A 245,207-nucleotide genomic window follows, 5' to 3' on the forward strand; every position below is an offset into this window, starting at 1 on the left:
ATTACAGCCTTCTCTTGGCTTTCTCTGCCTCTCTGGCCAGACACTGATGCCCTGTGTGTAGCAGCAGCCATCCAAATGCTGACTCTCCTGAGAAGGCTGTACAAGTTTTTGCAAGATTTTAAGAGGTCTCCTTAGACTACAGTTCTCTGCTAAAACAGAGTAAGCTCCAGGTTAACATCATTCTCCAGTCCCAACTACCTCCCCTGGCAGTTCATCCACCACGTCTTCCTACTGGGACCTGCCTCCCTAGCGAGAAGCCCTACAGGGTGAGTGTCTTAGCTCAGGCTGCTCTAACAAATACAACTGACTGTGTGGCTTAAACAACAAACATTTATTTCTAATGGTTCTGGAGGCTAGAGTCCGAGATCAGGGTGCCAGCACTGCTGGGTTCTTGCTGAGGACCCTCTTCCTGTTTAAGTCTTCCCATGGCCTTTCCTTGGCACGTGCACACACACAGAAATGTTGTGTCTCCTTTTCTTTGTGTAAAGGCGTTAATCCCATCATAGGAGCTCTACCCTCATGACCTCATCTAAACCTAATTACCTTAAAGGTTAAATAACATCACTGGGGATTAGGGTTTCAACATATGAATCTTGGGGGGACACAAACATTCAATCCATATTAATGAGCAAGCAGTGATAAGTGAGTCAGCCTGCTTGCCTTCCTTGGTATAAGCCCGGTCTCCTCTTTACCACATCAAATGGTAAGAATACAGGCTCTCTCCATTCTGCCAACAATCTCTCATTGTGTTTCTGGAATTTAAATAAAGTTTGCTGGCTAAGCATCCAATCAAGAAACACAATGCCAGCCTGGTAAGAACCCCCATTAACCCCCATTCTTTACGAGTGATTCTCTTGGAGCCCTTCTACTCCCAGTTTGGCCTTAGAAAAGAAAGCATCTCTATTCCTCCCCAAGGAGGGGAAAGAGGGAAGCCTCCAACAATAACTGAGCTTCTGATGATTCCTGTCTCCCCAGTCTAGTCATTTTATATAGAAAGGGTGGTGGTGGGGATCGCTGATGGTGTTGGTTCTGCCTTTTATCATTAGCTCTGAGGGAAGTGTTAATAATTTCTTCTTTGGGGAAATTCTCTTTAAATTGTTTAAATTTAAACCTCAGATTTTTCAGCTCTGACCCTAGACATGGAACATTGAATCCCCACTGAATATCCTGTTGCAGAAGCAAAATTTCATGTTTTTAATGTTACTCCACAGCTTTTAGCCATTTTCTGAAGTTTTTTGTTTCTTGGTTTTTTTTCAAAAATCAGCCAGGAAATACTGTATCAAACTCATGTTTATTTGCACACAATTAATATTTCCTAGATTACTAGCCAAGAAGGTGTATTTTTAAGCTAAAATTTTAAGCTAATGTTGTTAAATAGTTTTTAATATTCACTTTGATATGTAATTCCATTAGTTTAAAAAATAATAATTTGGAAACTGCATTAGTTCACTGATTCATTAGTTCATTGCTTTGAGGTAATCACTTAAGATCATCCTCCATTTTGCCAGGTGGAAATAACCTCAAGTTTAGGAAATCTCTGCACCATGAACCGACACTGATATATGCCTCAATTCTGTCTAATCTGCACGGACGAACTGCCAAAACTTGATACTAATATTCTGCCTATAACTTGTAGAACAAACATATTTCAATATATGACACAATATAGTTTCCTTAGGCCATTAAATATGATTGGTCCATGATAAATATTGCTTGAAGATACCTACATGTTATAGGGAAGGCATCATTTTCACTGACAAATAACTTATGCTTCGAAACATAGCAATGCCTTCTGAAATAATCAGTTTTATTTAAATTCCATAGTAAGTCGTGGTGCTTCCATTTTGTATTGAAGTGCCTGCATAAGCAAAAACTTAATAAAAACTTCTCTAAATCAAGAAGATCTTTCTTAATGTAGATCAAACCACATGATATCTTGGGGAAAAAAAACAAAAAGCAACACCCAGAATGTTTAAGGACTAACTATGGGAGCAAGGTGGAACTAGAGATTATGAAAGGATGCCCTCTCTGGCCATTACAGTTCATCATATATAAGCATACATTGAGAATGGTTCTCAAGGAAAACTAGAGGATTAAGCCTGCTCATCAAATCTTTCAATGGGGTGTATAAATCTTTGAGTTAGACAACCCTTTAGGTATTGTTATGCAAAGATACTTAAGCCAAGTAAGGTCAAGGTTCTGATGCTTTAATAATAACACTCACACTCACAATCTTCTGACTTAAAATACATATCCCTTACTATGCTCTATGTTATACTTACTTTACAATTTGTCTTTTTTTTTCCTGTCTGCAAATTTGTGTGGAAATATCTCTCTGCACATTTCTGTCTTTTCCTCTGTGGCTGGATTTTTAAAAATCTACTCTCCACATTCTCAGAAAAGAGTCCAAAACTACATAGTGTCTTATCTAGAGACTTCACAAAATTAGGAAACTTTGAATGCTCCCAGGCTTTCTGTATTTTCTCCACTGTATTTAGAGGTATAAAAATAAAATAGCTTCTGCATTTGTCACCCAACTTGGAGAAATAAAAATAACTCTGTTTGGGGGGCAGCAAGAAAGCAAGAATAGAACTGTATTCCACTTTTCAGTCAGTCTTGGGAGGGGAAAAACTGCCCAAAAATAAGGTGATGAAGAGAAGAGAAGTAGTCATGTCTCCAGGAGCCATGGCAAGAAGAGGGGAGAGCTCTGCACAGTGGTTACATCTGAGAAGTAAGTAGTGATTGGGTTAATGGTAGATGGCCAAGATGGTTCCAGAACACACAAAGTAAACTAGATTCAATAGGGAAATAAGCATAGGTTCTGGTGTCAGTCATATGGGGAGGGGGGAGGTCTTCATTCTCATGCCACCCTAATGACTACAAAGGTGACTTTGGAGAAGTCATGTATTCTCTCTAAACTCTGTTTCCTTTCCAGGAAAATGGGCACATGTGCACCACCTCAAAGGATTTTTTATGAGGATTAAAAAAGATAATCTGTGAGAGCATCTATCTCAATGTCTAGAACATTAAATGCTCATGGAATAAAAGACAAATATAAATGTGACACTGTAATCATACTGGAACAATAACATGCTTAAAATATACCTTTCAATGCCCTACCCAGCTCACTGGACCTGTTTAAACCTAGTAAAATAATGTAGTATCTCCTAGAACTGGGATCATTAAAGACTTGAGAAATAAGAATTCCTGTAATTTTATGTTTGAAGTTGTAACACCTTTATATCTTTGTTTATATCTAAAGAAAAAAATTGGCTAGCCATTTGTACTATTTCTAAAAATAAAGTGAATTACACTGGATTTATATATCTACTAGAGACTGCTGAAATTTTATGGACTATCACTTTATATCAAAGGCTGTCACTGAAGAAAAAAACATGGTTAAACAGCTCCACAATCTGGTTTTACTGTATAAGTAACCTAGACAGAAATTTTATCAGAGATTTAATTTACTCATCAAGGCTAAAACAGAAAATCCCTCAAATCCAGAAGAAACAACAAAATAAGATATTCTCCATAAGATATTTATTTTGTTGAATCTTTGTTTCCTGAAAAAGCTAAGTAAGTCCTAAAAATACATGGAGAAGGGATTTCTGGAGGAAAGAACGTTGTGTTGTATTTGTCCGTACCTAAATCACAGAAAACAGAAAAACAGAAACTAAAACACAAATAAGATTTTGATTCTATATATGACAGAACTTACATTGTGATCAAGCTAAAATTGAAGTTCATGACATTATGTTCCGGTGATTGAGAAGATTATTTTATTTGAATAAAATTTGGTACTAAATTCCTCACCTAACCTAGTAATTTTATAATGGACGTCCCATTTCCCTATATCCTAAACTGAAGATCCATTTTAATTTAATTAGTTGATGTTAATCAACTTAGCATATTTTAGAGGTATTTGCCTATCCAAATTATTAAATGTTGAAATTTCCCAAAGATTTTCCCATAAATCACGATTCTAAGATTTAAACTTTTGCCATGAAATCTCCTGAAATATTATATACTAATATTTAGAACTTGAAAGCTTCCCTGAAGTTAAGAGAAACCATTTTCATAGGGGCATTTTAGGACAATGGGCAACATGTTATGGTACCAAAAGTCTGAACTTCAGGAGCCAGCAACCCACTCTACATCCCTCTCAACCTCATCCCAAGAAACACATAAAATACCATATGATTTCACTTATATATGGACATAAAACACAAAACAAATGAACAACAACAAAAACAACATCAGAAACAGACTCATAAATACAGAGAACAAATTGGTGATTGCCAAAGGGGAGGGGATGGGGAAGTAGATGAAATAGATGAAGGGGATTAAGAGGTACAAACTTCCAGTTAAAAAATAAATCAGAGGGATGAAAAGTACAGCATAGGGAATACAGTCAATAATATTGTAATAACTTTGTATGGTGGTAGAGGTATGATATGTATGATGATAACTACATTTACCATGGTGAGCATTTCATAATGTATATAATTGTCAAATCACTATGTTGTATACTTGAAACTAATATAATATATAATAATATAATGATATATGTAAACTATGATTAATAAGAAAAGTGAAAGGAAAGGAAAGAAAAAGAAAGAAAGGGGAAGGGCAGGGAAGGAAAGGAAGGAAGGAAGAAAAGGAAGAAAGGAAGGAGAAATTTAGTACACAAAGCAAAAACAAAACTAATAAATTCCTATCACTGCACATTTTTAACACCTTGGCTGCCAAGGTATATGCCAGGTGCTACATAACAAGCAACCAAAAAAAAAATCTCTCAGTGGCCTAGGACCAATATATGATTTTTTTTGAGGAAGGAGGGGGAGTCTTTTTACTTTCGTTGTTGTTGCTTTGTCGTGCAAAATCCAATGTGTATATTTCTGAGGGGACTCTTTGGGGCACCCCTCCTTCAAATAGTGTCTTAGTGATCAGAATTTCTTTCACCTTGTAATGAGACCATCTTCCAGGCCCTTCCTTAGAAAGGGTCTTTCTGTCAAACTACTGCATTTAACCAGCTCACAAGCACAGAGACAGCATTTGGAAATTTGAAGAGTTTTTAAAGGCCAAACCTAGAACTGGCATACATCCATTCATATTCTGTTGACCAGAACTAGTCACACACTCTCACCCAGATACAAGGTGACTGGGAAAAATAGTATTTCTCTGTAATAGAAAGAAAAGAAAGTAGTTCTTTGAACACATTGCAATTTTTGTGTCTTACAAGGCACAAAAAGAGAAATGATGGGCTTAATCTTTCTTGTTTTCTTATAAAAGGAAGCAGAGAAATTTGTCAGGCAAAAGAACCGTTTCCCTATTAATACTTTTTTAAAGGGCTATATCAAGTGAGTGTTACACAGGGAGCACCAATAATAGTGGTTGTTCAGAAAATATAGAGAGATTATTTATAATCTTATTTCTAGTAGCCTTGATGTAAAGCCCAATATATATTATTTTTAAAAAAAGAACTTGCGAAGTCATTTCTGTAGAATGACACACTAATCTGCATGGTGTTCTCTAGTAATCAAAATGTCATAGAGTTCAAGTCATTAACATTATTTTATGGATAGTATATACCTACTGGTAAAGCTTCAAATATCAATTTTCTAATCTAGAATTTTATTAGGAATGAGATTTTCAAGTAATTTTAATTATTCTAGCATTATTGTCTCCATATAATTTATAAGAAATATTCATTTGGTTTTGGTGTTATTTCATGTTATTGCCTCTTAATATATTTTGTTCTCTGATAGCAAAAAAAAAAAAAAGCTAATACATCTAGACTGCTTCCTATGCCAGGTAATACAAACATTTTTCATGTACTGTTAGGTCCTAAGATTGAACCAAGATTGTCTAGTTCAAGAATCCACATTCTTAATGACTAGCAATGACTCTTAAAAATATTCTTTATTTAAAATAATACATAAAATTTTTTAGTAATTTATTTCTACATATTACCACATTTTCCAAGCCATTTAATCTGCCACTTTTATTACTTATACCAACAAACCACTTTCATCCACACTGATGGAGTGGGGAAGGGTATATATAATCCCAAAGAGTAGTAGGTAATCCAAAAATTAGGTGACTTTAAATTAATGAGAATTATTTCTATGTTTGAAGTGCAGACTTCGTCGGATTACATTAGAGATATAACTTATTTGCAGGTGACTAAAAGCAGCTGTGTGTCAACATGCAAAATGTCTCAAACTGAAATTTATAAACTATAAAATTGATTAGCTAGTGTCCAAGATTATTAGATTGAGCAAGATATAGGAGCAGTAAATATGACTGTAATTCAAATGAAATAAAAACATGAGCATTCACTTGTTCATGACAAACATTTTCTCTTTAGTACTAAATATATGAAATGTGTTTATCCTCAGAGCTCCTGAACTCTCTAGATTGATGCATGATACACAGAGCTGAGATGCCATCATACCGTTTCTTATTCTAGACCCTATATCTGACCCACAGTAGTGCACTGTGTCTGCAACCACTGGTATGAGTGGTCCTAGCCAGGGCTGAATTCAAACTACATTAATATTTCATTTCATCTCAGTGTCTGAGAAGAGAGTTGGTGTGAGCTCACTTATGAAATTAAGTTAAAGTATAAAGAGATGTGTTAGAGGTTGGATTGTGCCCCTCACCACCCCCCCCAGATTTGTATGTTGAAGTCCTAAGCCCCAGGATCTCAAAATGTGACCTTATTTGCAGAGATGATCTTCACAAAGGTAATTAAGTTACAGTGAGATCATTCATGTGGGCTCTAACCCAATGTGGCTGGTATCATTATAAAAAGGAGGAATTTACTTACAGACTTAGTCATATAGGCAGAATGCCTTGTGAACATAATGATGATCATCTGTAAGACAAAAAGAGAGGAACAGATCCTTCCCTTACAGCCTTAAGAAGGTACCAATCCTGCCAACACCTTGATCTTGGACTTCCAGCCTCTGAACTGTGAGACAATAAATTTCTGTTGTTAAGCCACCTGGTTTGTGGTACTATGATACTGCAGCCCTAGCAAACTAATATAAGGGCATAAAAGTACCAATTAAGTTTTCCTCACCAGCAGAGTCAACCTGTATAACATTACTTATGACCTAATCAAAGGGTTTAGGGAGTTCCACCTGTCTCCACCACCCATTTTACTGAATTCCCCACTTTCTCATTTTCCTCTGGCCTTTGATTTCTATGCCAGCCTTGAATTAGTTGATTCCCTCTATACACCTCCCTCTCCTAGTTATTTAATTTAATTTTTCAAAACAAGTGGATTAATTAATTGCCATGGGTTTGTCAATTAGGCTCAACAAGAAGCCCTTTAAACTTACTCTACACTACAGCATTTTTTTTCTAAAGTTTTTTATTCTCCATGAACTCCTTCAAATAATTGTACCTGACAGGTAAATGATATTTTGATGAAGCTGTTTTGACATGGTGTCATTTTAAAATAGCTAAAAATCAAACCATTAAACTTTTATCACCAACTTTTATTTTTAATTAATTTGTGAAACAAATATCACTCTGTCTCCTCTCCCAGCCCTAGGAGATGGGATTGAAGAAAAGCCAAAGATAGAGTGAGGTTCAGAGGTTTCTGTTGGTACAACCTCTTTGAATAGGCTGGAATTTTGACACAGCTGCTTTAACTACCTACAAGCAAACCTCTGTCAGAATCAAAACAACTGCCTCCGAATGCACAAGCTGCACCTGACTATGATTCATTTATCATTATACATCTGTGTTTCTCAAACAAAAGTATGTAAATCCCTAAGATATGATTTACTATGCCAAGAAATGCTCAAAAGCAAGGCTAGACATGACATAGCTTCTTTGGGTGTCTATTTTTTTTTTTTTAAGATTTTATTTATTTGACAGAGAGAGAGAGACAGCTAGAGAGGGAACACAAGCAGAGGGAGTGGGAGAGGGAGAAGCAGGCTCCCGGCTGAGCAGGGAGCCTGATGCAGGGCTCGATCCCAGGACCCCAGGATCATGACCCGAGCCGAAGGCAGACCCTTAATGACTGAGCCACCCAGGCACCCCTCAGGTGTCTATTTTAATCAAATCTGAAGATAAAATAACTTTACCTGTTATTGTTTTTATATCAAGACAAACATGGATATGGCATGAAATAAAATGAAAATTGTATAAATTTTTAAAATAAAACATGACATGGGGCACCTGGGTGGTTGCAGTTGGTTAAGTGTCGGACTCTTGGTTTCTGCTCAGGTCATGATCTCTGGGTCATGGGATTGAGCACCCCCCACCATCAGGCTCCACACTCAGTGCAGAGTCTGCTTCAGATTCTCTCTCCCTCCCCTTTTGCCCCTCCCCACTTGCTCTCTCTCTCAAATAAATAAAATCTTTAAAAAAATAAAAATAAGTAAAATAAAATAAAATAAAACATGACATGTTGAAGAAAGAGTCTGCACCTAGTCACTCCTCTCTTACTCCCAACCATCCATGTTTCTTCTCCACTTAGTGATCCTTCGACAGAAATGTTTGAAAAGCACAGCTGTAAACAATTCTATAGCTCTCCAACACACACACCCCCACACCCCCACACACATCTTCACATTTTCCACCTACTTAGCATTTAATCATTTGTATGTATAACTGTGTGTGTGTAATCTGCAATGATTGTTCCTAAATCATTTACTCTTATTTGTTTGCATATTTTTGAGAGTTTCAAGTTATCCCATTGAAATGTTAAAAGAAAAAAAAATGAAAAGGCAACCTACAGAATGGGAGAAGATATTTGCAAATGAAAAATCTGATAAAGGGTTAGTATCTAAAATACATAAAAACTTGTAAAACTCAACAGCCAAAAAAAAGAATAATCCAATTAAAATATGAGAAGACATGAATAGACATTTTTTCAAAGAAGACATCTAGATGACCAACAGACACATGAGAAGATGCTCAACATCACTTATCATCAAGGAAATACAAATCAAAACTACAGTGAGGTATCACCTTGCACCTGTCAGAATGGCTAAAATCAACAACACAAGAAACAACAGGTGCTGGTGAGGATGTGGAAAAAGGGGACCCTCTTGCACTATTGGTGGGAATGCAAACTGGTCAACCACTCTGGAGAACAGTATGGATGTTCCTCAAAAAGTTAAAAAGGAAGCAAGCTCTTTCATGTCTTATGGCATGAGTCCCATCATAAGGGCTCCACCCTGATGAACTAATCATCTCCCAAAGCCTCCCATCTCCAAATACCATCACATTGGGGATTAGGTTTTCAACATATCAATGTTGGGGGACCATTTTCAGTCAAGAGTGGGAATATATTCAAAAGAATTGAAATATACACTTATATGAAAACTTGTACATACATGTTCAAAGCAGCATTATTCATAAGAGCCAAAAAGTAGAAACAATCCAAATATTCATCAACTGATGAATAGATTTTTTAAAATGTGGCATATCTATACAGTGAAATACTATTCAGCCATAAATCATGTTCACAGTGAAAGAAGCCACATACAAAAGCTGCATATTTGCACCAGGTTATACAACTGTATATAATTCCAATTACATAAACTGTCCAGAAGAGGCAAATCTATAGAGACAGATATTATATTAGCAGTTGTCAGGGTCTACAGGAGGAGAGGAAAATGGGGAATGAACATTAATGGACATGGAGTTTACTTGGGGAGTTATGAAAACGTTCTAAAATTACATACAGCTGATAGTTGTACAGCTGTGAATATACTAAAAACTACTGATTTACTTTAAAAGGGTAAGTTTTATGGCATTTGAATTATTTCTCAATTAAATTAATTATTAATTTGTTCTGACTAATTATTCCTCAACTAAAAAATAGTAGCCATTAAGGAAGTAAATAGACAAGATCCAGACTAGGAGAAACATTATCTGAAAGGACTCTTAGAATATAAAGAGAACCTCTAAAAAAATTTTTTTTAAATAGGTGAAAGGATTGAAGAGATACTTCACAAAGCAAGATAAAGAAATGACCAATAAACAAAAAGAAAGTTCCTCAACATCATTAGTAATCAGAGAAATGCAAATAAAATCACAATGAAATAATATTTCAATCTCACTTGAGACGTTAAAATCAAAAAGACTAATACTAAAAAATGACAAGGATATGGAACTCCATTCATTGCTGGTAAGACTGTAAAATCATACAATCACTTTAGAAAATGGTTTGGCAATTTCTTATAAAATCCTATGATGGAGGGATCCCATTCTTAGGTATTTATCCAAGAGATATAAAAACATACACTACAAAATGACTTTTACAAGAATGTCTTAGCACTCCTTTTTGTAATAGACAAAAATTGGGAACAATGCAAATGTTCATCATCAAAAGAACAGACAGTGGTATATATATTCATACAATGGAATACTACTGAGCAATTAAAAGGACTGAATGACTCAAACACACAATAATTTGGATGAATCTTAAAAACATGCTGTGTCAAAGAAGCAAAACCCAAAAAAGTACATACTGTATGATTCAATTTATATGGAGTCCAAGAGCATGCAAAACTAATCTCTGCTGTTTCTGGTGTTTGGAGGAGAGTGGTGGTAGAAGAATGACTAGAAGGGTCACATGGGAACTTTCTAGGTGATAGAAATGTTCTACATATTGATTTGGGTGGTGATTGCACAGTTTTGTACAATAGTCAAAACCTTTTGAACCTCTGCTTTAAAAATGAAATAAAAATAGAAAAGATCTGTAAATAATAAATCAATTTAGAAGTTACTCAGACTCCATCAAATATCCAAAAATTTAGATTTAGATTAAATTTATGAGCAAAGGATTGGGTATTCTTTTTTTCTGGCCTACTTTTTGGTCTTAACATTGATAACTATGTTTGTTGGATATGCATTTGTGTCTATATTTCCCCAAATTCAAACACTCATATTTAAACTAGATTAAATGACCTCATGCATGCATGCACACCACACTTAGAAATACCCCTTTCGGCAGCATTATGAAGTGTTTTTTGACATCCTTTCTTAATTAAAAGAAAACATATGTCTTCAATTACTAGTACTATAAGCTTTCAAAATTGTGGGAGTAATCCAAACTACTTCCTTCAAAGACAACTGACTTAAACATACTCACAAAGGAAGCATAGATTAGGATCATGATTTTTATCTTTTAAGAGACTAGAAGAACAGAAGGGGTTACAATCTTGTCATTTTATGCAACTCTTCTGTTCCGATATATCAAAAACTTGATAAACCAAGGTCATGAAGGACAGTTGAAAAGGAATCAAAGTAAACAATGTACTTCGTCGCCAACAGAGTCTGCCAATATGAGATTAGAACTCTCTATCCTAGTAAGAAAATGTCTTTGGAAAGTTCCTTACAACATTTTATGACTCACAGATATTCCCAGAGGTTCCTGTTTCCATTCTGCCGTAGACAGTGTTTGAAGACGTGCAGTTCTTGTCAACTGTTGTTCTTAGGCAACTTGGCTGAGAGGTCTGTTTAAAAAACATTTGTTGGAAAGATAATATGTTTGGATGTTTTAATTTTTTTAACCAAAATTCCAGATTTTAAATCTAGTTTAACTCTTAATTCAACATGGACTTAAAGAATAGCCTAAGAAGAATTACTATGTTAGTTACATAATATGTATTATGAACTGAGCAATTTTCCCACTTGAAAACTCCCAAACCAGGGGGTACGTATTCTTGGCATAGTCTGCTTTGCATATCTTTCCAACTGCCTCCAGATCCCTGGCTCTGTATTCAATAGTTCTGGCTCTGATCTTGGCCACCCAGCTCAGTACCTCACCTTGGCTACTACTTTGACCAACACTGCCAAAACACCTTCCAGCCCACCAGGACTTGATTCCTGGCTATCCTCCACTTTTGTCTAATCCCAGTTCTCTCTTTCTGTTCTAAGTATTGAATATCACTCCTGAGGTATATTTTCTCCCCATACTCATCTAGCTCTATTCCACTCTACTTGCAGATAGACCCCCAAGGCCTATTCTCTGCTCCTAGCCAGTTCCTCGACTCTTTCCTTTCTCTACTCCCTAAAGTCCTGAATAATAAGCCACCTGGTTTTTAACAGTTCCCATCATCTACATATGATCTTATTTGTTTTCTTGACAATAACTATAAAGATACAGACATGAGAGAAAAAAATATTATAAAATATTTTAGCATTATCCCAATAAAAGTTATTCCTTCATTTAATAGGAATGTAAATGGAAGGAGACCTGATCTCTCTTGACTCTTTAATGATTCATCACTGCTCTACTCCCTACCCCAATCCTCCATCTCTCTTACTCTTGGTATTTCCCTCACATGTGCTTTCTTTGACAAAGCAGTTCCTCTCCCAGATTCCACACCCAACTCTCCCTTGACTCTGTCATTGCTCAGACTCTCCACAGATGCAGTAACTGGAGCCAGCCCAGACACATGTTTAGTTTGACTTACACAGCATTTAAAAAATTTTTTCAGGGTGCCTGGGTGGCTCAGTTGGTTAAGCGACTGCCTTCAGCTCAGGTCATGAGATCCCAGGGTCCTGGGATCGAGTCCTGCATCAGGCTCCCTGCTCTGCGGGGAGCCTGCTTCTCCCTCTCCCACTCCCCCTCTCACTGTGTCTCTCTCTGTCAAATAAATAAATAAAATCTTTAAAAAAATTTTTTTTCAGTTAGTTGACAATATTTAAAAATTGGAAGAATAAGCCTAAAAGTAGAGATTTCCAAAGAAAATCAAAACAGGATATTGAGTAGATCTTTGCTCTCCCATGTTCATTGCACCATTATTTATAATAGCCAAGATATGGAAACAACTAAGTGCCCATCAACAGATGAGTGGATAAAGTAGATGTGAGATGTATACACACACACACACACACACACATCAGAATGGAATATTATTCAGCTGTGTGAGAAAGAACGTAGTCCTGTCATTTATGACAACACAGATAAGACTTTGAGGACGTTATGCTAGGTGAAAGAAGCCAGACAGAGAAAGACAAATACTGCATGATATCACTTATATGTGAAATCTAAAATGGGAAAAATGTCAAATTCATAGAAACAGAGAGTAGAAAAGTGGTTGCCAGGGAAAACATGGTGATTATAGTTGATATACATTGATAACACTTGTACAATTGAAATTTGCTAATAGAGTTGAACTTAAATGTTCTCACCAAAAAAGAAAAAGAAAGATAAATACATGGAGCAATGGATGTGTTAATTAGCTAGAAGGGGAGGCAGAAATCCTTTCACAATATATATGTATATCAACTCACCACAATGTACGCTTTAAGTATCTTACAATTTTACCCCAACAAAGCTGAAATTTTTAAAAATTAGGTGTCGTTTGCTCAAGTTCATTAGTCAGTAAACTACAGTTTCAAATCTGTGCCCATAAGTAAGGTTTCATTAGAACACAAGCATGTTCATTTGTTTATGTCATATCTATGGCTACTTCTATGCTACAACAGCAGCGTTGAGCACTGTGACAGAGACCATATGGCCAAAAATATTTCAAATATTACCAAAGCCAAAATACTTACAGTCTGGCCCTTTACAGAAAATGTTTGCCAAACTCTGTTGAAGATGGTTCTCAATCAACACGGGATGCCCTGCCCCCAGAGATTCTAATATGATTAGTCTGCAATGGATGCTGGTGTCCAATTCCCAGAGATTCTGATGTTATCGTGCTGCACTAAGTGCTGACGTTGGTATTTTCAAACTCCCAGACAATTCTGTTTTGCATGTAGGCTTGTGAACCCCTCAATTAGGTAATCTAGATGCCTTCAACAGTCTGTTATTCTTGTCTCTTTCTCTGGGAAATATATATTTCCCTTGTTTAACTAGGAAAAGACTATCTTCTACCCACCTTCACAAGTGTTCTGAGCAATGCAAAAGAGCCCTTTGTATCATCAGAAATCTAGATCATAGCTTAGTGCTTTTTTAAAAAATAGGTAACATTATCCTCAGTTTGAAAGTACAGAAATTGAAACTCAAACATGTTTAGTGCCTTTCCTAACTTCTTTTCTTTCTTTCTTTCTTTCTTTCTTTCTTTCTTTCTTTCTTTCTTTCTTTCTTTCTCTCTCTCTCTCTCTCTCTCTCTCTCTCTCTCTCTCTCTCTCTCTCTCTCTCTTCTTTCTTTCTTTCTTTCTTTTTTCTTATAATCTCTACACTCAACATGGAGCTGGAACTCATGACCCCGAGATCAAGAGTTACATACTCCTCAGACTGAGCAAGCCAGGCACCCCATAGTGCTTTAAAAAAATAGATTTTGGGGGCGCCTGGGTGGTTCAGTTGGTTAAGCATCAGACTCTTGATCTCAGCTCAGGTCTTGATCTCAGGGTTGTGCATTCAAGCCCCACACTGAGTGTTTTTTTAAAAAAAAAAAAAAAAAACGGATTTGGGCTCCAACACAGATGTATCAAATAAAAGTCTCCAAGAGGCAACAATTTTGAAAAGCTTCCCAGATGATTCTGATAAGTAACTAGATTTGAGAGCAACTACCTAGCTATGACACAGTCATTCACACAGTTGCATTCACTGGAAGCTCAACTAGGGCTAAAATGTCCATGATAGCCTCTTATCCTTCAGGGTATCTCTCTACATGGCCTCTGATCATTCAGATGTTTAACTTGAACATCTTGAAAGCATGGCAATTAGGATGCAAAGGGTAAAGACAAGAAAGCTCCAAGCCCCTTTAAGCCTGGACTAAGAAATCTCAGAATGGTACTTCTGCCGCACACTGTTGGCTAAAGCAAGTCAAAAGTACAGCCCATATTCAAGAAGAGGGGAAAGAGACTCCACCTCTTTCTGTGAGAAGCAGCATGCATGTATAGGAAGGTGAGATATTGATGGCACTCATCTTTGGAGACTATCAAAAAGAATCTAGTAAGGAGCAAAGCAAAACAATGGTAACAGTCAAGCATTAGGATTGTGATATGAATAAAAGAAAGGTATGAACAAGAAAAGAAGTATAAACAATGAAGCATCAGGGAGGAATGTTCCCCAAAAAATATTTTAACTAAGACAGTTGTTTCAAATAAGATATTTAAACTGAGATATTTGAAATAAGGTTGTTGAGTTTTTTTAAAATTAGACATTAGAACTGAGTTAGGCATGAACTATATGAAGAAACTGAACAAGAACTGAAGCATTCCAAATAGAGAGAAGATTGTGGAATACAAAGATATGGAACATCATGAGAGCAAAAGCTGCAAGTACCTTGGTATGGGTGGAACAAGGATATTTGTGGATGGAGCGACTTTCCAGCAAACAGCTGTACATTAAGATCTGGAGCTTAAGAAAGAGGTCTAGGCTAGAGATATGGATTTGGGAATCTTCAGAACATACATGATGGTAGAAGGTCAAAAGGTGAGCCAGAAGAGGGTCATATGGGACAAAAAATATAGTGAGAAGGGCACAAAACCAGGAACAGAGATCGTGGAGGTCACTGATATCTGAGATCCTACATAGGAGATGTGAGAAATAGCAATAGGAAAAGTAGGAGGATAACTTATTAGAAAAATATCTAAAAAGAAAGGGGGAGTTTTCAGGAAGGAGGAACTGGTCAATAATGCCAATTGCCGGGCACCTGGGTGGCTCAGTTGGTTAAACGACTGCCTTCGGCTCAGGTCATGATCCTGGAGTCCCTGGATCGAGTCCCGCATCGGGCTCCCTGCTCGGCAGGGAGTCTGCTTCTCCCTCTGACCCTCCCGACCCTCCCCCCCTCATGCTCTCTCTCTCTCAGTCTCTCTCTCAAATAAATAAATAAAATCTTTAAAAAATAATAATAATAATGCCAATTGCCACAGAAAGTGGGTCAAGACAAAAGCAGAAAAGTGTTTATTGGATTTGGTGATAGATAGGTCATTGGTGAATTCAAGGATTGTTTCAATAGAAAAGGAGCAGAAACTAGATTGTAGGGAGTTTAACAGAAAAGAATTGAGAAAGTATGAGAAGTTAATGTAGTGCAATTGATGCAAGCAGTGCTGTGAACAGAAAGAGGGGATGCTGAAAGATCTAAAACAGTCAAAATGACACTAATACACTGACACTTGTACATTAGTACATATTAGTAAGTGTTAGTTGACTGAACGTGAATGAATGAATAAATACATAGTATAAAGAAGTAACTGACTTTCACAGAAAGGCAACAACTGCTTTAACATTATCCCTTCCAAATTAAAGTTCTCAGCATGGTACACTAATATAACTATGATTAATTCCAAAGAAACCCTGTATTAATTCCTTTATTTATGTTCAGTTCTTACAAAATGCTAACAAATCCTTGCACTGGATATGTGTAAAATCATGAACAACTAAAAGCAGCTTGAGGCAAAAGAAAGAAAATTGGATTGAGTTCTGCTCCAGGTTTCTAACAACTCACTTGTATGTCTTTAAGTTTGCCCCTTCATCTCTTCAGGCTTTGGTTTGCTTTCCATATAATGAAGTGTGAATTAGATCAGGGATAGAGAATAGGTATCAAGTGATTTTAGTAATTGTCAAACCTATCCAGAATCCCATCAGCAAGGATTAGGTGTTTTCACAAGGAAAAATTACTATCAATGTTAACATCAGTTTCTGCTTTGATCATGTCAGGAGGTATACGTACATTTCACAAAACACATCCCGTATCAAGTAGTCAAAATCATCACTATATATTTTATACTGAAGGCTCAAATCAGGGAAGCATTCTTAAAATACAGATCAAAAACACAATGCAGTGAATTTGCTATTTGCTTTTTTCCTATTTTTAACACCAAATATAATTTGAAATATATATGACCATATATATATATATATTTTACAAGTCAAGAAAATAGAAACCCACACTCAACAGAGGGAACTCAATGGAGGAAATTGGTTCTGCAGGTGTTAAGAGGTCTGCATGTGCAAAAACAGAACATTCCATAAGCAGCCACAATGCCTGAGGTTAGGGTACCAAAAGGGAAAAGCCGGAGATAACCAGAACCTAGGAGCTACAAGATTGAGCCCCCAGATTTGATGCTTTAAAGAAGGGACTTTGGGCTGGCTGCTGCTGGTACCTCTGAGGGAACACAATAAGATGGTTCTGGAAGTGCCAAAAGCAGCTGGAGGCTGGAGTCACTTACATAGCTGGGGCCACTACCTGATGCTTAGAATAACTGCCATTTTGGAATTGAGGCCAAGAGGAATAGTACAAATTTTAAAACAGTAAGAAAGTCTATCTCCCCTTTCATCATATAGAAAGCCCACCCTCCAATATCTTCCAGATCCCTCTAATGCCTTCAAGAATCTGGCAAGAAAATCTGAGGAATGATATTTGCAGGGTCCTAGTATCACAAAGTAGAGTCAAAAAGGAGGACATGGAACTGAGAGAATAGTTAAATAACTGGCACAAATTATTTACTCAGAAAAGTAAGAGTTAATAATTGCATCAGAGTTAATAATTGCATCAGAGTTAATAGCAAAAGAATTAATGTTGAAGGAGGTATCTTAGAGAATGTAAGAATTAAGGAAATTTATATATGAATAAATAAGCATATCTGAGCAGAAAAAAGAAAGCTGTTCTATGCTTAAGAAATGAGACAGAGAAAGAGGAAAGAAACAAAGAAAATTTGGACCTAGAGGAAAAGATCTCTGTTAAAACAAAGGCAAATGACATTAGTATGAAAATCATAATGGGAGCACCTGGGTGGCTCAGTCAGTTGAGCATCTGACTCTCGATTTTGGCTCAGGTCATGATCTCAGGGTCATGGGATGGAGCCCCATATTGGACTCTGTGCTGAGCAGGGATCTGCTTGAGCTTCTCTTTCTCCTTCTCCTTCTGCCCCTCCCCCTGCTCACACACTCTCAATCTCTAAAATAAATAAATCTTGGGCGCCTGGGTGGCTCAGTCGGTTAAGCGACTGCCTTCGGCTCAGGTCATGATCCTGGCGTCCCTGGATCGAGTCCCGCATCGGGCTCCCTGCTCTGCAGGGAGTCTGCTTCTCCCTCTGACCCTCCCCCCTCTCATGTGCTCTCTCTCATTCTCTCTCTCTCAAATAAATAAATAAAATCTTTAAAAAATAAAAAATAAAAAAAATAAAATAAAATAAAATAAACAAATCTTTAAAGAAAAAAAAAATCACAATCATAACATTAAAAACTCTATGTAATTAAATTAGGTTCCAGGAAGAAGAAATTGGCCCTTACATCAGTGCCACAGACCATCATGAAATGTCCCCACAAGACCGTGCTACCTTAAACCTAGGATCCCGAGGCTCATATACTCTTGACCAAACACTGCTCAAGAAGTGCCCTAAAGTTAAGATAGACCAACAGTGACATCTGCTGCCATGCACTTATTTTTAAAAGGGTCAATTTCAACATTTCAAAATTAAGTCTCCTGCCAAACCACTGGACTTCTGCTGTGATGAGTCAGCACTTCTGGAACTCCTGTTTGCCCTCTGTGCTATTAGAAGATTTTCTAAGTGAATGCAGAACATGGGAAAATGAGAGAGTATTTGAAAATTTAACTAAAACAAACAAAAAACAGTGGGGGTGGAGGCATAAGTGATGAGAAAAAAGACTTCACATTGTCTTTTCTCATCCTGTTTTTCCTTTGGCTAAGTAAGTCCAAATTAATTTGGTAGTTGTTAGCAAGCATGAGCAAGTTCTCAGTAAAAAAAAAAAGGACTAATTTAACTGTTGCCAGTTTCTGAGGATTCAAACCCAAAATTTCAGCATACCATAACAGACCAGGAAAAAAAAAAAGTCAAATGATCAAAGGAGAAGATGTGGAAAATGTTTAGAGTTAGTCTTGCTTAGGAAACCTCTTCCTAGTTATCTAATTGTTTACCTTGATTTTACCTCCTTCAACATCTGCTGACCCTCAGGCTTTTGCTTTTCTGAAAGCCAATCGAACAGAAGGTTTGAATCAAACACCATGGCTTTTAAAAAATACATATAATCACCAGTAGAAAGTGGTCAGTGTGGCTCATTTATGTAAACCAGCAGATACTAGTTCAAAAAAATGGGTTAATTTATTTGCTTGAGAAAAAAAATTGGCAATTGACAATGAATCCCAGCTCTGGTTATGATGAAAGAAGGTGAACAAGAAAGGCCGATGCTGCAATGAAGGAGAACTGAATTAAAAGTTCTGACTTTAGTACAGGTTCTGACTGCTCACTAAATGTTTATCACCTTGAGGAAATCATGTAACTTCTCTAGGCCTCAGTTTTCTTTTCTGTGGTATGAAAGGACTGGACTATATGAGGGATGAAAAAACGGTTTCAATTCATTTTCCTTCTTTGGTTACCTGGCATTGGCTACTTATAAGTAATCTTAAAGCTGCATGCAGAAGCAATGGAAAAGGTGCTGAGCCATTAGCAGGACTTACTGTGGGCAACATGAACATGGAGTAGCGACATGTGTGACATATACACACCAAGCTTAGACAAGATTCTTTCTCCCAATGTTGTTTTTTGTTTTTTTTTTTTAAGATTTATTTATTTGAGAGAGACAGAGAGACAGAGAGAAAGCAATGAGAGGAAGAGGCAGAGGGAGAGAGAGAGAGAGAATCTCAAGCAGACTCCAAGCTGAGTGTGGAGCCTGAAGCAGGGTTCGATCTCACCACCATGAGATCACGACCTGAGCCAAAACCAAGAGTCAGATGCTTAACTGCACCACCCAGGTGCCCTTCTCCCAGTATATTTGGCAGCTATACATTCTGCTATTAGCTGTCATTTTCAGTGCCTACTATGTTTCAGCTATGCAAGACACTCAATCATTTCCAATATTCATCATATTTTAAAGACAAGGAAACTTGGAAATATTATATAATTTTCTCAAAGATACACAACATAGCTGGACTCAATTACTAACATAATATCCCAACATTCTTTATTGTGAATAAAATCTTAACTTCTCATATTTTGAATCATCCCCCAGTCGTCTTGTAATACAAAACCTATATTATACATCATTGTGTCTTGCCTTAATACACCCATTTTCCTTCAAAAGAAAGGATAAAGGCTTGACATGAAATTAGGCTAGACCACATAAACATGAAAGGGCAGGGCAGGAGCTGCAAGGAGAACGGGCCCAAGGAAATGCTTTTTCCAGCGTATGGACTAGGAAGGATTGTTGAAAATTAAAAGTGACAAAGAAAGAAACAATAACTAAACATCATGTTCAAGTAGAATTCTAAACAAAATCAGAAGGATACTGAATCCAAACTGAAAAGAACTGTAAAAACAATGTGTGTTGCATCAACTGGGTTTGTATAGACAACTTAATTGGTACAGTACTCAGGGACGTACTAGCTACATGGCAGTGCTTGATGGACACACTTTGATGATGAGGGTTACAAATAATTCAGAAAATAGATTCCTGATAAGAACTATTTTTTGAAGGTTCTTTAATTTGATGCAATACTTTGGACATTTCTTTTGTTTTTTGTTTGTTTGTTTTTGTTTTTTATTATGTTCAGTTAGCCAACATATAGTACATCATTAGTTTCTGATGTAGTGTTCAATGATTCATTAGTTGTGTATAACACCCAGTGCCCATCACAGTACATGCCCTCCTTAATACCCATCACCCAGGCTACCCCATCCCCCCACCCATCTCCCTTCTGTAACTCTCAGTTTGTTTCCCAGAGTCCAGAGTCTCTCATGGTTTGTCTCCCTCTCTGATTTCTTCCCATCCAGTTTTCCCTCCCTTCTCCTGTGGTCCTCCGCACTATTCTTTATGTTCCACATATGAGTGAAACCATATGATAATTGTCTTTCTCTGATTGAGTTATTTCAGTTAGCATAATCCCCTCCAGTTCCATCCATGTTGATGTAAATGGTGGGTATTCATCCTTTCTGATGGCTGAGTAATATTCCATTGTATATACAAATCATATCTTCTTTAACCATTCATTTGTTGAAGGACATCTCAACTTTTTCCACGGATTGGCTATTGTGAATATTGCTGCTATGAACACTGGGGTGCACGTGCCCCTTCTTTTCACTACATCTGTATCTTTGGGGTAAACACCTAGTAGTGCAATTGCTCTATTTTTTAACTTTTTGGGGAACCTCCATACTGTTTTCCAGAGTGGCTCTACCAGCTACTTTGGATATTTCTTAGGTTATAATGACCAGGTATAGTAGAAAGCAAGACACTAACTTTCAGTTACAGCAAACTAATGCTTCCCATCAGAAGTCTTTGAAAGTGGCATCACGAAATTGGTCCATCCTGACTAATTACAGAATTATATGCCAATGCTTTCAGAGTACATACTCAGGAAGTTACAGATGCCTTTGGAAAATCACCCAACAACATGGATTAGTAAAAAAGTTTTCAGGAAACCAAATGGAAGAATGTATCCATTGGAGAAAAATGATTAGTAGCTAGACTGGATTTCATATCAAAATACCTCATGGTCTCTGATTAGCTGACTGATTCATTCATGTTATAAACATTTATTCTTTATTAATTATGAGTTTGGCACTCTGACAGTCACCATGATTACATTACAAAAAAAAAAATACTCCTAACTTTGATGAGTAGACGTCCAGTTGGAGACAGGTACATAAATAAATTAAAACGCAATGTGACAAGTAAATCAACTGGATTATGTTTGAGATACATACGAATTATATGAAAGTGAAGTAATAAATTTTCTCTCATGAGATCAGAGAGGGACCAGAAAGGGATCAGAAAGACACATAAGTGCAGAGCTGAATTGAATATCAGTATGTTTCTGAGGACAACAGTTACTTGCATGTTATTTATATGATATTAAGATAGTAAAAATATGTTACAACTAAAGTCAAACTCAGACTTTTACACCAGCCTCATTCATATGTTAAGATAGCTCTGAAAACAGTACAGTCAATAACAACATGGGGAAAATGGTACTTGTATAATTATATAAAGCAAAGTGTTGTGTTATTTTCCATCCCTGCTACTGTAAGGTAATAAATAGCATTCCAAGGTGTGAGGACCCATCATGGCATCATGCACTTAGAAAGTTAACGCAAGAAAAGTCCTACAAAGAGTGTTATTTCACATGTGCTCTGTGACTAATTCTGTTTGTGGAATGAACTGAGCCATGGTCATAGGTCACCTTCAGCCAGCCAAGAGAATGTTTCCAGAGTGTAATTGTTCTGGGCATCAAGGCACTTTACAGCATGTTCCCATTGCTTTTTTGATAGTTTGTGGCCAGGAGACTGCTGAGAAAATATTATTCACCCAAATTAGACGGACTAGTCAACCACCTGGTTATTACATCTCCATGTCAGCACAAGCCATGTCGGCAACCAAATTTACCAGATGTTTCTAATTTCTCTACCTTCTGAACTACATGATGCTTTTTTTTTTCTGGCTTTGAAACATTTTAAACAAAGGACTTTCTGTAATGGCTCAGGAAACTTACAAAATTAAAATCCTGGTTAATATCAGAATAAGAGTCCTGGCCCTTCTGCCACATCCACGTTGATGACTTTTCCTCCTTGCTACACACTACTTGTGAGATTCTCTCAGCAGAGTTTTTGGCTCTAGGAGTCTCATTCACTATCTAGAGATTTCCATCTGGCTAACAAATAGAAAAACATCACTGAATTCTACATGTCCTCTGCTGCTGTGTTATCTAAAATAAATGCTACTTCAAATTATGGCCCAATGTTAAAAATGATCGAGTCACATACCTTTCAAACCAGCAACTGCATTTCTAGAAAATTATCCAAAGATTTTCATACACGTTCACAAGGAAGTATACATAAGGATGTTCATTGCAGCATGGTTTATAAGACTGGGAATTAAGTAATTACCTAAGCATCTATCAGGAGGGGGTTGATGGAATATTTTATGCTATGTCCACACAAGAAATAATATTCAATCCTTAAAATAACTAGGCATCTCTGTATATATAATAATTAAAAAATCCCCATAATAATTGTTAGGTGAAAAAATAAGATGAAGAACTAGGCCAATATGCATATATATATATGTGTGTAAATCCTAGCACAATATATACTATGTAACTTTACATTTTTATTAGACTTTGTATACCTTTCTTTTCTAAAAGTTTTTAATTCCAGTTAACATACAATGTTATATTAGTTATAGGTATAAAGATAGAGATCCAACAATTCTATATAGGACTTACTGCTCATCACGATAAATATACTCTTTAATTCCCATCACCTATTCCACCCATCACCCCACCTGCCTCCCCTCTAGTAACCATCAGTTTTTTCTGTAGAGTTAAGAGTTTATTTCTTGATTTGTCTCTCTCTCTTTTCCCCCTTTTGCTCCTTTGTTTCTTAAATTCCACATATTAGTGAAATCATATGGTATTTGTCTTTGTCTGACATTTCGCTTAGCATTATACTCTTTAGCTCCATCTATGTCGTTGCAAATAGCAAGATTTCATTCTGTTTTATGGCTAAATAATATTCCACATGAATATTCTTTATTCATTCATCAATCAATGGATACTTGGCTCCGTCCATATCTTGGCTAATGTAGTTAATGTTGCTATAAACATCAGGGTGCATGTATCCTTTGGATTGTTTTTGTATTCTTTGGGTAAATACCTAGTAGTGTGGTTGCTGAATCCTAGGGTAGTTCTATTTTTCACTTTTTGAGGAAACTCCAAACTGTTTTCCACAATTGCTACACTAGTTTGCATTCCTCCCAACAGCACAGGGGGGTTCCTTTTTCTCCAAATCCTCGCCAACACCTGTTGTTTCTTGTATTGTTGATTTTAGCCATTCTGACAAGTGTGAGGTGATACTTCATTGTGGTTTTGATTTGCATTTCCCTGATGATAAGTGTTAATGAACATCTTTTCATGTGTCTGTTGGCTATCTGGATGTCTTCTTTAGAAAAATGCCTATTCATGTCTCTTGCCCATTTTTTAATTGGATCATTTGTTTTTCAGGTGGTGAGTTGTAGAAGTTCTTAATATATTTTGGATACTAACCCTTTATCAGATTTTTCATTTGCAAATATCTTCTCCCATTCAGTAGGTTGCCGTTTAGTTTTGGTGATTGTTTCCTTTTCTGTGCAGAAGCTTTTTATTTTGATGTAGTCCCAATAGTTTATGTTTGCTTCTGTTTCCCTTGCCTCAGGAGCCATATCTAGAAAAATGTTGCTATGCTCGATGTCAGAGAAGTTACTGCCTATGTTCTCTTCTAGGATTTTTATAGTTTCAGGTTTCACATTTAGGTCTTTAATCAATTTTGAATTTTTTTGTGTGTATGCTGTAAGAAAGTGGTCCAGTTTCATTTTTTTGCATGTTGCTGTCCAGTTTTCCCAAAACCATTTGTTGAAGGGCCTTTTTCCCATTGGATATTCTTTCCTTCTTTGTCAAAGATTAATTGACCATATAGTTGTGGGTTCATTTCTGGGTTTTCTATTCTGTTCTATTGATCTATGGGTCTATTTTTGTGCCAGTACCATACTGTTTTGATCACTACAGTTTTGTAATGTAACTGGAGGTTTGGAATTGTGATGCCTCAGCTTAGCTTTTCTTTTTCAGGATTGCTTTGGCTATTCAGGGTCTTTTGTGGTTCCATACAAACTTTAGGATTGTTTGCTCTAAGTTCTGTGAAAAATGCTGTTATTTTGATAGGGATTGCATTAAATATGTAGATTGCTTTGGGTAGTACAGACATTTTAACAATATTTGTTCTGCCAAACAATGAGCATGGAATGTCTTTCCATTTCTTTGTGTCATCTTCAATTTCTTCCATCAGTGTTTTATAATTTTCAGAGTACAGGTCTTTTGCCTCTTTGGTTAGGTTTATTCATATGTATCGTATTGTTTTTGATGCAGTTGTAAATGGAATTGTTTTCTTAATTTCTCTTTCTGCTGCTTCATTATTGGTGTATGGAAATGCAACAGATTTCTGTAACTTGATTTTGTATCCTGTGACTTTACTGAATTTGTTGATCAGTTCTAGCAGTTTTTTGGTAGAATCTCTCAGGTTTTCTATATATATCATGTCTTCTGCAAATAGTGAAAGTTTTATTTCTCCTTAATAATCTGGATACCTTTTATTTCTTTTTGTTGTCTGATTGCTGTGGCTAGGACTTCCAGTAGAACAAAAGAGGTGAGAGTGGGCATCCTTGTTTTGCTCCTGATCTTAGAGGAAAAACCGAGAGCTGATGATTAAGGATGATGTTAGCTGTGGGTTTTTCATATATGGCCTTTATTATGTTGAGGTTTATTCCCTCTAAACCTACTTTGTTGAGGGTTCTTATCAGGAATGGACGTTATTCTTTATCAAATGCTTTTTCTGCATCAGTTGAAATCATCATATAGTTTTTATCCTTTCTCTCATTGATGTGATAGATCACACTGATTGATTTGCAAATATTGAACCACATTTGCAACCTGGGATTAAATCCCACTTGACCATGGTGAATGATTTTTTTTTAATGTATTGTTGGATATGGTTTACTAGTATTTTGTTGAGGGTTTTTGCATCTATGTTCATCAGAGATATTGGTCTGTAGTTCTCCTTTTTTGTGGTGTTTTTATCTGGTTTTGGTATCAAGGTAATTCTGGCCTGATAGAATAATTTGGAAATTTTCCTTCCTGTTCTATTTTTTGGAATAGTTTGAGAAGAATAAGTATTAACTCTTCTTTAAATGTTTGATAGAATTCACTTGTGAAGCTGTCTGGTCCTGGACTTTTGTTTGTTGGGAGTTGTTAATTACTAATTCAGTTTCTTTACCAGTTATCAGTCTGTTTGAATTTTCTATTCCTTCCTGTTTCAGGTTTGGTAGTTTATATGTTTCTAGGAATTTATCCACTTCTAGGTTGTCCAATTTGTTGGCATATAGTTTTTCATAATATTTTCTTATAACTGTTTTTCTGTGGTGTTCATTGTTACTTCTCCTCTCTCATTTGTGATTTTATTTATTTGAGTCCTTTCTCCTTTTTTCTTGATAAGTCTAGCTAGAGGTTTATCAATTTTATTGATTATTTCAAGGAACCAGAGCTTGGTTTCATTGATCTGTTCTATTGGTTTTTTTTAGTTTCTATATCATTTATTTCTGCTCCAATCTTTATTATTTCTTTCCTTCTACTGGTTTTAGGCTTTGTTTGTTGTTCTTTTTCTAGCTTGTTTAGGTGTAAGGTTAGGATATTTACTTGAGATTTTTTTTAATACATTTTTTAAAATTTTATTATACTGTGTTATGTTAGTCACCATATATTACATCATTAGTTTTTGATGTAGTGCTCCATGATTCATTGTTTGCATATAACACCCAGTGCTCCATGCAGAACGTGCCCTCCTTAATACCCATCACCAGGCTAACCCATCCCCCCACCCCCCAAGAGTGCTTTCATTCTCATGAACAATCAAAATATTGTATTTTTCCCATTCTTACTACTATTTGAATGTAGACTTTTTTTTTCTAAAGGAATTTTATTGTTATGTTAATCACCATACATTACATCATTAGTTTTAGATGTAGTGTTCCATGATTCATTGTTTGTGCATAACACCCAGTGCTCCATGCAGAACGTGCCCTCTTTAATACCCATCCTCCCACCCCCCTCCCCTCTAGAACCCTCAGTTTGTTTTTCAGATGTTGGCAGGGATGCAGAGAAAGGGGAACCCTCCTACACTGTTGGTGGGAATGCAAGCTGGTGTAGCCACTCTGGGAAACAGTATGGAGGTTCCTCAAAAAGTTGAAAATAGAGCTACCATATCCAGCAATTGCACTACTGGGTATATGCCCCAAAGATAAAAATGTAGGGATCCGAAGGGGTACGTGCACCCCGATGTTTATAGCAGCAATGTCCACAATAGGCAAACTGTGGAAAGAGCCAAGATGTCCATCGACAGATGAATGGATAAAGAGATGTGGTATATATATACAATGGAATATTATGCAGCCATCAAAAGGAATGAGATCTTGCCATTTGCAACGACATGGATGGAACTGGAGGGTATTATGCTGACCGAAATAAGTCAAACAGAGAAAGACATGTATCATATGACCTCACTGATATGAGGAATTCTTAATCTCAGGAAACAAACTGAGGGTTGCTGGAGTGGGGGGTGGGGTGGGAGTGATGGGGTGACTGGGTGATAGACACTGGGGAGGGTAGGTGCTCTGGTAAGCGCTGTGAATTGTGCAAGACTGTTGAATCTCAGATCTGTACCTCTGAAACAAATAATGCAATATATGTTAAGAAAAAAAAGAAGAAGAAGAAGAAGATAGCAGGAGGGGAAGAATGAAGGGGGGGAAATCGGAGGGGGAGACGAACCATGATAGACGAGATTTTTTTTTTTTTTTGCTTCTTGAGATAGGCCTGTATTGCTATAAACTTCCCTCTTAGAACTGCTTTTGCTGGGGTGCCTGGGTGGCTCAGTTGGTTAAGCAACTGCCTTTGGCTCAGGTCATGATCCTGGAGTCCCTGGATCGAGTCCCGCATCAGGCTCCCTGCTCGGCAGGGAGTCTGCTTCTCCCTCTGACCCTCCCCACTCTCATGTGCTTTCTCTCATTCTCTCTCTCTCAAATAAATAAATAAAATCTTTAAAAAAAAAAAAAAAGAACTGCTTTTGCTGTATCTCAAAAATTTTGGACTGTTTCATTTTCATTTTCATTTGTCTCCATGAATTTTTTTTATTTTCTCTTTCATTTCTTGGTTGACCCATTCATTGTTTGGTAGCATGTTATTTAACTTCCATGTACTTGTGCTCTTTCCAGATCATTTCTTGTGGTGGACTTCAAGTTTCATTGAGTTATGGTCAGTAAAGATGCATGGTATGACTTTGGGTTTTTTGAAGTTTGGGGGTTTTTTTCCCAAGTTTTTATTTAAGTTCCAGTTAGTCAACAGTGTAATATTAGTTTCAGATGTAGAACTTAGTGATTCATCACTGACAAACAACACCCAGTGCTCATCACAAATGCTCGCCTTAATACCCATCACTTATTTAACTTATCCCCCTGCCCATCTTCCCTCCAGTAAGCACAGTATGACTTTGATCTTTTTTAATTTGTTGAGACTTGTTTTGTGGCCTATTATGTGATCTATTCCAGAGAATGTTCCATGTCCACTTGAAAGAATGTGTATTCTGATGCTTTAGGATGGAAAGTTCTGAATATATCTGTTAAGTCCATCTGGTCCAGTGTGTTATTCAAAGCCACTGTTCCTTATTGATTTTCTGGATGATCTGTCCATTGTTGTAAGTGGGGTGTTAAAGTCCCCTACTATGATTGTATTACTTTCAATTAGTTGCTTTATGTTTATTATTAACTGTTTCATGTATTTGGGTGCTCCCATATTGGGTGCATTTACAATTGTTGTATCTTCTTGTTGGATTGTCCCCTTAATGATTTATATAGTGTTGTTCTTTGTCTACAATTACAGTCTTTGTTTTAAAAGTTTATTTTGTCCGATATAATTATTGCTGCTCCAGCTTTCTCTTGACATCCATTTGCATAATAAATGTTTCTCCATCCCCTCATTTTCAATCTGCATGTACCCTTAGGTCTAAAATGAGTCTCATGTAGGCAGCATATAGATGTGTCTTGTTTTTTTAGCCCCTCTGTCACCCCATATTTTTTGATTGACGCATTTAGTCCATTTTTATTCAAATTATTGATATGTATTTATTGCCATTTTATTACTTGTTTTGTAATTGTTTCTGAAGATTCTGAAGATTGTTTCTAAAGATTCTTGTCTTTCTCCCTTTCACGGTTTGCTGGTTTTCTTTAGTGATATATTTGAATTTCTTTGTTTTTATTCTTTGCATATTTATTAGCAGTTTTTGACTTGTGGTTACCATTTGGTTTGCATATAACATCTTCTGCATATAACAATCTATATTACATTGATGGTCAATTAAGTCTGAACCCATTCTTTACTCCTCCCTTCCCCACATTTTAAGTTTATGGCATCAGATTTTATAGGCTTTTATTTTGTGAGTTCCTGGACTTATGATTTACAAATATATTCATTTTTACTGCTTTTGTGTCTCTTACCTTCATAGTATCACTTTTCATCTCTCTTTTCTGCTCACAGAATCCCCTTTAATATTTCTTGCAGAGCTCATTTACTGGTCATTAACTCCTTTAGTTTTTGTTTGACTTTATCTCTCCTTCTGCTCTGAATGATAACCTGGGTGGATAGAGTATTCTTGGCTGCAGATTTTCCTGTTCAGCACTTTGAATATATCATGCCTCTCCTTTCTGGCTGGGAAGGTTTCAATGAAAAACCACTGATAGCCTTATGGGGTTTCCCTTGTATATTACTGTCTTCTTTTGTCTTGCTGCTTTTAAAATTTTTTTTATTTATCACTATATTTTGCCAATTTAATTACAATATGTCTTGGGGTGGATCTGCTTTTTTACTGATTTTTTGGGCATTTTCTGTGCCTTCTGGATCTGGATATGTGTTTCCCTTCCCAAGTTAGGAAAGTCTGCAGCTAATATTTCTTGAAATAAATATTCTGCCCCCTTTTCTCTCCTTCTTTTGGGACTCCTATAATATGAATGCTATTATGTTTGATGAAATCACTGAGTTCCTGAAGCCTATTCTCATTTTGCATAATTCTTTTATCTCTCTTTTGTTCAGCTTGATTACTTTCCATTACTCTGTCTTCCAGGTCATTAATTCATTCCTCTGCTTGTAACCTGCAGTTCATTCTACCAAGCATGTTTCTTATTTCATTTATTGAGCCCTTTATCTCTGCTATGCTATTCCTTACCCTGTATAAGGGTCTCATTGATGCCTTCCACTCATTTCTCAAGTCTAGTGAGTATCTTTATGATCATTACTTTAAATTCTCCATCAGGCATGTTAATTATATCTGTTTCACTTAGGTCTCTGGCCATGGCCTTCTCCTGTTCATTCATCTGGGACAAATTCCCCTATCTTCTCATTTTTCTATGTTTCTGTGCTTGCTTCTGTCTTTTAGGAAAGTCAGCTACATCTCCCGTTCTTGAAGGTAATGGCCTTATGAAGAAGAGGTACTGTAGTATCCTGCCATATAGTGTTCCCTGTTCCCCAGGGCCTGTTGCTTCAGGAGGTGTCTCCAATGTGTGTTGCAAGTGCTCTGCTTCTGTGTCCTGGCCATTTTAATCTTCAGTCTCTATAGAGGCTCTCTTTGCCTGTTGTGGGCAGTGTTTGGTCCCTTACCTGAATGTGGCAAGTTTTAACTATGTGTGCTCTGGTCTGCTTAAGAAATGAGACCTGTTTACACTGCCTCTGGAACCAAGGCCCTCAAAACTCCCAGGTCAGGATGCAGTGTGGACAGGGGTTTGGGCTGATCTTCTGGGGGAGGGGCTCTGCCATGCTGGGACGGAGGCAAGTGTGACTGGGAAGGGTGATTCCACTGGAGCACAGGGGGGCAGAGCTTGGTGTAAGCAAGTTAGGTAGCCAATGTTGGCACTGTGCTGGTTCCTGCAGGTGGGCTCTGTGTTTATGCTGAGGGGTAGGACAGAAATGGTGCCTACCAGTTCCTTTGTTCTTGGAGGAGTCTCTCCATGAATGCTGCCTCTCTGGGACATGTTCTGAGATGAGCAAATAACCTCCCTAGTCTGTACCCCAGGCACTTCTCAGATCGCTATTTCCATGCTGTATGTCCACAGGTTGTTTGCCTGCCTTCTCTCCAAAAGCATCTCAATGCCCCCCAGGCTCTTCCTGAGCCAGGCCTGCTGACCTTTAGAACTCCAGTCATTAAGCCCCCCTGGTTGCAAGAACTCACGGAAATTCAGCCCCTCTCACTTTTCAAGCCAATTGCTATGGGGATTCATTTCCCTCACGTACTGCCCTGTGTATTAGTCTGTCTCTTGCACTTCTTGGCAACCACAGCTCTGTCCCCACTGTAGTGGCCATGATCCATTTCTCTTCCAAAATGCACTTCCACACTTCTTGTCTTCTTTAATGTGGCCTCTACTCTACCTTTAGTTGTAGAATTTGTTCTGCCCATCTTCAGGTTGATTTCTGGGGTATTTGGGATGATTTGATAGTTATCTAGTTATATTCATGGGATGAGGCAATTCTAGGGTCCTCCTACTCCACCATCTTCCCTGTAGTATGTAATTTTTTATAGCTCTTGAATTTTAATTTGTTGCCATGTGCAAGTATTCTTTATTCAAAAATTAAATATGTTTGGTGAAAGTAAAGTCAAGTCAAAATTTAAAAATGAGGCCCTGAGGAAACTACACACAAGAAATAATGGAAAAGAGACATGGTGGAAAGAGGGAGGAAAGAAGGAAAAGAAAATTATGAGAACCCTAGCGTCCAAAACCATGGAAGGATCTATCTCTTAGGTTGGCCTATCTCAGTTCTGATTCTTTGCAACCACTCATAAGTGGCAGTTGGCATGTGACTATAGATTCTTCCATGAACTCCCTTGCCCTGTCACCTCACATGGTCTTCAGGGACTCCTCTAAGCAGTTCATCTTCCTTCTTCCTGAGATTTTCCTTCAAGGCTTTGGATGTGGGTATTTTCCAGAGCTGAGTGACTAGTCCTCAGTACTTCAGATACTTCCTTGATAACATATTTCACTAATGTTTTATTCATAGGTGATTCACACAATTATACCTCTAACATTTGTCTACCTTCTATCATTTGTCTTCTCTTCCCTTTCTCTTTTTCATCTCATTGTCTTCCAACATGTACCCATTCTGACTGCCTACAATTTCCAATTGTTCTTTAAACACTGAGCTTAATGTTCCCCAATCTCTCCTGCTTTCATGTTTTACATATGTATATGCACTGCCTTCAAAACTAAATGTCAAAATTCCTCAAAGTTAGAAGATTTTTATAGTTACTGTAGTATCCCTTGCTTCCTTCCTTCCTTCCTCCAGCCAAGAGCAGTGTTCTATACCAGATTCTTACCCAATAAATTCTTATTGAATATTATATTTTTATGAATAAACCATTCCCTCCTCATATAACCACCAGACTTAAATATAATTCAGCATGCATAATAGGATATGTAAAATATTTTATTTATGAACTATTGATTTATTTATTTCTAATCTAAATTGTTCTAAAATGAATTTGAAACAGGCTGTTAGAATCATTTGTTTACATGTCTCCTTTCTCACTACACTAAGCTTTTTGAGGCTAGGGCCTATGTGATATTGTTTTTATATTGCTAGGGACTGACTCCCATTAGGAGCTTATAATATTCTTTGTTAAAAGAGTGAATATAAGAAAAAAAATATATGATCAGAAGTATTTTCCAAAAATATTTTAACTTTTAGTAAATTAATCTTAAGAAATGGTTTGTATTCATATAAGATAAAATGGACATGTCACTATTGTAGCAAATTCAGATATGCCAATAAATGCAAATTTATTTCCTATTACTCCATTATTGGTATTATGAGTCTGTAAAGCAGGCTGGAAAATTCAATTTGAGTCTCTTTTAAGGTTCCCCCAATTCTCCAGGGTTGTGTTGAGGTTTAAGAAGAGGAAAGGATTTTGTAGGGTTAAGGACAAGGGGAAATAAGAAACTAATATGCCCCTGAAGTCACTTCTCATGTAAAGTTTACCACTGAGAAGTCCATCATGCAAAAGCATTATGGTCTTTCAGGTGCAGCTTCCTTACCATTCTTGAAGCATAGGAATATGTCCACAAAGTTTTCCATTCCCCATCTGCTAAAAGTCTCATGGAGTTATTTACTCGATAGCATCTTATCAAACCCCATCCCCTCAAGGCCATGGCCAGGAGGCGGAATGGAACCCTCAGATCTCTAGAATATCATGAACTTTCTAAGCTTTCTCTTCTCTGCCCAATCTATTCCTTTCTAGTCTCAAGCAATTCTCCCTTCAAATATCCAGCCAAGACACTTTCCTTTACATTTACATCCACTTTATTTTACTGATTTCACAAATCCTTCCTCTATTATGAGGTTTAGATTTCTAAAACAAAAGCCAAGTTTTGTGCTTCCACCCAGTCACATCTTCCATCCCTCCCCCTGAGACAATGAGTCCAGAAACAAATATTTACTTGAATAAGGGAAGGAAAAAGAAAAATATAACATGAAGTTTAAAAAGTAGGTTGCCATATCAGCATATTATCCCACTCTGTTTTTCTGATCATTCTCATTGCATTCACACATTATTTAACTCTCTTCAGAGCACTTTTTATCTCACGCTTGGATCACAACAGCTTCCTTGAGTCTACAATTCACCTAGGCTTCCATCATCCCTTTCCTCTGCAAAAGCATTTATCATGCCTGCATAATGTTATCTGTTGCAGGAAGCAACAAATTCTTCTACAAATTTGAAAATTTTGCATGTAAGTCATTTGCATGTAAGTCATTAACTTTTTACCTCTAGATAGTCTAACTTATTTTCACCTAATTCCAAGCACTGAATCTCTTTTCAAAAAACAAATAAACACCAGATAAACTCAAAATGGATGAAAGACCTCAATGTGAGACAGGAATCCATCAAAATCCTAGAGGAGAACATAGGCAGTAACCTCTCTGACATCAGCCACAGCAACTTCTTTCAAGATACATCTCCAAAGGCTAGTGAAATGAAAGCAAAAATGAACTTTTGGGACTTCATCAAGATAAAAAGCTTCTGCACAGTAAAGGAAACAGTCAACAAAACAAAGAGGCAACCCACAGAATGGGAGAAGATATTTGCAAATGACACTAGAGACAAAGTGCTGATTTCCAAGATCTATAAAGAACTTCTCAAACTCAACACCCAAAAAACAAATAAGTCAAAAAATGGGCAGAAGATATCAACAGACACTTTTCAAAAGACGACATACAAATGGTCAACAGACACATGAAAAAATGTTCATCATCATTAGCCATCAGGGAAATTATTTGCAAATGACATATCAGATAAAGGACTAGTATCCAAAATCTATAAAGAACTTATTAAACTCAACACCCAAAGAACAAATGATCCGATCAAGAAATGGGCAGAAGACATGAACAGACATTTTTCCAAAGAAGACATCCAAATGGCCAACAGACACATGAAAAAGTGCTCAACATTGCTTGGCATCAGGGAAATCAAAATCAAAATCTCAATGAGATACCACCTCACACCAGTCAGAATGGCTAAAATTAACCACTTAGGAAATGACAGATGTTGGCAGGGATGCGGAGAAAGGGGAACCCTCCTACACTGTTGGTGGGAATGCAAGCTGGTGCAGCCACTCTGGAAAACAGTATGGAGGTTCCTCAAAAAGTTGAAAATAGAGCTACCATACGATCCAGCAATTGCACTACTGGGTATTTACCCCAAAGAACAGATGTAGTGAAAAGAAGGGCCATATGCACCCCAATGTTCATAGCAGCAATGTCTGCAATAGCCAAACTGGAAAGAGCCGAGATGCCCTTCAACAGACGAATGAATAAAGAAGATGTGGTCCATATATACAATGGAATATTAGTCAGCCATCAGAAAGGATGAACACCCAACTTTTACATCAACATGGATGGGACTGGAGGAGATTATGCTAAGTGAAATAAGTCAATCAGAGAAAGTCAATTATCATATGGTTTCACTCTTTTGTGGAACACAAGGAATAGCATGGAGGACATTAGGAGAAGGAAGGGAAAAAATGAAGGGGGACGGAAATCGGAGGGGGAGATGAACCATGACAGACTATGGACTCTGAGAAACAAACTGAGGGTTTTAGAGGGGAGGGAGGTGGGGGATGGATTAGCCCGGCGATGGGTATTAAGGAGGGCACGTACTGCATGGAGCACTGGGTGTTATACGAAAACAATGAATCATGGATCACTACATCAAAAACTAATGATGTATTGTATGGTGACTAACATAACATAATAAAATTAAATTAAATTCAAACAAACAAACAAATAAACAAAATAGTCCTTTTATTGCTTCCCTAATGCTTACCTTACTCATTTCTGCTTCTGTATTTTAGCTCACATTGTTTCTCTTCTTAAATGCCCTACACCATTTTGTCATCTTATGTAAATTTTATCCAACTTTTAGGACCAACTTTAGATTCATTACCACAATCCAGTCTTTCTCTACTTCTCTTATGCACAGTAATTTCACCAAAGAGCATGCATTACCCAATTTAACATTTAATTATGTGTTATGTATTTTTTGAATTGTACCTTAATTATTTCACATAATTTGTTCTTTGTTCCCTCCACTAACTGCAAGCACCCTGAAAACAGGAATATATCTTCTCACTTCCTTCATTATACCCAAGCCAGAACCTGACCTATAATCAATATTTGTGTGATGAGATGATCATGTGAATCACTTACCAATGTGGCCCCTCCCAACCTCTGCACATACACACTTCCTTCTAACTGACATCCCTCCTTAAATCGGGGACCAGTGAAGGAATTCTATTCTTATCCTCAGAACAGAGTTATTCCAGCAGAAATGCAGAAAGAACAAATAAAGGATGAAATCAATAATTAGTTCTTGACCTTTTACCTCTAGATAGACTAGAAGTTCAAAATACAGTTTAGGTTGAATTACAAAAAAATAAAGACAATTATATTACACATCCAAATTTATTGCCTGAGAAATATCATACCAACTGTATTTTTTGACTAAGTGATTAATTCATTTATTAATGGATTCATAATAAAATGACAAAAGTTTGAACTAAACTCAAAAGTTGAAGACACAATTTCTAAATGGTCCTAAGTCCATTTTAAGAAATCTATTAAAATATTCATAAAATTTGGGGCACCTGGGTGGTTCAGTCAGCTGAGTGTCCAACTCTTGGTTTTGGCTCAGGTCATGATCTCAGGGTCATGGAATTAAGCCCACGAGATGCTCCACACTCAGCACAGAGTCTGCTTGTCCCTCTTCCTCTGCTGCCCCCCCCCACAGTTTGCACTCTCTCTGTCTCAATAAATAAATAAAATCTTAAAATATTCATAAGATTTAAATAATAACATAATTTCATGGATCAGGAAAAACTTACTCAGAAAATACAATGCTAATTAATGAAGTTCAATTTCATACCTATAAATATAACATTTAGATGAGAAAGAGAAAATATATGTGATTGTATAACATAAACATCATAACAGGATAATTGTATACTAGATCATATTTTTAAGGCATTTGTCAGTTTTCTTACACAGGTTAGGATGCATAGAATACAGGCAAATGAGAAGACAATGATTTCAAGACTACAAATTACAAATTTACTATCTTGAGTCTTTTCACAAAGCCACTAATCACCACCAATCACAAAGCCTGAAACAAGAATTTTAACCTATGTAGTCTTTAGGTAATCACATAATGAGCATATAAGGCCACAGGGCTGTTGAAAAAGAGTATAGAGTGTTGTAAATATTTCAAACCAGTAAAAAGTGTTCAGGTTATGCCTTAAATAAAGAGACCACTTTCCCTTTACCTGTTATTTTTCTCCTAATTTTACCAACATCATTCTGTCAACCCAGTACACTAAAACCATGATGATGGGAAAATATCGGTCATTTGTTTTCTTCTTACATTCTATGAGTTATTAACCAAGAGCACAGCTGGATGATTAACTACTTGTCTTAGTGCAAAATGTTCCAGTTGTGTCCTCACCGCCAGAATTTTTTTTCATTTTTGATTTATAACTTTCCTGGCAAGCATATTATTAACTTTACATCTCTGTGGTTAACTGCCAAATGTGAACAATAAGTTATTCAACATATCAGCTTCCCTGTTCTGAGTAAGCCTCATTTCTACTTGGTGAGGAAATATTTACTGGAAAGTGCTAAATGGTAGTAGGAAAATACTCCATATTTTTAAATTAAGAGTCCAAACTCATATCCAGGTCAATAATTAAATGTTATAAGCCTGGTTTAGGTAAATTTTCACTTCAAATATTTTTGAGAATGTTTTCAATCTCATTGAATAATGTTTAGAACCCATTTTTAAGTATCAATTTAAAGTTACGGGCACCTGGGTGGTTCAGTTGGTTGAGCGACTGCCTTCGGCTCAGGTCATGATCCTGGAGTCCCGGGATTGAGTCCTGCATCGGGCTCCCTGCTCGGCAGGGGGTCTGCTTCTCCCTCTGACCTTCTCCCCTCTCATGTGCTCTCTCTCTCTCACTCTCTCAAATAAATGAATAAAATCTTAAAAAAAAATAAAGTCACTAGAAAAGGAAAACAAAAATTAAGTTCTTTTTTTAAAAGATTTTATTTATTTAATTGACAGAGAGAGAGACAGAGAGAGCACAAACAAGGGGAGCGGGAGAGAGAGAAGCAGGTTTCCCACTGAGCAGGGAGCCTGATGTGGGGCTCAATCTCAGGACCCCAGGATCATGACCTGAGCCGAAGGCAGATGCCTAACCGACTGAGGCACCCAGGCGCCCCCCAAATTAAGTTCTTATACCATGTATAATCTTTGAAGGAATAGGTAGGTTACCTTTGAAACAGATGGAGGGAAATTATTTCATCTCTTTTAACATTGATTTAAAATGGTAGCCTGAGGACCATGCAGAAGCCTCAGCTGAGGCAGATGCTTGCTAAAAAATGCTGCCCTCCTCAGATATGCCTCCTATCTCCTCTCCTGGCCACTAGACCAATATGTAGGGCCAAATGTTAGCATAAACCTGACCTGGGAATTGCTATCAATGCTCGTGAGAAAAGATTTTTCACCAAAGCTGCTGTGAAGTCCTGTTAATGTAAACCTGTAGGAAGCAGGACAGCATGCCTGGAAGTGGCTCTTAATGATTCTGAACCAAGAGGGGACCTGAATTTAAAGCTGGATCAGGGAGAGTTTCTTGATATGGGCACTCTCTGTGGTTCAGGATTTAATGCCCTAGCAACTTCTGATACACTGCTGGGATGGCTGCTGGAAGTCTGGAAAAAAATACAGTTTTCTTTTAAATAAATTTTAGATGCTAGAATTGCCTTAGTAGAGTACTGAGGAAAAGAAGTGAAAGTCCCAGAGAAGTGAACATGCTACAGTGTTCACTTCATTACGTAAAACTTGAGAACCCACGGGCGCCTGGGTGGCTCAGTCGTTAAGCGTCTGCCTTCGGCTCAGGTCATGATCCCAGGGTCCTGGGATCGAGTCCCACATCAGGTTCCCTGCTCGGCAAGAAGCCTGCTTCTCCCTCTCCCACTCCCCCTGCTTGTGTTCCTGCTCTCGCTGTCTCTCTCTCTGTCAAATAAATAAATAAAATCTTTAAAAAAAAAAGACTTGAGAACCCACAAGCTGACTTTCCCTGGAAGGGGCTGGGGAACATTTCTATGGTGTAAGGAATACATTAGAGAGAAAGACGCCACCATTACTGAGAAGCTTAGTAGTGGCTCTCCTCTGCAGGCTGAGGCTGATAACAGGATGTGCTGTTATGGAACTTGGCTCTCTAGTATCCATGAGGATGACAAGATTCCAGAATAGTAGAGACAGCTGGCAGCACTTAATTGTCAGAAGCAAGATACATGTAATAACTGTAATTGGTAGCATGGTTGAAATGGCATCTAGGGCACCCTGACCCACAGAGAACTATCATGATGACTAAGAGACCATGGTTCCTAAAAGTGAAACAAATAACAGTAACAAAGGAGTTTCTTGACATGATGGATATACAGAAGATAAACAGACTGGTAGACAGGTGGATAGGTAGGTAGGTAGATAGATAAATAGACAGACAAATAGACACACAAATAGATAGATGAGACAGATTCAAAAGAGATCAAGAATGGATGAGAAGAATATCAACTGCCCCAATGGAAAACTGCATTCTTTCACCTACATTCCATACTGAGCCAGTTCTTAAACAAGAACTCATCAGTTAAAGAAGAGGTCCTATCTCCATAAGCAAAGACTCTAAAATACCAAAGTGATTGATATAGTGATTCCCTCAGTCCTTCACCATAGTGACCTACAGTCATTTATCAAATAAATTTACATTCAGGGAAGGGGAACCAGGGTCTTTTGAGGGCTACTGAATTCAGGATCTAAATGGACTCTGATAACAGAGACCACAATACAACACCCTACACTAGGTAAGATAGGAAATCAAGAACAATATTGTATTCCAGGCGGAATGACAGTTTAGAGTGAACCTCAAAGACAAAAAATACAGGGATGGTGTCTCCCATTAAGAATCCATTTAATTCACCAGTCTGGCCATAAAAGAATCAGATGGAATAAGGCAGATGACAGTGTGCTCCATAATTTAATTAAATACTAGTCCCAATTTCAGCTTTTTTGCTAACTGTGGTATTTTTACAGATTAACATGGCCTCTAGTATGTGGTATGCAGCTATTGATCTGGTGGATACCCATCAAGAAGGTATCAAAAGCAGTTCCCATACACCTGAAATGAATAACCACTATACATGTATTCTATCACCCAGGGGTATGTTGAATCACCTCTCTTCTGTCATTGCATAGTCCTAAAGCATCCTGATCATCTAGACATTCCATAGAACATATCATTGGTGCAAAATATTGATAACAACATGATAAACAGAACTGATAAGCAGAAAGTGGCAAGCACTCTAAATGTCCTACTAACATAAAAAAGCTCCTAAAAATGAGCTATAGATATTACAAAGATACTACAAGGTCCTGATATTCTTGGCTTCATACTTTTCCTCTTCTGTTTTCCACTCTACAGTTGTATTTAGTGAATATTTTCATAATAAATCCCTAGCTTCTTCTGGGTAAGCAAACTTAAGACACAGGGCCTTAGATGGTTTTTCATACAAAGGCCCATGTTGAAAATACTTTGACGGAGATAAAGCAAATAAAAAAGAGAAAGTAATCAGGAATTTTTTTCAAGTGATATGGAAAATAAATGTAATAAAATATCTTGATAAAATGTATAGCTGTCATAAAAATCTCCCCCCAAAAAAGCAAAATATAAAGTAGATCTATAAAAAACTAGAAGCAAAATTTTGGTCATATGATAGGTTTTGGAAGGAGACTAAGGGATTAGAGAGTTTGCTACAGGGCTTGTCTTGTTAGAGGGAATATATAGGTATTAATAAATTCAATTAATCAATAAGAGTAAATAAGCATGAGTAGGACTTTTAAGATAAAAGCAACCACCATAAAAAATAGAATGTATCATTTCTAGCATGCAGAAGAAAACTCTAACAATCCATTAGAAAGCAAAAGTAGAGAAAAAAGAAAAATAACAAAAATATAAAACATGAAAAATATAAAATAAAGTGAAAGAACTAGTTTTTAACATAACAGCAACTTGAATAAATTTAAATCAATTAAACTCACTCATAAAAGAAAAAGACTTTCAAGTTGGATTACAAAATAAGATCCCACTACATGTTGGCTATAAAAGACAGCCTTAAAAGGCATAGAAAGCTGAAAAGAAAATGGAATCCAAAAAAGCTGTGACAGCAATGTTAATATGGGATACATAAGAATTTAAGGCTACAAAAATCATAAAGAAAAACAGACATTATATTCTTATAAAAGAAACAATAAAAAATATACATTGACCAAAAACATGGGATATATAGTTTTTATAAATATTGACTCAAATATATAAAGAAACAATAAACACAACTTCAGGAAGACATAAATAAATCAACAGTTTAAAAGATTGTAATACAACTTTCTCAGAAATTGTAGAGATCAAGCGGATTAAAATAGGAGCAGAAACACTGAAAACCTGAACAGTACAATTACATATAAAATACCCAAAATTCTAGGGGCGCCAGTTGGTTAAGCACCCAACTCTTGGTTTGGACTCAGGTCATGATCTCGGGTTTGTGGGACTGAGCCCAGCATCAGGCTCCACACTAAGCACAGAAGCTTAAGACCATCTCTCCCTCTCCCTCTCCCCCCCCACCCTACTCTATCTATCCAAAATAAATAAATAAATCTTTTTAAAAAAAGCATAGGGGAGCTTGGGTGGCTCAGTCTCTTAAGCGTCTGCCTTCAGCTCAGGTCATGATCCTGGGGTCCTGGGATCCAGCCCCAAGTCAGGCACCCTGCTCAGCAGAGTCTACTTCTCCCTCTCCCTCCAACCCTCCCCCTGCTTGTGCTCTTGTTCACTCGTTCTCTTCCTCTCTCAAATAAATAAAAAATCTTAAAAAAATAAAAATTAATAAAAATTTAATAAATACATAAAACTACATGCAAAAAGCAGAGAAAACATTTTCTTTTTTTTTTTTTTAAGATTTTTATTTATTTATTTGACAGAAAGAGAGATAGTGAGAGCAGAAACACAAGCAGGGGGAGTGGGAGAGGGAGAAGCAGGCTTCCTGCTGAGCAGGGAGCCCAATGCGGGACTCGATCCCAGGACCCTGGGATCATGACCTGAGCTGAAGGCAGACGCTTAACGACTGAGCCACCCAGGCGCCCGAGAAAACATTTTCTTTTCAAACATCCATAATTGTATGAAAATACAGCAGATGCTGGGCTACAAAGTAAGTCTCTCAATAATTCCAAAGGATCACTATCATACAGATTTTCTTTTACTATAAGCAAGAAAATTATTTGTTAGGAGGCAATATAGTTTAAAAATAAATTCAGCTGAAGAAATTGGAAATGGAACAACAGATAATTCAAAAAAAGACGATAACAAATAAAAGGGTAAAAGAAACAAACAAAAACAGAAGATAGTTCTTCGAAAAGCATTTTAATAATACAAAAATTCTGATAAGACTGATAAGAAAAAAAAGGATCTGACACAAATCAAATACAAAATGAAAAAGGGGAGTAACTACAGACATAAGATTTTTTTAAATCATAAAGGGGTTTTTGTATCAGCTATATGCTAGTAGATTTTAAAACCTAGAGGAAATGCATAATTCCTAAGAGTATTAAATGCCAAGTTGCACAAACAGAAATAGAGAACTTGAAAAGAAGAACAAATACTAAAGAAATTTAAGTGGTAGTAAAAAAAAAATGAATAGTCAAAGTCTATGACAGTTTTTTCTCTTCCCTCTAAGACTATCTTTCATAGGTTTTTTTTTTTTTTTCTTTCAGCATTCTAGGACCTTCAATACTTTTTAAATATTATCAATAATAGTAAACTCATTGTATTTTCCCCTATGTTAAAGGTAATGCATGGAGCGTTTCTCCAGTGTCCTACATCTCCCAACAGGAAAAGTGTGCATAATGGGAAACAAGGCCTTCGATGTACAGAGCCAGAAATTGATCCGAGGGAAATTCTTCTAATCATCATATTTAGAAAATTGTAAGCAAAGGATCCAGCTCTCCCCAATGCCTAGACAAAATCAGGAATATACCGATAAGGCAACTAATACAGTTATAAAGGCACTACACATTTTCCCCTTTTGGGGATTTTTGTGAAATAGTATTTATCAGAATTCCTGGGTTTGTAGGACAAACACCTGTAGCTGCACCAGTAACTGTTGAGTTCATCTGTGTATGAAGCTCCCTGTATCCCAATCACCCATACAAAATGTTTTTGGTTAATCATGCAAAAGACTAAATTACATTTCTATTCTCCCTATACATGGAATATATGACAAAATTGTCTACACTTGAAGAGGTGATCAAAAAGTATATAGCAACTTCCAGTTCCAGCTCTGACATGTAAAGAGCTTGAAAATATCACTCCCATCCTTATAATAAGTGCAACAAATAAAAAATTTATGACTTTTCTTTCTTTTAAGATTTCATTTATTTATTTGACAGAGAGCGAGAGAGCACATGAGCACAAGCAGGGGGAGCGGCAGGCAGAGGGAGAAGCAGGCTCCCCGCTGAGCAAGGAGCCAGATGCGGGACTCGATCCCAGGACCCTGGGATCATGACATGAGCTGAAGGCAGACCCTTAACTGACTGAGCCACCCAGGTGCCCCAAATTAATGACTTTTCTTGAACCCACCAGAAAATTGAGATTGCAAAGACAAACTGTCATCCCAAAGACTGGAGAGACAGAACACAGGGAAACAGAGCTGAAATCAGTTTACCTGGAGCAGAAAGTGCTGGAATCATAAGCTGGTAAGAAAACTTATGTGGTAATTCTGACACATTTCTAGAGGCCAGGCTTGGACATGATTGGCAATAAAAAACTCCTGGGAGCTGCTCCAGTTAGGGGCTCCCCCACTTTCATGAACTTCACCTCTAGGAGCCTAGCAAGTCTCATGGTAAAGAGCCAAGAAAAATCGCCTCATGTCTTCAGCAGGGAGAGGGGGAAAATAACCATTCTGAAATATGCCTCCTGTATTCACCATAGCAAATGCCTACCACTCCCTAGTGAAAAAGACCTTACTAGAGACTGATAAGCATAAGTGCAATCATCCAGTGTATAAAGTTCATAGCCCAGGAATATAGGCTCACTAAAATACTTAGAGGTAATTATAAGAGTATAGAACACTTCCCCTCCTCCACTCATTATGCCATATCAAGAGGGTTACAGTATAATTACAGCAGATAAAAGCTGAAAGAAGTGTAGGAACAATGCTCTATTTAAGAGGGACTTGTTAGGGGATGCCTGGGTAGCTCAGTAGGTTAAGCGTCAAATTCTTGGTTTTGACTCAGGTCATGATCTCATGGGTGTGAGATCGAGCCCTGCATAGGGCTCCATGCTCTGCACTCAGCAAGGAGTCTGCTTGATTCTCTCCCTCTGCCCCTCCCCCCTGCTCATATGCATGCACATGCCCTCTCTCTCTCTCTCTCTCTAAAAATCAATGAATAAATAAACCTTTAAGAAGGACTTCTTAGGGAAACATAAAGACAACAAAGGAGACAGAAACAAAAACACTAGAATAATATGAAGCCCGAGACACCTAGAGCTACAGTAAACATTAAATCCAGCCCAACTCCTAGGCTGATTAAAAACCTACTAAAGGCCTTTGTTTACCTCAGTTTCTATTACCTGATACATTATATCCAGCTTTGAACAAAAAAACATAAGACATATTAAAAGATACAAAAAAACACAGGCTGAAGACAGAAAGCAAGTATCAGAACCAGACTTGGATAAGATGGATTTTAGAATTATCAAACAAGGAATGTAAAATAACCATAAGTAATATGTTTTTTTTTTTTTGAACATTTTATTTATTTGAGAGAGAGAGCACATGAGATGGGGGAGGGTCAGAGGGAGAAGCAGACTCCCTGCCGAGCAGGGAACCCGATGCGGGACTCGATCCAGGGACGCCAGGATCATGACCTGAGCTGAAGGCAGTCGCTTAACCAACTGAGCCACCCAGGCGCCCAACCATAAGTAATATGTTAAGAGCACTAAAAGAAAAAGTAGGTGACATACAAGGACAAAGAGACTATGTATATGTCATGTTCCTGAATTAGAAGACTCATTATTGTTAATTCTTCTCAACTTGATTTATAGATTCAATATAGTCCCAATCAAAATACCTGCAATCTACTTTATAGATATTGACCGACTGATTCTAAAGCTTATATAGAAAGTCAAAAGACCCAGAAGAGCCAACACAATTCTGAAGAACAAAGTTCTTCAGTTCGAAGTACTGACCAAAATATAGGACTGATACTACCTGACTTCAAAAATTCCTATAAAGTTATTTTAATCAAGACAACATGGAATGAGTGGAAGAAAAGACACATAGTTCAATGGAAGAGAATAGACAGCCCAGAAATAGTCCCACACATATACAGTCGACTAATCTTTAACAAAGAAGCAAGCACAACTTACTGGAGAAAGAGTAGTCTTTTCAATAGTACTGGAACAACTGGAAGCCCATATGCAAAACCAAAAAAAGAAAAAGAATCTAGATAAAGACCTTATATTTTTCACAAAATTACCTCAAAATGAATCATAGGCCTAATGTAAAATACAACACTATAAAACTCCTAGAAGATAACAGAAGAAAATCCAGGTGACCTTGAGTTTGCTGATAAGTGGCAAGAACACAACGCAAAAAGCACAATCCATGAAAGACAAAATTAGTAAGTGGGAGTTCATTAAAATAAAAAGCTTCCTTTCTGTGATAGACACTGTTAACAGACTGAAAAGACAAGCCAGACTAGGAGAAAATCTCTCCCAAACATGTATCTGACAGAAGACTGAAATATCTAAAATATGCAAGGAATTCTTAAACCTCAAAAATAAGAAAATAAACAACCCAATTTAAAAATGGGTAAAAAACCTAGAGGCGCCTGGGTGGCTCAGTCGTTAAGCGTCTGCCTTCAGCTCAGGACGTGATCCCAGGGTCCTGGGATCGAGCCCCACATAGGGCTCCCTGCTCAGCGGGAAGCCTGCTTCTCCCCCTCCCACTCTCCCAGCTTGTGTTCCCTCTCTTGCTGTGTCTCTCTCTGTCAAATAAATAAAATCTTTAAAAAAATAAAAAATAAAAATGGGTAAAAGACCTAAACAGACACCTCACCAAAGAAGATATATAGATGGCAAACATGCATATGAAAAGATTCATAAAATCACTTGTCATCAGATAATTGTAAATTAAAACAATGAGATACCACTAATGCATCTATTAGAATGGCTAAAATCTAAAAAACTAACAATACCATATGTTGATAAAGATGTGAAGCAACAACATTTTTTGCGGGTGGGGATGCAAAATGGTATAGCCACTTTGGAAAACAGTTTGGCAGTTTCTTAGAAGGCTAAACATAGTCAGACCATATGATCAAATAACTATAACCCTAGATATTTATTCAACTGATTTGAAAATGTTTGTCTACATAAAAACGTTCACACAAATGTTTATAGCAACTTTATTCATAGACACCAAAAAGTGGAAGCAACTAAGATGTCCTTCAAAAGATAAATAAATAAACTGCCATACATCCATATAATGGAATATTATTCAAAGGTAAAAAGAAATAAGCTATCAAGCCAGGAAAGAGATGAAGGAATTTTAAATGCATATTGCTAAGTGAAAGAAGCCAGTCTGAAAAAAATGATATACTGAATGATTCCACTCTGGAAAAGGCAAAACTCTAGACACAATAAAAGTATCAGCGGTTGCGAAGAGGGGAGAGTGGGTGAAGCCCAGGAATTTTTAGGGTGGTGAAACTATTCAATATAATACCTTAATGGTGAATACACAATATTATGCATTTGTCAAAACCCACAGAACTTTACAACACAAAGACTGAAAATTTGCATGCAATTTTTTTTTAAATCAATTAAAGTTCATGGAATCCCAGGAAGGAATGTAGATGCTGACAAGAGAACCTGCTTTACAAATATTGGAAATAACCTCAGGGAAGAGGGCAAGGAAAAAAAGTGCTGACCTAAGTAGCTTTGGAAATGAGTAGTCTGAAAACATTAAAGGCAGAAGAATGGTCCACAAGCACTGCACTTCTGTCAATAATGTTGTGTACTATGGGAGTGCAGCTTAACAATTCTGACACGGCTATACATGTTGATGGAATTGAGTAATTAAGAAAATGAATGATAAATGGTGGTAGCCAGGTTTTTCACTGTTGGAATGAAAACCTATAGGTAAGCAAAGGGAGGAGGCTAGAATAATGCGTGTGGTAATGGATTCAAGTTGGAGACGTCACTATGAACTTACGTTTAATTTAAGATAGACACAGATGGCCGCATATAGAAATATTTGTAGATATGTGTACTTAACATGGGTTAGTATGCACACTTCTATTTCCTTGTTCTGTCAATCGAGAGGAACCATGAGTAACAACACTCCAGTAGCAGTGAGCACACATAGCAACCAGATCTTAGTTACTAATGGCATTCTCCAATAGAAAGAACCAGGGATCCTTGGAGGATTGGATGATTCTAAGACTGGGGCAGAAAACACATGATAAACCCAGAACATCTTTAATATTAGAAAGTAAGGAAGTGCTAAAAAAAAACCCACAGAACAAAATAACCCTACATTTGTGGTCTGTAGGTTAAAAGACCTCAGGACCTAACAGAAAGAGCTCCAAAGATGGAAAAATTTGAGCAACTACATAAAATATATAATAAATATCCATGAGTTCATACTGTTGTAAACAAATGATTGAATAAATAAATACTTGGGAAAAAGAGAGAACTCTCCTATGCAGAAGAATCCAAATTGTATATGTAGATACTGTGTTCTCAGTAGGGGGGAGCATAATTCCCCACTCCTTAAGTGTGGGCCGCACATTGTAACTCCTTTCCAGAGTACAGTATGGAAAGAAAGAAAAAGGAGTAACTTTACAGTGAAGAAACCTGACAGACACCACCTCACCCAGGTGATCAAGGTCACAACAGAGATGAATCATGTTAGGATTATGTCCCCTTGACCTGAAGTCGTGAAAGGGCATTTTCCCGTTGTGGTCCTCCTCCCCAAAACCATGGCCTCAATCTATTTATGAGAAAAACATTGGACAAACACCAATAGACGAGCATCCTATAAAATACTTGACCTGTACTCCCCAAAACTGTCAAGGTCATCAAAAACAAGGAGAGTTTAAGAAACTGCCATGGCCAAAGGGAGCCTAAAGAAACTTGGGAAGTATAAATGTAATGTGGTATCCTAGATGGGATCTTGACCCAGAAAAGGGCATCCAGTAAAAACTAAGAATATCTGAATAAACTCTGAACTTTAGTTAACAATAATATATTGGTATTGGGTCATTAACTAGGAAAAATGTACCATACTGATATAAGATGCTAATAATGTGGGATGCCTGGGTGGGTCAGTCAGTTAAGCATCTGCCTGCCTTTGGCTCAGGTCATGATCCCAGAGTCTTGGGATCAAACCCATTGGGCTCCTTGCTCAATGGGTAGTCTGCTTCTGCCTCTCCCTCTGCCCCTGCCCCTGGCTCATGCACCCTCCTCTCTCTCTCTCAAATAAGTAAAAAAAAAAAAAAAAAAATGCTAATAATAAAAGAAACTGGTGAGGGAGTATTTGGGAACTCTTGGTATTAATCATCACAATTTTTCTATAAATCTAAAACTGTTTTTAAAAAGCGAAGTCTATTTTTTTCTAAAATATATAGCCAAAAAGCACAGTAAAAATATATAGAGCTATGTCATAAAGTACTTTGTAAATTTAATTTTATTACTTAAAATTTTATTTTAATACTTTTTTGAACTGCATGATGTTTTTGTTATTTTTCAGCTTTTTAAATCTGTAATTTGTTGTCATTTCTTTTCTCACGCCACATAAATATTCACTTATATATTTAATTTTGCATAAGTAATTTTTTATTCTTTTTGTTTACAAGGACTGCCAAAATCATATGAGCTTCTGGGCTACCCTGCTGTAAGTCATGTTTTTTAGGACAATAATTTGCAGTTGTTCCGCCCATAAAACACTCCTCATCCCTCTACATTTTTGCCTGTTGAACTTTCTCTAACCTTCAAGGTCCATCTCAGATGACAGACAAAATGCACCCAAAAAAGCAGTTTACTCAGTGTTATGAAACCTGGATTTTCCTCCTAGCTCAAGCCTTTTCCATTGGCAGCACCAACTTTAAAAAGTCATTTAACCTTCTTATGAATAGTTCTACTTCTGTCACTTGCCAGTTCTATGGCCTTGGCTTGTTATTTAATCTCTTCACATGCCAATTTCCTCATCTGTAAAATGGGGTCATAACACTGTGTGAGGCTAGGGTTAACAGCTGGACTAGATTTTTGCTTATCTCCAGGGATGTCTGGAAGTCTGGTACTGACCCTTGATGAAAATAAGAATGAGATATAGTAGCTAGTGACTTATAATGCACTGTTTCAAGTTCAGACCTCCCCTAGAGGGGCGCCTGGGTGGCTCAGTCGTCAAGCATCTGCCTTCGGCTCAGGTCATGATCCCAGGGCCCTGGGATCGAGCCCCATGTCAGGCTCTCTGCTCACTCGGAAGCCTGCTTCTCCCTCTCCCACTCCCCCTGCTTGTGTTCCCTCTCTCACTGTCTGTCAAATAAATTAAAAAATTTAAAAAATCTTTAAAAAAAAAAAAAAAAAACCTCCCCTAGAGACACTCCGTATTAGCTTGGCTACATTGTTTAGGATTGATAGTCTGAATCTGGTTTAACCTGTTACACAGCCTGGCTGTAGCAACATGGCCAATAAGGTACAAAAGACCCTTTGGTCAACTTGTGTTTAGGCTCCATTGAATTTAGATATCCCACACGTATCTGTGCAGCTCATAACCCAAAGATGAAATGCATCTTGTGCAACTAAGAAAGGACACTGGGGGAGCTACACCTGGAGGTTTTCTGACTTCCCTGTAATTGCCTGCACTTCCCTTCTCCTGTTGGGCCATATCCTTTGCCATTATTAAAGCGGTACATAAGTGTACCCTTGGTTTCTTGTGAGTCCTTCGTTTATTTTACCTTGTGTAGCACCAACCCCATAAGGCTGTTGTAAGGATTGAAACGATAAACTTAAAGCACTTAGCACACTGCATTAAACATAGTAAGTATTCATTAAATGATAGCCATGATTATTAATATTGCCTCTCTAACAAAGTCCTACTACAAGGTCCATTAATGACAGCATTAATTGTGATGTATCTCGATTCTCTTTTGCTTCTATGTACTACTATTATCTACAGTAGTGGTTCTCAACAAAGAGCTATTTTCCCCCCAGGGGCACTGAGCAGTGTCTGAAGACAGTTTTGGTTGTCACAACTAGGGAGAGATACCAGAGATCTCTGGTAATTAGAGACCAAGGATGCTGTTAAACCAACCAACACTAACCCAGAACAGCCCCTCACAACAAAAATTTATCCAGCCCCAAAAGCCAGTAGTGCAAGGTTGAGAACTCTGGTCTATAGCTTTCTTTCTGCTTATCTTAATGACCATCACAGTCCCCAGGTACCAAGCACAGAGCTTTATGTATGTGTGTGTGCTTGTCTTCAATAAATATTGAATCTATAAGACAGCATGAAAATTTCTCTTGTATTACCAAAGAGTCACCTCTCTCTACAGTTTCTCTTTTTGGTAAACTGCCTGAAGACGGGCTGCTTCCTTTTGCTGTCGCTCCCCATCTACAAGTGTTGGTTACATGCAAGTAATCAAGGACCTGGAACTTTGTGCTGCTATCCCAGTTCTTCAAGATGTTTGCCCATCTTCCTGATTATATCCTTGTCACAGTTTTCCCCAAATCAGGTGAGTCATATTTTCCTCTCCCTAGTCCTTCTTGAATCCCTAGAATGGGATTGTGCATTCCTCCACCAGAAACTTTTGTAAGGGGTATAAGCAGTGGCAAATGATCCCAGTTTATTTTATTGAGCACCTGCAAGTAAATGTAGTGCAGAGAAAAACTACTGTGATAATTCACATACTCGGTAATGCACACAGAAATTCTCCCTCACTCCTGCTCTTCAGAGAAACTAGGGAAAACTATATTCCAAAGACATGCTTGAGGTCATTTTTATTTTTCCTCAGGGTAGGCTCAGAACAACTTGTATAACTCAGAGCCCAGGAGCACCTCTGATACCTTTCTCTTAAAGTGACCAATGGTCCCAGTTTGCCAAGACAGTCCCAGGGTTGGCACTGAAAATCCCATGTTCTGGGAAATACCTCCACCCCAGAAAAACTAAGACAGTTGGTCACTTAATTCCTATGCAAGTGCTTTTTGGTATATAGAATAGCTCCATTTTAATAATGTTGTGATAAAGCAAAATTCCAAGTTGACTTCCATGCTACATTATTTTTGATTACTTCATTGGAGCATTACTCCATGACATTATTTCTCCCAGACATACTTCACTCCTGTTCCTTTATATTGCTGGTGCACTAGTAGCTAGTGACTTATAATGCACTTATAATTCACACCTTGCCATAAGGCCACTCCCTATGCTACGAAGCCACTTTCCACACTATTACAAAATGGACAAGGCAGACTCAGTTGCTTCACCCAAACAGCTTCTTCCCCAGAGCTTAGCTCCAAGACAAGCATCTTATTCAACAGAAATAGCAATTTAAAAACTCTATCTATAGTTCTGACCCTTCAATGACTTCAATGCTATCATAGTTGTTAGTAACCCAACTCACTGCTCTGATTTATATATCCAGTATCAAGCCCTTCAGATGTTTTAAGTCATCTTCATAAAACAGTAGAAAGAATTAGTATTGCCAGCCAAGGCTCTTCAATTACTGAAAATAATCAGCCATCTGTTTTTGTGACAGTCTTTACCTAGATAGGACCCAGTTCAAAGCAATCTGGATTTTAATGGATTTTAGCTTTTAACTTAATCATCTTCATTTATGATACAGATTTATTTTCCAATTCTTCTACCTTCAAATATCTACTATAATACCCCCACCTTCATCCCCATTCCAGTTTACATTAAAAAAGTAACAAATATTTTCATTTGTTTTCTATTGTTTCACTGCCACCCTGTGAACTGGATAGCTCAGTTATTGTCCCCTTCATTTTTATAGATGAGCAAATCTATTTGAAATCAAAAGAGAAAAAGATAAGCTCCTTTTGAGGATATATATAACTGTGTTATCCATGTATTTGCAGTCCAAAAACACATCTTAAATGCACTGTTTTATTCAATAACTCTGAGTTCTTTAGGTTTTTCATTTGCCATGAAAACATCCTTAATGAAAACTACTGATCCATGTCAACAACTTTTGGCTGAGTGGCAACTACAAGTGTTGATATATATCCTACTGCACAACAGACATGATACAGCACATGTTTAAGAAAATCACTAGTTTTCTGAGAAAAAAAAAATACTCTAACTATAGTGCATTTCATCACCAAAAAGACCGATTCACATTTAAGCAAATGCCAACATCATTTAGCAGTTAAATTCCTGTGAATATGCTTTCCTGTGTGTATTATCTTACACTGAAATCAACATCTTTACTGGAAGAGAATTTTTAATCATCTATTATATAAAATCACCAGTGCGATATGTCCTACAAAGTTTATTGATGTGGTATTAATTTGGAATAATGCCACAACTTGGTCTTTATAAAACAGCATAAATGCTGAAAGAAGTTGTATAAGTTTATATCCAAAGGAAAGCCATTAATCTTTTTTGCCACAGCTGAGACGTTTTTCTTTTCTAACGGATGATGCAGATTTCTATGTCCTATCCATTTTGGGGGAAGGCATCATAAATTAGCTGCCCCATGTACCACAAATAATTGGTTTATTCAGGTGATCACGAAGGAAAAAGGAAAGGACTGTTCCTTGAGGATTTCTATCCTTCTAAATTTATTCTCTCATTAATGAATACAGGTCATTAATCTACTGCAAAAATCTACTGCAACATTATAATAGAGAGGATCTCCTTTGTACTATGAGAACAGTATGTGCCTGTTGTTACTAACAACAAAATAGTAACACTAAATATTTATTTTATCTAGACAACATACTAAAGTCCAGAACATAGAATGTAGGTTCAATTAAAAGAAGAAAGTTACTGTGATTTACCAAAGATTTAAGTTAGAACACGTGTCACTAATGCTCACATATAATATTATGGACACATGTTTTGAACTGGCCTAACCTATTTGACTCTGAAAACTGTCAAATCCTTTTGATTACTATCAGTACTCTCTAATAATGTATTTGTCTGACACTAATACAGCTATGCCAAGTTTCTTTTAGTTGGGATTTGCTTATTTTTTTGCATTTTTTTAAACTTTCAAGCTTTTTGTAGCCCTATGCTTCAGATGTATATTTTGTATAGAGCATAGAGCTGATTTTATTTTATTATTAAAGATTTTATTTTATTTATTTGAGAGAGAGAGTATGAGCATGAGCAGGGGGGAAGGACAGAGGGAGAAGGAGAGAGGAAAGCAGACTCCCCACTGAGAAGGGAGCAGACTGTGGGGCTTGACCCCAGGACCCCAAGACCATGACCTGAACAAAAGGCAGGCACTTAACCGACTGAGCCATCCAGGCTCCCTTAGCTGATTTAATTTTTGTTTTATTTTTTAATCTGGTAATCTCTACCTTTTACCTGGGAGAATTTGGTACATTTATTTTGACTGTGATTATCCAAACTTCTTCCTAAAAGGGTTTTAAAAATCTGTATGCTTGTTCTTTTAAATTGTTTATTAATTGACTGCATATTAACTATGAATTTCATTTGTTATAACAGGAAGATGTTGGCACTAATAAAGATAAGAACCACTGCTCTACGATCATGTGACTAAATGAACTCTTGGGTGTTTCTAAGGAATTACATAATTCCAAAACAAACGTTCCAAATATATCTGTAATAGTTCCATGGGCATTACCTAACACTGAAGTCAACAACAACAAGTCAACTGAAGTCAACTGAAGTGAACCAAGTCAATGTTTGGATGATGTGTGTTACCTTTCCGTTGTTTCTGCTTGCATGATGAGAACTAACATCTTATTATATATACTATATATATACTATATATATATATACACACTATAATAAGATGTTAGTTATCATATATATATATATATAACCTATACTATGCACTCAATTATTACTCACTCATTGATTAAAGACATAAACTTCATATGTCGATATCCTGTATTAGCTTCACTTATAAATTGACGAGACTAGTAATAATAATAAAAATTAACACATATAGCACATACTATATGTCAGCTATTGCTCTCTGATTTTACATATATGGGCTCATTTAATTCAGCAAGTCAGTTATCTTCTCATAGCAAACATCAAATGACTTCCTATTAATTCTTTGCATCATCAGAAATTATGTCTCTACCTCTAATTGTACCATCATCTCTCTCCTTCTTTCCCCATGGCCCTTTTTTTCCAGTTTCAGGAATAGGCAATGTTATGGGTTGAATGTTTCTGTCCCCCCTCAAATCCATATGTTGAATTCCTAACCCCCAATGTGATGGTATTAGGTCTTTGGTTGCTGGTTAGCCCACAAAGGTGAAGCCCTTATGAATGGGATTAGTGCCCTTTTAAAAGGGAACTTAGAGAGCTTTCTCTTGCTTCCACCATGTAAGGACACAGCAAAAAGATGGCTGTCTATGAACTAGGAAGCAGGCCCTCATCCAACACCAAATCCTCCAGAGTCTTGAACTGTTGTTTATAAGTCCCTCAGTCGGGGGTATTTTGTTACAGCAGCCCAAACTGATTAAGACAGGCAGAGTGGTAAAGCTGAAAGAGCAATGGAATCTGGAGTCAGAGAGACACCTTTTGAATCCCACTTCTAAGCCAGTTGATGGCATAGCAACCCTAAACTAGTTCCCACTCTGCTTCTTCATCTGTAGAATGTAAATAACAATATCTACTTCATAGAGTCATTGTGAGAATTAAATGAGATAATATACGAAAGTAGAAGATGTTCAATGTGTATTAGTTCTCTCCTCCCCATCCCATTTATAGCTGAGCCAGCAGAATTACATAAATCTTATTCTAACAATTTAAACTTTTGACCTGTAATTAAACAAAGTATTTTCAAAAACATCTTCTCTTACCACCACTCTATCTAAAATAAAACACACACAACACACACACATACTCAATGCATACACTGCACACATAACACATACAACTTGCACACAAAATGTATACACAATATATACACACTCACACCCAACACACATACAACATATACATACATAATAAACAAGCCATTTATACAAACACATATACTCATACACATAAATATATATACCTAAACCATACTTTATTTTCTTCACAGCATTTATTCAGTGACTGGAATTATACAGTTGATTGAATTACTTATTAAACGCCTGTGTTCATGAGAATGTATGCACTAATGGAAAGAAAAAGCAGCCCAGCTGTAGGTACTGAAAAAAAGCTAATTCTGACATAGTGACATATGATTCATTCATTTAAAAAAAAAAAAAAAAAGCTAATACTTACTTTAGGCCTAAAAGCAGAGGGGCAAAAGGATGAGAACAGAAAAGTTTTTTATATTCTGATAGGCTCTAATACTTATGTTCTTAGAAATTATATATTTACTCTTTTTTTTTTTGGAAATTATATATTTACTCTTGATTTACTTAAACACCAATATTGAATAAAGTTCATTGAACTTTTAAGAATGGACACAGGACTTCAATAAAAATGAAAAAATGGACACAGGCTCTGTAATTTTTTAGAGTTCAAAGTTACTGGGCAAGTTACTTATCCTCTAAGTCTCAGTTTTTTTAACTATAAAATGGAGAATCCTAATCCTACTCCACAGAGATGGTGCAATAATTAAATTAGATGTTAGAAAACAGGAAAACACCTAGAACAGAGCCAAGTGTTCAATATATATTCACAAAGATTTACTACACTTTATAATTTTCTGAGATTAGTAGTAGTACAGGATGGTTAGTATGGTACTAATTTTAACCACTCACAGAGTACTTGGTTTCAATTCAATAAAACATGTAAAATTGATATTGGATTAACTAAAGCCTGTATTATTATAAATAGTATAAAATTATTTCATGGATATATTTCAAGTTCATGTATGTCCAGTTTTTTCAAACTCTTCATTAAAGATTTTTATCCAATTTACATACTTTATACAATAAAATATTGAGAATGGATAAAAGCCTATCTGTTCCATTTGTTATATATGTGAAAAAATTCTGTAATTATATATAAGAAACTATAAAATGGTAATATTTCTGCAAATGGATTAGCAGGAGGATTTTTCACTTTTAATTTTAAGGCCGTCTGGATTATTTAAGGGCTTTACAAAGAGCATGTATCACTCACATAATCAGCAAAAACAGTAAATATAGATTTTTCCAAAAATACAATCATTATAAAATGGAATTTATCCCATTTTTTACTCTGATTAAGCATTTTTGCATAAGTGGGTATATTTTAAAATTACATTTCAAAGAACAAGATTTGTTGGCTTGCTACTACTTCATTTTCTCTTTGTAGACTTTTATTATATTTATACAAACAAACATTATTTCTTGAATACTTTCATGAACTCACTCTTCTCACTTTTGATGTTAGGACTGTTCCAGAGGGTGAATTTTGCAAGCCAATCAGTTTGTACCAAATGCAATGACTTCATATTTTGGGAAAGTTGACATGTTTTAAAAAACAGTTTTTCATATGCTACACTTGGCACTAACTTCAGAATGCCCTAGATTGTTCTGGATCATTTCATGGCAAAATTAATTTCTACATTACCTCACTTTCTCCCCAGAGGTTGTTTTTTTTTTTTTTCTGCTCAAGCTAAGCAGACATTAATATCTCAGCAGGGAAAATCTGACTCTTTCAATATTTATAATAGCCTTTTCAGTCCCAAACATTACAGTGTTGGTTACAGTTACTGCTTGATAACTACAAAAGGTTCTTTTCAGTTCAGTCAAATATTTATTGATCATCTTATTGATCAAACTGGGTTAAGCTCAAGAGTTACAACGATAGCTAGGTATTCTCTGCTATCCAAATATCCATCAACTAAGAAAGATATCTAAAAAGAACTTCAGTATGAGCACTGAGAACTAAGACGCACAAAGAACAGGAATGCTCTCTCATTTCTACTTTTCAAAATAAGCATACATTCTTCCATTTAAATTGATATTTCTGTCTTATAAGTTCCTACTGAGTAAAATTCCTTTATACCTTTCTTTGTGCCAGGCTTGCTATATAGCTATGAATAATCAGGCTCAAAGTAGTATTTATGAATGACATTAATAAGAACTGTCTGGAAAAAAATATGGAAGGGACATACATTTATGGTCTCAAGATCATGTGAAACTAAATTCAATATGAGAAGCTTAAATCCTACAATAGCATAGAAAGAACACAGCCAATGGGAGGGGGGATAGGAAAGGGAAGAGAGAAAGAATATAATATGAATCAGTTCTATAATTCCTGTATCCTGTAAGCAAAAACATCTCCAACTCAGGAAATGTCTTTAATCCCATATGTAACTAAGGTCATGGTATGGCTTCTAGATACTATTTCGAACTCCTTTTTTTTTTTTTTTTAAAGCAATGGGACAATGTCTTGTTGGTTTATGCTGTGAAAACACACAAGTGACAGAACTTATTATCCTTGAAATCAATTTAATTGTTGTTCAAGAAAATATTCTCTGAAGGAGTAAGAAACAACCTGCATAAACCTATGTGAGAAAGCAGTCATAGAAGAAGTATCTGGTCAAAGGACAACTGTGAATTGGAAAAGAATATTTGACCATAAAGAAAGTATAATATGAAAAATGAAATGACACTTGTATAGTGCATGAGTGACAAGGCACTGAGTAGGGTACAGATTTCACTTAATATTGAATTAATAAGTTATTACTTTTCAGGGCACCTGGGTGGCTCAGTCATTAAGTGTCTGCCTTCGGCTCAGGTCATGATCCCAGGGTTCTGGGATCGAGACACGCATCAGGCTCCCTGCTCAGCAGGAAGCCTGCTTTTCCCTCTCCCACTCGCCCTGCTTGTGTTTCTGCTCTCGCTATCTCTCTGTGTCAAATAAATAAATAAAATCCTTAAATTAAAAAAAATAAAATAAATTATTACTTTTCACATATCTTTTTCTTTCCTAGGGCAATCTCAAAGTTTAGATTTCTTTTTTGAGGGAAAGATTCAGATTCCTATGGTTGCTGAAGTCCCTGTGGTATAATTTTTCCCTTTTTAAAAAATCACTCTTAGAAAGAAATTGACCATGACCTCAAAGTAATCTTTAATGAATTTTACCTATCATACTTTTTAAATGACTGCTAGAGATCAGTTTTACAGAATAACTGGAAAACCACATTTACAGAACATGTATTGTTAATGGATGCATTACTTCAAAAAAATAATCAAAGATTCACTTTTTTCTTAGTATCATATGAAGAGCACCAAATGAAAGCATAGCTGGAGTCTTTAAAAAATTTTTACAAAGAATTTTTGTGTTATGACTTAAAAGCATTTCCACTCAAAAATCTTGTAAGATGAATATTCAGTACTTAATGCAAGGTGTATTCTCCAAACTTAAAGTGTGCATTTTGGGTTAAGGGCGATGTGAGCTAGAGAATCTATGAATAAATAAATAAATACAAACATAGAGATCACCAGTATATAACAGATTACAAACTCTCCTTTCATACTATGGATCTCTTTAAAAATACTTTCCAAACAGGTATTAATGTTAAACGAAGTAAGTCAGTCAGAAAAAGACAAATACCATATGATTTCACTCATATGTAGAATTTAAGAAACAAAACAGATGAACATAGGGGAAGGGAAGAAAATAAAATAAGATGAAATTGGAGAAGGAGGCAAACCATAAGAGACACTGAACTCTAGGAGACAAACTGAGGGTTGCTGCAGAGGAGGTGGGTCGGGGGAAGGGGAAACTGGGTGATGGGCATTAAGGAGGGCACTTGATGTAATGAGCACTGGGTGTTATATGTAACTGATGAATCACTAAACTCTACCTCTGAAACTAATAATACAGTACATGTTAACTAAATTGAATTTAAATTGAAAAAATTATTTTCCAAAGGCAAATAAAGCACCTTAATCTTCAACAAAGTTAATTAGAAATATGACTGCTTAGAAGATTTGTCAAATATGCACTGAATAAACTATAAAGAAAATATTATATACCAAGATATAGGTGTACCCAAATATATTTATAAATATATACACATGTATTCATGTATATTAAGTACATGCATTGGAAAAAATTCAAATGTAAAGTAATTCAAGTGAGAAACAGGCATTCAGAGGCCTGTATTTAAGAATGAGTCTACAGGGGCGCCTGGGTGGCTCAGATGGTTAAGCGTCTGCCTTCGGCTCAGGTCATGATCCCAGGGTCCTGGGATCGAGTCCCGCATCGGGCTCCCTGCTCTCTCTCTCTGTCTCTCATGAATAAATAAATAAAATCTTTAAAAAAAAAAAAAAAAGAATGAGTCTACAGAAGTAAGGGTGCAAAATGTAATTACTGAGATATTTTAAATGAACATAAAAGAATTATTGAACAAACTAAAATAACTAAAAAAAATTAGTTTTTTATTTCTACACCAATCTGCTTTAGCATTACTTCATACCTTTATTTTGCATAGATAAGTTGAAGGCCCCATTTTTATTTATTGAGCAATAATGTATATAGATTATCAATAATTTATTGATTTTATAACTTTTCTTCAAAATGGGAATAATGGCTTCTTTTGTCAGTTAGTATGATGTCTGTGTTTTATGTGTAAGTTGTAAACTGTTTATCAATGTTTAAGTTCTTAAAGGAGAATGTTAATTTCTCAAGTTAGTATGGTTTTTAGGATAATAGGGAAGTTTGCCCAGTACAGTATTATCTACTATTACAGTAGACTTACAGGTCTGGAAGGGATCTCATATCTAATTGGTCTAAGATCTTGCCTCGAGGTAAGTCCAAAGTGGTTAACAAATAACACAACTTAATAAAAACAGTGATACTTGAAAATAATTACTTAGAAATCTGGAATTCAGAAGAGAGTGAATAAAAAGGAAAAAATAGTTTTATTCTGCATGACCCTTTCTACTAGCATGTTAACAAAGTTCTAAGATTAGCAGAGGTCAGAACAGTGGAAAGAAATCTCTAATTCTTCCTGGGGAAGTTTTCAACTCAGCCCAAACTCCAACTTGGCTCTCACTCTTCTTGCCTTCCACAGGAAGAATAAAGTCTCTTCGCTCTTTTCTATTTTTCTGGTACACAGGATGACTTCATGAACCTAGCTTTTCCACAATGTATGTAAGCAAAGGCTGCTTTTATGCCCTCAATAAAATATTATACTTTATTTTGTTATTTGATTCTTTTATTGAATATTTGAATTTTTATGCTTATAATCTTTGTATTTTGTATGATTAGTTAATACTGGTATTCGATCACCTTCTAAGATCTTACATTTTAAATTCTGCTTTTCTTTATGTATTTATCCTTTTCTAGCCTCACAGTCAACAATGAAGAACTGATGTAATTATTCCACCACAAAGTACATCATATCTTCCATAGTTTACCCAGTATAAGATCTAAGAAGATGAGACCTCCAGGCTACTTTAGTTGGCTAATTTTTTACCATACTCTTGATATGTTTTAAAAACAAAATAGGGGGGGCGCCTGGGTGGCTCAGTCGTTAAGCGTCTGCCTTCGGCTCAGGTCATGATCCCAGGGTCCTGGGATCAAGCCCCGCATCGGGCTCCCTGCTCTGCGGGAAGCCTGTTTCTCCCTCTCCCACTCCCCCTGCTTGTGTTCTTGCTCTCGCTATCTCTCTCTGTCAAAAAAATAAATAAAATCTTTAAAAAAAAAAATAGGGGCGCCTGGGTGGCTCAGTCGTTAAGTGTCTGCCTTCGGCTCGGGTCATGATCCCAGGGTCCTAGGATCGAGCCCCGCATTGGGCTCCCTGCTCGGTGGGAAGCCTGCTTCTCCCTCTCCCACTCCCCCTGCTTGTGTTCCCTCTCTCACTGTGTCTCTCTCTGTCAAATAAATAAATAAAATCTTTAAAAACAAAATAGAATGTGTTAGTGGCATAAATAGTGAAATCTTAACTTGTCCCCCAAAGTGCAATAACCAAGGACAGCAAAAATGTGGCTGCAACTCCCCTCTTCTGGCACATAGATTTGCTAATCACAGTATTCTTTCCCTCTGCACCAGATGCACCCAGATGCAGCCCCAGAATCTTTTTAAAAACAATGCTCCAGGCAACCACTACCATTCTATAAATGTTGGCACAGAAACATAAGTACATTTGTATTTTCTGGTATAAAAGGGTTATTACAGTTTTTAGTTTATATTATCTATTCAGTTGTGAAAAATCCTAAGTTTAGTAGTTGTCAGTTTAAATAGGCTAAATATTGGAATATATGTTCCACTTTTCCTTTGGTAATCACTAAGACAGGGAAAGCCATTATACTGACTTGCAATATATGAAGAAATAAGTGTTCATCCATAGGCAAGACAAAGGCATCATATCCACAACTTTACAAGCTGTGCAAAGGGCCAACCCCAGTATCAGAGAATAGGTAGAAAAGATTAGGAATTTTTAAAATAAATAGTGGTTAATGTTATCATTGTGTTAAAATTATAAAATTATTATATACCTCATCAATTAAGTGTATGAATGATCACGTGTCTAAGATTCATCTTATCTTACAGGGCAGAGTCCAAACACCTTATAATGATCAAGGTCCTTCGCAGTCTGTTCCCAACTTTTTAGCAACATCTGCCCCTACTTCCTACCATGCCCTGACCAGAACACATGCTACATTCCAGCAATACTGGACTGTAACCAAGCACAGTATGGCTTTTCACATCCCCAGACATCAGAAAGTCATTTCTTTTGCCTTCAATGCCCTTCCTTCCTCTGCTTTATAATTCCTACTCATTTTTAAAGACCCAGGGAAAAATTAGCTCCTCTGAAGCCTTCTCTGAACTTGAGTATGTCAATCATTCTCACCCCAATGTTCCTGGAGCACTATGTACAGACTTACTGTTGCTCTCGTTAATCTCCCATAAATGACATACACAATCCTTAAAGACAAGAAAGACTGGTGCTTTCCTGTCTGTGTTCCATTTCTTGAACAGTACTTATACAAAGTACAAACTCCATAAATATATTTTGAATGGATAAATGAACATTTGAACCAATCATACGCTAACCTAAAATGAATTCAGGTTTTAACCAAGAGCCTTTATTAGGTTCATACTAATCTCTCTTCCCCATTATGAAATTCTTAACTGTGCTATTTTTACAAGTCTAAATCATGAGTGACAACTTCACAGCTTCTGTATTTATCCATCCTAATCTCTTCATTCTTCCCTCCTTCCCCATCCCTAAAAGAAGTAGTGAATACTACAGTGAGAGATTTTTATTTGAAAGAAAAAGAATCATACATCATTACAGAATAAACATATTAGTTGCATGATTTTTTTCTTTTGTGAATCATTTTTTCAATAATTTGTATTGAGTAAATGAGCTTAATTATTCTGAGAGGCCTGAATTGGGACTATGAGTCACAGATGATCCACTTTTTAATGGTAAAAGTGGCACCCAACAGTTGGGCATACCCTTTTCTTTCAAGAGTTATCGGAATTAAACTTGGAGAGAAATTATCTGTTTATAATATTCATAAAATAAGTTCTCATCCTTTTTTATGATTCTCTCTCTTTAAAGAATATATTTTCTGATCACTGTGATGAGGGAAATTTTCCTCTCCCTTACTCCAATATGGCCAGTTCCAAAAGTGATCTCTTTTTTAATTTACATCTATTTATATCCTACTGTTTATATAAAAGATATGAGACAGTTTACAACAAAAACACATATATAAAATACAATTAGAAATACAAAACTGTTGCCATGTAATAGGTGAAGTAAATATAAAATTTGTAAGAACAACTTAGATGCTGTCATTTAGTTTAAATCCTGGTTCTTAGTTGCCTGAAAGACAAGGTAAAAATGAAAGATAAAATGAGTAATAAACTCAAAATGTATTAAAGACCTAAATGTGAGACCTGAAACCATAAAAATCCTGGAAGAGAGCACAAGCAGTAATGTCTCTGACACTGACCACAGCAACATTTTTCCAGATATGTCTCCTGAGGCAAGGGAAATAAAAGCAAAAATAAACTATTGGGACTATATCAAAACAAAAAGCTTCTGCACAGTGAAACTATCAATAAAACTAAAAGGGAGCCTATGGAATGGGAGAAGATATTTGCAAATGGCATACCCAACAAAGGGTTAGTATCCAAAATATATAAAGAACTAATATAACTCAACACCCAAAAAACCAAACAATCCGATTAAAAAAAAAAATGAACAGAAGACATGAACAGACATTTCTCCAAAGAAGACATACAGATGGCCAACAGACACATGAAAAGATGCTCAACATCACTTATCATCAGGGAAATGCAAATCAAAACTACAATGAGATATCACCTCATACTTGTCAGAATGGCTAAAATCAACAACACAAGAGACAGATGTATGTGAAGATGTGGAGAAAGGGGAACCCTCTTGCACTGTTGATGGGAATGCAAACTGGTACAGCCACTGTGGAAAACAGTATGGAGGTTCCTCAAAATGTTTAAAATAGAACGCCTCTATGATCCAGGAATCACAGTACTAGGTATTTATCCAAAAAATACAAAAACACTAATTCAAAGGGATACATGCATCCCTATGTTTATAGCAGCATTGTTTTTTAAAAAAATTTTAGAGATTTATTTATTTGAGAGAGACAGAGCATGAGTGATAGGAGAAGCAGAGGGAGATGGACAAGTAGACTCCATGCTGAGCACAGAGCCCAATGAGGAGCTCAGTCCCAGGACCCTGAGATTATGACTTGAGCTGGAATCAAGAGTTGGACACTTAACTGACTGAGCCACCCAGGCACCCCATAGCAGCATTATTTACAATAACCAAGATATGGAAGCAGCCCAAGTGTCTATTGACTGATGAATGGATAAAGAAGAAGTGTTTATATATACAACAGAATATTATTCAGCCATAAAACAGAATGAAATTTTGCCATTTGCAATGACATGGATGGGGTACAGAGTATAATGTTAAGCGAAATTAGTCAGAGAAAGACAAATACCATATGATTTCACTCATATATGGAATTTAAGAAACAAATGAAAAAAAAAAGCAAAGAAAAAAAAAAAGAAACAAACAAACCAAGAAACAGACTCATAATTATAGAGAACAAACTGATGGTTACCAGAGGAGAGGTGAGGGGGCAGAAATGGGTGAAATAGGTGATGGGATTAAGGAGTGCACTGTCATGATGAGCACTGGGTGATGCATGGTATTGCTGAATCACTATATTGTACACCTGAAACTAATATAACACTGTAGGTTAACTACACTGGAAATATAAAATAAATAAAATAAAATATAGGATGAGTAATCTAATTCTCATTTTAAAAGGGAAAAAAGCTAACAAGGCAGATACTAAGAGGAAGCAGAATTTTCTGGCACTGAATTCTAAAAGAAATTCTCTTTTATATATGAAAGAGGAGACACTGAGTAAAAAGTGAATTTTACCCTCACAATTATGTTTATAGTACTTGCTGGAAAAATTATATGACTATTATTTATCTTACATCTTATTAAAACAAAACTCAGTGAAGATTATTATACATCAGGCTAGGTTAATATGGTCCAAAAATAATCTTCTCATGGTCCAATTTCTCCGAAGACACTTGTCAGACTATCTAAGAAAGTGGTTCTTAATTCTATTTGACCTTTGAACTCTTTTAAGAAACACTTGAATACTACGGACCTCTCAGCACAAAAATGCACATGCATACCAGCTTTGTATACAATTCCAGGGAGTTCATTGACCCCTTGAAACCCATCCATAATTCCCAAGGACTAGTGTACAAATGAATTACATAGTTTTTAAATAATTTTTCATACGTATCAATTTTAGTCTTAACATTTTTGATAAAAGATGAGGAGTAAATGATTCAAGGCTGCAGTTTCTCTGAGATTCCTAAAATATTTAATCTAAATGACTGAAAACCCTCAGGGCAAAATTCCTTCCTGTGATGATAATAACTTTTCTTATATTAACAGTACATTTATCTGCTGAGGCAATGTCACTTTCAATTTCTGTAGGTATTTTTTTTATGGCTGGATGAAAGGGGACCCTTTAGTAACTGAACTGTCAGATCATAAAGTTGACATCTCATTATTAAAGGTCATTGAGAGTCAGAGTACAGAGGTGCCTAAGGCAAAACAACATTTTCTTCGAAGATATTTGGGATTTATTCCAGCTCAAGAAAAGGTATCTGACACTGAGTGCTTTTTATGTTCTTGGTACTTTACAGATAATGCTTTAATTTTTATAATTAATTAGGCATTATCATATTATAAGCATAAAGAAACAAACCTCTGAGACATTAGATAACTTGCCCAAGTTTTCATATTGGTAAGTGACAAAACCAAATTTCAATCTGAGGCTTATAACTGCAAGCTTATGTATGTTCTAGCACACCATGTTGATAATCTACTCCTTGCTTTGCACACTAATACTGAAAGGAGTTGGAAAACCCTACATCTTAAGAGACCTCTTCCATAACTCTTCCCAGAAAGGTAAATAAGATCAAGGCTTTTTGTGAAATCAAATCATTAGCATTATTAAGATTCTTCCCTAATTGTAATTGCTCATCTACTTCTTCAGTAGTTACGTAGTCATTTATTTAACCTGACTTGTTCAATATACACTAGTTGTTTATGGATTTTAGAATACGTAACTCTTCAAGGGAATGATAACAGATGGTGAAATCAAGTCTCAGCAGTTAAAAATGGTATTCACATAAATAGTGGTTATCATTATTGCAAGGAATTTGGCCTGTGAGTTCTCAGAATCATTCACATGAAATATTTTAGGAATGTTAGTGATAAATGGAATGGGATAATGGGGTCTATCTACAGAAGGTAGATGAGCTGTTCCAGAACCCACTAGGATGAAATAGAGCATCTAATCTCCTTTATTTGGAATGTGGATTGTGCTTAAGTTCAAAATTGTCACACAAAACTTTTCCTCCTCCTTACCTATAAATTAATGGAAAAAAAAATTGTAAATAAATATAAATAGTAAACTATTTTAAGCTACATAATAAAAATTTTTAAAAATAAGCTGAATAAAAAATAAAGTTATAAAGGTTTAAAGCTAAAATCAGAATTGAAACATAACAGTATAAAATGATCAAACACACTAAAAAAATAAAGATAAAAGTACAAGAGAAATTTGCCTATTTTTTTTAAAGCTTTTTTTTTTTAAGATTTTATTTATTTGACACAGAGAGAGAGTGAGAGACATAGCACAAGCAGGGGGAGCCGCAGGCAGGCAGAGGGAGAGGGAGAAGCAGGCTCTCTGCTGAGCAAGGAGCCCGATGCAGGGCTCCATTCCAGGACCCTGGGATCATGACCTGAGCCGAAGGCAGCCACTTAACTGACTGAGCCCCCCAGGTGCCCCAAAATTTGCCTATTTTTGGCCCTAATTTTTATATGAAAAAGAATAATGGTATAATCTATTTTAAAAGCTAGAATTTTTAAAATTATAAAAGCACAAATAAATAATTAATACAGATCTTGTTATAATTTATACATGTATTTATGCCATCTGATAATTTTTCCATATTAAATGTGGGTTGTTGTTGTTTTAAATGAATCTACCATCCTTTCAGTGAGAGAATAAAATGATTCACCTATAGGGGGAAAGAAATTAAGCTAGCCTCAAGACATTTCTTTCACCAGCAAACTTTAGTGCCAGAAAAGAACAGAGCAATATTACAAAGTTCTCAGGGTAAAAATATGACCCAAGTATTTTATAACATTTTATAATTTGTAGCAGATGTGCACAAAACTGAGGATACAGTATCTCTGAGTACTTCTCTTTTTTCCCCCAGCTCTATGGAGGTATAACTGATAAAATTGTAATATATTTAAAGTGTACAATGTGATGATTTGATATATGTATACATTGTGAAATGATTACCACAATCAAGTTGCCTAACAATCCATTAAATATACAATATAAAATTATTAACTATAGCCACCATGCTGTGCATTAGATCCTCAGTCTTACTCATCTTCTAACTGAAAGTCTGTACCCTTTAACTAACAGCTTCCCATTTCACCCAGTCCCAGCCCCCAGCAACCACCATTCTAGTCTCTGTTTCTATGAGTGAGATTTTTTTTTAAGATGCCACATATAAGTGAGATCATACAGTATTTATCTTTCTCTTCTGGCTTATCTCATTTAACGTAATGCCCTCCATGTTCTTTCATGTGGTCACAAGTGGCAGGATTTCCTTCTCTTTTTTTGGCTGAATATTCCATTGTGTGTATATATCACATCTTCTTTATCCATTCCTCCATCAATGGACACTTAGGTTGCTTCCGTATCTTGGCTACTGTGAATAATGCTGCAATGACATTGGGATACAGATATCCCTTCAAGATACTGATTTAATTTCCATTGGATATATACCTAGAAGTGAGGTTGCTAGATCATATGGTAGCTCCACTTTTAATTTTTAAAGGAACCTCCACACTGTTTTCCATAATCAGTGGCTATCCCACCTCCTATTCCCACCAACAGTGCACACAAGGGTTCCCTTTTCTCCACATGCTTGCCAACATTTGTTATCCCTTGTCTTTTTGACAAGATATCCTAACAGATGTGAGATGATATCACATTGTGGTTTTGATTTCCATTTACTGATGATAGTGATTTTGAGCATATTTTTATATAACCTGTTGGCCATTTGTCTTATTTAGAAAAATGTTTACTCAGATGCTTTGCCCATTTTTTACCTGGGTTATTTGAGGGTTTTTATTTTATTTTATTTTTTTTGCTACTAAATTGTAAGAGTTCCTTATATATTTTAGAATTAATCCCTTATCAAATAAGGTTTGCTAATATTTTCTCCCATTCCATAGAATGCCTTTTTTTTTTTATGCTTAATGTTTCCTTTGCTATGCAAAACCTTTTTAGTTTGATGTAGTCCCTACTTCATTTTGTTTTTGTTGCCTGTGATTTTGGTATCAGATCCAAAAAAAAAAAAAAAATCATTGCCAAGGCCAACATTGAGGAGCTTTTCCTCTACATTTTCTTCGAAGAGTTTTATGGTTTCAAGGTCCTACATTTAAAGCTTCAATTTGTTTTGAGTTTACTTTGGTTTGTAGTATAAGATAGGGGTCCAAATTTCTTTCTTTTGCATGTGTCTACCCAGTTTTCCCAGCATCATTTTTTGAAGAGACTATCCTTTCTCTCTTGTGTATCCTTGGTGCCACTGTTGAAAATTAGTTGACCATGAAATACAGTCATCAAAGATATGAATGAAAACAAGGAACTGAGGAATGGAGACACTATGGTAAAAAAGACTGACAGAGAAAATCCAATCCATTTTAAGTGTGGAGGAAAGAATAAACAACTCTAAAAATTATAGCTATATAATTATAGCTATATGTCAATGTTATAAAATTTGAAAAGACAATATTATAATACACTGAATAAAAAACAGAAGGAAATGGGAGAAAGGATGAATGCTCATTTCCTCATCTTTCACAGCAGAAATCAGTCAATATGACATAAAACTAACACATGAACTCTAAGAAAATTTCTTAATGTTCCTCATCATTCTTCTCAAAAGGCTCTTTTAGCAATAAATATCTGGGATGAAGAAACATCAGAAGGTTGAACATCCATTAAGCTTCATGTTAGCTTCCTTTTCCATTAAATTCAAGTAAAACTAAATTTATCTTTTAATTTAAAATATGATATATAAATAGATGCAATTTTTGTGTACTGTTTCCAACCATCTACAGTTATATTTCTATCTTTATGTATATATACGGCAATGGCTAAAAAGTCATTCTACTGATCATATCAATATCTGTCTCTAAATAGTGGTACATGAAGGTACTTTGTTATCTTACTTATACAGTTCTGCATGGCTTAAATGTTTATAAATGGTATTGTTAATTCTGCGAAAAATAATTCTATAACATTTTACTTAAAATCATGGAAGTATCACCAAAAAAGATGGAGCAGTAAATACATAACCTTAAAATGATAAATAGTTGAGGTACCTTATGCAGTTTTCTATATATGGGAAAGATTGTGCACTAATTGCAAAAAAGAAGATTGAATGAGAAAACTTGAACAAAGCTGTAAATGACATCTCTAACATATCTTTCCTCAAACAGCTTTTTTTTTTAAGATTTTATTTATTCATTTGACAGAGAGAGAGAGCACAAGCAAGGGGAGCTGCAGGCGGAGGCAGAAGCAGGCTCCCCACCACCAGGGAGCCCAACACTGGATCCCAGGACCCTGGGATCATGACCTGAGCTGAAGGCAGACGCTTAGTCTGAGCCACCCAGGTGCCCCCAAACAGGTTTTAAATAGAATTCAAAATTGAGATTAAAAATAGAAGAGTACCATGAGTTTTATTTTTAGTAAAGTGAATTTGAATAATAGGTTCCTATTATCTGTGTGTCATTAGATAATTATACTAGAATATAAATTATTTACTTTCAGATTGTTTCTTGGAAATTGTGTTTGTTGAAAGGTAGTGAAACTAAAAAGATGTTATGCAATAACTTCCTGAGGATGGTAAATATTTTTACACATTTACTAAACTTATAATTTAAATAAACTATTTAACAATAAATGTTCCCAATAAATTAAACCTTTCCTTAAAAAGAGAGAGAGAGAGAGAGAGAGAGAGAAGCAAACCATAAGTAACTCTTAACGATAGAGAAGAAACTGAGGGTTGTTGGAAGGGAGGTGGGCGGGGGATGGGCTAAATAGGTGATGGGTATTAAAGAGGGCACTTGTGATGAGCACTGGGCGGCGTTGTATGTAAGTGATGCATTTTACCATATATGTTAACTTAAATTTAAATAAAAACTCAAAATTTAAAAAGAAGATCAATACTGCCCAGCCGCTGAGGGAGAGTGCTGGTCTGCTCTGCATCCCGGAACCGCCCCTTTGGGGTGACCCTGAAGACACCCAGAACACACCTGATGAGAAGTGCGCAGCTTTAGGGCACAGAAACAGGGCTTCACAGCAAGAGGACAGAGGCAGACCAGGTCTAGAAAAAGGGCTAGATGGAGGAGAAACACGGGTGAGGCAGTGGGGGTGCTGCTGGGCCTACTCTGACAGCCCCTGCAGCAAGGAAAACTGGCAGCCGTCTGGGCTTTCTGATGAGGCTGCTCCTTCCACTTTCCAGAGACAGTGCCAACAGCCAAGTGGGGCATGGCCTGAATCACCGCTGGGTAAAAATAAAGCATGAGACATCTATGAAAAATAAAAAATAAAATAAAAAATATAAACCTTTCCTTTTGAGAAGAGAAACAAAATTATCTACATATCTAATTTTTGTCAAGGCAACAGTAAATTTAATGTGGTATAAAGCTGAATGTTTTTGTATTGAAGCCAAAGAATTTCCCTTTAAGAGAGTGATAAATAAATATCATAATAGCCAGTGTATACAGAAGTAGCTAAAGATCAAGATATCAAAATCCCATCTTTTCCATACAGGTAATTCTACTTACCATTTTTTTCCCTGACTTCCATGTACAGGTGGTCATAAATAATACAGAAACATTTTGGCTTATGTATAATTATTTTCTATCCAGCCATCTAACCAAATTCTCTTAGCATAACTTGTACATTTTTAGTAGGATGAGCTTATCATGGGTTTCTGTATTAGTTTTCTAGGGCTGCCTTAACAAAATATCACAGTCCAGGTGACTTAAACTACAGAAATTTATTTTTTCACAGTTTTGAAGACTGGAAGTCCAAGATCAAGGTGTCAGCAGGGTTGGTTTCTCCTGAGGCCGCTTTCTTTGGCTTTCAGGAGGAAACCAAGCTTTCTCATTGTGCCCTTGGAGACTTGTGCTACCCCTAATCCCCACTAATTAGAAAGTATACAATCAGTCACTCCTCACAATCCCAGTATAGCTCTTTCTGCCCACAGGTCCCCTCCCATGAGCAGGGAAAGGGTTAAGGTATAGGCCAGAGAGATAGGAGGCCCCTGTCTCCCCTGATTAAGCTCCAGAAACTATTCTTGGCAGGTGGAGATGCTAAGACAGAGCTGAACAAGAAATAAGGGAACAAACCAAGCTGGCACAAGAATCTCAAGGCCACAAGCTTCCCAGTCAGTTCTCAATAAAAGACTGCCACCAAAGCTCTTAGTGGCAACCCACTCGGGACCCCTCTCACTTTACAGAGCTTTTTTTCTCTCCTTACTGCTCTCACCTCCACTTAATAAACTTTCACTTTACTTCACCCTTTTGTGTCCCCAAGATTCATTCTTTGACTCCGTGAGACTAGAGCCCTACAATCCTGCAACACCCTCATGTGGTCATTTGTATTGCCTGTGTCCTAATCTCCTCTTCTTATAATGCCACCAGTCATATTGAATTAGGGTTCCACTCTTATGAACTTATTTTAGCCTTATTTACCTCTTTAAAGGCCGTTTCTCCAAATATGATCAATCACATTGGTGGTTAAGATTTCAACATGAATTTAGGAGTGGGGAGGGGGGAGAGGGGACACAGTTCAGTCCATAACAATTTCTAAGGATATGAAGATATATCATAGACAAGAAAAAGAAAAATCATTTTGTTTTCTTTTCCTTATTTTAGGTGTTATTTCATTTTCTTTCTATTGCATTTTAGACAACTTCTAAAATAATGTTGAATATTAATAAAGTACTGGTCATCTCTGTCCTTTTTCTAAATGTAACAGAAATGTCTTTAATGTTTCATCATTTAGAATAATATTTGCTATTTATTTCTGATACTCTTTATCTTATTTAAGCATATTCTGCTATTTTTATTGCACTTAGACTTTTTATGAATAACTGCTATCTTTTATTCAAAGCTTTTCAGTATCTATTGATATAACTATATGGCTTTCTTCTTTAACTGGTAAATGTAAAGAATTAAACTCATAGGTTTCAGATATTGAGATAACTTTGCATTCCTTGGATGAGTTCTACTTAGTCATGACGTATTATTCTTTGGAGGCATTATAGTATCCTGTTTGCCAATATTCTATTTAGAATTTTTTGTTCAATAAGATTTAAAATTTACATAAGCTTTGATTCAATAATCCCACTTTTGGGACTCTAACCCATAGAAAGAAAATCCCCAACATGTTGGGATGCCTGGGTGGCTCAGTCATTAAGCGTCTGCCTTCAGATCCAGTCACGATCCCAGGGTCCTGGGATCGAGCCCCGCATCGGGCTCCCTGCTCGGCGGGAAGCCTGCTTCTCCCTCTCCCACTCTCCCTGCTTGTGTTCCCTCTCTCGCTGTCTCTCTGTCTGTCAAATAAATAAATAAAATCTTTAAAAAAAAAGAAAAAGAAAAAGAAAATCCCCAACAGGTTAAGATGTTTATACTTAAAGATGTTACTTAGCAAATGTTTAGTAGCACAGTTTAAAGTAGAAAAAAATGTTTAAAAAAGTTATCCAATAAAGAAGTTTATTTTTTAAATTTCATCTACTGACTACACAGATAGTCTTCTCAACATATTATAATACTCGTAATTTTGGATTGTAACGGATTGGATTGTAACGGATGCAGAGAGAAGGGGGGGCATAAGGGACAGGTTTGTTTTGTTTTTTATTTTTTAATGTTTACAGATTAAAATCCCAGTAGCCTATTTTTGTAGAACCTGATAAGCTGATTCTAAAATTCACGTGAAAAATAAATGACATGAAATATCAAAAGAAACTTTAAAAACAATGAAGTTTGGAGGCCTAATCAGATTTCAAGATTTACAGCAATCAAAAGAGTGTAGTGTTGGTTGAAGGATAAATTTATGGTCAGTGGAACAGAATATAGAGTCCTTAAATAGAGTCACACATGTGGTTAATGGATTTTTACTTATTTGTTTGTCTGTTTGTTAATGGATTTTTGACAAAGGTGCCAAGGTAACTCAAGAGAGAGAAAAAAGGCTTTTGTACAAATAGTGCTGGAATAATTGAATATGTATATGGAAAAAAATGAACCCCATTCTTTGCATAAGACTATACAAAAAATAATAAGTTAAAGTGCACATAATCCTACACAAAAAAGCTAAATCTATACAATTTCCAAAAGAATACACAGAAAAATAATGAATGGAGAAGAGGCAAACAAACTAATATATTCAGAAAATATAACATTACTCAGAAACAAAAATATTAATTAAGCAGCATGGATGAAACTCGAAAACATTAGGCTGAGAAAAAAGAGCCATTGCAAGAGAGTACAAACTACATGAGCCCATTTGTCTGAAAGTTTGGAACAGATTAAACTAATGTATAGTGGAAGAAAGTGGAACAGCTGTTGCTTGGGGCCAGGAGTGGGGGTGGTGCTGGAGGGATCAGAAAATGTGTCTGGTGAGGTAGGAAGGAGTAGAAAAAGGAAAAAGCAAACCCCCATCTTTTCCCCAACTTCCTGCCTGTGTATTGCTGATGCTGGGAGAGGAGGAAAGCCATAAATACAAAACAGGATCAAAATTTTAACTAGTACAGGAGGCTGGTCATTTTAATTACTAAACTTCAACTCTGTTCTTTGACTTGAAGTAACCAGAGAACAGTTTCCAGAAATGTTATGGAGTATGTCTTGAGTTTCCTTCCAAGGAAAGAACTGCATAGAATATACTTAAATGAATTATAAAAATCAAGTCCCTTGATGCATGCAGGGACTTACAGAAAAGTTTCAGAAAAATGAACCATACACATCGCTCATTATAGTTTATTTGCAGCAAATAAAAATGTGTGTCTAACATCACTAAGGTATTATTTCCAGGAGATAAAAACAGTAACTAAGGGCTAACCAAAAGCTCGTTTATGTTAATGTGAAAAAGAAAAGCTTTGAGCATAGTTTAAAGCTCGAAAGTGTAAAGGACACCAGAGATGCCTTTTGGTTTTCCAAAAAGACCAGGAGAATCAACACATGGTAAATACATCTGATCCCGCAAAGGGCCTCAAACAGAACAGGAAATGGACAATGTTAAGATCCCTAAAAGGGGTTTTAAAGACAATATGCTTCTGAGCAGGGAAATTCCATGAATAAAGAAGTATTTGAAAAAGTCTGTTCTTGCTCTACTACAAGAGATAGAAAGCTCAGGAAAGATCATCAGGAAGTAGGGAGACCTCTAAGGAGGCTGCTGCGGAAGTCTGACAAATAATGGAAATGTACTGAAACCCTAACACTGAAAACTAGAGGGGACCTTGGAGAGCTTCTAGGCCAATATTCTCTTCTTGAAGCCAGTCAAGCAAAACAGGTTCACAAAATGTAACTGACATAAAAACTCAGATGTGCTGCAAAACTTAAGTTCTTTATTTTGTCGAAAACCGATGTTTCCTGTCTCTCCACCTCTAATAACTAGCAGGTTTAAATACAGACATATTAGAGACATAGAGAGATCTCCAGTACAATCTCGTCATTTAACAGTCTCTTCAAGTAACGTTCAAGTAATGCTCTCTCATTTGAACAAAAATCCTCAGCCTCACAGGAGCCTCTTCCTGCCCAACCTCCAGTAAAGTTGCAACCATTTGGGGTGTTATATTCTCCTGGTATTGGAGTAAAGGGGCCCTCAGCCTCATGCCAGTCCTTGGACTGGCATCTGCTGGTCTCTGAACTGACGTCCCCTGTTCTCCTGGTTACAGTTTTCCCCATTGGCCTCTGTTGTTGCAGTTTATGGCCAGCAAATTTATGGTCCATTCCTTTAGCTTGGACTTTGTTCCCAGGAGAAATTGGCCTCTTCCTTCTGCCAACTCACCTTTTTCTCAATTCTTACTGGCTTCAAACTCCTGGTTTACCCTGCAGCCTCCATCCAGTACCCTGGCCTGATAGCCTTTTCTCAACCCCTGCCATGAAGTCACCTCACCCTGACTGTTCTCATGTCAGTGTCCAAATCCCTCCCTTCCACACATTGGTCAGGGTCTTTACCCCTACCCCTAAGCTCCCCACCGAGTCCAGTTAAGGGAACAGGAAAGAGCCATATGACATTGATAGCCCATCAACTTCCCAAACATTCCTTCAACCCAGGCTAAAGCCAAGAGAGGGAAAATCAGGACACATATTTCACTGGTTCCATATTCTGCCTCTTGCTATCCCTTCTGTCCACCAACCCCAGGCCAAAAAGGAGGTTAGCACTCCTTGTATTTTCCGAACTTGATCCCCCTTCTCTCTGACTGAAGACTCTTTATTATCCCTTAGAGAAGATTAGGGAAACCTTCACTAAACATTATGACAAGAAATAAATTACAACTAAAGACCCTGGACTAATCTTAATATAATATATGGGCTTAAAGGGTTAAGAATTCCTAACTCTTCAGGGTACCCAGTGGCTCAGTTGGTTAAGTGTCCAACTTTTTATTTTGGCTCAGGTCATGATCTCCGTGTCATGAGATAGAGCCCCTGGTCAAGCTCTGCACTGGGCGTGGAGCCTGCTTAAGATTCTCTCTCTCCCTCCCACTTTGTCCGTCCCCACCTCCACCCCCACCCCACCTCTACTTCCATGTGTGCATGCGCTCTCTCTCTCTCTGAAAAAAAGAAAAAGAAAAAGAATTCCTAACGCTTCAAAAGCTTTCAAATAGGCTTTCAAATCTCTTACAAATTTATCAAGTATGCGCCTTCTATTTACCAAAGAAAATCACAAGGCCAGCCCATATTCAAAGGTTAGGGAAATAGACTCTTCTCCTTAGTGGAAGAAACAACAAAATACTGTGGCCAAATATTTCAAGCCACAAGAGGGGAATAAGGGCTGAGTCTTCCATTAGAGTCTTCCCCCAAATCCACCCAACATCATCTATTGGCATATCATTTTCTACCCCTAGCTACAAGAAAGGAAGAAAGTGAAATCTTTCTGCTGGACCCATGGCTGTCTAAAATAAAAGCAGAGTTCTGCTAGTAGAAGTAGAGATGGAGAAGGGATCTGGAGACATTCTCACCACATTAAGTATCTCCCAAGGTTACATGAGTTTTTCTGAGCCTGTGTTCTTAACCCTTAAATAAATATTACCCCAAAGTAACATCTGCTGTCATTCTATTTTGCCAAACAGGTGCTTAATAAGTTTAAACATCCTTTCTCCAAAATAACTTACTGAAATCCCCTGATATGTCCAGCACTGTGAGATGCTAGAGAACCTTCCTCAGTAAGGGATTACAATTAGTGAATAAGATGGGCTGGTAAAGAGCTAGGATATCATGTGGTAATTACACATGCATACACAGAGCACTAAGGGAGCTCAGACAAGGGGCAGGATCAATCTTGAAAGCTCATTCCTGACTCTTTCTGGTAGAGGATTTTAAGAACGTAACTACAAGGGGCACCTGGGTGGCTCAGTTGGTTACGCAACTGCTTTCAGCTCAGGTCATGATCCTGGAGTCCCGGGATCGAGTCCCACATCGGGCTCCCTGCTTAGCAGGGAGTCTGCTTCTCCCTCTGACCCTCCCCCCTCTTATTCTCTCTCTCTCATTCTCTCTCTCAAATAAATAAAAATCTTTAAAAAAAAAAAGAATGTAATTACAAATTCAGCATTTACTCATTCAACCTGTGCCAGTTTCTGTTCTAGATACTGAGCACAGCATCAAAGATGACTGCCCTGAAAAACAATATCATGAAGCCATTACTGCTATATATAAATACAGAGTGACCTGGCAGGGAGTGCCGGAGGGAGTATCATGGAAATGTGTTGGGGTGGTCAAGGAAGGCATCTTTAAGGAGGTGACCTTTGACGAGAACTAAATAATGGGAAGAAGCCAGGTATGTGAAGATATGCCTCTCAGGTCTAGAGAATAGTCAGTTCAACAGTCCTGAGTTGGAAACTATGAAGAGAAAGAGGGTCAATGTGACTAGTGTGCAGTGTGAGAGAAAAAGAGCTATGGGGCATGAGAATGGATAAGTGGGCAAGCATGTACTTGTAGGTTGTGATAAATGGTTGAATTTGTGTACTAAATGCATTGAGAAGTCAGAGGATTTTAAAGCAGAAATAGGATAGCATATGATTTATGGTTTTTGAAAGATCACTGTTACGTAAAAAAAAGATTGTAGGCAAATAGGTTTAAAGGAGGAGAAAAATAAAATTAGGAACTAAGAGCTTACTGCATTCACAAACTGAAAGGGAATTATGTTCCTTTTGTTTTCATAACATTAAGTAGTAGTAATGCTGAGCAGAGAGTAGCACTTCAGTCCATCCAGTATATTTCCTCTCCTCCATTCATTCATTCATTCATTCTGCAAACATTTTTTCTAAGTCCTTTTATGTTGTAGGCACTGATCCTACCTAATCAGCAGAGCATATCATCCCCAGTGCTTTCCACAATTCCTGATTCCAGGAAATGCTAATGGAAGAACCACTGAAGAATTCCTAACATCCTATCTCACTCAGGCTATCTTGAACAGCAATGATTAAATATTGTAAATCAGATATCTTCTGGTTCTCATATTCTATGATTCTATGATAGTTCTATATTATTTTAGGAATTTTTAAGAAATTGCTTTGAGGAAGTAAGATTCAGAGAGAAATATGGATACACAAATATGGGGACACATTTTATTCATTATACTAAAAAAAGAACTTTTTATTATGGACGAATGATAAAGATTCTAGGAATTTTTTCCAAGATATTTTTACATTGTTCCTCAGAGACTTTATCTGTGCTAGTGTCTTTAGAATGCTCAAATCCATGTTGTCGGTCCAATCTTCAGTCTAGAATCATTCTATAAATTTTAAATTGGAAAAAAATGCAATTTGGCTTTACAACCATATGTATGATCTATTTGAAATTTGTAAAAGGATTGTGACATTATTGCTTATTCTTGTATTCTCAGGAAAAGAAAATATGATCACTTAAAGCTCCTAATCCCCACACCTCAAGCACACAACAATTAGCAATTGGATCACTGATGAAAACAAACGCTATTCCAATTCAAACTGAGTATCACTACAGTGAGAAATGTTAACTTCTAATGACCTGCTGGCATTAATGAGTTTTTAGTAAATCTAAATATATCTAAAGACTGGAAGGAAGCTATTACTGCATCAAGAAGTAAGAGTCCATCAACACATTTTGTGCTTCAGTAAATTTCATAAAATGTGGAAACATCATGAAGCATTTTGAATTGTGAAAACACATTAGTCAGTGGAGGCACACTAGTCTATCTTTCTAATGAACAAGATGACTGAGCCCTGGAACAGACACAAGTGCTTATAAACCTCTTGGATCTCTAGGGCCTACCCAAAATCTGGTAAATCTAGCCTATAACATTGCCTAAAGAGAGAAGAATGTTTTAAAATGGGTCCCTAGAGGATGACTCTGTGTTTAACTACAGACTCACCATCTTAGCAACACCAGGCCCAGGAGCTCACCAGCACAAACCACAACAGCATACACCCAGATGGTTCGGACCTTCAAACCAAGACATTCACGGTCACACTAGAACACATCCATGTGGTATGACTCAAGAGTCACCTAAAATGTTTGCAAAGACAAAAACAGATCTAATAAATAAAATACTTATATTTAATAAATAAAGTCAGGATGATTAAAACTACCAAATGTTGGCAAAATTTCTTCAGGATCAAAGAATAAAGGTAAGCTTGACTGCCTACACAGCCTGATAGAGGAAAAGGCCCCTAAAGAACAGACCAAGTTAGAATTAATGTGAATCAAATCAAATCTGGTTGCTGGTGCCTAGCAATGGGATAGAGGGAGGAAAATAGTGATAGGGTAAGGGCTACATACAAAGATAAGCCAGGAATAAAAAGTTGGGATAGGGGCACCTGGGTGGCTCAGTCGTTGGGCGTCTGCCTTCGGCTCGGGTCATGGTCCCAGGGTCCTGGGATCGAGCCCCACGTCGGGCTCCCTGTTCAGCGGGAGGCCTGCTTCTCTCTCTCCCACTCCCCCGGCTTGTGTTCCCTCTCTCGCTGTGTTTCTCCCTGTCAAATAAATAAAAAATAAAAATAAAAATAAAAAATAAAAAAAAGTTGGGATAAGTTAACTAAACACAGTGGCCACCCTATCTCGAAGGTCTCAAGAACATGTGGTATGGGCTATGCTCACATGTGTCCCAGGTTGTTTAATGATCTTAATAATGAGTTCCCAACTGTAGCCTTCACTTTATAGTGTAACCAAATACAAGAAAATAAAACATCAAAGGTAAGAATAGGTAGTCAGTAAGTAGAAGCCATTTCCCTGATTTATTTAGCAAATTGAGCCACTTACAACAAATTAGCAAGGCATCAGTAATTTATTTTTGGAATTCATTAACACCGAACTATTTTCATGCTCTGAAATTGTTACCTTGGGATGAGATGCTTTCTCTAATAATTGGAGCTAATTTCTTAAAATAATAAACTACTCCTTTTGGTCATTAGGTTTGTTTAGTTTAAGTGCAAGTTTATTAAAGTAGGCTTCAAAGGTAAGTCATTAAGCAGGGAAATTTGGTGCTTGCTGTTTTCAAAGACTTAAAAATTACTTATTTCTGAAATGTATCTAAAGCAATAACACTCCTTTAAAAGAAACAAACAGTCTGAGACTCAAATTTGGCTGGATCTCTTGGGATCGCATTATGATTCAGATCAGAAATTAGTTAGGAGGGTAGGATATCTCCTAACCCTGTGTTCCATGAACAACATCTAACTGACATGGGGAATTCAGCTTAGTATTAGAGCTGCACAGATTCCTGGGCTGTATAGAAGCGGGAATCATGGAGAACATCTCTGACTTATGGCTATGGTTTCCACCTAATGCTGACAAACTTAAAATGAAAACCCATTGCTCCTATTAAATAAAAGAAATTAGGGGCGCCTGGGTGGCTCAGTTGGTTGAGTATCTGCCTAGGGCTCAGGTCATGATCCCAGGGTCCTGGGAACGAGCCCCGCTTTGGGCTCCCTGCTCAGCTTGTCCCTCTGCCCCTCCCCCTGCTCATGTTTTCTCTCTCTCTCTCTCTCTCAAATAAATAAATAAAAATCTTTAAAAAAAACTAATTTGCGGGCCGCCTGGGTGGCTCAGTCATTAAGCGTCTGTCTTCAGCTCAGGTCATGATCCCAGGGTCCTAGGATCGAGCCCCGCGTCGGGCTCCCTGCTCCCTGAGAAGCCTGCTTCTCCCTCTCCCACTCCCCCTGCTTGTGTTCCCTCTTTCGCTGTGTCTCTGTCAAATAAATAAATAAAATCTTAAAAAAAAAAAAAAAAAAACTAATTTGCCAGTTCCTTAGGTAAAGCCTTATTGTAGTCACCCTGTAGAACCAATTTAAGCATGGTAATAATATGAACAAAATAGCAATCTAGTGTCTCAGATCAGGTGATGTGCAAAGTGTAATGTATTCTCCATTCGTTTTTAGGAATAGGAACTAATTATCTGATATATTACATATACTCTCCTCAGGGGGCATCCACCAGACTTCTTCCACTAGGATAAAGAACAAAGTTGTTAGTCCTGAAAAGATGAATTTATAAAGCCTTTTTAGGTACACTCATTAAGTGTCTTATTTCTGGACTGTAAAAAAAAAGAATATTAAAACTTGTTTTTAAAAGGACTTAGATCACAGTAGCTCATTCTACATGCTAAAATCATTTAATTTGTTGCTTTTGATGTTGCTAATTGGCCACTAGTTCTTTTGATTTAAATGGATATGTTTTCCCCACATCAGTTATGCATCTTACTATCACTACTGAGTTTGACATCATATTGAAATAGTGTTCCCAGTAGGTAACCAGTCTATGTAAGTTATTAATGTTTAGCTGAGATACTAGTTTACCCTTTATTAAAACATCTCTTTGCCATGTTAATACATGATAATGTTCCTTTATTCCCACTATTTTAAAAGTAATTTGAGCAAATTTAATATTGAAATGTACAGAACTATTTTCACTTTTATGTATCCAGTTATAAAATATCTTAAAAATTTTAGACATTGAGCTTAATTTAACAACTCAAAATTCCACATAAACCTAGAAAAGAAAACTATGGTATGTAAAAAACCACCAGTGCAGTCCTAAGAACAGACATCTTTACAACTTTGTTGATAGATCCTGGATTCAACCAGAACAACTGGGAATATGTGTACAGCATTCAAGAAATACTTCCTTAAAAATGTCACACTGACTTTGACCTTATCCTCTATAGGGGCAGTTATGTCTCCTGTGCCCCTAATTGTCCCAAACTTTCACATTCATATCAAATGATTATCTGTCACTCTTCCCTAACTCTTAAAGCAAAATCAGACATTCCCCTACCTCTAGCAGTAAAGAATATGTCTTCCACCTTCTTCTGACTTTATAGGACAAATGTGCTTTCACATCCCCTGATCTAAAGAAGCAAATCATCTACCTATTACCAGTAGAAATGGCTTCCCTCCATCCATCAGTCCCAGCCTGCAAACAGCTTGGATCCAGCCTTACAGCACAGGAGAAAGAGGAAGGGGTAAGACAGAATAAGAATTTACTGGGGCTCCTGGGTGGCTCAGTTGGTTAAGCATCTGCCTTCGGCTCAGGTCATGATCTCCAGGGTCCTGGGATTAAGCCCCACATCAGGCTCCCTGCTCAGCAGGGGAGTCTGCTTCTCCCTCTGCCCCTCTACCCGCCCCCTTCTGCTCTCTCTCGTGCTCTCTGTCTCTCAAAAAAATAAATAAAATCTAAAAAAAAAAAAAAAGAATTTACTGCAGTTGTATTAGGAGTCAGAGGCACAGCAATCACACTTACCACATGGCCCACGGTACAAGGAATCATTTGAAGGACCACCTATTTACTAATCCTGCTTGGAAGCCTTGTTCAGCATCTTCTCTTTGGATTTAGTTTAGTGATGAATGATCCAGTCACCTGGGCAGCTTAAGCAGCTACTCTGAGAGTACTGTCATCACCAGGCAAGGGTAATTAATCAAGGAGATGCCACATCTATCTGTAAAAGAAAAAAGCTGTATACTAGTTACATCCAGATTGCCATAGTCAATCTTTGCGAAGTCATATCTTACTACTCCTGATCATAGCACAGAATTCTGCTGACAAATGAAAAACTTTACTGTAAGAACAAACAGACTAAAATAAGTTCATTGCCAATTTGCCTCTAATTAGCAATGCCAATTTAGCATAGTATGTGTGCCCCTGGAACTCAGTCTTCCATCTTTCTGACACTATTTCAAAATCTTCAAATCCTTTTTATAGAAAAACACAAAAAGAAGCTGATTCCAGCTGTGACTTCATTCCATATCTCTAAAGATAGTATAATTGTCCAGTCTTGGGCCTGGCAACATCTGTATTTATTCTTTAGTCCAACACTTTTTTAAAAATTAACTGTAAACTGAAAGAAAACTGATAACTAATGGGACTAGGCCGTGTCCCATTTCATAGTAGCTACAAATTTTCCTATTTTAAGGGTTCTGACACATTTCTGTTAACTCATTTTTTTAATCAGCTCAATTACTTTCTACAGTCTAACTAACATCTCTACTTAAATTTTACAAGACTCTCATTTCTTCCCTTAGAATGTGAGTCATTGTCAAAGCACTATCTGTATAATGTCTGATGGCTGACGGGACGGGTTCATGATTTGAGGAATGCTGTTTATAACAGAGAGATTTAAAGTTGGATTCTCCTGGACAACAGTGATACAAACAAATTCTTCCTTAATCAACAAAAAAGATTAGTCATAAAGTGATAACTGGATTTTTCAGTAACTACTTCTTACCCTTCCATTCTTGTAACTTCTCTTTGATCTACTATTCCTAGAATGTCAAAAGAAATAAACTTTCAAGTGCCTTTACTTTATGCGAAAATTCACTCAATATTTCTCAGTTACAGGGGCAAGACATGCTTTTCAAGGCATGCAGGGCCTTCATACAACAATAGCTCCCAACTGCCTTCCTGCTGTTAAGTCCTTAAAAAACATTCTGTCCACTTAATTTTCACCCCTTCTCAGCCAAATTTTTCATGCTTCCCATCCTTGGTAGGCATTTTACTCTATTCAACTGTATTAATCAGACTAAATCAGGCCTCCCCTTGGGCACATCTCCTAATTACAGGTTACCATGACAATCAATCCTCTATAATTACCAATAAGTCATTATTGTGGTTTCTTTTCAAAGATCTACCCTTCCTGCAGAAGAGTTAAGTTGTTCCTAGATAAGGCTGATCTTAACCTAGGTAGAGTAGGTAATGTGCTATGAGAGAGTAAGACATGATCTGACTAAGGAATATCGGGAAGATTCTAGAAAAAAAAAAAATCCCTTTAAAATTCTTCATACAAAGCTTCCCTTTTAAAATATGAATATTCTGGGAGAGTTATGCTATGGGCTGAATGTTTGTGTCCGTTCCAAAATTCACATGTTGAAAATCCTAATCCCCAATGTGATGATATTTGGAGATGGAGCCACTGGGAGGTAATTAGGTCATGAGGGGTGGAGCCCTCATGATGGGATTAGTGCCCTTGTAAGAAGAGACACAGACAGGATTTGTTCCTCTCTCCGGTCTCTACCAGGTGAAGATACAATGAGATGACCTCCTGCAAACAGGAAAAGGACCTTCCCTAAGAACCTGCCCCTGCTGGCACGCTGATCTAGAACTTTTAGAAATAAACGTTGAAGCCACCCAGCCTATGGTATTCTGTTATAACAACCCAGACTAACCTAGATGGGTTAACTCAGCAAACTATTCACATGACAGAGTCAGAGATTTATAAAATACTTTCACCTCTATATGCTTATTAAGACACAAAGTATGAGAGGCAGGATGGAGTAGGAAAAAGGTATGTAATAAAATAAAGCACAGCTCACTGAAGGCTAATTCTACCTAATTAAAAATTGTTCCTGTCCCAGGGAGTCACATTTTGCTCAAGGCAAAATAAATATTCTAAACTAGATTGAACAATAACTAGTCTTGATTTACACATTTTATTTTAGTTCATTTTAGGTTTGTCTTTTCATGAGATGGTTTATAGCAGCTCCAGAATTTGTGTTATTTTCTTAGAGTACAATGCTCATTATTGAAACTTCCACAAAGCTCTTTACATAAAAAAGATACCAGGGAAATATCTGAGTCACTAGAAGCATAATCTTCTAAAAGAATTTCAAAGTCAATAAAATTACCTCCAGATGATGCTACAAGAATAACTTAATTTAAATAAAAGATGACTGTCAAAAAGTGCCAGATTTTGAGAAGTTCTGTGTCATACTTCATTGCACACTCTTTAATGTCATTTAAAATTTTTTTCACACTTATCATGATCCTCTGAACAAGGATGATTTTTACATTATGAATTAATGAAATAAATGAAATAAAATTTATAAAGAAAAGCATAGTGTAGATATATGCTGGAAAGCAATGAAAGAATTTTCATCTATTAATAATTTACCAAGGTCACATCACAATTTGTAAGCCAAATTTTAATCTCTCATTTTCCATATTTAAAAACCACCCCTATGCATGTACTTGGAATCCATAACATAAAAATTATAAGCTTCAATAAATTCCATAAACTCAGGGCACCTGGGTGGCTTAGTCGGTTAAGCATGTGACTTCAGCTAGGGTCAAGATCTGGGACTCCTGGGATTGAGCCCTGTTTCGGTCTCAGCAGGGATTCTTCTCATCCCTTTTTCTCCTCCCCCCTACTCATGCTTTTTCTTTCTCTCTCAAATAAATAAATAAATAAATAAATTTTTAAAGATTTTATTTATTTATTTGAGAGAGAGAGAATGAGAGAGAGCACATGAGAGGGGGGAGGGTCAGAGGGAGAAGTAGACTCCCTGCCAAGCAGGGAGCCCGATGCGGGACTCGATCCAGGGACACCAGGATCATGATGTGAGCCGAAGGCAGTTGCTTAACGAACTGAGCCACCCAGGTACCCCTAAATAAATAAAATCTTAAAAAATAAATAAACTCCATAAGCTCTCCTTTTGGTCTTCATCTTAGAAATGCCAGATACAACTTGAAATTTTTTTATCACCGCTACATAATTTTAGTTAACAGTCTTAGGAAAACATAGCTGACAGTTCACATTTCCAAATGAAATTTGGAACAAAGATAGCATAGAAAGCCATTCTTAAGAAGCTACTGGCTAATTTCACAATTTTGCATGAAAAGTGGTAGCTACATTTTTTTTGTTGGTATTTAGAATATACCATTTATAAAGAATGTATATAAAGTACTAGATAAGAGTCAAAATATTTGAGGGAGAATAGAAACCAAGATGCCTTTATTCAGAATATAGAAAACCTTATTACCCTTGGACCTAATTTCTCAGTATTAGTTTTGCTAAACTTTTATAAAGTTTAAGCAATTTATAGATATTTTCTTAATGGTAAATGTACTAGATGAAAAAGCTGAAGCATATGACCTCAAATTATTATCTCAAACTCCCATTCCAAGTTTGTTATTTCTTTTTTTTTTTTGAAAGATTTTATTTATTTATTTGAGAGAGAGAATGAGAGAGAGAGAGCACATGAGAGAGGGGAGGGTCAGAGGGAGAAGCAGACTCCCTGCTGAGCAGGGAGCCCGATGCGGGACTCGATCCCGGGACTCCAGGATCATGAACTGAGCCGAAGGCAGTCGCTTAACCAACTGAGCCACCCAGACGCCCTCAAGTTTGTTATTTCTAAAATTTTCTTCCTTGATTGAGTATCCCCTATGGTACACACAGTCAGTTTGGAAAGCACTAGTGTAAAGAAATGGGCTTTGAAGATACTTCCAATCCTGGCTCTGCCACTTTTGAGCAAGAGCAAGTTAATTATTTCAGATGTAGTCCCTCCATGGGGCTAAAAATTCCTGTCATAAAAGTATTGTTAAGAATAAGTAAGATAACTTTTTGAGGAACCTCCATACAGTTTTCCACAGTGGTTATACCAGTTTGCATTCCCACCAATAGTATAGGAAGGTTCCTCTTTCCTCACATTCTCATCAACACCTGTTGTTTCTTGTGTTGTTGGTTTCAGCCATTCTGACAGATGTGAGATGACATCTCATTGTAGTTTTGACTTGTATTTCCCTGATGATCAGTGATGCTGAGCATCTTTACATGCGTCTTTGGCCATTGGTATGTCTTCTTTGGAGAAACATTTGTTCATGTCTTCTGCCCATTTTTTAATTGGATTATTCATATTTTGGGTGTTGAGTTGTACAAATTCTTTATATATTTTGGAACTAACCCTTTATCAGTTATGTCATTTGCAAATATCTTCTCCCATTCCATAGGTTACCTGTCAGTTTTGTTGATTGTTTCCTTTGCTGTGCAGAAGCTTTTTATTTTGATGAAGTACCAATAGTTTATTTTTGCTTTTGTTTCCCTTGCCTCAGGAGGGAATTTAAATAAAAACTTTAAAAAAAAAAAGAATAAGGTAATTATGTAAGTGTTCCTCTCGTAGATCCTGGTGTATAAAAGACAATCACTAAACAGTAGTTTTCTTCCTTTTTAATTCAATTATTCAACAAACCTTTACTGACCAGTTATAAATACTGGTGCTGGATGCTGGAGATACAAAGACAGCCAAGACTCCATGTTCCATTCAAGCCCGTGGTTTAACAGGGGAGAAGGATATATACACAAATATTAGCAATACAGTAGGAATATTTCAATACTATAGACTTATTTATCCATTCAACTAGTTATTATGTGAGTTATACATCAGGCATTCTACTTGGTACTGGAAATCCAAAAGTAAAATTTAATCCCATCTGGGAAGGCTATCAATTGTAGATTCTATTTCTTTACTATCTAGAAGGATTCATATTTTCTCTTTCATGCATGTCAGTTTTGTTAGCTTGAGTTTTTAAGGAACTTGTTTATCTAAATTCCTTAATGTGTTAGCCTAAATTAGCTTATATTTCCTTCCCATCATTTTAATGTCTGTAAAATCAGTGGTGATGTCCCCCTCTTTCATTTCAATATTGGACATTTGTGCCTTCTTTCTCTTTTCCTTGATTAATCACACAGCAGGTTTATCCATTTTATTAATCTTTTATAAAAATTGAATTTTGGCTTTTTAATTTGCTCTACTACATATTTTTTCTATTTTATTAATTTCTACTCTTATCCTCATTGTCTTTTATTTTACTTTCTTTGAATTTAATTTGTTTAATGATTTTAAGATGAATCATTGATTTAAGCCCTTCTTCTATAATAAATTTACTCAATACTATGAGTTCAACTCTGAGGAGGACTTTAGCTGCATTCCACAAATTTTAATATGTTCCGTTTTCATTAGCATTCAGTTTGAAATGTTTTCTAATCTCTATGGCAATTCTTCTCTAAACTCTTGTATTATTCACAATGGTATTTATTAATTTCCAAACACTTGGAAATTTTCTAGTTGACATTTAGTCATTGATATCTAGGAAAATTAAACTGTGTCCAATGAACATATTCTGATGTTGAACATCTCTTCTTTCTTGCATTATTTTCAATTAATTATGTAGTTTTTATTATTTCATTTTCTTCCTATTAGCTATTTAGTTACACATTCTCTTTACTATTAAATTGTACTCTACAACTACAATATGCGTCCTTGATTCCTTTAAGTCTAACAGTATTTTTACCACTTTTAGACAATGTGTAGACGTTAGAATAATTGTACTCCCTCACTTGCTCATATTTTGTGTTCTTTTTGTTACATGTTTTAAAACCAGTGGGATAGTAGCACTGATTAATACAATCAATAGCATTTGGATGCATCCATATGTTTATTCTTTCCATAGATTTTCATTCCTTTTTGCATTTTTATGCTTCCAGGTAGAATTATTTTCCTTCTGTATGAAGTACTTCATTACTACTTCTTTTAGTACAGATCTTCTGAAGATAAATTCTTTCAGTCTTTGTTTACCTAAAAATATTTATTCATCCTTTTTGAAGGATATTATTTTGTAGACTGACATATGTGTGTGTGCGTGTATATATATATATATATATATACAATATTACATACTTTTCTGCATTGAGTTGTAATTATAGTATCTTCTGTCTTCCATTGTTTCTGTTGAACAGTCAACTATAAGATACTGTGGCTCATTTGGCAATAAAACCTCTCCTAGTCTGATTTAATGATTTTTTTTGCTATGATCTTTCAGCACTTTTACTATGATCTGCTTAGATGTTTTTTTCCTCCATATTTATCCTGCTCAGAGTTCACAGTACCTCTTGAATATATAGCTTGACTTCTTTAATACGTTTTAGAAATTTCTCAGCCATTATCTCCTCAAATATTGGGTCTGCCCCATTCTCTTTCTTCTTACAGAACTCCAATTACACATATGTCAGATCTCTGCACATTATCTCATATGTCTCTTACATTCTTTTCTACATTTTCTATTCTTTTGTTTCTGTGATTCTGTCTGATCATTTTCTTATTCTCCATATACCAAATTACTAATTCTCTATAGTTGCACCAAATGTTAGTAAGCTGCCCATTAAGTTCTTAGTTTCAGATATTTAGAGTTCCAGAATTTCTATTTGATTTTTTTTTTTACAATTGATAGTTCTCTGCCAAAATTCTTCTTTCTTGACTATTAATCATAGTTATTTTAAAGTCTGGGAAACACCAGTATCTGAACCTCCTGATAATGTATTTCTATCATCCTTGATTTAGGTCAATTCTTTTATTTCTGTATGAATGAATTGGGTTTTTATTGGGTAAAAGACCCTGAAGACTGTAAAAATAATTTGAAGATCTGGGTGATATTACCTTTCTCCGAAGAATCTACTTTTGCTTTTGACAAGCACAAAGGCCAAGAGAAGTTTTCTTTAATCAAATCAGAGATCAGGATGATTTGAAACTGGCCTTCAGTTCCCGGCCTTCAGGGTTAGTCTAATTCTGGTTTACCCTTATTCTAGGAAGCAGCCCTTTGAGAGTCCCAACTGAAAAGGAAGCCTATTTAAATGGAGTCTACTTCCTTGACAAATCCTTAACTCCAATTTTTATTCCTATATCTCCATATCATTCAAAGAAGCTCTCCTCAGCTTCTCAGTCTTCCAACCCCTGGTTTCACTTTTGAAATCTACAATTTCCTTGAAGGTGAAAGTATCTCCAAATGCTGGGCTCATTTTGTTAGTTTCCCTCTTTTTTCAGATCTTGGCTTAGAAATACTAGGTAGCTAACTGATACCTTCTATGGCATGTTCTTTTCTTCTTAAAATCTTATCCAGACTTTATAATCATCCTCAATAGAACTGGTTTTAAGTAACCTAGTCAACCTCATGCACATTAATGGAAACTCTGACCCATACTCTTTTTAATTTTTTTAATCTATTGGCTTTTGACTGCTCTTTTCCTTCTATATTGTGTCACTTAAATTTTCAACCTTAAAAAATATTTTTAGCCAGACTATTAGTGCATCCATACTAGGCTCAGGTAGCTCAGAAAGTCTATCTCAGGAATACAATCTGAAAAAAAAAGAGAAAAAAAGAAAAACCACAATCCAGCAAAAATACTCTAGCATCTAAGATATCTGTAAATGTTGACATATCCTCAAATTATCTCCCCTAATTTTTACTTTCTTAGCATATCCACCGTTGTGGGAATTCTGGGTGATTCACCTGTTATTGGACTCTAGTGCTCTGGGGTTATGATGTGGCTGACACCACAGCTACCAGTTACTACCTCCGGTAGGGACTTGATACAACCCAGAAAGCATATATTTCCACTTGAACTATTCCACAATTTACCCAAAAAAAAAAAAAATCATTAACACTAGAATGAGTAGTATGTTTCCTTTAATGGTCAACAACCACTGTTCAAGGGAAACAGAAAAAGAGCCCTAGAAATACATGATACAAGCATAAAGTAAGGGTCATTAGAAAGAAAACTTACAACTGGAGAAAACATCAGATTGCACAAGACACCAAGAGTGCTTATAATCCCACAGAACAGAGTAACTGAACTGGGCACAGCTAGATTCATCCTATAAAGTAAAGAACCCTGCCCTTGTATCATTGTCAAGTGGTATGGTTGCAAGATAAACTCCAAGTGGACTGTGTAACAATGGGAGCTTCCCGGCTGAAAGAATATTTAAAAATAATTGGAGCATCTGGAGCTCAGATAAGGTGTTAATTATTAGCAACATAGCAGGTGTTAGTGAGAGATTCTTGTTATCCTCACGTTGAACAAGCATGTTCCTGCTGAGCCAAGTTTTTGCAAAGCCATCAAAAAGGAGAGAGAGAGAGCCACCACGGTAATTTCCAGGGCAAGCCAAGAGGCAAGATTTATTTTTTCCCTAGCTAGCCCTGCCATTATGTGTGTTGTTTAGACACTTGGCTCCCATCAGTCTCAGTCTCCTCATCAGTACACTAGAGATAATAGAGGTGAGACTGGATAAATTCAATGCCAGCTCTGGTATTAGGACACTGTTTTCTAATTGTGCACAAAGTGTTTCCAAGCTCAAGTTTTGCATAACACAATTTTTCTTTCTCTAATCCACTTAGATCAGTGGGCTCTCAGCCTTGGATGCACATCAGAATCACTAAGATGTACTTGTTTTTCATTTTTATTACAAACTATGTCAAACATATATAAGTAATCAGAAGAGTACATTAATGCTCATGTACCATTATCTGACTGCAACAATTATCAATATTTGGCCATTCTTATTTTATCCATATCTTCGGCCACTCCCCAATCCATCCCCAATTATCATTATTCTTAATAGTTATAACGTATAATTTACATACATTGAAGTACAAAAATCTTGGAACTACAACTTTGATAAATGAGTACAACTATATAATTCACATCCCTACCACAAGACAGAATATTTCCACCTGCCCAGAAAGATCCCACATTTGGAACTGCTTTAGAACTTCATATATATGGAAACATAGAGTTTGTATTATTTTGTCCAGCTCTGTTTGCTTAACATAAAAACATGGAATTAATGTTTTTTTAAGATATATTCCAACGTATTATATTTTTGGAAACATTATTTCACAAATAAAATGAAGAAATCGTAGGCTTCATCTCTGAGACAACATCTCAGACACTAATAGAAGTTGACTATGTTGAGAAATATCCAAGGCCATCAAAAAGCTAAAATCTAAAAAATTAGTTTTAGTGCATATTTCTGCCACCAATTATAATCTTATCCTTGCACTTCACTTTAGTCTAAAATCAAGTTCTTCCCCCTGCTATATTCTACCAGAAAATGCACTCCTTGAGGGTCTTGGAAGATAATACCTATGTGGAAAAATTTCTATAACTAAACATGATTGACCCAGCTCTGACCCATAGCCACATGACTAGGAAAATTGTTTTAAAAGTGGCTTAGACTGGATTACATATATCTTAAAGGCCACTCGTGTGTGGTGTAATTCAAATACAAGAAATAGCTATTAATTTGTTAACACAGCTTCTAAGGTGTGGGAAATGTACCGATGGTGCATGCAAGATCTTAACAATGTTCAGAGAAGAGCCCATAGATAAATCATCACAAAAGCAAGAAAGATGGAGCTATAATTTATATAGGCTGAAGAAACTGGAAGAATCCTTTCCTTAAACTCAAAAGGGACAGAACTGTAATTGGCTTACCAGTTTCAACCCAAATATCTATTGAATATGTATTAATTTGTACTGTTTGTGCTGGCCAAGTTCTTCCCAAGCAGGAAATGCATTTGAAAATCTGTTAATGGCTATACCTTAAGAGGGCGTTTTAAGATAACACCTTCTTTCCAAGAAAAACGCTTAATGTTTTTCAACCACTATCAGGTTGTGGCTTCAAGTACGTGTTCAAACGCTATCTCTGTAAAAGTTTTCTTATAAAATGTTACTGAGTTAGAAAATAAATAGTTGTAGGAAGTGCATGGTAAAAAGAAACTGCGAGGTTTTTCAATCCTTTGCCTTGAACTGGGAAAGTGTAAGAATAAGGAGGAGGTGGAGGGAAATGTTTACATCACTCAAAACATAGCTACAGCTGTTCTGCATCAAAGGAAATGTTTTTTAAACGTGCTAAAAGCTAGTTCAAAATACCTAAAAAAGAGATTCACTACGCATTGAAAGGGACATCCACCTTCCTCAAGACTTAGTTTCCGAAACGATCATGTTACTTTGGCATTGTATTTATGTGATCATGATCTAACATTATAATCACAAAAGATAAGACTCTGCTTTTTAAAAATCCAAAAGCCGCCACAGCTCAGCAGCTGTGCATGATTAAGAATGTAAATAGGCTCAAGAGACTGACTCCATTTCCAGGTTCTCTGTTTATGAATCACCTACCCGGAGACATAATTTTAATGGAAACAGAATTTCTTTCTAAAGCAACAAATAAATTAACTTTCAGGAACCTCCCAGCAAGGCACTTCTTTACTAGTACTATTGCACTGAACAAAGGCAGACTCCATTTTCTTTAAGACATCTGTAACAATTGACATGTCAGGAAATGAGGGTTTCTCTGTTTTTCATTTTCTAAGAAAAGAAAAATATTAAGGTGCCTTTTCAGCCACAGCAACTTAAACTCCAGATCTTGTTACGGCAAATGAAAGATCTGTCACTGAGGATGGGTACAATACTTAAAAAAAAAAAAAAAGATTTTATTTATTTATTTATTAGAGAGAGAGAGTAAGAGAGAGCATGAGAGGCTGGAGGGTCAGAGGGAACAGCAGACTCCCCGCTGAGCAGGGAGCCTGATGTGGGACTCAGTCCTAGGACTCCAGGATCATGACCTGAGCCAAAGGCAGTTGCTTAACCAACTGAGCCACCCAGGGGTCCCTGGGTACAGTACTTTTGATGGTGAAACTAGAATGCATTACTTAGGCTGTTCAAGCCAAGATTGGGTTGGCTGCTTCTATTAACCTGGCCCATTAAACTGTTAATCTTGACCCTGATTGATGTGCTTGATTTACAGTTCAAGATGAAATCCACTCAAATGACTGTGGTGTAAAAAACTGTGCTATATTATTTAGCCAATTATTTAGCCCAAGGGACCCACTTCAAGTCTGAAAGCCATTATTCTTTCTGAGTAAAGGACAATGGGAAGTGAATACAAATCTAAGAAAAAATAATACTAAGTTATCTGAAATAAGAGGCTATACCGGACGCTGAAGCTAAAGGTAATTCAATCTCATTGACATTAATATCCTGCTCACTGTACTATAAACTATAGTGCTTGGACATATGCAATTTTGCTTTTTGCCTCTCCAACAGTGTGATGTTGAAAGTGCATCGATGGCATTGCTATGGAAACAGACTTGGCATGCAACATTTAAATCAGACTTTTAAAAACATCTGTGTCTATCAAAACATCAAGTTATACACCTTAAATGCATATAATTTTTGTAAATTATATCCCAATAAAGCCATTTTTTAAAAAATTTCTGTAGGGGCGCCTGGGTGGCTCAGTCGTTAAGCGTCTGCCTTCGGCTCAGGTCATGATCCCGGGGTCCTGGGATCGAGCCCCGCATCGGGCTCCCTGCTCAGCGGGAAGCCTGCTTCTCCCTCTCCCCCTGCCTGCCACTCTGCCTACTTGTGCTGTCTCTCTATCTCTCTGTCAAATAAATAAATAAAATCTTTTAAAAAAAAAATTTCTGTGACTCCTAATTCTTGATTCTGGTTTGAAGAACACAGGATATAAATTAGAAGAAAAACAATCCAGAAAATAAAACTCAGTGAATATGGTGACCTTGAATAGTCATTCTTCAATTGTAATATAAACGTATCAAATCAACATTTTTACAGCTTAAACTTACACGATGTTACGTGTCAATTAAATCTCATACAAATTTTTTTTAAAAATAAATTGAGATGTAATAAAAAAACTTTTTTTAATTTTGTTATGTTAATCACCATAGATTACATCATTAGTTTTTGATGTTGTGTTCCATGATTCATTGTTTGCGTATAACACCCAGTGCTCCAATCAATACTTGCCCTCTTTAATACCCATCACCAGGCTAACCCATCCCCCCACCCCCTCCCCTCTAGAACCCTCAGTTTGTTTCTCAGAGTCCACAGTCTCTCATGGTTCGTCTCCCCCTCCGATTTCCCCCCCCTTCATTTAAATACCCTGATTCCTACATACTAATTTATCTTTTTGCCACTAGCCTTAAATACCCTTACATTTTATTGATTTTTATAAATCCACTCAATGCTAGGACATACGCCCTAGTCAATCAGAAATGCAAGCCTAACTGCTCAATTAGCACTGTCCTACTCTGTAAGGAATTCAATGAAATGAGGAAATTATTTTTACTTCTCAATACTTTCTCTGAGAAATCCTAGAAATAAGAGTTAGATCCTACTTCTAATTGGGAGGTGATGTGGGAAACCTTAAGAAATAACAAAAATTCAGATTGAAATTATGACTTAAATCCTTAAAAATTATTTATTTCATCCTAAAAAATAGAATTCTCTTAATGCAAAAAATAAATACAACCATTACAACACCCCTTTATAAAACTAAATTTATTTGTGACATAATTATTAGTGAATTATTTTTTCAAGTGGCTTCCATAAATGAAATTACTGAAGCTTTACTATTTATTTATGAAATCATGCAAGCAGACTAGAAAACCTAAAGAATATCATACAAATTTTCTATCCACTTCCGAACCGCACTTTAATGAGAACTTTAAAATGGCAAAGTACTTAGAATTTGTTTGTTTTAGAATTATATAATTCAGGCTGAAAAAATAAAGAATTATATAATTCAGGCTGAAAAAGTAATTATATAATTCAGGGTGAAAAAATAAAAAATAAAAATATATCAATATCAGGCATTAAGTATAAAAAAGCAATGTGAATGCTTCCTTCTTCATTTAGAAGTATGTTTTATTCTGATCCAATAGAAAGATGAGATACATAAAATACTCTCAGAACAAAGCAACAGCCAACAAAATTTTTTAAAACATCCACATTTGCCCCAACAAAAAGCATCATTCATTCCCATGTACCTAAGACTGTGGTGTCAAGACCAAAAGATGTATGACTTGAGAATCAAACAAATACTAAAACCAGAAGTAGAAAAATTTAACTTAGTTTTATAAAATAGTATTATCCAAAAAACCAAGAGCTACTGAAACATTTCCATCAGTGACTCTAAAAGCTAGACAAAAATAACATGGAATTTATTTTTCGAACATGAGTTTCTCCACATAAAACTTTGAACTTGGTTTTACTTTGTGAGGAAAACACTATCTAGATAATTAAATTATTTCTGTTACACTTAATATATACATTAAATTATTCCTGTTTTATTTAACATATACTAGAGCTATCCTTTAGCTACCTGAGTTAGCCATTAATAAAGGCCAAATCACCAATATTAATTACCAATACAGCACTATAATTATACATCTGCATAATTTTTCACTTAAACTTTGCTTCTTAATCTAGAAGCTAAATATCTATGAATCTGAATGATGATTAAATATAAAGACAAATTCAAGGAGACTTTTTGTGTTTACGTAACAAAACAAAATTATGTGAATTACATGGGATTGCATAAATTTTTAGTTAATTGACATATTTTACTGATGCATGTGAAAAGTAACTCACTAACTTTAAGAACATCAGCTATTATGATACCTATCTAAATTTTTACTATGCAGAAAAAAGGTCATATTTTATCACCTTGAAGTAACATAAATCAAAACTTTATCATAAATCAAAACATGTATCAAAACTTTAAACATATAATCACTAGTTTTTAATTTAAAAAGATTTTGCATTTATATTTCCAAACCTTTAGGCATGACTAAATCTGGTCTTACCCATTCTTTCTATCTCATCACCTAATTACTTCCCCCAGTATCTGTAAGTAAACCATAGCAGAGTCCTTCATGTTCCACAAACCCAACCTACTATGCTCATACCATTCTGCTGCCTAGAAAATCTGCTTTCCTTTTCACTGCCTAGAGAAATTCTCCTCCATCATTCAAGCCTAGCTCCAATATTATCTCCTCTATAAAGTCTTCTGTAGTTTCCCAGAATTATGGGTTGGCTCTTCTGTGCTGCCAAAGATTTTTAATTTGTGCTTCTTTCTTTAAGAGTGGGATCTATCTTAATCCTTTTTGAGGATAGAATAGTACCTGGGGGAGGCCCTTAACAAATATCTTTGAAAAAAAGAAAGGAGAGAAGGAAAGAGGAAGGAAAGAAGATTAAAAAAAATAAATAAATAGATATTGCTTGCAGTAACTCTACTTTTTTTTCCTGGAAATCACTGTAATCACATATTGTGTGATTAGAACTCTGTGAACTATTATCAACATAATTCAGTTTTGGAAGTCTTTCAAATATGGTACTTTAATATCTCACAACATAGCAGTGAGAAGGTACATAGGTGTTACACAAACATCTGCCTTTATTACTGCTAATCTTTAGGAAAATAAAAGTTCAGAGTTATTATATAAGTCATATCAGTAAGATCTAGTTTGGTTTGTATTATTGGAGTGAATAGCTTCCTAATTAAAGAATAGTTAAAGCTTACAGGGAAGGAAATAAAATCATATGGTTATTAAGGAAGGACTTTAAAGCAAATTCTAACATCTATTTGGGGCAACTGTTTCCCAGGAATGAATTGCTACATGCTAATGGGGTCAAAGACACTACATGATTCCCCAGGGGCCCTTTTCTATTCAAAAGAGCTTTCAAAATACAGTGGGGGAGGAACAAGAGGCTAGGGAGCTATTCCTTCGTGCACCAAATGCATTCTCAGAGTACTAACATCTGTTTCAGTTTACATACTTTGAGTGTGACTTTATACATGGAATTAAACTTAGGCAACATGCCTAAGAAGGCTGTCTGCAAAAGAACTCCATGTACCATCAACAGCTGTAATTTGTATAGGTCCACATTTTACACAGCCTAATATCCTGTGAGCCACCAAATGACCCCAGTCTCAAAACCTAAATGTCAAAGAACAGCTCCTAATGCTCATGAACATTTTATAGTTGAAAGAGATAAGAAAGTAAAGGAAAAGGAATCTGATTCTAAAACAACATATAGTGCTAGAATTTAAAGAGATGCTTCTGTAAATAAAGACAAAGATCCAAAAATCTTTTCGAATTTCTTTATATTAAGACATGCTTACTCAATAACATTTCCCTAGTTTTGTTAGACATTAAAAATATTTTTCATGTGCTAATAGACAATTATAATTTCTTGTAGACTGAAATATGATACAAACTCTGCAAAACTAATGATGTTCCTTTGCTGCCACCATGTGGTATATCTGTATTTTTGCAGCCATAGTTTAAGTTTGTAAATAATAATTTTTATACCTAGTTCTGAAGTCTTCATCATCAGCTCAAATCGCTGGTATGCAAATACTATCAAAAACTTGAGGAACATAGTGTCTGTTCCCAGATAAGTTACATACCTATGGATCATCAACCAATAAGTAGTAACTAGGATCCCACAATGCAGGAAGCATTGCATTATGGTATCTGGAAGAACAACATACTGTCTTATTCACAAAGAGCATACATCTGTTAACATCAAAACACTGACAGATCTCTGAAAATGGTAAAACATTGGTGAAAGAAACTGAAGACAATGTAAACAAATGGGAAAACATTCCATACTCATGGATTATAAGAACATATATTGTTAAATGTCAATACTACCTAAAGTACTCTACAGATTTAATGCAATCCCTTTCAAAATACCAACAGCATTTTTCACAGTACTAGAAAAAACAATACTAAAATTTCTATGGAACCACAAAAGACCCCAAATAGCCAAAGGAATCTTGAGAAAGAAGAACAGATGGAGTTATCATGATCCCAGATTTCAAGATACACTATAAAAAGTGGATGGTATTTTGATAGGGATTGCATTGAATGTGTAGATTGCTCTAGGTAGCATTGAAATCTTCACAATATTTGTTCTTTTTTTTTTTTTTTTAAAGATTTTATTTATTTATTTGAGACAGAGAGAATGAGAGAGAGAGAGCACATGAGAGGGGGGAGAGTCAGAGGGAGAAGCAGGCTCCCTGCTGGGCAGGGAGCCCGATGCGGGACTCGATCCAGGGACTCCAGGATCATGACCTGAGCCAAAGGCAGTCGCTTAACCAACTGAGCCACCCAGGCGCCCACAATATTTGTTCTTCCAATCCATGAGCATGGAACATTTTTCCATTTCTTTGTGTCTTCCTCAATTTCTTTCATGAGTATTTTGTAAGTTTTCTGAGTACAGATTCTTTGCCTCTTTGGTTAGATTTATTCCTAGGTATCTTATGGGTTTGGGTGCAATTGTAGATGGGATCGACTCCTTAATTTCTCTTTCTTCTGTCTTGTTGTTGGTGTATAGGAATGCCACTGATTTCTGTGCATTGATTTTATATCCTGCCACTTCACTGAATTCCTGTATGAGTTCTAGCAGGGCGGGGATGCGGAGAAAGGGGAACCCTCCTACACTGTTGGTGGGAACGCAAGCTGGTGCAGCCACTCTGGAAAACAATATGGAGGTTCCTCAAAAAGTTGAAAATAGAGCTACCATATGATCCAGCAATTGCACTACTGGATATTTATCCCAAAGATACAAATGTAGGGATCTGAAGGGATACGTGCACCCTGATGTTTATAGCAGCAATGTCCATGATAGCCAAACTGTGGAAAGAGCCAAGATGTCCAACAACAGATGAATGGATAAAGAAGATGTGGTATATATATACAATGGAATATTAGGCAGCCATCAAAAGGAGTGAAATCTTGCCATTTGCAACGACATGGATGGAACTGGAGAGTGTTATGTTGAGCAAAATAAGTCAATCAGAGAAAGACATGTATCATATGACCTCACTGATATGAGGAATTCTTAATCTCAGGAAACAAACTGAGGGTTGCTGGAGTGGTGGGGGGTGGGAGGAATGGGGCAGCTGGGTGATAGACATTGGGGAGGGTATGTGCTATGGTGAGCGCTGTGAATTGTGCAAGACTGTTGAATCACAGATTTGTACCTCTGAAACAAATAATACATTATATGTTAAAAAAAAAAAAAAAAGAAAATAGGAGGGGAAGAATGAAGGGGGGGACATCGGAGGGGGAGATGAACCATGAGAGACGATGGACTCTGAAAAACAAACTGAGGGTTCTAGAGGGGAGGGGGATGGGAGGGTGGGTTAGTCTGGTGATGAGTATTAAAGAGGGCACATTCTGCATGGAGCACTGGGTGTTAAACGCAAATAATGAATCATGGAACACTACATCAAAAACTAATGATGTAATGTATGGTGATTAACATAACATAATAAAAAAAAGAAATATTATAGACAAAAAAAGATACACTATAAAGTGATAGTAATCAAAACAGTATGGTACTGGCACAAAAACAAACACATAAATCAATGGAACAAACCAGAGACCCCAAAAATAAACCCACATTTATATGGTCAATTAATCTTTGACAAAAGAGACAAGAATATACAATGGAGAAAAGACAGTCTCTTTAATAAATGGTACTAGGAAAACTGGACAGCTATATGCATAAGAAACTGGGTCATTTTCTAACACCATACACAAAAACAAACTCAAAATGGATTAAAGACTTAATGTGAGATCTGAAACCATAAAAATCCTAGAAGAGCACACAGGCAGTAATTTCTTTGACATTGGCCATAGCAACATATTTCTAAATACATCTTCTAAAGCAAGGGAAAAGTAAAAACGAACTTTTGGGACTACACCAAAAAAAAAAGAAAAAAAAAAAACCTTTTGCACAGCAAATGGAACCATCAACAAAACAACCTATTGAGTGGCAGAAGATATACGCAAATGATATATCCAATTAGGGGTTAATATCCAAAATACATAAAGAACTTCTACAACTTAATACCAAAAAAAAAAAAAAAATCTGATTAAAAAGTCAGCAAAGGAAGTGAATAGATATTTTTCCAAAAAAGACATACAGATGGCCAAAAGACATATGCAAAGATGCTCAACATGACCAGTCATCAGGGAAATACAAATCAAAACCACAATGAGATGTCACCTTACATCTGTCAGAATGACTATTAACAAAAAGACAAGAAATAACAAGTGGTGGCAAAGATGTGGAGAAAAAGGAACCCTTGACTACTATTGGTGGGAATAAAAATTGGTGATATACCAATTTTTTTTTTACTGTGTAAAATAGTATGGAGTTTCCCCCAAAATATTTTTTAAATTATATACTATATGATCCAATAACTCTACTACTGGGTATTTACCCAAAGAATGAAAACACTCATTCAAAAAGATACATGCACCCCTATGTTTATTGCAGCATTATTTATTATAGCCAAGATATGGAAGCAGCCCAAGTGTCCATCAATAGTGAATGGATAAAAAAGATGTGGTGTGTTTGTGTGTGTATATATATATATGAATATTATGCAGCCATCAAAAAAAGCATGAGATCTTGTCATTTGCAACAACATGGATGGACCTAGAGGGTATTATGCTAAGTGAAATAAGTCAGACTAAGAAAGACAAATACTGTATGATTTCACTCATATGTGGAATCTAAATAACAAAACAAATGAACCAAAAAAAAGCAGAATCAGGCCTTTAAATACAGAGATCTGATGGTTGCCAGAAGAAAGGGGGGGTGGGAGGATAGGTAAAAAAGGTGAAGGGGTGTGGGAGATACAGGCTTCCAGTTATTCAGTGAATACATCACAGGAATAAAAGGCACAGCACCGGGAATATAGTCAATGATTCTGTAATAGAATTGTATGGTGACAAATGGTAGCTACACTTGTGGTGAGCACAGCATACGGTATAGTGATATTGTATATCTGAAATTAATGTCACATTGTGTGTTAACTATACTCAAAAAAAATTTAAACATAGATAAATGAAGTATTAATGTGAGACAACTCCAGAGCTATTATATAATTGGACAGGAATGCATAGTAAAGAAAATTTTAAGTGCTCTGAGTGGAAAATAGGAAGACACTTGAGAAAGTTCACGGAAAAGAATTAAGTTTTGTGGCTCTTGGAAAAGATTTAGATATACAGAATGAAAGCAAGAAGGCATTTCAGGTGGAAATAACATTAAAAAAAAAGGTACATGTCTAGAATCCTCAGGAATGCTAGGAGACCACACCCATAGTGAAGTTCAGAGAGGTAAGGAAAAAAACAGATCAGAAACATGTCAGGACAATTTGTGGCAGGCTTTCAAGCCAAGAAGCTTGAATTTTGGCCTATAGGTCATGGGGAGTCAGTTTTTGATTTAACATACCGTGCATTTTTCCCCATTGTAGATATAAACCCTCAGCCACATGAATATCTATGAGTTTATATGAAAATAATTTATTTCCCGAACTGAGAATGATCTAGCAGCTCATATCCTCTACTCACTCACCTTGAGTAAGTGATTGGAAATTACCAGAGCCCTGAAATCAAAGTCAATCTGTAAATCACTGCCAAATCTCCAGGGAGCAAATTTTTTTGATAAATAAGTATTATAAAGGATGATGACTGGGCCCAGGGAGATGTGAAACATGCTTCCTAATATTTTATTGAGATCTTCTGTTCTGTTCTGAAAGGATGCTCTGTAGAGAAAGAGAAGAATTTTAACAAAGAAGGGGAAGAAATTTAGGCTCCCAGGCCCCTCTGACAGCAGAGTATAATGTAGTGTGTTGGGGAGAGGCAGAGTCAGATAAAGGAATGAAGGGCTAGGACAATTGCAAGGTGACACTTAAGTCCAGGTAAAAGTAAAAACTCGAACATTTGGGTCTATTTGCTTAAAACAGTGGATGTAAAAATTCAAAAAATAAAATTAAAAGCTTATTGTGGGTCATATACTATTGGATGCTCTCCTGATTTGTTCCTAAAAATTAAGCTACAGAGCACCATAAATAAAGGATTTCCAGAATGAGATTCAAATAAGTTCCTTGATCGTCACCTGTACAAAACCATAAAGGAAATTTATACATAGCCCTCTTGAGGAAAAAACAGTAATTGCCAAAGAAATACAGTAAAAGTTCGTCTTGTAAATGAAAACATTCTCTTAATTTAACATGATATGCACAGATGTTTCTGCCCTCTAAACAATAGCTCTTTACATCGATGTGCAAAGTAGATATGGTTTCCCATTATTCCCAAGGTTTCAAACTGATTCCTGGGACCTAACAACTCCTAATTGTTTCATTCCAGAGCTTTCTGCTCCTTAAATGCTGCTCCTTAGCCATAAGACACAGCTACATTAGATATTCAAGCCTTTTCTTTAATTCTTATATTTTGTAGGTAAGAAAAATTCATAGGCCGAGTTTTCTCTATATGATAGAAAAGCAACAGGAGGATCTATTCAAATATTAGGATTAAAAGGGATCAACAAAAACAAAGGAATGATATTCCCTTCCATTAATAACAAGGATTAATGGAATATAATGGAAAAAACTCTGAAGTAAGTTTATCTTGTTATTATCATTCTGGCCTCTTAAAAAAGCTTAACTAATTTTCAGTCTTCTTTTATGTTCTAATAAATGCCACTTAAAGAAAACATTTTCTTCTTAATATTGCTTTCTTTGTAGCTTTGATAAGTTAGTGTTCTCGTTATTTATAATAGTTTTTTTTTAAGATTATTTATTTATTTGACAGAGAACACAAGAACACAAGCAGGCGGAGGGGCAGAGGGTGTGAGAGAAGCAGGCTCCCCACTGAGCAGGGAGCCCAACCTGGGGCTCCATCCCAGGATCCCAGGATCATGACCTGAGCCCAAGGCAGATGCTTAACTGACTGAGCCACCCAGGCACCCCTCTAATAGTGTTATATTCTATTTTGATTATACTTAACCTTCAATTATTTAGGGAAAATTTAATTTCAAAATGATAATTGGGGTTTTTCTCTTTGTTGTTCTTTTGTCAATTATTTTGTTTTTAATTTCTAATTGTTTCAAACTGTGATCAGTAAATACAGCCTGCATGATATACGCTTTGGGGAATTTATTTAAATAGTCTTCATGATCTAAATCATGGTCTGCTTTTGTGAAAACTACAGTGTGTTTTGGGGAGAAAAAAGTATGTTGTCTGTTGGATAGGTATGTAAATTAGATCAATCTGGCTAATTGTGTTATTGACACATTCTACATCTTTACTTTTTTGTCCACTTTGTCAGTTGATTTGTGATTGCCAATTTCACCTTTAACTTCTATCAGTTTTCTTTCACGTAGTTTGAAGCTTTGTTGTTGAATCATAAAATGTTCATGATTCATATCTCCTTAATGTACCTTAAAATACCTAATGTACTTTAAAATATCTAAAAGTATTTCCTTGTTCCTTTAAAAGACTTTTTCCCTAACTTATACTGATTTAAATATTGCTAAACCTACATTTCTTTTATAGCATTTTTGTTGTATTTTTTCCTGCCCTCATTTTCAAACTTTCTGTATCTTGTTCTTGACTGTGTCTTCAGATAACATGTTTGTAGGCTATTGGGTTTGCTCTCCTGCTAATATTGTCTTTTCCCACTGGCTTGTTTGGGGTGGATGGTAGCAGAAGTCAATTAATAGAAGCATTTTATATATTTCTTATATTAACTCCTTCTCATCTGCTTAATATTTTTTCCCATCTTTCATATGTCTATTTATTAATTTGTGTATGGTGTTTTTCTGTACATAAAGGATCGTTATTTCTGTAAAGTTAAATATGTCTATCTATTCTTTATGACTGAAAGATTGCAAGCGTTGGGGGTCATCCTCCCTCTAAATTTTAAGTAGTCTTTAGATATTCTTATAAATTTGCATTTGCAAAATTTTTAACTGGTTTGGATTTTGCATTTACTTCATTGTTCCATCCTATGTTTATGGTATGTAAGTCTGTTTCTATTTTCTTCTAATTACTTTCAATAATGATAGCATTATTTATTCATTCATTCATTCATTCATCCATTTTCTCATTGATCTCCTAACTTTGTCCTATGTTATTTGAAATCTATTTCTGCATTAACTATTATATTTTAATGATATATTGGTCTTTTTATAAGAGTCTTTGTGGTGTGCTTTGATTTCTCTAAGGTAAGTCCTCCTCACTATTCCTTTAACTTTTGTTTTTCATATTTGGTTGATTCTTCCATGGCATTTCTGTTCCTATTTAAGTTTCTAGATCATTTTGCTCAATCCCAATTAAATCACTGTTGGAATTCTAGTTGGAATTCTATTTGATTTATATATTAATTTGGTGGGAAATTAACATTTTTATGATATATAATCTTCCCATTCAAAAATATGAAATGCCTTTCCATTTGTTCAAACTTTAGTCCTTTAATAAGAATTTGTTTTCTCAAATAACTTACCATTTCCACTGTCATTCTCTGAAACTCTTCTATCACCTTCATAATGAGTTAAGAGGGATGTAACAACGAAGTATTTGAAGGTCGCACCAATACCTCTGATGGTTAATTTTATATTTCTACTTGACTAGGCTAAAAGATGCCCAGATGGCTGATAAAACATTAATTCTGGGTGTGTCTGTAATGGTATTCCAGAAGAGATTAACATTTGAATATGTACACAGAATAAAGATCACCAGCACCAAACAGCCAATCCACTGAGCGCTTGAATAAAACAAAAAGGCAGGAGAAGGGTAAATTTACTCTTTTTCTTGAGCAGGAACATCTAAGTTCTCCTGCCCTCATACATCAGCACACCTAGTTCTTGGGCCTTCAAGTCTTAGACCAGGTCAGACACCATTGTCCTTCAATTCTTGGGTCTTTGTACTTGGTTTGGGATTTACATTATTGGTTCCCCTGATCTCAGGCTTGAGGCTGAGACTGAATTATACCACCAGTTTTCCTGATTCTCCAACTTGTAGACAACATATCATGGGACTTCTCTGCCTCCATAATCACATGAGCCAATTCCTATAATGAATCTCCTCTTAAATATACTTATATATATAAATACAAAATTATATATATAAATTGAAGAAGGAAGGAAATAAAAGACTTACCATCTATTATGACCATTCTTTTATGAAATAGGAAACATTTAAACACCAAAAAGTGTAGGAAGACAATCTCCAGGTAAACAAGAGAGTTTTTAAAATTAGACTGAATAAATACAGCCTTATAAAAATAAAAGTTACCACCTGTCCCTGGACTACAGACCAGTGTTGGAAACCTTTGATTTTTAAAATAAAAATGCTAGATCTTTAAATATGGCAGACACAGTCCTCTGTGACTCACGCTCTGTCTTTCAGCCCAATTTTTCATCACTCTCTCCCTGGGTTCCAGAAATATTAAATTGTGTATAGCTGTTCCAACATCCTCAGTTTGGGGTCTTTCTTTATGCTGTCAATTCTGCCTATAATTTCCTTTATAGAATCGCTTTACATGGCTGACTTCTATTCATCATTTAAGAATTAGGTAAATGAGGGGCGCCTGGGTGGCTCAGTTGGTTAAGCGACTGCCTTCGGCTCAGGTCATGATCCTGGAGTCCCGGGATCAAGTCCCGCATCGGGCTCCCTGCTCAGCAGGGAGTCTGCTTCTCCCTCTGGCCCTCCCCCCTCTCATGCTCTCTCTATCTTATTCTCTCTCTCAAATGAATAAATAAAATCTTTAAAAAAAAGAATTAGGTAAATGATCATCTTCAAAAATGCAGGCCAGGTTAGGTATCCTTCCTCTTTAACCGCATATCATCATGTGTATACCTAACACACTTGAATACACCATAACATAATGATTACTTTGTATGTCCATTTTCCTCAATATAACATGAGATCCTTGACATAGGGACCATGTCTTAACTTATCTTTGCATCTCCAGAACCTAGGTCATTGTCTTATACTAAATGTCCAATGTTTGTTGAATTAAGAGGTAAATATTTTATTTAAAAGATAAAATTCACACCTATCAGAATGGCCAAAATCCAGACACTGACAACACCAAATGCTGGACAAGAATGTGGAGCAACAGAAATTCTCATACATTGCTGGTGGGAATTCAAAATGGTACAGTCACTTTGAAAGACAGTTTGGCACTTTCTTACAAAACTAAACATACTCTTATCATTATGATCCAGTAATCATACTCCTGGGTATTTACTCAAAAGAGATACTATATCCACACAAAAACCTACACATGGCTCTTCTTAATAGCAGCTTTATTCATAATTGCCAAAACTTGGAAGCAACCCAGCTCTCCTTCAGCAAGTGAATGGATAAACTGTGGTATATCCAGACAATGGAATATTATTCAATATCAAAAAGAAGTGAGCTATAAAAAACATGAAGAAAACTTACATGCATATTACTAAGTGAAAGAAGCCAATCTGAAAAAGACACATACTCTATGATTCCAACTAAAACATCCTGGAAAAGGCAAAACTATAGAAACAGTAAAAAGATCAGTGGTTTCCAAAGGTGAGGCTGAGGAGGAAAGATGACTAGGGAGAGCACAGAGGATTTAGGGGACAGTAAAAATACTCTGTATGATATTATAATAATGGATACATATCATTATACATTTATCCAAACCCATAGAATGTATAACACTGAGAGTAAACCCTAAGTAAACTAGGACTTTGGGTAATTATGTTGTGGCAATATAGGTTCATCCTTGGTAACAAATGTACTACTCTGGTGTGTGAGCTGATAATGAGAGAGGCTATGCATGTGCAGAGACAGGAAGTATATAGGAAATCTCTGTACCTCCCACTCAATTTTGCCATAAACCTAAAACTGCTCCAAAAAGTAAAGTTAAAAAAATCATAATTCATTAGGAAAGTATAAATTAAAACAACGACATACTACTATATACCTGTTAAAATGGCAAAAAAAGATAAACTGGATGAGCTATTTTACATAATAGTGATTTCCATAGACTATTACAATCTTATACTTGTTTGATATGTGTTTTTACATTTTCATTTGTTTTTCAGAGAATAATTGTCAAATTTATGAACTGAATTAATGTACAATGGTCCTATGTCCACTCTAAGGTGTAGAAAACAGATTAATACCTTAAAAACAGCCTTGAGAAATTCATCACACACAAATATAATAACATGATTCATTTTCAGACTATTCATCCATCCAAATGCTGAATTGAATTGAATTCCATGATTCAAGTATGAATGGAAAATTGGGAGCTCATTCAATTCAGATTTTATGAATTACAAATTAGTAAACAAAATGGAATATTATGCAGCCATCAAAAGGAATGAAATCTTGCCATTTGCAACAACGTGGATGGAACTGGAGGCTATTATGCTGAGCGAAATAAGTCAATCAGAGAAAGATATATATCATATGACCTCACTGATATGAGGAATTCTTAATCTCAGGAAACAAACAGAGGGTTGCTGGAGTGCTGGCAGGTGGCAGGGATGGGGTGGCTGGGTGATAGACATTGGGGAGGGTATGTGCTATGGTGAGCACTGTGAATTGTGTAAGACTGTTGAATCACAGACCTGTACCTTTGAAACAAATAATACATTATATGTTAAAAAAAAAAAAAAAAGAAGAAGATAGCAGGAAGGGAAAAATGAAAGGGGGAAAATCGGGGGGGGAGATGAACCATGAGAGACTCTGGACTCTGAGAAACAAACTGAGGGTTCTAGAGGGGAGGGGGGTGGGGGGGATGGGTTAGCCTGGTGATGGGTATTAAAGAGGGTACATACAGCATGGAGCACTGGGTGTATATGAATGAATATGGAACACTACATCAAAAACTAATGATGTATGGTGATTAACATAACATAATAAAAAACAAATAAATAAATAAAAATAAGATTACAAAACAGAGTAGACAATTGCTACATGTAATTAAGAATTTTTTAAAGTCCTAGAGTATCTGGAAAACCAACTTGTTGTAGAATGCAGGCTTGAAAATAATACCGTGTTGGAGATGTCAAAAGTTTCCTCCATGTTCACTCATTTCTTAGCAATTGGTCTCCAATCTTGTTTAACTGTGCACCCCAATAGCTTAAAAAATAATTTTAGTACACATCCTCAAACATATGTGTATTTACTTATTTATAGATGTTATTATACATATAAACATGTAAATATAGAAATATATATATTTAGTACTACACTCATATCTTCTAAACACAAAAACAAAATAGAAATGATATCAGAGAAGCTACAAAGAGAGATTAACGACATCAGACCCTCATTAGAGGCAGTGACTGGCCATGCTATTACAAAGGTAGAAAAACTGTTTCTTAGGGCCTTCCTGCTTTTATTCTCCATCAAGCCCAGCTATACTTCCTACAATTTGAATCCATGAGATTTCCCAAATCCCTGTCCCTACCCTTTTCCAATAAGGACATTTATTGAGAATATTTCTGTTTCTTGCAACCAAATGATCACTAAAACAACAATTTGTAAGTAAATATTATTTACTTATAAGGCACTGTGTCCCTTTCATTTACATATATTTGAAGTACTCTACTTAAAATAATACTATTGTTTAATATTTGAGGCAATAATGAATCAACTGCTGTCCTGATAAATTAATTTACTTTAGAAACAGAGCTGCATGAACTCACTAATCCAAGAATAATTTTAAAAGCTAAGATTGGCAATAGGTATTCTATTTTTTGTTGTGTTTTGAAAGTATTAATATACTTCACTTAAATATAAACTGGTCTCCAATCTTGTAGGTCCATAGACCTACTGAATTAGGACATTCTTCTCTGATATCTCTTCTATGCACAAATGACCTCATCATAAGAAACCTAACTTGGAGCTTCAGAATCCAAATCCTTGTGGCCTTCAGTTTCAACTTTTGTATCCCAAGTGCCTATGTGGGAGAATCTGATTGGCTCCTTGGTTTGGATACCCTCTCCAATTATCTGTGCTTTGGTGGGATTTCTCTGAGTCAGTAGTTTCCAAAGGGGGTCATTTGTAAGATGAAGCTGGGGGACATGAGATTTCAAAAGTCTAACTGCAACTTACCTCTAGTATTAATCTCATTCTCATCTCATCTGGCAAGTGCAGAAGCTGTCCTGCTTGAGAGCCAAATGACCCACAAGAGGCATTATCTCTTTTAACAAATCCATAAGCATTACTTCCAGAGTTCACATGAGGGACATGCTCAATTACAAGACTGAACACACTCAGAGGAGCATAAATTAAAGCGTCCTTATCAAGTATGTATGTATGGTTCATTTATAGTTCCTCCTCGTCCAGATGCAATTTATTAATCCGGGGTCATTTTACCACAGATAATACTGCCTATAATATACATGATATTCTATCTTTATATGGTTTCCAGTGGAATAGAGATAGAAAGTTAACTAAAGGTCACATTACTATGGTAGAAGCAGTAGAAGTTTTATTAAATCCTTTACCCACAGTCCTCACAATGGGTTCTTTAATGTACTTAACTAGCATTGACAGATTTGATTGAAGTTGCTCTTGAACAAATAAAACATGGGCCAGAGAGTGTTAGTGGAGTTAGATGCACGCCTCTCTCCTGCACTGTATCCACCTCCCAAATATCCTTCCAAGAATGTTCAGGGAATACAATGATTGCCCAGAAATATCTCAATGTGCATGGGACTCTTATGACCCATAAGAAAGAAATTTATCCCTCTCTACATACATATGGGTTGAGATATAGATATTCATCTGATAGAGTGACTAAAAAGAAGGGGTAGAACAAAAAAGGCCAGACTATAAGGACATTCAACTGCACCCCTGAGAGAAAAGCTCCCCAGGACTGGAAAACACTTTAGGGCCTGAGAGTCAGGAGAACAGTGGTTCCCAGTACTGTTTCAAGCTGTTCTTAAATGCATATGTACTCATCCTCTAAAGGTGCTCCTGTAGTAAAATGAAAAGATACATTGCCACAGGTTCATAGAATGCTTTTAGGGATTACTGAAAGCGTAAGACTGTCCCTACTGGTTGGAGAGCCAGGCAAACCTCAAAAGAGCAGCAGTGACTAGAGCAATAGGGCAGCTATATTGCTGGGAGAGGCTCTAATTATAGGGACAATCCCAACACCAGTATAAGCCTTGACAAAAAGTAACCTCACCAAGAACACACAAACTGGTGAGACTAAAACATTCCATAAAGGGGAGTAAAACCTGGAAAAGATGAGACTTCCTTTGGATGGCTATAGACTCTTGAGGATTGTATTTTCCAAAATAGCTATATCTCCTGTCCTAGTCTTTTCTACAATATGATGGTACCACTTCTTCCCTTGAAAGGTGAGTCCATTTCCCCTTTACTTGAAACTGGGCAGCCTTGGCCTGCTTTAAAGTCTCCAACTCTAATAATGGATTCATCTATGTCTCCTTGCGGTTTTATCAGTTTTTGCCTCATGTATTTTCATGCTCTGGTGTTAGGCACATGCACACTAAAGACTGATATGTCCTCTAGGAGAATTGACCCCTTTATCATGAGGTTATTCCCCCTTTATATCTTATAATTTTCCTTGCTCTGAAGTTTGCTTTGTCTGAAATTAATACAGTTATTCCAGCTTTCTTTTGATTGGAGTGAGCATAGCACATCTTTCTTTACTTTTAATCTATCTGTGTCTTTACATTTAAAATAAATTTCGGGGGTGCCTGGGTGGCTCAGCCAAGTGTTTGCCTTCGGCTCAAGTCATGATCCCAGGGTCCTGGGGTCGAGCCCCGCATCAGGCTCCCTGCTCAGTGGGAAGCCTGCTTCTCCCTCTCCCACTCCCCCTGCTTGTGTTCCCTCTCTCGCTGTCTCTCTCTGTCAAATAAATAAATAAAATCTTTTAAAAAAATAAAAAATTAAATAAATTTCTTACAGAAAACAGAATTGGGTCTTGTTTTTTTATCCACTTTGATATTCTAGTTTTTAATTGGTATGTTTAGATCATTGATGTTTAAAGTGATTATTGTTATAGTTGGATTAATATCTACCATAATTTTTTTTACTATTTTCTATTTGTTACCCTTATTCTTTGTTTCTTTGTCTTCCATCCATTTTCTGCCTTCTCTTGTTTTAAATGAGCACTAGTGGCTGTCCTTCAATTTGCGATATACATTTACGACTACGAGTCCACCTTCCAATAACACAATACCACTTCACAGGTAGTGCAAATACTTTAAAATATCCCCCATCCCTCTCTATTTTCCACCCTTATAACATTTCTGTCAGTTATTTCACTTATTCATATGCTATAATCATCCAATACATTGTTGGTATTTTTATTTTGAACAAACTGCTAATAAAAAAAAATGAACAGTTTTATATTTCCTATCTCATCTTCCTTCTTTCTGAAGAACTTTTAACATTTCTTACAAGACAGGTGTATTGAAGATAAACTTCCTCAGTTTTTGTCTGAGAAAGTCTTCTTCACTTTTGAAAGATAATTTCACCAAATACAGAATTCTAAGTCAGTGATTTTTTTTTTCTTTCAATGTTTTAAATATTCCACTTCATTCTCTTCTTGCTTGTATAGTTTCTGAAGAGAAGTCCAATGTAATTCTTATCCTTGTTCTTCTACAGCTACTGTGGGTTTTTTTCCCTCTTTGGCTCCTTTTAAGATTTTCTCTTTGCCCTTAATTTTCTACAGTTTGAGTATGATATGCTTAGGTGTAAATATTTTTGATATTTACCCTGCCTGGTGTTCTTCTAGCTTCCTAAATCTCTTCTTTGGTGTCTATTATTAGTTTTGTCTCAATTATTATTACTCCTATGGCTCCTTCTTCTCTTTCTGGTATTCCCATTATATATACAGTTACACCTTTTGTAATTGCCCACAGTTCTTAGATATTCTGTTCCATTTTTGCATTCTTTTTTCTCTTTGCATTTCATCTTTGGAAATTTTTATTGAATTTCTTCAAGCTCACTGATTCTTTCCTTGGCAGTGTCCAGTCTGTTAATGAGCACATGAGACATTCTTCATTTCTGTTAAGGTATTTTTTTATTGCCAGAATTTCCTTTTGATTCTTAGAGTTTCCATCTCTCTGTTTACATTATCTATATGTTCTTGCATTTTATCCACTTTTTCCCTAGAGCCCTGAGGATATTAATCATAGTTGTTTTAATTTCCAGTCTAATAATTCCAACATCTCTACCATATCTGTGTCTGTTTTTAATGCTTCCTCTGTTTCTTCAAACTAGTTTTTGTCTTTTAGTATGCTTCATAACTTTGTTGAAAGACAGACATGATGCACTGGGTAAAAGAAATTGAGGTAAATAGGCTTAATAAGGTTTTCTGTTTATCTAGCTAGGGTTTGGGCTCTATTTATTGTTTACAGTAGCTTTAGTTAAGCTGTATTTACTGTTTTAGTAGCTTTAGCTTTTATTTAACTTTAGGTGTCAGAGGCTAAAATATCCTGTGGCATCCTTATTTTCGTCTCCCTTCTTGTCTTTAGGTTTCCATATTGTCTTTGGGTTTCCCTAGAGACTTATCCTTAAATAGGGTCTGAGCTATGCAGTTATTTCAGTGATATTCCCCCTTCAGTATACAGGAGCTCTATCGATGTGGTGGTAAAGTGTGAGGGAGGGGAAGTTTCTACAGTGCTATGATTAGATCTTAGTCTTTTAGTGAACCTATTCCCCTAGGTTATGACATGAGTGCTTCTCAGATTTTTCCCCCTTAGGTGAGACAAAAAGGCTAAAGAGAGCAGAGTTGAGTATTTCCCTTCCCCCTGGTCAGTTGGACTCCAGTAAAAACCCAGTCAGTTAGGCTCTGGTAAGATAGCTGTCAAGGGCAGGACTTGTTAAGAAGAATAGAACGGTCTGGGCCTATTTAAAAATGGCTATTTTCCCCTCCCTATCCTGGACGCATGAGGGAATTTTTGTTTCCCATCTTCACTGTGAGAATCCGGTAGGGTTCTTGGAGGCAAAACACATGAACGTGTTGGGGTACTCCTGAGACTAGGCCCTCATGAATTTTTTTTTAACCCTTAAGCTTGTCCATACTGAGCCTTCAGTAATCTGTCAATTACAGTTTAAATTTTTTTTCCCCCCACACTGGCTCCAGCAGTGGTGGTTATAGCTCTTGGGCATCTGTTCTAATAAACCATGATTCTCTGTTTCTGCCTGTCTCCCATTTTGGGAGCAGGGACAGCACTTTTTCCTGTAACCTCAATTCTTTGAAAGATCTAAGAACAGTTGTTGGTTTTCAGTTTGTTCAGCTTTTTCTTGCTGGGAGGATGAGAGTAATGACTTCTATGCTCCTTACATGCTACTTTGACATGGCAGTGGGGATCCTTAAGACTTTTGACAGGTCGTAAAAGGTCATGAAGCTATTGTTTGATTCTCTTGAGATGCTCTCTCTGCAGGATGTCAGCTACCATGTAAAAATTCCAACTACCCTAAGATTGCCATGTTGAAGAGGCCAGGTTTAGGGGCCTAGATTGACCCCAGCCTAAGCTTGCAGCTGACAGCCAGCATCAACTGCCAACCATGAGGGAGCCATTTTGGATATCCAGTCAAATCAAACCTTCAAATGACTGCAGCCCAGCCAATATAAGATTACAGCTGCACAACAGACACCAAGTCAAAGTGCCTAGCCAAGCCTTTCCTGAATTCCTGACCCAACAAAACTGTGAGCAAAATAAAATTGTTTTATGCCACTACATTTTGGGGGGTAATATGTTACCAGTAGTAATAAGAGAACAGACTTTTGAAATATTACTATATTACTATACATGTGATGATTTTCTTCAGTGCATCATACTCTTTTACCATGAAATTGACCAAGAGCAAACTGACTAAATGACTTCAATTTTTACAGAGTTTGTTCAAAGAAACTCTAAGCTTGGCCCAAAACTGCTTTGCAACAGCTCAATCCCTAGTTAATCCCTGAGTCTCTGAATGAATATATACCAACATGAAATGCACCACAGAAAGTATATAGCCCCCCCAAGGGCAGTCTGCCAAATGCCATCTCAGACATAGCATTGGAGAACAATGAACAAGGTAGATAGTCCCAGAATGCAGAACTGGGGACTACAGGAATTAGTTCAAACCTCACTCAGGTCAAGCAACTCAAATCAAGTATAAATCAAGCATACAGGACTGAGAAAGAAGTTTACAATATGGGGGCTTTTTGAGAAACACAAGTGCCTAAGATGTGTATGTCAGATAAGCCTCAAGTTTACTTAAGAGTTCTTAAAACAAAATTGAACAAAACAAACAAACAAAATATTTTTACAGCTATATTCTTTTGAGAGATTTGACTGTTACTTGTTCCTTGTTACTGAATAAGAAATGTCCCTAAATGGCCTGTTGACTGAAATATCAAGAGTTTGTAGGTATTAAGTCATGTCACCAGAAATAACAACAAAGACCCAGTCTATATATACAGACAATGACAATACATTATGACTTCTTTGAAAGACAGTGAATTAAGATGTCATCAACTATAAGATGCCATTGACCATTAGACCTAGCTCAGTCAGAGATCCAAAAATGTTTCATAGATTTGATGAAATATTGCAATGGTTTTAGATAAGGAGTTACCACTCATAATCTAATTTAAACCACTGGTTTACCTCTAATAGTCTCAAAGGGAGGGGCTGGAGAAAGAGCTGTAGTACTACCTTTATTGTTTGACTCCATCAAATCCTGCCAAATATTAATTTTCTGCCTTTCTGCCCATGTTCTCTCACTAACCACTTGGAGTAATGAACCCAGATTTTCCATGTCTTTCCCTCTCTGTTTTCAGTTTAGGTAAATTTTGTCTGAGTTAATCTTTTTCTTATAGAACCTTGCTTAGGGCTGCAAACTATAGGCAATACTCTCCTACCACTTAACTTAATACTATCTCCTTGGTAAATACAGATCTGATTCTCAAGTAAGAGTTTAACCAAATTTAAAAACACTCTGAAGTTTATTTTCCACTATGAAATATCTATTGATATCAGTTATTTATGCTATTATATAGCACAAGTTTTATAAAACTATTATTACTAGATAAAAGCTCCTCCACTAGAGAAACTCTACTTCTATCATTTTACCCCTATTATAAATGCTTGATTCTTAATTTCTTTTTTCAGTAAGTTCTTTGAAGTAATAACTTTATTCCTAGTACTCTTCAAAGACGACCAATGACTTTGTTTTGTTTGTATTATGATGAACTCATGACTTTAACCATAACATATGTTTCAATCCATTGCAGTTATTATTCTTTTTGATATTCAAAATGTCCCAACTCAGTGGGACCATCTTCAAGCTGTTCCTGAGTCCATTTGACTCAACCCCAGGAGTCTTTGATAGCTCTCTTGCTCTGGTATGATAAGATGTTTTGTACATCTGTGTCTCATACCTAAAATCAGCCATTTCTTCAAGCAGCTTTGTTTCCTTTTAGTGGAAAATGGAATTTAGAAGCCATATCTGGGTGTTAAGTGCCCATTGCTCCCAAGTTAGTGACAAAATACATTTTTAAAAAACAAAATACATCATAAGTTCATAATGATGATTCCAATTCAAATTTAGAACTATCTTCAGATGTTTCTAATGGGCACCCAAGGTAGAGAACCAGTAAGCTAGGCCTAGCCTGTCTCCAAACACAGCAGTATTTTTAACCTTGTCTTTTAGCATTAGAATCAACTGGAAAGCTTTTAAAAACTTGATGCCCCAAAAGAAAGATTTCAAATCAATAACCTAATTTTACACCTTAAGGAACTAAAGAAAGGAAAGCAAACTAAACTCACAGCCAGTTGAAAAAAAATAAAGGTTAGAGTGGAGATAAACAAAGCAGAAAATAATAAACAATAGAGAAAATCAATGAAACCAAAATTGAAAAGATCAACAAGATGTTTCATTGACAAACATTTAGGTAGACTAAGAAAAAAAAAAAGAGATGATGCAAATAACTAAGATCAGAAATAAAAGTGGGGACATCACTACCAATCTTACAGAAATAAAAAAGAATAGTATGAACAATTATAAGCAAACAAACTAGGTAACCTAGATGAAGTGAGAAAATTTCTGGAAACTTATGAATTACCAAAACTAACAGAAGAAGAAACAGAATATTTCAACAGACCTATAACAAGTAGAGACTGAATGAGCAATCACAAACCTCCCAACAAAGAAAAGTTCAGGACCAAATGGCTTTACTGGTAAATTTTACCAAATATTTTAAAAAATTAATACCAATCCTTCACAATCACCTAGAAAAAATTGGAGATGAGGAAACAATTCCTAACTCATTCTATTAGGCAAGCATTAGTCTAATACCAGAGCCAAAACACCAGAGAAAAGGAAACTATAGGCCAATATTCCTTATTAATGTAGGAATAAATATCCTCAGAAAATATGAGCAAACCAAATCCTATAGCATATCAAAAGGATTATATGCCATAACCAAGTGGTTTATCCCAGAAATGCAGGAGTGTTTCAAAATATGAAAATCAATGTGGCAATACACCACATTAATAGAATCAAGCAAAAATCCCACACGATCATCTCAACTGGCACAGCAAATTCATTTGACAAAATCCAACATCTTTTCATGGTTAAAAAAACACTCAGCAAACTAGTAATAGAAAGGAATTTCCTCAATAAGATAAAAGGAATTTATGAAAAACCCACAGCTACCATCATACTCAATAGTGAAAAACTGAAAACCTTCCCCCTAAGATCAGGAATAAGACAAGGATGTCCACTTTCACCACTGCTATTCAGCATTTTATTGAAGTTCTAGTCAGATCAATTAGAGAGAGAAACAAAAAATATCCAAACTGGAAAAGAAGAAGTAAATATTCATAGATGACATGATCTGATAAATAAAAAAAATCCTAAAGAATATACAACAAAAAACTATTAGAGCTATAAATGAATTCATCAAAGTTGCAGGATACAATATCAATACACAAAAATCAGTTTTATTTCTATATACTAGCAATTGAGAAAGGATACATAGCGAATGTTTAATGGTAAAGGGTTTCCTTTTGAAGTGACAAAAATGTTCTTGATAGATACATAGAGTGATGGTTGCACAACACTGTGAATATATTAAATGTCACTAATAAAAACTTTGTTATGTGTATGTCACCACAATTTAAAAAAAAAAAACAAAAACAAAAAAACTCTGATATCCAGGTGACACTGCAGACCAATTACAATAGAATCTCTGGGGGTTGGACCAGGTTGCATTATTTTCTAAAACACTCCAGGTACTTACTGTGTATAGCTAAGGTTAACTAGTTGTTTATATATAGTAATGAAAATTTAGTAAGAGAGTGGTATCAATAGCTAGAATATCCTTTGGGGATATGACTGGCATAAAGTATTTATTAACACCAGGTACTTAAAAGTATAGTGTTTTGCCTAAGTACATTTTTATGGGGATAGGGCTTCAGAGTCTACTTAAGGGCTTTTTTGCACAGCTGTAAGGAAAATGTGCAACTTTTTTAGCTTTATGAAGTTATTCCCTATTGCCTAGTCTCTCAAATTGAGTTCTGAGAGTTCAATTAGAATTTTTAAATTTTGAGATGTCATTTTGATAATCTGAGAAAAAAAGTGTATAACAACAAAAGTTCTCTTTTACAATGATAAATCCCAACTGAATTACATCTTCAATCTGTAAAAAATAAAATAATATTATCTATGTTTCCTGTCTTCTCAGACACCCTCCATTCTCCCTTCCTACCTCCTAAACCAAGAGTCAACACAACTCTTCCATAACGGACCAAATAGCAAATATTTTAGGCTTTCATGACATACGATCCCTGTCACAACTACTCACCTCTGAGTCTGTAGTACAAGACCAGTCATAGACAATACATTAACAAGTGGACATGGCTGTGTTCTAATAACTTTATTTTCAAGAGAGATCACAGGCCACATTTGGCCTACAGGCCAGTTTGCTAAATATTGATGTGGAAAGAATGTGGAAAAGATGATTATTTCATATCTCCTCTCTCCTCAAACCTCCAACAACTCCTTCCCAATCCTTATCTCAGTTGATCATCTTATTTGCTGTTTCACTGCAAAAACAGAAAGCAAGCAAAAGAAAAATTTCAAAAGCTCCCAGAAGTACATCTTCCCATCCAACTGCATCTTAATCTCTTTTCATTTCTATAGCTGAAGTGTCTGTGCTCCTGGCAAAGGCCAATCCCTTTACTTATACACTAGATTCCATCCTCTCTCACCTATTTAAGAAGTGTGCCAGCAATTATATCCTTACTTCCTTTCATCGTCAGTTTTTCTCTTTCTCCTGTGTCCTCTTTCTATTAGCTGTATCTCAACCTTAAAAACAAACAAAAAAAAGCCCTTGTCTCTTGACCTCACTTCCCCTCCAGCTATCATGTTTCTTCCTTTCTTTGTACACCAAAACTCTTAGAGTCCTACTATCTCTAATTTCACTCCTCCATTCTCTCCTAAACCTGAAAATCAGATTTTCATTCCCATCACTCCATCAAAACTGCTCTTATCAAAGCCCCCAATGATTTCCATATTGCTAACTGCAATAGTCAATTCTTTGCCTTCCAGTTATTTAATCTATCAGTCACAGTTGACAAAAAGATCAGTTCTACCTCTTTCTTCATTTGGTTTTCATGGCATATATCCTTCCGATTTCCTTCTAAAACTGGCCAATCATTTGCTGGTTTTCTCTTCATCTTCCTGACCCCTAAATATTAAAGCACCTCAGGCTCACTCCACTGGTGACCTCAGCCAGTCCCACTGCTCCTCCATATCATCTGTATGCCAATGACTCCCAAATTTATATCTCCAGCAGAGACCTCTGCACTAGATTCCAATAGGATATCCAACTGCCTACTCAACATCTTCATTTTGATGTCTGATAAGAAGTTTATACCTAGTTCCACCCTCCAAAATCTGTTCTCCCATAGTCTTCCCTTCACAGTACATAGTGATCTCAATATTCAAGACTCCCAGGTCTAACCTCTGGAGTCATGTTGTCTTCCATTGTCTTACATACAACATTTCCTCTATCAGAAAATACTATTTGTTTTACATTCAAAATATACCCAGAACACAAATATTTCTCACCACTCTTATTACCCAAGTCTAAACCACCATCATCTCTTAACTGCACTATTTCAAGAGGCTCCTAATAGGGCTTCAAGCTTCAATCCTTTCCCCCATCAGTCTCTTATATATAAGAATCAGAGTGATTCTGTTAAGAAGTTAACCTAGAGACTCTCAGTTCCTGTCAAAATGGAATCAGGACACTCCACTCTATTTCTTCCACTAATTACAGCTAAAAACTCTAAACAAAACACAAAATAAACTAACAGAGGCCTCTGCAAGGTAGACAAAAGTGGGTGGACGAGGTAGGAAATGAAGACTACAAGTAGCGACAAAAATGAAGCAGCTCTCTCTTTACCCTATCCCCATCTGGGAGTAATGTCCCCTGTGAGATGGAGCTCTTTTAATTCTCCAGGCTGTGCCCCAGATGAGATCCAATAATAAAGGTACAGTGACTCAGGAGCAATAACAATATGGCAGAGAGGGAGATGACAGTGGTGGCCCCATAGTCTTTGCCCTTAGCCCCATTACAGGCCTTGGTGTGGAAAAGTATACAACACTGTGAGAGGAAAAACCCTGGGCTTTCTTTTTTCTTTTCTTTCTTTTTTTTTTTTAGAAAGAGAGCATAAGCAGGGGTTGGCGGGGAGGGGCAGAGGGAGAGAAAATCTTAAGCAGGCTCCATGCCCAGCAGCCCCAGTGCAGAGCTCGATCTCACAACACTGAGATCATGACCTGAGCCAAAATCAAGAGTTGCATGCTTAACTGACTGAGCCACCAGGTGCTCCAAGCCTGGGCTTTCTAATCAGAACACCAAGGAGGAAAATAAAAAGAGCCCAAGAATATAAAGAGTATCACAGAGGGAAGAATTGGAGAAAGGGATCCTTTAAATCATAAATACTGGGCTCACTTCTGAACTGTGCATGCATAGCCAAGGCTGGAAGGATTTCAGCACGATCCAGGATCTCTTAACATAATATCTGGGATAAAATATGAAATTATTCAACACACAAAATGAAATTATTCAACACACAAAATGAAATTATTCAACACACAAAATTCAACACACAAAATTCAACACACAGAACAATCTCAATAACTCTGAAGGGAAAGGCAATCAACAAACACCAACCCCAAGATGACCCAAATGTTGAGATTATTAGAAAAAGACTTTAATTCAGTTATAACAATACTCCGAAAATTAGGCAAAATTCACTTAAAAGAAATTGAAAGATAGAAATTTTCATGAAAAAAATAGAGGCTGTAAAAAAGAACCAAATGGAAATTAACCCAGAACGGATCATAAACCTAAATATTAAGTGTAAAACATAATATTCTTCATATAAAACATAAGAGAAAATCTTCATGAGCATGGAATAGGTAAGGAGTTCTTAGGACAACAAAAAAAAGCATGATGCATAAAAGAAAAAAATTGAAAAACTGTATTCATCCAAACTTAAAACTTTAGTTCCATGAGAGACACTTAAAAGAATGAAAAGACAAGCCACAGAATGGGAGAAACTATTTACAATTCACATATCAGACAAAGGAAGTGTATCCGAAATAAAGAAATCTCAAAACTCAACAGTAAGAAAATCGTGAAATGTCATTAAATATGACATTTATTAGAATATGTTAGATGAGAAAAATAGACATAAAAAAGTGGAGATAATATAAATTATCTATACACAAAGGACCATTAAAGTAAATAAAGGACTGGGAGAAATTAAATCAAATGATTTAACAATATTTTATAATAATGTAAATATTATAAATGGTGTCTGAAATACAAAAATTTCCTTTTAAAAGTAAAAAAAAAAAAAAAAAAAAACCAACCACCCAATAAAACAATGGGTAAAAGATTTGAGGACCTTGCACCAAAGATGTACAGATAGGAAATAAACACATGAAAAGATGCCTAACATCATTAGTCACTAGTGAAATGAAAACTAAAACAATGGAGTCCTACTACAAATTTAATATAATGGCTAAAATAGAAAATACTGACACCAAATGCTGATTAAGATGTGAAGCCAGTAAGACTTTCATACATTACTGACTGGAATGAAAATGGTACAGAAACTCTAGAAAAACAGTCCAACATTTTCTTAAAAATTTAAAGATATGATTTGACCCAGGAATCCCACTTATTGGTATTTATCCTAGAGAAAGAAAATCTCTTATTCACACAAAAACCTACAAATGAATGTTTAGAGCAGTATTAGAAGCGGGGGGGGGGGGGGGGAGAAGACTTCAACAAAAGAACGAATAAACAAACTGTGGAATATCCATACAATAGAATGTTACTCAGCAATAAGAAAGAGGAAACCACTGATCTACCCAACACGAATCTCAAATGCATTATGCTAAGTGAAAGAAGCTAGACTCAAAAGGTTATGTACTATATGATGCTATTTATATGAGTATCTGGAAAAGGCAAAACTGTAGGGACAAAGAACCAATCAGTAGTTGCCTGGGTTAATTTATGTGTCAACTTAACTGGGTCGTGGGGTTCCCAGATATTTGGCTAAACATTATTTCTAGGTTTGTCTAAGAGAGTATTTCCAGAGGAAGTTAGCATTTGAATCTATGGACTCATGGACTCAGTAAAGCAGACTGCCCTCCCCAATGTGAGTTGGCATCATTCAGGGCCCATTAAGGACCTGAAGAGAACAAAGAGAGGAGGAATGAAGAATTTGTTCCACTCTACCTGACTGTTGGACTGGGCCATTGGTCTCCTCCTGCACTTAGACTGGATTTACACCATCAGCTCCCCAGGTTCTCAGGCCTTCAGACTCAAACTGAATTACACCACCAGCTCTCCAGGGTGTCCAACTTGCAGAATGCAGATTGTGGGACTTTTCAGCCTCCATAATTGAGTGTACCAATCCCTTTAAATAGATAGAGAGATCGATCGATCTTATTAGTTCTGTTTTTCTGGAGAACTCTGAATAATACAGATTTTAGTACTGAGAGTGGGATGCTGCTGTAATTAACAAATACCTGAAAAGGTGAAAGTGGCCTTGGAACTGGATAAGGGTACAGGCTGGAAGAGTTTTAAGGTGTGTGCTACAAAAAGTCAATATTGCCATTAAAGGACTTTTAAACATGATTCTGGCGAGGACTCAGAAAGAAAAGAGGAGAACTGGAGAGAACTAGGGATCTGTCAAATATGCTCAGCTTCCCTTCTTAACAAAGGAGCCAAGCTTTCCTAGCTCTCTTCTATGAAATGCCTAGGGGAGTAACTGATAGTTTAATAGCACATGCAGAGAATATCAAGCCACCTTCCATCATCCTCAATATCATCTTAATTCTTTCTGGTCCTCCAAACGCTTTAGAAAATTTTGCTTGTGTATTAGTGCTTAAGAGCCAATCAATAGGGGCACCTGGGTGGCTCAGTCGTTAAGCGTCTGCCTTTGGCTCAGGTCATGATCCCAGGGTCCTGGGATCGAGACCCGCGTCGGACTCCCTGCTCCGCGGGAAGCCTGCTTCTCCCTCTCACACTCCCCTTGCTTGTGTTCCCTCTCTCGCTGTCTCTCTCTCTGTCAAATAAATAAATAAAATCTTAAAAAAAAAAAAAAAAAGCCAATCAACAAAGATTGATGTATTACTATACAAATGCCAGCATATGAAAGAAACTGTCAGACTTAGGAAGCAGAATTCATTATACTTAACAATTCTTGGCAAAGTGAAACCCCACACAATCTAAATTTCAAATAGTGGACTACCTAGCTCTGGCTATCTTCCAATTGTTGCTTACTGCTGCAGTATCTATCTATAGGCAATACTGCTTGCCTGATACAATTTCATCAGTCCTTTTCCCTTCCGATTTCTTCTTAAGAAAACATACTCTCTTGTAACTCTCTTCTTCCTATGGATTTTCCCCAAACTTTAGACTAAAAGCTAAGTTAAGTATTTTCCCTTTTTGGCTGCCATTAGTTATTCCTCCTAGTTTCCCCAATAACTCATGTCTCAATTCCACAAAACATTCCTTCAAAATAAAAATGTAGGTATCTTTCAATCCTGCAATACCTATTCTAGGAAGCTCTCCTATAGCAATAGCAACAAATTTATGTGTTCTATAGCACTATTTGCCACTTTAAAAATGGAAATGACTAAATATCCACCTTTGAGACAATGATTTAATCAATTATGGTACATTTGCTCTACAGAATACTATGCAGTCATTAAAAAGATAAAATCTGTATGCAGTGAAAGCATAAGAGAATAAAGAATTCTGTAGTGCACTGTATTGAAGAATAATGTTAAGGTATATATATACCTAGAAAAATATCAGGAAGCACATACACCAAATTTTCAATGGTGGAGATATTTGTGGGGTATAAGATGGGCTGGGATCATTCTAACCATATTTCTGTACCGAAATTATTTTACTGCAAATCTGTACTAACGTTGAATTTTTAAAATATTTTTTAACCTGCACAACTTTAACAAACACATATTCATCATGTTAAACATCCTCACAGAAATCTTTTTTTCTCATGTTACGGTCTTACTTTCTTCAGCACACAATCTTATTTACTTGTCTCTCTCCCGTTGAATCCCGTCTGTCTCGCGCTGTGCCTCACAATAATTATTTAATAATTGTTATTTGTCTCCAGAAAAACTGAAGAGTTATAAATTTTAACATATCAAGAGGTAACGCGTACAAGTCAGATCGCCTGTTCCTGCTAAAATTAAGCTGTCAGTGGCTCTTCTCTCTTCGTAGTGATACAGAGCTGGCAGAGAGGATCGATAAATGTTTACTGGATGAGTGAATAAAGATAAGCGCCTCTAATATACAGGGACCACAAAAAACAAAAAGTACATAACTTTACAAAAAGAGTATAGAGTATGTTAAGGCTTCCTCACCCACAGGCACGGTCGACTAATGGGGGGGAAGCTAAAACCAAAGCAACAGGCACAGAAGAACCCGTAGCAAGACACGGAACTTGGGCGGGGGTGGGAGGGAATGTCAGATCAGTCCGAGCGGCTCCATCGAATCGGTGAAAGAAAGATGCACCAGAATCCCGGAGCAGGAGCCAGGCGTCCAAAGGAAAAAGCAAGGCCCTCGGAGTTGTGGAGATTCTACAGGAACCTATGGTACGCTCAGCGGAACAGGAGAAAATGACGGCTAATGGGTGGGGAGACAGCTATGCAAGAAGCAGACAGCTGCCTTTCCACCCAAGAACTCAACTGCGCGGCCGAGAAACCAAGCGGTACAAAACGCTGGCGTCATCCCGCAGAGCCCGAATCAAAGCGGAGAAAGAAGCGGCCTGGTGGGTGGGGAAGGGAGGGGACTGGAGGTCACGTGATAGGACACCCTTCTCTTCTGGCGGAAGAAGATATATAATCAAACTGACAGGGCCAGAAAAAAGAAAATTAGTACTAAATAAAAGTTCAGGGGTGTCTAATATAAGTTCATCGTCTCTATGTCCCTGTTTCGCTTCCACCTTTTTTACATGTGTCCTAATTTAACGTTTCCCACACAAAAGATGGCGGCACCTAGGCTGGGTCCTACCATCGAGACTGAAGCCTAGAGGGGCCCAGGCACGGGCTGTGTGGGCTGCGACTCGTGTTCTACGGCCCGGCCTCCCTAAAGGAAATTCTGGGCGGGCTCCCGGGCGTGAGTTCCGGCATCTGCGCAAAGATGGTGGAGGAGGAGAGTGTCCGCGTGGTTCGTTGTGGCGGCAGCGAGTTGAACTTCAGGAGAGCGGTGTTTTCTGCAGATTCTAAGTATGGGGCCCCCGCGCATTGCCAACCGGGCTGAGGGACGTGAGTCGCCGGGCGGGGGGGGCGGGGGGGGGAGGAAAGAACTGTCTGGCTCGTCCGGACTCGCAAACCCGCGTTCTGGGCTCCGGGAAGGCGGAGGGTGCGGGGGAGCTCCCAGGGCACGCGTGAGGGAGCCGGTGCCTGAGTGCTGTTAAGAGGAGGGAGAAACCACTTCGTGCCGTGGCACCGCAGGCTGGGGCGCGCTTCTCCTTCGCAGCACAGTTTACCTGCAAGTAGATGGAGGGACCGGGGGCGAGCCCGTGTGTCCAGAATCAGCTCCGCGTTGGGGGCAGCGAAAAAGGCCAGGCACAGGTTATGTACGCTGCCGCTCTTGCAATACCACGAGGAGTCTTCCTCTTTCGGAAAGAATCGGGGCTTTGAGTTACTGAGAGAGTGAAGATGTCCGTTTTCTCCACACTGCCCTATTCTCTGGAAAGGTATTTTGGCAACCTTTTTGCAGCTTTTCCTGGGTACGGATGTTAGATTCTGTGCGGGATAATAACATATATACACCTTGGTCCCTTTTCTCGGGAGTTCAGTATAGCTGGAAACCACACTACTCGCTGGGTTCAAAACCCGGTTCTCCCATCGTGTGAGCTTTGCAAGTTTTTAATCTTTGCCTCAGTTGCCTCATCTGTAAAACAGGAATGCTGTTTAGTAGTCTGTCTCATAGGGTTGTTAAGAAGGTTAATTGCTTTAATACATATGAAGCAGTTAAAATAAGCCTGGCTTAGTGTGTGTCAGCTGTCATCATTATTGCTCTGTTGTCAGCAGCATCTCGAAGTGACGCAACGTAGGAAGAGATTTCAAATCATTTAAGGACAGAGTAGCCCTTAGTAAAAACGCTATCTTAGAAGAGTAAAGATTATATCTTATGAAAGTTTGTATCCCTCACAATATCTTGCTTATGAGTATATGATAGTTGTTGAATGCATACATGACTGAAGGAATTTTCATAAACTGTCCTAGAGGCAAAAAAAAAAATCATCCTTGGTCTTTACATGAAAGACGATTTTGTTGATATTCATCTTCTAAATCAGGAAGAAACCCAGACTTCAAAAGGGTGCCAAAGTTCTGCCACTTTGGACTTACATCTAGATAGCCAGTTTCTTGTTCCAGTGTACTGGAACTCTACACCTTATTCGCTATAAGGAGATTCACTGTGTTTCATTTGCTCAGTCCTACAATTTAAGTATTTGTCAGCTGTCTATTATAACAGGCTGACATAACAAAAGCTAACTTTAATATGGATCCTACCTTCAAGACCTTACAATCTAATGAGGAAAAGAAAATAATAATGTTAATTTAAATAATTTTATAATTAATAATAATTGTAACATGTTTCATACTGTGGTACTTTGGGAGTTCATAAGAAGGAGAGAGTACTTCAGACTGGTGAGGTTCCTGAGGAAGTAACCTTTAGGCTAGGTCTAAACAGGTGAATGGTATTTTGACTAGGGGATGTGGACAGAAGGCATTCCAAATAGGGGGCACAGTACAAGCAAAAGGAATGAACAGACTGCTGAACAGACTGTGGTACAGTTAGCTAGTGTGAATGGTATATGAAGAGAGCTAGTGTGGTTGGAAAAGGAAGATGAAGCCAGTTCTTGTTTGGTCCAAAGAGTGTATTTTTTTTTAATTCCCTAGATGGAGGGTGGTGGGAGGTAACATGTTGTGGTTTCTTCAAGAAAAATTAACCCAAAAACTGTGTATAAAACTATGTAATAAGTGGTGGAGAACAGCAAGATCAGAGGTGGGTTGGCTTAGCATACTTGAGGTACAGTGTTGGCATGGAAGGGAGAGTGATGTAGTGAAAGTTTCCCTTCAGTAGTAGGACCTTGAAAGACTAATGGGAGTTTGCCCCACCATTGATTTTGGGGGAGGACATCCAGGCAAAGTGTGCAGCTTGAAATTGCTGGGGTGGGGCTGGGGGTAGGGAGTTTCATGTGTGTAAGTCGGTATAGTTGCAGCATAAGGGAAGTGGTAGAAGAATCTGGAAAAGTATAGACAGGACTTAAAAGGCGAATGCAGGCATCCAAGCAAGAGATTGCTTTGGCCTGAACTAAGATAATATTGAAGATGAAAAGACAGAATTTTGGAGTGATTTGGCAATTAGGATTAACGAGAAGATGTTGAGTTCATTTTGGGGCGTGATGAGTGTAAGGTACCTGTGAAACAAACCAGGTGGGCCAAGCAAGCGGTAGGTAGAAATTCAGTCCTGAAGGTTGGGGAATTTGGTGAAGATTTAGACGTGTTGTTGTTGTTGTTGTTTGGTTTTTGTCTGTATAGAAGGTAGTAATTAAAATCAGTTCTCTAGCAAATTAATAGGGTTATAATGAACTCATCAAGGATTTGAATATTATCTAAAAGATACTATAGGGGTTGGCTAGGTTATACAGAAAGAAGGTAATTTTGTATTTTGCTTCAAGGAACTTATCAAGAAAGCTGAAATAGTAAATAAAATAATAGAATTGTGGGATTTTAGCTGTCTCCTCTTGGTCACTGGGGCCTCTTGGAACTAGGACACAAAAACTGTTCTGCCTACTTGAGAAGGTTGTAATGAGAGGCAAGCCGAGAGGTGAGTATACATGAGAGTAGATGGCATTCCTGTATCAGATATTACTGACTCCCGGTCCAGCACTGTATTACATCCTGTTACTTCCCACATTTATAGGATGCTCTGCATTAGGTTGCTAGGATATAGAAAATTTAAAAAGTGGGTCATTTTTGCCTTTTGCATTCTTAAATTCCCACAAAGCTAATGTCCGACTCTAAATATTTTTCTTTTGCAGACCATTCTGCGTACTGCTGCTGTAATACTTTTCCTTAAGTGTTACTGTCATAATATTATTACTCTCACCCTTATTCCTAGTCTTACTCCGAACCCTGTAACAATCTTCTGTTGCCTTCCTTAACTATAGCTCTTTTCTCTGGCTTATGAAGCTTCCCTGATCTAGCTTAACTCTGCTTATCCCGTTGTGTTTCCTGACATAACCCATTGTACACACTTTGCTTGTTAGATAGGTACATTTCCTGTCTCTTGTAGGTTCTGTGTTCGTTATTTCCCAGCTTTTGCTTATGTTGCTATTCTTTTTCCTTCCCAGCTCTTAAATTATGCATCCTTCAGAGCCTCATTTAAGTTCTGGTTCCTGCTTGAAAGCATCCCTAACTTCTTTCTTCTCCACTTCATCAGCAAAGATAATTGAGTCCTGTGTGACAGGCATTGTGGTGGGTGCTTTACATGCATTTCTGTCTGCAGGATTTAGGTATTATCCTAATTTTATGGAAGCATTTATTGAGTGTATACTGTGTGTATTATGGGTGCATTTGCATGTGTTGTTTCATTTCGTCCTCATAATAACCCTGTGAGGAAGTGTTATCTGCATCTTAAAGTGGAGAACAGTGATGTTTTAGAGAAGTAAATTCTCCCAACGTTATTCAGCCCATATGTGGCAAAGCTGGCGTTCGAATCCATTTGTGTTTGACTAGTTAAAAATGCATTCTTTTCCTACTATACTATATTTCTGTTATTAGATTTATAATAAGTACACACACCCTTCCTACTCTCAAAGAGCTTACAGTCTGGTAGGGGAAGTCTTTCAGTATGCCATGTGGTAAGTGCCGTGATAGAGCTAAGCCTACCTACCATCTTGTAGAAACATTCAGAGTGGTGCTGATCTGGAATGAGAAAATGTGGGAAGGCTTCACCTGAGCTGAATCTTATCTTAAGGAAATAGTCATAAGAAAGAGTGTTCTGTGTAGACCGAAAAATTTACAGAAGTATAGAGAGAGCATATCATTTGGGGGCTTGCATTCAAATTTAAAGCCATTCTCTACCTAGGAGCAAGGAGAGAGGAAATTCCTTTCCTCTGGGGAAGCATATCAGAGTCAGGTGTTTTCTTGGCACACCGTACCCCCTCCCCCCACCATCTTCTAAAGGACTGCCTAGAGGACCTGTTAGTACTAATGGAGTATGTCTGTGGGGAGTACGAGGCTGTTGGAGCTGTGAACCACTTAAGTAGAGCATGGTTTTCAAGTGAAAAAGTAGTTCCAGGTAGACCAACTCAACTCACCAAAGGCCTTAAGAGTTTCGATCATATCCTAAAGGCAGTGGGAAAACACTGACAAATTGTAATTTAACTTTACCTCTAAGGAAGTAATGTCAAATTTGCAAAATTAATCTGGTATGAGTAGGAAAGATGAATTGAAGGGCCACACCTAGAGACTATAGGAAGGAAGCCCTTAAGAGTGGTCCAGGCTGGAGATGCTAAGACTCTGAATTACGTTACTCATGGGAATAAAGAGGAGGATCCAGCCAGAAGGGTAACCATAAATCTCAGATGTTTTGTTGCTTGAACTTCCTTAATCTATTAGACGGTTACACACAACCATTTCCTGACTGTCTCCTGGCAACAGCACTTATAAAATGCATCCTGATTTCAGAGAGGTGAACATGTGAAAAAGGAAGTGTCTTAGAACTGATAAAATAGGGTAATGGTAACCCTGGTCAGCATTAGAAGATTTACTCTTTTGTTACTTTGTAATTTTTATTGGTTCATTTTATCCATTTAGTTTACCAAATCTTTGAGGATCGTGTGGGTTCTGTTAAACAAACTAGAGTGGACATTGGGAATCAAAGATAAATTAAGGCCTTTGCCCTATCAGAGCTTATGGCCAGATAAGGAAGGTAGATACATATGTAAACAATTTCAGCACAACATGAAAAAGAGATATATGTAAACAATTTCAGCACAACATGGAAAATACTAGGATCAAGTCATGTACAGGGTGCTTTGAGAGCACAGAGAAGAGGTCTAGCCTAGGAATTCTGTGGTTTGTACCTTCTGTAGTGTGTGGGAAAACCCCCTGCCAGGCATGTATGTTTAGTAATGGCACAGAACAAACATTTTTTACTTTGTAGACATTAGAAGATTTGTACCTCTGAGCTTTGTTCTCTGCTTATATCCATAATGAAAACTGTCAAATAAATATTGCCCCCCACTTAACTACTTTTAGTAATTTAGTAGCCTCTGCCACAAATCCAAAAAGCAAAACCAACATTTTAGCAACAAGAAAAAGAACTGTCACAAAGTCTTTACACTCTGCTATAAAAGAGGCCTTGCCAACTAGAGAGAACTTTGACTTAGTGTTTATAAGGTGGTGTCTCCAGTGAACAGTGAAGAGTGGGGGACATGGGAAGATGCTGTCAGAGTAATGGTGTATAGTAAGTGAATACATAGCACACAATTTTTAATATATAGTTCTTGAAAGTATTGTTTTGAAAGAAGCCTCTGTTGGCAAGTTAAAAAATTTTTCATGGACTATAGAAAAAAATTATGCTCTCGATAGAATGCATGAAACTTAATTTTTCCTTATTTCCAGGTATATCTTCTGTGTTTCTGGAGACTTTGTTAAAGTTCATAGCACAGCTACAGAAGAATGTGTACACATACTGCAAGGGCACAGAAATCTGGTGACTGGAATCCAGCTCAACCCCAACAATCATCTACAGGTGTCAAACGATTTATAATTGACTATTTTAATACTGGCTTTGTTGTTGCCTGAAGATTGTGAATTGATTTGGGCTGGGAAACTTTCCAGGGTGTAATTAGAAAAATACAGGTATCCCTTGCTTTTCAAAAGTTTGTATTATGCTACTTCGTTTTTACAAAGAAAGAAGAAAAGCAAAAATAGCGTTCAGTACTTATTCTGCAGCGAGGTGTTATAGAGGCAGCGTGCGCACCTTCCAGCGAGAGTAGCACATCAGTCTCCTTCCCCAGGAGCTACACTCAGCATCTCAGCACCAAACCACCGTAGCTTTAAACTGCTGTGAGCATCCGTGCTCACATCATACATCCATTAGCAAGATGAGTCCTAGGGTATCAGAAAAGCCTAAGAGAGGTTATTTTGGGGGTCTGGGAACACTCAGAATTTTTCCACATGAATTAATGGTAACTGCTGCTTGTTTTACATCATTTCTACTACAAAAGATTTCATAAGAATACTTTCTCATAGCAGGGGAAGCCTGTATGTTGATTATCTGATTCAGGATATTTTTCACATATATTTAGTTTTTAAAATAGGGTCACAGCCTAGAACTGCATTGCCCCTCATTCTGTGAACCATTTGTTCCAAAGGATGCTACTAGATGTTGCTTGAAAGAAGACATTCTTGGCTATATGAGTTTCTGAAATTCAGGGCTAGGCACAGTTAGATGAATTTCTTGGTTTAGATCCTCTCAGGTCCTTTTATAAGCATTGTGAATATCCAAAAGGGGTGTTTCCCAAGCTTATATGCCCTTGAACCCTTTGGTTTCTGGAACACGTTTTTGAAAATGATGGCTAAAAGGGATTGATTCTGTAGATCTGTTCCCTTATAGATGAGGCTCTTCAATGTTGATGCAGATGTTACCTAATCTTAAGGCCAGTGCTGGACAAGAAGGGCTTCAATGGATGGACCGGTTAATTTCAGGACGAACTTGGGAGTCCAGTTTAATGCAGATCCTTCCATTCACCCCACAAAGCAGCTTTTCTCAGAATTCAAAAATAATGAAATGTCATTTTAATTCTGTCCTTACATTTCAGCAGCTGCTAAAGAGATCTCAAAAACATTTTACTCTTGCTCTCGTTTTTGATCAAGTTCCATTTTTCTAGATTAGTCACAGCTAACTTGGAAGTTATTGCTTGATACAAGAATAGGTTTGCATTGCTATTTACTGTATTATCACAGAGGAAGTAGGACATAAAGTGACAATGATCTTTTCTTTCCAAAATTAAATGAGCTACTGTGAAAATCAAAGTTAAGTAGCTCTTCTGCAGGGTGCAAGCACACATTTCTTTTTCCTTGCTGTCCCCTGAGGGTTTGACAAAACAGCTTATTGTTATGTGTAGCATTTGAATGTTTTTCATAGCAGAGATATCCTTTCTTTAAAATTGGAATTTGTGAAGTCTGTGTTACCAAATTTTGTAGCAAAACAAAAAACATGTACAAAGGATAAAAGATCTATTTCATGTTACTGAAAGTTAATAAAATTAGAGGAGGACAATTTTATTGACAGGTTTGGTTGAGTGATCGGGAGTGCAGATTCTCTGGACTTCGGAGTCATGGGATTTGTGTGCTAACCATTGTATTGAAAGTGATTGTATGGTTGCCTTATATTTTACTGATCCATGTTCATGATTTTTCCTTTGTATGTAGTACTTGTGATGTATATTTCTACTTATTATAATTCTTTTACTTGAATAGGTAATAGTCATCATTTTCTGTTCTCTGATTCCATGTCCTCACTGGCAGAAATCTTAAAATTGTCACTTTCAGAAAACTTGAAATTCTTCATAAACGTTATAAGCGAAGTATTTTTCACAGTAACAGCAACAAGTAATCCACTGTGACCTTAGTAAAATTAAGCCTGTTGGGACAAAAATAAAAGTAAAAGTACATGTTACTAAGGCCTTCTGGTGCTACCAAAGTGTGGTGCACAAACCAGTGCCACAAATGGTTGGTTACCACTCTGCAATGAGAAGAGTGTAGAAATGGAGTGACCCAAAACTTAAGAGCACTTCAACATTGCCACGGGTCCAAGTGCATAATAACTTCTGTTGTGTTTTACAAAAGTATTGTTCCTTGATGTGTTGGACATTTCTTTCTTTCCTTTTTTTGAAAAACAGGACATTCTCAGGTCATCTGAGAAGCACTCCTTTAATACCCACGTAAGATGAAAGCGGTTCTGCTAATAAAAGTGCACTGGGTGCTAGGAGAAATACTAGCAAGCTCTGAAGTGCTATTCATAGCTCCATGACTTACCATCTCCCTCTTGAAGCTAGAGCGTTGACTTTTGTCCCCCCTCATGTATCATATGACCTCACTGATAGGAGGAATTCTTAATCTCAGGAAACAAACTGAGGGTTGCTGGGGTGGGGGGGAGGGATGGGGTGGCTGGGTGATAGACACTGTGGAGGGTATGTGTTGTGGTGAGCACTGTGTATTGTGTAAGACTGTTGAATCACAGATCTGTACCTCTGATATGCAATATATGTTAAGAAAAATAATGCAATATATGTTAAGAAAAAAAAAAGATAGCAGGAGGGGAAGAATGAAGGGGACATCGGAGGGGGAGACAAACCATGAGAGACTATGGACTCTGAGAAACAAACTGAGGGTTCTAGAGGGGAGGGGGGTGGGAGGATGGGTTAGCCTGGTGATGGGTATTAAAGAGGGCACGTTCTGCATGGAGCACTGGGTGTTATGCACAAACAGTGAATCATGGAACACTACGTCAAAAACTAATGATGTAATGTATGGTGATTAACAAAACAATAAAAAAAAATTTTAAAAATACAAAAGCTGTGATTAGATTTTCTATTTTGTAAAAACAGTATGAGTAGATGACTCTGTCTCTTTAAGGCTAATAATTTAATGAACAGAAAATGTCTTCTGTATCACATAATTATTCGTTTGATATCTTAAGTTCTATTTTATAATTTTGTACTGTTTTTACCCTTTTAGTTGTATTCTTGTTCCTTTGATGGCACCATTAAGCTATGGGACTATATAGATGGCATTTTAATAAAGGTACGTGTTTTGATCTTCTATTTTTCTTATTTGAAAAGGGATGGCAACATCATTTAATGACAGACACATTGTTCTCTTCTATAAGGCCTAATCTTTAGATAGCCTTTCTTTTTTTTTCTTTTTTTTTTTAAAGATTTTATTTATTTGACAGACACAGCGAGAGAGGAACACAAGCAGGGAGAGGGGGAGAGGGAGAAGCAGGCTTCTTGCCGAGCAGGGAGCCTGATGCGGGGCTCGATCCCAGGACTCTGGGATCATGACCTGAGCTGAAGGCAGACGCTTAATGACTGAGCCACCCAGGCGCCCCTAGATAGCCTTGCTAAACAAGTTGTGAAAGTCACACACCATAAAAGAAAAGAAAGTTGACTATTTGAAAATTTTAAACTTGAAACAAAAAGATGAGCAATAAAATCAGAAGAAAATACTTAAAAGAGTTACTATCCCTAATATCCAGAAAATACACAGAAAACCAATAAGGAAAAACTAATAACCTAGTAGGAAAAAATTGGCACAGGGTGAGAATATGTAATTCACAGGAAAAAAATAACAGCCAGTAAACATGAAAAGGTGTTTAATAACCTCAGTAATAGGGGAAAATGCTGTGTCATTTTTTTTATCAGTTTAGCCAAATTACAGACTGCAAAAACAATCTAGTGATAGGTAAAGTGTAGAGAAACAGATACTTTTATTTTTGTACATAGAGTACAAATGAAAATGAAAAAATAACTTTTGCTCCAGCAATCTCACTTTTAGGAATCTCTTGTTGAAATAATGACATGTGTGTAATAATTAAAGCATTGTTTATGGAAAAAAACTGAATATAACCTTGATGTCTGTTAAAGTTTCATATTCATTCAATAGAATACCATGTAACCATTGAAAAAAACAGGTGGACCTATATGTATTAATTTGAAAATTTATTTAACAAATATATATCGAGTGTCTTCTGTATACGGGGTATTCTGATGTTGGGATACAGTGGTGAGCAAAATGGATTAAAAAAAAAAAAAAATCCTTGCCCTTTATGGAACTTATGTTTGGGGGTTGAGGTGAGGGTAGACAGACGATAAACAATATGGTACTTTTTATCTTTCAGACTTTCATAGTAGGGCATAAACTTCATGCCCTCTTTACTCTAGCCTGTGCTGAGGATTCTGTCTTTGTTATAATAAATAAAGAAAAACCAGGTATAGTATAATTAATTTATTTTGTTTTATATAGCATTGGATTACTCTTTCCATAGTTTCTCAAAATGTAACAGTTTGGTTTTAGTCTGAAGTTAACAGTGTTTGGAGCTGGAATTTAAATTGCTTCTCTTATTATTGCATTCATTTTGGGGAAGCTTCCCCCTAGTTCTGAAATACACAATGCGAAAATGATTACTAAATATATAGTTGTAATAATAGATTGCAGAGCTCAAATTTCAAAGCTGTTTTGCAGAGGTGGGCTAGAGTTTGTTTTTCTACTAACCTTAATCGGCCATTCTTAAGCGTCGCTGTTCATTTTATCCGTTATTGAACACCCCTTTTGTTGATCCTGAATCTGTCAGAAATGGTATAGAAAACAGTTTGATACTAAGAGCTAGTAGTGTGATTAAATTATTCATTATCATTGGAGCATGATTTCATTGAAATTGCCATGTTTCAGAGCATTTTATGAATTCCTGGAATATCTTCAGTGGTTACAAAAATTGTCCTTCAGCAGTGAATTTGATACATCAGAACATTGACATGAGGGATATATCCAAAGAATTTTTCTAATACTGGAATTCAAGAAGGCCACTGCATCTTCTGGTGTTCTGTATAAAATATAGCTGTCTTCAGAATTCAAAAATGAAAGCTTTAAGATGTTTACTGAGCAGTCTGCTAGGTTGGCTCATGGCTCACTAGCTAAATGAATCCTTCCCATGGTATATTTTTGTTTGTTCTTTGGGTTCAGTTTAGGGGCATGGTAATTTTATTTTTTGTGTGTGTGTTTTTGGCTGGAACAAATTTGCAGATTGTTTTATATCATGGACTTTTTTTTTTTTTTTTTTTTTTTAGATTTTATTTATCTGACAGACGCAGCAAGAGAGGGAACACAAGCAGGGGGAGTGGGAGAGGGAGAAGCAGGCCCCCCGTGGAGCAGGGAGCCTGATGTGGGGCTTGATCCCAGGACCCTGGGATCATGACCTGAGCCGAAGGCAGACGCTTAATGACTGAGCCACGCAGGCGCCCCTATATCATGGACTTTTAAATTACCTGAGAATAGTTAAAACTATAAAAGCTAAATCTGTTTTTTAGCTAAAAATCGTTTGGTGAAGTTTGTTAATGAGTGATATTTTATCTATCAAAAATGTGACATGAAAGAATAAAAGCAATAAGTTCAGTTTTCTTATGTAGCCCATAAACCACCTCTAAAGGATATTCCAAAAAATGTTCTGGAAATGGCAACATTTCTTAAAATAATTAAGTCTCCTTCCTAGTTGACGGTTTTAGATAGCCCTTTTCAGTATTTAAGTTCTGTTTTATATATAAGTGTGTGGATTCTTAATGTCTGTCCACATACTAAAAATTCAGATTCCTAATCTCCCTCACTGACAGTTGATTCATTAGTTTTGAGATTTAGTTTAGGATTCTGCATGTTTTTTATTTCCCCAGATGATTAAGCTCATCCTTCACATTTGGTAACCAGTCTGTATACTAACACCACGATTCCTCAGTTGCAAGGGTAGTTGCTAATAGTTGTAGCAAAACTTTTCATCCATGTTAGTGAGGTCAGTGATTCTTAACACTGGCTGCACGTTAGAATCACTCCAACTAACTTTAGATTCCCTGTGCTGGGGCCTGTTTACTTAAATATTCCCTAGTTGAGTCTAATGTGCAAGCCAGGATAGAAAACTACTGATCTAAAGTAAAGATCTTGGCATTTGCCTTTTGGAGTTAACCAAATGCTATAATGTAATCTGAATTCTATTCATGGTGGGATTCGTGTTACTCTCCAGTACTTAACACATCATGAGACCTCAACGTGTGAAAATCTGTTTAGCTGTTAACGTAAAAATGTGAATCAGGCCTAAGATGGCATTTCATAGAATAGATCTAAATACATATATCCTTCATTAGTTTCATCTTTGTTCCACAATCCGAAACCAGCCTCTGATTGAAAATTGTATAAATCATGTTGAAGTATGCTTCGCTGCTTTAAAAACATTTTTGATTTACATGTCATATTTTATGGTATCATTTTTTGACCGTATGTAATTTATTCATTTAGTATCTAACTGAAAACCTACTACATGCCAGTTACTATTCTGGTTGCAGAGAACAAAACAGACAATCCCAACAATAAGCAGACTAGATCAGTCATCAGATGTAATAAGGTGAAAGATGCTTTAGAGAAAAATATAGCAGGGGAGGAGAATTGGAGAAGCAGAGGCAGCATTGGAGAAGTACATATTTAAATAATTTAAGTGGTTCTGAGAAGAATACTCTGTGCAGCAGTATTGGAGAAGCATGTTCTACAGCATTTCTAGCATGTTTGAGGAATAGCAGGGAGGTTGGATTGGAGTGATCCAGGGGAGAGTAGGTAATAAACAGCTTTATAGGCCATTGAAAGGATTTTGGTTTTTACTCTGAGTAGTTAAAAAGCTGAGTAGTTAAAAAGAGTGAAATGATCTGACTTAGTTGTACTAGATTCTCTGGCTTGACGAGAATAGACTATAGGGGGACAAGGATAGAAGTACAGAGTACAGTTAAGAAGTCCTTGCTTAGGTGGTGAGAAATGATTGTGTTCTGGGTACCTTTGGAAGATACGGCCAACAGGGTTTGCTGATGGTTTGATGTGGGATATGAAAGAGAAGTCTAAGATAACGTAAGGAAGTCTAAGCAGCTGGGTAAATGGTGGTGCCATTTCCTGCAGTGGGTAGAGTTGGGGAAGACTAATTTAAAAAGGAAAATCAAGAGTTCAGGGTTTGGGCATGTGAAGTTTGAGATGACTGAGAAGGCTAGAAGAACCAAGAGTTCAGAGCAAATAATCGGGCTGGAAAATGGTAAATTGAGGTGTTACAGAAGTTTATATTCATTTTAATGTCTGAAGGAATAAGGAAATAGCATAGTAAAATACAGCTATTTTCTCTTGGGAGGTTTTTTAAATGGGATGTAAAGAGAACACGTGACAGTATTATAGAAGAGGAGATATATCTTGTGACTGTGTGGCAAGCACATAGCATTTCTGAAATCGCTCGGATGGGTTGTTGCCTTTGGCTGCTCAGTTCACCAATACACCATATTCCATCTCCATTGTAAAGGGCAGCTTAATACTTTGGAATACAGAATATACCAGTAAGATAAATTGTTTTCTGTTTTAACATATATAGAGCACGTATGTGTAGGAGTTAAGAAATTAGACTTCCATTTAAAACTTGTATATTCAAATGAACAGTCCAACTTGAAGGCACATTTTGTTCAAGATGGCCTGATTTATTGCCATCAAATGAATTCTAGAGTACTAAGTAACAGTTTCATATGAATAAGTGCACATGTTCATTTTCTCTAGAGAAGATTTATATTAATATAGTTACCTTTGGCTAGATGTTTTTCAGCTGGTTTCAGTGAAACTGCCAAAATCATCAAGCCAGGAAATAGAAGCTAAGGAGCTCTCCTTTGTTTTGGATCATATAAACCAGTCACCCAAGTGCATTGCCTTTGGAAATGAGGTAAATTTGTTTTGGTTTTCTATTTTGTACATAAAATCTCTTTGCAGCAATGTTTCCTTTGAGCATTTTATGTTATAGTCACTGAATATTGCCTTGAGTTACAGTATTTTTGTTAGGAGCTAAGAAGTTTGTTCCATTACTTTAGCATGTATTTATGGTGTAGATATTTTAGGATCCTTAATCTTTATATACTTATTCTTGTAAACCCTCTAATTGTTCAAAAAATACCAATATTTCAGCATTTGAACTCTTTCTTAGCCTGCTCCATGTAAAAGCCACTCACATCCTTTCATTTTAGACTATGTGTCTTTAGAAAATATGACCTCCCTGTCCGTAATCAGTGTGCCCATTATAGAAAATTGGGAAGTTAAAAATAAAGTGAAGAAATTAAATCTTAAATCTCTTTCTAGGCTTTTTCCTAAATGCATATAAAATAATTTTTCCCAAACTGAATTATAGGATCTGAAGGCTTTTTAACCTTTGTTTTTACTTAACATTGCAATACAAGTGTATACTTACATGTTCATCAGAAATAATAACTATGATGATTTAGCCTTTCCCTATTAATGATTTAGCCTTTCCCTATTAATAATCACTTTGTTATTTTCAAGTCAAGCAGCACCGGAAGTCCCTAGATGACATTGTGGTGGCATGTTACTGTAGTCTAAGTTTGTAGCATTTTTTTGGTTTTGTTCTAAAGAAAGCTAATTTCTTATAATAGAGAAAACACTTTAACATTAAAGATGGACAGTACTGAGCATTGGCAAGATATGGAGCAAAGGTAAACATCCGTTCTTACCATGAGCCAGCAAGTTCCACTCCTAGGTAGAGAAATGAGAAAATGACCATAAAGTGACATGTACCACAATGATTAGTATTCATAGTAACTCCGAAGTGGAAATAACCTAAATGTTCATCAACAAGAGAATAAATAATTTGTGATACGTATTCATTTATTGGAATGCTACTTCATAATAATAGAAACTAAAGATACAGATAAGAGCATGAATGACTCTCAAAAAGGGGAAGGTGAGCTAGAGTTCAGACACAAAATTGTACATTGCACTATTCTGTTTATATGATATTCTAGAACAGACAGAGAAGTAAACCGTGGTGATAGAAATCAGTGGTTGCTGACAAGGGCAGGGACATTGGGAATGACTAGAAAAAGGAACAAGGAAACATTTCTGAGGTAAAGAAAATGTTCTAAATCTGGTGGTGGTGACATGGATATACATGTCAAATATGGCAATGTTTTGTATATAAGTTGTGCCTTAATGGAAAAAATTCAAATATAGGACCTAAGTTCATCTTTTAATTTTCTATGACGATTTTAAAAGGATTATTCTTTCCATAGCTAACTACATTGTTTTATATTAATGTGCTCAATCTGCAAAAAAAAAAAAAAAAGGTTACTGATGATTAACTTTTGTGATGAGAACATTTCTCGAAAAGTGTTACCTATTTTTGTGAATGTCATCTCTTTGAAATACTAGGGAGAATATGTTGCTGCAGTACGGGACTTTTACTTGTCTGTCTATTTTTTCAAAAAGAAAACAACATCGAGGTAAGAATTTCTTTTTGATAGCTTTATTTACTTGAGTTGGTTGTAATTTTATTTCATCTTCATACCTGTGATCCAGAGCTATTTCTAGTTCATGTTGCAAGTGATTGTGGAACCACTTCATTACAGAGGTAGAGTTTTTAACCCACAATGGATAAGGTTGAAGGAATTATTAGTCACAAAAACCTAGGGAGCTTTGTTCAACCAAAACCCCTTGTCCACTTAGATTCTGGTGTGCATATATGATGTCAACATTGGATGTAGTTTGAAAAGGCTAGCCCAGGTGAACCTTAACTGCCTCTTTTTTTTTTTTTTTTTTTTTTTTTTGGTTATAGGAGTGAATGTAGGCTTTGGGATACCCGGGTTTAAAGTGAGTCAAATTTTGTCTCTTTAAAGCTCAGTGTACCTCAAATTAACATATATTTAAAATGGGGAAAATATCTACCTAATAGAATTGTAAGGATGAATAAAATAACGTATTTAAGGAGACTCTTGTCAAACACAAGTAGTGACTCTTCAAGTGACACTGTCCCCTCTTCCCTTTTACCGTGTCAAGATTAACATGTTTCTCTTTGCAGTATAATAAGGATCCTTATTATCTTTGGACACATTAGCCAGTTGTCTCAGATATAATTTATTAGGCTTGTTCATTACTAATGTTAAAATTTAGCTTCGGTTGACAAGAAATTTGAACAAACTTGGCTCAGGCAAAAGTCACTGAAAGGACTGTCTTGGCTTTACTTTGATGTCAGTGGCCTCCGTAGACAAGTTATCATGGTAGAATGTTGGTCACATGGAGTTTATATTGTATATTAATACGTGTTTGCAAGAAAAATTCTTGATAATCACAATTTTTTTTTTTAAATCATGCATTTATATTCAGTGAATTTTTGGAGCTCTCCAGTTTGGTTGATAAGGGTGTGAACTCTCTTTTACTTAACTACACCACCACTTATCAAGAGACTTTAATAAGGGACAATTTTTTTCTTCTAGGTTTACTTTATCATCATCAAAAAATAAGAAACATGCTAAGAACAATTTTACATGTGTAGCATGTCACCCAAAGGAAGATTGCATAGCAACTGGTCACAAGGATGGCAAAATTCGTCTTTGGTCAGTTCACTTAGGAAATGCATGGTGACCCTTTATATTATTATTTTGTGTTAGTCCTGCAGAACAGAACTATCTTTGGGTTCAGGATAAAGGATAGTACTGGTAGTAGAGATGAGGCTTTGCTGACATCCTCCCTTTCTTGTATTTCTGTGCTCTTCATTGCATAGGCTTATTTTTTAATTTCTAACCTTGGGCTTGTGGGAGGAGTTAAAATTTCCATTTTGCCTGTAATTGTTTTAAGAACTTTTTAATCATTTTTTGCCATTACTTTCCTAACTTAATGCCTTTGGTCAAATTAACAATTTTAGTTTTCTCCAATAGGAGGAATTTTGATGATGGTAAGAAATACACATACACATGTTTACATTGGCACCATGATATGGTTATGGATTTGGCTTTTTCAGTGACAGGTAAGTGAAGTTTAATAATTAAAATAAACTTTGGAAGTATATGGATCAGTATTCACTGCATTTATAGTTTGAAAGGTTTAGAGTTGCATGGACCAAAAGAATTGTAAACACTAGTATATCTCCCCTGTGGTTTGAACTTTCTTCAGCACAGTGCCATACACTATAGGTTTCAGGGTATCAAAATGTACACTTGTGATAAAGTCCTTGTTGTTAACATAAAGAACCTATTAAATTACATTAGTCTTTTAAAATGTAATTATAATTAGCCATGGCTAAGTGCTTGTTGTCCATAAGAGTAGCTATAGTTTATCTTGTACAAATGATTATGCTATGCTTTACATCCACTACCTAATTTAATTCTTGAAGCTATGAAATAGGCATCATTTTGCAGATGAAGTGAGATTTGTAGTTGAGAACTAACTTGCCTAAGGTCGCACAGCTAGTAAGTGGGATTTGGACCTAGGTCTAATTCAAAAATTTGTTTTTAACTATTAGAATGCCTCATTTGCATTCACAATTTAAAATTAATTCAGAACTTGTGTTATTTAAGCTGCATGAGAGTGTGGCTATAGTGATTGACAAAGTACCACATCCATTTATGATAAAACCCTCAAAAAGTAAGCTTAGAGGGAACAAACCTAATCATAATAAAGGCCATATGTGAAAAAACCCACAGCCAATATCATGCTCAATGCAAAAAAACTGAGAGCTTTTCTTCTGCAGTCAGGAACAAGATAGGGATGTCCAGTCTCACCACTGTTATTTAAGATAGTATTGGAAGTCCTAGCCTCAGCAGTCACACAATAAAAGGCATCCAGAGTGATGAGGAAGAAGTAGAACTTTGACTGTTTGCAGATGACATGATATTGTATATAGAAAATCCAAAAGACCACCAAAAAACTGCTAGAACCGATAAACGAATCCAGTAGAGTTGCAGGATACAAAATCAATGTACAGAAATCTGTTGCTTCTATACACCAATAATGAAGCAGCAAAAAGAGAAATTAAGGAATCAGTCCATTTACAATTGCACCAAAAACAGTAAGTTACTTAGGAATAAACCTAACAAAGAGGTGAAAGATCTGTATTTTGAAAACTGTAAAACACTGATGAAAGAGATTGAAGATGACACAAAGAAATGGAAAGACATTCCATGCTCATGGATTAGAAAAACAAATATTGTTAAAAAGTCAGTACTAGCCAAAGCAATCTACACATTTAATGCACTCCCTATCAAAATACCAACAGCATTTTTTCACAGAGCTAGAACAAACAATTCTAAAATCTCTGTGGAACTACAAAAGACCCCAAATAGCCAAAGAATCTTGAAAAAGAAAAGCATAACTGGAGGCATCACAATTCTAGATTTCAAATTATATTACAAAGCCGTAGTAATCAAAACAGTATGGTACTGGCACAAAAATAGACACATACATCAAAGGGACAGAATAGAAAGCCTAGAAATGAACCCACAATTCTATGTTCGGTTAATCTTCGACAAAGCAGAAAAGAACACGGGATGGGAAGAGACAGGCCCTTCAACAAATGGTGTTGGGAAAACTGAAGAGCAACACTCTTACACCATGTACAAAAATAAATTCAAAATGGATTAAGGACATGAGAGACATGAAACCATCAAAATCCTAGAGGAGAACACAGGCAGTAACCTCTTTGACATTGGCTGTAGCAACATTTTTCCAGATAGTTTCCTGAGGCAAGGAAGACAAAAGCAAACATAAACTATTGGGACTTCATCAAAATAAAAAGCTTTTGCACAGCAAAGGAAACAGTCAACAAGACCAAAAGCCAACCTATGAAATGGGAGAAGATATTTACAAATGAACATATCTGATAAAAGTTATATCCAAAATATATAAAGAGCTTATACAACTTAACACCCAAAAAATGAATAATCCTTGCGCAGAATAAACATGGGCAGAAAACATGAACATTTTTCTAAAAAAGGCATCCAGATGGCCAACAGACACATGAAAAGATGCTTAACATCACTCATCATCAGGGAAATACAAATCAAAACTACAATGAGATACTACCTCACACCTGCCAGAATGGCTAAAATAAAAAAAAAAAAAGAATAACAGGTGTTGGTGAGAATGTGGAGAAAGGGGAACCCTCTTGCACTGTTGGTGGGAAATGCAAGTTGGTGCAACCATTTTGAAAACAATATGAAGGTTCCTCAAAAAAAAAAGTTAAAAATAGAACTACCCTACGATCCAGCAATTGCACTACTAGGTATTTACCCTGAGAACGCAAAAATATTAATTCAAAGGGATATATACACTCCAATGTTTATAGCAGTATTATCTACAATAGCCAAATTATGGAAACAGCCCAAGTATCCATCGACTGCTGAATGGATAAAAGAAGTAGTGGTATATATACAATAGGCTATTACTCAGCCATAGAAAAAGAATGAAATGTTGCCATTTGCAAAGACATGGATGGAACTAGAGAGTATTATGCTAAACAAAATAAGTCAGGGAAAGACAAATACCATATGATTTCATTCATATGTGGAATTTAAGAAACAAAGGGAGAAAGAGGCAAACCAAGAAACAAACTCTAAGAGAACAAACGGGGGGGTTACCAGATGGGAGGTGGGTGGGGGGATGGGGATTAAGGAGTTCACTTGTGATGAGCACCAGGTGTTGTATAGAATTGTTGAATCACTATATAGTACACCTGAAGCTAACTACACTGTATGTTAACTGGAATTTAAGTTAAAACTTTTTAAAAGTTATTAAAAATATTTAAAAATCTTCCTTGAAAATAGGATGATCAACATAAATTTTGGGAGGTACATTTTGTCTTTACTTTTAGTACCCTCACACCTATGTAGTAAAAGTTATATCAGTATATTTTGGCTGGTTTCTGAAAAAGGGGGACTGGATGCTAAAGAAGATTATGTGCCTGGAGAAAGTGAATTTTCTTTCAGCAGTTCTTCCTAGGAACTGTCAGAAAAAGTCTTAATACCATGTGCTCTGGATCCTTACAGGGTTACTTGGGTTTAACTCACTGGAACTGGAGCCTCAGGAAGTAGGAGGCATCTTCAGCCTACTTGTGGGTTGGGGTGGGGAACAGTTACTGGTGTATATGGGGGTGGGACCCTGACAGAGTAGTATAACAGTTGTGATATGGGAAGTAAGAATAGAGAATGAAGAGGATATTAACCCTCTGGATAAAAGATGTAGGCTGCTCTTATCTTTTCCACCCTTCTCACAAGCCCCTCCACAAAATACAAATGGTGGGGGCATGTGTGTGTACATACGGATGTCATATTCCATGCAGCATCATTCTGCCTTTCATCCTCAGTTTCATTTTCTCTGCTGTGGCCCCTGCCCTAATCTGGGCCAAGACCAGCTGATACTACTGTCACTGACTTTTCTCTGTTTTGTTACCTTGTTCATCTTGTCTGCCTCCTCTCACACCAGTTAGCAGTCACAGCTCTCTGGGGGGGCTTTACTTAAGCCCTGGAACATTTGAGCCTGGCCTTTTCAGATGGGTCTTGGGGAAGAAGGAGTAGACTATTTGGCACTCAAAGGGAAGGAAAAAATACAGTGCACCTCTACCGTGAGCCAAGGCTTTGGTATAGGAGGTACTGCAGCTAATCTTGGCTTAATAGAGTGTTGAATTCCTGGTTTTATAAGTCATGTGAGTATTTGTAAATAAGAATAAATATAGTACATGTGGGGCACCTGGGTGGCTCAGTCAGTTGAGCATCCCATTCTTGGTTTCAGTTTGGGTTGTGATCCCAGCGTTGTGAGATTGAGCCCTGCATTGGGCTCCACACTGGGCTCAGAGTCTGCTTAAGATTCTCTCCCCCTCTGTCCCTCCAACCTGCTCTCGTGTGCACAGGTGTTCTCAAATAATAAAATTTTTAAAAATATATACACACACACCTATATATGTATATACATATACATATAGTACAGGGTTGTCAGTAAAATGTCAGCATTGATCTTGTATCTGTGTAAGAGAAAACAAGAAGAAAATTAGTTGTCTATGTAAATGAGCTACAAAGTATAGTTGCCTTGAGAACTGGTTATAAGTTCAGGCAAATATGAACAGTATAAACTGTTTTGGCTGTACTTTGCACTCAGTCACACTGTGTGTGAGCACTGAAGTAATTAGTTCTTTCCAATCCTTAATCCCTTCTTGTCTCATGTCAGTATATTAGGACCTCCAGTTAATGCTAAGTTACTGAGAATTTTTATCATGGGAGTAGAATTCTATCATTTATTTTTTCTACATCTATTAAGATACTTATGATTATTCCCTTTATTATGTAAATGGAATTAATTACACTTATTATTCAAGTGTTAAGATAACCTCACATTTTTACGGTAAACTCAGCTCTGCAATATGTTATCCTCTTAATATATCCTTGGATTCAGCTTGCTAATACTTTGGGAATTTTCATCGATCATGAAATTGGCTTATAACTTTCTTATAATTTATTAGGTTGGTAAAGGATTATGTTGTTCTTGTAAACAAGTTGGGAAGTGTTCTTTGTTTTTTGGGTTTTTTTGTTACTTAGAAGAGTATAAAATTGGTTCATTTCTTAAATGTCTGGAAAAATTTGTCATTGAAGCCATCTGGTCCTAGAGGATGTTTGTCATTCAGTTTTTCTGTTATTGGCAGAAGAGTTGATCAGCAACAAACTAGTTAAATATTGTTGGAAAGGAAAATCCCAGAATCAATGACTGTTAAATCTGTTGACTCTTAATCTCAGGAAACAAACTGAGGGTTGCTAGAGGGGAGGCGGGTAGGGGGATGAGGTGGCTGGGTGATGGACACTGGGGAGGGTATATGTTATGGTGAGTGCTGTGTATTGTGTAAGACTGATGAACCACAGACCTGTTCCCCTGAAACAAATAATACATTATATGTTAATAATTAAAAAGTCTGTTGTCTTAAGTTTATTAAAAGATAGGAAGATACTTGTTTGCGTATTTTTAAAAATAGTTTCTATCTCTAACATAGTAGGGAGATTTTAAGTGTTAATTATATTTTTGGTTTTTTTCCCCAAAATACTGTCCTTTTCATTTCCGTGGATGGATGAGAAGGCACCAGTCTTCTGAGTGGTGGTCGTGAATCTGTCCTTGTAGAGTGGCGAGATGCAACAGAGAAGAATAAGGAGTTCCTCCCCCGTTTGGGAGCTACTATTGAACATATCTCAGTCTCACCAGCAGGGGATTTGTTCTGTACTTCTCACTCTGATAACAGTAAGTCTGACTTTGTTGTGAGGAGATAGAATTGTACAACTAGGGAATGGAAAATAAGAGACATAAAACTAATTAAGAGGAGTGTAAGATTTAATGAGCATTATTTCTTCCATTCTTCCTCTTTTCTCGGTTTCCTTTTTTGACTCTAGATGCCACCAAAATCCAACATTTTCAGGATTGTTTTGATAAAAATGTAGGGCCAAGTGTATTTGGTTCTTGTACCATTTCCATTTCAAAACCTTTACATGTGGATGTGGGGATAATAGAGGGAGGGTTTTTGAAGTGGGCATTTGTGCCTTCACAAATGTAATGATGTTTTCAAAAGAACACTTAATGTAGCCACACTTGGTGTGGGGGTCCCATGGGTTCTGACAGGAATAGAGGCAGTCTTGTATACCTCCAAAACTTTTTGCTCATCCTGTTACTACTCAGCCTAAATGTAAATCTCAGGGCCCATTGCCTCCTTTCCCTTCAAAAAAAAAAAAAAAAAAAAACCCATAACTGAGCAATCCGTTAGTGCAATGAGTCATTTCAAAGTAAACTGTCTCTTTTAGAGTATATAAGTTTCTGAATTAACACTTAAAATATATTCATAGGCACAACTGATAAACCTTAAAGCCTCCAAAAAAAACAAAAAAAAACCCTCTTCCCCAGCTCGTTTTTTAGCTAAATCATAAAATATATTCCTGATTTTCTTTTTTTATTCCTGATTTTAGTTCCTGAACTTACTAAGTTGTTTTAGAATCTGGTATATTTTAGAATGACATAAATTCAGTTGATTTTTTTTGACCTTGAAGTTCTGACCAATTTATGGTTTGTTTTTTGTTTTTGTTTTTTTTTACCCACAGAGATTATAATAATTCACCGAAACCTTGAGGCATCTGCAGTAATTCAAGGCCTAGTGAAAGGTATTACAAAACCCAGTGGATTTGTAATCATACACAACTTAAAAATGAATATTTGTATGACTTTAACTATTGTTTGTCACTTCTTTTGCAGACAGCAGTATCTTTACCGGTTTGATGATTGATCCCAGAACTAAAGCTTTGGTTTTGAATGGAAAACCTGGCCATTTGCAGTTTTATTCTCTGCAGCATGATAAGCAGTTATACAATGTAAGATTTTGATCCATTAACTGGCCTTAAAACTAATGAAAGTTTCCAACAGCACCACCAGGGTTAAGTAACTTATTTAGTAGCTTCTAAAACAAGATCCTGTGCCTTTGTTTGCTTGAACAGTTATCAATACTGTCTTTGGTTACTTAGTTGTTTACAGCATAATTCTAATGAGGCCACAGTGGCAAAATAAGGCTACACGTAAGTCAGTTGGCACTCCTGTGCTGGCTCTCCATTTAATTATGTTTCAGACTGCAGTCTAATTAGCTGTCACATACCTGTGCCTTGAGTTACAAGAATAGGGAAATAAGAATATAAGGACTATAGGGGCGCCTGGGTGGCTCAGTTGGTTAAGCGACTGCCTTCGGCTCAGGTCATGATCCTGGAGTCCCGGGATCGAGTCCCGCATCGGGCTCCCTGCTCGGCGGGGAACCTGCTTCTCCCTCTGACCCTCCCCCATCTCGTGCTCTCTCTCTCTGTCTCATTCTCTCTCTCAAATAAATAAAATCTTTAAAAAAAAAAAAAAATATAAGGACTATAAATATAAATATGTCTCTGTTTTCTGCTAAAGTGTTGTCCTGTGTACCTACCAGTGATAAAATTTTCAGTCTAAAGAGGGATCTTATTGATCCAGACTTTCTACTTTGTGCCCCACAGTATCCTTTATTTCCGTCAGCAGCTGTACACTTGATCTTTCTTTCCCTTGCCTTTAAACCCCCCAAAGAAAGGAAACTTAATTCTTTGTACATTTTCAGTACAGTGACTAGAAATAATAATTACTCAATATATGTTTGGTAAGTAGACAAGGGAATGGGATAAAAATCATAAATAAAAGTCTACTTATAACATTGCTATCTTTCTTCACCACTTAAAAATTGTAGATTTTATTTTCTTGTTTTTAGTGATGTGGAATTTAACTTGAGATTTTATGTAAAGCTTTTTGTTGATAGAAACAAGGGAGAAAAGCATTACTATCAATTAAGCGTTCTGTTGTATCACGTACATGGGTCAGTCAGTCATCACTAAAATTAAAGGTCATTAAAGAATAATTGCTACTGAACTGGTGCTATATAATGTGCTTTTTTTAATGGCAGTTTTGATATCCATAACTAATAGTTTGTTTTTTCCTTTATCTGAGAACCTATTACTATAGATTCTAGAAGTTATGTTTATGGTTAGTTACCATTCCTTGAAAACTTTAACATTTACATATTTACATTAATGAGCATTTTGGATTTTTTTTAATCCATCAGTTAGATATTATACAGCAAGAATATATCAATGATTATGGTCTGATCCAGATTGAGCTAACAAAGGCTGCATTCGGCTGCTATGGTAACTGGCTTGCAACAGTGGAACAACGTCAAGAAAAGGAAACAGAGCTTGACTTGCAGATGAAACTGTGGATGTATAATAAGAAAACACAAGGGTAATACTACCTATGTGGCTACTTAACTTCAGAGTAGAAAATATGTGATTTTGTATTTTATGTTTCATTTGTCTTTAGAATGTTTCATTTTGGTAAATTTTAGATTTAGACCAATGAGGGAGGTGTTACTCTCCTAATAAAGCCTGTCAGCTTTTGCTCTGAGAAAGCACTGGTGTCCCCCAAGTTGTAATGTCATCTCCACACATAAATGAGGAAACATGGGAAAGTGACCCCCCTGCCTCCCAAGGACATCAGACCTAATTGCAAGCAAAGCCAGAGTTAGAATCCAAATTTCTCAGTCCCTTTGCTCCTCTATTCACATTATACTACGTTCGGGGAGCATGGCAGTGGTAGGCAGCAGAGGTATACTGTAGTGTAGCATGTATGTTTGATTACATAGAGTTCACTGGTTTCTCAGACTTTGATTATAGTGGCCGTTTATCAAGTCCCTGCTGTGTGCTAAGACCTAGGCTTAGTGCTTTTGTATCTATTGTCCTACCAATTTCATAGAAATACTGTAAGATAAATTTCTTTTCCACATTTTACAGGTTAAAGAAACAGGCCCAGAGGGATTAATAGATTATCGCTAGTCACTCTTCTGGTAGTATGGACTTTTAAAAAATCACAGCACAGGGGCGCCTGGGTGGCTCAGTTGTTAAGCATCTGCCTTCAGCTCAGGTCATGATCCCAGGGTCCTGGGATCGAGCCCCGCATCGGGCTCCCTGCTCCGCAGGAAGCCTGCTTCTCCCTCTCCCACTCCCCCTGCTTGTGTTCCCTCTCTCGCTGTGTCTCTGTCAAATGACTAGAATCTTTAAAAAATAAAAATAAAAAATCACAGCACAGTCTTGCCCCAATGTTCTTTTAAGAACAGTGTGCTAGCTTAGGTTATCCTGCATTTGAAGAGGTAGTTTTCTGTATTTTCTTGTCACAAGTAGGGGCTTTCACGGCCATTCCATTTTTTGCTTATTTTTGAAAGTAGATAATCATCTGAGTTCTGTACAATTTTCTTACAGAGTTTAATGTGGTAGGTTTTCATGTATCATTCTGTGACGACTCCTATTTTATATTCATTTTGTACAAGTTGACAGTATACATAATGATCTCTATATTGTATAAGTTACACAAAGGCAGAGATAATGTGTTAGAACTCTTTATATCCTGTGGCCATTAGAGGTAGAGCACTCAATTGTTTGTCATTCTAGATGATAATGTATCCGTTGCTCATTCTTAAAGATACTATTATAAAATGTACAGTAAAAAATTCTTGTACTCATATGACAGTATATAATACTGTTCTGATGTAAGGCTAAGTTGATGATTTCCTTTCTGTTAGGTTTGTTCTTAATACAAAGATTAACATGCCACATGAAGACCACATCACAGCTCTCTGTTTCTGTAATGCAGAAAAATTTGAAAACCCCACCTTGGTTACAGCTAGTAAAGATGGTCACTTCAAAGTGTGGATATTAACAGATGATTCTGATATATACAGTAAGTTAATTAAATATGGTATGTCTACAGAGTGCATAATTTTAAGAATTGATATCTTTAAGAATTGTGTCCATTCCAGGAGGACTTTTTCTACCTTATTTAACTTCTGTGGGTTATTGCCTAATTGATTTAAGAGATTACATTTTACATGCCTTTTCCCCAAAATCTGTATTTTTTTATGACAGTCTTGATTAATCAATCATGTACTGATTATTTCTGTGAGGGTACAGTGTTGGGGAAAAAAGGCAGTTCTTTCACTGTTCCACTAGAGGGAGGTCAAGATTTTCTGGAAGAGGTATATATTTCAAACCAGTCAGTGCTTTGGAGCATTTCTAACTCAAGTTTCAAGGACCAAGGTTTTTTGTTGTGCTTCTTCTGTAATCCTTACTGCTTATAACTACCCTAAAGTATTATCTAGCATTTATACCATTTCTGAACTATATGATCTATGTTTCCACAGAAAAAGCTGTTGGCTGGACCTGTGACTTTGTGGGTAGTTATCACAAATACCAAGCAACTAACTGTTGTTTCTCTGAAGATGGCTCTCTACTAGCAGTTAGTTTTGAGGAAATAGTTACAATATGGGATTCAGAGACATGGGAACTTAAATGTACATTTTGTCAACGAGCTGGGAATATAAGGTAAATAATTTGGGGAGTATGTCATACTGTTTGTTTTTAATTTAAATGAGTCTTTCCACATAAACTTTTAGTAGTAACTTATGCTTCTTCTAAAGGTGGTCTGTGGTCAGTAGCAAACCAAAGTGGTAGGAAGCTAAAAATTTTGGGTATGTGAACTATTTGCTATGGTTTTACCCATTTCTGAAATGAGGATTAACATTTAACTCTTAACCTACAGATTTTTTTTCTTCATAATAGATACTTTTCGTGGTTGTGCTACCTAAAAATAGACGCTAATAAGCCTCCATGGATCCAAACAATGCTTATCTTCTGTTTTCCCATAAAAACAATGTCATGCTCAAACCTTGTTTGTATTCAAAAAGGGCAAAAGAAAAAACAGCAACATCTGCCACTTCAGGCAGCTGGCATTTGAGGACAGAATGGCAGAGGGCTAACAAGACAGTTTTTAATTCCCAACATACCTGATTCTGAATTTGCTTTGTAAAAATTCTTCAGAATTTATACTGCAAATTTTCTTCTAGGTTAAACGAGCATAAAAAAGGGTTTTGTTAAATGACTTTGTACATTTCACATACATATTGCTTATAGTGTGTGCCAATAAATTATACAGCATATTAGAGCAAAGAATTGGTCATCAAACTTGTTTTTGTAAAGAAACAAAATAGCTAAATAAACCTCTCCTTTTGCTCTCCTTAGTCCCTTTTTCCTGCAGGATAATTGTGAACAAAAATATATCTTTCTAAAAGTCTGCATTGCATAAAACTATACTAGAAGTCTGCAGTCCGAAACTCAGCGTGCTAAAACTGATGATTAACTTCTTGTGGTTTTAACATAGGCACCTTTGCTTTGGGAGATTGACTTGTTCAAAGTATCTTCTTGGTGCTACTGAAAATGGCATTCTTTGCTGTTGGAATCTGCTCAGTTGTGCATGTAAGATTTTTTTTTTTTTTTTTACTATAAAGTGATTTGACAAATCATATGATAAATGGCCATTAAATTTTGGCATTTTAGGACTTCTGGATCATATCTTCATGTCTCTATCCAGAGAGTACTTACAGTTTTTCACATGTCACATTATGCATCAAAATTTGAAGTGCTTAGCCTGTAAGGGATGTACATTATTTGTAATCTGCCTAATTGGCCATAAATTGATTTCCATTATCCTTGCCTTTCTCTGCCATGTATAACTTTCTGTTGTCCTCCATCTTCTCTATTCTCATAACAGCCTGAGGAATGTTTCTGCTGAAATGTAACCTGTATTAACATGCAGCATCCATGGCAGCTTTAAATTTGAATGTCTCCTTTCACAAGCCTCCTAACAAATGTGGACTTCGTTTTTACTCATTTTTACTTATTGGCATTTTACGCATTTGAGTATGCTTGGAAGGCGTGGTGGTTTAGTAATGAACATGTATGATACTCTGTTTATATATATTCTCTACAGTGATTCTTAACATTTTGCCTGTGTTAAGCTGCCAAAAGCACCAGACAGTAGTTGCACTGAAATAATAATAACCATTTCATAGTATGTGGGAGGAGTACTTGGTTGTTCTGCTTCCTGCCCCTTGCTCTAGTGCAGGCTTCCACAGACATTTTCAGTTTGTCTCCATGTGTTATTTGGAAGTCTAATATCCCTCTTCCTAAGAATAGAATTGTCCCAGTAAAAATTGAGTACCTACTTTAAATAACAAGCTTAAAAAAGTTTCTGGTAAATCTCTTTCTAGAAATGAATTGTTCTTTTTTCCCGCCAGTGGAATGGAGTGCAAAATTAAACATTAGAGTTATGGAACCTGATCCTCATTCAGAGAATATTGCTGCAATCTCTCAGTCTTCGGTGGGTTCAGACTGTAAGTACAGACCATAGTTTGATAATAAGAGGAGATCTATTACCTAAATTTTCTTTTTAACATCTTTAATATAAAGTGAGTCAAACTGCCTTTAAATCAAATGTTTATTTTAGGCCATTTTGCCAGAGGTACTGTTCTCTCTTGAGTTCTTACCGTGACGTCTTGTTCTGTGTGCACTCATACTGACTTCTGGGAGAGCTCCAGTACATCTCTCATTTTCACCATGCCAGTCCCACTCCACATTCAGAACGTCCCAAGAGAGATTTTGCCCCTCTGGAGCATTTTAAGAGGCTTTAATCAGTCTTCCCCCGTCTTCTTGAAGCACTATCTGCAGATCGCTGTTCCAGTACCTAAGACAAAATATCACAATATTTTGGTGTCAGTCTTCTGCGGTTGGCCACCCTGGTCTCTGGAGCAGGGGTTCTTCTTCCTCCTTTTCATCTTCAGAGCCCTCATTCCTAACTGCTTGGCACATAGCAGGCATCCAGTAGATATTTGAATTAAAGCCTAAAATAATCATGACTTGGACCATTTACTCAATGGGGTAAGTCCCAGGATTAGTGTGGGCTGTCAACCTGAGGCTGGAACTAACCTTTGCATGCAAAATGTTATGGTCTGTTTGTTTTTTTCCCTCTAGTGTTTGTATTTAAACCCAGTGAGCCAAGACCATTGTATATTCAAAAGAATATCTCCAGAGAGGAAGTTCAGTGGGGAGTGTTTGTTCCGCGAGATGTGCCTGAATCATTCACCTCAGCTTACCAGTGGCTGAACAGATCCCAGTTTTACTTCCTAACAAAGTCACAGGTAACCATCCCACCTCAAAAAGGCAACCACTTTGTATATGTAATTTTCAGTTCGTTTTATATTTGAAAGTAATAACTCATAACAGGTGGAACAGTAGTACTAAAGGATTACTTCCCAAAAGAAGTAATCTAATATGCTCAATAAAACAGTATTACTAGTGTTAAGTGTATTAGCACAACTTTACCCCACACCTTTGAGGCTCTTTAAGTATTGTTTGCGTTATCTCCATGACAGCAAAAAAAAAAAAAAAAAAAAAAAATACTTTAAATGGTACTTATTAGTGTGGTTTTTTTTTTTTAATTTTAGTATTTGATTTGCTATAATAAAAACTGGCTTCAGTTTGATCCATCAGTTGAATCTATTTCACTACCAGTTCTTAAATAAGTGTTCTCAGAACAATCTTGTAACTGTCACAGCAATTATGTTTTAAGCCTTCTATTACTTTTCTTTGGGCAGATATATATATGTGTGTATATATATCAAGATGAAAAATGGACCTCATTTTTTAACTATAACATTTTTATTTAGATTTTGCATCATTAATCTCTCTTTTCAGAGTTTATTGACATTCAGTACAAAGTCTCCAGAAGAGAAACTCACACCAACAAGCAAACAGGTATGTTTTAGCCACTCATGGTGCAGACTGCATTGCCTCCCTACAGAGATAACCTTATCTGTTTGAAATTTAGCTATGAGAAAAATGTTCCACCTGCCCTAACATGGAATTAAACATACACTTGAAAGCTACTTTGCCTCTTTGAGGTTATATTTACTCTTCTAAAATATAGTTTTAATTTGTAACGTCAAAAATATATGCTTGTGATTTGAGTCAAATAGTTATACAAGACTTTCAGGAAAACTTCCTAACACCACTGCCATTACCCGCAAAGATAATCACTTTCAACTCTTTTAGCTGGAGTTTTTATTTGCCTTCCTAAGAAACATGTTTATATTGCTAATTCTGGATTTTTCAGATTTAGTTACTGTCTGATTATTCAAGTTATTACTCTTTTTCATACCACCACTTCCCCCATGTACATAACACACACACCTTTCCTATTCCTCAGTTTTCTCAGTATAGATAAATCAGGTCCGTATTCATTATAACTGTGTAAACACAGTTGAGTCATGTAGTAACCAGACAGATTGTTTTCTTTTTTGCAACACTGTTTTCTCTGGAGTTAATGATTGCCACCTTCTTATTTGCATAGTTTTCTATTTACTTCTCATCTAATTCACCCCCAAACTCAAGTTGTTTAAATCTTCTCTCAGTATTTCAGATATATTAGGTATTCTTTCAAGTCTTAAAGGAATATTTCCAAGAGCCTCTGACTTGCTTCAATCTGGACCGATTGCTCTATGAATACCTGCTGCCCAGGAGGCATAGGATCTACATTCGCCATCAGTTGGGGAATCATTTCACTTCTAGCTTTCCCCTTGCTTCGATCACTTCTTTGCTTTGGTGTGAAGCACATTCTGTTAGTGCCATGTGAGGCAAATTTAAGACGTTGTGTGTTTGGAAATGTTTCTCTTCTCCCACTTGACTGGTTGGTCGAGTTATAAAGTTATAGGTTGAAAATCTTTTTCTCTTAGAACTTTGAAGGTATTGTCCTATTTTATAGCTTTGGGTGTTATTAGAAGTCTAATACCATTCTTATTCCTGTTCCTTTATGTGTAAACTAGCTTTATTATCCTCTGAAAACTTAATTGAATTTGTTCAACAATTTTTTGTTGAACCGCAATAAGCCAGGGTCTGTTCTAGATGCTTGGAATACACTCAGTGAGCTAACATTCAATTCTCTAAACTTAACAGCGTTCACAATCTAGCAGGAAAATACAACAAGCATTAAATAAGTGAAATGTAGTACTTTAGAAGTGATAAGAATAATGGGTGGAGGAATAGAGGAAAAGGGTGTGGGGTGCAGCTTGCCATTTTATGTAGGCCAGGCAAAGTAGGCTTTGTGAATAAAATAGAATTTGGCTTTTCCTCTGAGTAATATGTGGAGCCCCTTGGAGAGTTTTAATCCAAGAAATGACTAAGAATGAATTACTTCTTTTCCTTCATTTTCTGTTCTTTTTCTGGAACCCTTGTTATTTAGTGCTGAACTATCATCTATTTTCTTTGTTTTCTGGGAGATTGTTTCATCTTTATCATCTAATCTGCTTTTTTTGTTTTGCATAGTCCCATTTCTATCATTTGTTTGTTTTCCATCTGTTTTAGTCTCTTTCATTTCACAGGTTTTCATCAGAATCTCATGATTCTCGACTGTCTGCTTTTATTTAAAAGTGATCCAAAAAGCCATTTGGAAGGTCTCTGCCTAGGTGGAATTTGTCTGCTGGCCTCTACCACTGGCTGTTTTTGAGAAAGTCTCCAAAGTCATTATTTTTAGGTTTTTTGTCTTAGGCTGGTCAGATTGCCCAGATAAAATTCTTCTAAATTCTTGCCTGGAGGCTAGCAGCCTGGAAGCACCCTCTATGAAGCACAGCTGCCTTCAGCTGTGAAGACACTGCCACCAAGCCCCCCAGGCAGTTCAGTTTAAAGACACACTTTTGTTCCACTCTCCAGAGAATGTACTTCCAGCCCTCTCTTGGGGCTCAGAAGGAGATCTAGGAATATGAATGCTCTCTAAATGGACTTTCAGCCAGGCTACCCGGTTATTAGCCTTTTTCCAAGGTACTGTTACTATTAGTACCAATTCCTGAGCATTTGCAGGATTCAGCAGTATAAATTGGGATGTTTCTTGGCTTTCCCCCCAGCCAGCTTAGAATTCTTTCTCAGGTCTACTAAGTTACCTACTACCCTTGAACTTGCTTTCCACCTTCCAGCATCTTACCCATTTTCTTTCTCACCGTGGGTTTATGTCCTTTTGAAAACCCATTTGCTGTCATTTCATTGGGGGAGAAGCAGTAGTGTGTATTTTTTCTGTCATCTAAGTGTGCACTGTTAGCTTTTTCCCTAATAAATGGGCTGCTAGGCCTCAGTTGCTTTACCTGTAAAGTGAAAAGAATCATACCAGATAATTTTTAAAGTTCCTTTCATCCCTGACATTTTAGGACTGCAACACTTTTTATTGAGTCCAAGGCAGTTCCTCCTTTTTAATTGAAGAAATTTTCCTTTGTCTTAAATCCTTATAGCTACTAGCAGAAGAAAGTCTTCCAACAACACCGTTTTATTTCATATTGGGAAAGCACAGGGAACAGCAGGATGAAAAAATAAATGAGGCTTTGGAGAGTGAACTAGTACAACTACCCTTAACAGAAAACATACCTGCAATTAGTGAGGTAAGTAATTCACAATATGAAACAGATTAAATACATTAAAGCACCTTAAGTTAGAGTTTCTATAATTTGTAACATAACTTTTTTAAGATTTATTTCAGAGAGAGAGAGAGTGTGTGTGAGCAGGGGGAGGGGCAGAAGGGGAGAGAGAAAACCTTTCACAGCCTGACACAGGGCTCCATCTCACCACCCTAAGATCAGGACCTGAGCCGAAATCAAGTCAGGTGCTTAAGACCAAGCCACCCAGGCGCCCCTGTAACAGATAACTTTTGAATAATTATTTGTATACTGTGCAGTTCTAATATGCAAACCAAATAACATAAATTTATGATTCCAGATTACTGTGGTCTGAACTGACAGGAGGGGAGAGAGGATTGTTTGTATAATTGTCAGAAGGCAGGCATAAATTTTTTTTTTTGGTTTGGTTTTACTGTGGAAAAAGCCTGTTGCATTTAGCTGGTGGCATTAAGTCTTTTTAAATGAAGCCCTATTTTTCTGGGTTTTTTTACTCTAGCTTCTTCATACTCCAGCCCATGTATTGCCATCTGCTTCTTTCCTGTGCTCCAAGTTTGTAAATTCACTGCTGCTGTCTAAGGAGACAAAGAGGTAAAGCAGTTTTTAAAATATGTTTAGATACTGTTTTGGGAAACAGGATAGTTTGTTACCCTTTCTTAGAATACTCTTAAACTGTGACCCTTCAACAGTGTGTGGGGTAGGACCACCGACCCCCTGCATAGTCGAAAATCCACACATAACTTATGACTCCCATAAAACTTAACTACTAATGCCTGATGGTGCTTGGAAGTCTCAATAACGAACAGTCAATTAACACACATTTTATATGTTATGTATATTATATACTGTATTCTTACAATAAAGTAAGCTAGAGAAATTAAAATCATACAGAAGAGAAAATAAATTTCCAGTATTGTATCAAATCCATGTATAAGTGGATGGGTGCAGTCCAAATCCATGTTGTTGAAGGTCAACTGTATTTCTCTTTATTTTAGCTTTAATATGCAGTTAAAGGACATAAGACTATTAAACCAAGTGAATAAAATACATTGAAAATAATTATTAGATCTCGTGTGTGTGGTTTAAGGAATTGATATAACTAAAAATTACACTTTGTAAATTCACCTATTCTTTTATAAGAACCCATTTTTGAAGTGCACTCAATAACAAGATTTTTCATTTACTTTCCCTGTATGGTTATAATTCTACATAGGTGTCTTAAATTAGAAAGTTATTTAGAAACTTTTTAAGTAATAGTTTATATTTTATTCTCTTATCATGAAAGTGGTGAAGAAGTCCCTGATGATGTAGATATGGAAGAAGAAAAAGAAAGTGATGATTCAGATGAAGAAAATGATTTTACTGAAAAGACCCAGGATACAAACGACACAGATTTGGGAGAAGACATTATACACCAGTTGTCAAAATCTGAAGAAAAAGAACTAAGAAGATTCAGGAAAGTAGACTACAGCTGGATAACTGTTCTTTGAGCCTTGGAGATGGAAGGTTCTTGCATTTTGTTTGTTTTTTTTTTTTAATTATATATTGATACTCCAAAAACATCTACTTGATGTTATTTCTCTCCTTAAAATATTAAATATGAACAGGCTTTACTTTTTAAATAATTGGTAATACAAAGCTGTGTTTGCATCATGCATTAGAGTTGCTGGGTGCATTCATATACACACCATCTCATTTTTACAGCCTTAGAAATATCTAGCTATTTTCTTCACAAGCAATTACAGCGTATGTCGCCTTATCTGCAAGTTGGAGATACAAAAGTTTTTGTTGATGATATTGTTAACAGCAAAATTTACTTGGTGGCCAATAGGACCTAAACAGATGTGTTGTTTTCTTTAGTCCTGCTTCATACATCTTAGTGTGTTTATTACTCAGAGAAATTTAGAGAAATAATTTGATTATGTGGTGTTCCACAGACCACATCGAGGGTATTAAATCATAATAATAATATGGGCCGCCTAAAATCTGAAAAATTCTAAAGTGAAATCATTTGGCACCAAGCCTTTCAGATAAGGGCTTATCTAACTCTACTTGGAAAGCCTTGGAAGATATAAGAGCTGCTATTACTTTGTCAGTGTTATGGGTGTAGGAACCACTACTTTTTAACCAAAGTCCCATTGCTAGTAGACTAGGATCCAAGCCTCTGTATTATATTTAAGTAGTGAGGTGACTATTTTTTAACCATTTAGCATTTGGAGTTTTCCTATTTTACTCCTATTAAACTGACATTAAAAAGTTAACACAAAAACAGTAAAGTATACAACTTTACAGTCCAAGATAGTGTCATAGGAAGACCCTGAACTCACCTCCTCCACAGACACACCAAATCTATACCTGTTTCTGGAGCACTTCCTCCAGAAGAACTGAGGGCTGACTGAACAGCTTCTGCACAACAAAAGACAGACTACATACAGAACAGCAAGAGAGACAGTAATGAAGAGCAAACTGCAGTGGGGTGAGATAATACTGAAGAACCACATGCAAGCAGATTTGTCTGCCCTGGGGCACAGGAACAAAAGCCATGGTTTAAAAGAGCAACTAGAATGTAAGTATTCAGCCCTAGAACTGCCAACCGGTGGGAGAGCTGCTGGAACTTTCTCCAAGTTGGAAGGCCTGGTGGGTGCCACAGTTTATGTTCTCTCTCCATATTGGATAGCATGGATGGGAGTAAGGTCAGGGCACCCTAACCAGCCTACCACTTCAGTGAGTCCCTGGCCCCTAGCCCATACCAGCCCCAGCCATCCCACCAAAGTGGCCCCATTGTGGTATACACTGGACACCCCTGTTCAGGCCTCATTGTGGTTCCAGGCATCTTGCCAAGGTGACATGGGTGCAGAGCACCCTGGAACACTCCAAGCCCAGACATCCTACCAGGGCAGCCCCAGCAGAGTGAACTGGGATCTCCAGCCCATGCCAGCCACAGCGCCAGCCAGCCAAAGTCGCCAGGCATACACAGTTTATATAGAAGATGACCATACACAAGACCATTCAAGTTTAGGAGAAGTAGCGGATCCACTTAATATATAGACACATACACAGAAAGTCAAGCAAATTGAGACAGAATATGCTCCAAATGAACAAGACCAAACCTCAGAGAACTAAGTGAAATGGTGATAGGCAATATGCCTGATAGAATTTGAAGTAATGATCATAAAGATGCTCACCAGACTGGAAAGAAGAGTAGAATAACTCAACTTCAATAAAGAGAAAATACAGAAAACCAATTAGAGTTGAATGCAATAACTGAAATGAAAAATAAACTAGAGGGAATCAACAGAGAATGCAGAAGAATAGATCAGCAATCTGGAAGACAGGCTAATGGAAAGCACCCAAGCTGAACAGAAAAAAAAAAAAAAAAATTTACAAACTGAAGATAGGATAAGGAATATGTTGGACAACATCAAGCCAACAAACATTCACGTATAGGGGGCCCCAAAAGAAAAAAGTTTCAGGCAGAAAACTTATTTGAAGAGAGAATAGCTGGAAACTCCCCTAACCTGAAGAAGGAAGACACCCAGGTTCAGAAAGCACAAAGAGTTCCAAACAAAATGAAACCAAGGAGGTCGATACCAAGACACATAATTAAAATGTCAAAGATTCGGGGCACCTGGGTGACTCAGTTGGTTACGTGTCTGCCTTCAGCTCAAGTTATGATCCCAGGGTCCTGGGATTGAGCCCCACATTGGGATCTCTGCACAGTGGGGAGCCTGCTTGTGCTCTCCTGCTCTCTGTCAAATAAAATCTTTAAAAAATAAAAAATGTCAAAGATTAAAGATAGAGAATTTTAAAAGCAGCAAGAGAGGCAAATAGTCATGTAAAAGGGAAACCCCACAAGGCTATCAGCTGATTTTTCAGCAGAAACTGCAGGTCAGAAGGGAGTGACATGATCTATTGAAAGTGCTGAAAGGAGGGGCACCTGGGTGGCTCAGTCATTAAGCGTCTGCCTTTGGCTCAGGTCATGATCCCAGGGTCCTGGGATCGAGCCCCACATCAGGCTCCCTGCTCAGTGGGAAGCCTGCTTCTCCCTCTCCCCCACTTGTGTTCCCTCTCTCGCTGTGTCTCTCTCTGTCAAATAAAAAGTAAAATCTTTAAAAAAAAAAAAAAATGCTGAAAGGAAAAAAACCCTACAACCAACGATACTCTACCTAGCAAGGTTATCATTCAGAATTGAAGGAGAAATAAAGTTTCCCAGATAAATAAAAGTTAAAGGACTTCATCACCACTAAACAGGCCTTATAAGAAATGTTAAAAGGAGCTTCTTTAAATGAAAAAAAAAGTAGAAATAGAAAAATTATGAATAAAGATAGAAAATGTTTATACATGAAACATGGAGTAAAAGTTCTTTTAGAATGTGTTCAAACAAGTGATTATCAATAATATAGACTATACTTAGAATGTCATAGATGAACCTCATGGTAACCACAAACCCAAAACCTATAATAGGTACACAAAAAATAAAAAGCCAAGCATAACATTAAAGAAAATCATCAATCACAAGGAAAGCAGGCAAGAGAAGAAAGGAACAGAGAAGTACTAAGAAAACCAGAAAGCAACAATGGCAGTAAGTACATACCTATTAATAATTAACCTTAAATGGTCTAAATACTTCAATCCAAAGACATAGAATGGTGGAGGAAAGAAAGATTTAATGTGCTGCCTATAAGAGACTTCAGACCTTAAGATACAGACAAACGGGGGCGCCTGGGTGGCTCAGATGGTTAAGCATCTGCCTTCGGCTCAGGTCATGATCTCAGGGTCCTGGGATCGAGTCCCGCATCGGGCTCCCTGCTCCTTGGGAACCTGCTTCTCCCTCTGCCTCTCTCTCTCTCTTTCTCTCATGAATAAATAAATAAAATCTTTAAAAAAAAAAAAAGATACAGACAAATGGAAGTGAAAGAGTAACAATATTTATATTAGACAAAATAGACTTTAAAACAAAAACTATAGCAAGAGACAAGGGCATTACCTAATGATAAAAGGATCAATCCAACAAAAAGATAAAACAACTGTAAATCCCTATGCACCCAACATTAGAGCAACTAAGTACATAAAGCAACTATTAACAGACATAAAGGGAGAAGTTGATAATATTAATAGAAGAATAGTAGGAAATTTTAACACCCCACTTACATCAATGGATAGATCACCCAGGCAGAAAATCAATAAGGAAACTGTTTTTGAACAACACGTTAGACCAAATGGGCTTAACAGATATATTCAGAACATAGCATCCAAAAACATCAGAACACACATTCTTTTCAAGTGCGCATGGAACATTCTCCAGGATAGATGACAGGCCACAAAACAAGTCTTAACTAAATTTTTTTTTTAAAGATTTTATTTATTTGAGAGAGAGTGAGAGGGCAAGGCAGACTCCCCGATGAGCAAAGAGCCCGATGGGCTCGATCCCAGGACCCTGAGATTATGACCCGAGCCGAAGGCAGGTGCTTAACTGACTGAGCCACCCAGGTGCCCCAAGTCTTACTAAATTTAAGACTGAATTCATAACACATCTTTTCTAACCACTATGGCAAGAAACTAAAAATCACAAGGAAAAAAAAATGCTACTAAACAACCAATGGATTAATGAAGAAATTAAAAACACGGAGGAAAATGAAAACTGTCCAAAGTCCTTGGGACACAGTGAAAACAGTTCTAAGGAAAATTTATAGCAATCCAGTCCTACCTCAAGAAACAAAAATCTCAAACAATCTAACCTTATACCTAAAGGAACAAAAAAAACCAACAAAAAACAAAGCCCAAGATAGTAGGCAGGAAATAATAAAAATCAGAACAGAAATAAGTGAAATACAGACAAAGTAGAAAATACCAAACCAAGAGCGGTTTCTTTCAAAAGATAAAATTAATGAAACTTCAGCCACACTCATCAAGAAAAATAGAGTACAGAAAATCAGAAATAAAAGACATCACCACCACCACCACCACCACAAAAATACAAAGGATTTTGAGACTACTACAAAAAGTTATATGCCAACAAATCAGACAACCTAGAAGAATTCCTAGAAATATAGTCTTCCAAAACAATCAGGAATAAGAAATCTGAAAAACAACTACTAGTAACAAAATTGAATTTGTAATCAAAAAACTCCCTAAAAACGGAAGTCCAGGACCAGAGGGGTTCACAGTGAATTTTACCAGACATTTAAAGAGGAGTTAATACCTATTCTAAAACTATTCCAAAAAATTGAAGAGGAAGGAAAGATTCCAAATAAATTCTACAAGGCCAACATTACCCTGATACCAAACCAGACAAAGACATTACAAAAAGGAAAACTACAGACCAGTATCCCTGATGAACATAATGCAAAAATCCTCAACAAAATATTAGCAAACTATTCAATAATACATTGAAGGTATCGTCTACAAAATCAAGTGGAATTTATTTGGCCGATGCAAGGAAGCTTCAGTATTCACAAATCAACATGATACATTATCAAAATAAAGGATAAAAATCAGATCTCAATATTTGAAGAGCATTTGACAAAATTCAACATCCATTCATGAGAAAACTCAACAAGTGGGTGTAGAGGGAACATACCTAAACATAATTAAGGCATTATATGAAAAACAGCTAACATACTCCAGTGAAAAACTGAGTTTTTTTCTAAGAACAGGAATAAGACAATGATGTCCACTCATCACTTTTACTCAACATCATATTAGAAGTCCTAGCCACAGCAACCAGACAAGAAAAAGAAAAGATACTCAAATTGGTAAGGAAGAAGTTAAACTATCACTATTTGCAGACAACATAAAATATTTTACATAGGACCTAAAGACTTCAATACAAAACTATTAGGAATAATAAATGAATTAAGTAACATTGCAGGATACAAAACTAATACAAATCAGTTGTGTTTTCATACACTAATAACAAAGCAGAAAGAGAAATTGAAAAAACAATCCCATTTATAATTGCATCAAAAATAACAAACATAACCATGAAGGTGAAAGGCCTTTACTCTGAAAACTATAAAACACTCTTATGAAAGAGATTGAAGACAACACAAACAAATGGAAAGATAGTCCATGCTCATGGATTGGAAAAATTAATATTCAAATGTCCATGCTACCCACAGCAATCTATACATTCAATGCAATCCCTACAAAATACCAGCAGCATTTTTCACAGAATTAGACCAAATAATAAAATTTATATGGAAACTCAAAAGACCCTGAATAGCCAAAGCAATCTTGAAAGAACAAATGGAGGTATCACATTCCCAGATTTCAAGATATACTACAAATCTGTAATAATCAAAACAATATGGAACTGGCACAAAGATAAGACACATAGATCAATGGAACAGAGCGCCCAGAAATAAATCGATGCTTATATGGCCAACTAATATACAGCAAAGGAGGTAAGAATATACAATGGGGAAAAGATGGACTATTTAATAAATGGTGCTGGGAAAACTGGACTGGACAGCTACTTGCAAAAGAATGACACTGAACCAGTTATACCATACACAAAAATCAGAATGGATTAAAGACATAAATGTAAGACTTGAAGCCATAAAACTCCTGGAAGAAAACAGGCAGTAATTTCTCTGACATCAGCAATAGCAACATTTTTCTAGATAGGTCTCCTGAGGCTAGGGAAACAAAAATGAAAATAAACTATTGGGACTACACCAAAACAAAAAGCTTTTACACAGCAAAGGAAACCATCAACAAAAAGGCAACCTGCTGAATGGGAGAGAGATTTGCAAATGACATCTCTGATAAGGGCTTAATATCCAAAATATATAAAGAACTTCTACAACTCAACACCGTAACAAACAATCCAATTAAAAATGGGCAGAGGACCTGAATAGACATTTTTCCAAAGAAGACTATAGATGACAGACTCGTGAAAAGATGCTCAACATCACTCACTAATCAACAGAGAAATACAAATCAAAACCACATGAGATATTACCTAGACCAGCTAAAGTCAAAAAGACAAGAAATAACAAGTATTAGAAAGGATGTTGAGAGAAAGGAACCCTCATGAACTGTCAGTGGGAATGTAAATTGGTACAGGCATTGTGGAAAATAGTATGGAGGTCCTCAAAAAATTTTAAAGTAGAAATACCAAATGATCCAGTAATTCCACTACTGGGTATTTATCCAAACCAAAAGAAAACACTAATTTGAAAAGATATATGCACCCCTGTGTTTACTGTAGCATTATTTACAATAGCCAAGATATGGGGAGCAACCTAAGTATCCATTGACAGATGAATGGATAAAGATGTAGGGTGTGTGTGTGTGTGTGCACGCACATGTGCACATGTGTCTGTGTAAAAAATGGAATATTACCCAGCCATAAAAAAGAACAAGATCTTGCATTTGTGACATGGATGGAGCTAGAGGGTATTATACTAAGTGAAATGAATCAGAAAGATAAATACCATAAGATTTCATTTACATGTGGAATCTTAAAAACAACATAAATGAACAGACCCATTCAGAGAATAAATTGGTGGTTGTCAGAGGGAAGGAGGTAGGAGGATGGGCAAAATGGGTGAAGAGGAATGGGAGATACAGGCTTTCAGTTACGGCATGAATTAGTCATGAGGATAAAAGTTTCCACATAGGGAATATAATCAGTGATATTGTAATAGTGTTGTATGGTGACAGATGATTGCCCCTGGTGAGCATAGAGTTGTTGCATCACCATGTTGTACACCTGAAACTAATATAACATTGTGTGTCAACTATACCTCAATTAAAAACAAAACAGTAAAGTATACAAATCGTAAGAGCACATCTCAACAAATATTAACGAAAATGCTATAAATGGCTTTTCAGTGTGTTTGAGTCAGTATCCAAGGCCTATACAATTTTTTTAAATAATAGCAAGGTTGAGATGTAACTCACACACTATACAATTCACTCATTTAAAGTGTACAATTCAGTAGTTTTTTAGAATATTCACAGTTGTATATCATCACCACAATCAGTTTCAGATTATTTTCATCACCCCAAAACTCAGTGCATTAGCTATCACTTCCCATTTCTCCCAACCTACCCCATCCCACACCTTAGGCAAAGATAATACTTCTGTCCTTTCAGATTTGTTTATATGGACATTTCATATAAATGGAATCCTATCATATATGTGGTCTTTTTTTGGCTGGTTTCTTTCCTTTAGCATTCGTGCTATACTATGAATCAGTATATCATTCCTTTTTATTATTTTCATTTCTCCTGGGTATATACCTAAGAGTGGAATTACCGAGTTACTTGGTAAGTCTGTTTAACTTTTTGAAGAATCACAAGACTTACAAATCAGTCACAGAATTTTACATTATTTACATTATGTGGAACATTCATTGTTCCATAATCTGGTCCATTAAATTTAGGTCCCTTTGCAGGGTTATGTTTTGAGGCCAGTCTTTGAGGTTTTTTTCTGATCCCAGGAGGATGTTTTTTAGCTGTCTCTTCCTGTTTCTCTCTGGTAAACTAGCTGGTTTATAGTTTAGTTTATTGCACTGATGGAGCTACTTACAAACCTCATTTTAATTGCTTATCACCAAAATCTCCATTGTTTTCAGGGACACCCTTAGGCTCGAACTTTATTTCAAATAATGTCAGAGCTCTCTATTCTTATGGATTGACCCTGGGCAAAATCTGTCAGCCACAGCTCCAGAACTAGGGTAGACACAATGGCCCTTTCTCTCATAGTGACACCCTGCTTTACAAACTGGGAGGGACAACACCCTCGACTTTGCTTATTTGCTCATCTCTCCTCTTGGAACCTTTGCCCTAAGCAAGGTGGGGTAGGGATGACCAGGACTCCAGTATTCTCAGCCTGCTCTCAGCCTAGGGAGTAGGGCATACTGACATAGTTACAAATAAATTTCATTATTTTGCCATATTGATGCTGACATGGTACTTCCAAGTTTAAGAAATACTTATTTTTTGCAGCTATATATGAAAGATTCCATAGTTTCAAATCAAATAAATTTAGAACATACCTTTTTAAAATAATTATTATACAGTCTGAGTAGTTACTTTGTATGGATTTAATTATTTTTTCTAAAAAGTTGTTCACTCTACACTAAAACATGACAACACTGTTGGGAAGAATTATTCTAATTATTCCTCTTCCAACATTAATATATATATATATACTGTTTCTTTTTCCAAAGACAACTATACAAATAAAAGCAAAATGGCCATTTTAGTCATTAAAATCTGGACCTGTCCAGCAGATTTGTAGTGCTGACCCTCCAGGTTTTTTTTTTTTTTTCCCCACAAAGAACTAGACTGGTTCCATCATAATAAGTGAACTAATAAAGATTATTCCCCTTGTCTCCTCCCTCATTTATCTAATTTATCTGTCCATGAACCCGTTACTTGGTGCTTTCACTGGGGCAGCCTGTACTTCAGGAAGTTCACAGCCTCAGTCTCATGGGGGATGGATAAACCACATGTTAACCACTTGCTACATGCCACACATTTCACACACATCACACTTTCTCCACAAGTCTATATGTCAGGTAGTCACCCCAATTTGACAAATAAGGAAACTGGCTCCAGAGAGCGCAAGTAAGTTGTATCTAGATCACTGGCCTCAAGAAGTGGGGTTAAGACACAAACCCTTCCCCATCAAATTCTAAATCCTATGCTCTTTCTAGAATAGCACATGGTCTCCCAGGCACTTAAGACAGCTACTTATCATTACAAAGGCATCTGTAACTGGGGAAGAATCAGGATAAGAAACAAACAGAATAGAGAGCCCAGGTTTAGACCGTCCCAGCCACAGACAAGAGGTAGCTAGCTCTGTGACCTGGCTGAAGGCATTCAAGCTGCTGAACTTTAGCCCCCTCATATGTAAAATGAAGCTCTCCCACCTTATGCAAATTGTTTTGATTATCTGACTAGTACTGTCATGTTCCAAATACAGGAAAAGTATATAAAATTAAGATATTTTATGAGATTATGCACTTGGTTATATGCAAATTTTTAATGAAAAGCTAACTGAACACCTACATATTAATTAGAATAAGCTCACTGTTAATGTGCTGGAACAATGTTCCTCTTTGTTTTGTTTTGTTTTCCTTATCATAGACTAGCAACCAGTACAGAAATCATAAAATATATTGTAACATTGTAATAATGCGTCTGAAATAATTTGGGGTCTCTGTACTATGACTATAATGGACCCTTCAACAGAAACCTATTAAGTTGAACATAACTGCTTGGTTAAAATTAACTAAGTCTTACAAATGGCATTGATTTTTCTATGAGGCTGTTTTATCTAAAAATTTTGCTTGCTTCTGTTAGCTGTTTCTTGAAAGCCATGAAAATGGCAAAATTGTCTTACAACAAAGTCAAGATTCTGTAACACCACACAATCCTAAATGAAGTAGTAAAAGCTAAGACCCAGAGAGAATTTAGGATCCCAGGTAGATTGGTTATCATTGAGATTAAAGAGAAATAAAAATGGAAGTAACTGGGATTTGATAGTAGTATACCACAGAGTGGTTAATGTGAGCAGAATACAATGAACCAGAGAGATGCAATCAATGACTGAACTATTCAAATAGCTTTTGCTTTTCAAAACCCATGAACAAACCACTTACTCTCTGAATCACAGTTCCTCCCTCTAAATTGCAGAATTAAAATGATCTCTTCCAGCTCTGATACTCTGTGACCACAAAACAAAGATGCCAGAGTGGTACATTACAGTACCATTCCCACCCCATGCCCCAAAATGCCAAGAATCTGGTCTTGCAAGTACTAAATTTGTGGTATCTGTATATAAATATGTGCTTAGTTATCTTAGTTTCCTATCTTCAAGCATAACATACCTCTAGCTTGGAAACTCCTTAGGAGATCAGAGCACTTAGTTCACAAAATGAAATAATCAGACATGAAAGTGCACCAGTTCCTCCCATTGTTGTGTAGAGTTTTGATAATCCTTGTTACTCAGTGGTTGCCCACTTTAACGGAAGGACGAATATAAGTGCTCTGAAAACAATCACTTTAAATGCAAATATTGATATTATATTCTAGCTCACATAGGAAGGTAACATTAAACTTCTTGCTCCCAAAGAAATGCCTGTTTGCAGTTGTGAAATTTGAGTCCACTAGTCAAGCTTTATTTGGTGAGCGGTATCTTATGCTAGAAAGACCATTGGTCTAGGAGTCAGAAGACTAATAGGTCCAGCTCTGCCTCTTCCTAGGTGTGTGCTTGTATTAAGTTTCTTTGAGGACATATTTTTTTACCTCTGAAAGAAGAGAGCTGTGTTTTGTTAGATGGTCTTCTAAGGCTTTTTTTTTTTTTAGCCTCTCAAATTGTGATTCGACAACATGCCCAGAAGCCTATTAGCCTTACTCAAAAAAATATGTGTGGCTTTGCTGCTTAATTACAGCCTCCTTTGGTGCTGGAAACAAAAGCAAACAAGCAGCTTAAAATATTTTATTTCTGAATAGGAAAGAAGATCCTGCACCTACTTAGGCTTGAGATGCACTTGACCTGAATCTCTGCAGACTTTACCCAAGAGAACAGCTTAGAATTAGAACTCCTCATCAGTAATTTCTTCAGAAACGATGAGCAAAAGCAAAAACTGGAATGAGGGAGCAGGCTATATGACACACAGGAGGCACTTACATTTGTTGAATTAAAGAGACCACAGGGTAAAGATGGTGGGAAGGTAGGTTTACAACTTCTGCCCTATCTAATCAAATCTATTTCCCAGGCCCCAATTACTCCCAGAAACCAATGAGGACTTACATATTCTGCAACATAGGCAACATAGTCCATGAGTTTTAGTCATCAGCGGGGTGGCTAAAGAAAATTGAATACAGACTGGGTTTTCTAATTTTAGAATACAGGGCTTCACTGGATATTTGAAGCTGCTGTCCACTCCCCACATTCCTGAGCACCAGGAGAGGAGGTTGGCTTACTTTCTGTTTCACACTGACAAAAACCATTGCTGCTTCATCCTTGTGCCTCATCCACAAGCACATCCTTTGAGTTGATGAGTGACTAATTCTCACTCCCGCCCTCTTGGTTTTGATCCCATTCTTTCCAGGCTGCTTGGGACCTTGCTCCAGCAATCATCACCCCAACTCAATCTTTAATTTTCACTTTCTCCTTTCCCCTTGGCATAGGAACATGCTTACACTCAAGTATCTTCAACCTTTAAAACAAAATCCCACAGCTGACACTTTGTGTTGCATATGAATTTCATTGTTGGCATTCTTTTTCTTTGATCCCAATTGTGTTTACTTACTTTTTTTCTTCTTATTGTTTCCTGTTAAATCACATGTATTTCTGTAAGCAATCTTAAATCTTTTTGGACACAGACCTGAATATAAGGACATGCAAATATTCACATATCCTAAAGGTATCATATCCAACTTGTCAATCTAGATCTAGCAAAGTGAGTTCCAAATGAAAGTTTGAAAACTCAATGAGCAAATAGATGTCATAATTTATTAGGTAACATGCAATGAAAACAACATATTAAAGTGAGATTTTTGTTTTAGAACTGGCCATTTTTCTACAGAAATTGTGGATTCAAAGATCTTAATTAACCTGATTTCTCTGGTAACCTGATCTTTCCAGGAACCAATTCTGAAACAAAAACCTTTCTCAGGCAGAGGGGAATGTAGTGTATGTGTGGCTGCAAACCAGCCCAACAAGCAAAGATGTGAGTCTCTCTGGAAAATAGGACCAACCAACTCTCCGCTCTGAGGCCCCAATCATCTCACAACCTCACAGGATCATCCTGAGCATTAAATACAATCATGTATGATAAAGCTGTTCACAAAAATACAAATTTTTGCATAAATGTTAAGCAAACCAGTTGGCAAATTTAGCCACCCTCACTAAAATGTGTTGCCTGAATAGTGAACGGATTTCACTTTCCCTTGAAGATGAATTACAGCAAGATTCAAACCTATCTTGAGGTTGATTCTTGATACTTACATTGCCAAACATATTGTATCTGTTTTATAAATCAGTTCCTTTAAGACAAAGGAAAGTACAAAGTATAAGCTCTAGAATGAAAAAGATTTGATTATCAGTAACAGAAGCCAGCCCTCTGATTCCTGAGCTACACGTAGCACAGAGGGAAGTAGGATTTTGAGATGAATACAATTTATGTCATGCAGGTCTAGATCAGCTTTCAGCACATCCCATTTGTTCTTCACAAAACACATATTCACTATGACAAGTAGAATCAGCAGCAGGATTGTAGGACCTTGGTTCACTGTCATTTACTGTAAAGCTTATTGTCTACAGTGCTATTTATATGGTACTGCTACAAAAAATGTTTAACCTAAATTCAACCATGAGAAAACAGACAAGACCAAATTGAGGGACATTGTGCAAAACAACTGATCTGGACTCAAAAACGGCAGTCTTGAAAGAAAAGAAAGCTGGGGAACTATCATAGATTAAAGGGGACCACAAACGATATAACAACTAAATGCAATGTGAGATCCTTGGTTGGATACTGGATTGGAGGGGAGAAAAAAGCTATAAATTTGAGGGACATTTTTAGGACACCTGGGAAAATTTGCATATATACAAATTTTAGATATAGGATTATATCAGTGTTAAATCTCCTGAAGGTGGTAAGTAAATTGTAGTCATGTTTTCATGCCCTTGTTCTTGGAAAATAAATGACGAAATATTTAGGTGTTAAGTGTGACACAAACTATTTAAAATTCACAGGTAATATAAATGTTTCATTAACTAAAGATGCATATGAGATAGATAGGAGCAAATCTAGCAAAATGTTAACCACTGGTAAATCTAGGTAAGGGGCATATGGATATTTAATGTTCTCTTCTTGCAAATATTCTATAGGTGGAAAGTTTTCAAAATAAAAATATTTTAAAAATTATATAAAAATACTACTTCTGCTATCTCTGTTGCTGTAGGACCAAGTACTTGCAACCTGTCTAGCTATCTTTAGTTTGTCATCAGAACTGCTCAGATTCCTTGCTGATATGCCTCCTGATGACTTCCTTCTTTCCTCCTAAACTATAACTACCCTCAAGTTTCACAGCTACCATTTCCTCTTAAGTAATTTATCTAGCCTTAGCTTTGATAACACCACTCTGCTTATCCCCTTCCTTACTCTCTGCTCCTTTGTCCTCCTTTGCATTTATCTTGCTCTCCTATTCTATTGCATTTGAACCAGTTTGCATCCTCCAAGTTGAGTTCTAAGATCTTTACCATTCCCATGTCTCCTGCATTCAGGGCAATAAGCACTCCTGCTCAAATGGTTCTATGTGACACAATCTGTTCTGCCTTTCTGCCGTGTCTCCCCCATAATTTGGCAGATTTTTGGAATTCTTGCTAACTGAATGTACCCAAATTCATTCCATTCTACCCTCTGGTGTATCCAATATGTAATACTCCTCTCATCCCCCCAATTCATAACCTTGGTAGAAAATATCCTATTGACTATATAAGACAACCTAAAGAAAATATCGACCACTACATTGAACACTACAAAATATACCAATATGTTCAGGTCCCTTAAATAAAGGAGCAGAGAGATGTAAAACTGGCTATTGAGAACAAACTACCCAGAAAGTATACCCTTAATTGGTATGTCCATTAATTGGGAGTGTCTTGAGCCAAGGATAATTGCTATTTCATATTTTGCCATTGTCTCCTAACATTTTCAAAGTCCTCTTTTAATGGGAAATTAGGTCACTCTGAATATCTCTACATCTTTTGGAAGATCTCTAGCAGGAGTAATCTGTGTGCCAGTCACTATAGGTCCATATTTGCAATTCAGGATGTTATGGAATCTACTCCCAGGCCACTCTTGGAGGGCAAAGAAAGTAGAACTCAGTCCCTGACTCAGTCACTCTGGCTCCGCTGAACTGCTTGGAAAAATCACTTAAACTTCCATGGCATCCATTTCCCCATCAGTAAAGTGGAAGGAAACTGTCATCTCTGAAGTAACTTCCAGCTCTGATAGTTCTTGACTGCAAGAGTACTACATACCTTTTGCAATTAAGATGGTAATAATAATTAGATTTCTGTGTATGATTTATGCATGAAACATTGTATCTGTTTGTATTGTAAAATGTTTCTTTAAATCTCTTTGTATAGTCAGGTAATGTAATGTTTGGGAGAATAGACTCTGAAGACAGAGTCTTGGCTGGAGTCCATGCCTCACTAGCTGTGGGACCCTGGGCCAATATTGCTCTTTCCTTCCTTATTTTTCTTAAGATTTTACTTATTTGAGAGAGAGAGAGACAGAGATAGCGAGAGAGAGCACGAACAGGGAGGAGAGGGAGAAGCAGTCTCCCCACTGACATGGAGCCCAACGTGGGGCTTGATCCGAGGACCCCGGGATCATGACCTGAGCCAGACGCTTAACCAACTGAGCCACCCAGGCGCCCCCAATCTTGCCCTTTCTTTAAGGGCAATTTCCACTTGAGAAAAGCAGAGATACTTTTTTAAAAAGATGGCAATATTTCATTATTGAATATGTTAATAGACTAGGGAATCCTACTGCAGTGTGCAGAATTCCTTATACAATTAAAAGAAAGAAGTGTGATTTGACAGCTACCTCTGCCCATGCCACAATGACACTGGCCCTGGTCCTACTGTCTGGGTGCTTAAGTCCAGATGTTTGCGTGTTTGGGGATGGGGGTGGAGGGAGAGTCAGACATGAAACAACTCATTGCAGAAATAATTCCTACCTTCTTAAGGGCCCCACAGGAACAATAATGACTGAACAATGAGAATACCTATCATTTATTTAGGGCTCACCATGTGCCAATCCTCACGTTAGGATGTAGTTACACATTAAAATGTAGTCTTGTTTTCCCTATTTTGCCGGTAGGACTGAGGCCGAGGAAGGTTAAGTGACTTGCCCAGGGTCACAGTGCTAGTAAGTAGCAGAATGGAGGTTTGACATATATTTGGAGCTCCTAGAGCCAAATGGACCCACTCCTTTATCCAGGGCAGTCCCCACAGCCAGTCATGCAGCACCCCCTCTGGAGCATCCTCCCTCCAATGAGGCTGGGTCAGTGCTCTGCCTCTCTCTGCTGGCTGTGCTGTGGTCAATTAATCGCTACCTCTGCCCACCCTCTGGAGGCCCTTTGATCTTCTTCATATCTCTTCTCAACCTCACCATAGCCTCAGCTAGTCTGAAAATCCTGGGCACCCTTCTGATGTTGCCTGGCCTTCCTAACAAGATAGTTCTTCTCTAGAGGACCGGTTGCTGCTGGGGGAGGGACACACACCCACATTTCCCTCAGGACTTTGGAGCACCTCTATCCATACTCAGGGGCATAACTCCTGGGAGAGCAGCAGATAAGTTACCAAAGAACCCTCACCTTCAAGTCTTGTGACCTCTGGCTCCTGTGTTGTGTCCCCTTTAACTTATTACCATGCGCCCCCTGGGAGTGGAGACTTCTGGCCCTTCCCAGGGCCCAGCTGCACTATAATCTCCTATACTTTCACTTCTCCCTCACTACATGCTCTGCCTATGCCCTGCCCCATACTCAAAAGTTTTTTTTCCTAAACTAAGTGTGGATTTAAAAAAAGAGGTGCTGGGTGAGGCATCTACAGTTCAGGCCCCATCCTGGCCATCAGTCCCCTTGGCTAGAAATTCAGTATTATTATACAATTATGCCAAAACCATTGAGCTTTAAATATTTATCTCTATTATTTTATCCTGAATATGCACATATGGTATTGTGGATCCGAGACAGAGTTCATGTTAGTTACCCTACAGTGAAAGTGAATAATGAGTATACTAGCCTTTCCCCCACCACCCCCCAAGGGTATCAAAATGAGAGCAAGGTCCAATGTCCCACACAAATATTTGGACACTCTATAGGTGAGTGATACTGCCATCGATTGACCTGCACACTGTGGCTTAACCTAGGGACCTAGTCTGTTTTGTGACCATTTGGCTCTTCTCAGGAATATAAAAGAAATTTTATCATTTCAGATCAGAGCAATTAAACAGACAAGTAGATACAGATCTAATTCTTATGGTATGTGAAGAGTGTTGGGAAGCTAGGGCTTTCTACTGGAGCACAAGGAAATCCAGGGAAGCTTTATTTCCCTGAAAAGACCCACAATATTCTAATCATACCAACGAGTGCCTGAAAATTTCTGGTGCCCCCCAAATTCATTTCACTCAACAAAGTTTTAAGTTTATACTTTGTGAAAAGGTAAGATGCAGGGCACCTGGGTGGCTCAGTCGTTAAACGTCTGCCTTCAGCTCAGGTCATGATCCCAGGGCCCTGGGATCGAGCCCCGCGTCGGGCTCCCTGCTCCACAGGAAGCCTGCTTCTCCCTCTCCCACTCCCCCTGCTTGTGTTCCCTCTCTCGCTGTGTCTCTCTCTGTCAAATAAATAAATAAAATCTTAAAAAAAAAAAAAAAAAGCAACTTAAGTGCTTAAGTTGCAACAGTACTGCATTTGGTCAGTTTGTTAGAAGCCAGTGGGATCTGAAATTACACCTTACAGTTTCAGACCAGGCCCATCCTCATCACATATAGACATATATTTCATGTGAAATAGTAAGAGAAGACTCTAACCAGATGTCCTGACCGAGAACAATCACACACAAATTGCTGCCTCACTCTGTCACTGCACAATCTGTTCTGAGGATATGCACTATTAATAGAAATTTATCTATCCAGACCCCTCTGCAGTTTACCTAATACAATGCCCATTGAATACCTCATTGGTCTCTGTAACTATAGTCAGAAGAATGGTTATTAGAGCCTAGAAGAAGTTAAATGACTTATTCAAAGTCATATAATGAATAAATGATACAACTCAAATTCTAATTCAGATCTTTGATAACAAAACCAGAATCCTTTTCACTAAATAAGTTGTGTAATATTATGTAAGCACCCTATACTGCCAATGTAATGTTAATTATTGTAATAGTTGCTGTATCTTTCACTCAACATCTTATAACACGAAGATTTACAAATTCTTAAATCAGACCAGTTGAAAAAATTGTGTAAAGATGCATTGAGGCCCCACTTGTCGCCATATGACATAAATTGAATACTGAGAAATGACAGCAGCAAGTGGGCTAATTGAGTATGTGACTATCTAAGATGACATTTTTTATCCTCCCCCTCACCCGACAGCACCCAACAATCACTGATCTTTTTTACTGTCTCCATAGTTTTGCCTTTTCCAGAATATCTTACAGTTAGAATCATACAGTATGTAGTCTTTTCAGATTGTTTCCTTTCACTTAGTAATATGTATCTAAGATTTCTCCATGCCTTTTCATGGCTTGATAGCTCATTTCTTTCTAGTGCTGAATACTGTGCCATTGTCTGGGGGTACCATAATTTATCTATTCACCAACTGAAGATAATATCTTGGTTGCCTCCAAGTTTGGTAATTATGAATAAAGTTGCTATAAACATTTGTGTGCAGGTTTTTGGGTAGACATAAGTTTTCAACTCCTTTGGGTAAATACCAAGGAGTACAACTGCTGGATCACATGGTAAGAGTGTGTTTAGCTTTGTATGAAACCACCCAACTAACTGACTTCCAAAGTGGCTGTACAATCTTGCATTCCCACTACTCATGAATGAGAGTTCCCTTCATTCCACATCCTCACCAACATTTGGTGCTATCAGTATTCCAGATTTCGACCACTCTAGTAGGAGTACAGAGGACTCTCAAAGTTTTAATTTGAATTTCCCTGATGACTTACGATGTGAAACATATTTTCACATGCTTATCTGTAATCAGAATATCTTCTTTGATGAGGTGTCTGTTTAAGTCTTTGGCTTTTTTAATCAGGTTGTTCTCTTATGGTTGGTTTTTAAGAGTTCTTTTATATTTTGGATAACAATCCTTTATCAGATGTGTCTTTTGCAAATATTTTTCTCCTAAGAGTTGCTTTCTCATTCTCTTGCCATGGTCTTTCGAAGAGCATAAGTTTTTAATTTTAATAAATCCAATTTATCAATTCTTTTTTCATAGATTGTGCCTTCAGTGTTGTATCTAAATAGTCATTGCTATACCCAAGGTCATCTAGGTTTTCTCCTATGTGATCTTCTAGGAGTTTTTAATTTTGCATTTCACACTTAAGCCTGCGATCCATTTTGAGTTAATTTTGTGAGGGGCATAAGGTCTGTGTCTAGATTTTTTTTTTTTTTTTTTTTTTTGGCTTATGGAAATTCCCTAAGTTCCAGCACAATTTATTGAAAAGATTATCTCTTTTGTCAAGGATCAGTTGACATTATTTATCTATTTCTTGGCTCTCTATTCTGTTCCACTGTTCTATTTGTCTGTTCTTTAACCAACACCACACAGTCTTTTTTTTTTTATTCTTATGTTAATCCCCATACATTACATCATTAGTTTTAGATGAAGTGTTCCATGATTCATTGTTTGTGCATAACACCCAGTGCTCCATGCAGAATGTGCCCTCCTCAATACCCACCACCAGGCTAACCCATCCTCCCACCCCCCTCCCAATACCACACAGTCTTAACTAATGTAGCTTTATAGTAAGTCTAGAAGTTAGGTAGTGTCAGTCCTTCAACTTTGGTCTCCTTCAATATTGTGTGGGCTATTTTGGGCCTTTGCCTCCTCATATACATTTTAGAATAAGTGTGTTGATAATCACAAAATAACTAGCTGGGATTTTAATTGGGATTGCATTGAATCTACAGATCAAATTGAGAAGAATGGACACCATAACAATAGAGTCTTTCTATCCATAAACATAGACTATTTAGTTCTTTGATTTTTTCATAATTTTGTAGTTTTCTTCATATAAGTCTTGTGCATATTTTGTCACATTTATACCTAAGTATTTCATTTTTTTGAATACTAAATGGTATTAGGTAAATTTGAAATTTAATTTCAAATTCTACTTGTTCATTGCCGGTGTGTAGGAAAATGATTGATTTTTGTATATTAACCTTGGATCCCGCAAACTGGATAAAATTGCTTATTAGTTTCAGGAGTTTTTTTGTTGATTCTTTCAGATCTTCTACATAGACGATCATGTCATCTGTGAACAAAGACAGTTTTGTGTCTTCCTTCCCCATCTGTACATCTTCTATTTCCTTTTCTTGTCTTGTTGCATTTGCTAGAACTTCCAGTACAGTGTTGAAAAGGAATGGTTAAAGGAGACATCCTTGCCTTGTACCTGATTTTAGTGGGAAAGTTTCAAGTTTCTCACCATTAAGTATGATGTTAGCTGTAAGTGGGTTTTGGGGTTTTTTTGGTTGTTTTTTTGTTTGCTTTTGTTTTTGTTTGTTTTGTTTTTTATTCTTTATCAAGTTGGGAAAGATTTCCCTATATTTAGTTTACTGAGTTTTTATCATAAATTAGTGTTTGATTTTGTCAAATGCTTTTTCTGCATCTATTAATACAATCATTACATTGTTCTCTTTTAGCCTATTGATGTGATGGATTACATTAATTGATTTTCAAATGTTGAACCAGCCTTGCATACCTGAGATAAATCCCACTTGGCGGTGGTATATAATTCTTTTTATACGTCATTGGATTTGATTTGCTAATATTTTGTTGAAGATTTTTACATCTATGTTCATAAGAGATATTCATTCATCTGTAGTTTTATTTTCTTGCAATGTATTTTGGTATTAGGGTAATCCTGTCCTCGTAGAATGAGTTAGGAAGTATGCCTCTGCTCCTCTCCTCTGAAAAACACTGCAGAGAATTGGTAAAAATTTCTTCCTTAAATATTTGGTAGAATTCACCAATGTACCTGATATTTTCTGTTTTGGAAGTCTATTAATTATTGATTCCATTTCTTTAATAGAGGTCTATTTGTTTCACCTATTTATTTTTGTGTGAATTTTAGCAGATGGTGTCTTTCAAGGAATTGATCCATTTAATCTAAGTTATCACATCTGTGGGCCATCGAGTTGTCCATACTATTCCTTGATTATCCTTTTGATGTCCATGGAATCTATAATGATGTCCTCTTTTCATTTTTGATATCAGTAATTTGTGTCCTGTTTTTATTAGCCTGACTAGAGGCTTATTTCATTCATTGTTTCAAAGAAACAGCTTTTGGTTTCATTAATTTTCTGGCTGCTTTCCATTTCATTGATTCCTGTTCTAATTCTTATTATTTCTTTTCTTCTGCTTACTTTGGATTTAATTTGTTCTTATTTTTCTAGTTTCCTAAGGTGGAAATTTAGATTATTGATTGTAGAAATTTCTTTTCTAATATATGTATTCAATACTATAAATTCCCCTCTAAGTGTTTTCGTTGCATCCCATATATTTTGAAAAGTTGTGTTTTCATTTTCATGTAGTTGAAGGTTGTTGTTTTTTTTTTTTTTTTTTAAGATTTTATTTATTTGACAGAGAGAGCACACACACAAGCAGGGGGAGCAGGAAAGGGAGAAGCAGGCTCCTCACTGAGCAGGGAGACTGATGGAGAGCTCGATCTCAGGACCCTGGGATCATGACCTGAGCTGAAGGCAGTTAGCCAGCTGAGCCACCCAGGCACCCTGAAGGTATTTTTTTAATTTCTCTAGAGATATCTTCTTTGACCAATGTGTTATTTAAAAGTGTGTTGTTTAGGGTACCTGGGTGGCTCAGTCAGCTAAGCGTCTGCCTTTGGTTCAGGTCATGATCCCAGGGTCCTGTGATGGAGTACAGCATCAGGCTCCCTGCTCAGTGGGGAATATTTTTCTCCCTCTCCCCTGGCGCCCCCCTCCCCCCGCCCCAGCTCATGCTTGTTCTTGTGCACTCACTCTTTCTCGCAAAAATAAAATATTTAAAAAATAAAAAAATAAAAGTGTGTTGTTTAATTTCCACATGTTTGAGGATTTTCCTATTATCTTTCTGTTATTGGTTTCTAGTTAGCTCATTTGTGGTCTAAGAGAAGATATTGTTTGATTTCTATTCTTTTAATTTGTTAAGGTGTTTTATGTCCAGAATGTAGTCTACCTTGCTGAATGTTCCGTGTGAGCTTAAAAAGAATATGTAGTTTGCTGTTGTTGGATAAAGTGGCCTGTAGATGTTGACTGTATCCAGCTGATTGATGATGTTGTTGAATTCAACTATGTCCTTACTAAATTTTGCCTGCTGGCTCTGTCAATTCTGACAGAGGGGTGTTGAAGTCTCAAATCATGATAATGAATTCATCTATTTCTCTTTTAAATCTATTATTTTTTTGCCTTACATGGTTTAATGTTACATTACTTTTATTTTAGCAAAGGTATTTTGCAAGCTTTTTAAAAAATTATATAAATGGTGCAAAATGCTTAACACTTAATACCAGCAAAGCTTCATTTAAGTAAAAAACTTTATTTAAAAAAAGATTATTAACCCCCAGAATTTTACAGTAGTTGATTTCTACTATATAATGTCAATCCTATGCAATATAATAAAAACTCCATCATTAGCTGTTGATTTCCTCCATTGCTCTTCTGAAACTTAAAGGACAGAGGAAGGGGTATTTAGACAAACATGAAACAAAATTCAACCCAAATAAACTGCAAAGTGATTCCTAATAGTTATAGATGCATTTTGTCTAAACAATCCAAATAAGTAGCTTTGAAATAACTGTAGGAATTGCTCCAAAGCTGGTAAGAGGTTTTGGTTTTGCTGGTTGCAAATCTCTGCCCTGGGCGAGAAGTCACAGTTTAAGGATGCATGTTCTGTAAATATTTACTACACATACACATTTAGTGTCTGTCAACACTAGAAATACACATTATTAGAGTACCCTCAAAAGTCAGGTATGACTTTTTAAAAATGAAGTAACTTGATTCTTAAAATCCACAGGAATCCTGCCTGAAGAGTTTTTTGTTTTGGTAACCTAGAAACAACCTGAGAGAGAGAGAGAAAGCATGAGCCGGAGGGAAGGGCAGAGGGAGAAACAGACTCCCTGCTGAGCAGGGAGCCCAATATGGGACTCAATCCCAGGACCCTGGGATCATGAACTGAGCAGATGCTTAACTGACTGAGCTACCCAGGCACCCCTGCTTGAAGAGTTTTGACAGCTACCAATAAATTACTTCCATCGTGCAGGGGTAACAGCATCTCTGGGACCTTTAGGGTTTGCTGAAACTGGATTTGCTGGCTTTTAGTATTGCTGCACGGTAGATAACATTCTTCACCTGTAATTTATCTTCATGACTGGTATAAGTCTGTGACAGACGACAGAATTCCTGAGTAAACCAGAAACATTGTATAACATGCTAGAAAGAAAATCATCAGCCACTTGATCAGTTAAATAAGTTATGAACCTAATATGGTATTCCTACGGGGATATTTACCATATCTCTAGTAAATTTTTTTTTAAAGATTTTATTTATTTGAGAGAGAGAAAGCTCAAGCAGGGGGAGCAGCAGAGGGAAAGGGAGAAGCAGGCTCCCCACTGAGCAGAGACCCTGAAGCCAGGGATCATGACCTGAGCCAAAGGCAGATGCTTAACCGACTGAGCCACCCAGGTGCCCCTCTGGCAACTTTCAATTGCCCAGCCTTCAACTTTATACTTTTTTTTTAAAGATTTTATTTATGGGGTGCCTGGGTGGCTCAGTCGTTAAGCGTCTGCCTTCGGCTCAGGTCATGATCCCAGGGTCCTGGGATCGAGCCCCGCATCGGGCTCCCTGCTTGGTGGGAAGCCTGCTTCTCCCTCTCCCACTCCCCCTGCTTGTGTTCCTGCTCTCTCTCTCTCTCTGTCAAATAAATAAATAAAAATCTTTAAAAAAAAAGATTTTATTTATTCATCTGAGACACAGAGATACAGAGAGAGAGAGAGCATGAGCAGGGAGAGAGGCAGAGGGAGAGGGAGAAGCAGGCTCCCCACTGAGCCAGGAGCCGGATGTGGGACTCGATCCCAGGACCCTGGGATCATGACCTGAGCCGAAGGCAGACGCTCAACCATCTGAGCCACCCAGGCGCCCCAACTTTATACTTTTGATGAAGATGCTTTCATAATGATGGGTCTAAACACCAGATCTGATTAGTGAGGTTATTGCTGCTGGGTTTTCCTGAGCTTGCTTTTTGATAACTTTTAAAGAAACACTCATATCTTCTCTGTGTCTTCTCAAATATACATATCTGGTATATATGTACCAGAATGCTCTAGGCTTCTCTTTTCTTTCAATACATTGCTTTATTGTGAGTTCATGAAAATTTCCATCTTAGGCAGTTTTAAGGACTTCTCAGTCACACTGTCCTTTTGAAATTCCCACATAGGCCATGACATCAGCTGCACCAGATACGTGTCAGCAGATGTCACTCCATATTTTTGGTCTTCCAAAGTAATTTGTCTACAAGCATTACACATCTTGGGACCTCAATCTGGCCAAAGTATTTTGGTAACCTAGAAACAAAATACAGTTCACCGTCTCATCTTGTATATTCAAGCAATGGAATGTTGGCCATCAGATCGTCAAACCCAGAAAGCATATCTCTAAAATTTCTTCCTGGTAGGCAGTCCTTAAGTTTCATCATTGCTAATTCCTTTTCATTTTTCAAGAAATGTGGAACTCCTTCAAATCCATCTCAAAAGTCTCCTGTTGTGACTTCAGTGATGATTTCATTGGTCCTTGATATAGACTGAATGTGTCCCCCCAAAATTCATTTTTTTAATCTAACCCCCCTATGTGATGGTATTTTGAGGTGGGGTCTTTGGGAGTTGATTAGGCTCTGCCCTTATTAATTCATTAATGCCCTTATAAAAGAGACCCCAGAAAGTTCCCTTGCCTCTGTCCTATAAGGACACAGCAAGAATACAGTTGTCTATGAACCAAGAAGTGGCCCTCACCAGATACCAAATCTTTCAGCATCTTGATCTTGGACTTCTCAGTCTCCTGAACTATGCAAAATAAATGCTTGCTTTTTAAGCTATCCAATGTATGGTATTTTGTTATAGCAGCCCAAATAGACTAAGACAGCCCCACAATTAACTAAATCAACTTACTGGTCACCAAATTCTTTGATGAAAGTGTCAGGTTTTAAAAATTCAGTGTTCAATTTATAATGCATCCAGACACCATTACTGGCTACCCTGTGTCCAGTACTCCCTGAATACATTCCAGTTCCTCTTATCATTGGGATCTTGCAAGCACAGTAAGTAATTACCACACAGCCAATAGTGAGGAGTATCAGAATTTTGTTCTTCTCATCATTCCTTGAGGTTCTTACATAAATCAGAGCAAGTCTTATTTTCTACCAAAGAAGCAAGGATATCAAGGATTTTTTGTTATTCTTGTGTCCATTTTGTCTTTGTTTTCCTTATTGACATTCTCTCTGGTAAAGTCTGCCGGCCAATTTAAAGGAAGAGTGCTGGTTGGACAGGTCAACTTTATGCTGTTGGTTGGCTTGGACGCTGTGCTCTTACCCATAGCTGCTGGCTCCCACTGAGGGATTTTACAGGAGTGCAGCATCAAGAACAGGTTTTTCTCAAAGTAAAGGAGTCTGCTTTATGTCTCTGAGGCTGGCTTTGGAAAGAGCTTGAATTACCTGTTTTAACAAGGACAATTTGCCTTTATCCCACTTTTTGCTCTTACAAAATGAAGTCTCCAACATTATAGATAACTTTTCCAAGAATTATCTGTGTATTCATCAAGTTCCTTGGTTCACGTACTTGACTCTTCACTCATCCTAGCCAAGGAAAAGTAGGTAGCACCCTGTTGGCAATTTTTGCTCTTCATTTGGTAGCAATCCACACATACTCCAAATTTACACTGAGGATACACGCAGTGCAAGTTGAAGTTGGTGGTATTGCACACATCACACATTTCTTGAATACCTTTGGCAGCTCACTCCCTGGCAACCCTCTAAGAGATGCTCTTACTGTGACTCTACAGTTGACACAGCTCCCTTTCCAGAAATCACCATTTGGCATAGTGGTTTTCAGTGTTGGCCAGGATGTACTTTTCTGTATCCAAATCAGTCCCCACCATGTTTTTGGTTAAAAGTAACCATAAGCTAATTGTTCATCATTATTACAAACATTTGACAATGAGGCAACACAGGAAAAACAAACAAACCAAGACTACACACAGACATCAGGCTCTAATAACCCAACAAGATTTCCTAAGGTTTATGTGAGGAGACTTGTGATTACACAGCTCCCTTTTCTTTTTCATCACTCACCTCAGAGAAATAGTAACTAAGATGATGAAACTGACATATTTCAGCTATAGTAGGTTAGGAATAGTGTAGAAAGCAAGCAAAACATCTGACTAAATAAGAAGTGTAAAGATAGGTGGTTGTTGGTATTGGTCAACCACTAAGCCATGTCATCAGGAGCCTAGACTTTCTATTTGTTTGCTCCATCATCCATAGCTGTTAGTTATTCATCTTTGTGTTTTCAAATTATGGTCTCAAAATGCCCACTGAAATTTCAAGCAAGAGAGAAGAGGGAAAGACTGCTTTCAGCCCCTACAATGCCTTTTACCATAAAAGCAAAAGATTTCTCAGAAGTCCCCAGAAGATACCATCATATATTTCACTGGCCAATACTGGGTCATTTGGCCACCTTTAATTCCAAATGAATCTGGAAAGTTCTCTTGTATGGAAAAGAACTATAGGATTAGCTCATATTAATTATGATTCATCTTCTGGAGGTGGGCAGACTAGTGCCTATATTAGCCAGCTTTCGCTATGATAATGTTTCATAATAAGCAACCCCAAAATCTTAGTGGTTTATAAGAACAAGCATTTGTTCCTCACTTACAGGCATGTAGGCCATCTGTGATTCTCCTATGTTTGGCTGGGATCAGCTGGGCTTGGATACAGGACTGTGTGTGTTTTCATGTTTGCCCGATGCATATTCTCATTCTGGCACTATTGACAACCCTGGCATAGTCTCATGGCAAATGGCAAGTGCACAAGAAGCCAGATAAAATCACACAAACACATTTAGAGTCTCTGCTCATGTCATGTACAGTAACACTCCGTTTGCCAAACAAATTACCTGGCCAATTCCAACACAAACTGAGCAAGGATATATACTCTGCCTACTCCAGTGGAAAATGCTACAACGTCAGATACCAAAAAGTGTAGATGTATAATTCCATTAGAGAGGGAATGAAGGACTGGGAACAAAAATCTAATCTATCCCCTTGTTCCAAACAAACTGGAGCCCTGAGAGCAAGAAAGAAAGGAATAACTGTTGGGTAGCCATCCAACAGTGCCTTCCACACTAGAGCAATCAAAAGATGTAGAAACTTATTTTGGAGGGTTAGGTTAGCAGGAGGAAGAGGAGGAAGTGAGGAAATGGATGTGATACAGGCTGCTTTCCTGGGCAGGGGTTTCCAGCTATAGATTTGACAGACAGTTGAATAGGCTGACATAGACAGTTTAACATCTCAAACTCTCAATTCCGTAGTTTGTCAGCATTTGAATTCCTGCTAATAGCAAACATTTCTGATGCAGTATGTTGCAGGTACTAAAGTACTTTACATGCATACTTTATCCTCACAACAAACTTATGAAGTTACCCTCATTTTATAGCTGAGAGGTCAGGTAACTTAGGCAGCTGCTTTATAAATGGCAAAGCTATGATTGGAACCCAAATCTGTCTGAATTCACTCACTTAGGCATTCACTACTTGCCAGGCACCATGCTTAGTGTTGAAGATGCAGATCAGTGGCATAGACACAGCCCCTGCCCTCTAGGACTTTATTCTTAGTCTCCAAGCTTTACAGTCCAGTGGACATTCATTACATGTTAACTAAAAAACGAGTCCAATATAAATATGTGTGTTATTTTTCAAATGAATAGCTATGTGCCAGGTAGTCTTCTAAGGGCTTTTCATGTCAGATATCAATGAACCATCATCAGCTTTATGAAATAAGCACTATTACTTGCCATTTTAAATATTAGGAAGGTGAGATATGCAGAGATTACTTTTGTTACACACTAGGAAGTGAGGGAGCAGAATTAGAACATAGGCAATCTGGCTCTAGAGCTCATGTTCTCACCACAACACCACACACAGCCCAGGACTAATAAAAAACAGGTTTACTTCAATATATTAATGCATCAGTATACCTTTTTATATGTATTTTCTCATTAAAAGAATACTCATTATAGGGAGCCTGCACAGGGAAGATGAATCCCCAAAACATTTGTCTTTGAAAGTGAGAGGGGCTGAATTTGTTAATTCTTACAACCAGCAGGACTTAAAGCCTGGAATTATTAAAAATCAGTGGGTGGCTCTGGGAAAACCTGGAGGGCATTAGGAAGCAGAGTCCCCTCCATTAAGGAGAGAGCATAACAAACAGCCCTTGCAGATACAGTTTAGAACCAGCAATTCGAAAAATGCTTGGGGCAGACTGGATGGAGAGTGATTTACTCATCTCAGAGTGTGACCTGGAGAGGCAAGGATCACAGAGAGTCCCCTCCACAAAGGAGCTGGCAGGGGCCATTTCCATCCCCTGCCCCCCAGCATAAACCAAGGGCCACTGCAGCAACACTTGTTACCTAACTTGCTTACACTAAGCTTAGCCCCTATGTTTGGGAGGATCCACCTTTCCCAGTCACGCTTGCCTCAGTTCCAGTGCCATATGCCCCCTCCCCCAGAAGACCAGCATAAACCCCACCAACACCTCCTTTCAAGACTTGTGCATTTTATGAGACCTCAGTTCCAATGATGGCAGGTCTTATTTCACAAGCAAAACAGCACACACCTTGTTAAAACATGCCACACCCCTGCTGGGGACCAAACGCTGCCCACGACAAGCAAAGAGAGCCTCTGCAGACAACTGGACTGAAGGAAAAAGAGGCCAGGACTCAATAGCAGAGCACATGCAACACACATAGGAGACACTCCCTGAAGCCCCAGGCCCTGGGGAACAGGGGACACTAAACTGCAGGGCACTACAGGACCTCTTCTTCATAAGGTCATTATCTTCAAGATCTGGAGAGGTAGCTGACTTTCCTAACACAGAGAAACAGACACAGAGTTAGACAAAATGAGGAGACAGAGAAATATGTCCCAAATAAAAGAACAGGACCAAACCACAGCAAGAGACATAAGCAAAACAGATATAATATGCTTGATAGAGAATTTAAAGTAATGATCATAAAGATACTTACTGGACCTGAGAAAAAAGTGGAGGACATCAGTGAAACCCTAACAAGGAGATTAAAAAAAAAATCAGAGATGAAGAACACAATAAATAAAATTAAAAATATGGTATAAATAGCAGGGTAGATGAAGCAGGGGAACGAATTAATAACCTGAGAGACAGAGTAATGGAAAGTAACCAAGCTGAAAAAAGTGAGAGGAAAAAAATCATGCGAATTAAGAATGGTCTTAGGGAACTCAGTGACTCCATCAAGCACAATAACATTCGCATTATAGGGATCCCAGAAGAAGACAGAGAAAGAGGAGCAGAAAATTTATTTGCAGAAATAGCTGAAAACTTCTCTAATCTGGGGAAGGAAACAGAAATCCAGATCCAGGAGGCACAGAGACTACCCCCTCCTAAACCAACCCAAAGAGGTCCACACCAAGACACATAGTAATTAAAATGGCAAAAAAAGTCATGATAAACAACAAAAAAGTTAAAAGTAGCAAGAGAAAAGAAGTCAGTTACCTACTTATGGGGAAACCCCATAAAGATATCAGTGGATTTTTCAACAGAAACTTTGCTGGCCAAGAGTGTCAGTATATATTCAAAGTGGTGGAAGGGAAAATCTGCAGCCAAGAATACTCTATTCAGCAAAGCTCTGATTCAGAATAGAAGGAGAGATAAAGAGCTTCTCAGACAAACAAAAGTTAAAGCAGTTCATGACCACTAAACAAGCCCTATAAGAAATATTAAAGAGAACTCTGAGTGGAAAGACCACTAGTGGGAATATGAAAAGTAAAAGAACATGAAAGTAGTAAAAGTAAGTATACCTATAAAAATTAGTCAAGGGAGTCATAAAATAAAAAGATGTAAAATATGACAATGCCATATACCTAAAAAGTGTGTGTGGGGGGGAAGGGGAGTAAAGACTGGATTCAAATTTAAGCAACAATACACTTAATATACACTGCTATATGCAGAAGATGTTATATACAAACCTAATGGCAACCACAAATCAAAAACCAGTAATAGATATGCAAAGAATAAAGAGAAAGAAATCCAAGTATACCATTTACGAATGCTACAAACCATGAAAGAGAGCAAGAAAGGATCAGAGAAAAAGTACAAAACAACTACAAAACAGGTAATAAAATGGCAATAAATACATATATATCAATAATTACTTTGAATGAAAATGAACTAAATGCTCCAATCAAAAGATATAGGGTGACAGAGTGGATAAAAAATGAAGATCTGTCTATATGCTGCCTACAAGAGACTCATTTAAGACCTAAAGTCACTGAAGCTTGAAAGTAAGGGGATGGAGAAACATAATCATGCAAATGGATGTCAAAAGAAAGCCAAGGTAGCAATACTTATATTGGACAAGGACTTTAAAACAAAGACTGTAATAGAAGACACAGAAGGACCTATATAATAAAGGGGACAATACAGCAAGAGGATATAACAATTGTAAATATTTATGCACCTAACATGGGATCACCCAGATACATAAAATATTTAATAACAAACACAAAGGAACTAATTAATAGAAAAACAGTAATAGTAGAGAACTTTAACACCTCACTTACATCGATGGATAATCCAAACATTTCAACAAGAAAATAGTGGCTTTGAATGACACACTGGACCAGATGGACTTAAAAGGTATATTCAGAACATTCCATCCAAAACAACAGAATACACATTATTTTCAAGTACACATGGAATTTTCTTCAGAATAGATCACATATTAGCCCACAAAACAAGTCTCAATAAATTTAAGAAGATTGAAGTCATACCATGCTTCTTTTCCAACCGCAGTGCTATGAAATTAGAAATTGACCACAAGAAAAAAATTTGGAAAGAGCACAAATACATGAAGGATAAATAACATGCTACTACACAATGAATGGGTCAACTGAGAAATCAAAAAAAAATTAAAAATTACATGGAAACAAATGAAAGTGAAAACACAATGGTCCAAAATCTTTGGGATACAGCAAAAGCATTTCTAAGAGGGAAGTTTGTAGCAATACAGGCCTACCTCAAGAAGTATGAAAAATCTCAAACAACCTAATCTTACACCCAAAGGAGCTAGAAAAAGAAGAACAAAACCCCAAACCAACCGAAGGAAGGAGATAATAAAGATTAGAACAGAAAGAAATGATATAGAAACTAAAAAACAATAAAAGAGTTTAATGAAAGCAGAGCTGGTTCTTTGAAAGGATCAACAAAATTGATAAACCTTTAGCCAGTCTCATCAAAAGAGAGAGAGAGAACCCAAATAAAACCACAAAGAGGAGAAATAATAACCAACACCACAGAAATACAAACAATTCTAAGAGAATATTATGAAAAATTATATGCCAACAGTTGGACAACCTAGAAGAAATGGATAAATTCCTAGAAACATATAACCTTCCAAAATTGAAACAGGAGGGAATAGAAAATTCAAACAGACTGGTAGCCAGAAAGAAACTGAATCAGTAATCAACTCCCAATAAACAAAAGTCCAGAACCAGATAGCTTCACAGGTGAATTCTATCAAACGTTTAAAGAAGAGTTAATACCTATTCTTCTAAACCTATTCTAAAAAAAATAGAAAGGAAAGGAAAACTTCCAAATTCATTCTATGAGGCCAATATTATCCTGATAACCAAAACCAGATAAAGACACTACCAAAAAAAAAAAGAGAGAGAGAGAGAGAAAGAGAGATTGAGAGAGAGAGAATTACAGGCCAATATCTCTGATGAACATAGCTACAAAAACCTCAATAAAATACTAGCAAACTGAATCCAACAATACATTAAAAAAATCATTCACCACAATCAAATGGGATTCATTCCTGGGATGCAAGGGTGGTTTGATATTTGTAAAAACAATGTGATAAGTCCCATCAGTAAGATAAATGATAAAAACTGTATGATCATTTCAACAGATGCAGAAAAAGCATTTGACAAAGTACAACATCTATTCATGATAAAAATTCTCAACAAAATAGTTTTAGAGGGAATATACCTCAACATACTAAAGGCCTTATGCAAAAAACCCATCACTAACATCAATGGAGAAAAACAGAGCTTTTCCCCTAAAGTCAGGATCAAGACAAGACTGTTTACTCTCACCACTTTTATTCAACATAGTACTGGAAGTCCTAGCCACAGCAATTAGACAACAAAAAGAAAAGGCATCTAAATTGCTAAGGAAGAAGTAAAACTTTCACTATTTGCAGATGACATGATACTCTATATAGAAAACCCTCAAGAGTCCACCAAAAAACTACTACTACTGATTAATGAATTCAATAAAGTTGCAGGATACAAAATCAATGTACAGAAATCCATTGTATTCCTATACACCAATAATGAAGCAGGGGTAACTGAAATTAAGAAAACAATTCAATTTACAATTGCACCAAAAACAATAAAATATCTAGGAATAAACTTAACCAAAGAGGTGAAAGAACTGTACTCTGAAAACTATAAAACACTGATGAAAGAAATTGAAGATGATATAACGAAATGGAAAGACATTCCATGCTCATGGACTGGAAGAACAAATACTGTTAAAATGTCCATACTACCCAAAGCAATCTACACGTTTAATGCAATCCTTACCTAAGTACCAATAGCATTTTTCACAGAGCTAGAATAAATAATCTTAAAATTTGTATGGAACCACAAAAGACACCAAATAGCCAAAACAATCTTGAAAAACAAAACTGGAGCTGTTACAATTCTGGACTTCAAGTTATATTGCGAAGCTATAGTAAGCAAAACAGTATGGTACTGGCATAAAAAGAGACACATAGATTAATAGAACATAATAGAAAACCCAGAAAATAGAAAACAATTATATGGCCAATTAATATTCAACAATAGAGGAAAGAATATACAATGGGAAAAAGTCTCTTCAACACATGGTGCTCTAGGAAAACTGGACAGCTATATGCAAAAGAATGAAACTGGACCCATTTCTTTCAACACAAAAAAATAAACTCAAAATGGATTAAGGGTCATAGGTGAGATATAGAACCATAAAAATCCTGTAAGAGAGCACAGGCAGTAATTTCTCTGATATCAGCTGTTGCAACATATTTTTTCTTTTCTTTTCTTTTTTTTAAGATTTTATTTATTCATTTGAGACACAGAGATACAGAGAGAGAGAGAGAGCATGAGCAGTGGGAGAGGCAGAGGGAGAGGAAGAAGCAGACTCCCCGCTGAGTCAGGAGCCCGATGTGGGACTCGATCCCAGGACCCTGGGATCATGACCTGAGCCGAAGGCAGACGCTTAACCATCTGAGCCACCCAGGCGCCCCTGTTGCAACATATTTTTCTTGATCTGTCTCCTGAGGCAAAGGAAATAAAGGCAAAAATACGTTGGGATTACATCAAAATAAAAAGCTTCTCCATAGTAAAGGAACTAATCAACAAAACTAAAAGGTAATCTACAGAGTGGGAAAAGATATTTACAAATGACATATCTGATAAAGGGTTAGTATCCAAAATATATAAAGAAATTTTACATCTCAACACAAAAAAACAAATAATCCAATTTAAAAATGGGCAGAAGACATGAACGGACATTGTCCAAAGACAACATCCAGATAGCCAACAGACACATGAAAAGATATTCAACATCACTCCTCATCAGGGAAATGCAAATCAAAACCACAATGAGATATCATCTCACACCTGTGAAAATGACTAGTATCAAAAACACAAGAAAACAGATGTTGGCAAGGATATGGAGAAAAGAACCCTCTTGCACTGTTGGTGGAAATCCAAACTGGTGCAGCCACTGTGGAAAACAGTATGGAGGTTCACCAAAAATTAAAAATAGAGCCACCTGGGTGGCTCAGTCAGTTAAGGGTCTGCCTTCAGCTCAGGTCATGATCCCAGGGTCCTGGTATCGAGTCCCACATTCGGCTCCCTGCTCGGCAGGGAGTCTGCTTCTACCTCTACCTCTCCCCCCAGCTTGTGATCTCTCTCTCTCTCTAAACAAACAAACAAAAAAAACTACTCAATGGTCCAGCAAACACACTACTGGGTATTTACCCAGAAAATAGAAAAACATGAATTCAAAGGGATATATGCACCCCTATTTTTATAGCAGCATTATTTAAAATAGCCAAACTATGGAAGGAGCCCAAGTATCCATCAATAGACGAATGGATAAAGAAGTGGGGGGTGTGTGTGTGTGTGTGTGTGTGTGTGTGTATAATGAAATATTATTCAGCCATAAGAAAGAATGAAATCTTGCCATTTGCAACAATATGGATGGAGCTGGAGTGTATAATGCTAAGCAAAATAAGTGAGTCAGAGAAGGATGAATACCATAAGATTTCACTCATATATGGAATTTAAGAAACAAAACAAATAAAGGAAAAAAGAGAGAGAGAGACAAACCAAGAAACTGACTCTTAGCTATAGAGAACAAACAGATCGTTACCAGAAGGGCAGTGGGTGGGGGGCTGGATGGAGTAAGTGATGGGGATTAAAGAGCACACTTATCATGATGAGCACTGGATAATGGATAGAATAGTTGAATCACTATATTGTACACCTGAAATTGATGACACTGTATGTTAACTATACTGAAAATAAAAAACTTAAGAAAAAAATTGTTATAAACGTAATCACATAAAGGCCTATAAAATATTCTGTTATAAAGGCTTCCTCACACTTGAAAAACTTGGGATCATGGATCTGGCATTTTTAAAGTCTTCTAAAATTATAAACTAAGAGGAAAAATATTAATATATAAAACAATTAAGTGCCATTTCTTTTTACTTAAATTTCAGAGGCTGGATTTCAGTTATTCTACTCTTGTATGGGTGTGTGATATTTACCTAATACTTTACAATTGCTAGTTAATCACAGTATACTCTAGTGGTAATTGTGCACGTTATTATTACAATCCCTCTGTGTGGGGTGCTGAAGGTGCCACTGGAGAGGCCGTGTCTGTCAGCTCCACAGAGCAGCAGGTGGTTCGGCCACAGCCCCACAGCATCCGCTCAAGGCCCTGCTGCTTGGCAGCAACGGGAGCCCCATGACGCCGCTGCAGACCAGGGGGCGCTGCTGAGCCCAGGTTCCCCCCAGCAGCGCCACGCCCCACTGCCAGGCCACACCCGGGATCCTAGGTCCTGCGGGCCATGCCACCTCAGCCCACTGTGCTTCAGCCTGTTCTGCCCAGCTGCCCACTGTCCAACTCTGGAGAAAATTTTCAGAAGATAAATCATGAAGATAGTCATTATCAGAGGTAGAGACATTCACAAGTTGTTCCTAATCAGAGTGAAGCTTGTATTTCGGAGAATCAGCCTTACTCCTCAGCAATGCATACCACCTAGTTCCCCAGATTCCTTCTGAAGAAGGACCAGCCCCCTTTACCTCCCTACAAGTTGGAATAATATGTAAGCATCTCTTAAAAGACTAGGAAGATCAGATTTAGGAGGGGTATGAGCAAATCCTCTATAACAGTGTAGCAGAATATGAATCTTTTGTGAAATTCATACATGATTGATCACATTATGTAATGATATGGAAAAAGGCCAACAAGCTATGTGTCCTGAAACTTTTTTGCGTATCTGGGAACAGGTTTGACCACAAGGCATAGCTGCTGTATGCTTTTGCAACTGGTTTGCTACCACATTTCAGCTCCAGCTTTCCATCCTGACAACACTTAAACGTGTCTTTAGGTCCATTTTATACAACTTGAGAAGACCTTAAAACTGTGTAAGAGTGGGGCACCTGGGTGGCTCAGTCGCTAAGCATCTGCCTTCGGCTCAGGTCATGATCCCAGGGTCTTGGGATTGAGTCCCGCATCGGGCTCCCTACTCAGCGGGAAGCCTGCTCTCCCTCTCCCACTCTCCCTGCTTGTGTTCCGTCTCTCGCTGTGTCTCTCTGTCAAATAAATAAAATCTTAAAAAAAAAAAAAACTGTGTAAGACTGATGAATCACAGACCTGTACCTCTGAAACAAATAATACATTATATGTTAACAAAGAAAAAGAAGATAGTTGGAAGGGAAAAATGAAGGGGAGGAAATCAGAGGGGGAGACGAACCACAAGAGACTGTGGACTTTGAGAAACAAACTGAAGGTTCTAGAAGAAAGGGGGGATGGGGGGATGGGTTATCCTGGTGATGGGTATTAAAGAGGGCACGTATTGAATGGAGCACTGGGTGTTATACGCAAACAGTGAATCATGGGACACTACACCTAAATAAACAAACAAACAAAAAAACCTGTCTGGTTGCCACAAGCATCTCTTCCTTTTCTCCTCCTCCAATAAACAGCTGTGCCCTACGGGGATAGATTTTCCAAACAAAAATACCTGGAGTAGCATGTATTTAGCAAAATAGGACTTCAGTGGCACTCATCAAATAGTTTCCCTAAGCACAGTTCTGTAAGAAGTGTGTGTGTGTGTGTGTGTGTCTTTTATTTGTATTGTGTAAATTTTTGTGATCTTGGGGTTATCTGACTGTGAATTTGATGCATGACCAGTTATGGTTTAAAACATTTGCTTGGTCTGCAGAAGATTACTAAAGTTTTGTGACCATATGCCTGGTAACAGTGGATTGTTTTATGTGTAGGTATTATTTGTTAAATGCAGGGACTGTTGTCAGGCACAGAACATGAATCATAAGTTAGGACAGACATTAGATGTGATTATGATGATGTAGCAGAGGTCTGTGGTCCTAGGTCTACAAATGTGTGGTGAGGGAATAGGACAAACTGGAAATGAGCCATTTGATACCTGGACTCTGCCCAGCCATGTTAGAAAAATACTTTTGCCTCCAATCCTTAAAATACTCACATGGAGTCTACATTCACATCATTAACATAAAGAGCTCCCTGGACACTGAATCTCTAAAAAGAAAATGTCTCCTCTGGGCAGAAGTACCAGATTTTTTCAGGGAACATAGCATAAGTGAGCACCAGGCTGGGCCAGGCTCTGTCATCACTGCTATTTGGGAAGAGCCAGTTCACCTTTGTATCCGTTATCACAAAAAGAACTAGGATCCTTTGTTAGGTTCCCCCAAATTCTTTTAAGAGATGTCCATATTCAACTGCTTGAGTTTTGTTTGTTTGTTTTAAAGATTGATTTATTTACTTATTTTAGACAGAGAGAGAGAGAGAGCAGGAGGAGGAGCAGAGGGAGAGAACACCAAGCAGACTCACTGCTGAGTGCGGAGCCTGAGGCTCAATCCCATGATGCTGAGATCATGACCTGAGCCAAAACCAAAAGTCAGATGCTCAATCAACTGAGCCACAGAGGAGCCCCTCAATTGCTTGAGTTTTGTTTTAGCAACCTCCTTGCTCAAAGTTGCTGAGGGGCTGTTCTTTACCTTGTTTCCAAGTCTGAGGAACAGAAAGTATCCTCTGTTTTGAGGAAGTGAAAGTTATGTAAATATTTATTTTTTACTGTCGCTTGTTCAGGACAACATTTTACAAAACGCCTTGCTTCCTTAATTAGTGTTTCTAGAAAGGAAAGTTCTACTAAAATAGTTTTAGTTGGAATATAGAATAGTTTTTCTTTAATAGGGTTTATTTTGAAAAAAAATGTATTTAATTCAAATGCAAAAAAAGTTATAGGTAATCTCACTAATACAGTTGCAAAACTCCTAAATAAAGCATTAGCAAACTGCACTCATCAATGTACAAAAAAAATAACACTACATCATTATCGATGGTGGATCTAGGAATGCAAGGATTTTTCAACATTGGAAAATCAATTTATGGAGATCACTGGCATATAAATAATACTTAATACTTGCTAGTAAAGAAGATTCCCTAGGACAAATAAATTAGATAACAAGAAGTGATTCCTAACAACATGATCTCCAACAATTTAAAACTTCTGAAAGAGATCTCAAAGGAGCAGCCACTGCAAAGGGGGTGGGGGTGGAAAAGAGGGGTGTGTTGTGTCAAGGTATCCAGGAGAAGAAAGTGGTTTCCAGAGGAGGACAGAGGATGGACTACGAATGCTGCACAATGGCAGTCACTGGTTGTCTGATAAACACGTGTCGGTGGAGTCATGGAAAGGAGCTGGATTGGAGTGGGTTGAGAAAATACAAAGTGGGGAAATGGAGCTGGGACTATCACTTAAGAAGTTAAGCTCTGAAGGGAACAGATAAATAGGGGTGGTAGCTTGATTCTTTTTAAAGGAGTGCAGTAACAGGTTTGGTTTAGTATTTTGTTTTGTATTGATTGTTGTTGTTTAAGGTTGGTAGGTACTGAAAGATATTTTATACCAAAGGAAAAAATCTGAGAGTAAAAGTTTGATGATGTAGGAGAGAAAAGACAGTTATGGGAGCAATGCTTTCTTCCTCAGCCACCAACACCTTGCCAAACTCCAACTCAAGGGAAACTCAACTGTCTGCCATTCTCCTGAATTCAAGCAGCTGAACATAGTGGGAGAAACATACACAGCTGGTCTCACTTAAAATCCATGACCACAGATCTCAAATGAGCCCTTAACACTAATAATCCTACCCTATTTGCCTGATAGGTATTACAGCTTCTCCTCTCTCCAAAATAACCACATCCTACATTCTCCTCTCTCCAGAAACTTACTCACATCCTTCTCCTCCTTCACTTTTAGTTGTTCTCCTTGCCCCATACATCATGAGGGAAAATAGAAGCTCTTGGATAAATGTTCTTTCATCTTCCCACCACTGAATCTCCCTGCTTTTTAGCACCTGCCTTCTTCTGTGACACCAGGTGGAATGGACCCTTCTTCATTATAATAGCTAGGAAACCAGCTGAAGGGGTAACTGCACACGTTAACCCAGAAAAGTTTTGGCTTTCTTTAGGAGAAATAAATTGCTAAAACTATATACACAATAAAATTTTGATTAGAAGTAATGGAAGAATTCCATCTTCTTGAAAAAATTAAATTTGACCTGGAGAAATTGGACTTAGTAGTAATAATGCACCCTAATAAAGGTCATGTACTATGTGCCATCAATAAAAATCTTCATTACAGAATTTACACATAAAAGCTGTTCCTTGAAGAAAATCATTTTAGCAAAATAAAAATGGAAACAGTATATTTTAGCTCTGAAAATCAATTATTAAAAAACAAGTCAACTGAGTAAATCTGAAAATCTAATTGGCTTTATTCAACAATTCATGAGTTGGGCAGCATCCCACCTAGCAAGTGGAAAAGAGCTCCGAAGAGCTGAACTAAATGAAAGGATTTATAGGCAGAAGGGGGCTGAAAAGGAAGTTTCTAATAAAAAATAAGTCGTTTCAGGCAAGGTTGCCTTCCTTTCAGGGAAGGGCAGGGCTCTATCTTGCAGATTACCCCACCAGCGCTGATCAGGTGATTCCACCTTAGCTGGTTAAAGGTCATATTCCCTGCAAAGGCTAAGACCACAATTAACTTGGACATTAAGTCTTGGTTTGCTGACAAAGGGCCCAGCACAAGTGACTCATTTTTGGATTTGTTCTCTCTCTCTCTCTCTCTCTTTAAACACAATAAGCCTATAAATGGTCATTAAAGTTCTGATATTTAGAAACAAAGTCAAAACAATCTCATAGAACAATATTGGGAAAAAATTGTCCAACAGAGAGGTCAAAATATCTTGTACTAATTTGCTGTATTTCCTTTCAGATCTTTTTTTAATGTATTCAGACAAAGAGTGGGGTCCACTCCTGGTTGCTCAAGCTTAGGGTCCTCAAGCATAGTCAGTTTGTCAGCCCCATCCCTCCCATACAACCACCACACCAATAGGTCCCCTTGGGCTAATAGATGCCCTAAAGACATTGTCAAGAGGTAGGAGAAAGCAAAGACTGGTAGATGGACTGAGCATTGTCATGCTGGATAATCAGCTGGTGAGAACCTAGTACAGAGAGAAGACAGTTCTCCCAGAGTGCATATTACACGATGGACAGGAACAGGTCCTGGGTATAGGCAATGTGAAGTTCTCGTTCATAGAAACTCTAGGTAGTTTTCTGGCTGGCAAGGCCTCTGATCCAATTTGAGTCTTGGCACCTCACAGCAGTATTTCCTCAGACCCAATGCCCTTACACCTTGTATAGAGGTGCTCTCTCTTGAGCCACTGTTTTCATGGGCTCCTGGTATTTTACTTTCCTTTCTTATCCCACCCCCTGGCTTCCCTCCTCTGCTCTCCTTTTGCCCTAGAGACTTCTTCCATTTCTCTTGTAATATCCCTTAATGTTCCTTAGGAAGAACCTCAGTGTCTCCTTAAAAACTCATTTCAAGGCATTTATTGTTTTGCATTTAAAGAAGTTGGTGGTAGCCACGCCATCCTAACAAGTAAAAAGCTAAACACACTGAAAAATCATCAACTTTCCCTGGATTCATAAGGGAGGAGAGGACATTGGGCAAATCTCTATCTCCAAGACTGGTAAGACTGATCGGCAGAGAGTCATGGCTTACCAGAGCAGAAACTCACTTAGTGGAAACCACCTCAGTAACAAGGCTCAGAAAACTTGAACTGTAATTGATGAATTGCTGGAGGCTCAGGATAACCAAATCTGAGGATTAAGAACTCCAGGGGACTCAATCATAGTGGATCTCCACAATTTTGTAAAATTTACCTCCAGGAGATTGAGCACGGAGAAAATTCCCCTCCGGCTTCTGGCTGGGAAGGAAGAAGTATCCATTTTGAAAGAGACCAGAAGCGTCTGTTCTTCCGAATAAGGCCTGCCCTCAGGAGAAACTAGTTAACTAGAGCCTAGCCTGCTGGCGTATTATACAGCCTACCTCACCTGGGGAAGGGAAATAGCCACTCCATTCAGCTCTATTCTTTCACGTAGGGGAAGGGAAATATCCAAGGCCAGCCCACTCTAACCATCCTGTCCCACACAAAGGGGGAGAAAAAGACTATGAAACACTTTGACATTTACAATCCAGAAGCATAGGCTCACTCGAAGACTGAGACCTGATCATAGAACAATAAACTGCTTCCCCCAAACACATACCTTTTTTTTTTTTTTAAGATTTTATTTATTTATTTGACAGAGAGAGACACAGCGAGAAAGGGAACACAAGCAGGGGGAGTGGGAGAGGGAAAGGGAGAAGTAGGCTTCCTGTGGAGCAGGGAGCTCGATGCGGGACTCAATCCCAGGACCCTGGGATCATGACTGAGCCGAAGGCAGACGCTTAACAACTGAGCCACCCAGGCGCTCCCCCACACACATACCTTATTACTAAAGGCCTATCTACAGCAGTTCCTTTTACCAGTACATCAAGTCCAGCTATCCAAAAAAAAGTTATAAAGCATACTAAAAGTAAATTTAAAAACAATGCCTACAGAGTATTCTAATAGATGCATGTATCATATTCTATTATACAATCTCCCATCTATGTTGTTTAAATTTTCCACTATTTTAAAACAATAAAAACCCTTACACATATGATATGTATATTTAATCGGATGATACATTCCCTTAGATTATATTTCTAAAAATTATTTGTCAGAAGTTTGAAAATAATAGCTCATCAGATAGTTTAATAAACAACTCTGGCAAAGAAAGGAGAAGTGTATGGGGAGGAGTGTGGGAAGAGGAGAAAGTCAGTCTAGGAAAATTTATGACCATATAGTTTTCTTTTTTCTCCTCTTAAGATGTTTTTACTAACTTTTCAAATATGGTGAAAAGATCCTTGGATTTCAAATAATATATCTAAAAAAATAATTCTGCCTCTCATATGTCTCCCAGATCCCAGTTCTCTTCATCGTTTCTTATTTATCCTTTTAAATATTAGGGTAAACCATACAGAACAGCCATTTTTGTAGATCAAACATGGTTTAGAGAAATGCAATATGGTTCCACCTAATATTACATACCCGTCCATTTACTTTTCCAAATATGTGATCTTAAAATACTCAGTGACTTCATCATCTATATGAAGATGTTTTGCTATAAACTTCTTTCCTTCATGAGAACAAAATATCTGAAAGTCAGGTTTTAAAAATTAAAACTCCAAGGAATGTTAGATCAGTGGAATAGAGGAGGTCTTGGGTGTAGTGTAATTCATTTCCCTAAAATGAATAACAGTGTCCTTTAACTTGAAGAGGGAGCGACACTTTTGAAGTCTATAAATTACATAAACAAATGATAAGAGAATATATTGTATGAAGAAAATCTACTAACAAAGCCTAATGGTTTCCTACAGAATCCTAGAAAACCCCGCCTCTGGCTATGCAGGCATGCAGGCTAGAGGGCGCTGTGACCCAATCCTAACTTGGTTCCTATAGTCGGGATTGGGAGTAAAATTGCCTAGACTAGTTTTTGCACCAACAAAGGACTATGGGTGAATAGTTTGTCTATTGTGACTTCACTTCCTGAAGTAGCTTTTCTCTAGAAAAGCAAGAGGCAATTACTAAATCTTCTTAGCTGTATAATTAGAATATCTCTTCAAGAAGATTCAGATTACGGAACAGGAAGAGACTTTAAAAGATCATCAAGGTTCATGGTTCCTCACAGGGAATCATATCAAGTCTCCTGTGGCTTTTGGCTAATCATTCAAGGGCAGTAAAATGATTTTTTTTTTTTCAAGTTTGAACCCAAGCCTTTGGATGCTGTGGCATTGGAAAGGGATCCTTCCTATGTTAGTTTGTCAGGCTTTTCTGAATTACTGCTCAGTCACCTTCTCTCAAAAGATACTCCTTATTATTTTCTTTTTTTTTTTAAAGATTTATTTATTTGACAGAGAGAGAGACAGTGAGAGCAGGAACACAAGCAGGGGGAGTGGGAGAGGGAGAAGCAGGCTTCCCGTGGAGCAGGGAGCCCGATGCGGGGCTCGATCCCAGGACCCTGGGATCATGACCTGAGCCAAAGGCAGACGCTCAACGACTGAGCCACCCAGGCGCCCCCCACTCCTTATTATTTTCCCCAAAAGTATGTCTGGAATCATTATATCCTGGTCAACTCTGCTAACCCATAAATACATTTCCTCATTCCTGATCCCTATAATAAATGTATCCTTATACACAGTACAAATTTTGTCTATTCATGTATTGGGTTTGTTCTGACCTTCTCTTGCCTCTCTGTTGTACATATGTGTTACCGTTTGTTTCTAACTTAAAGGCATTAGGTGGAGTATTAAACTGACTGTTTCAATGGGAAAATGTGTTCTTGTCAGATTAGAAAAATGATGGTTGGGCTTCCATGCCAGACGACCAAAACCTTTTTTTATTTTTATTTTTGCAGATTGATTTATTTGAGAGAGAGAGAGAGCACATGGACAGGGGGAGGGGCAGAGGGAGAGAGAGAATCTTGAGCAGACTCCCCGCTGAGCGCAGAGCCCCATGTGGGGCTCAATCCCAGAACCCTGGGATCATGACCTGAGCTGAAACCAAGAGTTGGACACTTAACCAACTGAGCCACCCAGGTCCCCCACCACCACCAAAACCTTTTTAATCTATAATTTACCTGGCCCACGATGCTGGTGGTCCTTTTTCAATTATACCTCTATTTCATTGAATAAGCATGCATTGGAAAATTGTGATATGGTCCTGATGTGGGACACCAGCAACAGAAATTTCTAACTTAGGTAGGAAGCACGACCACTGTTGTAGAGTCAAAAAGGATTGCTGGGCATTGGTCTCAATGTTCACTCACTGTATCTGAAATACCCTGGTCCTCAAATGTACTCTTGTTTTATGTTCAGTAGACATTTATTATTCTGAAAACTAGATCTCAAGCTAATGAGATCTAATGGCAAAATTGAAGTGAGTGCAGTTAGACGGGATTTAGTTTAGTAATGAAAGGAGCTGAGCCTACAAAGCACAGCCACCCCAACTGTATCCTTTGTTTAAGGGATAAGCTAACCAGGTATACAGGGAGCATTAGGGCAACAAAAAGAAGAAAACTAGAATTCTCAAGGTGGAAGTAAAAGAGTCTGGGGATAAATTTAAGATAGAGAAGATAGCAAAGGCTGACTACAAATGCTTGGTGAGAAGTGTGGTCAGTTCCCACAGCCTTGTTAGGTGTGGTTTGTTCTGGATCACTGTAAATGATTCTATTTCCTAAAAGCAACAATGATGCGGCTGTTGTTTTACCAGTGTACATCACCTCATCAATAAGAACATATCTGGACAAATTAAAGACTCTGGTCTTACATTCCAATCTCCTGTTAACTGCCTCTCACATTGTTTATAAGATCACCAGCAACGAGGTAAGTAAGGCAAGGTATGGATAGATCTGTGAAAATCCACCAGCACAAATGGAAAACAAGTTCCTGGTCGGTGTCAGTGAGTCCATCACATCCTATTTGCAAGGAGAAGACAACGGTATTTATTGTGTGCACAATGGCTCATTAACATACCATTTTTTTTCAGAGTGTTAGTGTGTTGGCTTATAAGTGGATATAGTCCCCGTGCAAACACAAATGTTCTCATGTGAGCAGAAGGTAAATACTGCAGGCTGGGTTTTCTTCTTAGACAAACTTTGCTGTTTGGGTGCAATATGGAGGGTGATAGGGAAGTAGGGAGAATGGATTATGGAATAAGTAGCAAATGTTTCCTGGTGGCTGGTTTACATAAGATTAAATACAATTACCTGTTCCTCTGACTCACTGAAAAGTTTTTCAGTCCAAGAGGCAAGGTTTCACCCTGATATTCGAGGGAAGCCAAAGGGCTTTTCTGATTACCTAGCTCCCAGAATATCCACAGTTCTCATAAAACATTAGTGCAGATCATGTGAATGGACTAATCCATCATCAGCTGTAGTCATCTAAGAGAGAAAATGTCCCTATAAAATACATCAACCCTGTTGAGATTGAGGTGTTGTAATGGATGGTAAATACTATGAAAAAGGGAAGGAGTATTAACATTATAGAACTGAAAGATAGTTTCCTTAATTCAATTCAGGACATGTTGTATCACAACATACAGCTATCAAATATGCATTTGTAGAAGTGCCAAGTTTGAGTTCTTTGCTGGCAAAACGTAAAAACAAGAGGGGCTAAGATTTCTGAAGGCATTCTTCATTCTCCTCACAGAAGCCTCAAGCTGAAATCCCACAGGCTTATTCTGAGACAAAAAGTACTATATACTTACATATTACTGCACGCTTCCATACCTTTTTCTGCCAGGGAAGAACCCAGACTACCATCAAACACAATCAATTATATTCCTCCTCCCCAGTATCTCATTGTAAAGCCACACACTGGCATCTCCTCTGAAGATGTAACAGGAATCCAACCGTGTGATTTCCCTCATAGTAAGAATCTATTTCTGGGCATCTAAAAATGGATCCAACAATGACAAGCTGTACCAATTGTAGAGTTGGTTAAAAGAAAAAGTTCAACTATATTTGACCCAGTTGAAGCTATGTGTCTAGTATTTGACCATTTTTCCATTAGGAGGAAAATGACAAAAACGATAATAAAACATTTGTTTGAACAAGTTTGACTTTTTAATAATTTATCAGTAGCAAAAAGAAATCTAACTTGTCATTTTCATCATTCTGTGTATACACATTACAGATTATATATTGGGGCTTTAAAAAATAATGACTCATTATAATGTAAACTCTCTTTACAGACTCTCCCATGTGTACAGCAGAATATATTTTTAGAGGCCCTGTAAAAAGGAACGATTTTTCTAAACCACTGGCTATAGAACAAGGTGATTTTAGGCAAGAAGTAATTTAGAAGGAATTTACAGAAAAAAAAAAAAAGACTAATGCCTTTTCTAGAATGATTCTGAATTAATATCATCACACTTTCTTATAATTTTTTTTATCCACAGCAGCTATTCACAAAAACTTTCTAAATTTTAGACTATTGACTCTTCTTAGTAATACAATGCTTTGTCCTATATTTAGACTAGAGAAGAACTTTCATCATAGTAATTTCAAAGCATTTAAACTTCTTTATGAGGCGATGCCTGTCATATAATCTGCACTAGATGCTCCATGTGCATCTGAAGGAGTCAGTCCCCAGTGTGAGTTTACCAGGTTCCCACTCTAGTCAGAATGTAAGTAGGAAATCATTTTCTTCGGGCTTGTAAATAACACCAGTGTAATTTGTTACAGTAAGTTTTCCTATAATTATAGATGTTATAGATTTTATAGATATCATTTCAGTATAAGTGAATTAATCTCTCTTCTACATTTCATGAGTCTCTTTTCAAGCCATCTGTCTGAAATCACATTATTTAATAGGGATGTTTAAGAAATTTGTTGCTTATTTTAGTTGCTTGAAGTAAATGTTTCAGAGTTTCAAAAATCCATACACGAAATACAAGTTTTTGCTTTGTATTCTTTTCTATTCATGCGAATCTAAATTAAAGAATCTGAAATGTTTGAGGATTTTTGTTTTTGAAGAAGAAATATCTAGTTGCCAGTAATTACCCACCATGTAAAATCCCCATCTTTTGAGATGTGTTTAGTTGCACTATCAGGGGATATCTGGCAAGCAGTTTTGAAACTCACAGTCCTGAAGTCCCTTGAACTGAGATATTTTGACGTGCCTTCCTCCAATGATCCAGGCTAACTCATGTAAACTAAAAAGTAATTGGCCACATAGAATTAGCTACCAGGCTTCCTGTAACCTAAGATGTACTTTTTTTTTTTCCAGTTTAACTTTTCTAGAATCAAAATGTTTTTATATTAATGTGCTTCTCTTTAAAATGGGTTCTTTTCCATGAACTGAGGCTTTTTGCTCATTTGTTCATTTGTTTTTATGAATCCCCGCTGCTTTCAGAGAGAGTTGGTGTGGCCTGGGACTGCTGGAGTCCTCAGGACCATGGCCTCCTGCTGGTTTTCTTTTCTTTCTTGAAAAGGAAAGAGGTTGTTTTCAAATTCATGGTGAATCTTACAATCTACGGTGTCTGCACAAGGGCCTGCAGTTTCCAGGTATATTGCACAGCTCCTTCTAACCTTCTTTTTTTGCTGAACCCCTGCAGCAAATGTGTTCATCACATTCCCATAGTGACACTAGAACCATGACCTAAATTTACAGGTGATCTTCAAATAAATATTTATGGAGCCAAGAATTAGACTTCAACTGCCACCATAAAGCTTGCCTTAAGGGGAAGACACTCGATAAAAATCTAAATTAGCCCAAAGTAAAGAGTCAGATTTTCTGCACTGCAATTACTTTTCTGTTTTTCAGTCGCAACTAACCAGCTAGTCAGGACTAACAAACCTTGAATTCAAAAATGGACATCCAAATTCTTGTGCAATTAAATGGCCAGCAATAAAGGACTTGGCCGTACCTGCAAACCTAAATGATAAATATATATACTTCTCTTTTTTTTAATGCTGCAAAAGGTAAGGTTTTGCCCCACTTTAGGATGCCTAACCAGCTGTTATAAAAGCTACTCTATCTAGGGGCGCCTGGGTGACTCAGTTGATTAAGCAGCTGACTCTGGATTTCACCTCAGGTCATGATCTCAGGTTTGTGAGATCAAGCCCTGCATCGGGCTCCGGCTCAGCACAGAGTCGGCTTGAGAATCACTCTCCTCTCCCTCTGCCCTTTCTCCCACTTGTGATCTCTCTTGCTCTCAAATAAATAAATAAATCTTTAAAAAAATTTAAAAAGCTACTCTAATAATTGTTTTGCATTTTTTATTTTATCTGAAGTGATATAAATATGGCGTGATAATATCATGAAAAAGTAATGATTCAAACAGATGAATAATAATTCACCTTCCATAGATTTGAGGGTTTGTCCTATTATTTTGTAAACCCAGTGAACAATTCTTTGAATATTATCATTTAAATTTAAAAAAAAAGAAAGAAGAAGAAAAGAAGGAAGGAAGAAAGGAAAACATGGCTATTTGACAAGGACAATTATTCAAGTCAAATGTCTCCCCTCTAGTATAAGAAAAACTGATACAGATGGAGGTATTCTCCCAAATTAGGAGAAAGAGAGATATATAAATGCCATAATACATGTTACATATGCCATATGTGTAGCTGTGATGCAAGCTACATCATTCTTGGGTTATTGTTAACCCTAAAAGTCCAAATTCAGACTTGACCAAGTGAAGAGAAGCCAGAGAAGTTAGAGAAATTATCTAGCAGTGGGAAAAGACAGAACATGGCATTGCAAAATCTGGAATGAAGTCCCTGCTTACTCCCTTATTAGCTGAGAGAATTGGGGTCAGTCACTTAATCCCTCTAAGCCTCATTTTCCACATCTGTCAGTTAAGAATAATATGTTCTTTCAGAGGGTGTTTGGAGATTGAAATGACATTATGAAAATGTATATACTTTATAAAATGCTCTACAAACGTTATTTTAAAACATTTAAAAAATAAAAACTGTGACAATGAGCAAGGCTTTCAGGAATTATTCAAATAATCAGAAAAGAAGATCACCAGAAATTGAAATTGGCACAATTAAGCATGAGGCAGTCACAATCCATGCTTACTTCTGGGGCCAGTGTATCTACTCCAGGATCCCATGCCCTCTGGCTGTGGAAGACCTACTCCCTGGAGACACGGGGGTCAGGGGGACACTTTTCAGGCTCTTGAACGATTATGACTGGTTGGTCTCTTCACTCATTCTCTATACTGGGTTCTGGAGCTACAGAGAGGACTAATAGCCAAGGTGCCTCCTCTTCTGGAGCTTACAGTCTAGTAAGAGAGACACAAATTAATCAAATAATCACTTGAATACATTAAAACAGCAAAAAGCCTTTAGAAGGAAGTTCAAGGGTCTTTGAAGCTCGTGAGAGAGAGACTTGATCTATTTTGGTGTTGTCAGGAAGCTTTTCTGAGGAAGTAACATTTGGGCTAAAACATGAAGGATGATTAGTCAACAACTAGATGAAGTTGGAGGGGACAGGGGGGCAGAAATATTCAGACAGAGGAACTGCCTTAGTAAAGACTGAGAGGAGGATGTGTTGATAGAGCCTGAGACTGGTGACAGTAGGAGAAGCAAGCAGGAGCCAGTCTTTAAAAGTGGAGAAGTGACAAGATCACTTTTTTAAAATAACACTGTAGAGAGTGCACTGGGGGGAGGGGGGCAGGGGGAAAAACAGTAAGTTTGATTCACTGGAAAACCTCTGATAACTTCAAAAGAGGTACCGGGAACATCACTTGTCTGTGGATGTAGGTAGATTAAGAGAAAGGGTTTAGGAATAAGTCTTGAGGGGCTCCAACTTTTATGGTCTCATTAGAGGAGAGTAAGTCTAAAAGAGGGAGTAGGAAGGTCCGAGGGACATTAGGAGTCACAGAAAAAAAAAATTCTGCCTTGTGGTCAAATAAGATGAAACTAAAAAAAAAATTGATCAGTCATCAGCAAGAACTATATTGGAGGAGAGATGGAGAAAAAAGTCAGGTCAAACAGCGAGAGGGAATAAGGAAATGGGGCCAACTTGTTTAAGAAGTTTGGCTTTGGAAATTACAAGCAAAAGATCATGGTAGCAGAGGGGAGCATAGACGGGGAAATACTGGGGGTATTTTATTCACCCCTCAAATTGTGAGTCAATCCCTTTAGTCTTGGTCTAGAATTTCTTTCTTTCTTTAATTTAGGGTGGTTTTGGTCCTATCCAGACTATAGCCTTAGAAAGTATCTGAGGAGAATGGAGACTGGACTAATATATGTAGACTCCAAAATTTAAAAAACAAAATAATAAGCGGGTTATTCAGTCACTCACTATCCACTGCCAACAAGGCCCACACTAGTTTATCGTTTCTAAAAGCCATTCTCAGTGGTGTGGTCCTGGAAAGAAAGGAAAAACAAGACATAATATTTCTCCCCTTAGGTCTGGGACTTCCCTCTCATTCAAAGACTCCTTTCCCCAAACAACGATGCAAAGCCGTGTCCTGTTTGCCCCTAACATCTCTAGTTGGTCCATCTCACTCATTTCTATATCCACTGGCTTGGAAACCTCCCCTTCTATATTGGGTCCTAGATAGGAATGGGCCCTGGGGGGCACCACTGCCTTCTCTATCCCAGTCATCATCACTCACCCCTTCTCTTACGGTAGAGACGTCCAGCAAGCACCTAGCCATTGGTGCCATATTGGTGTGTGCTGTGGCTGACCAAGATGAGATTTCAGCCCCTCTCACCACCCCATCAATTCTCTACTGACCCCACTGATAATAAACCACATGTCAAGAGTTGGCAGTTGTACTTGTCTTGCAGGCAGCTCCCCAACATAGGTTCAACATTTTAGAGACCCTGATGTCTCCTGGAAGTTTCCTTCTAGCTGAAACTAGCTGTTGATGGGGAGTGTAGGATATTCTACAACTCAGATATATTTTTAGAGCTGTAGATTTATTTTCCATTACTTGACCCAACTTATTAGCTAGTTAACAGAAAACCCAAGAGTCAAAAATATTTTATGAAATTAAAAAAAAAATTTAAGAGTGTTCTGGAAACCATTTCTTGGATTCTTGGTTGCTGAACTCTCAAGTGAATCTTTTTTTTAAAAGATTTTATTTATTTATTTGCAAAAGAGCCTGCCCTGAGCAAGTAGCCCCGTGAAGGGCTCGATCTGAGGACCCTGGGATCCTGACCTGAACTGAAGGCAGACACTTAACCAACTGAGCCATCCAGGTGCCCCTCAAGTGAATCTAGAGTACAAATATGAAGCTTATATCCATGGGAAATGTGTTGGCATCTCTGTTTGAAATGAAACAATGAAAAAATTTGAAGCTTTCCCCACTTACAATGGTTCAACCTAAGATTTTTCTATTTTACAATGGTGCAAAATGATACATATTCAATAGAAACCATACTTTGAATCTTGGATTTGATAGTTTGCCAGCCTAATGATGTGCAGTATAATACTCTCTTGTGATGCTAGGCAGTGCAGTGAGACACAGCTCCCAATCAGCCACGCGATCACAAGGGTACCAATGGATATGCTTAGAATTATTCTGTACCCAGGAAACCATTCTGTTTATCACTTTCAGTTCAGTATTCAATACATTACATGGGATATTCAATAGTTTATTATAAAATAGGCTTTGTGTTAGGTGATATGGCCCTATCTGAGCACATTTAAGGTGGGCTAGGCTAAGCTCTGATGTTCAGTAGATAGTAAATGCATTTTTTATATGATATTTTCAAATTATGATAGGTTTATCAGGATGGAACCCTATTGTAAGTCAAGGAAGATCTGTACATGGTATCAGTGTATGTTTCCATTAAAAAATCCACAACTGAAAGTAGAAAGTTGTACATTTCAAAATACAAAAAAGGGCAGAAGACTTGAATAGACAATTCACTAAAGAAGGTATATGGATGGTAAATAACACATGAAAAGATATTGAACATCATTATCCATCAGATAAATGCAAATTAAAACTACAATGAAATATCACTATTTAGCTAACAGAGCAGCAACACTAAATGCTGGAGAAGATGTGCAAAAACAAGATCACACATACCTTGCTGGTGGGAAGTAAAAAGATACACCCACTCTAGAAAACAGCTTGGTGGTTTACCTAGATTTTCATATAGCTTTATTTGTATTAGCCAAAAACTTGAAACAGCCTAGATGTCCTTCAACAAATGAATGGTTAAACAAACCAGTATATCCACAGCATGGGTACCACCCAACAATAAAAAGAAACAAACTACTGATATTTCCAACAGCTTGGATGGATCTTTAGAGAATTAGGCTAAATGAAAAAAGAGCCAATCCTGAAGGTTACATAATATGTAGCATTTTTGAAATGACAAATTTTAGGAGTGAAGGGCAGATTAGTAGTTGTTAGGGGTTTGGGTGGTAGTGAGTGGTACAAGTGGAAGAGACATGGATATGGTTATAAAAAGCAACAGGAGGGATCTTTGGGGTGATGGAATTGTTCAGTGTCTTGACTGAGGTGATACAGAAACCTGTATGTGATAAAATTGTACAGAATGAAACACATACACACACAAATGAATACAAGTAAAACTGGGGACATCGGAATCAGATCAGTGGATTATATCAATGTTAATATTCTGGTTGTGATGATGTATTATAGTTTGCAAAATGTTACCATTGAGAGAAGCTGGGAAGTATATAAACAAGATCTCTCTGTATTACCTCTTAACTGCATGTGAATCTATGTCTATCTCAACAAAAAAATTCAAGCAAAAAAGAGTACAAAGCAAGTTTTCTTACGATAGCCTTTATCACCATGGATTTCTTTTCTTTGCAAGGTACTCTCTAAGCAAGATAGTGATGAATAATGATCATTAATAAGCCAATATGTTACCACACACAGGTTAAGACGGCTGTGTCAATAGAATATCAACCACATGAACTGGAAAATGATGGTTTAAACAGTTTTTTATCAGTTAGCTGATGAATACTTTATATTCTTTTCAAATAACATGCCAGAAGCCAATTTACTATGTGAAAACTATACCATTAGTTTTCCCCAAACCTTGTTTTCATGGCAATCCACTTCTATGAAAATGTAAGCAGGAACTTCCACCTGGGCAGGAGTTTGCAAAAGTATTTCTTTAACTTATTTAATAGAACTTTGACTTTGGGCTTCCTACACAAGTAATAGCTACATGAGAAACTCCTGTTAACTTATAAGGCAGAATCCTAAGATTTTAGGAGCAGGCTTTGTTTTGAATTCCCTCTCTGCTCCTCTTCTCCCAAGCTCATCTGGGACATTTGAAACATGAGAGGGGGAGCTCATTGCCCCAGCTTCTCAACAGTTTACCACTGAAGCAATCAGATTACATAAAAACCCCATTACTCATTTACCTTAACATAGACATACTTTCGCCAGTTTGTCTTAACATTTTACCTTCTGTTTTAGAAAGGGTTGTTACAAGAATAGCCATATGAAGACCGTTTCTGCATTTCCTAAACTATGAATTGAATGTACTATCAGATATCTCATATGTAATGATTTTTGTGATAAATTTCTCTTAGAGTATAGGGAAAAACAAAATGTTCTTTTAGACACAAAGGTATATAATTCCTTACACTAGATAATAAAAAGTATACAACCCAATGAGTTACTTTGACCCTTACTACCAAGAAACTCAGATCTAAGTTTTCTGCTCATTTACTATTTTGATACTATTTAGTCTCAAATATCTCAAGGAGATATTTTCTTCTTCCCCCTACTCTATTTCAACATAATCTGTCTTAAAAGTTGTATTTTTTAAAATTTTATTGAAGATTTTAGCCAACTTAAATTCATTTAATTCTAACAGTTAAATAATAAAATCATTTTTTATAATACTACTTTAAGTATCAGTTATTTTAATTCTTTTTTCAGAAGGATAAACAATATGTTTGAAGGAAATAGACCTAGCAAAAGTACAAAAGACACGTGCAAGATTACTTAATATGTTTGTGTTTCCATTTACTTAAAACTTAAGATTCAGGGATGTTTAGTTCCTTATTTTAACAACTTCATAGATGTCTCTTGATTTAAAAGAAATTGGTTGTTTAGGGGTGCCTGGGTGGCTCCCCTGAAGGCATCTGCCTTCAGCTCAGGTCATGATCCCGGGGTCCTGGCATGGAGCCCTATGTTGGGCTCCCTGCTCGGTGGGGAGTCTGCTTCTCCCTCTGTCCACCCCCCCTACTTGTGCTCTCTCTCTGTCTCTCAATAAGCAAAATCTTAAAAAAAAAAAAAAAAAGAAAAGAAAAGAAATTTGTTGTTCGGATCTAAGTTCAAATCACCAACTCCTATAGTAGACCTTAAAAAAAAAACATCCTGCCAGAGATTCCCCCAACAGTTTCTGGCCCTAAATAAATGACTCATCTATAAGTATATTTTCTACTCAAGTATAATAAGCTAAGTTCCCTAAAAGGTGATGTATTAATAAAAACTGATAAGGATGCAAATGTTCATCGGGTCACCATGGAAGAAATCTTATTTCTGACCTGCCAGTTTGCAAACCAAAAACCAGTGACAAAGGGTATCCATTGCACATTTCTGGCTTTTTGTAGCTATCTTTTCTCTTACCTTCTACCAGGAGTCCAAGGATAGGTTATAATTCTACACTAACTGTTCTAAAACTCCTGTCAGGAGTTTTCTGTTCCCCAAGCCCCCATCTCTATTCCCTTCTCTTATAACAAAAGTATCTTCCATTGGAATTTCAGAGAAAGCCTCATGGAGGCCACGGAGCTATGTGGCCTCCCAGTGTGATCCTCTAGTTACCTTTCCATCTTTGGACTCTCTGCTGTGGTTTTCCTTGGTTTCTTTTGACAGTAGTTCCCAATGTCAACAATTCCATGTAGTGGATCTTGGTAACTTCTTTGGTTTACCATGACCTACTTTAATGAGTGCTCTTGCAGGTGATAGTTCTGATCAATGGTGACCATCTTGTTAGCAGTGTCCCTCATTTCTGTACATGTCTGCCATGACCCTGTGTCTTAACTGAAGCTGACTCATTCATGCAAATATAGCTGGTGCCCAACAAAGGAGACTCCAAGCATCATTACTCTGCTCACTACAAAAATTCCAGACCTGGGCGCCTGGGTGGCTCAGTTGGTTAAGCGACTGCCTTCGGCTCAGGTCATGATCCTGGAGTCCTGGGATCGAGTCCCGCATCGGACTCCCTGCTCGTCGGGGAGTCTGCTTCTCCCTCAGACCCTCCCCCCTCTCATGTGCTCTCTCTCTCAGTCTCTCTCTCTCAAATAAATAAATAAAAATCTTTAAAAAAAAAAAAATTCCAGACCTAGACTCCTTTGCTCATGAGCTTTTTGCTCCTCCTCATCTTGTTTCTGAATTCCTGCTTGACTTATGGAACCATAACTGATTTTTTCTTTTTTCTTTTTTTTTTTTAAAGATTTTATTTATTTATTTATTGGAGAGCGAGCGAGAGAGAAACAGCATGAGAGAGGAGAGGGTCAGAGGGAGAAGCAGGTTCCCCACTGAGCCGGGAGCCCAATGTGGGACTCGATCCCAGGACCCTGGGATCATGACCTGAGCCGAAGGCAGTCGCTTAACCAACTGAGCCACCCAGGCGCCCAAAACTGATTTTTTCTGACTTTAACCCAACACTCTTTCTTAGACATATACTATAGACTAGCTTTCTGGATGCCTTTAATTCCTACAGTTAAATAGTAACTACCTTGTGCAGTGCCCCACAGGCCTGTCTCACTCTCCCATCAACCCCATTTTGGGGCTCTACAGCTCTCTCAGGGGCCATATTCAAAGCCTCTTCTGAATGCTAGTTTCCTTTCCTCTAGGGAAGCTGCCCCTAGCAAGGGCAGGGAGGAGAGTACTCAGAACTGCCTCACAGACTTTTCCTGCTCATCCCTGAGCCAGAACCTAAGCCTACTCTTGTCACAAATAAGCCCTCAGAATATTTGACATTCTTCACCCCGGGAGTGCTGTGCAGAGTCCATCACGTCCCTATATCCAGTTCAGATATACAGGCAACTTGACCAAACACCCAAATCGTTTTCATTTTTCCTGCTCACACAAAGCACTCGTTCAAATTCGATCATAAGAATGAACACTCTTGGCTATTTCATAGCTCCCCAAGCTGGGTTAATTCATTAGACTCTAATGTTCAGATTGCACACCACCTATACTGATGATTTTCAGTATTCCACTTAGATGGTCCAGTCACGATAGCCTTCTTTCAATTCTTCAAATACACCAAATATGTGGTAATAGGGCTTATTAGGCATTGTATGCTCTAGCTTCTGCTCCCCACCTCCATCTTTTGCCACTTCCTCCCTCCCTCCAGCCGTGCTAAATAAACTTCTTTCAGTTCCTCGAATGCAAATCCTGGGATCCAGGATTTCACACTTCTTTGTGTTTTTGCCTAATATTATCTAGGCTCTGGCTCTTATTCATCCTTATAACAATACCTCCTTAGCCCAAGTTTGGATCCTATGGTCCCTCTGTAGGCATACACGGTGGAGAGCTGCAGAGGATCATGATTTAATGGGAATTAAAATTACATCTGCTTAGCATTTTCAAAATGTTATCCTGGGTACACCTGATTACTTGACAATCTCTGCCACTGGCCTGAAACCTTAGTGATGTCAGAGGCTGGGCCGACATGGGAAATAGTCAATACATATTTGTTGAATGGATGAATAATCAAACTATAATTTTCCAATAAATCTTCCCAGTGAAGTGCCTCACTTCTACTTAGATTGGTTACACTATGGGTATATTTTATTTACTCTTGTGACCATGGAAAGCTTATCCCGTCAGCGTTGCTTGACCCTGTCTCCCTGTATCAATGGTCCAACTGTGTTGTGCCTGTTTTGAGAGTGAGAAGTAAAATGAAGTTGCTTTAGTTTCTATTAAATTAATTTTCTGAAACTAAAAAAAAAAAAAAAAATCTCAGACAGCAAATACACTACCACTTTCACAAACTAAGCATGCAGGCTTCAAATGAAAGGTACTTGAAAAGCCATTCCCGTCTTTATTCTTATGTCTGAAAACGTTGACTTTGGCAGTTTATAGTCCAAAGCACAGAAACCTCAAAGTTGGCAGAGAATCTTATCTGGAAAGCAATGTCTGACCAAATACTGAATTATTATCTCATTCCCAGGAAATGTCCTTCCTATGAGTCACTTTTGTTATGATTCTACCATAAGCTTGAAATTGAGGGGAGTTTCATAAACAGTCTACTTTTTTTTCTTAAGGCAACTTTAAAAGCAATGTTTTTGCCAGTTAGTGGAAATGGCACTCATTAATGAGAAAAATCTAAATTGTTTTTGCTGACCAAAGCCATCCTCATTTTTGCTGAATCACCAACCATGCTATGCTTTGGTTTTTGCTCTCATTGAAATGTGTTTATGTATCTTACCAAAATAGAAACTGTCACTGTAATCAGTTCCCTTGGAAAGGAAGGAAATATTAGCCTTTCCTTCACAAGAGGATGTTTGTTCATGGGAACAAGTACCAGCAATAAGTGTTGCCCAAATTTAAGGAGCATTGATCTATTTTTTTATCAGATTTCAATATCAAATGGTTTTCAACTACTCCAGAAGATTCAAAACCTGTCAAAGAGTAAAATACTAATTTTTTTCTCCAAGTTTTATCTTAAGTTTTTACTATCTAATTAATAGAGTCAGTTAATCAAACATTTGAAGACATACCATTTCATTCTTAAACCTTCTAGGGATGAAAGAAATAATTATCATTTTCAGCCTCTAACTTCAAAAATCCAGATTACGTTTCACGTTAATTTTATTATTAATCAAGGCAACTACCCAAGCAAATACTTTAATTTTCTTCAACATCTTCAAATCGTCAAAGATTGTCCTGAGACCTGAGATCAGAACATTCAAACTGCAGATCTTAAAATTGTTCAATCCGTTCTAAGATTCTAGAACATGCCTAACTCAAGAGCCAGTATAATGAAATGGCGTGTGGGGAGTGGGGATGGTTTGGTGAAGTAGCAAGGTCGGTCCCATGGGAGTAGGATATAGAAAGGAGAAGTGTTGATGGTGAGAAGGAAGAAAATAGGGCAGATTCTAGTCTTGGACAAGCCATAAATTATTTTAGGACGTTGACCCAGAGAGACATGTCTAGGGCAGGTAACTCATCAACCTTCCTGAGTTGTTGGAACCACCTGACCAAGGGGGACAAGCCCCAGTCATGGGTTATTCTGCTGATTGCTTTGAGCAAAATGATCCTTCTTAGCTGTTGCACGTGTCTGTCATGTGTATTATCTACCTATGTAGCTTTCTTTTTAAGTTTCTTGAAGCAAGCACCCTTGTATTATAATAATCTGCACCACCATGCAACTGTGCCTGGCACAGAGCAATATGCAATAAAGATTTGTTAAATTGATGAATAAATAAATTTTTACGATACCTCTTCAGTGTAACAAATCACAGAGAAAAGCACAAGTTCAAAACAGTTTTCTCTATTACTATTTAGATGATAGATAATAAGCAATCTATTACTTGATTAATACTTATAAATGCATATGTTTAAGGAAAACGCTAACTCACCAACAGAAAATGCAAGACAAAGTCTTCTTATTTGGAGTATGCTGACATTTAAATGGAATAAAACTCAGCATTTTAAATCTCTTAGTGTAGGATTAGTTCTGCTTTCTCATCTTTGCTAATCTTCATGTTTGTCACTGGCAGAGTCACACTCTGTATTTATTCCACAACATTAGTTCATCTGCAAGCAAAATGTGGTGCTTCCCGTTTGACTTCTATTTCTGCTTCCTCCACAACTCCCCCACTGTATCCACTAACGCTGCTTTTCACCTTTACTGTTCAAAAAAACATTTATTAGGAATAAAACATTTCCATTGGCCTTTATTATTCCTAAAACATGACAAGAAATGTTATGTTATGGAATCTTACAGCAAACTTCACACTTGACAAAAATGGAAACTTCAGAAACTTACATAAATCACCCACAGTCATATATATGTCAAAGCTGCTGTCACTAAGACAAAATGGAGCTCAAAAGAGGGATTGATGCAGGAGAAATAGATTTGATATCAGGAGCTGAGGGACCATTGGTAATTGTTGACACTCTGGGAATGCGTGAAATGACTAACTCAGGGAGAGGACATGGAGAAGAAAGAATGACAAGTAAATCCTGGGTGAATCCTGGGTGATTAAAAATGTTTAATATGAAGAAGCAGGAGGAATGAGAGTAACCAAGAAAGAACAATTAAAAAGGTAAGAGAACGAAGAAAAAAAAAGTCAATAGTGTAGTTGTTATAAAGAAGCCAAGGAAGGTGAAAACTGAAAAAGAGGTTCTGGATTTGTCAATGATAAAGTTACTGGTAATCCTAACCAATGCATTTGCTAAGGAGTTGTGGAGATAGAAGGCAATTTGCAAAGAGATTAGGGAGTTAAAGAGAGCAAATATAGACAATATAGATCTTATGTGAATTTTGTGTCAGAAAAAAAAAAGAAGAGAGATAAAGCAGAAGTTTGAGGTGGAAGCAAAATTGAGAGCTTTTTTTAGTCTCTTTTGGCTGGAGGGAGGAGACAAAGTGCAGAATGTGAAGCCACCAGTAACTGATTGAACAAAGTCCTAAAGGGGAAAGGGAAGGATTCCCTAAGGGGGAAGGGAAGGATTGCCTTAGGGAGACAGAATGAAAGGAGGAGGTGGTGGGTGAAGTTACTAATGCTGGAAGGACAGGGAAGGGAAATAAATGAGATTAATTTTATCCATGATTTAAGAGATATAGTCACACACTTAGAATGAGAAGATGTATAATAAGATAAAGAGTCACAGAAAATCTGACAATATTTGGGGCCATCCCAGTGGAGAAAAAGCAAGGACACTAAAAGCAAAGGTGGCCTGGAAGCATTAAGTGCCCAGAGGGAGGGTGGGAATCACCAGAAATTCCTCCATTTTCCTAACAATGCAGGGTCAGCAAGTTCCCTGTCCACCATGGCTCTGGGAATCAAACACTCTTTCTTGTAAGAGGAGGTTGAAGATGAAAAGCGCAGATGGGCCAGGTTGGGAGGTGACACACTCTAGGACATCAGCTACGCACAACATACAGCAGTAGTTTCAAAACCAGGTGCAGTCCCTAAGTTGTGAGACCAAGCAAAACCTTCCCTGGGGCACCTGCGTGGCTCAGTCCATCAAACCTCTAACTCTTGGATTTTGTTCAGGTCGTGATCTCAGGGTCGTGAGATTGAGTCCCGCCTCGGGGCTCCACACTCAGTGCAGAGTTTGCTTGTTCCTCTCACTCTCTCCTCTCTCTTTCTCTCAAATAAACAAATAAATAAATAAAATCTTAAAAAAAAAAAAGTGAAGCCCTCCCTGTATCATTACCCTTTCCACACTACATCTACCCCTCCTTCTTCCCAGAGGATGAACATCCTTCATTTTCCTTTTCTTTCTCCTCACCTGTTTTTCTCAAACCCCTCATGTTATGCCATTTATAAAAATCACAGCTGAAAAAGATTTATGGGTCATCTTCAAATCCAAACATCACATGGTTGGAGAATATTTTATTTTTATTCCACTTTGTTGGAGGTCAAAGTGCCAGGTTCTTAAGCCAGTCACAGGCATGCGTTCACTCCTGAGGACTGCAAAGCAAGGGATCCTATGACAGAAACGCTTGATGACGTCAGGAAGCACTTTGTGTTATGACTGAGTTACTAATCAGAACTTCTAATTTTGAAATTTTCCTTTTGGAATGAAAAATCCCATATTCTAGCACTCCTCTCTCTCTCTCTATATATATATACATATGGATTAAAAATCATTTTAAATAAACTTACATTTGTGAATGAAATGGAAAGTTATGTCTTCAAGTCCCTTCCCCCCACCCACCCACACACACATTTAACTTTTAAAATGACCAATTTCTCATTAATTCAATCCTTTCTCTGATAATTTGGGTAATTCAGAAATGAGCTAAATTTAAATTTTTCCTTTTGCATATTTTTGAAGAAGTCAATTAATAGAGTAAACACAATTTTAAGGACGTTTTCTACTTGAATGTGTAAACTGTATTAAAGTTTGGAGTAAATAGACGCCAATGGTAAGTTTTCTATGGTGAGGTGATTCAGTGCAACATTGCCTAACTCACAGAGTTGCTGATTATCTCTCTATATTCCTTAAAGCAGGCGCTCCACTAGAACACACATTAACCTAGATCCAGGTCCTGTCTCTATTTGAAAGCAATACAATTGCATTCCTATTTAAATATTTTTTAAATTTCATTTTAAAATGTTTATGTACTGAAGTAAAGTTATTATATGTTACATTAGTTTCAGGTATACAACCTAATGATTAAATATGTCATTGATTCAAGTAGTTCAGTAATTCTAATCAGTCTCAGTCATAATTACTTAGTGTTTTACTATGCAGTTGACCCTTGAACAATACAGGTTTGAACTGCATGGGTCCACTTATATGTAAATTTTTTCAGTAAATACAGTAGAGTACTGTAAATGCTTTTTCTCTTTCTTATGATTTTCTTTTCTCTAGCTTACTTTATTGTAGGAATACAGTACATAATATACAGTATATAATACATATAACAATCAAAATATGTGTTAATTGACTCTATGTTATGCGTAAGGCATCTGGCCAGCAGTAGGGTATTAGTAGTTAAGTTCTGGGGGACTCAAAAGTTATTTACAGATTTTTGATGGTGCAGGTGTCTGGGCCCCTAACCTCCACAATATTCAAGGGTCAATTCTAATTTCATATTTATTTTATTTTTCTTTTAAAGTATAAATTAATTTTATTCCCATGACCTTTCTGAAAATAAAAATTTAGTTCACCCGTGTCAGTCTAGAACGCTTTCTTTTGCTTCAGACCAGAGGTAGTGTTTCAAAAAGAACTGTTTTCAAGAGCCATGACAGTTCCTGTCACATAGCTGAGTGAAAAGGAAGAAAAATCTCTACTAGGCAACATTTTTTGAGGCTACTACGAGATATTCTGTCTACTTAAAAGTAAAAAAACCACCTCTGCTTAAACAATTTTTTTCTATTTGTATTTTGTGTTAATTCTGACTAGGCATCTAAGTTATTTATTGACATATATAATTGTTAAATAGAACTTTACTGTATGTTGACCTTACTTGAAATAATCTTAACTTTCCCTTTTATTTCAGTGTCATTGTCTAAAAATGACCTCTCTAAATTTGTAGTTTCTAGAATCTTCGCTAATTCTATTTTTTATAGAATGGTCTGATGCTTATAATTCTCTCAGTTATGCCACACACTTATTCATGTTACAACTGTATATTGAGGACATGTTATATCTCGGCATGCCCTGTGCTAGATGCAATGATCCAGAAATGCACTCTGCTCTGGAGGAGCTCACATGGGGGTGAAGGATCCAATCAGGTAAAGAGATTCTGCATGAAGCAAGATGACTTTATTTATTCACTTTTTTAAAGATTTTATTTGTGGGGCACCTGGGTGGCTCAGTCAGTTAAATGTCTTATTCTTGGTTTCAGCTCAGGTCATGATCTCAGGATCTTGAGATCAAGGCCCAAGTTGGGCTCTGTGCTCAGCAGGGAGTCTACCTCTCTCTTTCCTCCCTCCCTCTACCCCTCCCCCTATGTGCACTCTCTCTCTTTCTCGCTCTAAAATAAATAAAATCTTTTTTAAAAAAAGATTTTATTTGGGGCGCCTGGGTGGCTCAGTCGTTAAGCGTCTGCCTTCGGCTCAGGTCATGATCCCAGGGTCCTGGGATCGAGCCCCGCATCGGGCTCCCTGCTCGGCGGGAAGCCTGCTTCTCCCTCTCCCATTCCCCCTGCTTGTGTTCCTGCTCTCGCTATCTCTCTCTCTGTGTCAAATAAATAAATAAAATCTTTAAAAAAATAAAAAAAGATTTTATTTGTAAATAATCTCTACACTGGACATGGGGCTCAAACTCAACAACCTCGAGATCAAGAGTCGAGTGCTCCACCAACTGAGCCAGCCAGGTGCACCTGCATGAGGCCAGATGGCTTTATAAGAATAGAAGTAAGTGGCCGTGAGCAGAGCACCTACCACAGAGTGCGGAGGTCAGCATGCAGGACTGTTTCGCAGGGGAGGCGAGGCTGAGCTGAGTCCTGAAAGAAAAGGCTTGAAGATCTCTCACATGTGGAGCTGCTTCTGTGAGGTGGGGGGAGGCCTGCCAGCGCAGGCACAGGCCTGGGGAGATGACCTGGCGGACAGCGATCAGGGAACGCGAGAGAGTCCATATGGCCAGGTGTTCAGGTGTGCAAGGGAAGAGGAGGGACTCATGCTCCCTGAATTTATAATTACCTGAAGACTGGACTTTAATCCTAAATTCAAATTTCTTCAACATGGAAAACAGTTTGTATATAAGAGTTTGACCAAAGTCATAGCTCCTCTGTTCTTAAATAAAAGATGAGAAATGGTCTCAAAGTAGTTCATTCACTCTGGGAAAGGAAAAGTTCAAAGAGCAAAATTTTACACTGTGGAGCCCTTCTGAGGAGGAATGGTATATTCATCAGAGGAAGTAGAGGTGCAGTGAGCTTATGGGTTGAGAGAGAAGGGGATGGAGTTCAGGACTATGAAGTTCTTTCTTGTCTAGCTCCTGGGGTAATTTCGGAGGGTTGTCCCGGAGAGGTTTTCTAGTAATGAAGGAAAGTCATATGAAGGGCTATTTCCTTCTTGATTATTTTACTTTTAACCCAACAAATAAGAAGCAGATTTCCATGACACTCCAAAAGAAGTTAAACTGCCTGAGGAAAATCTGACATCTGCAAATCAGTGTAAACTAGCTATCTTATACTTTGCATGAGTAATAAATTAAAAGAACAGCCAAGCAGAACATGATGGGTGAGGAAGGAGGGGAAAAAAAAAAAAAAAAAAGCAAAACCAGAAGCCTGGGCTGAAGATAAAAACCTGATAAAATCATTTTTTCAAAGAATGCCTAGAACTGAGTTGAAGGTTGGCCTTGTCAACTTCTTAAGTCTCTAATTCCTCTCAAGAAAAATGTGATGAATAGATAAGATTAATTTATAATGAGCATTTCAGTAGTTGCTTATAAAATACTTAAAGGTGCTTAAGAGCTGTTCTTTTAAATCTTTAAATGTTTGGGTATGCTATTAATTTATGTTATAAAGAAGATGACTGAGCAAATGTACACATTGGTCCACTCAATTATCAAGAACCTCAAAGTAGTAGAATCTAAAACAATGAGGCTGTCCTGATGAGTGCTGACTCCACTGCTAATTTAGCATTTGAAGCTAAATTTAAAAGCAAAAACCTATTACCTTTTATATGAGGCTTCATCAGTTATTAATTAAAGATTATGCATTCTTATACATAAATAAATATATACAAGCCTTCACTTTAAGACACACACACACAAAAAAACAACCACACTTTATAAATAGACTATAAAGCATGGCGAACCTCCCTAGCCAATTTTGCAATAGGCACTCCCTTTTGCAAAAACATTCCAGCCATAAAAGTCAGTCATGTTAGGAAGCCTCAAGGGCTCTGACTGCTGCAGAGGCTGAGCTCCTCTCTGGGTCTAGGAATCCCAGCTCTGGCTGGGAGCCAAGTCAGGAATTGCTGGGAAGCGCTGGAAATCTACAAATCCAAAAAACTTCTCTCTCACATATTCCGAATTAAAAGTCCTGGGTTGAGTTCTAGAGACAGCCCCCTCAGAACCTGAGTGAGGCTCTAACAACGCTTGCTGAGGGCGAAAATCAGTATACCTTGCGGGGATTTCAAAACCTAATCTAAAGCATTGCCTCCAAATTAAGAATTAATGCTCTAAGACAAACATAAATTTGTAAAATAATTGTTGTACTCTGCTACCTTAGTAAGACCTTTCAGGGTACTTTGACTCTTTCAGTTTTTTTTTTAAGATTTTATTTATTTATTTGAGAGAGAGAGAGAAAGAGAACATGAGCAGGGGGAGGGGCAGAGGGAGAAGCAGACTCCCCGCTGAGCAGGGAGCCTGACACAGGGCTCCATCCTGGGACCCTGGGATCATGACCTGAGCCAAAGGCAGATGTTTCACCGACTGAGCCACCCAGGCACCTCAACTCTTTTAGTTCTTAAGGGCAATATTAAATGCGATATTGTCTTTGTCTAGTAGAAAAGTAGTCACTATTTTATAGGTAGGAAACATTAAGCCAGAGAAGTAAGGAATTTTCCCTACATCACACAGTGAATAAATGACAGTTTATAATAAAATTCAAATATCTTCAACCAGTACCTAGAAACAACAACAATAATATAGCTAACATTTTTGATTACCATTTTTAATTATTTACATGACTTTTGTGTTTATTTGATTCTCCAACCTACATGGAGGTATGACTGTTATTTTCATTTTAGACGTGAGGAAAGGAAGCACAGAGTGGCTATATGACTTCTCCAAAGTCATACACAGCTAGTAAATACAGAGGCAGAAGTGAAATTCAGTCAGCCTAACTTCACAGTCCATGCTCAGAACTACTACACCCTCATACTTTATTTCTCTATCTACTCCCCCAAAGTAACAGTTTGTGGGTATCTTGTCTATCAGACACCCTAAGTGAACTCATTGTAGAGTATGTCCTCCCACTAGTCCTCCCTCAAAGGCAAAAAAAAACCCATCAGAGTACCTTTTGGGGGGAACAATCTGTGACTCAGGATCTGCCTAGAGAAGGCAGCCCCATTAGTCACAATTCCCACCATAGCCCGTGCGGTCCAGTGCCTCAGTGCTCCCAGGTCTCCTGACCCCACCAGCTCCCAGGTCCCCTGACCCCACCAGCTCCCAGGTCCCCTGACCTCACTAGCTTTCAGGTGAGTTGTATCCAGGCATTCTCTCCATGTACGCAGTTGTTTGTTTTGAAGAATCATAATAACATATTTCAACTATCCATCTGTTGCTTAAATCCCCTCTCTGATATTCTTGCCCAATGTTCTGGAAAGTTGAAACTTCTCAGGATAGCTCATTCCATCATTGGATAGCTTTAACTGAGAAATTTCTTTCTCATGTGGAGATAAAATCTGTTTCTGGCTTCCTTTTATTTTTCCCAGTTAAAACCTTTAGGTCTAATCTGTTTTTTCCTATTTCGAGCATTTAATAAAGGCTACAGGCCATTTCTGGGCCATGGTAGAGCCCCTCAGGAGCATGATGGTCTGTGGGCCTTAAGCATAAACACCCTCTTCAATAGCAAGCTTTCAAGTGCTGTAAGGGAAAGAGTACTCTTCCCTCGTGTACCTTGCACAGGCAAGTCCGGTCTTCTCTCCCCGCTGAACTGTATCTGCTTAGATTTTGGCCCTTCATTTCAGTCCATGGAGACCTTTCTGAATCCCAGTTCTGTGACCTAAGGTATTCACGTTCCCCCCTTCAAGTCACTTTTAGGCTTGAGCAGCATGCTCCAGTGTTTTCACCATAGCCACTGTCAAAGATACGGGCCAGGAAAGCTGGACACAGAGCACCAACCAAAGATATCACCAAAGATATCACCTGAGGGGAGAGGGGGAATGCCCACTATATTTTTTTGCAAAGACTGTATACTGGAACTTAAGTCCACAATACACAAGGAAGTGTACACATTTAACAAATAGAGTATAATCAGATGCAGTTAACTTTATCCCCCAAAGAGATCTACTTTTGTTCTGATTTCTCCAAAATTGGAGTAGGTCAGGAATTGGACTAACCAACTCAGAGGATATGAAAACACATGAAAGCCTCATGATTGAGGGTCTAGATACTGATTGCAAAACTTTCTTTTACAGTTGAGCAGATGACCTTAGGAAACACAAGTATTTGGGTTTCCAGGTCTAAAGTCCCCCAAAATTCTAGCCTTCCTAAATAAAGAGTGGCTATCCAATGACTGTCTCCATGGCTAGAAGGATTCTCATGGCCAGTAACTTTACAAACGCCATGTTGGGGATTAGGTTTTTTTAAACCTAATTTACTTGTTTTAAAATAATTTTTTTTATGCTTCAAGGGTAGCTTTTACTTCTAGTGTTCTAGAGTTTTACAGACAGGTTCACATCAACTCTGTTCATCTACTTTCTACACTTTGTAAATTAAATCATATCCCTTCTAGCATTTGGCATTTCAGAACTAAGTGTTTTAATGTAGCCGGCATCGTGGAAGAAGATTGAAAAATATTTAAGTCAGGGGATCCCACTCTGACATTAACTACCCAAGTGACCACAGACAATTTTATTATCCTTTCTGGGCCTCTTATTTCTCATGTAGAAGAGGAGGGATCTGGGTTGCATCTTTCCTAAGGTCTCCTCTAGTTTTCAAAATTTTGTTACTCTAATTCCATTAAATTAGAAGGCTGTACTGAGGCATCAGAACAAAGAGAAACTGCGGTATCTGGATTCTGTTCTGTGCCTTAAACTTCAAGCCTGCAAGTATGATTTTAATACACAAGGCATATCACACAACATAATTTCATTGTTATCTGTAACGCCCAGTAGATCACAGGATACGATCCCTCTAATCCAACAGTTCCTAAATTTGGTGGCTCATTGGAAGCACTGAGGGAATTTCAAAAACTGCTGATGCCTGGATCTCACTCCCAAATGTTCTAATTTAATTGGTAAGGAGTAAGGCCACCTGCACCAGCAGGATTATAAAAACTTCTCCAATTCAGAACCAATGCTCCAACCCATAGTTCTCAATTCTGAACACATGCTGGAATCACCTGATAATTTTTCAAAACCAGCCAACGCCTAGGTCCACTTTCAGATTCTAATTCATTTGGCTTATTCTTATTCAATTGGCATTGACATGTTTTAAAAGTGTCGAGGTGGGGGCGCCTGGGTGGCTCAGTCCGTTAAGCGGACGTCTCTGTTTTGGCTCAAGTCAGGATCTCACGATCAAGCCCAGAGTCAGGCTCTGCGCTCAGTGTGGATTCTCTCTCCTTCTCCCTCTCCCTCACGCTCTCTCTCTCTTTCAAATAAATAAATAAATAACCTTTAAAAAAAAAAAAGTGTCATGGTGATTGTAGTATGAAGACAGAGCTGGGAACTACTTCTCTAATCTCTACCCCACAAGTTCTTTCTATTTGATCATCCTGGCCTCCTACTCCATCCCACACTGGCCACTCATCAAATGAAAAACTTTGACCTAATTACAAGGTACAGCTCTGCCTCCATTATATCAACTTGGTGCCCTAACTTCCTGCTTGTCCTCCAGGATCATAACCTCTTATCTTGTCAGTTACCAGTGCTCCCTGTTCTGTGACCATACTTGCCCAGCAGTGGTCTCTCAAATGCTTCTTTCAGATTGTAGTCCCAGTTCTTAATTTCCATATGCTTTATTCATCAGTTCTCCCTAGTACTAGGTTCACTATTCCAAATTTCCTCTGCATCTTGGATTATCCTGATCAAATTTCTCCTATGATCCCAACTAACTACTGTTGAAAGGAATCTAAAGGAGATACCAAACTGAAAACAAATCTGCCAATTATTGCCAACAATTAACCAACCGCTAGGCATATATAGCAAGAGAACTGGAACACACTCACACACACACACACACACACACACACACAAATGATTTATAATACTTTTTCCATTCAACATTTGTTTCAGTTCTGGCCAGACACCTTGAAAAAACACAGGGATTAGTCTTGAGAAAGCACAAAGTTGAGAACAGTAAATTGTCAAAGGAATGGAGGACTTACCAAAAGAAGATGAAAGCAAAGATTAGAACTTTAGTCTGGAGAGATGATGAAAGTGTAAATCATTTTGAAATGGGGAGTGAAACAATATTATTTTCTCAAATATGAATCATAGAAGCTGAGAGAACAACATTTTAGGAAAAATGAGAGGTAATACTTCATAGTAATTATAAAACAAAATTCTAAGGAGCTTATTAGGGTAAAAATAAACAGGCTCATTGAAGTCCTAGATAAATTTGATGAATGGGATATAATGGGTTTTTCAGAAAGTAAGAAAATAAATACCTAACATTGGGGAAGAACTTTACAAGTTTTTTAAACACCTCCATATGCATGGTCTTATTTAAATTTTATAAAAAATCAGAAGTTAGAGCTGTTCTGAGTACATTCTGAATATTTTGAAGCCGATATTGTAAAGGCATCCATCACCTTCCAGATATCTCCTTTCAGACACTAACTGAAATACAATCCAGTGCCGTGTTTACTTTAGTGGCATTTACAGTCTTATGGCCAGAGACAGATTTGCCATGAGGCTAATGAAGCCTGAAGCCTTAAGCCTTTCTCTTGTAAGGGCTCTTTCCGAGCCCTAAGACAAGCCCTGGCAATTCGTTTCCTTGGTCATACGCTTTTGGGTAATAGCAAACATAAATTATCATAATTTGTTGGGATTTCCCTTTGCATTATATTTACTTTTGTACATACTCTGTTTTGGTCATTTTCTAATCTTTTTCTGAAGTGTGGAATATGGGTCGCCTCCTGCTTCTGAACCATTTTTACTAAGTCCTAGTGTCCTGGTAACCACTGCAAGGCCATTCATATCCTTCCTGGTTGTCCTGTAACCCTCCTTCCTCATCAGCACTCAGCCTTTGAGCTCCAGCTGGTCCTTGCCCTCTCTCCTGAGCCCTCTCCCTCATTTCTGATGCCGGATCCTCACAGAGCATGTCTTCTCAAGGAGACCCAAGAGTATCAGGTAAAGCTTGGCAGCTATTCCTTTTCTCTCCCAGTGCTCTGTCCCTGTACCATTTCTCCTCCTTTTCCTCAACCTTGAAGAACTCCTCCTCTGGAGCTCTCCCTGCCTCCTCTCTCGGGTCAGCCACCCTCTCTTCTCCGCCCCTCGGGGCCCTTCCCGCCACCCGCAAGCACACTCAGCACTTAGAGCACTTACCGTCTCACTTAGCGGTTTCTCTCGTCTACGTTTCCATTCCTTGACCAAAGCGACAAAAACACACTAAGTACTGAAAGTGTCTTTTATCCTGAGCCTTTTTGGCATAAGCGCCCCAGAAGGAAAGAAGGAAAGAAGATTTGTGGCAAGGGCCAACCTTGCGAGCAGCGCTTTCCCCACTGGAGGAGATGTTGCCAAAATCGTCCCTGGGAAATGTGAAAAAACAAAAACAAAAACAAAACAAAAAACAAGCGGCACCATGGTTTCTCCTTTCCGCAAGTGTGGGTTAGCGCACCTGGAGTTCTAACGTCAGCCTGAGCTACCAGAGAGCGCAGCCTGAGGATGTGTCACCCGAGGCCTGCATCACACACATGCTCACCACCATACAGCCTGGGTCAGAAGTGTCTGTTAGGCAGGACTGATTTCAGGAGTTCGGCCACGAAATTAAGTCCGCTGTGTCAGCTCTGAACTACCCACGCACCATAGGAAAGGGCAAATGTTTATTTTACCAAGATTTCAATAAAGCGGGCTTAAGCTCAGAGAGCTACAATACTTAGAAGTTTATCTAGAAGACATAATAATGAAATAGACTATCTCAGTCACTGAATATTTTAGTTATCATGGCTTTTTCTGGATTAACTAATATTAACTGGTGATTCTAGAAAATGTTTTTAAATTAAAAAAAAATTGTTTTATTTGAAAGAGAGAGCACAAGTGGGAGGCAGGGGCAAGCAGAGGGAGAGGAAGAGGGAGAAGCAGATTCCCCACTGAAAAGGGAGCCTGATTCCAGGACCCTGGGATCATGCCCTGAGCTGAAGGCAGACGCTTAACTGAGCCACTCAGGTGCCCCTAGAAAATGTTTTTTAAAAGTTATCATGTGAGGGCGCCTGGGTGGCTCAGTTGGTTAAGCGACTGCCTTCAGCTCAGGTCATGATCCTGGAGTCCCAGGATCGAGTCCCGCATCGGGCTCCCTGCTCGGCAGGGAGTCCGCTTCTCCCTCTGGCCCTCCTCCCTCTCATGCGCTCTGTCTCTCTTTCTCTCTCTCTCAAATAAATAAATAAAATCTTAAAAAAAAAAAAAGTTATCATGTGAAGGTCTCTTAATTTTCCTCCCAGAAAAACTTCTAACAGTTTAAAGCAGACTTAAATAAAGATTTTAATAAAACAGCATTTAAAGGAGAGTCCTGGGGAGGATCAGCACTGTGGTTGAATAGAAACACACAGTCTGCCAAGAAAAAAAGAACAAGCAATTTGAACTTCGCCTTAGATTTTAGTGTAGGAATTTGCAGGACTTTAATGCTACATATTTTGTTCAACCTACAAAAACCCACAATGTTTCTGGAAGCCCAGGAGAGCCAATTTCTTCTCAGTTAATATTCTCAGTATAATAAAACATTAATGCTGTGCTAAAATCACAAGTTTTCATATATTCAGAAGCAAACTGTGCAGATTTCCTGTGTGCAAAAGATGTAGTAATTCAAATAAATAAAATTATGGCTAAATATGTAACCCTAGATATTTTTCACGGCTGCCATTTGTTAACTCCCCAGTACTAATTTAGCACCAGGGTACTGGTATATATCTCTGGGAAGAAAAAAAACAACAGTATACAAATAATAACCAAATCCTGTGAATTCCTGGCAGTGCTAACATTTTTGACATATAATTGTTTTTAGTTAAATACATATGCCTTGATTTTCTCTTACTCATCATGACTACCGTGGCCATTCACTTACTTTCAATAGTGCAGGGGCGAGCGCTCACTGAAAATGCTGAGTCACAGTTATGTGACACATTCATGCCATCTCCTGTTTAGGATTACCTAATGAAGAAAGCTCAGTGGCAGTTAGCTGAGTGATGACCGATAGGGAACTTAGTCCACTACCAACATTGGTTATCTTTCACTTTTTCTTGAGCCGAGTTCTATAAACTTACACTGCTTCTGGCATGAGGAAACAACTGGCTTGACAAAAACTCTGTAAGAGACAGCCAAGATAGCCAAGCTGAAGACAATAACCAAAATGACAATGCTTTCCTAAAAGGGTTGGACTAGTTTCTTAGAATCATCACAATAAAAGTGGACTAACATTCAGCAGACTCACCAGTGCCAAAGGGCGTATGCAGACTGAAAAAGCATCGTAGTCCAAATGTCATGACACACAGCAGAAGTTGGGCAGACTTACCTCCTTCCCAGCAGTAGAGAGGGCAGTCATCTTTCAAATCTCAGAAAGACATCCCAGCACACTGATACTCAAGCTAGTAAATATTTGTTCTAAAACATTAAGGAATAGTTTCCTATACCCCTTTGGGTCTCTTTTCTCACTGTACCTTACTGTATTTTTACTTCTATTAGCTTTGTGTTGTCATATAGTTGAATTTTATACACTAATAAATAAATGATAGAAAGAAAATGAATAATATGGAATATAATATGGCTGAGTCTAATTCTTAAAATAAGGATTCTTAAGAATGCTTGACTTGGGAGAATTGCCCAGAGGGAGAGCCCTGAGGGATGAGCTATTTTTATGGACCAAAAGAAGTTGTTATTAGTTAACCGATTTATTCACTTATTCAACAAATATTTATTGAGTATCTTTGCACACCAGGTATTGTCCTAGGTTACTATGATTCAGGGATCAACAGGACAGACTTGGACACTGGTCTCATAGAATTTACATTTTAGCGGGGGAGAGAGATTTTTCAAGGAAAAATGAAAAAGGAGCAAACAAATAAGGATATAGTTATGATTGTGTTTAGGGTCCAAATGGGAAGAGTTGGGAGAGATGGAAAAGTGAGAGCTGATCATACAGGGCCTTTAAAAGCCATGTTAAGATTTTCTGTTTTATCCTAAGAGAAATGGGGAATATTTTAACATTTTTTTTTTAAGATTTTATTTATTTATTTGACAGAGACAGAGACAGCGAGAGCAGGAACACAAGCAGGGGGAGTGGGAGAGGGAGAAGCAGGCTTCCTGCTGAGCCGGGAGCCCGATGTGGGACTCGATCCCAGGACCCTGGGATCATGACCTGAGCCGAAGGCAGTCGCTTAACCAACTGAGCCACCCAGGCGCCCCATGGGGAACATTTTAAAGTGAAGGGATATTACATGTATTACATACAAAACTTCATTTCTAAAAGAGTACTCTACTGATCTATAAGTAGGAAGGATTGAAGGAAATGAGCAAAACAAGATGACAGCAGGAGCAGGAGAGAGTAAAGGCCCAGTTGGGAGGCTATTGCTGTAGTTCAGCCAAGAGATAGTGGCAGTTGAGCCAGAAGAGTGGCAGATTCAAGCCTGGAGAAACGGACAGATTCAAGATTTATCTACAAGGGGGCATCGACAGATGCTTACCAAAAAAACAATAGTCAAGGATAATATCAACATTCCTGTCATGAACACTTGGGAAGATGGAGGATGAGAGATTGAGAATACTGGATAAAGAGTAGGTTTGAGGGACAAGAAAATGAATTTGGATTTAGATATGTTTAAATCAAGATGCATGAGAGGCAACCAGGAGGGGACAGCAAATAAATGTATGTATGATTTTGTAGCTCAGAAGGGAGATCTGAGTTGGAGAAATCAATCTCCAAGTTGCTGGTGTATACACAGGGGTTTTTTGTATAAGTGGTGGGAGTGGATGAGACATCACATGAAAAGAATATAGGGTAAGAAAGAAACAAGGGTCCAAGACTGATTTTTGAAGAACTCCAACAGCTAAGTAGAGGAGGAGGCACTAGCAAAGGGGAATGAGAGGGTGGGCCAGGTGGGGTGGAAAGAACACTAGAGTGTGTATTTCACTCTGTGGTATATTACAGAAGCTAAGGAAAGAGAGAATTTCAAATGGTGGAAGTGATCACACAGGGAATGCAAGTAAGGGGAGGACTGGAGGCATATGTTGGATTTTGCAATATGGCCACCATTGAGATCTAAGCCAGAACAGCTTGAGTGGCATGGTGGACTGAAGAGAACTTAGCTGTTAAAACTGAGTGAGGCATTAGGAAAATGTGCATAGATAACTCTTCCCAAAAGCCTGATCATGGGCGGAATTTTGAGGTTCTATCCTCGGTTATATAGCCTGCGTTTCCCTATTTGTGAAATGACGATGTGAATATAATCATACTCAGAAAATATCTTGAGAAATACAAGGGTAAAGCCCCGTGTGTGGCATCATTCCATTCAGTTTGGCTCAAATAATATTTATTGAGCACATGATAGAATCTGGGACACAAAGATGAATAGAACAAGGTGCATTCTTGCCAACAGACTGATTTAATAGAGAAGACAGAATAAAACACATTACACTTAAGAAAATGCCGTAAATTTGAAGATGAAATTATGCACAATGTGCTATGGGAGCAAGGGAGAGGGCCATTTACCACAGCTGGGAAATTTGAAACACTTTTTGGAAGAGAAGACACATGAACTAAACTGTGAGGAACAAATAGGAACTAGCCAGGGTGGTAAAAAGGAAGGGAAACCACAGAAGGAACTTAGGAACGTAAACAAAGGCCCAAATTGCTGAAACACAATTAAAACTCTGTGTACACCTGCCCATGATTTGCTAGGAGATGCTACAAATACTTCAGCTACTAGAATACAAAATTGGAGCAGGAGAATTAAGTTTAGAGAGGAAGACTGGCCATGTTCACGAAGAATTTGGGTGCTGTGTTAAGATTTGACTGTGTACTCTAGTAACTGTCTGGGTTCAAATCTAAAATCAACCACCTGTTAGTTCTGGGACTTTGGACAAGTTACTTAAACTTCTGGAGCCTCAATTTCCTCAATGAAAGTTTGGAATTTTAATTTCCTTGAATGAAAGCTTAAATAATTCCTATATCCTAATATGAAAATTTCATGAACTCTCAATTAGGGTTAAAAATTATTATCAGAGCATGCAGCAGCCTTAAACAACCTCATTCAATCTACTCATTCTACATATAAGGAAACTGAGTCCCAAAGAGACTGGGAACTTATCCGAGTTCCTTGAAGAAGCAGAGCCTAGAGCAAATCTAAGTTCTAATTTCTGATACTACGACACTATTGAATATTCTTCTCTTCCAGGAGTTAAAGGCCGAAGCAACCAAAGAGTAAAAGAGCTGGCAGAGGTTATCAAAGGCCAAAGTGTCAGTAGAAATGCCATTTTCTGGTCGTGGGCCACAAACTGAAGGTTGAGAATTAAGACAGGGACAAGGGGTGGGATGAAGTAGTCATATCTCCAGATTCTTCTTCCCTCCTGGCAAATCACCATAAACTTACAGCTTGATACATATGTTGTAAGAGGCATGGGTTTTGACAGAAACCAGGTCAGGTTCATAACCCTTAGTTGTATTTCTGTCTAGTTGTGTTTCTGCATCCATACTGTTTTCTGTATCTATAATATCTGATCATAATGCCTTTTTTTATGAAGTTTAAATAAGTCAGTATATATGGACATGCTTAACATATTGCCTGACACAAAGGAGGCAACTAAATATTTGTTCTCTTTATTCCTTCTAACAAGAATACCGGGCAGACCACCACAATCAGAATTTGAGTATATTGAATGACATAGACCCAGATAACTTATTCTCAAGACACCCCAGAGAATCTGGAAGTGGACAATAGATGATTTTATAGACAACTATCTATCTTTGAATTTCAGACTGACCTGCTAAGTCCTGGACAGCTAATGACAGACTAGTCAACAGCTCAGAGACCAAAGATCAGAGTCTGAATTGGACTTGGTGGAGCCTTTAGCTCACAAGAAAAGGACAGGTGATAGGTGTGGTTTCTGGCGTAGAAAGAAATGCAATTGAAGGTAAGAAAATTAAAACAGATAAAGTAGGGAAAGAAGCTGTTAACTAATGCGTCACTGTCTCAGACACAAAAAGGGCTCTGGCTGTGTAGCCATAAAATGCTTTCTCTGTAATTATTAACAGCTGTTGCCTGAAAATTATTTTGAGTTCATTCCAATGTGAATAGTAAGACAGAAAGAGTAAGCACTTTTCTTTAGCTGCACGGACTTTAAGGAAGAAAGCATAGAGATTTGTGTGCAGTGGCCACAGAACTAGTTCTGTAATCTTCACATGACTCAGTCCACTCCAACTATCTGATGAGGAAAGGAGGGGTCCTGATAGAACATGCTAGAAGCAGGGTGCACATGAGGATTTTGAACCATGTTTCATTGCCTCTTCTTTCCTTCCCTGTAATTTGCTAACTTCTCATCTTGGGCATTTGGTAACTTACATACTTCCTGTTGAAAGAGCAAGGCAAAAACAAAGGCAGACTAAGCTCTCCACATCCTTTTAATCTTGAGCCTCACAAATATTTTTACTTGCCAAAAGCATACCACATACCATCTCTCTTCACCTTTCGCATTCTGCAGTCTACTAAACCCTCATATCACATGCTACGTGAGGACAAAAATGAATCTTTCTATAATTCTCTCCCCTATTTTCTGTTTAAGAAATTCTGATGACGGGGCACCTGAGTGGCTCAGTCAATTAGGCATCTGCCTTTGGCTCAGGTCATGATCTCAGGGTCCTGGGATCGAGCCCCGCATCAGGCTCCCTGCTCAGCGGGAAGACTTCTTCTTCCTCTCCCACCACCCCCCCCGCTTGTGTTCCCTCTCTCTCTCTCTCTCTTTCTCTTTCTCTCTCTGTCAAATAAATAAAATCTTTAAAAAAAGAAAAAAGAAATTCTGTTGAGAAGAAATTAGGAAATACAAATAAGTTTCATTCACTTTGCCACCATTCACTGAGTCCCTGCAATGGGGTTAGGTGCTCTGTTAGGTACATGAGACACAAAGATAATAAGACATAGATCCTGCCCTCAGATACTCTCAGTCTAGGAGGGAATAGACATGAGAACTAGTCATTGTACCACACTGTAACAAGTGCTTTAAAAGCAGTCAGCATGGATTTAAAAGGGCTCATTCTACCAACAGGCAGATCAAGAAAACATTCACGAATGAGAGCCATGATTTTTAGTTGAGTCAAGATGGAGGAACAGGACTTTGCCACAGAGCATAACATAATGGCAAATGTAACAACAGGACAAACCCAGGGAGGTATGAAGGGGGCTGGCAAATCTGGGTATCTGCTAATGGTTTGTTACTGGTGGATGAGGGTGTAAGGAGCTGAAGCCAGAGAAGGGGGAGGGGCTAAATTATGAAGGATTTTATATGCCCGAAGAGGTTTTAATTTTATTCAGAAGGTAATAAGATGTCTTTCGAAAGGTATTAATCCAGGAAGTGAATAACTAGATTTAAACTTTAGAAAGGCCATCAGCAGCAGTGTGGAGACAAGCTTACAGGGGGTGGAGAGTCGAGGCAGGATTTCTAGTGATAAAGTTACTATATTAGTTCAAGTGAGTGATGGCGGGAACCTGAACTGAAGAAATGGCAATAGTAATGGGGTAGAGGAGGTATATTTGAGAAATTAAGATTAGCCAACTAATTAAATGCGTAGAGTGAGGGCGAGGTAGAAGTAATGGAAGACGAATGCCAGATTTGGGGTTTTAGTTCCTGGGTAGGTGGTGGTAAAATTAGCTGAAGTAGGAACTTGGAAAGATGTTAAGGAGAAGATTAGTTTAAACTTCCTTTTAATTAATTAATTAATTAATTAATTAATTAATTATTGTGGTAAGAACACTAAGATTTTTTTATTTATTTTTTAGAGAGCGAGAGAGAAACAGCATGAGAGGGGCAAGGGTCAGAGCGGCTCCCCGCTGAGCGGGGAGCCCGATGTGGGACTTGATCCCAGGACCCTGGGATCATGACCTGAGCCAAAGGCAGACGCTTAACCATCTGAGCCACCCAGGCGCCCTGTGGTAAGAACACTAAAAGTGAGATCCATCTCTAAACAAAATTGTAAGTGTAAAATGTAGTATTGTTGATTATAGGAACAATGTTGTACAGCAGATCTCTAGAGCTTATTCATCTTGCTTAACTGACATTTTATGCCTGTTGATTAGCAACTCCCCATTTCTCCTCTTGCCAACCCCTGGCAATCACCATTTCAATGTGTGATTCTATAAATTTGACTATTTTAGATACTTCATGTAAGTGGAATCATCTATATGCCAAAGACTCACACATTCAAATCTATACCCCAGACCCATAAAAACCCCAGTTTGCCTGAGACTTGCCCAGGATGCCCTGGCTTTAGAACCAGAAGTTCTGTATTCCATGAACCTCCTCAGTCCCAGGCAAACCATGATGGTTGGTCACCCAGACTTCTCTCCCACCCTTTAGATTCATAAATCCGACTACCTACTTACTCTCTAACTCCACTTGAATATGTAATAGGCATCTCAAAATTAATGTGTCCAGATGGACTCCTGATCTTTCTCAAATCTGCTGCTCTCATGGACTTGCTCATCTCAGTAAATCATGACTCCATCCTTCTGGTTGCTTCTGCCATAAACCTTCATGTAACTCATGATTTTTTTCTTTCTTATGTAACACATATCCAATCTGTCAACATATTTGGTTGGCTTTCCTTCAAAAATATCCAGAATCTGACCATTTCCCCTACTTCTACTGTTACCACCGTGACCAACCCACCATCAGATCTTGTGTGAATCAGTGGAGACAAGTTCCTAACTGATATCCCTGCTTCCACCCTTCCTCAACCTTATCCACACACAGTTTATTCCCCACACAGTAGCCAGTGCAATCCTTTAAAAACGTATGTCAGATCACATCCTTTGCTTACATTGCATAATTATTTCCCACTTACTCAGACTGAAAGCCAAGTTCTTACATCGACCTCTGAGGTCCTACCTCACCTGACCCCTCTCTCTGTCATCATCTCCTGCTATTTTCATTCCTATTAACCTGCTCCCAACATACGGGCCTTCCTGTTGCTCTTTAGACATGGGGAACGTACTTCCATCTCAGAGCTTTTGTCCTTACTCTTCCCTCTACCTGGAGCAGTCTTCCTTCAGGTATATGCAAGGTTCATCCTCTCGTCTAGTTTAAATGTTACCTTGTCAGTTTTTCCCTGATTATTTAAAATAACATGCACTTGTGTGCACATAGGCACTTCCTAACTTCTTTGTCTGATGTATTTTTCTCTGTAGCACTTTCACCAAGGGACATACTTTATATTTTATTGTTGATTTGATTATTGTATACCTCTTCCATCACTAAATGAAGATCCTTAGTTGTTTTATTCATCACTATATCCCCAGCACTTAAAATAGAGCTTGGCACATAATAAATATTCAATAAATATATGTTATGTAAACCAATGAATGAATTATAAATTGAGATAAGAGCTCCAAAGGGCAGGAACAGATCATGCAACTATAAGAATATGTAACAAGAGAATCTCAAACTCAAGAGTTATGGAAATGGCAGAACAGAGAGACCTGAAGCATGAGTAGGTATTGGCCAAATGAGGAGGAGGAAAGAATATGTCAGACAGAAGGAAGGACCTATGCAAAGGCTTTATGACAGAAGGCTCTATAGTGTGATCAAGGAACTGAAAGAAAACCACTATGACTGGAGTACAGAGAGCAAGGAGGAGATTGCTGAGATGAGGTCGAGAAGGTACACAGGGGCATGATTTCTGTCTGTACTGTAGAGAAAAAAATGCATTAGAGGAACTTAATCTTGGGGTAGATGTATGTATGACCCAATCCCATTTGTGTTATGAAACTATCACTCATGCATATTAAATGGGGTGAAGAGGGCTAGAGTTGAAACATTGAGACCAGATGGACCACAGCATTAGTACAGGTAAGAAATGATGGTCCCATGGAAAATAAGGTAGTGGTGGAGATGAAAGAGTGACAAATTCTGAGATTCTAGGAGTTAAAATGGACAGGATCTGTAGAGCAATTAAAGATGGGGAAGAGAGGATGAGGGAAAACGAGATATCAACAATGATGCCTAAATTTACTAACAGAACAGATGGTGGTCATATTTACTGATTTCAGTATACTGGAAGAAGACCTGGCTTTGAGGGGATGGCTTAAGAGTTCAGTCTTAGACATGCTAAGTTTGAGGAGCCTTTTGGACATATAACACCAAGAAGAGGAATTGACAGAGCTATTGGACATACAGGACTAGAGCCATGTAGAGGTCTGGGCTGGAGACAGGTATTTGGGAGCTATCATTGTGAAGATGGTAATGAAGCCTTGAAATTAATAAGATGGCCAAATTTTTGCATGAGTTCTTACTAAGCTGCATCTTTCCTCCCCTGTATTCGAATAGATAACTTTTCAGACAAAAGCATGATTGTAATTTTATCCTTATTTAATTTCTTCTTGTTAGAGAATCAGATCCTTGCTGTAACCTGTTATAATTTTTTTTAAGATTCTCATTCTCACTTTCCCTCTCCTCTTTCTAGTTTTGTACATTCTGCAATAATAATAATAGTAATAGTAACAATAATAATAGAGCAGCAGCAACAACATGGCAAGAATGTCTCTAATCCATTAATAACAACATGGAACCAAACAAGATAGAGAATGTATTCCACTTGGGACTTCCCTCCAGTGGCATTGGTAGAGGCAAATCCACTTCAGATTAGTCACAGCATCCAATCTTACTATTCAACAGCCTGTCTTGCCACCCAAGGATAGCATGACAGAACGTGTAAAATTATTTACGTCAAGCAACTTCGGAAACATGATAAGCATACTCCTAAACCTACTGTTCAAGTTCTAGTTCTATCAGTTCCTTGGTTTATGACAAGTTTGAACACATAGCTTAAACTCAATGGGTTATAGTTTCCATTTGTAGAATATTTATCACAATATCTTCCCCATGGATCTGGAGAGAGAACTAAGAGAGGTAACGCATGCAAAGCATCTGGCACCTAATACGTACACAAAACAGGAGCTAGCTTATTTTTGTATTATTATTATTACTACTATTTCCCCCAAATTTATGTGCATCTAACTTGCTACTGGAGTATGTCTCTTTTTGATAACAGTAGGCTCAAGAGAGGACCATTGCCTCATTTCAGCAGATAATAGCAACACAAGAAATCATGTGTGCAAAGTTGATCATAAAATGGACCAAAAGACTTGTCCAAGGACAAACTACCATTGAAGAATATTTTCAAATACAGCATAGGGAATAGGAAAGATATTATTGCTTGAGGGTGAAAATAAAACTTTTTTTGTCCAAACGTTAGGAAACTAATAGATACATACTTTTATTATCAATGGGTACCTAGAAAAACTGGCCACTTACAGAAATTTACATCATAGAAAATATTGACATTGGATTGCCATTAGCAAGCTTCGCTATTTGTCTAATCTTCAATTTCCTCAACTATCAGATGTGAAAATTAATGTCAATACTATCAGGTTGTTGAGTGTGTTAAGTGATTTATCATATGCAAAATGCTTTATACAAAATAAGCATTTGGTAAATGTTAGCTCCATTTTCCCAAATACTGTTGGTTAAGTACAGGTAAACAATGGGGAAATGAAAGCATTATTTTGTTCAAATGGAGTGCACCCAAGCTATCTTTCATTTCCAGCACTTATCTTTGCAAACTTATTCTTTGTACCCTACCATTTATTACAGCCGAGAGAAAACAATGGAACGGTATCTATTTTTAAACACTTACTAAAAGATAAAGGAAAATCCATTTGTAATGATTTTGTTTAATCCCATGACACTTGGTAGATGAAAAATGAGTCTCATTCTTTGCTCATAACTGTTCTTAGAAGACACTTAATTTAAAATATACATATTAATCAATATAATACATGCACATGGTAGCAACAAATAGGACATGCAAATAGGTAACAAGCAAATAGGACATGATGAACACAAAAATAACATTCTCATCCTTCTCCTCTCATCCTCAATGCCACACCCCACAGGCAAACTCTTTCAGTTGTTTCTGTTTTCAGTTTTGGTGATTGCCTCCCTAATTCTAGATATCATGATTTTATCTCTGTTTTGATTTGTCCACTCTAGACAGTATCTAATGAATCCCATATACAAGAGCTTAAAATTCAGGGCACTTAGTCAACTCTACCCTTCTCAATGTATGTTATTATTTATAGTTTTTCTATTACTTACCTTTATATCTTTAAATAATATATTTAAACCTCTATTTCTTATTCCAAAAGCTTTTGCAGTATCTCTAGCAGCCTCACTTACTCTTGGCATAATGTAATGTAAGCTCCATGAAGATAAGGAGCTTTGTCTGATGTTTTCCTTGTCTGCATCCCAAGTGACTAGAACAACACCTGCACCCAGCAGGTTCTCAGTAAGCATTTGTCGAGTGAATGAATGAATGACCACACTGATGTTATCAGTGTATTAACATTCTTACCTTCTAACTCTCCTTTTCCTCCTCCTATCAGTGACATTTTTGCTTTTACACATTATAAGTTTATTAATATTTACCTATTGCCCTGTAAGCACAGCAAAGCTTCCTATGTTTTGCCCATAGGTGACTTAGGGCTAGTCGTCTTGGCTTGCGCCAAACGTTGGTCAGTTTATTTAGAGACGAGAGCTACATGCCACCCATCTGCCTACATGTTGGTTTGAGGACGAGGGCCTGAGGGGCCCACTGCCGGCAGCGGCTTCATTGCAGACCTCAAGTGATTCCCCTAATTTCAACTCCAGCTCCTATTCGCTTGCCGTTGACTATGAGGCCAGAGACTTTCTGGGGTTCATTCTACCGAGCAGATCAGCTCGTCTCCCTGTAGCTCCTATCATCTCTAAAACTTAGGCTCTCTCCGCCTCTTTCATTCATCAAGCCATTCCCAGTTAGTTTCAACATCTCCCAAAAAAAGTGTTAAAATCATTTGTTTGTTGGTTCATTCCCATCCTCATTTTCTTTAAGGTTATCGATTTTTTTCTTTTTGTGCTTCGCTACTTCGAGTTCAGTGGATGTTAAAATGAAAACTCGTACCTCATTTGCCACCTCAGACCACAAGTGTTAAAAGTAATATTTGTAATATTTTATTCAACTTGTGTGTATGTAAAGGAATTAAGAGACACACTTGATTTGTTATAGACAACTTCTTTTTGCTTTTCCTGCTCTGAGTTTGACCTCCCATGTGAACCCTAACATAGTCAATATGTGATTGTTGATTCTCTTAGTTTTTTGTTATTTTTAATTTAATTCTGAGATTTATGTTAATTCTGTGATGCATCTTTTAAGCCACATTAAAATCTTTTTTTAACAAAATGTGGCTCAAAATAAGAAAATATATTTGAAAAACAACACTCCCCTCCCCCACACACACTGTGGATGAGCAAAATCCTACCTCACAGACTATGGAGTTGAGGAAGAGCAGAGGAGGGGTGAATGAGCAACTGTGACCTGACTTCCCTGTTGTACAGCTGGCCACAAATCCAAAGTATTAAACCAGCCAGTATTTCCTACATCGATGAGCCTGGAGAATTCTAGGAAAAAATGTTCAAAGATCACCTACATTTATCACACGTTCAGCTAAAGAGAAACAATTCACTTACCAAATTCATTAACTCATCTAGCAAACATTTTGGAAGGAAGGAGTCTCACATTTATTGATTATATATCATGTTCTCTCTTTCAGCTGTTACATTTTTTTTTTTTCATGGTCACAACAAACCTAAGAAGTAGGTATTATATTAGACTCGTGATTTATTTAAAGATTTAACATTGGAGGGTTTGGCTAGTTGCCAGTAACCCCCAAAATATAGAACTTGTCATTTTTCTGAAGTATTCACTTGAAACTGATGCTCACTTGGAGGCTGAAGTAGGGGGGTAAGCGATTAACCAGTGAACGAGGTGGGATTTATTGGCAAGCATCTCTATTTCGACTGGATTTTCTCACCTTTCTCTCCCATCTTTGCAGCTCCAATAGTATTCTTGCCCTTGAGGATTCCATGTCTCAAGAGTATCCCTTGAGTATTTCAAGAGTCCATTATAATCAAGACATAAAATAATGTAGCAATGCTTACCCGGGGCGGGGGGTGGGGGGGAGGCGGGAATGGCAAACTGGGATTCAAGACCATTTTTCTAGACTCCAAAATTCATGTTCTTCCTTAGCTCGCCCACTGAGCTTCCTTCTAATGCTGGGGCCAGAACTGCAACAATGAATTTTATCTTCACCAAATCTGAGGCCCCAGGAGGAAGGGTGCATCACTCCCAGCAGCAGACTGTGCTCTAGGCAGTTTAAGGATCCTGTGAAGGTCAGCCTGTCAAGGAGGCTTATCTCTTCTTTGTCTATAGGAGGATACAAAACTAACTCCTTCCTGACAACCAACAGAGTAAGATGAGCAAACACAAACTATTCAACTGAATCAGTCAAATAATCAGCTTAATAACAGGCAGAGATGTGTGACCTGAAGAGAATATGAATTATTTGTGAAAGATTGACAAAGAAACCAAAATCGAGTTAAGAAACAATGGTCTAGGGGCGCCTGGGTGGCTCAGTCGGTTAAGCGTCTGCCTTCGGCTCAGGTCATGATCCTGGAGTTCTGGGATTGAGCCCTGCATTGGGCTCCCTGCTTAGTGGGAAGCCTGCCTCTCCCTGTGTCCCTCACCCCACTCGTGCTCTCTCTCACACTCTCTCTCTCTCAAATAAATAAAATCTTTAAAAAAAAGAAAAAGAAAAAAAAGAAACAATGGTCTAAGTTTTGCCAGACTCAGAGAGAGTCCATGGCAGGTAGTCCCTGGTTGACAAGCTTCATAATCTGCTGGAATGTTTTTACGACTCTGTTGTTCTAGTTCATAATAAGGTGGAACATGAAGTCTTCCAGGTGTTTTCAGCAACCAGTAAACCAGTGCCTTGTGCATGGGAAATAGTTTATCAATGACCAAATCTGCTTCTCCTTCCAAAATATTTCATCAACATGTTTCCTTCAAACCAATTAACTCTGTTTTAGTAAGGGGACGTTTGCCAAATTAGAGATTAATAAGATACATCCTTCCATACAATTATCAATGTATAAAAGAATCCCAAATCCCCATCCTCTGATTGAGACTCCAGAGGCTATTTATGAGCTTTTCCTACTTTGTGTGGCATATTCTATTTGATATGGGTGTTCTGGGTTATTTCTGGCTTTTTATTTCCCCCCCGCAAAAAAGTTCAAAAACAATTTTTTTAAACTAATAGCATCTGGGCCCCCAGGCAGCTTGGTTCGCTGAGATGCCCTTAGATAAGTGTTATAAACATTTAGAAGTTACCCAGGCCAGATAATCAGTGAGATTAGTGTTTTCTCCCAAAGAACACAGTATGCAGAAAAGGTAAAATCTAGTTCAAATTGCACAAATAATAACTCGATATTTTGTGGGATGCTTTAGAATTTTACAGAGTATCTTCACATTCATTACTCCATTTAGGCCTTATAAGATTCTTGTGAGATAGATGTTATTCTTTTATTTAACAATTGAGTAACTTGCCTGTGGTGATGCACATGCTATGTGACCAAAGCCAACTCTATATATTGGTCCTTCATTGAGGGCAAACCTGGTGTCCATACTAAGTGAGGAAGACAGTGTCCTTCTTTACAATATGCTTGCAGTGTGTGTACACATATTCTCAGTACAATGTCAATGCTTACTGGAGTGAGCTGGAAGGCAGCAGACAAGCAAACCCAAGCCAAGCACGATTCCAGTTGAGCCTACCTGCCCTGTTTCAGCTTTGACCTGGATAGATCATAAATCATGTGAAAAGATTGCTCAGTCACTGTGTCGACTCTATCCTTGCTCAGATCCCTATGAGTTGCCAACAAAGCTGAAAAGCAACCTGATTTATCAAATCGTTGTTATGAGGGCAGTTAATGTGACATTCTTTATGTCAGGTTACATCTGTGCCCAAGGTACTCCCTAGGAAAAAGTAGGGGCAACCCTTGAAGTTGCAATAGCTAAGGAGAAACCATGACCTGGTAAAGGTCACCTAGGACCACAGCTAGAAGTGAATGGAAAATTCTGCTGATATCTGAAATGGAACACAGGGACATGAATTAGTGTTCACTCTGATGTTCCCTAAAGTACACTGAAATAGTGTCAGAACGCCAATATATAAAACTGTCCAACTGTTGGCCAAAGGCAGAAGTTCGTGGCCTGACTCTTGGAGAGTTACCCCTGCAGGCATGTACAATGTTATAAATGGCCAGAGCTTGTGTGGGCCTCACCGTCCACCTCCTGCACCCGCCCTTCTCTCTGGTCTGAGATGCTTCCCTCTGGTACATTCAAGCCTAGGCTTTGTCCCCTATGTCTTTCCTGAACTATTCACCCAGGAGTTGCTCCTCCCTCGTCCTCTGGCACCTGGCACCCCCCTCCTTTTGCAGCTGGGAAGCCCCGAGGACTTGCAGTCAGAGTCCCCTTATGGAGAGACGGCCACCCTTGGGACCAGCAGACAAGACAGGCCATTCTATTTCTCTGCTTAACCCATTCATTTGCCAGAGTATCACTCCACAAAGCTATATGATGTAAGAGTCTTTACCAAATTGCCGAGATAACCTGGCCAAAGAACTGGGCCAAGAAAGGAATAATTTATTTCTGTAGAAATAGTCCAGGGGCAAAACAGCCAACAACGTTAAGCCCTTGAAGCAGTTCCTGCGTAGACCCTCCCCAAATCTTCACCCCTTTGCCCTGTCTGCACCTTTCTCGTGTAATCTCTGCACTTCCTGTGACCTCTGCCACATACATCTTGACCTTTGAGAAACCGCATTCCTAACAGCAGTGGTTGCCCGTCCCTCATTGTTTATGACCCCCAAGTCATTCCATCTAGAATAAATTCCCAGGTGCTCCTGCTGGACCTGCTCTGTAGTGGTTTGTGGAATTCTTTCCCATGCAAAGCAATCCAGGGTGGATGTGGATGATCATGTCCAGGTCCCTCTGAGAACTTCCCGCCAATGTGAGCTGCAAACAGTCCTTTTTTCACCTATCCAGGGAATCACTGTTGACTTGGATACACACATCTCTAAAGGACAAGCATTCACTCTCAGAGATGATAGAGCCAGAGTTTAACCAGAACCACAAACTAGTAGCCACAGACAGGCTTTATTTGGGCTTTCACTTTAAAAAAGGAATGAATCTCTTTTCTGGGATGGACAGAAAAATGCTCCCCTCCAAAGATATCCATGTCCTCATCCCCAGAAGCTGTGAATATGTTACCATCCAGGCAAAAGGGACTTTGCAGATATGATTAAGTTAAGGATCTGGATCTTGAGATGGGACGGGGATCTTGGATTACTCAGGTGGGCCCAGCATGATCACAATGGTCCTTACAAGAGAAAGAGGAAGGCAGGAGAGTCAAAGTCAGAAAAGGAGATATGATGAAGGAAGCAGAGGGTCAGATCAGAGAGATTAGAAGGTGCTGTGCAGCTGGTTTGAACAGGGAGGAAGAGGCCACCAACCAAGGAATGCAGGCAGCCTCTAGACACTAGACAAGGTAAGGGAATGGATTCTCCTCTAGAGCTTCCAGAGGGAGCAGAGCCTTGCCAACACCCTGATTTTGACCCAACGAAACCCATTTCAAACTTCTGGCATTGAGAACTGTAAGATCATAAATTCACATTGTTTAAGGCACTAAATTTGTGGTAATTTGTTATAATGGCAATAGGAAGCTAATCCAGTTTCTAACATTTAAACACCAGAAGCTGTGACATGAAAAAGAAAATCTATCTTTTGGGCCTCTCTTGGAAAATCAGGAAGTCTGTCCACACTTGGCCTACTTTCCCTGGCAGAAATCAGCTGTGTAGCAGCTGTCTCTTTTAGAGGACAAGGGTACAGTTTTCTACCATTCCCTGTGTTCCCAAATGCTGAGGCTAAGAGCCACATGTGGATTACTGTTATCAGGTTGGCTACTGTGATTTATGGCTGGGTTCTTCAATCAATCCTCAGGCAGCACAGGGATCATACCACTGTTCCCCTACCCTTTTACTGACTTAAACAGCTGCCTAAATGGACAGCCATTTGAAGTTTTAAAACTTCCAATAGAAAGCTACTCTTCTTTGAAAAGTATTGGATAGAGAATTGCAATGAACCGAGGAAATAAGATAACGTATGCACGGGTGAGCTGAAAGGAGGGACTGGATCATCATGGTAAGTGTCGTCAATCAGGCACCATATCCTCTTGGGTTCAGAGAGGTTCATTTGGATAATTTTATTTCCTGGGTGATATGTAGTAATCACATCCACACATAAATTCTTCAGATTATGATCACTTGAAAGCTCTGGCTTTTTGGGGGGGTGGAGAGAAGAGGAGCCTAAATTAGGTTATAGCAATATTTGGCCAGTGGTGGATTTATATCATGTTTTATAAAATCATGTTTTAAATCCATTAAATGTTAGGGCACCTGGGTGGCTCAGATGGTTAAGCGTCTGCCTTCGGCTCAGGTCATGATCCCAGGGTCCTGGGATCGAGTCCCGCATCGGGCTTCCCGCTCCTTGGGAGCCTGCTTCTCCCTCTGTTTCTCTCTGTCTCTCATGAATAAATAAATAAAATCTTAAAAAAAAAAAAATTTTTAAATCCATTAAATGTTAGCCAGAATCTGGGTTGTTTTGTCTGGGAAGAAAAACTGTGGCCACAGAACAGCTTCTAAAGGTCTTGTAAATAGAAATGTGTAATGCTCTATGTTCATAAAGGGTCCCCGAAGTAAAGTAGTTCTGCCACGAAAGCCACCCACTCAGCAATTTGACCCTCACAGAATATTTCCATTGTATAAAGAGAATCTTATGCCAAGCCAGGTGCAGCCATGACAAACTGTAAATGTCTAAAGTTGTACAAAAGTCTACTTTATAAAATAGCGGTCGGTCGATTTTTCCAATAACACCGAATATCAAAAGGTAGCACCAACAGTACATTTCCAGAAATCATAATCACTTCCTCCATTAAAAACACCTATTCAGAGCCTTCACTTTTGATGGGCAACTTCATTGGGCTTTATTTTTATAACCCTTCTGATGGTTCAACTGTGCAATGGCCAGTCACTGGCAATGGGCCAATTCTATCATTAGATTGGATTAGAAGAGTCTCAGTCCCACCGAGTGGAAGAGATTTATTCTCCAAAATTGGCTCTTCCCTCTCAATGTAAACTCTAGTCAGAGTATGACTGTCTCTGGGAAATGAAGTGGGTTTGGAAAGTAAGGCAGTTTTAAACTGTTTACGCGAATACATTTTTTTCAGCGTGAACTAAGTCACTGTTCTCTCTGTGGCACAAGA

At 37.4% G+C, this 245,207-nt stretch overlaps 1 protein-coding gene, 2 long non-coding RNA genes and 3 pseudogenes across 4 annotated transcripts; 3 read left to right on the top strand and 3 right to left on the bottom strand.

Annotated features, from left to right (window-relative positions):
* Positions 1-8,365: 8,365 nt before the first annotated feature.
* Positions 8,366-226,783, bottom strand: LOC135363904 (uncharacterized). The gene is made up of 9 exons (XR_010410246.1): positions 226,090-226,783; positions 152,011-152,207; positions 133,776-133,847; positions 122,835-124,368; positions 120,673-120,853; positions 80,905-81,100; positions 77,985-78,140; positions 77,540-77,673; positions 8,366-11,489 (listed from the first exon to the last, which is right to left on the bottom strand). It is a non-coding gene; the product is annotated as an uncharacterized LOC135363904 (long non-coding RNA).
* On the top strand, positions 123,569-168,040 carry WDR75 (WD repeat domain 75). Of its 2 annotated transcripts, XM_045868369.3 has the most exons (21): positions 123,569-123,698; positions 129,117-129,246; positions 132,240-132,305; positions 133,402-133,492; positions 136,877-137,001; positions 138,498-138,568; positions 139,559-139,678; positions 140,000-140,088; positions 145,176-145,334; positions 146,183-146,242; positions 146,334-146,449; positions 147,703-147,878; positions 149,212-149,369; positions 149,830-150,010; positions 150,846-150,940; positions 151,762-151,857; positions 152,495-152,661; positions 153,218-153,277; positions 155,797-155,943; positions 156,455-156,546; positions 157,241-168,040. In XM_045868369.3, exons 1-21 carry the CDS (start codon positions 123,613-123,615, stop codon positions 157,443-157,445), a joined length of 2,490 nt encoding a protein of 829 aa, XP_045724325.1. In that variant the 5' UTR covers positions 123,569-123,612; the 3' UTR covers positions 157,446-168,040. The 2 variants fall into 2 exon arrangements, with proteins under 2 accessions (XP_045724325.1, XP_064442883.1); XM_064586813.1 differs by lacking the exon at positions 156,455-156,546 and having other exon boundaries at positions 157,241-157,378.
* On the bottom strand, positions 180,912-182,022 carry LOC135363723 (lysine-specific demethylase 3A-like; annotated as a pseudogene).
* On the bottom strand, positions 181,472-185,279 carry LOC123838539 (lysine-specific demethylase 3A-like; annotated as a pseudogene).
* On the top strand, positions 186,178-193,079 carry LOC123838537 (uncharacterized; annotated as a pseudogene).
* Positions 226,784-231,648: 4,865 nt separating the features above from the next.
* On the top strand, positions 231,649-233,928 carry LOC135363779 (uncharacterized). The gene is made up of 3 exons (XR_010409844.1): positions 231,649-231,882; positions 233,011-233,133; positions 233,742-233,928. It is a non-coding gene; the product is annotated as an uncharacterized LOC135363779 (long non-coding RNA).
* Positions 233,929-245,207: the final 11,279 nt, after the last annotated feature.

This window comes from Mirounga angustirostris, unplaced genomic scaffold (assembly GCF_029215605.1).
Source record: "Mirounga angustirostris isolate CCGP_5_RB_7025 unplaced genomic scaffold, mMirAng1.0.hap1 SCAF_3, whole genome shotgun sequence".
Taxonomy (NCBI): Eukaryota; Metazoa; Chordata; class Mammalia; order Carnivora; family Phocidae; genus Mirounga; species Mirounga angustirostris.

What these genes read in the sequence shown, in the direction of transcription:
- WDR75 (XM_045868369.3), top strand. Translation starts at nt 123,613, where the DNA reads ATGGTGGAGGAGGAGAGTGTCCGCGTGGTTCGTTGTGGCGGCAGCGAG. An exon ending in GATGGCAAAATTCGTCTTTG is followed by an intron (nt 139,679 to 139,999) that starts GTCAGTTCACTT and finishes TTTCTCCAATAG; the next exon opens with GAGGAATTTTGATGATGGTA. An exon ending in TCACACCAACAAGCAAACAG is followed by an intron (nt 153,278 to 155,796) that starts GTATGTTTTAGC and finishes AAATCCTTATAG; the next exon opens with CTACTAGCAGAAGAAAGTCT.